This window comes from Vanessa atalanta, chromosome 17, assembly GCF_905147765.1.
Source record: "Vanessa atalanta chromosome 17, ilVanAtal1.2, whole genome shotgun sequence".
In the NCBI taxonomy this organism is placed as follows: Eukaryota; Metazoa; Arthropoda; class Insecta; order Lepidoptera; family Nymphalidae; genus Vanessa; species Vanessa atalanta.
In genome coordinates, this window is record NC_061887.1 from 3,413,743 (window position 1) to 3,702,100 (window position 288,358).

General features: G+C 31.8%; 7 protein-coding genes and 11 non-coding genes across 22 annotated transcripts in view; 8 read left to right on the forward strand and 10 right to left on the reverse strand.

Annotated features, from left to right (window-relative positions):
- Window positions 1-294: 294 nt before the first annotated feature.
- LOC125070228 (receptor-type tyrosine-protein phosphatase kappa) lies at window positions 295-160,728 on the reverse strand. 2 transcript variants are annotated; one of them, XM_047679995.1, is made up of 17 exons: window positions 160,557-160,728; window positions 77,538-77,973; window positions 44,660-44,683; window positions 30,187-30,305; window positions 19,953-20,040; window positions 18,692-18,768; window positions 11,842-11,976; window positions 8,133-8,270; window positions 5,679-5,845; window positions 5,018-5,153; window positions 4,697-4,946; window positions 3,003-3,079; window positions 2,454-2,585; window positions 1,849-1,977; window positions 749-936; window positions 512-647; window positions 295-436 (listed from the first exon to the last, which is right to left on the reverse strand). In XM_047679995.1, the coding sequence occupies exons 2-17, from the start codon at window positions 77,731-77,733 to the stop codon at window positions 356-358; spliced, it is 2,073 nt and encodes a 690-aa protein (XP_047535951.1). In that variant the 5' UTR covers window positions 77,734-77,973; window positions 160,557-160,728; the 3' UTR covers window positions 295-355. The 2 variants fall into 2 exon arrangements, with proteins under 2 accessions (XP_047535951.1, XP_047535953.1); XM_047679997.1 differs by lacking the exon at window positions 44,660-44,683.
- Window positions 160,729-190,748: 30,020 nt separating this feature from the next.
- On the forward strand, window positions 190,749-196,000 carry LOC125070559. Of its 2 annotated transcripts, none has more exons than XM_047680472.1 (4): window positions 190,749-190,863; window positions 194,292-194,507; window positions 194,987-195,213; window positions 195,312-196,000. In XM_047680472.1, the coding sequence occupies exons 2-4, from the start codon at window positions 194,292-194,294 to the stop codon at window positions 195,700-195,702; spliced, it is 834 nt and encodes a 277-aa protein (XP_047536428.1). In that variant the 5' UTR covers window positions 190,749-190,863; the 3' UTR covers window positions 195,703-196,000. The 2 variants fall into 2 exon arrangements, with proteins under 2 accessions (XP_047536428.1, XP_047536427.1); XM_047680471.1 differs by lacking the exon at window positions 190,749-190,863 and adding an exon at window positions 192,827-193,016.
- A 1,061-nt stretch (window positions 196,001-197,061) lies between these two features.
- Window positions 197,062-201,670, forward strand: LOC125070558. The gene is made up of 3 exons (XM_047680469.1): window positions 197,062-197,378; window positions 199,409-199,644; window positions 201,238-201,670. Exons 1-3 carry the CDS (start codon window positions 197,172-197,174, stop codon window positions 201,629-201,631), a joined length of 837 nt encoding a protein of 278 aa, XP_047536425.1. The 5' UTR covers window positions 197,062-197,171; the 3' UTR covers window positions 201,632-201,670.
- Window positions 201,671-208,598: 6,928 nt separating this feature from the next.
- Window positions 208,599-218,800, forward strand: LOC125070639. The gene is made up of 5 exons (XM_047680587.1): window positions 208,599-208,659; window positions 215,015-215,185; window positions 215,520-216,105; window positions 216,472-217,258; window positions 217,541-218,800. The coding sequence occupies exons 1-5, from the start codon at window positions 208,599-208,601 to the stop codon at window positions 218,798-218,800; spliced, it is 2,865 nt and encodes a 954-aa protein (XP_047536543.1).
- Window positions 218,801-220,769: 1,969 nt separating this feature from the next.
- Window positions 220,770-280,228, forward strand: LOC125070640 (dynein axonemal heavy chain 10). Its single transcript, XM_047680588.1, has 90 exons — window positions 220,770-221,082; window positions 221,297-221,512; window positions 222,851-222,988; window positions 223,077-223,132; window positions 223,356-223,586; window positions 224,052-224,186; window positions 224,501-224,571; window positions 224,958-225,039; window positions 226,218-226,333; window positions 227,545-227,725; window positions 227,953-228,099; window positions 228,193-228,285; window positions 228,790-228,863; window positions 229,153-229,351; window positions 230,175-230,422; window positions 231,115-231,259; window positions 231,511-231,624; window positions 232,276-232,456; window positions 232,948-233,094; window positions 233,461-233,543; window positions 233,914-234,040; window positions 234,709-234,951; window positions 235,095-235,264; window positions 235,596-235,783; window positions 235,904-236,065; window positions 236,509-236,709; window positions 236,814-237,105; window positions 237,474-237,632; window positions 237,773-238,009; window positions 240,752-241,005; window positions 241,075-241,223; window positions 241,292-241,401; window positions 241,704-241,882; window positions 242,178-242,373; window positions 242,467-242,564; window positions 242,973-243,108; window positions 243,190-243,276; window positions 243,448-243,590; window positions 244,001-244,179; window positions 244,671-244,853; window positions 244,930-245,055; window positions 245,288-245,541; window positions 245,617-245,805; window positions 245,902-246,074; window positions 246,519-246,684; window positions 247,158-247,316; window positions 247,973-248,067; window positions 248,151-248,408; window positions 249,055-249,214; window positions 249,351-249,449; window positions 251,499-251,622; window positions 252,015-252,199; window positions 253,013-253,105; window positions 254,198-254,350; window positions 255,513-255,668; window positions 259,403-259,573; window positions 259,927-260,115; window positions 260,370-260,499; window positions 260,857-260,957; window positions 261,209-261,334; window positions 261,822-261,999; window positions 262,151-262,281; window positions 262,410-262,552; window positions 262,783-262,875; window positions 263,931-264,033; window positions 264,305-264,502; window positions 264,577-264,721; window positions 264,813-265,030; window positions 265,166-265,371; window positions 265,477-265,995; window positions 266,097-266,244; window positions 267,083-267,218; window positions 267,846-268,000; window positions 268,837-269,055; window positions 269,135-269,299; window positions 269,737-269,845; window positions 271,015-271,178; window positions 271,459-271,554; window positions 272,447-272,625; window positions 273,153-273,312; window positions 273,641-273,842; window positions 274,950-275,092; window positions 275,252-275,410; window positions 275,783-275,954; window positions 276,498-276,629; window positions 277,685-277,844; window positions 278,067-278,286; window positions 278,528-278,707; window positions 279,664-279,810; window positions 280,041-280,228. Exons 1-90 carry the CDS (start codon window positions 220,770-220,772, stop codon window positions 280,185-280,187), a joined length of 14,697 nt encoding a protein of 4,898 aa, XP_047536544.1. The 3' UTR covers window positions 280,188-280,228.
- On the reverse strand, window positions 238,255-238,327 carry Trnav-aac. Its single transcript has one exon. It is a non-coding gene; the product is annotated as a tRNA-Val (tRNA).
- Trnaa-agc lies at window positions 238,573-238,645 on the reverse strand. The gene has a single exon. It is a non-coding gene; the product is annotated as a tRNA-Ala (tRNA).
- Window positions 238,732-238,804, reverse strand: Trnaa-agc. The gene has a single exon. It is a non-coding gene; the product is annotated as a tRNA-Ala (tRNA).
- Window positions 239,530-239,602, reverse strand: Trnaa-agc. Its single transcript has one exon. It is a non-coding gene; the product is annotated as a tRNA-Ala (tRNA).
- Trnaa-agc lies at window positions 239,689-239,761 on the reverse strand. Its single transcript has one exon. It is a non-coding gene; the product is annotated as a tRNA-Ala (tRNA).
- Window positions 239,848-239,920, reverse strand: Trnaa-agc. Its single transcript has one exon. It is a non-coding gene; the product is annotated as a tRNA-Ala (tRNA).
- Window positions 240,328-240,400, reverse strand: Trnaa-agc. The gene has a single exon. It is a non-coding gene; the product is annotated as a tRNA-Ala (tRNA).
- On the reverse strand, window positions 249,991-250,063 carry Trnaa-agc. Its single transcript has one exon. It is a non-coding gene; the product is annotated as a tRNA-Ala (tRNA).
- Trnaa-agc lies at window positions 253,727-253,799 on the forward strand. Its single transcript has one exon. It is a non-coding gene; the product is annotated as a tRNA-Ala (tRNA).
- On the forward strand, window positions 253,886-253,958 carry Trnaa-agc. Its single transcript has one exon. It is a non-coding gene; the product is annotated as a tRNA-Ala (tRNA).
- Trnaa-agc lies at window positions 257,377-257,449 on the forward strand. Its single transcript has one exon. It is a non-coding gene; the product is annotated as a tRNA-Ala (tRNA).
- A 780-nt stretch (window positions 280,229-281,008) lies between the features above and the next one.
- LOC125070220 (probable Ufm1-specific protease 1) lies at window positions 281,009-282,135 on the reverse strand. Its single transcript, XM_047679983.1, has 4 exons — window positions 282,009-282,135; window positions 281,742-281,912; window positions 281,456-281,665; window positions 281,009-281,217 (listed from the first exon to the last, which is right to left on the reverse strand). Exons 1-4 carry the CDS (start codon window positions 282,129-282,131, stop codon window positions 281,092-281,094), a joined length of 630 nt encoding a protein of 209 aa, XP_047535939.1. The 5' UTR covers window positions 282,132-282,135; the 3' UTR covers window positions 281,009-281,091.
- A 3,841-nt stretch (window positions 282,136-285,976) lies between these two features.
- The window catches only part of LOC125070221, an 8,075-nt gene continuing 5,693 nt past the window's right edge, over window positions 285,977-288,358 (forward strand). The window contains exon 1 of one of the 3 annotated variants that reach the window (XM_047679985.1): window positions 285,977-286,081. In XM_047679985.1, the coding sequence (XP_047535941.1) occupies window positions 286,067-286,081 (15 nt within the window). In that variant the 5' untranslated portion in view covers window positions 285,977-286,066. The remainder of the gene's footprint in view (window positions 286,082-288,358) is intronic. The other 2 variants (XM_047679986.1, XM_047679987.1) reach the window with 2 other exon arrangements.

The following is a 288,358-nucleotide window of genomic DNA, read 5'->3' on the forward strand; positions in this document are numbered from 1 at the left end:
CATCACTGGCATCTCCCTCGTCGAAGGACAACACGCGCGGTCCGTGTCCGAAGACGCGTCGACGTTCCTCGGCCGCCCCTTCGTCGTCTTCGAGTCGAATCGAACGACGAAGCGGGGGACGATCTCGTCGAGGTCGGCGCGGAGCCTCAACAGTGACAGCGTGTGGCAGCGGTGGACGCGCGGTGCTGGGCATGAGGCGGTCCAGTGAAAGACCTCGCCGCGGTCGCGCGGGCCGAGCTTGCTGTCGCTTGGCGTCTCGTGGCACCGCAGTGGGGCTGGTCTCCTCTGGCGTGGTGGGTAAAGCAGCGCCGCGCCCGAATTCAATGAACCAGAGCTCGTCCTTGAGTTCGCACTCTCACTTCTTTTCATTCATATCCTTATTTAAATAATGCAGCACGTAATGAAGTACTAAATCGTAGCAGTATTTATATTCAGTCTGCAAAAAAATTGGTTCATTATTTTGTATTTATTGTCTTGAAATGTTAGTACGCGCTAAGGAAATAAAATTTACCATGTTCTCGACAAGCTGTGGCCGATGGCGTCGCACAGTTTTTACAGCCTGAAAAACGTCAACTTCGCCGTGCTGTATCACTTGTTCTATACAGGCGTTGGCTGCACAGTAGACCCCTGCACGACTGCGTCCATCACTGCGAAAGTTTTTTTTTGTTTTTACCATGTACTCGTAAACATTTACACTTATAGTAAAAAATAAACAGATGTTATTATTATTTATATTGTATGGACATACGGTGAAACAACGCAAACTGGTCCGTAGTCGGTTCGTTGCCGCCACCTTTCGACCATATTCATCAATTCCACGAGTGAGTTGGTGGATGAAGGAACTTTATGGCCCATTGGCCAGCAGGTCAGTTGGAAGAGTTGGACAGTCTTAGGAGGCGCTTTTACTCCAGCCATCAATTCCGTCAGCGATACAATCTATTAGAAAAGAAAGTAAATATGTATATAATATACGAATAACCCAAAAAACTAGCCTTATCTATTGAAATGATAAGTTATGATTCTACTGGCTATTGTCAAACAAATTTTTAGATAAGTTGAAAAATACTGTACGGGCTTATTTATTAATAAATTTAAAATATTTAATCTATTCTAATATTATCATAAAACGACGTAATATTACATTTTTAATCTATGTCTACATTCATTGGTTAAATAATCCGTATCATAGTTTTATTTACATGCTTGTGTTTCCTTCAGTTTAAGTATAATTTTATATATATATATATATATATTATTTTCAATTTATTATACAATTTGATGCAAGTGGTATAAATCAAAGTAATAATAATAATCATTTTATAACTTGTCTCTCCCTCAAGAATAAAACTCTTCTCTCAGTCAATTCCAAATCTAGAATTTTCTTCCCTAGGACAACGATTTCGATCTTAAATACACATTTGATATTTATATAATATTAAATTAACCCGAGGGGACTTTATAAGACTTTATAAAATACAAACTTACATCCCAAGTTTATCTCTTCGAGGGCTGAAATAAAAAAAAAAATTACCTATGTCCCCGGAACTCAAACTATTAAAATACTGAATTTCATCCAAATCGTTTCAGCGGTTTAAGCGTAAAGAGGTTACATAGTTACATATATACTTTACATACTTTAGCATTTATAATATTAGTAGGGATTAAAATAAAAATATATATAATGTAAGTGTATGAAATTAATATGTATATTTCATAGAAGTGTGTTCTTGTATTGTCCAATGAAAAAATCAAATCAGTATTAAATACAATTCTATCAAAAAGGTTGCTTAGAAGAAATCATACCGAATAGGTCGCCGACACTCACACTTTTAGCATATTATTACTTACTTTCTTGTTAATTCTAAATATCCAAGTCTTGATATTGGTGTAATGATTATGCGAAACGTGGTCTATTGTGAACACTGGACCGTATTTCTTAGAGTGCCGCCCCTCTGGCCAGAAAGGAGGGTATTGTTGCTGGAACGAAAACCATCTGTTTTAGTAAATGAATACACGAATGAGATAAATTGTAGGATGAAGACCTAATTTATCGTCTTTGGACGCCAGTGAAAATAATTTAGGAAGCTGTCGAAATGGTAATTGAGCCCGATTTTAACTTCGATTCGATTATATAAATAATAATTAAATTTGTACTTTATTTTGTATTAAGTTAAATAGATTTTAAGGTACTATTTTGTATGAAAACTTCTTTGGGTAGAATTTCAGAGCAACATTAGACAACTTAAAATATGTGATACTACACGCCCATCTCTTGTATTAACTAGCATGCCCTTTATTTAAAAAAATTACACACAAATTATTTATAAGATGTTAACTTTAACGAACATATTTCAAGTTGATGGGTTGACAAACTACACTTTCAATTTTACATAATACAAATATAATATTAAATCTATATTGCAATGAAAAAATATTTAAATTTAAATACTCACAGAATTCTTAGGTGGTACACATAAAACCACAACCGCGGCGCACTCGTAATCATAGACTAGAGACCAAAACTCTCCCTGTGTCCTTATTAACGGCCATTCGGTCACTATATACTCTCGAGGTTTGGTGTAACCCTACATGCAAAATAAAATGTTTTGTAACGACTGGAAACTAACTCGTATTTTATTTAGAAATATATTAATGTAGCTGTTTACTAAAAATTATGTGTCAAATATGTGTATAACTTATTTTGTGTTATATTGCCTGTCGGCTAAGGGTATTTTCGTTACGTTCATTCAATAATCGAGTAGGTAGATGCCTCATTTGTTGTATTGTTTTGTGAAACCAGCCCACAAACAAGAGTATTTCTCAAGAAAAGTTGACGTAAAGCAGGCGGCCAGCTATAAGCGTATAGTATATAATCGATTACATACAGTTTACATTCCGCCTTGATGAAATAAATGATGACAAGATGAAGACAAGCGCATGATGGCGATGCTGATATATGAATAATGGTTCTCTATATTATTGCGATAGTAATTAAAACTTACATCCACGAACACAGCATTAATGTAATCTGTGAAGCTGTTGCCTTGGAAGGACGTCAGATATGGACGAAAGTTATCCGCTGAAATATAAATAGTATTCAATTTGGACTTAGTTATGTATTGACTACAATTCATAAAAGTAAAACGCGTTAATATTCCACAGTCGGGTAAAGGGCTTCTTTTCACTTAAGGACGAGGCATGGAGTTCATTTCATCAAGCTGCTTCATTGTGGGTTGGCAGAATTACTTCTGTGACAATTTACGCCACGATGTTTTGATTCACCATCGAGTATGAGATCAATTATAATTAATTCTTGACATGAAAACACAACAATAATTGTTATATATTTGCATGACACTTTGATAAGCTTCCTTGGGTTATTTTACTAATTATTAGTATATTTACTATCAATACGTAACATTATTTTGCGTAACATTGAATAAAATCTGTCTCTTGCAATACAATCAAATGAAACTGGTTGGCAACAATGGTACATATTATCTGTAAAATCTACATTCCTAACTGGTTACATTAAATCTATAATGACGATTTAAAAGAACTAGCCTTGTAGCCTGCTATAATGGAGCATATTATGATTTATTTGTCACAGACCTAACTGCTTTAATTCAAATAGTAGCATTGACTACTATTAATACTATATATGACAATGATAGGATATATTAATATACTATAACAGTTATTTGCTAATCCCCAGTGGAAATAGGTTAAGTTCTATGGGTCAATAACGTAGAGTAATGTGGAATATGAAGTGCCAGGTCATACAGTGTATGACGAATCACTTATTTTGTTTGATGTGACCTATTTTTTTGGGTGTGTTGGATCTTTTTTGGAAATTATTAATTGCGTTTTTTTGCATCTGTCTTAGGATCTTCTTTTGAAATTATTAATTGCGTTTTATATTTTTTTGCCTCTGTGTTTTATCACAAAACAAATAAAAACAATAAGTGTATTTCATGGTATATGGTGTATTCAATTCATAAAATTGCTTATCAGATCCATTTATTAGATAGATGTGTTTGTTGTATCAATATTATTTACTAATGAACCAAATTTGATTTACGTGGGTTGTTAATACATAACTGTAGCACCATACTCAACTAGAAAAATAACTATCTAAAATCAGCTTTATAAGAATGTAATCTTATAATATAAGCTACTATTATAGACTGAGATATACCAATGAAGATTTTTTGTTTAAGCCAGGACAGGAAATTAAGGACAATAAAGTTATCACGTGTTAAATTAGTGTTTATAATTTACCAATAATATCGTGACATGTTAAAAAAGTTATTATGTTAAATGTATATCTACTAATACCCCGTTAAACAGTGAAGAGGAATAAGCTCCAAACATTATCTTGCCTCTGCTCAGTAGCGGGACATTTACGGATGTTACTGACAGCGCCGGATTAACCACGTCGTTGGGCCTAGGCAATGGAATTCTCGAGGCCATTTTACCCTTTTCTAACTTCCTAAAATATGTCTTTGTGCCACAAAATATTTTATTAATTATTACAATGTTTTTTTTTTACTATATCATGAAGATATAACAACCTCATCAAATAGCAGAAATTTGTGGCTTTAATAATTTCTTTAACAATTAATTTGGGCTTGGCACTACACTGATTATAGATAATCGGGCCCTGGTTTCTGAAGAAAAAAGAGATACAACTTACGTGGCACGACCAGAACGTCCCTATTTTTCTCTCTATTATCACCCCTGTGGCCTCCAGCACAGTCTCCTATAGTGAAACGGGGTGTCTGTTTGCAAATCTGCTGATATTCTTTCTGGTATTCATTAAGTTTCGTCACTGGATCCCTTTGGGATTTCTGTTTCAGTCTTTGTGATAGTTCAGATACAGGAAACCAGGATACTCCGCATACAACGTGTTCCTCTAACGTGTCATAGACGAACTTATACTGTTCCTAAAAAAAATTATAATTATTATTTAAAATTATAATTAATAAAATTAAATTCATTGGAAAATATGAGTTACCTCGTTTTCAATAAGGCCTTTTCTTGACTGTCTCAACTTCTTTAAATATCCGAAAACATCAAAGCAGTCTTCTTCTTCAGCTAACTCTAAATTGGCATCAATTGCTAAGTAGACACCTGATCGACCACCGCCGTCACTGAAAGTGAATAAGTAGTGTGAACCGTGTATCTTTGCCCTTATGTCAATTAAGATATTTTATTTGAAACCACAAATTTAACTCTACATTTAAATTAGTATCTTTTACCAGCTCAAAAAAAAGAGTTTATCATATATGAAGTAAACATTTAAATCGGTTATTTTTAGTTACAATTGTATATTATTTGTAATCATATGATTTTTTTGCTGTATAAAATAACAAGATGATGATTTTAATGGCATTGCTATTATTATATTATAAGGCAAGGCAGTGCGGTGCACTATGGTTCTCTAAGGTGAGGTGAGGCCACTAGGTAAAATATATCCAAAAATAAAGGGACTCGCGGAAAAATATCATCTAAAATTTCAATAAAAATTAAAGCTTCGCTATTCATCAATTGTTTTGTATAAATAGTATGTTAATAAATTTTGGGCTAAAGTCCAATTTTTCTCGATGCATCGTCTTACCGGGGCCTTTATCTGCCTCGAGACGCCACTGTTTGATGATGAACTTTCTTATACTTACTTGCAATGTACTACCATAGGCCCAGTAGCGGAATTGGGAGCCAGTCTTCTTCCCACTACTGCTCTAACCCGCCGTCTAAATTCCAGCAGTGCGTTACTGAACGGACAGGTATGTGAGTGCCACTGAGTGTAGTGGAACTGAAGAAGAAATCTCTCTTCTACAACCACCTGATTGAAAAATAGGTTGTTTAGCATTTAGTTGAAGTATATCATTTTATTTAGTGTTTATATTTCGCCGCTCGACCCACTTATATCCGTAGATGAACGAAGATAACGAACATAAATTGCAAAGTTAGCACGCTGAAGTGGCAATGGGAAGCTACTTCGTTTGAAGGTCACGACAGAGTTTTTGTGGTTTTATATATTTTAAGAATTTTATAATTATAAATGACACCATAGATCATATAATTGATTAAGGAAAACGGAACAAACATCAATACAAAGATCATATAATTGATTAAGGAAAAGGGAACAAACATCAAAATTTATTTATGTATTACAGAAGCGAATTTCAGTAATATTCTTCAATATAAGTCAATTCCTTCTGATCAGCTCGTTTATATGCATTACTTCAACGAGGGTCACTTGGTAATGTTTAAGTACATAGCATGGAACGGTTTATTGTTATGACGTAAGTTATAAATAGAGTGTTCAGCTAATTCTATTAAACACGATATTTTCTAAGTAATCTTATTTATTTCTCTTATATCAGCTTTTTTAATCGATTGCACATTTATGGGTTTATTGAATTATATTATCATTACTTTGTGCGTATGTTTTATTTTTGGTGTAGTGCTTTGTTTTCTGAAAAAAAAGTTATTGCTATGTGTGTCTTCTTATTTGAATTAATCTACAATATAATGCGTAGATCTTAACCAAGTTCCGGCCTAGCCATAATACGGCTGGCCGATTTTGGCCACATCGGCTTATCTCAAAAGAGACCAGCCAACTGCGCAGGATATAATATAGTGCGCAAACACACGTACACTCATAATCCGATGAAACGGCATACGCCTGGAAAAAGTTTAAGTGCAAGACCAAGCTTTATGTGCTTTCCGAGGACAAGGGTGTACACACTGCCAACTACAAGACCCCGAGCTACAACTGACAATTTTTCGATTAAAGAACCTAATATTTTTTATCGGTTTAATTTTTAGGATAACCTTAGGCTCTTAGGATTTCTAACAACTAGAACAACGGCTTCAGTATACAACAGCTGCATGTACAAAGACTTCCAAATACGATGGTTTAATTACTGGAAGCGCTAAGATTTTTAAACTTTTACAATATCGTCTCGGTCTTGTCTATATGTGTTAGCGTCTTTGAGTATTAAGCAAACTTATCATAATAATGATGACATATCTAATTTATCAAACTAGTAAAAAACTTGCTTTCGTTTCCATTAATTTAAATGATTTATTATTCTTATAATAAAATAATATGTACAGTCACAGTAAGAAAACCTTCGTCAGTTTTCAAATTCATTCCTTTATCAAGTCGTAAACTCTTAGAACATTTAGAAACTAAAGCATTAAACAGAAAACTGCACATAAAATTAAACTAACATAGTATGATAACTAGGTTCAAAATAGTGTACATTGCGACGCAATATGTCATACACAATCGGTAAAGCAGGTTATCGCGCATACTGAGCACACGAAAATAGACCTTAAGGTGACGAACCTTTTCTTACCTCGACTGTACAATGTACATATATATCAAAATAAAAAATACTCAGACATTTAAAAAATAAAACCTTGAGTTATTTCTAAGCTGGGTCGTGAAAGAAAAATCTTCGTCGACAATGCACTGGAATTTTGTTTTCTCTCAACATAATGAAATGTACGATTAAATGAGAAACTTTATTAAGCTTAGCAAAACACTTACAAATGGCTTTTTCTCACATTAACTTCGGTGTTGCCGCAACTTGCTGTCTCCATTGTCTTACGTCCTTTGTTACTTTACTACATTTATCTTTTTATTCTTCAAGTAAAGCATTTTAATACGTATAATAACGTTTAAATTACTGTAAACATTCTCGACAATGTTTCTATTATGTAATATAACAATGTTACCATTTACATATGCTTAAAGTTATATATTATTTAAATTTATTTTCGGTAGCCACTAGAATCCGAACCGGCAGTAACTTAACGTATAATATATTCAAGTAAAACGACGATTCCAAATTGTTCGTAAAATCGTGACCTTGATTGATCAATGCCCTAATCCCTAGAACTATATCGCGACCGCATGAACATCTCACCCACTTTTATGATGACTCTGTTGACGTAAACCATTTGAGTTCAGATAATACCAAGCTAATAATGATCGATTAAAACTGAAATAACACGCTGAACGATCATTTCGCAATATTATTGGTGTGTGTTATAGACGAGTTATGATCTATGGCTCCAATAACCAACAAATATAGGTAGATAAAGTAAAGACTCACATCTTTCTCTGTTTTGTAAAGCCGGAAGGTGCGAATGTGGAAATTGGCCAGTTCCTCTTCTTGGACTATACCGACGCTGATGTCTCCATATGTTTCATCTTTTTCCTTGTTTGGTGGCCAATATTGAACGCACATGACCTACGGAGGAGAAAAGAAATTATTGAAGTTGATCTACAGGATCAAGGGACTTGGAACACTTAAGTTCCAAAGGTTAGTGAAATATTGGTGATATGCGGAGTGTGCTATATTTATTACAGCATCTATATCTACGGGCTATAATGTCCATGGGCGGTGGTGACTACTTAACATGTGCGTGACTTATTCGCTAGGCCGCCTAACCATTTAACACAAAAAAAAGTTGTAGCTTCTCATATAATATTAAATAAAAATATTGTAATACAAAATGCACTGTCAATTTTTATATTATTTTATACCAGCTGAACTTGCGGCTGTGCCCGCGTGAACCGCGTGCGTCTCCCCCATTTTACCCCTCTAAACCCTAACAGTATCTCTCTTTCCCTGCGACTCAGACTATTTCTTTACCGAATTTCATCTGATATAGATGTGTTAAGCGGTTTAGGCGTTAAGAGGTAACATAGAGAGTTACTTTTGGATTTATAATATTAATATAGAGTACAGTTATATATATATTTAAAATCATTAATGTTTTATCTATCAAAATGCTTAAAGATTCATTGTTCGTATAGTTATCCAACACGTAAAAATTTCACCTCGCCGTTTCTGTATACTGTATTGCGTGAGTACCGGAAGTCCGATTCCAGCCAAACATTAAATACAATGGCATATTTGGGTAGCGTTCGAAAATCTGTGCCTTTATTGGGTCAATATGCAAATAAATGATAGTGACGTCACTAAAATCAATATCGTTGCATAGATAAAAATGATTTTAACTTTCATGTCATATACTTGTGCCAAAATTGTACACATAATTTACATCGATTTCAATAATTTTAAGCGCTTCTGGCGTTTTGGTCTTTTTATGTGATAATTAAATTATCATGATAATTTCGCGTGTCGTGTCGTAAATTTTACTAATCTACTATGATTTGTATTTCCGACATTATAATTAAAAGGTTCGGCAGATATTAAATAACGAAATTGTAGGGTAGTGAAATTATTTACAAATAATGAAGACCAATAAATAGATCTGGAATAAAATATAGTAAAACATAGAAAATCTTAACTATATAATAAATATATTGTCTGTATTATTATAATAAAACATATGTGTCACGCAGACACAAAATAGAGAGTCATGCCGTTTGCCGTCACGGCATATACTTAGTCTTACCCCCAACTCCCAAGACGCTCCAACATTTTAACATTGCGACATTACTTGGTGGTATGGCTATTGGCTATTGTTGAATTCCGGTTTGAAGAATGAGTGGGTCAGTGTAACTACTGGCACATGGGATATAGCATTTTAGTTCCCGAGGTTGGTGGCGTATTGGTGTGATGTAAGGAATAGTTAATATGTCTTAAATTGCAAATGTCTACGCGCGGTGGTGATCGACATCAGGTGGTGGTTTACTCGTCTACCTACCCATAAATTTAATATGCTTCTAAATTTTTATTTTTATAAACAAACTGTTTTCAACTAAAATTACTGATTCTCTTATATTCTTGATCAGATAATTCGAAATACCATTCAGGGATAGTTATTTATAGAGATACGAAAGGAATGAAAAACGACGGTTCAGTTATGATGTTATCCATAAAAGTTGCGGAAAATATTCCCGTGTCGGGGGACTTAACCTCAAATATTCCGCCTCGGTATGACGGCTTGGTCAAATGAAGCGAAAGTATTCCCTGAAACATCCCCTAGCTTTATTGAGGCGAGGGTAGAGGGTAGCGTCTATTACTTATATAATAAATAAATTGTTTTACATTTTGTCAGGGTCAAAAGGTTACAAGGTTTATTTAAGTAGTTTGCTTTTAAAAACAGATTCATATTATGTTATGAAATGTATATTTTTTATATGTTATATATGTACCGATATGGTGCGTTGGATATATACGTGGAAGTTAATCGAATGTAGAGGATTAAATTTGTTTGGAGGAATAAGTTCCAGTGCTTTTGCCCAGGAGTAGGAAGTATACCTTACGGAGTGTGAATTAATCTGTATAAAAAATCTTGTTAGTACTTTCCGGTAGAATCTACATTCCGAACCGGTAACAACGTTTGATTTAATCTTGTGAAATGACGATTCAAAAGTGCTTGTAAAAGCCTACTTGAAAAAAGATTTATTTTAAAAGGTATATTTAAAATGCACTTGAAACTCTTTAAGATTAAGAGGTCTTTGTGATTTAAAATCACTTCGTTGTAAAACTCAGAAGGCTTGAAAATAAATTTCGCAGCCGCAGAATTTATTCCCAATTATCGCTCATTTTAAAAGAAAGTCGAGAGGAAAGACAGCCAAGTACAATGATTTTCGTTGAAATCTTCAGAAATGTTATCACGATGTTATTTATTTAAACTTTGTATTCGTAGAAGTATTTGTATATGACTACGTATTTAATTAATAATTTTTCTTCAATATCTCATTAATTTTTTAAAAGATACATTGTCGAGCATTCTCGTCTATTGAATTAATAAAACATAGCCACATTTTAGTATTTACGTCTTCGTTTATCGATCCATCAAATCATTTTTAATCTGTGGAAAATATGCATAGCTCATAATAATGTAATAATAATAAGATCAAGTGCCCTCGCTATAAGTGCCGAAAGGGTTGCGTAAGTGTTCTTATAATTCGTTTCCACAAAATAGGGGGTGTGAAAGTGACAAATTCACATCGTAATCACGATGAAAGAGAATGAGGGCGAATGAAATACCTTAATTTCAATTTTGTTTCTGAATTTGCACTCCATTTTATCACTGTCAATGTATGTAAATTGTTGTTCTAATTTTGAAATTAAATCGAGCTGGGGCAATTTGATGAACTAATGTTGAGATGGAATTATTTTCAGTTTTGTCTATGTAAGATTTATTTAACACTAACTGCTCAGAAACTGATGAAATATTTCCTTAATGTTATTTAGTTTTTGTTCGGAAACAAAAAATTGCAACTTACGTATTCTTATAGAAACAATTATACAAAAAGTATAAAATAATAATTAAATATAAATATTTTTTTGTTTCTTGTGTTATTGTCTTGGTATTTTAAGGATAAGTGATTTTTTTAATCTTTTGTAGGAAGTACAATATTATAAGTTTCTTTTTAATAAAAACTAAACTAAATAAATATATGATTTAATATTTCTTTTAAATACATAATTATACAAAATATTCATACATTCAAATCATTTGTTAAAAAAAAACATTAATAAATAAAGCATATGCTTTAACACGATTATATAGATGATAAAAAAGCGTGGAGCTAATACTTGTTGACTTTCAGTCAGGAATTATTATATTTAATTGTATTTAAGTAACATATTGCATTTAAAATATTGGAAACGCGTAACTACTGAGTTTATTGCTGGTTCATTTCAGTAGAATCTACGTTCCGAACCGGGAGTAGCTTTACTTTTAATATAGTTTTGTAAAATGTCAATTCAAAAGACCTTGTAAAATCCTTCTTAAATAAAGTATATTTTGATTTTGATTATTTTCTGTGTCAAAAAGGTACAATTACACAACGTAAAGCTAGGTTCTCGTTGTTATATTATGAGAGTTTTATATTACCTTGATAAAATCGAAGGTCTTGGTGAGCATGACGATAGCGGCTGCCCGTTCCTGCCAGATCATACGCCAGAATGAGACCACCGTTTCTTCTGTTGGCCCCTGAGTCACTATGTACGCGTTCGGCTTTAATATACTCTGTTAAAAAAAATAAAGACATTATATACAATGTTAACTTTAAATTTACAATTGCCTGATTTTACCAATAGATGGCGTTAATTGATTCACTACTGTTTGAATAGGAAGACAAGATCATTCATGCCGAATATATATTATGTTTGAGAACAATATTCATTGTGAACTGTTTAAATTAAAGGGATTTCATTGAATAATTGAGAGCACTAAGATAATCTATTTTATATAGTTATAAAGCAGTAAGTAATTTTTTGTTTGCAAAAGACTTAACGGAGAATAATTGTAAACTTTAACAACCGTGCCTTTACAATTTACAATTCAAACAAGCCCCTCTGTTTTTATTTTATTTTTACATTTTTTTATTCGATAACATTTTTTTTTTCTTTTTGCTATACCTTATATATAGTAACGAAGTCTTTGATATTTTTGTCACGCAAAACGAGTTAAGAGCATGATGGCTTAAGAGAGCGTTATTTTGTTACCCGTAAATATACGAGACCGTCTCATCATCGAAACGCACCAAAAGACGCTTTATATAAAAACTAAATAAATGACAAAGAAACAATTATATACAATTATATAATATAGTATTCAAATTATTTCGATTAAGGGTTCAAAGAAATTGAAAACATTTTATGTTACTAAACTAATGAATTATTTTCAGTTTTGTCTATGTAAGATATTTTGCATTTAGGCTGCTTAGAATATTTCAAACATGTTTTAGTTCATATTATTATTTTTTATTATTTATTCAAAAAGGTTGTAATAATTATATACAACACTATAGGTCGAAATTACTTTATTGATAACAAAATAAAAACGCAAAGATTACATTAATTTTTTTTTTAAATAAGAATGCATTTTTCATTTATTTATAAACCTAATAGATTATAGCACATAAGTTCAATATTTAAACTATTTCAGAAGAGCTCAACATATTTTAGGTTATGTTATGTAACTTTGTACACGTATAATTTGTGTGACACAAATTAAATTTTATCCTTAATAACCACTCGACCTTGTTTGAAATTTACCGTGTAAATTGTGGGGAGTGTAAAATTTCCGGCAAAATGATGCGAAACCAGTGAAAAGTCAGTTTTATATCTTAGAAATAATATATTTGTAAAGGAATCAGTTTAATTATACTTATATTATTTTACTTAGTGGTAAATCTTTGTGCAAGCCTGTTTGTATAGGTAGTGTTATATTCATTTATTAGGGATTATATCAGCAAACAGCAAAACTTGTATTGTTTGAAGGCGAACGCTTCGATTATTTTATAACAAATTGTTCAAAAAAACATAGCATCTTAGATCCCGGTGGCATTGCAGTAACAGTATTACGTTTTATATTTCTTAACGAGTGATCAGACCCCGACCAGTATCTATGAGCAAATTCCTATCAAGCGACCTAATTGATCGTTTGAATTCCTAAAATAAAAAATATAATAAATAAACAATACAAATATATCTATCGTATAAACTCGTTTTGATTTGTCGTTAATATTACATTCAAGTAGTTTTCTTTAAATAAGTCATAATATATCATTATGGTGATAAGATCACTGGTCCCCTACAAAAAGGTCTAATAAAAGCAACGATTTCTTCCACAAGACCGGCGTAATGTGTTGGAAATTGCCTAATTCTATTGTACTGTGATGAACACTTTGATGGAAAGGATGAATCGTATCTGTATGATGTAAAGTTTTATTTATGTATAGTATAAAAGGAACTGTTTCATAAAATAAATCTTAAATTGCGTAGTATATTGTACAAAAGGCGGGATTAATGCTAAAAGCAATATCTACCAGCCAACCTTAGGAAGTGCGAGAAAGTTTTTTTTTGTGTATTGTTTGTTTAAGTTAAATCTTGAAAGCTTAATTAAAACCACTGCCTTATCGTACGGAGTTAAATTTTTACACTTTTTTTTTTAATGTAATAGATAGGCGGAGAAGTCCCTACCGACCGTGGGCGCTGTTTTATTGTATAAACCATTCCTTACATCACGCCAATATGCCACCAACCTTGTGAGTTAAGAAGTTATGTCCAATGTGCTTACAGTTTCACTGGCTCATTTACCCTTAAAATCGGAACACAACAGTACTAAGTATTGCTGTCTGGCGATAGAATATCTAATGATTGGGATACCTACCCAGACGGACTTACATAAACGCACAAAGTAAATGTTCTGCTCCGGTGACGATTCTTTTTTTTTTTTAATAGATGTCCTTATTACAGTCAGGATTGGATACCGACGAAGGAACTAAACGCTTAAAATCATAGTATCACATATACACAAATGGGTTTTATCTTTTTATTTATTCTATCATAAAAATAGTTTAAGTCGCTCTTATTAAGGGAGTACTATGTTTAAACCTATTCAGTAAATATTTTAAAATGCTAAAAGAGTTTTTCCTTATCAGTCACAATTTGGCAACATTCACCACTTTGAAAATACGGGACTGACGATTTATCTCCGACTACGATGACGCAATAAACTATATTTAAAAAAATATATAACATATTAATGTATTATAAGAAGAGTATCACATCAATCAGATAATATCTGTCAAAGCAAAAATGATTATTAAAACTTTTACACAAAATATCTCTTTTGCTTAAAGATGGTAAATTAAATTATTACGTGATCTATGAAAAAAATTAAAGTCATTATTTAAACACGGCATTATCTGTTTTACTTCTATACTCAAAAATATCCAACGGTTTGCTCTCTTGAGTATAGATTTGATACATAAATCATAGAATTGCCTTAAGTAATCGTTAAATAACTATGAGAATGGCAGCAACAGTTGTGAAGAATATAAGACGAATTGCGTCGAATACTTGAAAACAAATTTATCGTTTCAGTAACATTCAAAAATTAAAATCACATTTTATGATAAACGGTAGAAATATATAAAAGCTCCTTAAATGGATTTCACATCTTCTTTAACAGAAAAGTTAAATTTTTAATGATTCCACATTTAAAATATTTAATTTGCAAGTTGTCGAGTTATTTCCATATGATATTTACCTTATATGCGAAACATCTCGTTAACAAACAGCACAATTAAATTTTACGAAATGTATGATTTCATCAGATACTTTCATTTGTTTGAGAAAGAATGAAAAATTATATGAATTGTGTTCTGTATTTATTTTTGGAAATGTATAAAGTTGCTTTACTTTGTACCTTGATCAGGGAAAATATTCGATTACTTGTTGTATAAAAACAATGTAATGCAGGTATTTAAATTTTGTTCAGGGTCATCTGGGTATGTACCACATTCTCATTGATGTATTCTAGTTAAAGAGTAGTACTAGGTGTTACTGCAAGCCAATCTTGGTGGGTACAACTATCTCATTACATATTTTACTGTTAACAGCAATCAATATTCAATATTCTCGTGTTCAGGTTGGAGTGAGCTAGTGTTATGAACAAGGGACTTAACGTTTCTGATGTTGTCAGAGCTTTGGCAATGTGAGAAATGGTTAATATTTCTTACATCGGGCGATGGTGAGCACTTAATACTAGGTGACCCAATTTTCCGTCCGCCTTCGTATTTTATAAAAAGAATCAGATTGTGTTATTAAAAACTGTGACATAAAATATCGAAACGTATGGTTGGCAATGCTTAAAAGTGTTATGCTTTACAATTTCTGCACAGTACCAATATTCATACGCGATAGGAAGACCATGCCTTCGTAAATAAATAAATAAAACAGTATTTATAACCATGATGCTTCGGGAACAGGAGTCTATGTGCTAAGAACTCAATATGAATACTTACTTAGTTGAAAGATTTTATTTATATTTCGTAATATTTGTTTTCAATTCAAATAACGTATGTTTTAGGTAATCAATTTCTCTAAAGAATCCCCAAGGAATACAAAAAGTTTGTGAATAATATTATAAAGTAAAATTATTATTAAACAAGCCTGAGGTGAAGAGAAATTTAATTGGCATCTCCTGTTAAAGACATTTAAAGGAAAGTTTTAAATGAACGGACAACTGTCACTTCATAAAGAAATTTAAATTGGTCGTGATAATGGCTAGTAACTCGACGGATAACCCTAATTTTCCGAGAAGGGCCTTTTGCAGGACGATTTGCGTTGATTAACCTGTCGAGTATCAGGAAAATTACTTTGTATAGTACCTTAAGTTAAAACATTTTGGAAGTTAAGACGCAAAAAAAGTCTTGAGAGATCTTTTGCGTAGTTAACTCCGTTTGTAGTAGAAGTAGCAGAGTTTGCACGGTTCAAGGGGAAAATACTGCTAGAATTTTGCCAACACTCGAACGTAATTCGGATGAAGTTTATAAGTCAATAGTTATATTGGAACGGATTTTTTCAAAAAATCCAAGAATTATTCATTGTCTACGTTGTTTATGTAAATCTTCTCGGGTCGATGTTATGTAATAAACCCTTTTCTTCCCCTAAGCGTTGACACTTAGAGGACCAAGTGATGGAGGTTTTTCTGCAGTCATAAATCACTACGCCATGTGTTTTCTACATCCATGGGTTTATAAAGTACCAAAGCTGAAGACCAAAGATATATGGTCGTTTGTAGTATTCATACACGATTTTTGTTTGTACAAAATAAAATAGAATTTATTTGTAACGATAATGATAAAATTTTATTTATAACAATTGTTTTTCTAAATTGTTTTTGTTCATTTTTGGCTTGCTTTTTTGCTTTTGATCATAATGACGGAGTATATAAGTCCAGCCCAATCGCTTTTTCTGTATGCTGGTAGGAATAGTCTGTCTAGGTAGTAATTACTTACTCATTAATATTCAGGTATGTATGTTAATATTCCAGCCTGAAGAGAGTCCTCGTAATAGCAGGCTCAAGGGACATAAAATGTTGAATCCCTAGTTAAGTATTTTGCCGACAGACAAGAATCTTTCGTTTCTCTTCTGGTCATTATCTTAACTTAAAACGTGAAGCAATATATGTAATGTAGTTTACTTTTACTACAAATAAAATAAAACTTTGAAGTTCTAAGAAGATTTAAAAAGGTCGTTAAAATGATTTGAATGTCTTATCGCACTTAACTTAAGAAAAATTACACTGAATTTTAATAAAAACCGGAGCAGAAATGCGAGAACAGATAAAATGAATTTTAAAAATTTTGCAATCTTGTGCTGATCTTTTGTGAATTTCAGCTTCCATTGCTATTCCAAGTACATTTTGCAACGTGGCATTGCTTTCAGTTATTGATACTAGCGTGATTTAGGTAACATTGCTCACAAATGAATCTTAATTTAATTATTTTACTACACCAACTGATTAAATATTTGTTGTGGTTTGAAGACGTGACACATTAATAGATGATTTCCCATTCAAACTTAATTTTTGTTTATAATCGATCCCGTACTCAGCGGCGAGAAAACCTGAATGTGGCGGATAAAAATCTTCCATGTATATCTGCAGACTCGCTTTGGAGCAGAGTGGTGGAGTAAGCTTAAAACCTTCTCGTCAAAAAGGAGAGCTTTTACCCCAGCTGTGAGGATGCTTATAGACAGACTGCTGAAGTAAAATACGTTACATATAAGGCATTTACACGCTGTTACTTTACTTATACTTAGAAATATTCTCAACTAATATGAATTCCTTCAATGTTATTTTTACTTTTCATTGACATCACGGGATTCTTACCCAGCTCACGTTTGTTAAAGAATCGAATTGGAATATCACTTATTATCGATAAATTAACCAAATTAAAATCAAATAAAAGTTACATAAAATTACTGGCTGGTCTGGTAAAGAATTCAGGATCTGGTGGTCAGGGTGGTCTGGTAAAGAATTCAGGATCATAAATGAATGTGTATGTATTCGCGTATTTTTGCATGTGTGTGTTTATGCCTGTGTGTATGTCTCTGCGGGGGCGTGCATGTGTGTAAGTAGCTAAACGCAACAGATTGATACTTTGGTTCACATACTAAATGTTTATTTGTTTTAATTAAAAAAATACCATACCACTAATGGTTTTCAAATAAAATATTAAAGAAGGAACTTGTTACGAATAGAGAATGAAAGACGATATAAATATCTTCTAAGCTCCAATGATCAGATTCTGGAATGTTCTCATTTATTTAAAAGTAACTTCTAGGTATCCGACGACAGCTAACGAGGGCGCAAAGTTTGCGACCACGAAGTTTATTAAAAGACGACGGCGACTGAAACGAGAATGAGGGGAAACTCTTCAAATTACATTATTTCTGTAAATGTTCCGCGGTATACTGCATTAATTTTCTTGACTTACAGTTTTAGTGTTTTTAACCCATTAAGTCATCGCAGTTTAACGGATCATTAGCAAACCATGTTTAGGATGCAATTCTGCCACATGGCGTAACTAGTCTTTATGATTCCTAATAGTCCTGTCTATTTAAACATAGCATCGATTATGTACCTTGTTGTCTCCGTTAAATTTGGAACATTTTTATTTTTCTCGCAGTTTTTTTAAGTCAAAAAGCGATTTCGTTGAAAAAAAATTTTGAAATACAAGAATCGTTTGGAGTCCCTTGAATCAGGGATCCTTGCTACGCCACTGATGTCTAATCACCAACACTCATCGGAGCTGATTGACAAAGCTTCACACCTGCTTAAACAATGATGAAGCTGTTGCACCGTTGTGAGTAATTTATTACTTCAATTTTACTTTACGTACAAAGTTTGGTAGATCTTTATACATTAATAGGTGTTTTGTACTTACATCTATATAGGAAGCATTTATGTAATCCGAGTCGGGTTCTCTGTCGACCGTTTGCAGCACCACTCTGTTGTAGTCATCTGCAAATGAACACTTTATTAATACGACATCGCTTTAAATACAATTATTGCTTTGATTAAGTTTTAAAATAAGAGACTGGAACATGTGAAATATTGTAAAGCCAGATTCAATTTCGTTCAAGCGGAGATTTCCTTTGTGTATATTGTAATATAGGTTTAATGTTTTTTTTACATAAAAGTTTTGAAACAGTTATTTTCTAGTTAAATAAAGCTTTCTTGTAATTTGAATTGTTTATAAAAGATTGTATAATAAACATGTACCTAATATTAATCTCATTCTCTTAATTCCTTTTTTTTACCAAAGATAATTTAAACGCTCAACAAAGCGAGCGAACCTAGTTTCAATATGTGATATTTTTATTCGATAGAAGTGTTTGTATGTTTGAACGTGCAAATCTCACAAACTTCTAGTTCGATTTGAAAGAATCTTTTTGAGTTATAGGCCATTTATTCAGGAGGGTTAATATAACCTTTTTGAGTAAATTGCAGTACAACGTTAAAACCACACAGATAGGGGCGGAACAGTATGTGCAACACTGATGTAACCGCAACGATATTGTGTAGGATCTCGTAAATCTCACCATTTAATCACACTAACAATGAAATGAAATGAAACCTATTTGATGGTCACATAGTATCTAGGCAGAATTAGCATACAGAATTTAATCCCGGAAATGCGTATTTAATTCTATTTTCAAACGTGACAATACCGCGATTGTCAGAATTATGTAGTTTAATTACGATTCCTATAGCTCAATAAACTTGCTATTGCAATTTCAAATTGACTTTTAAGCTGGTGCATAACCTTAAATATTATTGTAAGCTAACATTTGTTATTCGAATATAACGTTGAATATAAACTATAAACTGAGTTTCTTTCGCCGGTTCTTCTCAGGTCGGGGTGTTTCCTTTTCCGAACCGGTGGTAGTGTTTAATTTGACCATCAATAAGAAAGTGTAATGCTTCTATATTGAATAAAGGAATTTGAGTTTGAGTTGAGTTTGAGTTTATTCACGTTGTAACACGTAACATTTTTAAATTATACATATCACTTCTGACTGAAGCAGACTGAAGTGACCTTAGTACACCTTAAAGTTTTTTTCGTAAATGTAAAGACACTAGCAACTACTACTGATAGTAAGCAGTCGGCTAAATGATATATATGTTGAATTTTTATAACTTACATGGAGTTACTTTTTGATTCTGATTCTTGTGTAGATTGGTCTTCTTCTGTGCGTGACGACATGCGTGCGGTTCTACCTTGATTGCTGTCTGTAAAAACAAAAGACTGATTAGTTGTTTTATTTTTATTAGGTCTATAAAATTTAATACGTTTATTTTATTTGTGGTCAGTATATCCTTCTTAAAACACTGCAATGGAAAAGTTTTTCCGATTGCACCTGGGAATTATGGTCTTTCGACAAAATGCAATTAACTATTTTTTCCCTCAGTTAATTTTTAAGACAACCTCAAGAAGTGGCTCTATTTTATTTTCGAAAATAAAGATAGATATTTTTTTCTACCCGACATTGTTTATGCCAAAAACATTTCGCCCAGTGGAACATCGTCATTTTATTTTTAAATCGGTAAATATGTTTTGTCAAATGGAACTCAATTATTCACATCGCATTGACGAATCGAGGACGGATTACAAATAAAATTCGTCAGGTTTTCATTCTCTAAGCACTTTTGTTCTAATTATTTATGATAACATTTGCAGAAGCCTATAACAACAGGCATAAGGGATACAATAATATACGCTTCACAGACGCTTTGGTGAGGGCAAGGTTTGGTTAATGCGATTTACAAATTACAAATGTAAATATTATTATACCTCGAACAACCTTCCCTCCTCGAAAATAAAGTAAAGGGGTAAGGGGGTTGCTTGGACGTACTTTCGTCTGACGATGAAATAACGAGAGCCATGAGCTGAGATAATAATATATCACACAGTGATATTTCTGTTAGATTTTAGACTTGAAATAAAAGAGAATCAATGTTCTCACCGGTTTCGGCTACGGCAGTCAAAAGGTTAAAATGTCAAAATACTCAGACTATGCTTTTGAGAATTTTTAAATAACAAAACCCAATAATTCGTTAATGGTTTCAGTCAGGGTTTGTTTCCAAAGCGTCGTGTTTGAGTCTATTTGTTCGGGAATAATCAAAATAGGTAAAAATTACAACGGTGTTTGACAAGAACGTTAAGAAATTTAAAAAACCAAAACCGATGAGGATAGAAAAGCGTAATTTTCCTTCCATTAATATTATTAGGTTTTAGGATTTTAATATACTAAAAATTGAACATGGTTGAAACCTCGGGTGAGTGCTGGTATTTTAATGAAATAACCTTAATAACTTTAAATATGAAACTCCACAAATCGTTGAAACTTGTTCATAATTAACTAGTTCATTAGTTTCCAACGGAGCGGTTCAGTGTCAGTGGAGCGAGAGATGTTACCAAACACTTCGCTTCGGAATACTTAAAAATATCGCCTGACCTTTTACTTTCAGTTAATGAATATTCAAAAATAGAATTCAAAATGGGGTCGTGATATTGTATACGTATTTTATATTCTCTTATCTTGGTGAAAATTACGGTAAATTAATCTTTTGAAGTGATCACAGGTTAAGAAATGGATTTATGACAAAGGGTTAGCTTGTGCAATTAAGCCATATATATAAATAAATTTAAACCTTTTTCAAAATAATCTATACTAATAATATTAAATGTTGTTTTTTGTAACGCAGAAGATGTTTCGTGTAAGAAACGAGATTCGGGGTATGTTTTATTAAGCAATATTATTGTTTAAGTAGCTGGGTTTCGTAATTTTTTAGACTATTGACAGTGATAAGAATGAATTATATTCTTAGAAGTATACTATACAAGTCTTTGAGGTTGCTTTTTGATTTTATATGAAAAATGTCTTTAACAAAATTTGAGGCTAGGTGTTCTATTCAATGAAATAAGATCAATCTCACGGGATCAAAGTTGAGGGAAGATCAAAGGATACTTCACTAATAAAGCCGTCTTAAGCACTCGCCAATCGATAATTTTGTGTTCAGTGAATTGACAGGCAAAAATTGACGTTTTAAAAATGCCTTTAATAAAAAATAAGGTCATTTTATTTTAGGTAGTCGATCGGGCTAATGAGCTACCACCACCACCACCATTATTCTTATTATTATTTGTATTCACCACCGCCCATATACAATGGCGCTATAAGAAATATTAACCATTCCTTAGATATCCAATGCGCCACCAACCGTGAGAGCTAAGATGTTCCATGCCTTGTGCCTGTAGTTCCACTGGCTCACTTAACCTTCAGACCAGAATACAACAAAGGTATGTATTGCTGTTTGGCGATAAAATATCAGAGTGGGTGGTAACTACTCCGACGGTATTCACAAATCTCTACTAAGTAGTAATTTATTTTGTTTATAAATAAAAATAAAAAAACATCGTTAATTTTGAATACATTATTGATTTTACGTTAATATGATCTTAGGATATTTTGCGTCCATTATTATTTTACACTTGAAACGTTTCCCAATTTTAGTTAATTTTCCTAACAAATGTTTCAAACGTCTGCAGCAGGTGGTTCTTTCTCATTAATCAAAATTATACGCTACCAACTGGTTCAACCCAATAAGTAGACAACGATACGTAAACGATGATATATGAATAATGATTATAATCATTTAAGACATGTGACAGATTGTGAGAAACTATTTACAAGTTTTAAATAAATATAAAGTTATCTAAAAAGCTATAATTATACTCTATTACTACTGTAAAACAGTTCTTACTACTAAGTTGAAAACGTATCCTTGATTTAGTATCTATGGCAGGTATTTAGCAATGAATTTAAACTAAAATATTATTCGACCATCGAGTTGACACAGATACAACTTGGCCCGAACAATTTCACACGACTGCAATAAAAGTTATAAACTTTAACAATCACTGTGTAGAAAAACATGATTTCCTATTTAGTAGGTTTATCCAATATTTATTAAAGACTTAATTGTGGAATTGAAGATTTTTTTTACATTGTATATATAATTTGAAAATATACTTATTTATATAATTATTTATAAATATTTAATAAACTTGTTAATAAACTAACAAACAAATAAAATTAAGTACTTACGCCTTTTTTATATATTAATCACTCTAAAGCTGTTACGAATAGTTGCAATGGAACAATACACATTGGGTTTGGCAGTTAAATAAATGCCCTACCATATATAGAGATGGCCCACTGGCTAGCGGATTCCTATAAATGATATTTAGCTCATTAAAATTAAATTAAATTCAAAGCTAGTATTGATTTGAAATAAACTTCTACTGAGAATAGTTTTAGTTGTTATTCTTAAAAATAATATACAGATTTAACATTACTCAGAATGCTCGTACTTTATTTCGGCATCAATCTGAATGATTTGAGTTCGATGTGGTAGGCAGGCGGCATTATTTGGCTGAGTAAAATAATGGTATTGCCAACATTTAATAAGTGTTTCTTCTATAAAAATAATGGATAACTTTATAAGGCCGACACAAAATTTATCGTATGTGAACCACATGCGGTCAAAATTATTGTTTAAACTTCATATAGACTGTAGTATTGTGAAGTCGCTTTATATGTATTTCCGACATTTTATTTTTGATTTATTACGAATGTCAGCAGTATACTGCCTTTTAGCGTATTATCCAATGCACGCGATTTTTTGCATAACGTTAAAAAGATACCATTTACATCAAGTTTATCCTCTTTATAATGTAATGATTCGTTCGCCATAAGGCACGACCAAGCGGCAACTTATAAGTGGATTTTAATTTAATTAAACTTGGCTTAGTGCTGTAAATACTGTCTTGTTGTTATTACATATACGTATATTTGTGAACATAGTGTATAGTAGAATCAAAGGGAGAATCGTATAGTTTATTAACAACTTTATTAAATATTTATGAAGAATTACATATATAAATATGTAGATATTGAAATTATGCAATAGAAACAGTGTGAAATCACTTCAAAATCATTCATGAAACAAAAATATTGCTCCGATATATTAATGATTGATATGACATAGAGATTTTTATTTGTAATAGTTAGGTGGGCATGCAAGGTCATTTACTGCATCGCCAACGCGCTACTATCTTTCGGAACTAAAGAGTCTCTTGTGCTCATCCTTCAAACTGGAACGGGAACATAACTTACTAAGTAGTTGCTTTCCGCCAGTTTTTATGTTTTATAATAAATGTTTACGTAACATTGAAAACTTCAACAAAACAATATTTTAATTTCCGCCTTTATTCACCATAGTGGTCTTTTTCTAACAAATACTTAACAAATAAAATAAAATATATTTTAGTGCATGAGCACATTTTAAAACCTGCTTAATAAAAATGGCGTAGTGATCTCACACAATCAAGAAATATTTGTCGTATGAACTACTTTTTGAGGCACGTTTTACATCTCCAATTCTTAGAAGGATTAAAGATCAACTTCATAAAATGAATCATAATATAACTCGCCGAAGTATCCGCTCCGAACTGTCCACTCACGCAAACAACAAAGCATTAGTTTTAAAATTAATATATATATAAAACATCAGTTATTCAACGAAATTCGAAAAACATTAAATAAAGAGAAAATTTATGTTTTACCGACGGAATGATAAAACGCTCATAGAAAGTGCAATCTTGCTCGTAAGGGACATCTTTTAACTGGATTTAAAGGGCTTACCGCGGCTACTATCTGTCGCTTTGCACTCCAAGTGACATTATTAAAATCGTTTATAACTTCTTTTGGGCGGATTATACTTCATATTTAATAAAAGCGAAGTTCAAAAGTACGTTTGCTGCTTACCAATGAGATATGAGATTGACTTAAGTTCTTAAGTGATTTGTAAATTACAGTTCATTTATATAAGAATTAGTTGAAACTGTGGCTTTATTTGCACGAAATTTATAAAACTTTACCAATAGCACACAAGCCGTAACTTTATAAGGCCGACACAAAATTTACCACCACGCTTTATAGCTCCAGAGAGGTGAATTAAAAAAGTAGCCTATATCCTTATCCGGTAATCAAACTATCTTCTTATCAAATTTCATCTAAATTGGTAATCTGTTACCTTCGCGTTTATAATATTAGTATAGATAATTTGAAAATTTTAAATATAGAAAAGTTATGAAAATGTGTTTTAAGAAATATTAAGTAAAAATTATACACACAAGCTTAGAATGGACATGAAATCTATATATGAGAGCCGTAAAGCAACACATAATATATTCACTGCTCATTCATTCAACGAGAAGTGAACTTTTTTAATTTCTTTTAAATCTATTCAATATACTTTTATTTAAATATAAATCTTTAAAGTATAACTTAAAAGTACGCTTGAATGCATGAGATTTTTAATAAGGGGCTACAAAGTCTACGCGAGTGCTACGCTTGCTACGCTCATCAGATACGTTACGTAAACCTCTACGGAAAATTCGTGAAGGTTTTTTAAATAAGTAATTAATATTTCACTGCTTATTATTTTCAACTATAAAGTCGTACAGATAAAACTACTGTTATATTTGTTCAAAAGAAAAAAGGCACAAGTGGTTGTATAAACAACTAATTTTGATTTAACCAATTGACTACCAATCAAAAAGTCAATCTTTTTGTAGTTATACAATAAATATTTAATAATAAGAAAATATGAGTTTAAATTTTCTTGTTGTTGTAAGTAGTTACGCCATTTTGGAAAAATAAAAAAAAATAGTTGAACAACATAAAAATGTTTTTCTTTACAATGAATGGTATAATATAATTTTATAAATAAAGAAAAAACTTACCCACAGAACATTATTTATAGAATTGTATTCTTTACATAAAATGCTTTGAGTAAGAAACGCAAATAGAAATGATGTGGTCAGAATATGTTTCAGCTAATTAAAACACTGACGTCCACAAAATTTAATTATTCGTTGGAATTTTATGTGGCTTGCGAAATATGATTTGCTTACGTTCGTAAGAATAAAATTTCACAAACAAAGTAAATGTTTAATTACATTTGATTTCTATATAAAAAACTCTCAAAATACAATAAACAGCGATATCTTAAAATTTATCAATATACCTTGTATACGATTAATGTATAATGTAAAAAATATTATTGTATATAAACTTTAGGAAGAAGAATGTAAAATAAATAAGGGATGAGTATAATATAATCATATTAATTAGAATAGATAGATAGTTAGATATCATTAGAATTTACAATATCGGTAATGAGTATGAGTTCTTTAAGGAATTGGAAATCCCCCTTAATTAAGTAAATAGGAATATTAGCTTGAAGTTTTTGCTAGTAGTGGGGTCGACAATAGCCCAATAGAAGACAATAGGGGTCAGGTTCGAACCTGCATTTTTTTACATAGCTAGGCTCCGTTTTATTGTATTGTTAAATACGACATGTGTACTAATATATATTTGACAAATTGAATTAACCTAATAGAGAACACGATCGGGAAATTACAGAAAGTGATAAGCGACATTGGTTATAATAACAATTATGACATTTAAATGAGTCTCGTATAAAACCATACAAGTTTAAACATTTCACGAGTGAGATACGAAGTGAATTCTGACAGAAGACGGTACAAACAAGTTATAATAAGATGCGAGAAATAGTATACCAGTAATTTAGGAAATTATATTTTCTATCTCTGAGCTTCAGTTTGCCTTGATAAGGTAAAGTTTATTGGCTGAGAACCAACTCAGAACGTGAATGAGCAAGATAATAAAGGAAAATTGTTAGTGGCGCCAGTTTAAAGAAAATATGTTTTTGTTAAAAAACTTGAAGACTTACTTTTTTCACGAGATTTCCGATAAGAAAGTTAGAACATAGAACCGCATATGGATGGGTCAAATATACAAAATGTTGCGTTTAAGGAAACATCGTAATGAAATATACATACGTCTATGTTTGTCGGATGAAATTATGCCATATGTTTATCCACCAACCCGTATTGACGTCGCATCGTAGAATAAGATTCAAACCTTCTAAAAAGTAGAGGAGACCTTCGATCAGCAATAGGTCATATACAAGCACACACTATACTGTTTACATTTTTTAAAATAAAATTACTTCTAAAACCATACTATGCTCTCCAGAATGTTGTATTTATTCGTACAAGTGACAGCTAAGCTATGTTAACCGGATGGACAACGTCAATTTATTTCCACAAACGAAGCTGATATTTGATTTCAGCTCAGGTCAAATAATATTAAGGGCTGGTTCCTTAAACAAATATCTTCTATTGATTTAACCGTTTGACAGTTAGCTAACAAGAGTCGTAAGTATGAATAAATCATATAGAAAAGCGTTCTGGTGATTGCGCTTCGTGCATGATTATTAAGTTAGATACCTAACCAGTTATTTTACTAAAACTATTAGTCAAATTCAAACTAAAAATTACTACTGGTTCGGTAAAGAAATAAATAAAAACCCGAGACGAACGGAGGAATAAATTAATCGGAACTGTTTTTAATTTATTTATTACTGTGTATGATAGGTTATTTAATCAGTACTACTACGAAGGAAAACAAAATACGTGACAATGTCGATCGACCCACTGTGTATTGAGATCGTTTATTTTCAAGTGCGCACGGTCAAGGCATGGTCAAACGGAACTGAATTAAAGCAGGCATGTAAACATATGTATAGCATTAAACTGCAATTTCGAAGACTGAGATGTTAATGAAAAATGACGTCATAATTGTTTGTTTTTTTATGGCATAGTTTGACGGACCAGCATATGGGGCACCTGGTGATAAGTGGTTACCATCGCCCGTAGACAATGGCTCTGTAAGAAATATTAACCATTCGCTACATCGCCAATGCGTCACCAATCTTGGGAACTAAGATGTTATGTCTCTTGTGCCTGTAGTTACACTGGCTCACTCAACCTTCAAACCAGAACATAACGATTATGTTGTTTGCCGGTAGAATATCTGATGAGTGGTAATGGTACCTACCCAGACGGGTTTGCACAAAGTCCTACGGCCAACGAACGTAATATATAAGTTTATTTTTACAAATATCTATACACATCCATAAAGTCTATTAGTAATCCATAACAGAAGCTTCCCGAAATAAAAAAAAACTTTGACATTTATTTGACGTGACATAATTGGGGAGATCTTCAATAATCTTTGGTATTCATTATGAATTCGCAAAAATTGGCGTTTTAAATGTCAGCGAAATTTTTGTCGAGACTTATTTTAAATTTAAATCTAAGTGGATATATGTAGTTGAGTGAATAAATGTTGCATTATAAATAATTGACTAATGAATGAACATACAAATCGCACGGAATACGTACGTATAGTTTGTTTATCTTTCCTTCTTCTTCGATCGGAATAGGTTGTTTTTCTTTGAGAAGCATTAGGGGGTAACAACATCCATCCGGGATAAAATTGATCTTTGATATTATGGATAACAACTAATTGGCAATTATAATAATAGGTCCTGATATGTCTTTGTTTGTTTACTTTTACTGTAATAAATAAAGAGATGAAACTGTAATTATATTTTTTACAATATATAAGTAAATAAATTCAATTTTATATAATTAATGAACTTGTTATATAATTTAAGTGGTAAAAGGGAGTTCTTAAAGTCTGTTTTTGTCAGATTTTCTTGGTATAATCTACATTCCGAGCCCGTGGTAACTTTGAATTTAATTTTATAAAAGGCAACTCAAACGTGCTTGTGAAGCCTCCTTGTACATTATATTTTGATTTTAATTTTGTATCGGTTTAAGTTGAGATATATATGAGAGACATTGACCAGTTTATATTCTTAACAAGATACACGCAGATGAACCCACGAAAAGCCGGTACGTTAACTTTTTTTAATATAAAATTATAATTAAAAATATGCGCTCCGAGTTTGAAAAATGTCAGGCATAATTTTTAATTATCATTAATTAAGGCCTCTTTTTCATTAGTGCAGTATTACTTCATTAGCGAGATTTTCAGCGTCAAAGCCTTTGGCGACTTGGCAGGGTAATATTGGCATCGGCTCTCCGTATTTTGGTTATATAGAGCGTGTTCAAATATTAGATTTTATTATATTCATGTATTTAGGAAATAATATTCTCTTGCAATAAACCTATATCACATATTTATTTATTTATATATTATACCACTCACTTATTAATCACAAAATCTCAGAAACTATAACACCTACCTGGGTAGGTTCACCTACTGACTTGAAATTTGGAAGGCAGATTCCTTAAAGGGTGCAAGCATCCGCCAAGAACGAAATTTTACACCTAAGGAAGTAAAACGGCGCTAAAAAAGCGCGGTAAAGCCGCAAATTCAAAAAATAATATAACATTTACAAAATTATAATAATAATATAACATTTTATATAATTATTTGTTGAATTTGCCCGTATTTATAATTTATATTAATAGTTATCGTTTTAGCTGTGTCAAACATATCTTATTTTACTTTATTGCATCTAAACACAAGATTACGGTAGGTTGAGATTATGCCAAGCTGGGCTTATCGCTATAAAGATCTTTTCAGGGCAACTATTGTAATAGTAAGATAACTATAAGCATGAAAAATATAGGTTTTTGACAATTTATACACAAATAAAACTAATTTCAAAACCTATAAATACATTTCAGCTATACTTCCGCCTTTAAATGAGTTCTCTTTGCCGTATGAGAGTTCTGTTTGCCATTTAAGTAAGTTGTAGTAGCCTTGACAGTATATACATATGTGAACCGGTATTTTAATTACACTGGCTGGATAATACGACAACATGAGTATTCAGGTTAGCTCCAGTCACTTTGTACACTATTCAATATCGGGTATATTATTTTTAATGATATGGCAAACGGACGAGCAAATTGGTTACCTGATGGAAACCACCACCTATAGACATTGGTGCTGTAAGAATTTTTAACAAATCTTTACATCACCAATGCGCCACCAACCTTGGGATCTGAAATATTATGTCCCATGCCTGTAATTACTTTGGCTTACTCACTGTTCAAACCGGAATACAACAATTCTAAGTATTACTGTTTGGTGGTAGAATATTTCATAGGTGGAGGCTGCCTACCCAGATTTGCTTGCACAAAGCCCTACTACCAAGTAATAAAGTAAGAAAGTCTAAGACAGCAAAGGTAATCAATATTATATCACAGCACAAACTACTTAACCTATATATTTTTAAACTTCAAAACTTTTTAAATAACTCGATGAAGAAATATAATTACGTTGAAGTGCGAAATATATATAAATATTATATACTGTCGCTATGCACACTGGCTTTATAAATTGAAGTTTAACCGAGTACGTTAAACACACGTCCGAACGTTTTCTTAGAATTGCTTCTTACCTGAAACTCGAGCTTGTATAGGACAGGAAATTTTCTCCGCTGCTCGCAGAGTTTTGGAAAGTTCTTTAACTCGACTGGCCGATCCGGTATCGTCTCGGATATAGACCCGTTCTCGTCAGCTGTGAAATGAAATTTAATTTAAAATATAAATATTATTATAATCTTAATTTAATACATTGTTATTAATATTTATTAATAAGTACTACTACGTATATACATAAGTTAAATATATATCTGGAGTACTTTTACAATTTGGTAGGCAGACATGAACATCGTGAATTTGTAATATTTTTTAACATATAACAATTAAAAATTTTTTGAGTAACTTTTCTTGAAATTAAATAAAAATGCTTAATGTGTCATAGGATATATGTAGCTTTCAATATAATAGTTTTATAAAATATTTGTACTCTAAACGCGAAATAAATAAAAGTATATATAATTAAATTAAAGTTATCATAACTTTATCAAATATTTTTTTATTAAAATAGGTTAGCATAATAAATATTGATGATATCACGCTACGTGTTGTAGAACATTTTTACGATCGAATTTTTATATGTATATTATATATATTATAATTAATATAGTTTTAATTTTGTAATATACATTTATAGATACTTGGTCTAGTGAACTACGCCGACAGTTCTGAAGATTTATTTTTCTGTCATTAAATAATAATTTCAACCAAAAAAAAATTGTAATGATATAAATATATAGTACAAAAAAGTAATAATTAGCTACGCCATGGTAAGCCGAGTTCGGATTGTTAAATGCTATTTTGCTTCCTAATTATTTATTTAAACAAGTTTATTATACTTGTAACTCTAACATCATACTGAGAGTACAATGAAACCTCACATCAAACGTACTATTATTATCTTAGTCTAATCTTTCCACGCCGAAGCAGTTGTCTTAACTCAATTCTTACAGTAAGTTCAAATGAATCCTAATATAAAAGAGTAAAGTCCATTATACAAAAAACGCTTATCTTTGATGTCATGTTAGTGCCTGTCATCAGTGTACTTTATTGTACGGATATGAGCGATTTTTTCTCGTGATAAATGTTTATGTTTCCAAAACAGTATTTCTTGTTTAAATGATATATAACAAATGCTTTCCAACTGTGATTTTTATTTATACAGCTTTTTAGTACTATGTATTTTTTTTATAAATCAATAGTATTTTTATTTGTTATAAAATGTTAAAGTTTCGTTACTATTAAAGGATGTGTGTGTGTGTGTGTGTTGTGTATATGAGAATTTAAATTGACAGTTTCGTTTATCAATTTTGCACGATATTTTTTACGTTTAGTTGGTGATAGGATCTCGTGAACGCCCACCTTTGTAAATACCACCCACTCATCGCAGATTCTACCGCCAAACAACAATACTCAATATTGTTATAATCTGGTTTGAAATATGTGCAGCTGTAACTACAGACACAAGGGACGTGTCATCTTAGTTCCCAAGGTTGGTGGTGGCGATGTAAAGAAATTTGAATATAAGAAACTCTCACGAAGCTATATAAAAACATTCAATATTTCATAGTAAATATTTCCGAATGTCAATATTATTTTTAGTAAGGATATTGAAAGTCATCAATTCTACGTTAGGACGAGGCTTATATTAACTGCTCTGCGTTCATAAATACACTCGTAGCGTATTTATGTCAAAGAGTAGATAATAACGGAAAAAATATTTAGGGAGAGAAATCAGCCATAACCTTTTGTGATGATTACTGTCGACCTACGGATGGTCAATGGTAAATGGTCAATATTGCTTGCGACACCCATGTTCAATATTGAGCAGTATAACACTTCGCCTTATTGCCTCCACTGGTGACAGGAGGACTGGTTCGTTTTTTGCCCAGAGGATAGGAATTTCGTTTCAACCGGAAAATGCTGCTAGCATTCTTGCCACCATTGCGCGCGGTCAAGATTTATACAGTAATTGTTTTTAATTCGTATTTATTTAAGGACTTAATGTTAATAATTGTATATGCCAAATAAATTTATATCCACTCGTTTATTGTGAAGATTCTGTGTCTTATGACAAAGTATTGTGTAATCCTTTACTTTGATGATGAAACGCGGATTATTATTAGTATTACTAAATATAAAAATAAATCATGTGAATTTTATACTGCTGTATAAGTTTAGGAGCTTATTCCATCAAACTGCTCTGATATCAAATTGTGTACACACTTGTGGTAGATTTTCATCCAACATAGTAAAATTTGCACAGGTTTTTTTGAGCATGGTTTAAATCTAAAGCAAGTACTACAGTTTATAAAAACTGTAGTACTTGCTCTAATTTGAACCCACTATATTCGATTAAGATTTAGGTATAATAAACATATAGAAAATCGATTGTAGTTGTGGGAAATCCTTTGTTGGACAGACGAAGCGTACGGTATCTTGTCGTATCAACGAACATATCAAGGCGGTAAAAAACAATGATATCAAGAAATCAGCCATCGCGGAACATCTTCTGGAAGCCGGGCCGAACCATAGGATCGAGTTTCATAATGCTCAGATACTCTCGACAGAATGCCATTACATACCCCGATTGGTAGGAGAAGCCATTGAAATTACTAAATATAGTAATTTCAATAGGGAAGATGGGTTTCAACTGTTGAAAGTATGAAATCCAGTGATAAAGTTATGCAAACCCTTGAATAATAATATAAAAAATTCACGAATCGATACGGTGAGCTTCGTTTGTAAAACATGGGATCGAGTTTCGAGTGCAAATAAAACAAATAGTAAAGGTGAAAGTGACAGTGGTAGTGGTAACCAGTGTTTACGCAGCAAACGTACGAGAAAGGAGGTAGTCCGATATGGACACTTCTAATGCCGTCAATATCTACCCGCAAACGTCAGTCTCGTGAACAAGACATTCGTAGATAATGTCGAAATATCGAGCTCCACCAAATAAAAATAAAAAACATGGTAAATATCCCGTTTCAAATACTGTTAGTAATAAAAATAACCATGTTAATTTAAAATCTTATAATAAGCATAATATTAAAATAAACAAAATAATAATAATAGAACTTGGCACAACATGATTCTCGGAGTTGTGGTTCATCTTACGTGTCCAAAAAATATATATACCCTCGAGTACGTAAAACAAAAACACACAAGGTAAATTATGTAAATGTAATATCATACGATATATACGGGAGCCTTGTTATAGCGTTGAAAATTATTTTGTTACTTTTATTACAATAAAAACGTACTCCAAAGCGAGATTCTATTTTGCACAACACGAACTTTTCTATTTACAGTTCATTTTAACAACATTTTACGTACGTTTATAGAGTGGAATTAAGTGAATTTTTTGTTTTTAAATTTATATTTTTTTTTATAAATTATAAATGTTAAAAGTAAAATGTAGCGGTATCTATGTTTTATTTTAGGAAGAACGGCTGCCTTAAAGATGGCCAATTACTACGTGTTTACAAATGGTGATCAACACGCAGTAAGTCGTAATCTTTACCCGTGGAAATTGGCTCGGACAAGAGTTATTTAACTTTCACTGTTGAAAGTGAAATAATTTTGACAGAGCCAATTTCAGATGCTGTCATCAATAAACTGCCAAGGAGATTTAAGATATCCTTTCTTACTGCAATTGGACTGGCTCACTCACCATTCAAATCAGAACGCACCAGTACAAAGTGTTGCTGTTTGATTGTTTCATACTGAAAATCAATAATGAGATACACATACTGATCTAGACAATAATAACATTAGATTCTGAGAACTATAATTTAATTTAATTTGTATTTATATATGTTGTAAATAATTTTATGTAAATAGGATTTTCAGTAATGATTTAAGTAAGCCTACAGAACATTAATATAAAAATGGTAATCCCCTTTCAATTATGTCTGTCAGTAAAATGTCAGTATGGAAAATTGGGAAGACCACTGAGCAGAGAAGTGAAAGCTTAGACGCAAAACAAACACTTAATAAAAACACGAGCTAACTGTAATTGGAAACGAAGAGGTTGGAGCACCAGCAATGAATGTATTTGCTGGAAAACGGAGATAATTTGAAAAGCGCTGTCAATCTTATTGCATTTTAAAATGAATAAAGATTTATCCGATTAGTGAATACAAAAATTAATTACTGATTGAAAGTTGATGTTCTCGTACAAGAAATGTACAAAATAGCCAATTATTTACTGACCAAAGGCAAGTATAGTTAAAGAGCTAATGCATTTAAGTTGGAAGCCGGCATTTTGAATAATCTATTTATTTTGTTTCGAATATACTCAAGCGATACCTTGTTGGGGTTGACCTACTCAAAGTAACTGCCTTTAAACGTCCCACTGGAAAAAATCCTAGTCTCCCGTTTTGAGGTGAATGTTTGGAGCTTCCTCCACCACGCTGCTTTAATGCGGGTTGGTGGATACCGGTGGCCGATTCGCATCCACTACGTGGAAATTTCCTCATAATATTTTCCACCGCCAAGCACAAAATAAATTATAAATTTAAATTAAGCAGATAAATTCAGTAGTGCTTGCCGTAGATTTGAACTCAGAATCATCGGTTAATATTTACGCCTAGGAACCACTGTTCATTAGGTATTCTGGCAGTACATACCCTACACCTACAGTAGAAGGTGTACATAAAAAAGGTTTGTGTCTTTCTGGACTATGTCCTCTTCTGATTTTTAAGTGAGAGTTTTATTTAACACATAGGATTTTTCATGATGACTTTCTGCACCACCAAGCATAAAATTAATAATAAACATAATTTATCATTAAAAAGTAATGCTTTACCGGATAAGAATTGCTATTTTTAAGATCTGTGTGATTTTATTTTTAGCCGACTTTAAAAAAAACGGAGGTTCTCAATTCAATACTATATCTTCTCAGAACTCTACTCAGAACAGAATATATGAACCGATATGAAAAAATCTTTTATATCTAATGTAATGGGTAATCTTCGTTTTTATCATTTATATTTAAAAAAAACAATACCTAAGATTGAAAAAAAAATATATAATTTATTTTCTCGGAATATATATTTAAGACGTTTTTTTCGTAATACTTTTATTATTGAAGTAAGTGGCACTTCGAGAAGTATAAATCATTCCTAACACCGCCAATGGGCTGTCAACCAAGGAATCTAAGATGATAAATGTTCAATGTGTCGCGTGTAATTACACTGGCTCTCCCACCGTTCAAACCGGAACATGGCAATATATTTATGAGTGGACCACCCACCCAGATGGTCTAGTGGCGTGTTCTACGGGTTGTCAAGCTTAATTGTAAGCTGGTTTAAATTATCAATCTGTTGTTCTTGACAATATACAGAAAAAAATATCATAAAATAATGTTTAAACCACTAACAGTAATAATAAGAAAAAATAATTCTATACATACCTATGTATTTATAATATATAGTTGCTTTTATTTTTAATGAAAACGCGAAATATAAATCTGCATTGAATTTGTTTAAATACTATAAAATTATATGAACTTTTTTTTTAATAAATAAAATAATAAAACCACTCTACATCTATTACAGCCTGTAAATTTCCCACTGCTGGGCTAAGGCCTCCTCTCCCTTTGAAGAGAAGATTTGGAGCATATTCCACCACGCTACTCCAATGCGGGTTGGTGGATACACATGTGGCTGAATTTCGTTGAAATTAGACACATGCAGATTTCCTTACGATGTTTTCCTTCGCCGCCGAGTATGAGATGAGTTATAAACACAAATTAAGCTCATGGAAATTCAGTGGTGCTTGTCTGGATTTGAACCTGCAATCATCGGCTAATATGCACGAGTTCTAACCACTACGCTATCTCGGCTCTGTATCTCATCTATTACTTGATATTTGTTCTTAAAATTATTACAAATTCACCATTGTTTTAAACGACGACGACAGAATTGTTTCAAAATATATTAACTCTTGTCATTGTTGAATTAATTGGCTCAGTCTGCACGTGGTATTCCGACCGAGTTCTTTGTCAGCGAAGCGTTCGGTTCATTATGAGCCACACAATAGGGGTGTATTAATTGGGCATTGTGCAGGTCTTAGATGAGCACCTTGATAACGAGTGTTTGTTGAAACATGGACCGGAGTTCATTGCTAAACACAATGCTTGAATTTTATCTTCTTAATATACAATATTATATTTAAATACATTTTAATTATTATTAAGTGCAAATTAAAAAAATAAAGTTTTATATACATATATTATTAAAGAAACGCACTTTCATAAGAACTGTCTTGTGGGAAATTAGTCTGAGTAACTGCTGTGTATAATTTCAGTTATTTTTGGTATCGTAATTCAGACTTTTTTCGAAAGTCGAATGAATTTTTTTTATGATTCTTAATAAAAATAACTTTTATTTAAATTTAGAACATAACATTTACTTAAGTTTACTTTTGTTGGTACTTAATTTTTTACCTTTCTTGTATTTAGTTTTGTAACTGGTTGGGCTTTGTGCAAGCCCGCTTGGGTAGGTACCACCCACTTATCAGATATTCTACCGCCAAACAGCAGTACTCAGTATTGTTGTGTTCCGGCTTGAAGGGTGAGTGAGCCGGTGTAACTACAGGCACAATCATAACATCTTAGTTCCCAAGGTTGGTGGCGCATTGGCGATGAAAGGAATGGTTAATATTTCTTACAGCGAAATTTTCTATGGACGATGGTGACCACTTACATCATCTAGTGGCACATTTGGTCTTCCGCCAACCTATATCATAAAAAAAATAGTTGTTTACCTATAATTAGCATATCATTTTGTTTCAGTAGTTTATAAATTTGAAACTGTCATATATTTATACAAATGATATATGTTGTTAGCAAAACAAAAAAAGAAAGTCGCTTTACTTTTATTTTGAACTACGAAGGTTTGTTCTACATTTATTATAATCTGTAATTAATTTCGAGTAAAGAAGCAGAAAATATAATAAGTACATAACAACTAACAGGTAATCACTTATAACCGTTCGTATTTTGTTACTTAAGATAGAAATAGTAGGAGGAAACTCGAGGAAAGTCCTGTATACGGCACCATAATAATAACTATAACAAACTAAACTACTTTATTACTGGGTGGTAGGGTTCCGTCTGTTTATATATTTTACCACAAAACAGCAACATTTGGTATTGTTGTATTCTGCTTTGAAGGATGTGTCTTGTGTTGTGTGTCAGTATTACTATAGGCACAACGTCTTGGGCAAATAATATATTAAGTAACATTATACATAATATATATAAAGATCAATAAAAAAAGTATTTATTTTCAATTTTCTCTAAGAAAGTTTATGCAGCTCATGGCTTATAAAATAACTTGTATAGGAATGAGCAGAAAATTTTAGTCTTGAACGAAAATGTTTGACTTATTTAAATAACTACTGTATGTGCGCTAGAAACTCGTAGAAAGCCTTCGCTCTCACGTAGCTTGCCATTAACTTTGATGTTCCTTATTATAAGTAGTAATGATTCATATTTAAGTTTGTCGTAGAAGTTAATTGAGTCTGAGATCTTACTTTAAATATAATCTGTCTTGTTATACTAACTTATATAAAGGGACATTTGTTTATTATTCTATAATGAGATTCCGCCGTTATTTTCGAAGTGGATTTTTAATGAATCTAAATCTTATGTCTAATATACATTAATAAATAAGACCTTTTACTCAATAAAATACTATAAGTGCAAAAAAAACATGGGGTAAGTATTCCTTGATATTCATTATATAATTGGGGATAAATAATCAATTTGATTGTATTTAATTAATATAAATAACATAAATATAAATAAAAATATCACGAAATAAAACTTACGTCACATTTGTTCGTAGTCGAGGGGAAAATTATTATAAATTTAAAATAAATTCCACGTATTTAATACAACTAGTGGGTCGCACGCTAAACTTGTTTATTCAACAGATTTTTAAAAATTTCGAAACCTCTGACAGTTTTTTTTATTTAATTTCATTGTAAACTGACGACGTCTGTTCGCGCGATTTACATTTGTTTTTTTTTTTACAGCTATAGCGCCGCTCTCTACGTGGCCAGTAACTTTTCTCAACTATCTGAAATTAATTATTTGTTATATCGTAACAATTTAGTAAATTGCATTCAAGAATCCTGTTTAATTTTCTGCACATCTAAGGCTGGAACTCTTCAAAATGAGACTACTGCCGATTTTTTATGTAAACCTATCGTCAGATAATCACCGGGACAAAAATCTTCTTACGCTATTAATATATAAGATTAATCAGTACATTGGCAAACATTGATTTCATAATGTAATAAAACATTTCCAGGCGATTAATCTCCTCGATGTTATCTTCGGTAGTTTCAGTTCCAATCATATGTTGGAACAGAGCCAGAGGTTCTCGCTAAGGTTTAAAGTTTTATAGTAAGCAAGATCGACATAAACACCTTCTCGAAAGTTTCAAGTTAATATACAAAAATATACCCTATTCAGAGATATTTAGGGCTTAAAATACTTTGTAAATTAAAATATTATATATCAAGTTTTAATGTAAATTAGTCCTTGTTTCAAAGTTTATTTAATGAAACATGACTTAACTCCTGTTTAACTGATGTCGGTGTAATCAAGGAATAATTTGCATTGGCGTATGTATAGTACATAACTATAGTCAACCATGTAACAAAAAAATAGCAAAAGAATAAAGATGTATGAAAACAAAGCCCATATTTTCAATATATATAAAGGCATATATATACATTTTTTTTTTAAGATTTGGCAAGTAACACTGAATTTTCATGTGCTTAATTTGTTTTTTTTTTATGCGCTAGATGGTAAAGAAAAAATCGTGATAAAATTTGTAAAATATGTTGGATGAAAATCTTCCATATTTATAGCAAATACCTCGCATTGGAGCAGTGTTGTGAAATACGCCTCAAACGATCTTCTTAAAAAGAGAAGGCCTTAGGCCATCAGTTGGAAATTTAGACGCTGTTATTTTACTTATTTTTTGATAATTTGCCCCTGAGTTGTTAGAGCATTGTTTTTCTAAAAGAGAATAGGTTTTCAGGGATATACCAACGCAAATAAAGCCATTGGTCAATAGTCTGAAAGCTCGTCTGTAATATACGAGTGTATACGTCCTGTGCTACTGAAAAAAAGCTTTTGAAGTAGAAAATATTTGAGTATTTTTGTAAAGGCACTCTTCTGTCAAAAAATATTTGTTAATATTATTGCCTTTACGTATTGTAGTATTATTTAACAATTTATGCACTACTAAATGTACTCAGTTTATTTACTACATTTTTTAAACATTGTAGAAATAAAAAGACTCGTTCAATTGTATAAGAATTTGTTAAATCGCTAATTAGTTGTTTTGCCGTCTTTAATTTTTAAATAAACTCAATAAGATCTTGCTGTTAAAGAAATACTCTCCTATTAATAAGATGTTGCTATTTACGTACTAAAAAAAAATAAAGCAAAATGTAGTAGCATTTTAATGACCAAAGTAATCTATATTATTTTCCTTTCTTTACTGAAATATATTTCATTTTATCAGAAATGTATTTACGTTATTTTATATTCTGCAAATAGAGATTATGCGAGTCTCAAAAATTAGTACATTCGAAATCGTATTCGTCGGATTCGACCAAACATTTATGTGTCTAGGCTTTTTGACACAAAAATATAAATTCATAACTAAACTTAGTCTAGTTAAGTTATGTCAGGTAAACATAGAAACAAAAATGTGGCCTGATTCGGCTCCATTGCATCCATTAACATACAAGTTAAGTTATACGAAACTTCGTACATAAAGGCTTTAGAACTTATTATAGTTTATGATGTGAGCGCATCATACTAGAGTAACGCGACTTTAATATCTTAGGAAATATTCATTTTGTTTTAGAAACTACTAAGCACATTTTGATTAAGTAAAATTTGTAGTAAGCAAGCAATACAGTACCTTATAAAAAAGATAATTAAAATTATAATTTTACAGTTTTAAGACACTGAGTATTTTGACTATAGTTATTTTTACCTGGTACTTAAACAATTATTCTACCGCTAAACATTAAATGCAGTGTGTTGCTGTGATCCTCGTTAGAAGAGTGCTTGCCAGTGAAGCCCAAGCCAGTAACATTGGCACTGTATTGACTGCGTGACTACGTCTATAGAAAATAAACTTAATATAAATAATATTTTAATAATAATGGGAATATAAATGAATAAGAATGATATTACAACAATTTCCTTAAAATGACGATAGAAAAATAACGAAAAAAGAATATATTCACACCTAAAAAAAAACGACTAAATATAGATTACATAATCTAAATAAAAAATAACGATAATGAGGAGAAAAATATTCAAGGAAAAATAACTGAAATTGTGTCCTAAATAGGCGTACCATTCCTCTTCAAAGTTGGGTTCCAAAAACCAACGCAGATTTTCAATGATACCCTTAGCTGTGACAGACCGTGGCATTGTGTCTGTATTACTTGAGAAAAATAAACATGAAATAATAATAATAATATTTAAACAATATTGCTATATTTAGACTTTGGATTTGGAAAATATGCAAAAATAATAGGAAATAACTGTTGAATAGACACAGCTCTGCTTGATTGAACCGAACGTTCTAAATACATCGTTGGTTTGTTTGGTTAGCTAGTGATCGCTTAACGTTTGAGAGAAATACAACTATATTATGACGATGGGAACATCTATAAAGACATTTATTAACAGTGTAATACCTATTACTATGGTCGACCTATTTTATCTCTGTATCGAATTACTACTTAGAAAAAAAAAATGACTTGTTAGTTGGTCTGACTTGGAGTTTTGTCCCAGGATCTCGGGATTTGTGGCTCGGCTTCGCTCGGGTGAAATAAATTAAACTAAACAAATACGTTTTATAATTCACTGTTCAAATATAAATTTTGTACGTTATAATTATCAAATATCTATATTCTATATTTTCTGTTTAGTCGGTGAAAACTAACTATAACCATTCTTTACACAGCTTTCTGAACGCACCCATAAACTTCAAACATGGCTGCCCGTTGAACTGTTATGTCATTGAATTTGACGGATTAATTACTGTAATATCTCGATTATACGCATTTTGCTGGATATACCTATGTTGTCAACTAAAAATCAATATTTTTAACGATCTATAATTGTGGATAGGTTTCGATTCGATAGTTTTAATGTAAACGAAGTCATTTTCTATAATGTTAGATTATCGGTCGTTCAAAGCACTAACTTTGGCAAGACTGACAACAAGACTGTCGTCTAATGGACGCCTTATTGGCGAAGCGTTGTCAACGACATTATTATTAGTAAATATAGACATCACTTAATACAGAGCCGAGCAAATTAATCTAGTTCCCAAGCCAAAGCATACTGACGCATGTATAAAAGAAACAAGAGAATATTACACGAAGAATACAAGATGATATTATTATAGTCTCCTTTGAAGATCTTATAGTTTTTATTTCATTACCGTTTGTGGTAAATGTTTGTACAGAAATATATTTGGCGGAATTCACTGTGCGACTATGAGTGTGTTTTACGTATACAGAAAATTATATAGTCGTTGAAATTAATTATTTTACACTAATATTTTATTTATATTAAATATGCTTTTGAATATAATATTTAAAGTAGATTAAAATATTAAATATAATGTAACTTATTAAGCATTATTTGAATAAATAAAAACAGTCACATAGGACTTTTTAAAGTATAAAATTATACAATATACGTTTGGTAGCTTTACTTTAAATAGTTTGTTAAATGACGATTCTAAAGTGCTTGTAAAAGCCTACTTGAATAAAGTATATTTTCATTTGATACGATCTTTTACATCGTTAGGTACAAAAACTTGCTTAACAGTAGCAATATAACTATGAAATTTCATGATTTTATTTTTTAATTTATTAAATACAATAGTCAATGTCAAAAAAAGACATCTAAATTTATAAGTTAAATTCGATAAGGAAAAAAAAACAAATACGGCAACAAAAGAGCAAATTGACTCAGTCTCTATCATAATCGTACATACGGGTATCACGAGTGTAAGTACTTGTTTAATCCTGGCTATATAACAAAGGCTTCAAATTGAAGTCATTTAAAGGGAAGCCATATAAAATGTTGCTATCAATGAAAATTCTGTTACAGAAAGATTAAATGTGAATATTATTTCACATAAATATTAATTAATAATAAACCGCACGGTTGAGTTTTTTTATATCTTTACCTATTATGTCTATTATTTTATTATTAAAAAAAAAAGAGCGCGCGATCTTTTGTCACAGAGGCTTCGGTTTGGGCAACAAACTATCCGTCTTTATAATATCAAATAACAATCAAAAACATAAATTACTTTAAATGAATAATAATTTTTAACAAAAACCATCTAAAACGACAATTTTTCTATGACTCTGATGATAAACGTAGACATTTATTTGTTGTTTTAATCAGACACATTCTGGTTTTAACTAAAATTCTGTCGCTGTACTTGTTTTTCTACATTTATGACAGTTTATAAGTTATAGCCACTTTTGCCATTTCCGTAAAACATAATAAATTTAACTCAATACTCGAAGAAAGTGAATAAGTTTAATGAGGTCACAATAACTTTTCTTGGCAACCAAAGAGTCCAAGACAAAATTTATATGAAGAACATAACAACAAGAAATTCGAGGGTTAGGGTTGTTTTATAATGTTTTAGCTTACAATGTATTTTTTTGGAACATACCTTTATGTATGTATGTGTGGATTTATTATAATCTAATAAATAATTACTGATATGTTACTTATTAAAAGAATAACATTCCTAATCTTTCTTATAATGTCAATGTGCCACAAACTTTAAGAACTAAAATGTTATATCTCTTTTGCTTGTAGTTACTCTGGTTCACTCACCTTTCAAATCGGAATACATCAATACTAAGAATTGCTGCTAGGCGGTAGAAAATACGATGAGTGGGTAGTACCTACTCAGATTTGGGCTTGTACAAAGCTGAGAAAGTTACCTATATAAGTTCTTATCAATAACAATTCAGTTTTAATACTTATAAAGTCCTAATTATACTCATTAATTTTTCGTGAGTTTTGGGTAACTTAACATTTAATTTATATTGTGAAAAGATTTGATGTGCTTGAGGAATTTCTTTTAAATTTGACCGTTAGAAAAAGTATGGCGTCAAACTACATTAAAACAATATATTTATCGAAAGATGCCATGTACTCAAGTCTTAGGAGATATAATTGACAATAATGAAACTTATAGGAAAGTCCATTAACTTAGTCAAAGAAAAATGTTACTGGCTAAAATTAACTTATTATAAATAATTATCACTTCATAAATACACAATACTTCTACTACAGGTGTACTTTAAAGACTATGAGTTAATATCAGTTTTTTTTTTATATTTGAATAAAACAGATTTCATTACAATTAAAAATGGCCAATTTTTATTTTATCACCTACCTTCATATTTCATTGTGTCATTGGATTCACCAATAATACGACCTCTTTTCATTTACAACTCCGATTAGAATATATATATTTTTTAAATAATATGAAGCGTTAACATGTTACTGCTTTTTAAAATATTTATAACATTAATCTATATTTATTCAGTCTACACATCCAGCTGTTATTTTGCTCATTTCAATAAATCGTAGGCTCTATTCGTTACGAAACTTCTATATCTTCCATCCTTATTTTAATAAACCTTTCATAATCTTACATAAACAATATATAAAGGTAGTCTGCAGGACTATTCTGGTAAGAACACACGCGTAACTCACCGAGCGAGGCACAAAGCAGGTTCATACAGAATAACACTGCTATTTTTTTAAAAAGAACGAAGAATAACTAATGAATTGTTATCTTTACTCTTCTGACACGCGTATTTCAATAAAATAAGAGAAGGACAAAAGATTCGAAATTTCGTTTTTATATAGCAAGCCTCTCGTTACATCGAAGCGTTAATGTTAATCTATTTCAAATCTAAAACAGACGTTCACAAAAGCATTTCTTTTTCTACGTCTATGATTATTACAACTGTTTAAATATTCAATTACCTTATTAATAAATTAGAACTACGTTATAGTAAGCGCATTGAATATTTATAAAATTTACGAAACCAAATCCAATTACATTGTTTTATTTTATTTAACCAAATCAATATTTTTAGCGGGCCAAATCAGGACGTAAAAATATTTTTTATGATACCCGATATTATTTTGAGACTTTATTGTTTTTGGTAAAAATTTCAATAAGTATATCCTTCGAATATTGTTTTTTAATCAAATAGAACCCCCTAGATATAAGTTACCATTGTTGATAAGTTGCTGTTAATATTTCTACGTTTTATATTATTTCTGCGTTTATTGTGCAATTTTCCAAATGGTCTACAGTGGCGAAGCATTAGTTCTAATCTAGCGTTTATGTTAAGCTGGTCCTAGACACAAATTCCTTAACTTACTCTCAGGTCTAAACGTCACTCGGTCTGAAATAATAAAATTGGTCATTAATTTTATGTCTGCGATTTATTGCCCTTGCCGTCTGCGTTTATTGGTTTCATCTTGTTTTATTATTGCTGTATAGGTAGGATGTATGAAACGAATAAAGAATATATGTAGAATGAAATGAAACAAAATATTAAAAATCTCTTCACTAAAGAATGAGTTTTTGATATAGCATATATTTATAAAAAAAGTATAAAATCTAAATTGTAAGTGTACTACACTATAAATTACATTACAACTAGTATTTGTAACTAAAGCCACTGAACGCTAATATTTCATGTAAACATTTGATAAAATTGCCTTTAAGAAAGTTTTTTAAAAACCTCTTTTGATTAAAACACTATTTTGAATGCAAATTAACTCTTTACTTAAAAACAACGCACTCAGTTCTAATTTATTTTTAAAACACTCTTATACTATAAGCGCTGTAATGCATAAGAGATTTGTACAAATGTTTAATTTGAATATGAAATTCATTCGCATTTATGGTATTCAAAACGCACACAACTACGATCAAACTCATCGCAATTCAAAACTCGTCTGTGTTTTATTTTTTTAAACAAAGGAGTCAGTCTCATTAAAATTTTGAAGTGCGTTAGGTTTTGATCCGTTTGGCACGATAGACGACTTCGCCACAACACAGAAAATATCAGATACGCGTAAAGGAATACGACGATAGGAATATAACGAGTTTTCTGCGCTTTGCTTTACAAAATAGTTCACTTACCTTTTTTTTTTGTCATTTGCAGGAACATGAAACAAAAAAAAACATAAATTAGAATTAATTACATAACTAAAATGGAAATAATCGTCAAGTTTTTAACATCGTGTCAAAAAGTCACACTTTTAGGAACATTACTGTACTCAGTCTTGTTGGGTACCACATACCTAGTCGTTATACTACACACATACATAGTGATATATGAACCAAAATATATAAAGGTTTATACGTCTAGTATGAGGTCTATGGGCTTATCTCAACTTAAATTAAAAATTGACCGACAAAAGGCGTGGTCAACGATCGTAAATCTAAATTTTAAATATTTTATGTCAAGCAGAATACATAAGCAACCCAAACTTTATTTTTAACGGCTCTAAGTGCAAAGTGATGAGAAATACACGCTTAATTCCAAATAACAACAGATCACCAAGCTCCTCATTCTCCCAACGTTTCTAAGCGCATAGTCGTGTTGCCTTGAGGACATCACATTTGGATCGTTGAAACTTGACCCGACTGTTTTCGCAGTCCCTGTCGCGTCGTAGCGGCGCCTCCATCTGACCCGTTTTGTTCGTGACGTTTGCTCCAAGTTAGAGCAAGTAGCGTTTTTATAATACTTGTAGTATTGTATATATATATACTCAAAAGGAAATTAAAATACACTATTAAGAGTAAATAAATTTATCTTTCAAGGAATTCTTAGAAGCAGCCAGGAGTTCGAAAACTTAATAGAGTTACCATTGGAATATGAATGCACAATATGCTTGGAAACACACTAGTGTCTTATTATATTTCCCACTTTAGCTTATCTTGATTGGAAATAGATGACGTAGTCAAAATTAGTCAGTCGATTGGTCAGACATATCTATGGAAATGATAAAATTACAGTAGTCGTTGTTATAGATGACGCATAACTACAGGATTTTAATAATCCGTGACGCATTATGTAAAACTTTTGGATATATTTTAATGCGACTAGACTATTTTAAATCTTCTATTTGGAGGAAAAAATAATAAATTAATAAAAGGAATCTTGTCGCGGTTGAGTTTTCTCAGTTCGCTTGTAGATTACATTGAATCCATGTCACTAAAAGATTTGATTAAACAAGCAAATTAGTAAAAAGTATAAATTTATCCAATTTATACTTTTTACTATATTTTTATATAAATTGGAATCATTAAATGAAACAAGTCACGGTCGTTACTCGGTATGTTATTTATAACGTTAACGCGGTATTTTATTTTATTTTAGACGCTTATTACTTGTACCAAACAATAACCTTTTAACAAGAAGGATAAAAATGGCTTTACAACAATAAGCACTCAGTTTATTTAAATTATGAATCTTTGTTTAGAAAAGGTAGAAAACAGATCAAACATAACGGTACGTAAGAATTTGAGAATATTTATTTATATTAAAAATATCGATAAAATAAAAAATAAAAATATCGATACTGAAATAGTTTATCCGAATTCACAGCCTAGTTTTGAAACTAGAATAATCGATTAACAACGTATTTTTCGCCAATTACCGTTATTATAAAAAATAAAAGAAATACCAACAAGTAATAAATACTCGCGAAACTTTGCGTTTATTCAACAGATTTTTAGTAATTTTGTAACCAATGACAGGCTTTGTTTTGATTTAATTTCATTTAAACTGACGTCTGTTTGCACGTTTTACATTTGTTTTTTTTTTTATACAGCCATAACGCCGCTCTCTACCCAGCCAGTAACTTTTTCCGCTGTCTAAAATTAATTATTTGTTAAATCGTAGCAATATATAATATAGTAAATTGCAATCAAGAATCCTCTTTAATTTTCTGAACATCTAAGGCTCTTCAAAATACGACCATAACCGATCTTCTACGTGCAGCGTATCCCGTCAAGTATATCCTTCCTGGGTCAATGTATTTGATTTTATAATATATTCTTCTAAAAACATAATCATTGTTTTGTTTGAAAACAATGTTTGGCTGAAATGTAACTTTTATAATATTATCCGTCGTTAACATTAGTTGCTTAAGGTTATTTGTTATTCTTTTATTTATTTTTTTAAGTGTAAGATATAGATTTAAGTGTAAGTAATTGTAAGATAAAACAAATCATCTCTTTGTTTTAATTTAATTATATTAACTGTTATAAACTGCCAGTAGTTTAAGATTACTTTAATATTATTGCCGCTGTTTACATCGAGTAAAGTACAATAATTGTTGTATTGTGCGATTGTTTGGAGGTGTATCCAGTTTAAATAATAAAACTGGAAAAAACTGGAAAAAACCTACTAAATAAATATATGCAGATACGTAAAATTTATACAAGAAGTTGCAGCTCGTTTCGAATAATTTAGTATCAAAATATTATTATATAAGTATCTACGCTTCGAAGTTACACCCGTTTTCAATTAAGACTATTGACGTCACAAGCGTGAATTTAAAGTAATGTTTTTCTATAAAAATATTTTATATGTAGATTTATGATTATTATGTGATATTTATGATCGTACTGGGCAGAAAAAATGATATTCTTTTTTGTAATTTCTTTTTTATTTACATTTATTTTTAAAATCATGAAGCTACATTAGGTTACGATGTTGTTTTATTTTCTTTTTGTGGATGCTGTGTTCTTCTTTAAGTAACTGTGACACTTATAATAGAACTTTACGTTTGTTATATTTTATTATTATAATCAGTGAACACATTATTTTAAAAATTAAATAAAATAAATAAATAGATATCACAAGAATATCCTCCAAACTAAACTCAAGATTGGAATCGTTTAGAAAAATAAACACAAATATTATCAAAAGATCACAATAAAGGGTTTCTCTTATCGCTTTTACCAAACTCTATCCACTTCACTTGAGAAGGGTCAGAGAGGTTCCTCCGCAATAAACACCCAGTATCCTTGAGTTATGATTTCATTCTACACCAGTTCAGGGTTCAGGGTTTTACTCTTTGAACAGTCATGTTGGTTAAGCTTTGTCATAACCAATGTAGAAAGCAATTTACTAGATATTTAATAGCAGATTTCGATATAATTTGTTATTATTATTTGGACCGGGAATAAAATTGAGACAATAAAATGAAAAAAATAGAACTAATAAGTTGTAAAACGTATGCTTGGAAAGACTCCCAGATATATAAGAATTAAGAAGCAGACTCGTTCAATCTTATAAGAAAAGACACAAAACAATGTCTAAGAGCGACTAAATATAAAATGCGTGCTTATTCCTTGAAGATATTTCTTTCAGCACACAGAGGATAGAGTTAACCTCAGTTTAATTAATCATTTTCCATACGTATATACAATTATGGCATTAATTGTTCTTATTTGTGAAATCCATACTTATATTATCAATGCGTAAGCAATTCTGTCTGTATGTGATTAAATTTGGAACCTAATACCTGGTACCTAGTACCATGGTAATCATCCCTAAAATCCGTCTGAAACTGCGGGCGACAACCATTATATAATATATAAATAGAATATAAAGAGAAAACGAGGATATGAGAATATGATTGGTTAGTAGGTAATAAAGTATATTGTCGTAATTTGAGGAATAAATCGCTGATCAGCAGTGCGATTCTGTAAGAATTGACTTCGTATCTCATTCGTGAAATAACGACAATCGACTTTCAGTGATACGCCATTTTGATTCGTGTATTCTATAAATTTAACAATTATTATAGTCAATGTCACATATAATATTTTGATTCGTTCGTTTTTTGCGGTGAGATACGATTTTCTTGTTACAGAATAGTCCTACTGTTATTATTAAATTAAATTGTTAAACAGTTTCTAAGCATAGAAGAATGAGATAGTAGATAGTATTAACAAATGATATTTTACTTAATTTTTTTTATGTTTGTTAGAAAATATCTTTTAGAATATTTATATATAGATATATAGATATAAATATTCTAAAAGATATTTTATGGAAAGTAAATTATATCTTATGGAAAGTAAGAAATAAATTTAACTTAAAAAATTTGGCCTGAATGTACGGTTCAAATAAAAACTTAATAAAGCCCGATATCAATCAGGAGACCAATACAGTAAGAACCATCAAAAACGGTACAAAGACAAAAAAAATACCTACTCTATATATGCATAAGTTGAGTAAGGAGAACTTATTTCTTAATTCCCTTAAAATGTTTATTTTATTCTACATTTTTTTTATACGAAATTCTTATCAAATAATTCATGATAATGAACTAGTCGTATATGGCAAACGTTGTGAAGAGTTTTAGTGAATTCGTCTCGCATGAAAAGTGTTTGTCGAGTGGGAAATTCTTGACATCGCAAAGCCGAGTGAAGTCTCATCGATCACCAACGCCTCTTGACTTACACGAGCACAATCAATGAGAATTGAAATAAAACCTATTTTGCTTCTAATAAGGTTGCGGCTTGATGCGTTATTAATATTTGTTTAGATCATATTATGCTTCATTGGCATAGTCTTGATACTTGAGTTTCTTTTGTTATGTCTGGATTAACAATATTATAAACGTGAAAGTTCGTTTTTTGCTATATCTTTTAACTTAAAACCTTTCGCGAGGAAATTCTGCACACGTCTTATCATGGTTTTAAAAAAATAAATTAGATACTTAACGCCTGACCAGACCGGTTGAAACTAATATTTGTATGAATAATTTCAATAATTTAACGTGTAAGTCGATTAATAACTCCTTACTTCTTATTAATAGAGTTTTTGTAAGTTTCAAGATCAATATTAAGCAACTTTTTCATTAATATCTTTTTCCTTCTTAACGGAAAGTTATTAATGAGTTAGAAGAAAATCAATTGGAAATAATATTTTAGCTATACTATACTAAGAAACACCGTCTATAAAAAGTTATTGTTTCTTCCGACAAAAATCTTTTTAATCACAAGCAAAAAGAAAAGGGTCAGTCATTCTTTAGTCACGCTTTAGTATTATTAATTTTGTGTCATTGTGTGTCTTTATCTGTCAAAAAAAGACATGTTCTATTCATAGTAATTTTGATCCTTAAAGTCGACAATTAGAAAAAAATCGCTGAACTCATTCACTATGAACATTATTATATAAAAAATACACGCAATAATATAATGTATCTTTATAGACGTACTACATTTGACAACTATGATGGAAGGGAAGTTCGTGCAGAACAATACGGCATAATCTCGTAATGTTATTATTTATTAGGTATACTAATGAAACAATTTTATAGTTCCATTAAAATCAGTATATCAATTTAGTAGTAATGCATAACAAACAGATACGTAGTTTTACGATGGTCTAGCTTTACTAATGGATAGTGTTTACGTCATATGTTGACGTCATAACCCTTTTATAGTAAAATATATTCAAGTGGGTGATGTTTGTTTTCGTGGGATAAGATAAAATAAAGTATTACTAATACTTGAGCGCCATAAATTATATCTAACATCAATAAATATATAAAAGAGGTTACGATTATGTTTCCAGAGTCTAATATTAATTTTGTTTTTTTTCCATGGTATCGAAACAAAAACACTTTTTGAATGTATGTTACATTAATAATAATGACTCATGAATATCAAAATAGATATTATTATTTGGGTAAGTGAGAATAAAAAGGTTGTATGTGTAGCTATATACTTTTTATTAAAAAAGCCATTAAGCTAAGAATTGAATTGAACTTTCTATTAAAAGATAATTTTCAAAATTGTTTTATTTTTGTTCCGGAAATCAATAAGGTCTTAAAAATAATACAGCCTGTCCGTCACTCTTTGGTCTAGGCTAGTCATTAAGCCGCAGATCTGAAGGTTCTAGGTATAACACTCTGATCGGACTATTAAAAAGTTATTGGTTTTTATAGTCGATGTATTCTCATTAGCAGTTCGGAGTCTGGAAATTCACATTGCTGTCGTACCTCTTGGGTCTGAACTCTTTTCATCGTTCCATAGAGAGTGAACCTGTGTTTTCACACAAATTCGTGCACTATATCATGTAACAAGCAGTCTAGATAGTAGTAGTCTCACTTGACACCGTGGCCGAAAACGGCCAGAATATCATAATTTCAAAGCAAGTATCAAAACTATTCATTTTTGGTGTAAATACTTTATTAATGTGAAGCTTCATTGAAGTCACGTTGGTATGCCATTTCATTTTTACACATCTGATTCCGAGATGTGTTCAATAAATCTCTAAATGCATTTCCCTCGTAAATTTATTGCTTCTTGTATAAACAGCTCGCGTTGGCTTTATAGTTTAAGAATGGTTTATTTATACCAAACTGGTAAAGAATCTGCGTAGGTGTTGTTCAAATTAATTCAATTGACGTATGTAACATGGATTCGTATCTATGTTTTCTCACTAGCAAGTTCACGATAACCATCTGTTAGAATGCCAAATATATATATATTTTTATATAAATATGTTTACAGAATTATTTAACTTAATTTTGCCTTATAATATTGATGGACTACCTGATGTATGTGGTCATTACTACTAACAGATATTCACACGAATAGATTATTGAGGTATGTATTAAAATGATTAAGAATGTCAATACGTAATTACTGTCTGACTCACCCTTCATACTGAAACGCAGTATTACGAAGTAATATGAATCGGTAGAGTAAGTTTATAAGGGAGAGGTACATGCCTTGGCAGGCTACACAAAGCTCTGCCACCAAGTAGAGTATTGTGTAGAACTTACTTACTTTCCTTTTACTAATTATTAATTTATTCCATTTATAATATTTATAATTCAATACCAAAAATTTTTTTTTTTTTATTTATAAATCCTTAACTAAGCCACGAAACCGTCAACCCCAATTGTAACACACTCCAGGATTGAATTAAAAAAAAGTGTCCTTCGCCGGGACCTTAATTATCTACATCAAAAAATTTCATCTAAAACTGTTCAGCGATTATAAACAGAGGTACTGCCGTTTTTATAATATAAGGTAATTTTATTTTTCTTTGAGAGGTAATAACGATATATATACTCGTTAAAAGGTATGGATAATTGAACGAATCCCTTTGAGCATGCGTCTGAACCCTGAAGACTACGTTGCGTAGCAACAGGTGGGTGAGTTCAGGTACTATGATAAAGACACAAGTATCCCTAACATTGTAAAGCAAAACAATCTGTAGTGCAACGTAAAAAAGGCTATAATTGATCAAGTACTTTAGAAAAATAAACTTTTCAATCATACTGATATATGGAGTTGCAGCGTGTATATTTTTAGTGTTTTAAATATTAATTATAGATTGAATAAACAACATAATATTCAGGAAATTCAAATGAGCTCAAATTCGAAGGTTCTTCTCATTACAATATTTTTATCTTTTGTTTTAAATTGTTATTATTTGTGTGTTGTCTGTGGTTTTGTGTGTCTTAACTTTGTATGTTTGTAATGTTTTGTTATTATTATACAATATAAATGTAGTATAAGCTAATATCCCACTGCTGCGCTTTCTTCTTTTTAAGAAGGTTGGGCGCCTACTCAAACACGCTGCTCTAATGCGAGTTAGTGGATACACATGTGGCAGAATCTCATTGAAATTATACAGATCAAGTTTCGTCAAGAAGTTTTCCTAAATTATGAATACGAATTAAGCACATGAATCAATTCAGCGATGCTTGTTTGAATTTAAACTCGCAATCATCGGTTTTTTTTCACGCGTTCTTACCACTGGCTTATCTCGGCTGACATTAATGCAAATCAGCATTAAATGGCTCTATAATTTACATTCTATTTCCATCATCACATCTAGACAATACTTAATTATTATCTGAATTAAATATATGTAAAAGTTCCAAATCGATACGAAATTTAAGAGAGAAAGAGTGGCGTAAGAAATTTTAGCAATCGCTAACTCCTCGTGCTTGTGAAACTGGCTCACTCATCTTTCAAAGCGGAACACAACAATAAGCATTGCTTGGGTGTAAAACATATCATGAGTGGATGGTATCTACTCAGAGGGACTTGCACAAGGCCCTGACACCAAAATACGTAACAAAGCATAAGTATTTGCCAAGTTTTTATAAAACTGTTAAATGATCTATATGAATACGTTAAGAAAATTTGCCTAGTTTTTTTGTCTCAACTGTGAATCCGAGTATCTGTAAGGATGATCAAACAAGAAGTTCTGAATAAACTGAAACTAATCAAACAGCCGCACGAGGAATTGTCGAATCCAAACAAACGAACTTATACTGGGCCTGTCTAAAGTAGATTTCCTAGAGCATCTAAAGAAAATTAAACGAGACAACTTAAGTCAAACTTCAAAACATTTAATATATTTACAAAAAACAAAAAAAAATGAGGTTATAAAGCCCCTGTTTAACTTTATAGTGTGTATGGGACAAATCTTGGAAATTTGTGTAACACTACTGTAACTGAACTGTTTGAGCTCAATATTACAAAATATGTTTTTCTTTTTAAAGATTAGTAGCAATGCCCCAAAGTAATTGAGGAATTACTAATATACTTATTTATCCCTCCTTTTAAGCTTATCACTTAATGTTAGAAGTGGTGACGACAATAGTACAAGTGGTCTGGATTAATCCAGCGACTCTTTACATCGCTAGGCGGTCTGTAAACCATTGTTCTATTGATGCTTTAAAATAATTGTTGAAGCTTATGATCATATAAACTAATATAGTATACTAATTAATATTTGTTTTAATTCAGGTATTAAATATAAGCTTGTCTCTGAACTGATTTATAATTAGATGTATTCCAAAGTGCTCTAATTAAAAGTGAGATTAACCAATGTAAAGTAAGTTCTTAGTTAAGCAACTTGTTTTTAAAATGCAACAAATCTACCCTAGTACCCTTATCCATTCCCCAGACCGTCCTACATACACAGTTTCTAACAAGGAGTTTGACAATAATTACAGAAACGCTACGAGAGCCCCGACAAATGACGATCCCAGTTAGCAATTAGTCCTACAAAGAAACGTCACAAATGACCTTTAATTAAACGTCCGTGGGCTATTTGACAAGCTGTTTTAAGGATTTTTTTATCCTCAGAGAAAGTAGGAGAATATTTTATGTTTTATTGTATCTTAAACAGTCACAGGAAAAGGTCATATGTCTCATTGCAGACAAGGTATTCTTAGTATGTTGAGAAAAAAAATTGGACCTTATTCCGCTTCCCCGCGTCAGTGCGGTTTGGTGGATACTTGAAGCAGAATTTCACCGGACAATTGCGAGTTATTTTTGTGTTTCTTAAATGCGAAGCATGCGATGCTGTGATTAATCATCTTACTTAGGGTGAGCTCATTGCGTTTCCAGTACTGCGTACAATATATTGACTTTTATATTCTTCTACTTAAGAAGGATTTCATTCAGCATGAACTGGTCGTTATTACTTTACAGATTGCAAACGTTTCATGTTGAAGCTAGATTGAAATACGACAAGTCTCGACTTGGATCCAATTAAGATATTAGATGTAAATTGAGAAAATCTTAAGTGATTTAAATATTTCATAACATTCACCGTTTATAAAATTGTTGAATACGTACAAACAATACAAAGCTTTGTAATATTACGTATATTATTTAGACATTAAGTTTTAATAACGAAATAGCTAATTATTATTCTTATAATAATACTATTCCGATATGATTCTAGTTAAAATATAATATCATAATTATGATGTTTTATATAGTGATGTGTACATCTGATTGATTTTATCGTGTAAATAATACAGTGAAATTGAATATATTAACAGGGTGAATATAATTAATGATGTGGGTTTTTTTAGACAATAAAATAGTAACGGGGACTCTGTTTGGATCAAAGTGGTTTTGCGGCATTCATTAATTTGAAGCGACAAACGACATTTGTGAGCTTTAAATTAATGAAAGTGAAATTAGCTTACTTTTTTTTAGGTATTTTAGAAAATTAGAGATTTGAATTATATTGGTTTGTAAAATCTAAACTTAAAAAAAAAAAAAAAATTTAAAGAAATTGTACATACACGTCGTCAAAAAATGTAAATAAATCTATATCAAAATAATTATATTTGTTTATATAATGTATTTCTTATCCCATAGAAAACCAGTTTCTATGCAAGATATAGTCAGTTTGTCAATGAAGGTTATGTGCTATAAAACTTCATGATATGTTTTCAACGAGCGAAGCAGTATCCATAAACGTTTACGAATTTATAATATTTATAATCTAAATTCAAAGCGGATATTACAATTATAGGTACATTACTAGTAAACTAACAGCCCGTAATGTATATCACTGTTCTTCTAAAGCCTTCTCGTTCTGAGAAGTTTTGAGGACACACAAAACAAATATGTTTGTAACATTTATATTTTATTTATGTAATTAAAATTATTAAATGAACATTAAATTCGTAATTCCTATATAAATTTCCTCAGCCGTTTATGGTATGTATGTATGTATGTATGTATGTATAGGATGGTATGCTTTCAAGGTCAATTTTGAAGCTACAAACAGAACTACGTAAGCAAAACTACATGCTCTTCGGATAAAAACTAAATCTGTTTAAAATATTTTTGAAACCAACTGGTTTATATTTTCAGTTTTGTAAAATATTGAAATTAAATATGATTGTTAACCATACAAGTATATATAGAAATTTTTAACCACAATATCATATAATACAATTATTAAAAAAGTTTTTATCAGTAAAAGTCATTTTGTCTAACAAAATCGTATCTAACACAATTTAAAATCCACCGAGACTCGGCTTCATACCTCTCCTTGCGCAACAAACAACTTCATTTACAACCCCTTTTCTCCGAACCTCACAATATCTTCGATACAATAAATAATCGTATAACTTCGCTACTTAGTAAAATAATATAACAGGATACCTGTAAAGTTAGCACACATCTGGGACACCGAGAAGTATAGTAAATACCACCAAGTAGCGTAGTAATAAGTTTGTTGTAACGTAGTATGTACTAGTATATTCACATTACGTTACGTCTTGTTGCAACTGAGCTACTTGTTGATTTGTCTCGTTAGAATGAAAATTGTGTGGTTAAGCACCACAAAAGTTTCATTAATTTAAAAATACTCGTAAAAGTACCGAGATGGCTAGTACAAAATAGAACATAATAATTTAAATTTATAAATGTTTTCAAGATTTCGTGATTTTTCTATTCAAATGTGATATTTGTATTTGCATATTTAAACTTATTCATTATTCTATCATCAACAATACCTCTATTTGTGTCACAATATTTTTCCATAGATTTTTAATTTTTTTTTATTTCTTGTATGGTCAGTGTCATTGGGAAAAGGTTCATCATCAGGTGATTAGTAAAAAACTCTATCAGTAATATCCTCATACATGAATATGATTTTTTTTTTATTTCTCATTTTCCTATATGTCACTAGGTAAGACACACACGCACTAAATTGTTGACACTAGTTACGCCTTCGCTATATTCTCTTAAGCACTGATTTAAAAAGTAAGCTCCATTCAAATGTTCTTGCAACGTTTTTTTACAATCATTTTACTGGAGTACTACAAGTTAGCCTGTCGATAGTTGTGCCATGTATTATAAGCTAAAATCTTCTCCAAAACGCGCTGTATCTTCTGGTACTTATAAATTGTGTATGTTTTAGTAGTGTTTATCAAAGGAGAAATACGAAAAAGTGCCATCATTCTTTATTATGAATGATTTTTAATTTGTGTGTGTTCGACCAGTGGCCGAAATACGTATTTGTCAAAAATTTGATTAGATAAAAATGGGTGTGTGTGGTATGTGTGTATAGTTTAGTAGTTTTATCAGTTAAGGATCTCAAAAGGCTTCTTATTTTATAATATATATTAAGGATATTAAAGGAATAGATGTTAGGTTTAAAAAGTTAAAAATAACCATGTATATTATACATACATATAGATTTATACTCTAAAATATATTTTATTTGTACATTGACGTGTGAAATATTACCCCGGCGTCGGGTTAGCGAGAATTAAAACTAAGATGTTTACGAAAACGTTTACATTTATAAATGACTTTTGCATATATTTACATTTCATATGCCCGGAATGAAGGAAGTTTCAAATATATCTGTGCCGTATTCTCGTATTTATAATCAATAAGAGTAGCACTGGATCCAATGAAATGTTTATAGGAGCGAGAATACATAATAAGATGTTAAAATAATAATAAAATGCTCTTGATAAACGAGAAGTGTCGGACACCCGGTTGGAACGAATTTGCCTTCACTATATATGTATTAAATAACTGACGCAATAAAGTTAATTAGCAACGTTGGAAAATAAATAATGTTAAAATATTTATTAAAAATGCTGTGTTAGTTAAAACAATAATTAATAATTTTAAATATTAATTCTTATTTGTATGTAGTTAAGAACTTAATGGTAATCATTTTATGTAAATATTTGAAAAAAAAACAATAATAAAAAGAAAACGAATACAAAAAAGAGAGATAGAAAGAGAGGAAAAAGAGAGAACGGTCCCTTGGAGAAGGCATAACGCTATTTCCTAACGTGACGATGTCTGCCTGTTCACTCTACTGTAAGCCTGTACACTAACTGCGTTCCAAATTGAAATTAAAATTTGAAACTTATATTTGTTTTTTTTTTTTTTTTATATTAATCAATAGAAAGTATGTTATTTCGAAAAATGATCGCTCATTGAAAACATCTCTTTGTAAATTATTATACATGGTTTTTTTATGAAATCGGTAGGTGGTTGTGAAAATCGTATGGTGGTAACAACCATTGCCTGTAGATATTGGCGACTTAAAAAATATTAACTATTCCTTAAAACACCAATGCACCACGAACCTGACTTGAGAACTAAATGTCCAATGTTATATCCTTTGTTACACTGGCTACTTCTCCATTCCAGCCGGAGTACAACAACACTAAGTACTGCTGTTTGGTGGTAGAATATCTGATGATGATAATCATATTCAAATCAGGTCATTTTGTGTTTTCAAGGCATGGAGAATGTCATTTCGGAGTACTACTAAGCATTTATTTAGAAAGACAACAACAACATTTTCACTAACAATATTTAATTAAACTATTTATCAGTATCAAAAACTTAATCGAAATTTCAGAATTCTGAGACTATGAGATAGTCATGTAGAAAAACGTCTGAATATTTTTACCAATGTTGTAAATGCGAAGGCGAATGTTTGTCAGTTGCTTTAACACTAAACCAATGAACTGTAAATTTATGTAGAGTTAGCCGAGGACCTACATTGGAGTCACTACAAATAAAAACGCTTTTAAATATATATTCATACAGAAGATCGAATGAATTTTACAAAATACAGTAACCATTGCCCTATTGTTACCAAATGCACGTGTTTTAATATTGGTAGAGTGGTGATTCTAGAATTTCAACCTGAAATCGGAGATAAATAGTAAAGATGAGCCAATAATAAACAGACTGACCAAATACACCTAAACAGGCAAAGTAATTCAGAATCCCAAGAAGACAAATTACACTTTTCAAGGACATATTCCGAAATGATGCAGATGACGACTGGAATCTACGACTACGGGAAGTCCCAGAAATTCGATCACAAAAAATTCTTTAATATAAATTGTGTTATTGCCTGGTAATAAAAATATTCAGGCACACACAAAAAATAAATACAAATTAAAGATAAGATACACAGAAGGCACAGACATGGCTTTGGGTACAAATTTAATAAAAATAAAAAAAAACAGTAGTTGAAACATAAACTTAAGTTTACGTTACGAAAAATTTATATAGAAATTCGCAACGATTTTAGTGGACAGTTTATGTCGTGTATATTTCCTTAAATATTTTGTGAAAAGACGTGATAGCTTGCGTTTTTAAGGTCATGCGAGGAATACTAATATAGCACATTTTCAGCTGAAAAATGTTGCTAACTTAAAGCGTTGCTTTAAAACAAAAGATAAGGCACTATGTATATTTATATAAATACTAGCGACCCGCCCGGCTTCGCACGGGTGCAATGCTGATACTGAATATAGACATCATACACAAATTAAATCTGTAATGTAATGTCTTCGAAAATATTCATTTAAATTAAATGCTGTAAAGGGCCATATTGATCTATATTAAATGCACAATGTATTTAAGGTACTTAAACGGATAAGGCTTAAAGCTGTATTGCTTAAAATCGCTTCGAAAATTAAGCTATAATTTCTCGTAAAAAGTTAAGGACAAAAAAATGGTTCTTGTGGGCTATCCTAAGGGAAAGACATATACCATCACGGACTTTTTTGAAGAGCCTTTTAAGGTGTACAATAGTAGTTTATTATTTTGATCTATCTCGTAGGGTTCAGCCAGCGTTTGCAATGTAAGCGAAAAAAATGTGTTTATTTACGACATAACTTCAGAAACCTTTAAAATGATCAGTGTTTCTCTACTTTGTTGTGCATTTATTATACAAATAAAAATTTCCTCTTGAATCATCTATCTATAAAAAAAAAACCGTATCAAAATCCGTTGTGTAATTTTAAAGATTTAAGCATACATGGGGACAGACAGCGGTAAGCGACTTTGTTTTATCCTATGTAATGATGCAATTTAAAAGTGATTACTTGGTGATACATTCCGCCAAATAGCAATCATTAGTCTTGAAGGTAGGTGGCGCATTAGCGATGTAAGGAATAGCTGTGTCTTACAGCGCCAATTTAAATGAGCGTTTGTGACCACTTGCCATTAGGTGGCCCATTTACCCGCCTACCCATTTTATGTATAAAGAAAACCGAAAGAGTAATTAAGAGACAATAAGATAGTAATAGAAAATAATCTCAACTAAATGTTTTCTACGACACCGCAACGGTGAACACCGTTTCGAAATGGATTCTTTACACTGAAATGCACTAGATTCAAATTTAGTTCACTTCACGCCTATCAGTGTTGAATATTTAGTTAGCGTAATTACATTCAAAATGGGCGCCGATTAAATTACAAATGTTCCAAATTTAATATATTAAACATTTCAAATATCGTGCGTTTATATTTTCTGTTGATTATTATGTATTACACGACTGCCCAAAAAGGAGCGATTATTTTTCAGTGTTCATATAATATGTATATGATTTTCTTTATACCGCGACATATGTTTTGAGTGCCTGAATATATTTGGATATATGGTATCGTAATAATCCTTCTATCGGCCCTGTAGCACTGACTTTTATACATTTTTGTTCGTTGTCGTTTTTGGCCGGGCAGTCTTGTTTTTAATTTTTAACATCGATATAATTAGTTTTTAACTTTCAATTTTACAATCGAATTTTAGTAGTCATGACTTCGAGAAATAGAGTCATTAGCTCTGAAAATAATTGATTTTTTTGTATAGCATCAGTTTCTGGTTTAATGAAGTTCGATTCAGCACTTTAGAATGAAAAATGCGTAATGCATAATAAAGTAGTTTATCTCTTAAATGTCTAAAAAAAACAAGAAGGTATCGTATCGCGTCTTGTTTCGTATATGCACAGACTAAATAAGCTAATGAAAATCATACATATAATTCATAACATGATAGAGAGGATTGTGTCTAAAAATATTTTAATATAAAATTATACTCGTAATAATCTACTTTATCTATTACACAAACAATTCATATTCAAATTACGATGCCTTTTGATGTCAGATTGTTTTCGTAACATATGCTTAGCACAAAGCTTCCATTGCGACAAAGCGGAATTCGCGGGCCGGTAACATCCGGTAGAAGAGCTCCACTCCGGCAATTATCATAAGGAATTCCCCTCACGTAACTGTTGTTAGCATTTTTATTTCTTTCTACGACTAAAATACAATTAAAGCCAGGGTAATATTTGACATTAAATCATTTATTAAAGTCAGGAAAACATATATTTTAATTTGTTAAGAATTTCAAGAATTTTAATTGGAAGAAATCCATTATCTTTGCGCAGAGAACGATTTTTTTTTTAAACGATTAATTGTAAATCACTCGTTTGATTAATATTGTCTATTAATAACTCAGTCTGACGGACACGTCTGTCTGTCTGTTGCTCATTGTGGGCCAGACCACTGCAGCGATTTTGATTAAACTTTTTTTTTGGTATGAAGCAATTTTGATTTCCATGGAAGGATTTTTTTATGCGACTAGTTACTTATATAATAAACATGATCTGTAAAGGACACAATTTTCAACCAATTTTTGAATCCATTTGACTCCATTTCGGACTTATCGTTAGTTTAGAGTTTTGTAAGTAACTCAAACTAGAACGTTAATATTATTTTATATTTCATACTTAAGAGTACACGACTTGAAAGTCAATCAATAATATATCACATAATAATTAAAAATAAAGTAAAATTAGAAAACAAGATAAGAAGTTAAAGAAGGATTTTTTTTAAGTCGGTAAAAAAAGTGCTGTGTGTAGAGGCCCTTAAGTTTACGACGGAAACCGGCTAGAGTAATCATAGCGAAGGATTATTTCAGTTAAAACTGAAACAGCGACATTACGCGTAATATAACACTCGCGTAATATAACACATTTTTTTAAACATCGCCAAAAACACATCGCAAACAAAATTAACTGCACTAGAATCGATTAAAAAGTTTTGCGTTTATAGAAAACGAGTAATTTTAGGTTTAATTTTTAGTTCACATTTGGAAGTTAGTCCATTGTTGGAATTTAAATTTTTTCTCGTTTTAAAGTCCTATGGTCATACTGGATGTTACATCTGAACTATAACACTAAACTCCACACTAACTGACTTGTTCAGAATTCAAATTACGTCCTATAAAATTTCATTAAATTTATTATTTCACTATTGTGTATTAATTTATGCTTAATATAAATGCAAATATCTGTACAAAGTATTAAAAAAAATCGACTCTACAATCTATTTCTATCGTCTCACAAATCAACATAGACTTCAAACTATATTTACACGCTGGATAACAGATACACCTTCAGCCAATGCTTACAATATCATAGCCCTGCTAATTACTTTACCCAAGATGTAATTAAATGCATCACGAACATGACCACAAGTTTGTAATTATAGTAACTTAATTATCATTCAAATAATACAGCTATATAATGTATCAATGTTCGCTATTAAAATACCTGAATTAGGACGAGTAGTACTCCAGTAGGCCGACTAATCAGGTTAAAAACGATTAAACAAAATTGTTGAAACTGAAGTTCTTGGAAGCAAATTTGAACAAGTTATGCCAGAATGAAATACGTCTCTTAATATCAGTTTTATATACGTATCAAAATCATGCCAAAAATTAAGAAGCTTGTTACATCAGAATTCAATCATTATACAATATCTTTTCAAAATCATCGCCTTGTCGGTTGGCATATTATGCTTAACTGAGTACATTTGTAAATTGTTGTGAACTAGCCCTGGCACCGAATCTCGCTTTTCTTATAAACTTTGTCAAGTATTCATTTCATTTTTAACCTGGTTATATTTATAATGTGTATAGTTATCATGTTGTCGGACTCTTAAGGTAATCGTTTTGTTTTTTCATGTATATAAAATCGTTTATACACTAATTCCTTTATTGAATATAAAAGCATTACACTACTTATTGATTGTCAAATTTAATTAATTCGATTGTTAAATTTTAATTTCTTATTTCTGCGATTTACATTTATACTCAAAAATTTTAAAATCATTATTACATAGTGTAAAACAAAGTCGCTTACCGCTGTCTGCCTCTGTGTATGCTTAGATCTTAAATATTACTTAACGGTTTTTGATGCGGTTTTTTTAAATAGATAGATTGATTTAAGAGAAAGTTTTATAGGTATATTGTACGCACAATATTGTAGAGAAACACTGATAATTTTAGAGGTTTCTAAAGTTATGTCGTAAATAAACACATGTTTTTGCGCTTACATTGCAAACGCTGTCTGAACCCTACGAGATAGATTAAAATAATGTATTACAGTAATATAAGTACATTAGTACACCTTATAAAAGTCTTCGATGATATGTATCTCATGAAGATATTACAGACTTAAAACGCAGGGACATAGCATGTACTGTCTGACAACTGTAAAAGTAAGAATGTTAATGTAAGTATCAGCATTGGACCCGTGCGAAGCCGGGGGGGTCGCTAGTATTTAAGAAATCTGCGACTATTAGCAAAATCATATTGTGCAATTAATTTTGAGTCAAATTTCTAGAGTTAATTCGTTTTTCATTATTTTATTTAATCAAGAGGAACTTTTATTATTTATACAATTGTGATAAATCCTTTATAAATCTTCGCATCAAAGAGCACCTGAGCCTAAACCAACACAGTCGTCGAAGCGAGAAAATAGGACAGGATTAATCAAATAAACTTTACCATTTTTTTTAAAACAATCTCAGGAAGGCAGACTAGTAAATGAGTCACCTGCGGGTAAGTGGTCTTCTTTTTCGGTCATACACAATGGTAAAAATAGGTCATTAACCACCTATCTCCACTAGCTAATCTATCTAGTAAAATAATTTAGCAGTGAAGATTTTACTAAATCGGAACACAGTAAGACGTTCATAACTTTTGTTGTGTACCAATGCAAATTTAAATAAATCTTAATACCAGTAAACTGAAAAATGTTGCTACCATACCCTTGGTATCTGTAAACTTAATACCTTTAGGTTCTTGAAAAGTTTAACGTTCTGACTTACCAACCATTTTAACTCGAACTATAAAACTAACTGAGCTACATTAATGCAGGTTATGGTGCCAACTTTAGTTAAGTTTCATAAGACTTTGGGAAGTCTCAGATCTTTTCAGATTTACACATTTTAACATTGTGTAATATGATAGGAATTATCGTTAGGAAATTGTTCCTTGCAAAAAAATCGGCATCATTCGGACCATTCGGATGTAAGTTTACTACAGAAAGTATTTCAATAAATTCATAGTATTTCAATGGTGCGTGTTTGTTAAGTACTAAGGTGTATATGATCAACGGAAGGTACTACACTATGTTTTTAAATTTTTAGAGTATTGCAACCGGCTTTCAAATGGTGCGTATCCATTATAATTGTGCTCCACGAAACGGCACTAATGGAGACAGTACCCACGAACACATTGCGCTTTGATTTGTATTCGCTGAAAAACCGCTACAAGGTGTGTAGCCTAACAGCGATACATGCAACGTTATACGTTTTTGAAAACATGACCGTATCTAATATCAAAGGCGAATCAAAGTGAAAAAACGAGATTGGTTTGGGAACAATCGGATACGCATCCATACTTGATATTATGAAAAGATAACCGTATATTGTGAAAAAGTGATACGCGAAATTGACTTTGATAATTATAACTTTTAAAGGTAATACGATTCAAAATAGCGAATCACCATTTTTCCGTATTTTACAAGTAAGATCTGAAGTGAGTTCATACAGAAGAGCAGCTGCATACATTTTAAAAGGTAGAATTTCCCGCAAATCAAAATAGGAAGGAATATATCTTAGTCAGGAAACATGAGTTAGAACTTGTTCTGCACGAGTGATTTTTAAAATCAAGACTCTTCGTATACAATCACAGTAGATTGTATCTTATATTATTCCAAACGCGGCTTTAGTATTTTCTTTTTGCTTATTACATATAGCTTCATATACTACTTTATATATGGGTATCAGTAGGTATATATTTAGTGTATGTACACACACACATTCAAACAAAACTTGTTAGTTGATATTTAGTGTAGGTATTGGTAGCGCCGCTTTGTAGCCAACATATTTTACTTGGTGGTAGGGCTTTGTCTAAACCCGTCTAGGTAGGTAACATCTACTCATTTTTTAATCTACCGCCAAACAGCAATACTTATTATTGTTGTGTTCTGCTTTAAAGAATGAGTGAGCCAGTGTAACACATGACATCTTAGATCCCGCGGATGGTAACATTGATGATATGAGGAATGTTTTTTTTTTCTTTTATATGTTATAGGTGGCAAACTAGCAGAAGGCTTACCTGGCGGAAAGTGATTACTAAAGCCCATGGACATCTGCAACACTGGGGGGCCTGCAGGCCTTTCGTCGTATCTGATTCGATCGAATCGAAATTTGATTAATTGATATTCTCAGATCCGAGATTTTATTTTTCGAAACGGTGGTAGATTTTTGGCTATCAATGAGCAAGTGTAACGCTTCTATATTAAATAAAGGTTTTGATACTGCCTACCTACATATATGACAAAAATAGTTTATATATATTTCCATGATTATTGTCACTCAGTTATCTATAAATATATATATATATATATATATTAAAATTGTTGATGTTATTTATCTGTTTGAGTTTAATAGTCTTCGTAACCATTTGACCGATTATGATGAAAGTTGGTTTAAATTACATATTAAAATAATAAATTATTTACAACAAGAAAATTTATATACAAGCAGCTCAACGTCGGTCGAGTTTTACTAGTATGTTATAAAATAAATAACATATTTTCTTTACTGAAATTAATTTCAACATATGGATAGCTGATTATAATTGAAAATCGGCGATTTAAACAGAATTGGTGCCTGTTTCAACAGTTCACTCAGTCAAAACACATGACCACGCGTTTGTAGCTCTGAAAACTTAAAGCCAGTTTGAAACCCGATTGAAATATATCAATTTTTAAATACTTAGTTTATAAAATTTACTATCACTCAATGTCCTGAAAATTTGATTCCAATTCTTATCGGTGGATATCAAATAAAAATCAGTATACCCAACACCTAGCTAAATCTCCACAGCACGATAGACATAAGACTAGTTCGAACAACCAGGAATATCGATCAGAGCGTCGAATATTTTCTCAGTCCCGAGAGATCAGGAGCTTTTGTGAAATATGCATTCCGCGTCTATCCCCACTCTACTAGATGTCTTAACGCGAAGACCGCGGCCTGTCATACAATACTCGTACAATATATCTTCGATACTACAACGTTATGAAGTTTTATTTAACCGAGTTTGTAAGGGGATTTTGTAGCAAAACTAGATACGCGTTCTGCCATCAATAAATAATAAATGAATAAATATTGGACAACATCACATACATTACTGTGATTCCAATGTAAGTAGCTAAAGCACTTGTGTTATGGAAAATCAGAAGTAACGACGGTACCACAAACACCCAGACCCAAGACAACATAGAAAACTAATGAACTTTTTCTAGATCGACTCGGTCGGGAATCGAGCCCGGGACATCGGAGTGGTGTATCCATGAAAACCGGTGTACACACTACTCGTTAAAAGGTTTACATACATATGTATAACGTTTATCCAGTTCATACAGATATACAGATAGTTAGACGCGGCGGCCGAATTTATTTCATAAAATGTGATATTTGGTGGTGCGTTAAAAATGCTAATAATTAAAAACTTACAATATCTGTGCAGTTTTACCCTATTGATGTAAAACATCAATTGACGCTCTCGTATCCCGTGACAAGCGACACACGAGTAGGTCGCACTTTCTTGTCTGTGTGTGTGGAGCATACATACATCTCGCTCCTATATTACTATAAAAAACATTGACATTTATTTATTGTTTTCTTTAATATTATAGACTAGTGATTTTTTAGGAATTTCGAAACCTATGATTATTTTGATTTAATTTCATTGTAGACTCCAAGTGAAGTCACTCTTCAACAATTGCGTCAAAATTATGAATTTTTAATGTCAAATAGTATACATTAGTTCAGTTAGAATTGGAGTCTTTGTTAAACCATAATCATTTAGTAAAGCGTAATCGAGAATCTTCTTTACCACATCTACGACTGGAGCTCTTCAGACCATAACTGATTTTTTATGTGCAAATACCGTGTCATAATTACTGGGCCAAAAATCGGCTTACGCTATTAATAAGATTCTCTCAATAACAATCAATTTCAATGTTTCAAACCTGCCGAACATACCGTGTGTTACTTTTTTTTATCAAATGACTATTGGGATTGGTTTTGCTTTGCGGTTGACTCGATTGAATTCATTTCACGATTCGGCACGTTCGACTGGCGATAATCATAAACATCGAGGCAAGTTACTGAGATTGGTCGACCGTTAAAATTATATCAAGAGTCGCGTAAATGTGTACGAATTTTTAAAATACCACATTACTCACGCGTACTAATTGCTCTATAAAAATCTGGTAAGCTATAAAAGTCAAGAGTCATATCCTTAGATCACGAGAATTTTAAACGTAGATTTCAGGTTCAAACCCGAATAGGCACCACTGATTTTATTAGTGTGTAATTTGTGTTGAAAATTATTATCGTTTTCGGTGGTGGAGGAAAATATCGTGGGAAACCTGCCATGTCGTATGAAATTCATGCATTGGAGGAGCGTGGCTAAACAGCAAGCTGCAAACCTTCCTTACTATAAAAGTATTCATATAGTTGAATAAATTTAAAAATAAAATCATTCGTAAGATTCTTAGGAACGGTGTCGCAATAAAAACAGTTGCCAGATCGATCCGTGATTCATCATGAATGGAATTGTATTTTTCATTTGAATGAACGAATTGGATGTACGCGGACACTTTTGTTTTCGCAGTTTTGCAATACGTGACATTAAATTCTTGCAATACTACGAATATGGTTTAATTATAGAGCACTCTTTGTACCGTTACAATAAAACAATTACATGATCGCTATTTTTTTTAATTTTAATATTATTTTTAATGACCTGTGAGTATATTGTTATTGACGATATCTTTATTTTTTTTAAAGCACAAAGTAATATATGTAAGACATGCCTTATTATATTATAAACCATATTACACGTGTCGCGGTAAAAGTATTGAAAAATGTTGAAATTTGTATGAAAAATCTTTATTAAGGCGGTTTATTGTTAAATGGCAATTTAACAAATGCCCGATTTTCCTATTATTTTATTTAGGGGGTAATTAGTTGAACAATGTTGTCTTCTTCTTTCGATTGTCCAACCATTGATGAGAGAAAGTGTGAAATCTATTTCTAACTATACACGCTTTTTCAACTTTCATGAGCGAATCCATTTGTTATTATATTTTTAGATAAATGACAACTTTGACTCGTTACTGTTTCGGTTCTTTAATTCGTTACCTGTCAATGGTGAATGATATTTACATATCGTTAGCAAATAAAGCGATTTAAAACGTTGGGAGAGTTATTGGAAGTATTTTGGCCAAGCTCCAAATGCGATGATCATACTATAAACCAAAGATTGGCGTCTTTTGGCGGCTGATAAGGAAAAGGGGAGAAAGGTTGCGTATACATGACCGTTGGTAACGATGCTTGTATTTGTAACAACGCATAGCATTTGCTATCATTAACATTATTGCATTTGTATTTACAAATAAAGATAAATGCTTATATCATATCTAGGGATTCTTCAGTAACCTTTTTTCCTGGTGTAGGTAGTAGGACCGGTAAGCGAGTCATATGATTATATGTGGTCACCACAATCGCCAATTGCTTACATTACCAATGTGTCACCAACCTTGGGAACTACGATGTTATGCCCCTTGTTACATTCCTCATCCATTAAACCGGATCTACTAAGTATTACTGTTTCGTAGTAGAATATGTAGATGACTAGGTATTTACCTAGATAGGCTGGCATAAAGCTCTACTACCTAAGTAAGTATATTAACATATTAACATATCTACATATTATAATTTATTAGCATTAGCATTAGCAGCCTGTAAATTTTCCCACTGCTGGGCTAAAGGCCTCCTCTCCCTTTGAGGGGAAGGTTTGGAACATATTCCACCACGCTGCTCCAATGCGGGTTGGCGGAATACACATGTGACAGAATTTACTTGAAATTAGACACATGCAGGTTTCCTCACGATGTTTTCCTTCACCGCCGAGCACGAGATGAATTATAAACACATATTAAGCACACGAAAATTCAGTGGTTCCTGCCTGTGTTTGAACCCAAAATTATCGGTTAAGATGCACGCGTTCTAACCACTGGGCATCTCGGCTATTATTATTATAATTTATGTATGTATTTTATAAATTAAAAAAATATATAAGAAAAACGATTCCTGTTGCAAGATAATAAAAAAATAGAACAGGTCAAAAGTGGTACAAACCGAGACGTCGTTTTCAGGTAGAAATTAAATCAATCTGGTGTACTCTCTTACTAGTTTATCTTAGTAAGTTAATATAGTAATGGCAAAATTGTTTGTTTCCTCATCCTACTACTCCACAGTGACCTAGATATGGACGTTATTCCATCAATCTCTCGGGCATATATTGTTACAGCTATAAAGAATACGACTTGAGTTTACAGGTTTGTTCGAAATTTAAAATGATTTTTTTAAATTAATTTTAATGTCTAAGGCACAAAATATATTGGTACGTTAATCCAGAATATTAACTGTTTGTGATTTGTACAGTTTCATTATAATTAAATATCTGTAAAAAAACAAACACAAAATAAATCAACACTTTTTATTTCTCGAGAAATTTACATTACATTTACTTGATAAATTGAAGAGCTTTTTTATCAATAAAAAATAGTATTAAGATTATGAGAATAAATTGTTCGACACGTGTGTTAACATATTAAATACGTTTTCACCAAAATATTAATAATGATAAATTATGGTCCAGTATCGACCACACACAACACTAAGAGGTATACATAATTATGAAAGCGTCTTACTGCTGGACAAAGGTTTCCCTTTGTTAAGCAGAAGCTGGAGAAATTATTAAACCAAACTGAGTTGGTGAACTGTTGCTAAATTTAAGTAGGCTTCCTGTTAATGATTATAAACACAAATTACGCACGTGATAACTCAATGGCACGTGATCGTCGGTTAAGATTTAAATTAAAGAGGTCAAACACTTTTCTTAACAATATATAATTATATACTGACTTGACAAAAAAAAATCGTATCAGAATAGTGCCGACACATTTTTATTACTAGTGCAGAACACAGATATATCATACATATTGTTGCCTAGGATGGCTGTGTTGCTCTACATTTACTTGATAAATTGTTTTATATGTAACGGTTATTATCAATATATATATTCTTTGTTTCTTGCTGTCGAACATCACAATGAAACCGTTACTCTTAGAATAACGGGTGATGAATCAAAGTGTATAAGCTATAGAAGTGAATTTTAGTATCAATAATATACTATTATTTTAGGATTAAGTAGTATGATGACGCTATACTAAATTGAGTAGTAGATTACTCAATTTAGTATAGCGTCATCCTAGCGCAAATTTCAGACGCGGCACAAAATAGCGGTATGTACAAGCTCGATTCCGCGCGTGACGCTTGAGCAAGCGCACAAATCTGTAACTGCGCAAACAGCTGCGCAAACGCGTTCCTATGCACTACTTTTAACAACTCCATCCAAATTGATGCTGATAAAGGCCAATTTAATTTTAATATTATTTCGAAGTATGCATTGTATTTGATTGGCGGTACAAAATGTTCTGCGCTAGAATACGCAGGCGAGCGACCGGCTGATAAGTGACTTTAATAATTTTATTAAACGCAATAATAATTATATCGATAAAATCTCACAAATCATGGATACGTTGTTTTAACTGAGTAAAACATAATACATACATACTTTGTTAAGATATAATTACAATTACAATTGAATAAATTATGTTCGGCAAATTATTTGTAAAGATTCGGTTTTATTCCATGATCTGTTTTAAAATACATGAATATCTATTCTCTGACACTGTGTGAAGCTCTGTCAATTACTTGCCGTTCTGAATTTTTGTTTCATTCTTTATATTCGCAATAAATTGTTTGCGGTAAAAACTGTTTTGACAGAGATCTCGTTCATACCTTGATATACAACGGGAGACCAAACAATTGTTGAAACATCTCACTTACTACATTCGGCAGACAAACAATGTCCGTATATATATTACAAAGCTTTCAGCAAGCCAAGGTTATGCTGACCGTCCTTTGAAGTGTAACATTCTGTTGCAATGCACGAATACGTATCACATACTCGTAGCTACGTCACATCCTGTATATTATGGTTAATAAAAAACAGGCAGTCATGTGGACGAGTGACAGAAGTGATGTCTTAAAACAAATATTTGCATTTTCAAATTAATTGTAGATATATTTAAAATAATATTTTTTTATTAGTCGTTTTTCTATGATCGCTTTGAGTTTTGAAGTTGTTTATTTTTGTCCTGGGCTGTTGTCTATGGGCGAAGCTCAACAATACGCTTTAAAGATCAATTTGGTCCATGAAGAATGAGTTCTTAAAATAAATAATTAATTTATTTATTTATTGTCGGGAAACAAACAGTACAATAGAATAGTAATATGAAAAAACAATAAAATAATACATAAACATATCAAGTTTCCACTGATATCTATTACAAATTAGAAGCAGGAAGTAAATAGAAATATAAAAAGATAAATTGATTTAGCTTATTATTTTTACAACATATTATTCTAAATCTATTATATTACCTTCCCAGTTAAATTCCAATTTCCGCATTAAAAAAATGTTGTAAATAATTCATGTAATATTCCGCATAAACGAGCAACTATTGAGTTTCTTGTAGGTTCTTCGAGGTAGAATCTACATTTCGCATCCGAAAGTAAAATGAAGATTGAAAAGTGCTTTTTATATTATTTGAATAAAGTTTATTTTGGTTTTAGTGTTTTAAGTCTCTTGCTTATAGAGTGTTTATATATAAGAGTATACATATATATATAAGAAATGCTGTATACAAATGAGGAAATAATTTCGTGTAATCCCTGGGAGACATTTTTATTAAAATGTGAGGAAGGAAAGAAAATATGAACACCGTCTAATATGTTTAAATGTACAAATACACGGAAAATGTCAAATATATCGTAAAATATAACTCTACTAGCTGAACTTGCGGCTTTGCGCGGGTAAATATATAACTTGCGGCTTTGCGCGGGTAAATAAATATAAAACTTTGCCTATAGCACAAAGATCCCCATTTTATCACCTTGAGGGGTGAATTAAAAAAAAAAGGTGAAGATCTCTAATTTATAATTCACAATATGCTATAAACATAATTAATTCATTATTTAATTAGTTTCATTACACAGCCTAGATAGCCAAGTGATTAGAAAAGGTGATTCTTAACTGAATATAGCGGGTTCAATCTCGGGTAAGTACTGATGTATTTTTACATTCTTAATTTGTGCTTATATTTCATCTCATGCTCGACGATAAAGGAAAACATCCCGTGAAAACTGACATCTGTCCAACACAGCCATCCACATAGAAGCAGCGTGGTGAAATTAAAATTCTTAAATTTACAGGCTGTAACGTGATTAACATGGAATATATACTTTTTACATTTCCGGTAAATTACGGTAAAACAAGACGAATAAAACGCAATAAGGCTTAATCAGAATCCACTTTGAAATATGATCTTCCTAATTATCTTTTAGTATACCTTTTCCTTGTTACTTGAAGAAAAACCTAATTAACAGCTTGGACGCGTTTTACTTTAAAATATTTATTTATAACAAAAACTCTAGAAATAGACACTTTAAAAACCTATTTTAATTTTAGTTAAACATGTTGTTTTATTTTAAGTTGTTTGACATGACTGACTACTAAGTCCGGACGGACATTGAAGAATAAAAATAATGGAGGCTAAAAAATATTTTTAGAGGCAATTTTTAATTTATTTCAATATTTTTTTGTAATATTATTTTTATGCATTAAACTTCGAGTTTTGTATTAATATGGAACTTCAGCTGGTGTTATCTATGTTAATATTATAAATTCGAAAGAAACTGTTCGTCTGTTGTTCTTGCACAGCCAAACCAATGAATCGAATTTGATGAAACTTTGGTACGAAGTAGTCTATGTCCTTCTTTAGATGTCTTTCTTTCACTTGAAAGAAGGACATAGACTACTTTTTTATACCTAATATCTGACAACGAACCACAATGTTTTATTTATATGCAGTGTTCTATAGTTTCTGTGTTCCCCATTAAAGAAAATAAATAAAAAATATCAAAGAAAGTATACTTATATTTAATTATAGCAATACTAACAGTGTTCAGTTTAATTAGATTTTATATAGTTATCCAAAACTTATGCCGTTTAAAGTTACTGTTTTGCTATTTGACCTTAATCTTTCTCAAAATTTTTTGGCTGTCTGAGGCAGAAATATTTTTTTAGTACCGATTAAAATAATCACGTGTAATGGAAAATAATCTATCTGTCATGTTTGCAACATGATGCAAATAGATATTCATGCGCGTACATTTGTGCATATTTATGAATCGAAGCTGACGTCTATGAAGCGCGCAGATGTCAATAAAGACGATCTAAAATATATATACATATAAAAACGCGTGACACACAACTATGAGTTTTAAATTCTCTTGTAAATGCTTGCGCGCAATTTCATCGTTGACGCAACGCAAAATAAGATAAAAAAACACGCGCCCGTATCTCGTTTTACGCAAACGCTGCGAATTATAAAAAGGCTTTTGTATAGTTGTAAGGAATATTCGTTGAATACAGTGACAAACAATTTATTTTATTATTAATAATAACTAGTTTCTTCCCGCAGTTTCATCCGCGTATGAGGAGGGGTACGGGAGAGGGGAGAGATAGGTATTCCATGTCCTATTCTGTACCCAAGACGTGTTTGCTAAATTTAATGATAAAATCAGTTGAGAAGTAAAGATGATTTCGCATTTCAAAATTTTAAACAGTTAGGATTTTGATACTTATTGACAGGTTCATATACCGACAAGAAAATCGACCGTACACAAACATTCCTTTTCCAAAATACATAACGTATACCTACAAGCATTTAGTGGCATTGCTTCTGAGTGGAAAACTCGCACTAGATCCGGCATGCGTCTATTTTTAAACGAAGTCGAGTATCGATACCAAGCTGAATTACATCGTTCGCTCAGCGAGCAAAACATGATTTAATATACGTAGCAGTAAATATCCTATGGAGAATTTCAGGAAAAATACAAACAGTCGTGGGTGGAGTGTGATATATAGTACAGATGTACATTGCCTTGTGCATTGAATCGTTTTCTTGTAATGCTTATTCTCAATTTTATTGGAGTGAAATTTCTTTGCAAGTATGATTGTATGGTGGAATTTAATAAAAAAAACTGTTTTGTTAGTAAAATGTTTTTTTCTTATTATTATAATAGTAGCAACGAAATGTATAGTTTACGAGATATATAAGAAAGCGGTCCCGGAAAAGGGGCATGACGGCATAGATCGTCATATGGATTGCTGTCAAGACATAGGAGTTAGCCTACACCCCCCGGCGTGTCTATACATATTCCACATGTCAAAAGTGAAAGGGTCATAATGTTTTTAGCATTTTTTAGCATTAGCATTAGTAGCCTGTAATTTTCTCACTGCTGGGCTAAAGGCCTCCTCTCCTTTGAGGAGAAGATTTGGAGCATTTTCCACCACGCTGCTCCAAAGCGGGTTGGCGGAATACACATGTGGCAGAATTTCGTTGAAATTAGACATATGCAGGTTTCCTCACGATGTTTTCCTTCACCGCCGAGCACGAGATGAATTATAAATACAAATTAAGCACATGAAAAATCAGTGGTGCCTGGCTGGGTTTGAACCCGAAATCATCTGTTAAAGTGCACGCGGTCTAACCACTGGGCCATCTCGGCTTTATGGCCATAATGTTTATTTATTTTTATTTTCGGCATAGTATAATACACAAACATTTGATACCAAAATTCTTACATAAGCCAACAATGTTTCCACTGTTACATTAAAACATAGAGCAAATCAATTAGGATAATAATAATTAATAGATAATAATAAAAGTATATAAAATTAGGTTTATAATATGGAACCCTTATAGAATCCAACTCCTACTTTGCCGGTTTTTAATACAATCTTTACTTATTACAAAGTGCTGACACATTAAAGTAAAAAATTTAAATTGTAAACCCGAAATGTCCAATGTTCGTTATCAACAGCTTAACGGCTTTGGACGAAATGTGATGGATTAGTACATAGGGCGCTTTTAACGTTGAAAAAATCGGGACATCCCTAGGGATTAACCTTTATATTACTAGATAGAAAGCGAACATGCGATCGGACTGTGAGTACACATAAGAAGACGTAAATATCTCAATGCTGGACAAAGGGCACTTATATTAAGAAAAAGGATAAGGAGCTCAATCAACCACTCTGTTCCTTTGGAGATTATCGAATATTTATGTCACAGAAAATCCGCCCACACATGCAGACGCCTCTCCTTTTCGAGTGAATGAGTTTAAACATAAATATACTTCAGAAAATCATTAATCCGTGATCAAAATCGGAAGCTTCGTTTAAGATCAACGCTCAAATAAAGTATGCATTTCATGTAAGACGAGTGGGCGTTTGAACGTACCAATACCCTTTACCTTTTAATTTTTCTAACTTTTTATTGATCGTCATTTATTATTTGTACTTTGTGAAAATAAATTATTCTATCTTTCTTTCAATACAATATTAACTTTGAGCAGAGATGACCAAGTGAATAGAACAACAGAATACTTGGTGGTAGGGCTTTGTGCAAGCCCGTCTGGGTAGGTACCACCCACTCATCAGATATTCTACCGCCAAATAACAGTACACTGTATTGTTGTGTTCCGGTTAGAAGGGTGAGTGAGCCAGTGTAATCACAGGCACAAGGGACATAACATCTTAGTTCCCAAGGTTGGTGGCGCATAGGTTATGTAAGGAATGGTTAATATTTCTTACAGCGCCTTTGTCTATGGGCGGTGGTGACCATTTACCATCAGGTGGCCCATAAGCTCGTCCGCCAACCAATGCCATAAAAAAAAAAAACATGCTGATCCTAATAAGAGATAGCGGATCAAAACATCGTAAGGTAAGTTGTATTTATCGCATGAAATTCTGCTTGGTAGTAGGGCTTTGTGTAGAGCCGTCAGTACCATCGACTCATCATATATTGTACCACCAACCAACAAAACGGAGTATTGCTGTTTTTCAGTTAGAAGTGTGAGTAAGTCAGTGTAAATACGGGCAAATGGGCCACAATATCCGTGTGTGTGTGAGAGTGGTTAATATTTCTTATGGCGCCCATATGGTAACCAACCCATATATGGTCATATGCCCGCCTACCTATTATATAAATAAATGTATATCTTTACCAAGTCGTACTACATAAATTCGTATTATCATAATTGATCGTCTAGGAAACATTTTTTTTTCTCACAGAAATCCTTGGAAAATTTGCCTTTCGTGATTTCAAAGTAACTATTGACGTTTATCAAAGCGATTGGACTTCAGGTAGTGTGCTCTAGTAGGAATTTGAATTTGATTCCTATTCGTGATCATCAATCATAAACACCAAACATCTATCTATCAATGTAAATTTTGCGGTCTCGTTATCTTTATGTTCGTTGGTCTGCGTGAATTAGAAAATCCAGTTTCTTGCTAAAAACTTATAACAACTTTCGAAGTAAAAATACTCTAGGTAAGAAGATTAAATCTAAAGTAACGAGTTTGCTTTAAGGGAGGGGGGAGGGGGTGCTTTTTATGAAAATTAAAAACCTATATCTTATAAATGATAATATAATAGAAACGAGCTCATAAATCAATTGCTTATTATGATGATTCATAGTTTTCGTATCGATAATAAAAAAAATCCTTAAAATACCTATTAATTATTCTGCTTACAAAGATTGACTGACAACGGACAGATCAAAACGATGACTCTAACAGGATGAAAAATTGTAATTGTATACGTAGATAAGGATGAATGAAATGGGGGATAAAAGTTTAATGAAAAATTGTCATTTCTGACGTTAGAGATATGAAAATCGGTATTTCGGCTTATGGTTAATGAGTAAAAACAAACGTTACAGTTTTTGCCACTGGGATATCCTATCGGGTCGTGTCCCCGATAGGATAATAATATATTTTATATGTCCTTTATCTACTTTAAAATCTTCTTTTTTATGCTATAGGTGGCAAAACTTGAAGATTCACCAGATATAAATTGACTACCAACGCCCACGTACATCTGCAACACTAGAGGGGCTTGCATGGAGGAAATAAATGGGCTCTTTCTTGAAGGTCACATTAATTCGGCTTTCCGAAAGTTGAGTTATGCTTATATCCAAATTCATATTACTGACACTCTAGGGCGGTTGGAATAACTATTTGGTAAATAAATAATAAAACTCACCAAAAGATATGAGGCCGCTGTTCAGCATAGTCAATTTTATGCTGTTGGGGATCGACACGAGGCTGGTCGCACCGGCTGTCTTCAGATCTTTCTTCTTCGGTTTCTTCTCCAAATCATACCTAGGGGTAGACCTCGACCGGTGCTTCCTTTGACTGGTCGCCACCGACGTCCCACGCTGACCAGTCCTCGACGACATATCGACGTAATAACAAAACTCGCGACAATAAACACGACAGGATGCGTCTGTTATTACCAGCGCATTTTTCTATTTACGACACTATCGCCCGCGCACTTTTTGTTTGCTTGTGGTTAATATCCACGCATAAAAATTTTATAAACAGACTATAATTATATCAAAACTTATCTTTAGACACTGAACTTAGCACTAATGTGAATTTCTATATCATAAAGCGGACATATTTTGCATTTGATTCACCTGAAACAAAAGAGATTGTGTTTTATTAAACTGTTTGCGTGAACGATTTTAAACCAATGTAGTAGTTAGTATTATAGGATACCGCCATGTTATTGTCAATATTATATTACATTCAATAATTTTAAATATTAAATATTATAGAAGGCCAAATGTTCTACTGGAAATTTTGCGCAATTTGGGGGGATGTCCATCAGTGGACTACGATTGGTTTAATGATAATTATGATATCAGGAAGAGATATTAGTATTGTTATTTTATAACATCATTGCTTATATTATCAATGGGTTCTAAGTAATGCCCCTTTCAACCTAAACACAATAATACAAAATATTGATGTATATCGGTGGAATCAGTGACGAGTGGTGATGCTTATCCAGACAGTCCCTACCAGCTCACAGTCTAATATCTACAAAATTCAAAAACATTTTTGAATTGTCAATATTTCAACCCACAATAGCTTACAGCGAGAAAAAAAAGGCGAGAAATTCGCATCGTTTTAAACAAATTAGTCCTCGATCAGTTCTCCCTTGGAAACCGAGCTTAAATCCATCTCAATTATTTTAATGAGAACTAGTAGTACTTATAAATAGATCTTAGATATTTTAATTTTTCTTTAAATTTTTCTTAATACAAATCGATTTATCAATATATCGTTTAAGTTACAATTTACGTTTCAAGTAAAGCATTATCGGTCTCACATTAATGTATTTTAATTAATATTTTAAAGGCACAATGGTTCGCATACTTTGTGTGGTAGCGGTTTGGTTTGCACAAGTTAAGTTTGTGTAGGTAATTAAATAGATCGGCTTCTATTGTTTGAGTGCGGTGCGCGGAATAAAGGTGCTCCTGAGGAATATATTAAGAGGTTAATTGATCTTTCAAGAACATAACTCACTTTGTACGCTTTAATATTTATTAAAATAGCTTATTTAAAAAAAGAACATAGACAAGCCATGCAATAAGAAACTATGTAGGTGTAAAAAGTGTGGAATTATTATGCGTTGTTATACCGCTTATATTTATGTAAATTTATTATACTTTAAAAATGTAATACTTTTGTATATGCAAAAAAAGCGATGTGCCCATAAGTCAATAAACTATTTACTCAATATAGTCTTTTGATTTTCGTATAAAGTTATAATCTTTAAAAGAAGTTATCTTAATGTCATATATTATATTCAAATATAAATATTCGGTTCGGTCTTGGTAGAATCTACACTCTGGAATGATAGTATCTTTATGTTTAATTGTTCTTGCAAAAGTTATTAAGGATTTTGTTTTTAGATATGTATGAAGTACGATAGTCACTTATAGGTGTTTTGTTTTTTGGTATATCTATCAGCTAAGAGCGCTTTCACCCGCTTTAAGCGCTACTACTCCAACTTGCGGTACTTAACGTGATGTTATAACTGAATGGGCTATCTTGAGCAAAACAAACGAATAAGCCAATTCAGCTTTGTAATATAAATACTTCCTGTATGTTTCTTTCTATAAAGAGTAGCATTAAATCATTTATATTTATAGAAAATTGAATTTCATATTATAAATCATTTTTAGTATTAATCACTATTTATTGTATTATTACGATGAGCAATGAAAAATAGGAAAACAATAAACCTACAAACAAAACCAATATGAATAGTAATAGTTGTATTAATCGATTATAACAAACGGCGATACACGATACACGAATAAGTCATTGGATGACTGACTTGACTGATTGACTGACAACGCTTGACATGAATACTTTTTAACGCAAATAAGGATATATGTTTTAAAACAATCCCTGAAGGGGAATAAAATTGAATAGAAGCTTGTAACCACGGATTAATAGTAGGCTAGATACGGCAAGCCGTCGGACCAAGCGTGTCCGAAGTATTTGGTTAATCGCAAACATGACACGCTATATAAACCTTACTTATAAAAATAACTAATTGTTATAAACTGTAAAAACTCATATGGTAATCGAGTCAATGGAGGTATTACCGACTGTCGGTAAGTAAGTTTGTTGCTCTAATAGCTTTAAATAAATTTAATTTATTATTATAATATGGCTAGCGTGACGACATTTTACGACGTACTACGCTCGGTTTTCATACTATCTAATAAATATGAGGTATCTAGTCTACTTTAAATCTGTGCTTGTAAACCACTATCGACAGAAGATCCGGCCAAAGTACGGAACGAACGCTTTAGAGTTTATATTTTCCTGATTTTTGTAATTGTATAAATTAACACATTGTGACAGATTTTATATAAAAAAAGAATATGTTCTCAATTCAAATTTCATCAACGAAATTAACTTGAAAGATTTCAATCCATTTTAACAATTAAATTTTTTTTAAATGAAACAAATATTAACGAATATAACGATATATGAATAAACTTACGTAACATTTGTATGTTATCTAAGTTTATTTATATTGCAGTATATATTTTATTTTATCTATCTACCCCTATTTTCCTTTGATACCGCTGTGAATATGCTTTGTACATATTGTTGCGCTCAAATTATGTTTAATATTAAAAAAAAAAGTTTCAGAAGAAAATAACTTACAGCCCGTAAATTAATATCTTAATAAGTTTACTCTGAAACATCAGCTGAAGCTGAATTCGAGTTATTGATTCTTTTAAAAGGTTATGTGCAGTCTTGGAGTTTGCAATGTTAAAGAAAGTCTCTCTCTTTGAGGAAAAAGTTTTGGAGCATATTCCACCAGGCTGCTCCAATGCGGGTTGGTTGAATACATATGTGGCAGAATTTAAATCACCGCAGTGCACGAGATGAATTATAAATACAAATTAAGCACATGAGAATTCAATGGTGCTTGCCTGGGTTTGAGCCCGAAATCATTGGTTAAGATGCACGCGTTACCACTGGGCCATCTCGGCTCAAGCTTAGATCTTATGCTGAAAATATTGGAAGATCAAGAAAAATGTCTGGCCATCAAACTAAGAAATTTACTTGCAAAGGAAAACGTATGGTATTTAATCGAGTACCAAAAAATTATTTAATTAAATTAATAAAATACTAAACTTAAGTAAACAAACCTTATTAACAAAATATTTGCGCGAAGTGTAGTGGTATGACCGTGCATTCAATACGATAAAACGTGTTTGCACGTAGACCATTGCGCGGTATCCAGATGTATTAATTACGTCTTACTGTTTCTCCCTAGTCATGCAACGCTTGCAAGAACTTCATGACGTTGTCTTTTACTAAATGTATTGTAAAGTGTTTCTTTAGGATTGATAAATCCTGTTGCGCTTATCCCGCTTTGAAACCGTAATATTTAGTCATTGAGATATATATATACCTATACTATATTCACATCAAATTATTATATTTTATTAAAGTACGCTGTTTCGTTATTTTCCAAATATGTACATACATTTTTTGTGTCTCTAGTTGGTAGGTGGCCTACCGTTCCCTAGGTGCTAGGTAATATGTTATTAAGTTTTTCTGTCATTAAATCTTCAGTAACAGCCCGGAGTTTGGAGGTTGGCAGTGTTAACACTGTATTTGCACACACTTGGTTACTTTAATATGTGCCCTGCATTTGAATAGTCTCACTTGTAGACATTTATTTATTCATCGTCAATTTATTTCTCATTTATAATTTAAGTAAAATTTATAAATTCTGCTAAACCCAAAGTGATTTACGCTATAATGAATGTTATTTTTATTATTATTATTAACCAATTCATACGTCGCCAACTTTGTGAACTAAAATTTTCTGTCCCTTGTGTAGTTACACTGGCTTACTGACTCTTTAAACGGGAACACAACAATACTCTTAATTTTCAAGGTTCGTGACCCATTGGTAATACTATTTTTATATGGTTATGCTCGGTTTGGTAACCCCAAGTAATGAATTAAGTTATTATTTTTATAAAATGAAATATAAAAATACTAAACTCAGATTGTAAAAACAAAAGGCACATGGAGTGCATACACATGTACAATATATCCAGAGAACTTGTTCTAGAATGTTCTGTTATTTATAATAATACTTCCCGTGTGACCTGCGTCAACAGAAATCGTATGTAGGTCAATGCATTTTAGGGAAACGTTCACCTTAACTGGATTTATACGATTCATTGAACCATAATGGCAATATCTTGCGTTTATCTTGGCATTGCCAAGAACGCGAAAATTTAAACATACCAATATAAAACTAAAATTAATTTTAATTGCTTTCTGGCTTTTGATAAACCAGATACAGATATATTTAATGAGTTTTTATACATGTAAAAAACTACTATGTAGTTATTGTATCATTTGTATTGGAAAAAATATTATTTGTTTATAAATTATGATCTATATTGACTAAGAATATCTTTAATAAAAATCATTTTCACGTAGCGCTCTAAACAGTGTAGTTTGTGATTTGAGCTAAATGGTATAAAACCATTTAGAGATAATTTCTATTTAATTCATAATTAATTAATTTTGTCAACCACAATTGCAATCAAAAAATAAAATCATTATCCTGACGAATAGTTTGAATTATTTGATTTGTACTTGAATTATTGTTTTGCAAATTCACAACACAGTCTATTTTAATAACATTTCATGGAAAATTATATTGACGATGAAGTGTAATATGTGCATTGTATGCATTACATTACATTAGCAGCCCGTAAATGTCCCACTGCTGGGATAAAGGCCTCCTCTCCCTTTGAGAAGAAGGTTTGGAGCATATTCCACCACGCTTCTCCAATGCGGCGGTTGGCGGAATACACATGTGGCTGAATTTCGTTGAAATTAGACACATGCAGGTTTCCTCACGATGTTTTCCTTCACCGCCGAGCACGATATGAATTATAAACACAAACTAAGCACATGAAATTTCAGTGGTGCCTGCCTGGGTTTGAACCCGAAATCATCGGTTAAGATGCACGCGTTCTAATCACTGGGCCATCTCGGCTCTCATATTTATATATCTAATTAGAATATCAGGCTAACTTTATTATCTTGGTGTGTTACTGCTAAGTTTGATACTCGCGAAACGTCATACTGCTTTATTAGCGTGCGTACTTAGTGGACAACTATTGGCGGCTACTTTTTTCGGCCACATTCAAAGCAATTTCATTATTGTATTGAGGCACCAAAGGGTAGAGATTGATAAGTATATTTAATTTATTTTATGTAATTACGTTGGAACAAAAACGACTTCCGCCAACCCGCATTGGAGCAGCGTGGTGGAATATGCTCCAAAACCTTCTCCTCAAAGGAGAGGAGGCCTTTATCCCAGCAGTGGGACATTTACGGACTGCTAGAGAGAGAGAAAAACGACTTTTTCTACTGTTTCGTAGGATTACAAAAAAATATATGTAGTTTTTTCGTTTCTTGAAATTCTGGTTCAATTAAGGTATACCTCATTTTTACATTTTGAAAACAATACCAGTGAATAGAGACAAATAAATTAAGTATTATTATATATTTATTATTTTATTGTAATTTACGTCACGTGTGATAAATAGGTAATAATCTTTAACATCATAAAGGTTTGGGGTGATATACTTTTTTATTAATATAATTTATATTATGGTAAATAAATCAAGATGGCGGATTCGATGTCAACAGGTCGTAAAATAAATGAAGAGCCAACAGATAATGTCAGCATACTTCCGCTCGAATCCCACGCACGTACGCGCATGAATGAAATAAACAGCAACCGGAGTTTAGCCAAGGTTAGTTTGGTAGCTTTACAAAATTCTACACAAATTTCATTTGTCTGTTATCTGCTATGGCTTAACTGAATTTCAAAATAGCTATAGCAAATGTCACTATGGTTCGAAAGCATATTATTGTTATAATTGTAAATAAGAAACTCAGAATTAATTTGTAACAATTTTCACGAGAATTTGTTTCAAATTAGAGAACTTTCTTTAAAGCTTTGTCAGCTACAATTATAACAATTACTAATTTGAAGGAGACCATTGTTTGGTAATGTAACGACGCATTAAGAAAGGTTTTAGCAAGAGGGCTTCACCTCATCGTTCTTTAGTATTACCAACAATTAATATCGTTTATCTGAAGAATTAGTTGGTCCATTTGGCAGCTTTGTAAAGATAGAAATAAAACTAGTTTTTAACGGATTTAATCGCGTATATTAATTATTTTAACATCCCGACGTTTCGAGCACTTTGCAGTGTTCGTGGTCACGGGCAGTCTGCCCGTGACCACGAACAACGTTAAAAACTAGTTTTATTTCAATGTGTAATAATCGCGAAAATCTAAGACAACATTTTGTAAAGATATATTGTTGTAAGGTCAATTTTATTCGTCCGCATTTCGTAACTGCCCGTAAGTTATAATAATCTTAAACCTTACAAATGTGTAATGGAAGTATTATTAAAACACTCGTCCAAAAAATAAATAAAATAGTTATAGACAATACTATTAACGTTCTTCCGCAAGAGTAGATGAAACTTTAGTTCAGTGGGACATTTACGGCTGCTTTTTATACTTTTAGAATAACAAGTGCACTATTATGATGCCAATCCTTTAGTAGATTATTTCCTGTTATTTTCTCTATAACTGTACTTAAACTGCCTCACTCACTCTTTACATTGGACAAACATAGTTACTGTTTCTCTATTTGTTTAGTTTGTGAGTCGTACGCATACTTTTTAGTTTTCGTACGACCCACTCACAAAATTATAAATGTTCACTTTTCAACTTTTCTAATTACACGAAACTGTTGAACTGGAGGAACTGGCGGAACGATGTGGTGTAGTAATTACTGCGTATAAAGAATTGTAAATTAATATGATTGCTAATTCTATTAAAACCCATTCTTTTTTACCGATTTGATTAGGTATATATATAGCGTTATAGTCAGTAGAAATTAGGAAACGTTAAACCGTTAAAATAAAGTGTGTATTTATTTTTAAAATTCATCTCCGAAGAAAATATCGGGGAAAGCTGTATGTGTCAGGTGTATTGAATAAACTCCAAACCTTCTCCTCAAGAGAGGAGGGATTTGTCAAGCAATAGGACGTATACAGGCTGTTAAAATAACAGTATATTTTTATATTTTAGATATTTATAAAAACTAGTTATGTGATTATTGTTCGATTTATAACGTTTTTGACATTGGCAATGGAACAAAAGACAGATGGATCAAACGATGGCAATCAATCATAACATCAAAGAGCTATGAACGTGTACAGGCATGAAATTGTTACGAATTGTTAAAGCAAACATAATAATAAATAATAATACCTATCGATCGTGGCATAATTTCCTGACCCAAGCTTTTCAGGAATAGCGTGTTGGTATACTATATGGTATATAATTGCTTTGCCAAATAACACATTAAAATCTCATGTAAAAAAAAAAACAAAGGTATTTTACTCAATGATACAGATACAGCTATGATATATGCTCATACAGATGATAAAAAGCGTGATTTAGCATTCGTAGAAAACAGTCTCTACTTAAAATCTTGCTCGTACTTTTGGGTAACATTTTCGTTCCAAATCAGTGGTAAAACTTTAAATTTCAAGAGTTACATATATATTATCTGGCACTAGCACTTCTACTATACATACTATAACTTTATCAGTTAAGCAATACATGAACTCTTAGAAAGTATATTATTCTTAAATAAGTCCAAATTATTGTCATAGCATTGGTTAATTTTCACGACATATTCTTAGTTTTTATAGCAAAAGTGTGCGAAGTTTTTATAAGATGTACAACGAATATTGGAAGTCAAAAAAACGTCTTTAATTAATTCGAGTCAAAAGACGATCCGTATTGACTGTCGTCCAATTCCAATTTTCAAACAAAGTACGGATCCTCGTATCTGACAGTCTTACGAATGATGTCCAATCTTCCTTTTCTACTGGACTGAACAGATAAAAGAATCGGCTTAAGTGAATTCAGCTCTTTAATAGAAACGCTTGGACGCAGTTAATGGGATAAACTGAATCTTACTATTCCACGAAAACTTTGAGAGATTTCAATTAAATCTGTTTCGATGTTTTACCGTATTTAGGTATATTAAAAAGGCATGTGAGTTTTTTCGGACTCACAGAAAACTTACCAATCCCATGGACATGAATAAGGTAATCTTTACTAATATTATAAATCCAAAAGTAACTCTGTCTGTCTGTTCGCTTTTTCAAGGCCGAATAAACCGAATTTGATGATACTTGGTATGTAGTAAGTTTGAACTCCAAAGAAGGATAGCCTTATTTTGTTGCTTAAACACTAAAACGCAAGCGAAGCCGATGGGAACTACTATTTTTTAATTGAGAGATTAAAACGTCACCTATTATAATCCATATTGACGGCGCTGGGAGCTTAAGAATTAAGTACCAACATCTATAAGAAATATATATAAAAAAAAAGAAAACTATAAAAATCGTTCATGCACTTTGAGGCAAATCGACATCTGCACCTCGCAATTATCATTTTCAATTAAGGGAACTCGATCCGGTGGTTGTAACATCATAACTTAAAAATAACTCAACTTTCAAATCTGCATATAACAATACAAAATTTGTATATATTAATATATAATACTGTTTGAAAGTAGAAAATAATAATTATGCATTAGATGCATTAAGTGTATTTTCAAGTTTCATGGAATAAAACATAAAATGTTGAACATCGTTAAACAATTGTCAATCACTATACAAATAAAAAATAAAAAAAAACACAAAATGCTGAGAACACAGCGGTTTCGTTTATTGCTTTAAAATTGGAATTGCGATTCATCTGGGAAATGACGTTACTATTTTTGTCACTAGTCGAAGCGGTAAATTATTCTTTGATTGTATTATGTATTGTCATGTTTAAAAGAATTGGAGATATATTTGAATCGTGTTGAATAGGTAATAGATTCCTTTAACATACCGCAAAACAACAATTTTTTTTGTTTTTCTGGCTTTTATTTGTGCCAAAAAGGCACAGATTATTTCGCCAATGTCACGTGCGACAAAACAACAATATTTAATGTTGTTTAGTTTAGATGTCTGTAAGCCATTGTAACTACAGTCATGTGGGATACAATATCTTTGTTCTAAAGACGATGTGAGTGATAGTTAATATTTTTAATAATACCAAATTTTATGGGCTATGGTAACCACTTACCAACAGTTGGACTATTTTCTAGTCTGCCTATCAACTTAAAATGATAACAATCCTATACCAATGGGGTTTTTGAGTCACTAAAACAAAAACTGTGAATTCCAAATTACTATTGAATATCCAGTTTAAGCCGGGTTTCCTTTTAGCTGTTTATGGTAGAATATACTTTCTTAACTTATGATAACTTTAAATTTAATTAAATCCTGGATCACAACAATTCCAAAGCGCATATTTGAATATAGAATATGTATTTTTTTTATTTATTATTTCCGTTGTCATTTTGTATGCCCTGTTAGTCGATTAAATACAGCATAAATGGCCATTTCAAAAGGTTAGCAATACAGTAGCTTAGCTTTACAATGAAATGGCTTCGGAACCCTTCCGAGGCTCCTTCGTTCAGCCACTTGAGTGTATTTCAATAGGATTTCGCTTTCCCGACTAAAACGCTTTTTGTTTCAGAAGTGGCTTTCAATCTAATAACCATACAATATACGGATTTAAAAATATCTTTGAATTATACATAACGGTAAAATGTTTCCAAATAACATTTAAAATGTGAAATAATAATAATTTTGATTGATTTTTGTTATTGGTCTGTTTGTGGTATACATGCTGGTGGTAGTATCTGTTTATAATCAATAATCCAGTCAGTAGGAAAAAAAAGTCGTCTGCCTTAAATACGACGTCATATTTCAAAATTGTTCCTACACCACCTGATGTAGGGCAAAAATCCAATTTGACTGAACTAAAATATATAAATGAATAATTATATTTGGAATATTTTTTACTTAATTTTTATTGTTATATAAAGCTAGTCAAGAGGTAACAAAAAAAATTTCGTTTGACAAACAGACAGAAATAAGTATACTCAACTAATTTGTCTTTGGTTATTATAAATAGAGAATGATAATCATGATTAGTTATATCTTTATTTATTGTAAACGTAAATGTATTTTTTTTATTTTTTATTTATAATTGAAATAAATAAAAATATACACTTGTCTGAAAAATACATATAAAAATATAATTATTATACTTTTATAATGTATCTAATGTTGCCATAATAAGAATAAATAGACACTAGCGATGTAAGAAATATTAATTAATCCGTACATAGCCAATGCACCACCAACCTTGGGGGTCCCTTATTCCTGTAGTAGTACTGGTGTACTTACCCGTTAAACCAGAATGCAACAATATTAAGTATTAGATAGAATATCTGATGAGTGGTTGGTACAAACCCAGACGGGCTTTCACAAAGCCCTACCAACAAATTCATCACGGTGCTAAAATATATAATAAACTAATATTATAAACATGAAAGTAACTTTGTCTGTCTGTCTGTCCGTCTGTCTGTCTGTCTGTCTATCTGTCTGTCTGTCTATCTGTTGTTATTTCACTGTCAAGCCAATGAACCGAATTTGACGAAATTTGGTATGAAGCAAACTTGAACTCCAAAGACATACTACTTTTTTTGCCTAACACAAGAAAACAACTTCTTAAACGGGAGCTAAGTCGCTGGCGACAGCTAGTATTTAATAAAAAAAAATCTTAAAATAAAACCTATCAAGAGATATATAAAATATCTAATGCAAAACTCATAATATTTTGTATAAAACGTTTTGAATTTGTTTGTCTTCAAATATATTCTTACGATTTGCTGTAGCGTATGTAGTTTACAATTTGACGAAGACTTGAATATATGTACTATGTGAATGAAAAAAATATAATAATAAGTTATGTGGTGAATAGTGGGTATAAGGCAAGAGGAAATATTGATAGACTGAAGCATGTTATCCGACAAAAGAAAAAAGTTAGGTTAAATAAAACGAAAAAAAAATTGGCAATGAGATAAGGCCAAGTAAATTTTTCATACTATGCCTTGTGATAGATACCACCCATTCATCATATATTTAATTAATAAAATATAATTATCTCTAATAAAGCGATATATTTTATTCGTTAACTTGTAACAAATCTCTGTCACATTGCGGCGAAAGATGATTTTCATTCCATTTATTCTTATATCGTCCAGAAACATTTCTCTAAAGCCTTTTCTGGATTCGCTTTAGGTTCTGGCAGTGACAAATGTTCACAGATCGTCGAAGACGTTTTTATCCCATCATATAAGGAACTTAGATGAGTAGATGTTCGTGTTAAAATCAAAGAAATATTTTTTAAAGTTACAATATTTAGTTAATAATAAACTTCGATCGTTGTGAAGTGGTGAAAACCGATTGTCGATGATGTTTTGATCAGTATATTTTTTTTATATGAAACTGAAAGGCGGACTGGTACATAGGTCACCTTATGGTAAGTGGTCACCACTGCTCGTAGACATTGGTACTATAAGAAATATAAAGCGTTCATTACATTGTCAATTCACTACCTTCCAAGATGTTATGTCCTTTGTGTCATAGTTAACGGCTCACTGAGTATTCCTGCTTGGAGGTAGAACATGTATAGTGTGGGTGGTATCTAACTCTTTTTTGTTTTTTTTTGGCTTTTATGGTATCTAACTCGATGGCCCAACTATGTTTTAAACTATTACTGTCAATGTCGCATAACGTCACTAATTGACATGTCATGATCGTGTTTTGTTTGGAATTAAAGATTTTTCATACAGAATAGCTTTTTGTATATTATCATGATAGCTTTAGTAACAATTTATTCTTTAGAAATGTTGATTCAAAACAATTGAACGGGAATATACTATACTTTGTTAAATTAACTACGATTTCAATTGGAACGGTTCATTGACCTTTTACTTATATTGCATATAAAAATATTAATCATAGTAGAGATTAATATTCATAGGTTTTAATAAATTTTTCTTCAAAGGTCGGTACAATTTACTAGACAAACGGCAATGTATTTAGTATATTTATTTTAAACAAAGAAGTTTCCGCGCTTAATATTCTACAGCGCCCTGTGTATAGCATTGTTTACATTAAACTAATTACTTCAGTAATGATGCATCGTGTTATTGCGTTAGTATACAGAAATGCAAGCGTACGTTCTCTGCTATTAGATTTTAACTTCTTTTGCGCTGTAATAAGGTTGATTTTATATTGTACGGGCTGCCGAATTCGTTTGCTTGGACAATGGATATGGAGATTTTTGACTATCCACACAGAACCCTTTGATTTCCCAGGAAGGAAAGAACGTAATATGTTGATTCAGGAAAAAACCTATTGCAATGTCGTGTTCTGTGAAAATGCTATAAATAGTTACGTGAGATACGTTCAGATATGAAACGAAACAGAAACATAATAGTTTACTACTACTGTTTATTTTACACTCAGTTTTGATACTATGAACCAGACATAAATTCCTGTTATTATTATTTTTTTTAAAGTCTCAACAGCAGTCTGGGGTCTGATTATTGTTAGTGTTTACATTACCGTGCTTAAAAAACCAAAATTAGCTGATCGTATTGGATTTCTCGTCCAATTAGATTATAAGAGAGTGCACCTGTGTTTGCGCACAAACTTGTCCACTCTAATGTGGCCCACGTAGTTTGGTAGTTTCTCTTAAGAATGGATACCGATATCGATCAAGGGGACATCACCTTAATAGTACAAGTTAACAAAGCGACATCCAAGACAAGAATATCGTTTTAAATTATCAAATTAATAGGCGGACGGACAATTCGGCCACCTGATGGTAAGAGGTCACTATTGGCGGTAGACTTCGGCAACGTATGAAATGTTAACCATTGCGCGACCAACCTTGGGGGCTAAGATATTATGTGCCTGTAGTTAAATTGGCTCACTCTACCTTCACACCGGAACACAACAGTACTTGGTATTGCTACTTGGCAGTAGAATATAAGTAGGTGGTACATATCTTTGTATAAAGCCGTACCACCAAGTCGTTTATTAGAATATTATACAAATACAACATGCTTGTGATCTAATTAGTCAAATTAATTATCAATCAGTACATTATAATACTGACTGGTAAATCTGTTTCAGACTGATATTATAATAGCATTTGAGATATTGTATGCACTAATTAGACATAAGACAATTTATTGTGTTATGTTTGTATAATATAAACCTCGGTACACAGTCTGTAATTCACTGGGAGTATTCGTTCTCATTGTAATTGTGAGATAGAGGAAAGCGTTCCAGTGTAAAAACGACTGTCAATATTGAATTTTATCGTTACATTACAGGCGAGTGTTGCCAGTAAGGAACCTTAAGGTACATACAGTTTAACTGTTTTAATATAACTAATTCCTTACTATAGACGAAAAAACGGTAACTGTTTTTTTTTTTAATTGAGTTATAGTTATGAGCCGAAATTCCCTAGTGGTTGAAACGCTTAAATATTAACCAATGATTACGGACTCAAACAATCAGTATGAGACAAATGTCTGTCGCAGATGATAATTTCATGTATTTCTTATTGTTTAGTAAGCGTACATATAGTTAAAGAACTATAGTAAATTTTAACGTTGATTAAATTAATAGAAATCGACCCTGAAGTTATATTAGAATATATAAACGCTATTATTTTTTTAGCAATCCTATTATATGCTAAGTCACCTATCTAGCGTTTGAATAAGGATTAATCAAAATTCAATCGTAATCAGCTTTCATAAAAGTTACACTGGCTAATAAATGTTTCTTATATAAATTTATTACTACAACTTTATATCAGAATAAGAGTGCAATGTTGTTGCGTCAATTACTTTTTATTTTATAATATTATATACATAAAGAAACTCTACGAAATTCGACCTTAAAAATTTTGTTCACGGCAGACCCAAAGAGTTTTAATACTCATTTGAATTTGGATTTTCGCCGTTTTTTTCTGCAGTGTCTTATATATTACATATTATTATAATAATAAGTTAAATATACTACTTCTAACAAAGATTTTTTTTTATTTATCTTCATATTGGCTTTCTTCACTACATACTAAAAAACAAAGTCGCATCAAACTCAATACAACATTAATCCTTATCCAATTAAATACCTTAAATACACCGTGCATTTAATAAAGATCAATATGACCCTTTACAGAATTTAATATAAATAAATATTTTCGAATATATTATAGATTTAAAATGCTGGGACGTGGCGGTTTGTATTGTCTAATGATAAAAAAGCTGTGAACGTTGTATATAAAGACATTGTGTAGTATATTTAGTATCCGCAATGACCCATGCGAAGCCGGGGCGGGTCGCTAGTTAATAATAAATTCCCAAAATCAATGTTTACTTCTGCCTGGCTGATCGTGACGGGAATATTTTTCATATAGTATAATAAAATTATCACGATAATTAGGTTTTTATAAATGTATAAGAAATTGTTTTAGATATTGGGCGACTTAAACCAGTCGATAGTAATTGGAAAGCTATTTAGATTACCTGGGGCGGCTTAATTACTATTCCCAGGGCTCTTTCGAGCGATTACCATTGAAATTGATTAAAAACGTTACTCTCCGTCCAGTTTCGGAGCCTCTTATATATTACTTTTAAATAAGCCATTATTTAATTATTGTTCCATTTAATAGTTTATGCTTATATTCATGAATTGTAAATTATAATTTCGCTTTAGTCCGGGTAGATTTCTTTATTCTAGTAATTAAGTAAATGAAATTTTTAAATATATTCAAATGAATAATCTACAAATATAAGCCGAATGCTCCTTTGCTATATATATTTAATATTATGTAAATATTGATTGATTGATAAGATGTAAAGATTTTTTTTCTATGAATAGCTTGAGTAAAATGAGCTATTAGTAACGATATTAATTTGCATGTTTATTATTATTTCAAAACGAATGAATTATTCTTTCGGTCATGTAGGTTAACATACTTTTTGTGGTAACAATTGCTAAGAAAAAAGAAATTAATGTAACTCAAATTTATTTTACGTAATTCCCCGCCCTTAAGGGAAACTTGTGCAAATCTTTGCCAGTATCCAATAAGACTAAGATTTAATATGTTAATATAATATTCACGTTTGAATGTATAACATTGTGTCGTGTACCATTCAATAGAGAAATTTGTTTAATTGCGGAATATATAATTCTGTGTCATATTTTATATACCAAAGAAGTACAATATCCGCGTCAGTCGTGAAGCGACTCCTAGTAAACCTTATTGTTCACTATCAGAATAAGCAATTTTACTAATATGTTCAAAAATTTAATTTCTAAATATTTTACCCAAGAACCTAAATAGCGAAATAGGCATTTTAGAGGTGTTAGGCATAAAAGGATCGTAGTACTACTGAGAGAGAGCTTTTAAAAAGTTATAAAACTTTTAATAAGACAGGAAATTAACTTAGTTTCATACACCTGTTTAATATAAAAGTAATATACAATTTATACATAAAATATATTTTTAAATATTTAAAAAAATATCTATTGTCATACATAACTATATATGGTCAATTTTCGATGCCGGGACATAGATTTTGACTTTTTAACCTAGATTAAACTAGGATTTTTTTATTAATATAATACAATATTATTTCTATTTCCATTCGAAATATAATTCTGAATTACATTTAATTTTCAAAATAAAATACATTATATGTTAATATATAAGTGATTCATCTTTATTATCTGTATGTAATCTTAATTATAAGCAGATAAAAATAAATCGTGAATATCGTACAACGAATTTAAAAAAAAAATTTAAAACATGAATTCATAAAAACGTATAGAGAGAGACAATTCAATGCTTTTAGTTTCGCGTTCACAAACATGCCTTTTGAACAAAATGATAAAACTAGATTGTATGAATACCAAGGTATTCCTTTATATCGCCAAGCCATTTTTGTATTTCAAAGAATGTGCTGTTTTAACAGCTCCATTTTCAATGGCAAAGAGGAAATGATCTTCGTTCTATGCACGTTTCCCTTTAGTTTTACGATTGAAATGAACGAATGTCAACTGAGAAGTGTCTCGAGGAGGCTACTGATTCTTTTATACAGCTTGAAACTTCTTAAGAATTTTAAAGATGACTGATTACTATTGGTAAATGAAATACTTTTTCTATATCAAAAAGTAATATATTGTGAAAAACTATTCAAAGTTTTAAATTCATTTTTAAAGTCTGCTCGTATAACAATCTGGGCTAAAGCTACATCTAGCAATTCGCCAACTCTAATAATAATAAAATAAAGAAATAAAGTAATGTTCAATGTGTCATCGATATTAATTATGATAATACTTTACAACAAATAAATAAGACTATAATAATCATTATTTCCTAATTTTTTAAATATTAAAACGTTTAACCTATTTATAGATAACTTCACTAGGTTTTTAGTAAACTATAAATCTTCCATAAAAAGTTTTTGTGTATTTGCCATAATTTTGGCAACGTTAGCTCGGAAAGAGGGTCGACATTTTTTTACTTAAAAGGCTAATACTGAAGAATTGGAACAATATTTATTTTTACCTCGCGGTATAAATTTTGGGTTATATCCGTAGTGACATTATATTTATCCTATTATGTGAGTTTTAAATAAATAAGATTATTCATTTTTAATGTAAAAAATGACCAAAGTAACATGTACTTAAAAAAAATACGTTTGCATCTCGGGACTCCCGATAAAAGTGACATCGGTCTGAAATTTAGCTAGCACTGTGGGTTAAAGTGAGAGAGGAGTACCCTGCCTGCCTAACACTGCCGTATGCGTAAGAGAAAAGGAAGCCAGACAGACTGGCGCCGTAACGCGTTACGGTTTATACTCCCATAAGAAGTTAGCACTTCAAAATCTACGTGAACATTATAAGTGCACGCACTTACAATTCTATAAACAGACTTGAAATAGATATCCACTATCAAAATCTCTTAAGCTTTAAGAAATCAGTATTACACGCTATATGTTACCCACATTACCATTGTTTTTATTGTAACTATATTTTTATATTTAGAGGTTTATAATTGTTTCGTTTTTATTAAGCCTTAAGCCGTATCCTTTGCCTAAGTTTATGCTTGTTTAGTTTATTTTATTATTATTATTATTTTAAGAGCGTATTGCTTTTTATTGTAATTCAATAGTGCTGTAAATACCTGTAGTGGTGTATCACACTGAATTGTCCGGGTACTTTTGATTGATTTGTTTTTGTGAATATGCCGTTTCAAATAAATAAATAATTAAATTTGATTGGATTCTGAACTTATTTTACAATTAATTATTTTACTTTAAAATCAATTGGAAAACTATATAACTAACTTCATTGTGCATACTACTCGTAAATATAATTCAAGTCAATAGACAGCTCACGAACTTCGATATTCCCAACATTAAAGACACAATAACCTGCTCGTATTACTGAGATATTTCTCGTTTATCTCTATTTATGATGTGTGTTATAATTCTCGCAACACCGAAGATCTCCAGTGGGAAATTGTGTCATTTCCATGGCTGTGGAATGACGTAACATCCCTGTTGTACTTTGCTTTTGGCTTGTGGCTTTTATAAACATAGTTATCCTCTTATGTACATTTATATTTAATCAATTAAAGTACTAGACATTTGTAAAGGACGTTTATTTTTGGTGGTAGGGCTTTGTTCAAGCCCGTCTTGCTAGGTTTTTCCATACTTCCCTTTTCACCATATATTACAAAGCAGTTATTTTTATTACATTATAGTTGTGTTCCGGTTTGAAGGATGAGTGAGCGAGTGTCACTACAAGCACAAGGGACATAACATCTAAGTTCCCAAGGTGGGTGACGGTGGTTATAATTACATGTGCCATATCAATGGGCAGTGATGATCACGTTCACATTTGCCTTAACGCCTACCGACGCTATAAAAAAAGGTTTGATATTATATATTTAATATGTGTACATTTTTTATTCATATAAAATGAAACATTTATTAAAAATCATATTTCATCCATTTATTTGAGTTTGGGGCAGCCCACCATTAAAAGGATTTGGCAAACTTTTATAGTAAACATCCTAGTTGGCGCTAACCCTATGATATATATGTACATAACATGAGAATTCTTTGGCTGGTTAGTTTACCTGTTAAGGTGCAAAGTGTTGAGATTAGTAGGTGTGCTTAACAAACCACAAATTAAGGTTAGGTAGCTATTCTACTTTAGTGGAAATCACTTTTCTATCATGTAAGTACTATGAAAATTTATATATGGATATCTAACGAATCCCTAAACCTTACGACTTTATTAATTTAGAATAACTGATGATATAAATAAAATAATATCTTAGATCTGCCAAATTATGACTCCAATAAGTCTAAACCTTTACAGTTTATTAATTCTACACTAATGAACCGAGTGTATTGACCTCGTAATCAAGTATTTTAATATAATAAGTAGTTACGACATGTTATTACGGATAAATTTCTGCCAATGACAGCTGACTGTCGCTGTACATTATGTCATCAGTGGAGTGGCGACCAAATGAGAACAAAATGGGTAAATATTTTACTCATAATCATTAAAGGGTGTGCGCGACATTCTCATTATGCATTAAACTGACCATAAGGCATAAAATAATTTTGTAACTTTTTTATATTACCTTTATTATTCCAGTACTGATTATTGGCTATAACCTTAAATTACTCAACAAAAAATTATATATTGTTATTAAATTGGAGATGATCTTATCCCGTGGAACGCATGGATTTTATCCAAAAATCACGGCTTAAAATCGGAGCCATCATCGCTGATCATCAGTGTACTTAATTTTTGTTTATTATATTTTGTTCATCTCATCCTCGGCGTTTAAAGGAAACATCGCGATGAAATCTGGCTCGTGTCTGGAGATGTTAAACCAGTAATCGTCACTGGAATATGTTGTATGGTACACGTACTGGAATAAACGCTAACCCTTCTTTTGGAAGAAAGAAAAGATTACTATTACTTTATTGTTTAATTGAAAGAGTTGCAAAAGTTGTACTGGCAACTATAACAGAGGAAAGCCACGTTAATGACGTTTCTCGTACCATTACTTTTTAATGTAGTGAAAATATAAATATTTACTATATTCCAACCTCTTCAGCAGCCTCTTCACCTCTTTGCTCTTCTTTAAGCAGATTAAAATCATTAGTTTTTTAAGATTGCTCGGAATGCACAAGCACTTACATACTACATGTATATATGTATTCAGCACTTACACAGGCAGATTAAAAAATGACATATGTTTCAAGCCATCAGAGTCGAGATGGCCCAGTGGTTAGAACGCGTGCATCTTAACCGATAATTTCGGGTTCAAACCCAGGCAGGCAGCACTGAAATTTCATGTGCTTAATTTGTGTTTATAATTCATCTCGTGCTCGGCGGTGAAGGAAAACATCGTGAGGAAACCTGCATGTGTCTAATTTCAAGGAAATTCTGCCACATGTGTATTCCGCCAACCCGCATTGGAGCAGCGTGGTGGAATATGCTCCAAACCTTCTCCTCAAAGGAGAGGAGGCCTTTATCCCAGCAGTGGGACATTTATAGGCTGCTAATGCTAAAAAATTCAAGCCACATTAAAACAGTGTTCTTTAAATGAATAAAACTAACACCTATTTTCGCTTAACTATTTCACATTTATCACATTATATTTCTGTCTTATTTTCACGCACACAAATATACGAACGTATTTGGTACTTGTATCTCTAACCAGCGTAGTATGTTAACTACATGAAAAAGATTTGGTATTATTTTACGCCGCCTACCAGACGAAGGAGGTTTGTCAGAATTTGCTAATCAGTTGCCTATGAACTTGAATTAGTTTGAACTTTAATTATTTGTCTACATTAATTCATTTATAAAAATATTTATAATTATGGTAACACTATAAAGTTTCGATCCCCTTACAAATATTTCATCGAAACATTACAAATATGTTGTAGATTGACTTATATAGGTCGTGGTTCTTCAACACATCTCTCGAGTGTGAATATGAAAACCAAATTAAACATAACTAGCTTTTAGTCCAATATACATAAAGCTCACATTTCATTGTCACATTCAGATGTTGTTTATTTCCATGCACACAAATTAGTGTCATATACTATGTTGTGTAGAGGTTATAATTGAATAAAGGTTAGTTGTATTGGTTCATTGTACGATGGTATGGTTGAGATAACACGTTCTTGTATTGCTTAGCCGCGCTATTGTTCGCAGTAGTCTTCGGAGTTGTTTTACTTGTGAGCACTTTCTGGCTTTGTTCTCTACCCTCTTAAAATATTATCAAAAGTTACTGATTTGCGCACGTGATGAATTTCAGAAGTATACCCAGTGATTATGATTGAAGTTCTTGAGTTGTCTTATCAGTTGAATTAAAATAAAATTTTGACGACGAACCACTTTTTATATCGATGTAAAATTACAGTTAAACAAATATGTGTAATTTTGTATACAAAAACAATGTAGTTTCAGAAATCTTTAAACGCAACAACACGATTTTCGGGTTAAAGGCAATCTGCATCGGGGAGTTTAGTCAGTACAAAAATACCTCAATTTTCCTGCTTTTCTAGTGACTCTTTTCACAATTCTAATACGAATATGGGAATGCAAAAAAATACATTTCTGCCAACTTTTTTCCTTCATTAAATGTTTTTTCCTTGTAAAGAAATATTTCAATCACTTCAGTAATTAACATAACATAACAAATACTGAATCCGATCCCTATATGTAGTAAGCCAAAAAGTATTAGTTTGTTAAATCACTATTCAAAAGAAAAGCCTACTTGATAAAGTATATTTTGATTTTAAATCCGCATTTTGACTCATTCGATATTTAAAATCCTTCTTTTTCCGAAGATAAAGGAATTAATTGTATTCCCATAGTTGTAAGTCCCAAAACAACAATCAATTCGTAGTAATTCACTAAAACGTAAGAATATAAGTGCATTAATATCATGGAGAGGAAAAAGAAATATAAACGACATTCATTGTGCTTACCTTCGGGCGAATTATACTAAGTTGTCACGTCGTTATTTGGTTTCTTACTGGCGAGACGAGACGAAATAGTTACTCGATACTCTATACAATATCGTTTTATTAGCGAAAGTTTTACCCTATGTTTAGCTCTATCAATACTGACGTCATATAGTTTGCTTCATTGATTACGTGTACCTACGAGAGTAATGTTTCCTAACACTCAGAGAGTTTATTTACACATTAGTGTTTCCACTTAGAATCTTTTCTTCTTCTTAGAGTCTTTTCTTAATTAACATCTTCTATCAATCATCAAAACTTTCGTACACAACCATAGCGTGTTTCGTTTCGTTTCCATTATTTAGAATATTAATTAAAAATTAAGGTAACGAAGATTAAAAAAGAAAAAAAAAACCGAAAATATTGAAAATGTACAAAGTGGATCTTTGTACATTACTATCTATCTACATTGTGTACATATCTATATTGTTTATCTATAAACAGTCTTGTTGCTTTATGATATACGTAGGCGTGTACGGCCCATAGACAACAGCGCTTTAAAAAATATTAAACATTCGTTACAACGTCAATGCGTCACCAAATTTCGGAAATAAGATATTTTGTCGATTGTAGTCACACTGGCTCTCTCACCCTTCCAACCGGAACACAACAATACTGAGCACTGATGTTTGGCGGTAGAATATCTGATGAGTGGGTGGTATCTATGCAGACTGGTTTATACAAAGCTCATGGACCAAGTTATTATGGCGTCAATGTCCCAAAGCCACAAGGGTTTGAAATACACCACCAAACAGCTGAAAAACAATATCACTGGCTTTGTTTAGAAAACGATTTAAATCCATATTCTATGGGTTCTTTAACGATAATTTAGTGTTATGGATTTTGATTAAATAGCCCGCTTAGATAAAATATATTTTTAAGCTGATAAACTGTATTCCATAGCGTAAATAGGTCACTTCTTACAATTGAATGTTAACTTCCGACCGAATACAGGTTGGTATGAGCGACGTTCCTTCTCTCCAGGTTCCTTGTGAGATAGATAGATATACCAAAAATATAATATTTTATCTCTTATTAAGTTATATAATATTGGTAGTCCTTTGAGAAAACGAAAACTAGATAATTTATAAAACAAAATATGAAAGCATCAAATTAAGTAATATAGGCCGCGGGGATCTTCGCGGCGTCGGTCACAAGCCTGAGTTGCCTAGGTTACCTTTATGGAATCACCGGGACCGTAATGAATAGGTACTTAAATGAAATAAGAATAGAAAATGATAACCAATTAGGCTAGGTCGAGAAATACAAATCAAATATTCAAGCCTTGCAGTACAGAATCCCATTGTTAGCAGAAGTTTAAGCGGAATTTTCAGCCTTTTACATTTTCATACAAAAATCCCAAAATTATACGCGACGTCGAAAAACGAGAATGATCCTAGACTTATAAATATTCATCGGATTATAAACTCTATGTTTTGCAAGTGCTAAATGAGTTGGCCGTACTTATATTTGTTTGTTCTTTAATTTGTTTTGTTTTATATCAAATGAATTATGTATCATAAATCGTGAGTTATTTTTTTATAAGTGATTTCAAAATTTAATCCATACAAATACTCGAGGGAGATCTCAGGTGACATATCTGTAAGGAATTTAATATCAACCATCTGAAGACGAAGTACATAGAAAATAAAATATATTCCAATCTTTATTTTAAGAGAAATTTGAAAAATATATTCAAACAATGTATGATCTGACTGTCTTCTTTAGATATAGGTAGGCGGACAGGGATAAAGCCACTTACCATCAGGTGGGGTGATAGGCAATGGCGCTGTAAGAAATATTAACCATTCTTTTCATCGCCAATGCGACATCAACTGGCTCACTAGCCCTTCAAATTGGAACACAATATTAGCATTACTAAGCATTCCTGATCGTCGTAGAATATTTGATGAGTATGTGGTACCTACCCATACAAAACTTAGAAGTTGAAATAGACTCATAAAATAAAGATTATTAATAGTTCTTATACAATGAATTCGATTATAAATGTATCCTCATCATAAACTACACATAGCCTTTGTTATTGAGTCGTTACATATTATCTCGATACCCGGATATTAAAAGTATGATAGGGATGAAAATACCTACGATCCTCGATTGTAATTTACTTCAAAGTATAATTTTAACATTGTTTTTATTATAGCTGTATTGATGTAGAAATAATTAGAAATAGATTGTGGTGATTAATCTTGTGCCCTTATAATTATGCTTAATTTTATTTATATAATACACGGTGTGTTTTAGGGATCTTAAAAGAGAAAATCATAAACACGTATTGTTAAAGAGAGATTTTTACGAAGTACATTTTTTGTAGTAAATGTAAAGGCAACTCACCCTAAAACACAAAATTCTCTATAGGCATTTTGGTAACATACAAATTCGAAGTTTTGGTACATTTTAGAAGATTTATAGTTTTAGTAGTGTACTACATAAAAACGTCCAGGATGACGTTTTTATTTGTGACGTAATCAGCAATATCTCATAAAATATACAACATATATTCCATTCCGGTAATATGAAAAAAAATTGCAATGTTCATTTTAAAACTACAATTTTAATTAAATGTCAGTAGGGTCGAAATACTTTAATGACAGAAAAACAAAACTAAATAAACTTACCTCGTTTAAATATTAGTGCGATAAGAAATCATGAATCACGTTAGACGATTTATCAAATCTGCAGATAGGTCACCGGTTGGTAGAACCTTCTCCATTCATGTCACGATAAAAAATGTGTTTTCGACGCCGATACGAGAATACGGTAATTTATAGTATCGCAAGATGTATTGCATTTGAAAGGCGTCAGCAATATTGGCAGGGAAATTGATGTTCGGAAAAATTTATTTCATTTCATATATTGTATTATGAGTATTTGTATATCAATTTAATTACGAGGTTATGTGAATTTGAAAACGAGTGAAGATTGTCTTATTAATGTTGATCGACTAGTGGTTAGGCAGTAGGTGTTAGACAGAAATTTGTGGATATGAAGAGTATCGGGCCGTACAGTTTGGAGAAACGTACATAGAGAAGAGGCTACGGGCTGATACGGTTTGGAGTGATGACGATGGTGATATATCTTCAGACCAATGAATCGATCAATGTGAATTATTTTGATACATTTAATTTTCTTAATAGAAAACCAAATTGTTGTCAACAAAGACTTCCTCAGACTAAAAGTAAATTAGAAATGTAAGTACGAAATTGCTTTGAAAATGTAGCAGTAAAACCTACTTCAGATGCCTTCAGATGATTCCTATTCAAGGAATTAAAGTCGCTACAACGTTACTCAGACATCTAACAAGTGACTCTAATTGAAACGCGTACAGATAATTAATTAGCTTTGAAATGTGAACAATTAGAGCAATCTGAACTTAGACTTGATGTATAGTTTTTCAAGGAGCAGAAACCTTATAAACCTTACTTAGTACAATGGAACTTTATTGAAACAAAAAAAGAAGTAAATGGTTTATTTTCAAGAAATTACTATATTTCTTATTTCATCCTACAACTAAACATGTTCAGAAGCAGAACGAACAATAGTCAGAAACGAATCTGCTACTTTTATATCGCTAAGCGATATCTAAGCCATTGTATTACTGATACCTACTGATGTCAATGTAAACAAACATTAAGATTATACAACTTTCAGTTCTGTCCCTTTCATTATTTTTTGGCAATCTAAGTCGTAAAGGGTATAGTAGTAAAAGCATTAAATATGCCGCAAAAACCTTTTCTCTGTATGCAACGTCTTGTGGTCAATTAAAATAGTTTCAAGTAAGTACTTACAAAACATTAAAGATTAAGTTTTTATTGGTTTATATATGTTTTTTTAAAGTAACGTTTTGTGTAAAATTGGTTTATATTCTAAACTGTAGTTCGAATACTTAAATGTTGCTGAAAGGTATACTTTTCTTGAAACCGATTATATATAATAAAATACGGAAGGAGAGTGTGTAATTTTTATACAGAACAGGATTATAAATCTTCCCAAGATACGTTACATTCCCGTAAGAAACGTTTTATACGAGCAGGGTAAAGTGTGTATCTTTTATGGAAAAGCATTATTTGAGAAGTATACGTGTAAAATAGTGTTTTTTTTGAAGAAAAATCTTAGTTAGATAACTTTTGTTAATTAAAGCAAAAATTTGATATGTTGTGTTCCGGATTAACTACGAGAGGGCGAAGAAGCCTGTGTAATGACAAACACAAAGCACATAAACATCTTAGTTACAATGGTTGACGGTACATTGACGAAAATCTCGCATTTTGCTTGATTTTTTGAAATATCAACTATTTTATGGGGGGAGGGAGAGAGGGGGTTCTTAAGCTTTCTTATATGCGAAACAAAGGTAAAAACAATAATTTCAATCCTCGTGAGAATTTATCTACGACTGGTAATAATAAAAATAGATTGTCTACTATTGTAAGAATGAGAAGTATTTTCGTGTCTAATGATACTAACAATTAAAAAAAATTGCATCGGAAATGTGAATTCAACTCTTAGAAGATCTGCACGTAACAAAAAGGATGGTAAGTGAAAAAAGTGCTTCCACTAATGCGACTTGAAGTTCGAAAATTTACTGCGGGGCTAAAGATATATGTAACAGAAACGAACATGTTATTTTTTTTTTGCGGAACATGATCGCAAGTCTAATTCTATCCAAAAAGGTCATATATTTTATACTTATATAAATGCTTAATAAATATCGGCCATTACTACAGAATTAAAAAAATTAGGTTTCCTTTTACTTCAAAATTGAGATTGCTAAATGTTTGTAATGTATGACGATAAAGCATTTATTATGTTTAATGGAATTTTCGATTAAATATGTTTAATGGAACCGCTACACTCTTGGGGTGGTTCAATCTGATTATGTTATCTCAGTTTGTGTTCTTTGCACGTAATGTTCCTTAGAGATAGCTAAAAAATTGTAAGTAATACGTGCTCTCACTGCTGCTAAAAATTTCGGCAATTCAGGTCAGGTTTCGTGATATATGAACGCGTAACATTTGTTTTTTGGTTCACTTTCTTTTGATTTACAAATAAAGTTATCAAGATTAGAAAATATGTAAGAGGATATGTTTTCTTTTCTTCCCACCTTTACATAAATCTATACTTGAACTGATTTTTACGATTCTTTATCTTCAAACGAATGAATTTTTAAGTGATTTTTATATTCAAAGTCAATATTGTTGTTGTTAATAAATATTTGCGATATAAATTCAAGAGGGACGTTTAAATACGTTCGGTACGATGAGAAAGCACATTATAGACATATACAATTTGATGACCATTACAAGCATTCCGCTTTTGGAAGTTGATATCGCTGATTGGCTGTCAGTGAACTACCTGAGTAAGGTTTTGAATAGTTTAAAGAGTGATCCTCCAATGTAGAAAAGTCTGAAGAGAGAATACAATATTGGTAGATTAACGAGCAATTTGCTTCAATAAAGCTTGAAGAACATTATTTAATAACAGTATATGAGACATTGCAATTTTATAAAAATTAGCTATTGTTGGACTAATATTGGAGATAAAATTAATTGCTTATATTTTTTAATACGTAGGTACTCTAAATCGACATTTTACTGGAAATATAAAATGACAAAGAAAGACAATGAGAAAAGATTTCCTCACGTGGTAGCTAAATTTCATCTCATGTAAAGTAAAATTTGACGGAAATTGTTGGGCGACATCTGGTGAAACATAATATATTTCAATTTCAGAATGGGTAGAATTCTTGTATTCTTGGTACAATTCAGAATTATTTCATTTCCAATTACATTTTGTTTTCTACATCTTCATATATAATGCGAATGTATCTCTTTTTACATAATATAAGAAATAAAAAACCATTAAGGCAAGGAAATTTTTAATATCTGAAGATATTCGACACCCAAGGAAAGTTTCTTGTTCGAGAGTTCAGCGGAACTTTGTCCTCGGCGTATTTGATCCCAAGAACAATTTTATTTTAATTCACTAAAAAAATTCTTGCAACAGTATTAAATTTCAAACTCGCAACTATAATGATACCTATTTCAGTCAAATAATATTAGAAAGAATAAAATAACATATTCTTACATATTCTTTTCCGTGTGGGCAGGTATCTCCTACTCATCAGCAGTTCAAAAAGCAGTTCTCACTACTCAGTATTGTTGTGTTTCGGTTTGAAGGGTAGTGTAACTATAGGCAAAAGGGACATAACATCTTAGTTCCCAAGGTTGGTGGCGTATGATGGCGTTAAGAAATGGTTTGTATTTCTTACAGCACCATTGTGAATACGGTGGTGACCACTTACCATCAGGCGGCCCATTTACTCGTCCGCCAACTTACATCATTAAAAAAAGCATAAAAATTACCCTTTTGTTGCAAGAATAACTGATTTTCAAAATAATAATAACTGCTATTAAAATATAATCCATTGATAAATATCTTTTTTTTTTTAATTTGCATTTTTGTATTTCACTCCACTTGATATACGAGTATGTGTAAGCCTGTACCTTGAGCTTGGCTAAAACTCATTTCAATGGTTAGTCAAGCGTTACTTTTTCTCCCATAATCGATCACGGAGGCCGGTCGACTACTATCAATAAGGCAGAATTGAACTAAAAGTATCATAAAAAATACGATTATAGTCTTTATCCTAGTTTATATACAAACCAAATTTCTGTAAATGGTTAGTGGTAAGCAAAGTTTTATGGAATGCGCGACGATTAGAACGTCAAGTGCCGACCCCAGTTGGATTAATCTGCCCGAACAGTTCCCGAATAAACGACGGATAGGACAGGAATTCGCAATGACTTTACGACCCACTTTAGCTGCGGTGACTTTGGCACCTTTTAAAGGTGCAGCGAAGCCAAAAGTCGATAATGTCTTTTATTACTCTGGAAATCTCTTAGGTTGAAATTTCATTTCACAATTCATATGTTATATTGCATACGTACATTTTTCGAAGAATTTTCCACATTGCTTTACAGAAATTTGGATTCCTAGCGATCTAAATATGCGTAATGATATGTGATTAATAAATATAATTAATTTATTTTAATAAAACAGCGACAAACACACTAGCGTTCAGGTCTAACCGTGTGTCGCTTTTTTTATTGAATCATTCAGTAATATTTTCGAAACTAACTAGTAGTCCAAATTATTAAGTGCAAAGGTTAATTTTTACTCATAGATTTTTTATTTATTTATGTGATATAAGTTTTGAGAAGAATGAAAGTGTTCAGGAGGTTGTTCAACACCAGTAAGTGATAGTGAGAGAGTTTTCAAAATAAATGCACGTCGAACATATAACCTCCGCCTTTTTTTTCATTCCAGTATTGCATGAACACTTTTAAACAACACTATCGAAGCATTTTATTTTTATTCGCAGTGTATCTAAGTAAATCTCAAGGAAAACGTGATATTATCACTGGTAAATGTTTGGGAGCTGATGTATAAGATCGCTATCACATTGTAGATTCCGAGTCAATACGTCCAAGTTCCGTTGTATCAGTAGATAATACGCTGCAGGGAATTTCTAGTGACATATATTTTGTTTCGCTGAAGTGTTTTTACGAATAAACTGCCTGTTACTTTTCCGCAGGAACAGCTCAGCTTCAATGTTCTTTTTTTTTTTGTTCTTCTCTTGTTATATTAAAATTGCTCTTAAAAGAATATACTTAGTCTATTTCTTAATTGCCTTTTGTTTAAAGGCAAATACTTAGTTTTTTTTCTCCTTTTTTCAATTCTAATACATTCTACAAAATTTACATTAAATTAACAAAAATGTTCAGTGTTTCATTATGTGAAATAATTATACCTTTTTCAAGTTAACGAGTACATCTGACGGTATTATTTGTTTACAAGTAAAATATTTAACATTTCGTAACTTCTAAGTTTTACTTCAAACGATCCCTCGTTGCTTCAAAGGACTCGGTTGTTTAATTTTTTTTTTCAAACGCTAAATATTCCATTTCTGAATTTATCTTTAATTCTTATTAGAAGTAACGAAATAATTTGAGAAATATTTGGCTGGTAAACTGGCGCTGGTTGGTAAGTCTAACATTATTTTCGTGACTGGTATATTTTACATAAAGAAATTTTGATTTGTTAGTTTTAAATTTAATTTTTTAAATTTAATTGCTTTAATATCACAATGTCATTTCTTACTAGCACAATGGGACAATCTACAAAAATTGTAATGACCGTAGAATTGAATTTGATTTAGCCATTAAATATCAGCCAAATCTGTTTATCATCTTTCCTAGAGATAAAAATAATATTTTTCAGGAAACAATTGGCTGTCTCTAATTTCAACACAATGGGTTATAAAGGGTTTTTTAGGCCTCAGCCACCATTGATTTATGAGTCTCAGTCCCTAGTGCCGACCACTGGTTTATCTCTATGTTCTTGGTAACGGTGACTGTCCCCAAATGTATTATGCAATGTTTTCAGGTACACCTTTCTTTCAAATCTGTCTTTTTTTAAATTTGGAACACATTGCTTAAAAATACATTTTTTTCCTGGAAGTTAATTCAATACGGGTTGTTACTTGGAATAATTTTCATAAATAACAAGAAAAAAATCGTATTCAAAGAAATGGCCATTTATAAATTTCATTTCTCGCACTAGTTGAATAGATATTTGAAATATAATATACAATTCATTATATTGATGTGAGAAGAGATTTCTTGGAACCCAAAAGACGAAAAGTAGCTTTTATATTGCATTTTTTGCACATTTTTATAATTTAGTTCTTTATGGGTGCCAATATTTGTTACCTTTATTAATATATTAAGTCATACGTTGAATGTCGGTTATGCTGTTATTATATCTATGTATATCTAATAATCAATTTAAAACTCTTAACAAATGTTGTTAGCCTTTGATAATTGTTAGTTGATTTTATTTTAAATGGAATTATAACTATTTATTAGATTTTGCCATTTTATTGAGACAGAAGCTCCTCTATTTCTCTTCATCTTTCAAATATGATACACACACATTATGATAATAATTGCTTGTAGCATTTGTAAACAAATACAACAACAAAATATGATAAGAGAATAACATAATTCGTGGGAAAAAAGCAATGATGAAATAAATTAAGGTTCATGAAATATAAAAACTTTATAAATGAAGTCCTCCTTGGTGTACTGGAAAATTAAAAAGGTATATCTCCTATAATGATAATGAACTAACAAATGACTTGACTTCGTATGAGTAGCTATTAATATATTTGTTGATAAGTGGCCAGCCAATGGGAACATACTATATGTAATTAAAACGAAACGAAACATTGGTCTATAATTAATATAATTGTAACGTAAAGAACTTTTGTAAAACATTTTCATAAATTATAAACTTTTACTTTCCTTGTGAATTAAAATCTCCAGTGATGAAACCACAATAAAAAATCCATAATTTTTTTGAGATTGCGTCGAACATACAGACAGTCGTGACTGGTGACTTCAATAGGTAGGTACATAATGATGAAAAGTTTTTTTCGTAAATGTATAAGCATGTAAATAAATAAAACATCACCTAATGGGATTAGGTACTTTGCTAGACTAGACAGATACCTTGCATGAATTTGACAAAATACTGCCGTGCGCTTGTATTCATATTTGATATGATGCAAGCTACGAGGAAGGCTGCAGTGACACTTTAGTCGGGATAAGCCACTATACCGTGACTTTGTTTATTTGTATTTGTAGCTGGACTGGCTAATGGGCCATCTGATGAGATGTGGTCATCACTGCTTACATATTTTGTCGCTGTTAAAAATATTAACAATCGCTCGGTCAACGGTGCTACTTTTATAAGAATTCACAACTTATTTTATAATTGAATATTAGTATTTGTTGTTTTGTACAAAATATTCATGATTCATTTACTAAAATATTTCATATTATCACCAAATCGTATAATTAAATTTATGCTAAACAAATTATCATTTAGAAGAGTTTTAGTTTTATTACAAAATAATTAAATTTCTTGAAACATCAGAAATCATCGGTCATCAAGAAATCGGTTCTTGGCAAAATTACTCGTAAAATCAATATATTGTTTATTTCTTTAACTTACACTTAGGTTACAATATATTCAGCTGGGAGGCACCCTTTAATTTATAAGGTTAGGTGTGGTAGCTCCATAGTGATATACAAAATATTTGTCTAATATATTTATAAATTTCAAAAAATATTTTAAACAGTCAACGGCCGTAAGTATCAACAAATAATTTATACGTAATGTTCCAAAATTGTGTCGATATATATTAAAACATTTCTTAAAAATTAAATTATTGGTGACCTAATTTGTAAATACGCATACATACATGAATAGTTAAAATTATTAAATAAATGATCTTATGTACTATAAAATGTGTATATAGAAAAATAGCCATTTACATTTTGTAAGTTTTACAGATAATTTAGAAAATATTTAAAGATGTCGATGAAGAATAAAAAGGTCGTAGGGCGCGCGGGAAGATTAATTAATAGTGGTTTAGGCTGACTGGATAGGGAGGAGTGATCACTTGGCCCTGAAACTAATGGTATATTGATTTGTTCACTACTTATATCCATTTACAATATACCATCGAGTAGTTATATATTCTCCAATTAATTTACTAGCTTTGTATCCAAAATCAAAATTAACTACAATTAAATAATACATTTACTTCATAATTGTTCCAACCTTTACCGATTTATTAATCTCTTGTCCTTTATCCAAAGGTTGTCTGAAAGATATCGCTCTCTTAGATATAAGACCGCCTTTGAGTCATCATCCTCATCCTCCTGCCCTTATCCCAATTTTACTTGGGGTCGGCGCTGCATGTCTTCTTCTTCCATATTTCTTTGTCGGACGTCGTCTCACAAGTAACATTCTTTCTAACCATATCGTCTTTCACACAATCCATCCACGTCCATTCTCAAAACCTTTCTTACAACATGGTCCTCATTCCTCCGCCCGCCTTTTGAGTTAATCATTAATTACTCTTTTAGTGTTCAATGTGTTACATATTCTATAATAATACACAAACTCGTATATCGTTCGATTATATTCGGTATAATACAGATTTCATGCAACGAGAAACTAGTTGAGTTCAATTCCCAACTTGGTTTCAACGGAATTAGTTTATTTATGTCCGAGAACATTGAACGAACGGTCGCTCGTAATACTGTAACAGCTGATTTGAACACAAACACTGCTGATTTAATACACGTCAAAGTTGTATTTCTTTTGAGCATAATATTATGTAATGCAAATATGAAAGGAGTCCATTTACATAGTTATGTCTATGTAAATAAAGTATTTGTACCATAATGTCCACATATTAATATTGTCTGCTTATACATTTCTAGGTTTAATAATATTATGTTTGTATATCTAGGAAGCATACATCTATTGGCAACACAATCAATATTAGTACTAAACAACATGTACATATATCGAATGGGTGTGTCGTGTTTGCCGTAACGATTTGACGTCCCATCGGATTATCAGATTGAAGGAATAGAGTTCACTATTGTTTGCATACTTATGCAATATTAAATATGCTGCAGTTAAAGAATGTCCCCCTTAGCCGAAATCAGCCACGCTAATATCATATAGAAGATACGTCTGCGTAAATTGGCGAGTATAGAATTCCTTATTTATATATAAAAATGTATATACATATCATCATCACTCAGATGCGTAAAAGGCTAGAATTTCGTCTAGTAAACATATTTAGAACGTAGAAATATCATGCATTGAATATATTTACGGCAATATTGTTTTATTTTTATCCGAGGACGTTGCGGTCTCACAGCGCTTTCCTCTTCAGACGTGTTGAAAATATTTACAATAACTGAGTATTCCTTATGGAATATCTTGTATTCCTTGAGAATAGAGATGGTCTCATGAGGATAATAACGACACCTCGTATTGACCCTTAACGAGTTAACTCTGAATCGTTATAAAGCTTTAAATAAATAATAATGGATGCTCATCACATAAATATATGATAAATATGAAGATGAATAAATATGTTCAGTAGAAATTAATAAGAGATATTTTAATGTTAAAACATTTTTGATCCATCTTGACAATATGTACGCTCTTATACGAATTACACGCCTTGAAAAATAGTCGTTTATTTAGGCAAAATGTTACGATAAAGTATTTCATTATATAATCGCGAACGAAGTATGCTGAAAGCATTCGAAGAAACAATAATAATAACGATAAACATTTTACCAGTAACTTACGAAATTAGATTAAAATAAATTCTTAATAATATGAAGGTAAACATGATATACTTGATACTAACCAACAAGCTACATAACTGGTCTCCGTGGTGCCATAGCGAAGCTATGAAGATTATATTAATAGCTCAGAAATCCGACTTCAATAAGAATAATATTAAACGTTAAAAAGTTTAATTCATATTTATTATATTACTTAATAGAGTTAACATTATTAATATTTAATAGTTTTTATTCAATTATAATATATACGTGACGTTATCTTTGAATGGTACAAAATTCGAGGTAAATTAATTAATAGATAATGATTGTTTCTTAGTGTTCAGACTTGTTTGCCTCGCAGTAATGCCTCTTATTTAAACGATCGAGATCGTTTATTCGTTTATCTTTTTTATGTTTGTTCACTTCGTAATTTATAAGCCGATTTCGAAAAGTCTGTTTCTGTTTGGGAGGGTGTGTTCCCGTTTGCCAAATTAAAAAAAAAATCTACCAGAAGGATGATAAATGTATAATTTATTTTTTAAGAGTTTTATTTGAAGTATATCTTCCCGGAATATACATTCAATTATTTCCGAGAATAATCGGTATGGAAGTCAGTAGGTATTCTTTAGTACCATTTCAATTACACAATTGCGTCAGTTAAATTGGATTTGCAATTTAAGATATTAATGATATGATAAAAGCCTCGTAGTTCTTAACTTTCTGTATGTAAGTTAAGAACTACGAGGCTTTTTTGTCATATATATAATCTTGTGTATCATAATATGTATGTATTTTATTATTAAATTTAATTTAATACGAATGTTACCACAGCATATGCAATTATATGTTAAATCTGTTACAATGAATACCCGAATAACTATGAACCATTATTTGAACATAGTATTTATATTTATTCATAATTCTGAATCGTTTGCTGCGAAATAAAAAAATGACATTTGTATAAGAAATAAGTGATTTTTTTTTTTTCAAAAATCCCTTAAAATTTTGACATTCATGCCTATTTAAACCTGAATCGCGCTTTCAATATTTTCTGTACTTTATATATAATTAATTACTTTTATACTAGTAATAGTAGTCGTATACTAGCTTGTTTTGCTTTTCAGATGTGATAAATCATTACGCTGATTATATAGGGCATAAGATTTAAGCAATATATTACTGTCAATTAAAATTAAAGAGACCAATTCGATCATCTATTAATATAATTTAGCGTGCCTTCCGATAAATTATTTTAATTAATTATTATTAATTATATTTTATTATGTTATTTTTCATATACTTAATATATAGATCATTTTCTATAAATATATATTTATAGGTGTAAATATTTGAATTATTTTTTCTTTGTGTGACAATCACGTGAAAACTACTAAGCGTATGAGACTATGACCAATCTACGCAGAATTATCCGTAGATTGTTATTGGGTATTAATTTTTTGAATTCCGTCGATCATTTTTTTTGCAGCTAGGCGATTTATAGCTAGTAATATTATAAATGCGTCACCAACTCTGATTGTCTGTCTGTCTGTTTCCCCTTCAAGACTAAACTGAACCAAATTTCATTAAATTGGGTACAAAGGAAGTTTGAACCTCAAGGACTTGACTAGTTTTATATGCCTAACACTTGACGACTACACACGTCCTAATACACAGGCGAAAACTAATATTCTATAAAATACATTAAATATGTCCATACAACACTTACGACCAAACCCGCTCGAGTGCACTTAAGGAACGTTTTCGAAAAACTTTTTCTTATCGAAGAATTTACCATCTTAAGAAATTGTCTCAAATAGCACTTTTCACGACAGCTGATTGCGTTATTACTTCTTGAACCTCTTCGAAACCGCTCATAGAAAACAAGTGATCAACTCTGAAAAGGGTTTTAATAATGGTAAAACCCCGTACAAAATTGGTATTTGTATAATATATCCCATTCCTTTTTCACGTTTATTTTCCGCACTGTTTTATAATGTAGGGTAGAATTATATGGCGCAGATTGTCAACTGTGTAAAAGTCGGTTGACAATCTGCGACATGTGCTCCCTTGTTCACATGATTTTCCTCTACCGGTGAGCACGAGATGAATTACAAACACAAATTAAGCAAATGCATTTAGCAGCGGCCCGGGTTTGAATCCACATCCCTTGATTAAGATTGACGTTTTCTAACTACTGAAACATCTTTGTAAATCTTTAATGCTCTGAAATAGTTTTAAACTTGTCTAAAACGATGCAAACCTTAGCTTTGCTTACAAATAAATAGTGCATTGTAATATCTGTCGTGAATGTCTTGTAACTCATCTCGTTTATAACTTTGAACATCATAGTGCCTCAAAAGTTATCGTCTATCGAACATTGTAGGATTAATCCTGAATTTCTCCTGTTGTAGGAAATTTTGATAATAGTATTATTGAAATATTTTAGGAAGGCATCGAAATATTCACTTACAATTTAATTCAAGCTTCATTAATCGAATGCAATGAGTACTACCAAACTATAAACTACTCGTACTAGTAGACTTCGACCGCGTGTGAGGATAGGGAGTTGTTAGGAGCCTTATGTATGTACTTCTCTGTATTTCTGATAAAATATGTAAAAAACATGATTATCAAACAAACAAATGAACACGCACATTTTCGAATTTATACAAATATTTTAATTTTAAGCCATTTCCTTTACTCAATTATATAATATCAAAACTAATGTCTTGTCTAGATATAAGGCCAGAGATCCCGAGATCCTGTTAAAACCCAGGTAGGGCCGATAAAAAGTTATTAACATATTATGATTAAGTCTGGAAGTTGGAAGTATGTACACTTCCGTACCTCGGAAAGTACGTAAATCTGTTGGTCCGGCTGTGTCGGATTTGCCGCCCCGTCGGATTATATGAGAGAGGTAAATATATAGTGTACCTGTGTTTACGCACACACAAGTGCACTATGCAATGTCCTACATAGTTGAATATTATCCCTAGTGATTTTCCGCCGTGATCAAAATCGGTCAGAACGACATAATATCAAAAAAATATCGAATTTTTTTCTTATAAAAATATTCAAAGTTAAATCTTCGCCGCTTAATTTTAAAATGATCCTAAATTTACGACGGAAGCAAGCTACTATGTGTTCTTAGCGTTACGTAGTAAGTTGCTGAGACATCTCTCTCATATCTTTAGTCAGCTTAACTCAAACAGAGGAGAGTATGAATATATTACAGTGACGTGACCTAATGACTTCGAATTTGTTACTAAGTACGTACTTTGAAACCAGTTTAACTGGTTATAGCCAGTGTTTTCCGATTTTCACTATTATATTCGTTGAAAATTGTTCAACGACAATAAAAATCATGGAAAATTTTGTGCTTCTCACACATTTCTTACAGAAGCAGAAGTTTCTCATTGATCTACCTATATGCTACTGAAACTTTAACGATTATAGTATCATAATAGTAATAACTAAACAGCACTTAAATTGACTGAACTAAGGACTCCTCTCCTTGCTGCTCCATGCTGCACATATGAAAGGACTTCCGATTTCAGATATATATATGTTTCCTCACGATATTTTCCAACAGTATGAATTCAGTTCGAAAACTCGGAACCCTTCAATAAATGCCAACAATTCAACCACGATATGCCATTGAAGTCGTTTTTTTTTTGGTTCAAAGTTTTGTTATTATTTTATAGAAATGTAAAATATCTGTTGAAAAGAAAGGGCTTTTTTACACAGTTTACTTCAAATAAACATTAGTAGGCAAAGGTAAAGTCTTAATCATTATTGAAAACTGCGTCATAACGTATTATAATGTATCCTAAAAATTCAAATAAAACAAATATTTTTTAAACTAAAAACGTCACAGTTTTTTCTATTAGTATCAAAGGCAAAGGCATCATTATTCTCAGTCACATAAATCATTAATTCTCGCCTCAATTCGCGTACAAACCCAGTGACATGCGGGAGGGTCTGATTTGACATTTATTCAACCACAAAAACCCTTTTGCGTTACGTAGATTGGTACGAGTATGTGCTTGATGAACTGTCTATGATTGTCCTTTTTTTAATAAATATCATTTTAATGAATTGACAATATATAAATATAACATATTCACTTAAATATACAAATCAAAATTACAATAGCTTCTGGACAAATCATGTAATGGTATCAAGAATACTAGCAACATTTCCAACCAAGACTTTTAATTCTAAAATCAAACCTTTTATATAACTTTTTTAATGTTAAAATGAAATCACGTAATATCGTGAATTTTGGGTAATGGTCGGTAAAATAAATGGTTGTAATAATGTACGCATTGATTGATTTTAGGTATTGACGTGCGGCGTTCATTCATATCGTTGTTTTTACCAATGAAAAAAATCTGATATAATATATTCCGGCAAATAACAGCTATGCTACTAAGTGTTACCCAAAAAATTGTTAGAAATTGTTTTCATATTTTATTTAAAGATTTTGTCATTAAAAATATATATATTGAAAAATAATATATTTTTATTATCACTTTAGTTAAATAAAAATTCATACACAAAAGGCTGTACGCGACTGTAACAGTTGCCTCTTTAGTCAGCAATTTAGATTTCCCTTTAAAGCATGTGGTGCCCGAATTTTACGATTAATTTACGAAGCTCTGAATATCTTGCCACACTAAATAGATTTAAATGTAAAAGTTTTTTTATATATATAAAAACGAGACGAGCAATTGGATCACCTGACGGTAGTTGGATAAAGCAACTGTAATTTTAATCTTTTTTTTCCGTTTTTAATTGCCTTTTTTATTTGCAATAGCACTTTTTCATTTGGTAGAATTATCATAAGAACTGGTTATAACTGGTATTTAAATAAAATCAAATGAGCAATGACTGTTTACAGAGAATTACCAATATTGCAATTTAGATTTAATTATGTAACCGATAAAAACCATTTTTGTGGTATTGTTGTAGTAAAGTTTGAAGCTTATTCCACCACGCGGTTCCAATGCGGATTCGTTGATACATGGGTGGCAGAATTCCTCACAATGTTTTCCTTCACCACTGAGCACGAGATGAATTATAATCATGAATTAAGCACATGAAATTTCAGTGTTTTTGCCTGGGGCTAAAACGTAAGGTTTTATGGTAACTAGCATACAGTTTCTAACCGTTCTATTCTTTATTTTCTTATCTGTTAAAATAACTTTCCAAATATCTATCGGTACATAAAGTTTTATTTATTGTCTTCTAACAACAGTTTGAATAAAACTTATACACGTCTTGTTTGTGTACGTTGATAGATGTGTTTGTTTGTGAATTTGAAACAGCGGAGGTTTATTCGCTGACGGTAGCGAGAACACTTTTTATAGATTGACGAATATCAGCACACTGGCAATATTGCAGAGAAACAAGTTTTGTTTTTCCAGGAGCACGCTGCGTGACAAACTTTTAACATGATCACTGGATATTTACATAACTGAGCCGAGGGTTCCCATTGGCTAGAATGCTTGGAGTTTAAACTAACATCGCGATTACAAATCTGCAAAAAACATCTGAGTTTTCATGTGTTTTATTGGTGTTTTAATTCATCGCGCTGCATTGGTATTAAAATCTATATGTTTAAAATACATGCTATATATTTGTAACTCATATATGCGCAAAAGAAAACAAATTAACTCCTAGGAAATGTAACAGTTACATATTTCCAGGCTGTTACGTTAAATGCTTTAATCTCTACGTCAATAGAATATTTACAATGTTCCAAAGCTTTAAATCGATGTGTTACTAAGTAAATACTCTTATTCCTATATGATTATATTATGATATGTACTTTAGGTGTACTTTACCGAAGGGAAGACGCTTAAAAGGCTAAACGAAGTATTACCGATTTTATTTAGGTATTACCGAAGGAAGACGCTTAAAAGGCTTAACGAAGTATATACAAACGAAATCTTGTAAATACTTTACTCTATAATGAGTTAGAACGGGTACAATAATGGTTTGAATTTGATTTTAGTATCGTGAAACAACTATTGGTGCTTTGGAGGTGAGACCGACACGTGTGCTGTTACAGCAGACGGCAAGATGCTTTCTTATCAAAATCAAAATATACTTTATTCAAGTAGGCTTTTACAAGCACTTTTGAATCGTCATTTAACAAACTATTTAACGTTCGGAATGTAGATTCTACCGAGAAGAACCGGCAAGAAACTCAGTAGTTACTCTTTTTCAACATCTAAAACTACAGTCATGTTAGTTAAATATAATTATATATGTATGTTATGTCTCCTGCCTGGAAGTCAACAAGCATCAACTCCACGCTTTTTTATCATCAATATAATCTTGTATCGAGTAATATTCCTTCTTTACCAATGTATTTTTTACAATTTACTTGAATCTATGAAACGGAAAAGTTATGCCATCATGCCCCTGTCCTGCCGCCTCTCTCTACTATCTTGTGTGTACATAGCGCGTATCATATACAATTCACTTCTTTATATTTAGGTACGTTTTGTTTAAATTTATTTATGTTTCCTCATATTTTAAACGATAACTATTTTTTTTTTAAATTAATTGATGTGAATAATAACACTGCAAAGATATAAGCGAGCCATGGGTATGTTTATTAAAAAAAAAATGAATATTATATTATTAAAAAATAAATAACCAATAAAACATTATTGAATAAAACATGACCGAGTATGATGTAAGATTCAACTGGAAAAACGCTGTCAGTTTTTGATTTGCATTTTGATCGCATTCGTTACCAGTGGACATTGGAATAAAACAAATTAATATGAAACAAATGAAGACGCATGTGGAATCCAATTTCAAAAATTTTAATCTTTGCACAGCCGTGGCACATCAACCAACTGCTACTTTACAACTAGTATTTCTTAAAGATCCCATACATGACATACATATAAATGTAATTGTACAACAACAATACTTGGTATTATTGTGTTCCGGTTTGAAGGGTGCGTGAACCAGTTTAACTACAGGCACAAGGGACATAACATCTTAGTTCCCAAGGTCGGTGACGCATTGGCGAAGTAAGGAATGGTCAATATTTCTAGCAGCGCCAATGTCTACGGGAGGTGGTGACTACAGCATCAGCCTGTCCGCATAAATATTACATAAAAAACAATTAAACCAATATCGTTTCTTTTTCTTACTTAAAAAACATAATTGACTCAATATTACCGCGCTCATGTAACATTATATCAGGCGACATTGTAAAAATTACTGACTTGACTTCAAGCTAATGAAAAATCGAATCTTAGATTGTTACATAAAGGGCTGGTCAGTCAGTGATGCAGTTTTGTAATGCAATGCTCAAAATCGAATCATTACATTAATTCTTTTTTTCTTTTTTTGCGATTCAAAAGTGCTTATACAAGCCCACTTGAATAAAGTAAATTTTTATTGATATTTTTTTATTGACATACAACCTTTTGGCGCCCGGACTAGCGTTTCCACGTCACTGGTTCCAGCTAATCTTGAAAGGTAATAGAATTATTTTATTCTAAATTGTTTTATAAGTCGTATCGTCCCTAATTGCGATTGTGAACATGACGAGAATTTATCTATATAAAATTTTTATCGGGATACTCATAATATTATATTCCTTTAATATGATATTAGGCCGAAGTTTTAAGGCGGATACTGTACGTGTGTATGTAATATTTTATATATTTCTTCATTTTAAAACATATATTTTATGTAAAGTACAGCTACACGTAACCTTAATATCAATGATTTGACTATCTCTTAGGTTTTTTAAATAATCAAAAACAATATTTACATAAATCTATAAAATATAGGTAAATATTGAGAGTAGTAAAATGTATAATAAAAATTCAGTTTAGTTATTGCCCACGGCACGCATACTTATTAACATTAATAACATTAACTCTCTTCAATTGTATCATGTAAAAACACACAATATATTTTATTAAAAGTATTAGTAATAATCGTAGGGCGTATACCAAGACATTGTTTTATAAGCGCATAACAAATGAATAGCTCGCTTGGCTAGATACCGATTAGATTATAATATCAATTTATATATCATGCTTTATAAAAAATACCACAAATTAACTAGGTCGGGCTAGTATTAAATAAATATACAAAAACAATAATTCTAGCTCGCTTATGTAAAGGATAAGTTCAATGGACTCTACTTAGGTAGAAAGAATATTATACTTGTATCTATGTCGTGTAACCCAATTACCCAATCGTTTGTTCCAATCGAACGACTCTGAACTCGGAACAGGGAAAACCCTTGAAGTGACATGAGTATATTCAACCTCAATGGGTATAACCTACATGGAACAGCATGATGAAATAAGCTCTAATGTATTTTTTCAATAAGTGACCCTTGTTCTGACAGTGAATGATTTAAAAAAATTAATTTAATAAATAATAAAAAAAAATTATGTAAATAAATTTTAATTATCAGTAAGAAAATAAAAATGATTTTATTATATTTATATATAAAATTTTATTCGACGTGCAGTGTACATGAAGATTAATTTGAAGTAGGCTTTATTTGATTGTATTACCAACTTCTTTTTGCTACTTTTTTAAATTTATAATATTTAAAATTTTCTTTTTGTTTATTCATTCTTAGACATTTTAAAATCTAATGTCATATATTGCTATCCGGTGTTATCCTGTCATATTTCCGTCAATCTTGAGGTAAACCAGCCTACGTAGGACATTATACTGCCCAAGTATATGTGCCAACACAGATGCACTCTCTATTCCGTTACAAGAGTAACGGAATAGAGATAATACGATGAGACGGAAAATTCTACCGGAAATGTTACCGCCATAGGTGACCGGAATACTTCAGGCGCAGGACCAACGGCTTTAGGTCCTTTCCAACACACGGGTGTGTAAAAACTTCCAACTTTAATAAAACACACAAAAAGTAATAACTATAAAAATAAAGAACTTTACGGGACGCATATTTTACCGAAAAATATTTATATACACAAATTACTTTTTAATCGGTTTTTGAGTATATCTGTTGTAACTGGCGTCTTCTATAAAAAGGGGCCATTTCCGTTATAATATCTGGTCTGAGATTTAGCGGTATAAGTACGACCGAACCAGTAGGACGGAAAACGAACAATGCTACGTAGGGTTAATGCGATCTTCCTTTACAACCCTATCACGTGCTCTCCAAGTACTCATTCATGGCTTTGATGTAGATACTTCATAATTAAGGTATGGTCCCGAGCGTTATTTTCCTACGAAATCTTTGTTTTTGTCTGGGTTTTTATTATAATAATAACCTTAGCATATAATGATTCATATGCAGATAAGGGAGATTTTAGTATATTGTATTTGTAAACATTGACCGGATTGTTCGATGTATCAATTTTAATATTACATTGGTCGTTCTCACGTAACCCCGTTTCAAATTATTAATAATATGCAGCTTTTTCTAAACGCCTGTTCTCTGTACTAATATTATAAATTCGAATGTAACTCTGTCTGTCCATATTGCTATCGCTCATTGTAGGCCAAACCGCTAAAGCCAATTTGATGGAATTTGGAATGAATCAATCTTGAAATCCAAGAAAAGACATATGCTTTTTATGCCTAATCCCTGACCGATCCCTAAAACGTGAGCGCATCCACGGTCTTCCGTACAAACTAAATGCTTTTTAATCATGCACGTGCTCAAACGCCCTTATGTCATATAGAATGCTGACCTTTAGTTTCCGAAACGCTGATCAAAGTCATATTAAATCATGAGACTTTATTCTGAATTGTTATTGGTTAATGGCAGCGAATGACGCAATAGGCGACCAATGAGCGATAAGAATTTACTTAGGAAATCTTTTCAGAATCTTGTGATACGTCAACTGCCAAGTTACGACAAACATGAACGGTAATACGGCGAGATATAAAATTACAAATGAAGAGTTGCTTTGTATTTTATATCCATTTATTGAGTCTGAAAGGAAATTATTTTGTTTAATGTAGGTATTATTAAGGATAATGAGACACGAATATTAAACATTTTCCTTGCTTATTATTTTTCAGAGAAAGCCAAGTTTGTGTTAAATAGTTCAAATATGCATCAACGTCACACGCCTTTTGATTTTGTGATGATGAGGGTGTGACAAGATAAAAATATGACCAAAACCAAAGTTATTTTTATCATGTTATGCCAGACTAAAAATAATTGAATGATTATATGGCCATAAAGAGAGGTTTACAGCAATAACAAAATTTATTGCAAATGTATAAGATTAGTATCAATAAAGCGAAAATGGTCTATTGACCATTGGACACAATAGTCATAATTTAAGTCTGCATAAATAAATCTCACGCTCGAATAGCTGGACCAAAAATTAGAAAGCTGCTGGATTTTATTTAGCTAGCAGTGTACTGCCTCCTAAAACGCTAACCGCTCACTACGGCATCAAATCGAAGTATCGATAAACCGGTGCTTAGGGATATTTACTCGATTAAATTGAAAATGAAGGCTTAATTATAAGATAATGAAGTATAAGCGGGCTTCAGATTTCAATCAAACTTTATGGAGGAATCAATGATGCACGGAGGGAGAAATTACAATGCTGACACCAAGAATACAAAACAGATGAATACCTGTCCAATATCTCTGTGTCTACTGAGGCGTGTTTAAATTATTCTTATTGTTAAGCGATTTTAATTAACTGATTCTGTTTTACATTGAATTAAATTAAAAAGTTAAATAAGATCCATATAAATATTCATTATGAACTAGCTCTTAAAAGCGGCTTTGTTTATGAATTAATATTTTTGTTGTACCAAACGTGAGGAGTAACTTTTACGTTACTTACTTACCGGTAGTTTATGGTAGGTATTGGTGTCTTGTTAAATGATGATTAAAAACTGCTTGTAAGAGAGCCTTATGAAATAACATATATTTTCCATTTTATTAATAATTTGGTATGTATTTTCATCCAAAATATAAAGTTACGATTAAAAGTGTTTTTAAGAAAGGCTAATTCAATAATGATATGTTTCATTTTGTTAATTTTGTAATTTGATTAACCAACGAATACATAATACCACCATTTTGTTAATCGACTTATGATCCGTAGTAAGATTTGATTTTATCTGTGGAGAAAGTATATGTAGTTTCCGCGGACTTATATAAAATATTGTAATAAGATTAGATTGGAGATTAAAGCTTCATTATATTTGACTTCTTATAATTTGCAAAATTTATTCTCATGGTGTGTTGTATTATCCGCCATTTTGTGACGAAACATGACATATTTTAATGAATCAGAAACACTGGTTCAAACTAGTGAATTAAAATTAAATATCATATAATATAACGAGTTACATAATTTATGTAATGAGACTTTACAATCGCTTTGTCACAATAGTGTGGCCTAAGCTTTACGAATGATTACGAATTGCGGTCGATTTCGCTTTGCTCCGATGCACAAATGTGTTTGATCCTTAGCACTCGGATAATTGATATTGATCTTGTGACCTCTATACGAATTGAAGTATAATGTGGATATTTAATGCAATGCATTACATACTTTATTAGAAACAATCATAAATATACATTTAATTGTATAAAATAAATTTAAAAAAATGGCGTATTTTAGTAATATTTATACATATTAAATCGTTTGTTTTGACTGACTATCAATGTACAGCCTAAGACTACTGAGTCAAGGAAGCGGAAATTTGAAAATAGATTAATTGTAGAACGTAAGAACTTACTAAGAAGGATTTTTGAAAATTTCAACTTTAAGGGAGCAATGGGATGTATTTTCATTTGAATGTTACCCGTACCAATTCGGGATGATTCGGCAGGTTAGACGATAAATTAGCATACCAATTTTGTAACAGCTCTAAGAACTCATTGCATCTCTCTCGTGAAGTGTTGAGAGCCGGCTGATTGTGATACGCTATTTTTTGCGTCGAATATTTTAAGTTTCACGATCGTATTCTTATTCGAGTTTAAAATATATTCTCACAGAATAACTCTACAGTTTAAATATTAGTGTTAAGAAATAACGGAACAATCCAGCAAATATTGGATTAAGCAAGTAGTTTAAAACTTCAAAGCCTTCTTTTAAATCTCTTTTGCAGTTTTTTCGAATCTGTTCTTTAAGTGTTTTTTTGTTCATTATTATGTAAGATATACATCCTAACCGTTACTAAATGTAAAACTAAATATACCTACTTCTGTGTACGTACGCAATTTAACTTTTTTATATCATTCAAGCTCATTCTATAACTTAAATATTAAATAAAAAAAAAAAAAAAAAATAGTAATTTAATTTGTATTCAATAAATGTGTTTTATATTAAAATAATATGTCTCGCAATAATGATGCAAATTGAAAAGTATGATTAAAAATTTTTCGCAAACATTGCTAATAAATTAGATAATAAGTTATATTATACCCATTATTATAGGATACCTTCTCGTAATCGTTGAAGCGTAAGGTAGGTTTAAAAAACCTAATATAATAATATATTTTATATTTAAATTATAATATTTTTCATTAAAGAAGTATTGTATATATTGATAGTAAAAATAAAAGAGACTTAAAGATCCGAATCCGAGAAGAGCTAGCCAAGAGAGCTAAAGGCTTTTTTTTTAATTATTTAGAATATCGAATATATTAAAGATAATATAGCCAAGAGTTCACGAGGTGTTCTATAATATATGAACTCACTAGATGTTTTTACATACAAATAGTAGAGGCAGTTATTCTTACGTACTATTGTAAAAGTTCTTTTGTGCTGTATTATATCTTATAGCCGTGGTTACAGAAACGGTTAAATTTTGGCTGGACAACCCATGGTTACGCAGTTACAACGAGGAATTTGCATTGGGCCATAAAAGCAGTTAATGAACAGACTACAGCTGGTAATGTACTGACTGAATACTGAATCGCTGTCGAGATTAAATTTTCCTTTGAGGTATAATTTTGACGGGCGATCTTGTTCCTATATCTGCAAGAAAAACAGGGACGTTTCGTTTTCATTAACGAAAACGTTCGTCCTATTCCGCTTTGTTTGGATTGAATGTCATTGAGCTCAATGTATAAAAAAGTAATTTGCCCTACAGATCGTTTATATTGTATGTAATAATAAAACAATTAAATTGAAAGTATATATGAAACTTTTCTAGGTACTTCATAAATTGATTAATTTTCATTTTGTATACAAAAGAAATCCTACCAAATTGGCGCTTTGAAACTCTTCAAACATTAATAAAAATTGCTAGAAGACACTCGAGATTCTCGAAGCCGTCAGACCTTCCACAATAAACCCAATAGAGCCACTCTATCGCTTTGTACCCACTGTACAAAGTGAGATGAATTTATGGCTGTATTTATACTCGTATTTTAACTCTCTTCGACTACATCAAACGATTAAAATTATATCTACATTATTATATTTACATTATTATATTAAATCTTAATGTTTGTATTGATCTAGGTTAAGGAATAACAAGGAAATAGCTACTAATATACTTGTTTTCAAAATTTATTTACCGATCAATCTCATTCGTGTCTTCTCCGTCCTACGTGATATTCACGAAATAATCTATGACTTGTCAGCACAATTGTATTGTCAGTCATTAAGATATATTATATTAGTTTAGTAGTATTAATAATAGTAGTATTCATATATATCTACATAAGAATAATGAGAAATGTAATATTTTAGTGCTCAATATTTTTGGTACCTGACTGAAATGGATTTAGATTTATTCTGAATATACTTTATTTAAGTATCCTCTTACAAGCACTTCATGTTAGAATAAATTATAAAGTTAATAATGAAATACCTACACGAACTTTTAAAATGTTTTTAAAAAGACGGTCGAAATAAATTTACAACATCAGACCATTAGACCAAAAACACTACTACAAATATTCAGAGTTATTTCTTCAACGTATATATAAAATATTCCTTAGATAATATTATATTATAGCTTATTGGTGGCTTTGTGATATGGTTTGGTTAGATTTTCTACCGCAAAATAGCAATTCTTAGTATAGTTTGCAGGGTGCGTGAGCGAGCGTTACCACAAGCTCAAGGGACAATAACTTAGTTCCCGTGTTTGTTGGCGCATTGGCAATATATGGAATAGTTATTGTTTTATGCTGTGACAATCTATTGCGTTCGTAACCATTTACGAATATGTGGCCAATTTTACAGTCCGCCTACTTATTCCAAAATTAAAAATAAATACCTATTGATTACATTAATTAAAAATAAATACCAATAATAAAAGCTACCACCGATTCGGAAAAATACATAACTATGAATGAGGGTTTATGTGTGTTAGCGTTATTTAAATTCGCAATCGTTGGTTATGACGATACTGTTTTTCGAGAATTCACTAGACCTATTCATTTTTCTTTAATATTCATGCAGCGATGTATGCGTGGTAAGCAAACATAATACCATCCTCGACGTCTATTTATTTTTTCAGAAAATGTTCCATAATTCATTTTTCAATTTCACTATATACTATAGAAACACGATTGAATTGTGGCAAAGTAATTACGCAGACCACGTCACTCGCCTGTCAAATAATATTATACCAGCAAACAATTCCAAAAACTTTCTATTTAATTGTACTAAGCTGCAGTTAACTCCCTCATTAAATAACGTTACGTTAAGTTGAATAAGTGAAATCGATTTATGCAAGCAGGATGTAGCAGTCAGAACTAGTTCCGCATTTAATTTGAAATATTAATGCTTCTTAATGTCTGGAAGCCACAAATGTAAATTATGCAACCGTATTATATAAAGTACAGATGTTGAGTTCACGTTTTATTAAACCCATTATGAACTTATTACATACATCAGCAAGAGAGAATAATCTTAACACAGAAATAAACGAATATCCAATGATGTGTTGAAAACGTTTGAAATACTAAAAGGGAAATGAATTTCAAATCTATCGCATGTTTCAAAACCTAATAATTCTGTTTGGATGAGCTTACAAATCGTTACGTAATACAGAGGAACAAGTTAGCATAGCAATAACATCTCGCCCATTACGTGTTTCAGCACGATGTAAAGAGAATTCCAAATAAACTAGCAAGAGTTATGATGGTAGAGGCAACGATAGAGAGAGACGTATTCATGAGTTGTAATATCTCTGTTATCCCACAATTCAATTTGCTAACAATGAGTTCGTGAGATGCCAAATGAAGTCGGCTCTTGATCGTCCAATATCACTAACACCGTTGAGACTTCGTGACCTAATACTGGTTTTGTTGTATGCTAATCCCGTCTCATCGGTATTCTCTTTGGAACAAAATGACGCTGCGTTTCTTAATGAACCCTTGCATGTTCCACTTAGCACAATATGGTTATTTTGAATATTATAAGTATAGTAAAGATACAGGCAAGTGTTTTATAGTAGATAATTTTATGTATATATACATGTATGTATTTATAATTTTCTTCACTTAAGCTACAGCTAGGTATCAAATACTTTTTATTACTATGCTTTTGCTACGACTCACGCGTAGCGAACACGATTTTAAGAAATAAGAATATAAATAATATTGCCATTTAAAAAAAGGATTACATTATTAATATAAACGAATAGATGATTTTCAAACTTTTTCACTTTCAAAATGGCTTGAGCTACGAAACACTCGTAACACTAGGCGTAAGCTTAAGTGACACAAAGTTCAAGAGAATGAAACAATATTTATATAATTAGAAGTTTATAATGGTTAATTTGTTTTTAACTTATCTATGCATAATTAGGCAAAGGTACAAAACAGTATCTATTTCTATCTTTCATGCGTTAGAGCAAGAAATATTTGAGACTTACAAATTCTTATAAATTTATTATGGTTGAATTCTGTCGAACGAACTGTTATAACATTCCCTTGCACCCTATAATGCTTAGTCATGATTATCATTGTCTCAAAGTCTCCAAATCCTAACCAGTAGTTAGTCAGTCCTATTCCAACTTCCATATCCGACGGTTGTCTTAAGAAAATCTATCTAATTCTTTTTTTAAAAAGTCTCAACCCCTATAACACAGACCTATAACAGAACGATCACGAACAGTATTACGATGAAATATCGAATAAACCTAGTTGTAAGATATCATCTTGTACTATTCATTGCCGTCATACAGTTTTAGTCCACCTCATAAATCAAATCAACATAGCCACGCCTTTACTGGCAAATGTAGACGAGCTAAACGAGACCAGTATGGTACTACACGATGTAAATCCAAGTTGTCTTGCAGTTAAATTCAGACATGTACGAATAGCTTCACTTGAATGTCGGTACTTAGGTAAAATATTCAACTTTGTTAAGTCAAAATATCAAAAGCAATTTGTGTCTGAGGGTGTTTTGGTTTGTACATACTAACGATTTCCCGGTTGACGGTCTTAAAGGTTGATTTAATTTTAGCATAGTTTATTTTAAGTGTAACTTTTCGAAACGTAATTTAATTCCATCAAATATTTAATTCTATTAAGTGAAAAGTTTATTCGATTTTGAACATATGTGTATCGTCCACGTTTCTTATTCGTGACATTTAAAAATAAATTATATTATAATTTAATGTCAGCTTAATTATTTTTAATAATTACTATAAGCGATCGTTAGTACGGACATACATTTACTTGGCTTTGTACACGCCCGTCTGGGTAGGTACCACCAATTAATCAGAGATTCTACCGCCAAATAACAGGTCTCTGTATTGTTGTGTTCCGGTTATAAGGGTGAGTGAGCCAGTGTAATCACCCAAGGTTGGTGGCGCATAGGTGATGTAAGGAATGGTTAATATTTTTTACAGCGCCTTTGTCTATGGGCGGTGGTGACCACTTCCCGCCAACCAACCATAAAAAAACATACAAACACACACAGAGACACATATTTAAGAAAACATAATTTATGTTTCCATATCTAAAGACTAAAATTCAAAATATAAATTATGAGATAATTTTCAAAGCAATTCTACGTATTGTTCCACTTTGTACTTCCTTCTGGGAAGGTATAAATAAACAAAAAAAATGCCATTTGAATTAATTTTCTTTTAAGGAAATATAGAAACTCCGTGCAATATGAGTACGAATATCGAAGCAGCTAGTAACGAGTTCTCTTTATTAAGAAACAAAAAATTATGACTAAACATAATCAGATTTTATAAGCAATTTAGATATTACACGTTCGTCTTATTAATATTAATAATAATAACTAACTTAATAATTATGTTATCGTAACAAACTAGATCTTGACTGGCTTACTCGTACTTAATTTTCTCACATTAATAATAATTATGGTTATACTAGTGGTGAAATGCACACAATTAATATTAAATTATTATAAAACTGGAAATTTTTGTTATTGTTAACATCATGCTGATGTGAACAAAACGGCTGAGGCTGATTTTGATAAAATATTTTGAAACTGGATTTTTGACAAAAAATTACATATGAAAAGTATCTAATACCAATATATGAAATCTTAATGAACTGTTGCCTAACAAACTAGTGTAAGTGTTTTTAAAAATATACACTTCTAAGCTTTTCTTTTTTTCTTATTGTTTTAAAATCTTAAAACCATACAGAAACATTATTGCTTTTGATGTAAATATTTGACAAATCTCAATCGTATAATTGAGTATAAATCTCAAGAAATATCCAACTAGATACTTATAACTATCAGGATAGCTTCGTGTCCTCGGCTTAGAGCTGAAGTTGAGCGTCGGCAAACTAAAACACTCGTACGGCGAAAAGCGAAGCCAAGGCGCGTCTCAGAAATATAAGATTATAATCTTAGTAGATAAATAATCTCTTTATCTTTGCGGTAAAGTGAACCAGCGGAGAAACTTATTATTTTGTTGGTGTGTCATTGTTACCCGATATGATCCAGCTTCAAGAATTATACCAGAATCATTGACGTCATATATTAACCAAGCGCAAAAATTTTGTAAAGTTATGTAAAATGTTTGTGTATAAAGTAATGACGCCTAGCCGCCTTCAAACGTGCCACTACTGGGCTAAAAGCTCCTTGAGAAGAAGGGGTTTATTTTAATAACGTTGCTTAAATAACTGATACACCATTTAAATTTTCTCACGATGTTTTCCTTCACAATTGAACACGAGATGAAGTATTAACATAAAAGCACCCTAAAATTCGGTGATACTAAGCCTTTGGTTAACTTATACGTGTTCTATACACTCATATATGTTCTATACACATATCTTGAGTCATCTCGGCTCAGATAAAATTGTGGTTGCTTAATTATTAACATCTCATTAGGAAGTTATCGTGTCGAGTTCAAGGACTCCAAAGTTCAAGCGAGTTTCATCAAATTTGTCTCTGTTTATGTTTGTAAATTTATTTCTTCAACTTCTTGAGGCCTTAATGCTATAGATATTTTTTTCTGTAAATTAGTATCAGCTACTTAGATTATTTACAGAATAAATATAGAAAAAATGTAAGTGAACGGTGGCAAGGCTTCAGCTGCATCCAAAATAGTAATTGTAGGTAATATAACTTACTTGGTATATGTTATATTACTTACTTAGTGGTAGGGTTTTGTGCAAACCCGTCTGGGTAGTTACCACTCACTCATTATATATTCTACCGCCAAGCAGTAATAACTTAGTTCCCAAGGTTAGTGGCGCATTGGAGATGTAAGGAATGATTAAAATATCTTACGGCGGCATTGTCTATGATCCGTGGCGATTATTTACCATCCGGTGGCCTATTTGGCCATTCGCCTAACTATTTCATAAAAAATGAAAATCTAAATATCAAATAGGACAAAGTTATATTATTATTGAATGTTCCGATTTGATAAAAAAAAGTTCCACGTTTCGTCTAAGTACCTACTCATGATATTGGACCTCGCAAGCTCACTTTGAACGAAATCATTATAAAGGTCGAGTGTAGACATCTTCTGTAAAACATCGCGAATGAAAAAACGGCGTCAGTTGAAATATTTTGCGTTGACGTGGCGTTCATTTAAACGAATCTCTATGAACGTTATATGTAATTTGAAAAAAAACCTATATTTGTTACAAAAAAAAAATGTACATATCCTACGCGAATTTTAATAGGTATATTCAGATTAATAGGTAAGATCTATTTGATATTCATTAGAGCCTCAATTTAACGTAAAATATTTAACAAAAACGTCGACAGTAAAATCGATTCCAACAGGTCAATTGCACCTGCACGTAACTTCACGAAATAACGAGTAATACATTCGCGAAATCTATTTAAAAGAAGGAAAACTACTCTGGATTGTAAACATTATAACAAAAGTAAAACATATATTTCAAACTTACAATGTTTACTCTAGATATGCAAACATTCGAGTCAAACTGAATTTCGTATTGTGGGGGTGTGATGTACTTGAATTTTCGAGTTGTAAGGAATTCTAAGGTTTCTGCAAAAACCAGTTGATACTGGGAGTTGTTGTTTCAAGAATATAATTGAATCATGTGTGTGCCTGTTTGTTTGTGTGTGTCCACGTGAGTAAGCTTACGTATATATGTATGTACTTTATATATTTGTGTATGTATTCTACGAGCGTATGTATTTATATTGTGTGCCGTATGTGTGTGTACCATCAACAGATCACATCATATTTTTATTCCAAACATCAAAACAGATTTTTTTCTTGTATATGAGAATCTAATTATTATAATTTATCTAGCTTTATATAAATTTGTAAAATTCTATAGCACATAAACCTACACCTGCCTTTATGCCCCTCGAGGGGTGAGTTAAAAAAAGTAGCCTATGTCATTCCTGAAGACTCAAACTGTCCCCATACCAAATGCCATCTAAATCGGCTCAGCGGATTAAGCGTGTAGAGCTAACAGACAGAGTTACTTTCGCATTTATAATATTAGTATTGATAACATATAAAAGGCACACAAAATACAAGACATAAAGTACAAATATTACTTAACCATTAGACATTTAAAAATTGACATGTAAGGGGAAAAAAGGGAAATGACTGACTTATCAGTATGAATTAAATAGCAAACAACACAACGTGTGACGTATGAATAAGTGGTATATTAGCACACTTCCGATACTTAAATATTGACTGTAAACATATATCAAACAATGTAAGCGATAACTAATTTCAGTGCAGTATTACAATTTCATAATATTTAAGTTTTAATCGAAACAACTCATGCAGAGTCATTTATAAATAGCAATCTTTTTGAAAACAGGCGAACCAGTTCATTGTATAAAAGAATTAAAAGATCTGTTTATTTAAATTAGTTTTAATATGGAAACTTAAGTAGCTTCCACCCGTGACTTCGTCCACGAGGGTGCCCCCCATTAGTGGAGGTCAGGTATATGGAATGGGTTAAGTCACCCTGACTTAACCCAAAACAAAACATAAATTATTCCAAAATTCATCCAAAACAATAATCCAAATATTAGAATTTATAATATCAGTATACATCTTTTAAATTGTAGTTAACATGAGCATTTCGGTGACACGGTTTATTACTGCATAAGCTTTATTGAGGGTAAACTGTTGACGGTTTAATGCAATGTATTAAGCGTTGATCTGACAATCCGTGACAAGAGCAAGTTTGCATAAGGTAACTAGTAGTACCAACATAAGTTACATGCTTATTGCATAATTACACGGTATGCTCTACTAACGTATGGACTGACTCTACAGACAGTTTTTCATCAACACGTGGAATTTTTTTTCACTAATTGTAACAGTAGTGTAGAAGCTGAGAGAGTCATATTAAATTTCAAGGTTACAGTTGGTAGGACTGTGTGCTGGCTAGTGTCGGTACTCACGCACTCATCAATTATTTGCGGAACCTCAGTAATTACAGACACAACGGACATACCATCTAAGAGTTTGTGCTCTGTGGCGTAATGAACTTGTAAGAAATTGTTTAATCTTCTTACAGTATCAATGTCTTTGTCTAATATAATTTAAAAAAATCGTCGCTGTCGTGAAAATAAACAAGCAAAACCACTAGAAAAATTATACAAGCTAAGAAGAAAAATATTATTACTAAGCGAATTATTAATTTGATCAAATATAATGCTAAATTATGAATGGTGATAACAAATCTAGAAACTTCGCTTGTATTGAAATAAATGTCATTACATTTATCAGCATTTCCGCAGTTGAAAAGCGAGCTGTATAATTTGTACCTTACTTTGTTACAATAGAAAACTAAATTACCTTTTGAGATTATCTAGGTTGCTATCTTGAAGTTTTAAAGACGTTTTAAGTCCAGATTTAAATAAAAGCAATGATATAAAACGATCATAAGTTACAATACATTCTAATGATTTCTAGAACTTTTTCATATTTTATATTGCTTTTCTTTTAATAATTAATCTATCAGTTATGAATTATTACGTTTGTGATAGTCATGTTCCATTTAAAAGCCGAGATGGTCCAGTGGTTAGAACGCGTTCATCTAAACAGATGGTTTCGGGTTCAAAGCACCACTGAATTTTCATGTACTTAATTTGTGTTTATAATTCATCTCGTGCTCGGCGGTGACGGAAAACATCGTGAGGAAACTTGCATGTGTCTAATTTGAACGAATTTCTACCACATGTGTATTCCACCAACCCGCATTGGAGCAGCGAGGTGGAATATGCTCCAAACCATCTCCTCAAAGGGAGAAGAGGCCTTAGCCCAGCAGTAGGAAATTTACAGGCAAGTAAAGTGTATGTATGTGTAATGTGTTTTAAAGAGAGGCTTAATAAATATTTTTTCTGGAAAATTCAAGAAGTTCATGCTTTTTTTTTAATTTTTTGTGATATTTTCTGTCGGGCTAAATTGTAAAAGTACATCAAAACTCGATCTCGATTGTGAGAAAGTAACATTATGCGCCATTAACTACAATAATAATATCATAATAAGCAGTCTTACCATTTTTATTCCGTATGCGTAAGTTAGTTTTTACGTTCGTGCCGGGCATGATAAAGTTTTTCTGTACCGAAAATGTACACTAATATTGTAAGCAGAGCACAGGCTTTTACACATATATTATGTAAAACTTGGATGTGATTTTTTGTCAATTTGATATACAAAGTATTCTTTGACGTGCTACCGACAGTTACATCGTTGCTAGTTTTCGAGTCGCCCTTTCAATTTCGTTATTCGTCGAGAACTTTTGACAGTTATAATAGATTTCCTGTCGTCGGGGGAAAATGGATTACAAAATTATACAGACTATACTCTCGACAAGTTCGTATGACTAGATCACATAACGTGTCTATAAAATTATACGTATATTAGAAGGTAAAGTTAAATTAAAATTAAAAAGTAGTAAATATTTATCCGTAATCGAGAAAATATCAGTATGATAGCCATATGCAGAGCACGTGATATGTGAATGACCTATGCAGATACGAGTATTTGTCATGAATTTGGATCAAATCTGCTTCCAGGTATCTTAACCAATTGTGAAATTTAGCAAATTAATGTCCCACTCGGCTAAGATCTCGCTTCACTTCACGTCACCTAAGAATGTTTGGGTATAACTCGACTGACACATGCAAGTGTCCTTCAGGGCTGAGCACGAGATGAATTTAAAAATATTTGTTGACTTGGCGGTAGGGCTTTGTGTAAGCTCGTCTGGGTAGGTACCACTCCTTCATCAGCAGTACTCAGTATTGTTGTGTTCCGGTTTGAAGGGTGAGAGAGCCAGTGTAACTACAGGCACAAAGGACATTACATCTTAGTTCCCAAGGTTGGTGGCGTATTGGTGATGTATAGAATGGTTTATTTTTCATACAGCGCTATTGTCTATGGCCGGTGGTGACCACTTAATACCAGGTGGCCCATTTGCTCGTTCGCCTAACGAACATAAAAAAATAACTTTAAATTATTCGAATGTGTAAAATTGGCAAAGTTGACCAGTCAGTAAGAAAAGAAAAATATCATAAATTTTGTATACAATTTTCGAGATGTAGCTCGATTTTCATCATGTAGCGCTTTAATTTTAAGTAACCTTAAATAATATAGATAGGGGGTTATTAAACTGATAAACAAAGGATAAATCTCAACTCTTATAAGCAAAGTTTATACTGGTCTCTGAAAAAATGTGCGAGCTAGCATTAATTTGTTCTTTGTTTGGAAAATTATGTAATCACAGAAATTTATATTACGGTTTTCAATTAGTACGAGCTGGTCAACTGTATTAGATCTTTGTTTTATATTATGCTCTACATTTAGGTCGCTTTTAAATATAAAATAAATGTTAACGTTCTTTTTCCTTATTGATATCGTTTTATGATATTATTTAGAATATGCATTTTGATGTTCGTAAAATGGTAACTGAGGTTCAAACCCGTTCTTCTGGTAGAATCTAAATTCAGAACCGATACTAAAATTATTTTTTTATTTTTTTATTAATGATTCAAACTTTGCAAAGGCTTAGAGCTTATTCGAGCATGCGGCTCCAATAGGGGTGGTGGATGCACATGTGGCAGAATTTCATTGAAATTAGACACAAGTAAGGTTTCCTCACGACTGAAGGCCGAGCTGGAAAGGAATTATAAACACAAATTAAACACATTGTAAGTCGTGGTACTCGCCTAGGTTAGAAGTCGCTATCATCGGATAAGATGCAGGCGTTTTAACTATTAGGTTATCTCGGCTCCCTCATAGTATCGTAACAGTCTTTAAATATGCCACTGCAGCCTAACGGCCTATTGTCTTAATAAGCAGGTTCAGAGCTTATTCCACAACGTCGCTCCGCTACAGGTTAATATTCAAGCATTTCATTCGATGTATGTTTCTGTACGAAAAGAAATGAACATGAATTTGAATTGAAATCACGATCTTCACATCAGAGGAGCTGATTCGTTTTTTGTCCAGAGGATCGGATTTGCCATCAGGGGTAATGCTAGCATTCTTACCACCATTCCACGCGGTCAAGATTTATACAGTAACTATTTTAAATTCATATTTGCACATTAATAATTTATTTTCCACAAATATATTTTGTATTGAAACCGTATTAAAAAATGCAATAGATACGAATACTTCTTCTCCTTTAGGAGCGATAAGAGTAAAATTTACAATGAAACGAAAATAAGAACTAAAAATGACACTGTAGCCAGTTGGGAATAGAGCTTTTTTTTAGCGTAGCTTGACCGACGAGCATATGGGCCATAGACAATGGCGCTGTAAGAAATATTAACCATGCCTTTCATCTCCAATGCGCCACCAACCTTGGGAACTAAGATGTTATGTCCCTTGTGCCTGTAGTTACACTGGCTCACTCACCCTTCAAACCGGAACACAACGATAGTGAATACTGTTTTGTAGTAGTATATCTGATGAGTGGGTGGTACTTAGACGGGCTTTCACAAAGCCCTACCACCAAGTAAACATAAACTCTAAGTAAACATATATACTTAACGCATGTTTACTCGTCAAAGTCGGTATTCCATATGTATCGAAGGATACGAAAATAAATTACTTTATAATAATATTCCAAACTACTCAAAAGAAATATAACTTTTATCGTACTTACATTAGTCTACCCTTAACCTTTTTGTATTTTAAGTTTTCCATCAATGCTAAGACTGTATTCATACTGTCGAGAAAAACTACGAATACCTACGACAAAAAATATAATTTAGTTAGGAAGAGTCACGACGACTTATTTTTAAAGAATTATTATAAATGAATCGTCCGTGACGAATACATGTGCGAACAAGTCGTAACCGTAAAAAATATAAATATCGCTCATTTACAATATATATATCATACGTTAGTAAGGTTTGTTTGAAAACTATATATTTTTATGACAATTTTATTATACACCTGGTGTTTTATTAGCTTTACTATTATGACACGGCGATTGAAAATACCAAAATGGAGATCATAAAAATTATATAACTAGATCATAAATTAAGACACAGTTATGAATACATATATTACTAGCTGAACCTTATTTAGCCGAACTTTATTCGCGTGACATTTATAAAATTTACCTGTACACACAAACTGTCACCCACAATTTTACCCTCTCGAGGTGTGAATTCAAGAAATATCCTATAACCTTCGTCTTTCTTCGGGACTCAAACTGTTTCCATATAAAATTTAATCTAAATCGGTTTAGTGGATTGAGCGTGAAGAGGTCACAGACTTAAGTGAACGTTAAATGTAATAACTCACTCAGAAGCATAAATATCTAATTGTATGTAAATAAAATTAAAACATTAATAATAAAGTGTATCTTTCTCGTATATTAAACCGGTTTTGGTTCACAAATCAATGGGAGATCTTGATACGAAACTATCACAGACTTGGAAGACATTGTTCAATTGTTATTCAATCAATAGTTAAACCTAAAATGCTATCGATATTTCGTATCTATCTCATTTAAATACGTAATAAATTTAAAGTTAATATAGAAAAATATTAATAAATGAAGAATATTGTTAAATTAGCTAACTCTTAAAGCTTCCGAATCTAAGGGTCTGTGATTGAATTCTGGGTAGGGCAGTAATTGTTCCGTAGACTCGCAGAATTAGTTTAGCAGGTATATTGCAGGCAGTGTGTTCTTAGCTTTATCTGACTTGTGTCGTTTGTATATCTCACTTTGGTCTCTCCGAGAATATATATATGATTTGTAACATAAATATCTCATATTCATTTAAGAAATATTTACTTAATTCAATCGATATCAATACATGTACACTCAATTCCATAATCATACAATAGAGTCTGAATAATAAAAAAAAACCTTGTACTTAGTTGATATAAACGAATATTATTGCAGTTAAAAAAAAGCTATCAACGTACCGAGTCTGATATTAATCATATTTACTCTTTCGAGGATAATACACACAGACATCCTTAGGGCATATTAACAAAGTTTTTATATATTGCACAACACTCGCTAACACGACTATCAAAACTGTAAGACTATAGTGCTAATATATGTACTTGAATGTAATTCTATGTTTGTAAAATCAATCATCATTGAACCGTCATGAAAACAAAATGAAAGATATGTGTTTGATATATTATATAAATTGAGAGCCGAGATGGCCCAGTGGTTAGAACGCGTGCATCTTAACCGATGATTTCGTGTTCAAACCCAGGCAGGCACCACTGAAATTTCATGTGCTTAATTTGTGTTTATAATTCATCTCGTGCTCGGCGGTGAAGGAAAACATCGTGAGGAAACCTGCATGTGTCTAATTTCAACGAAATTCTGCCACATGTGTATTCCGCCAACCCGCATTGGAGCAGCGTGGTGGAATATGTTCCAAACCTTCTCCTCAAGGGAGAGGAGGCCTTTATCCGAGCAGTGGGATATTTACGGGCTAGCAGCCCGTAAATATCCCACTGCTGTATTAATGTAATAAATTGAATTCTTTGCAATTAAATTGGCGGAAAATAATAATAATTGCTGTATTTCTTGCAGACCTACATACGGAATGAGCTTCAATTTTTTTATATAATCCTGAAAGTTACGATTCAAAAGTGCTTATAAAAACCTACTCGAGTAAAGTATATTTTGATTTAATTCAATCATATTTACCAAACTTCGTCTTCATGAAAGTGGATTAATATATACAGTAATAAACTAGGAGTTCTCCATTAAGTTCCGTCACGCACTACACGTCGAAGGTCGACGGAATTAGACCTTTAATGGGGACGAAAAATCTCTTGAGGGTCATGGCTTATGATATTGTATGACTCACATGATGACATATGGAATTATTACTGCAATAAGAATTAAATGTGGCGCCGAGAGTTAATTACGGTTGTAGTGCTTGAATTGTAATAAATTTATGTAATATTCACGATTATATTGTGTCCATTGAGATATTGGAGCTTAAATATTTTGTATATTCGTACTTTGAAAGAGAGTAACAATAAAACACGAGGATACATTTATGACTTGATTTTCAATTGTTTGAGTAAAAAATATTTTTCCAGAGCACTTACATAAAACCTTTTTTACTTTAAAGTCATATCACGTGATCTTTATTCAGGGAGCAGCTGCGTATACCTTCGATTTAGAATTTGAAAGGAACTACATTTGTACCAGTTAGCGTATTCATGAGTCCACATAATATATTTGAAAGCGTCTCTTGATATAAATCTTTTAATATCAACTATATTGGAAGCAATTTAAGCCATGGTATTAAATCATTAGATCCATATAATATCAGGGGAAGAGGGGATCTTTGGAGAAATAGAAGATATTTGGTATCGATTATATTGTCGACTTTTGTTTAATATCAAGACTAACTTACTTTTTTATAGTGAAAAATCGTTTAATTATATTTTTTATTTGATGTTCTTTTTTGCACATTTCAATTATTAAGAAGACGCTTCTTCTTATCTTTAAAAATATTTTAAACATAGCGTGCTAACAGCAAATGCAGCTATAAACAGTCATTCTTGACTTTATGGTCTAAGAATAAGGCACCGTATGTCACGGCAGGCGAAAAACATTGGTTGAAAACTTATTCAAATGTTCAAACATTTCCAATGTCAAAAACTGTCCATCCTCACGCGGATTATTCAATGATAAATTACATCACTTATATGATAAAACTTTTTATTGCATATTCGACATTGTGGAAGATACCCTTACCTTTTAATATTTCATAAAAGATCATCCGATTCGATTTCGAATTGTAAGATCGGATTATCGTATTGCACTATATTTCTAATGGGATACTATCAAGCTATCTAAAAGCCCTATGTTTCATGGATTATGTCTGGAACCTATGAGTTTAAGGCTTAGCTCTCGACTCGGGGCAAACAGATTAGAGAAGATAGTTTGCCTCCACAAGCTACTAAATACTAGACCACAGCTACGCTCACGTCCTGCTAGTACAAGTGATAAACTATAAAAGACAATCATAATTACTGACATATTCAAAAATAGAAACTATTTTTGGCAATGCTTAATATACGAGTAAGGGTTTTTATTTTTTGTGGTGGAATTATTAGAACCTCGGGCAACGAGACCTGAAATATTATAAAGGACCTTTGAAAGGGTCTCTTTGAAATATTCACAGAGGAAACCCCACCAACCTTGGCATTACCTCAAGGTAAATTATTAAAATAAATCTTAACTCTGTGATCTCTTTAATTTTATTAAATTGTAAATTTCGTTATTTTTTATCATCATATAGTATAAAATAAAGTCGCTTACCGCTGTTTGTTGCTTTGATATTTAAAATTACACGATGGATTTTGATGCAATTTTTTTTTAAAGATATATTGATTCAAGAGGATGGTTTATGTATGTATATGTATAATACATGCATAATATAGTAGAGAAACACTGATAATTTTATAGGTTTCTAATGTGATGTCGGAAACATTTTTTTGCCCTTACATTGCAAACGCTGGCTGAACCCTACGAGATAGATCAAAATAATGTACTACAGTATTGTACACCTTAAAAAGATCTACAAGGCCGCGATGGTATATGTCTAAATTAATATTTTTGAAGATATGACACATTTAAAATGCAGGGAGATAGCGGTTCGTGTTTTCTAATAACAAAAACGCTGTAAACGTTGTATACAAAGACATTCTGTAGTATATTTCGTAACTGCGTTACCCGTGCGAAGCCGGGGCGGTTCGCTAGTTTATTTTAATCAAGAAACTTAGATAACTACTGAATATACTTTTTTTTGTTTTTTACTATTTCTTTAGTCATACTTTAAAATAGATACTTTACGTTTGTTTGCATGAACGATTTAACCAATAAATTCGACGAAAAACTGATAGGAACAACGTATTGAATATTTTTAATACATATTAAAAATACTTAATTACTTTTTTCGGTGTCTGTCACGGTGCAAAAAACAGTTACAGTAACAGCTTTTTCTCGTTAAAGTCGGTTAATAACATTCGTTTCGACGAAGTCTATTTGCACGGCGCCACCCGGTGATGTAATCAGGGATTTATAGTATTTGTAATTATTTGCTCAATCCAATCTATAAGATAAATAGCTTGCAAATATATAAATGCATTTGTATAAATATATTTGTGAGTACTACATTCACTGTGAGTGCTAATACGTTCCAACGTTTGCGGGAGCACGATTACTTCAAGAACTAATCACCCGCTTAAGGTTTAATTGTAGCTTAGGATTCAGTGTTTATTTTAATTATATTTAATTAATATTGGTTACATAAACACATTATACTATACGGAAGCTTATGGCCTTCAACAGAACTCATGTTTTATTTACTTGGAGAGGGAACTAGTAATTATATATTCCAATTAAATTAACTGATGTTTTAAGTTTCAATAAAACGTCTAATTAAATATAGAGCGAAAAAGTAGGAAAATATAAATGCTACGTATCACCAAGTTGGTGAAGCACGATTTGTCGCTTAAGCCAATTTTTAAATTCAATGCTTTCGTCACCAAGCGAACGTCGCGGTCTCCGTTCCTTGTGTGGCTTGTTTTACGATATTTCTTAAACGCTGATATATTATATAATAAATAAATAATATACAATACTCTGATCCCAATGTAAGTAGCTAAAGCACTTGTGTTATGGAAAATCAGAAAAAACGAAGGTACCACAAACACCCAGACCTAAGACAACATAGAAAATTAATGAACTTTTTCTAAATCGACTCGGCCGGGAATCGAACCCGGGATTTCAGAGTGGCGTACCCATGAAAACTGGTGTACGCACTACTCGACCACGGAGGTCGCCAATTTTTAGTTATATAGTTGTTTAATTGTGTTTATGTTTTGAGTACGGACCACGCCGATCTAAATAAGAACATTTATAGGAGGTTATATTAATTCGTAAAAAGAAAACCCTACTCCTTAAGGATATCATCCGCACGGAGCGTAAAATTTGCCATAGATTATATGGAAAAGCAATTCAGAAAGCTAAAATTTATATATAATACTTGTTAGAAAATCCCTTATGGGTAGACACTAACCACCCATCGGATATTTTTCCGTCAAACAGTAATACTTATTATTGGTGTGGTCCTGTTTGAGAGGTGAGTAAGCAATAATAAGGAAGCAATTGTATCTACAGGCACAAGAAATATAACATCGGAGCACCAAAGGTTGGTGGCGCATTGTCGTTGGATTTCATACAGTGCCAATGACATGTCATGAGTGGTGAAGACTACTTACCATCAGGTGACCCTTCATTCATTCATTCATATTAATGTTTGCCAGACCACCTAACTATGTTATAAAAGAAAAGTAACAAGAAAATCGTATAATATTGACAAGGTTTTCCGTCTATGTTTTCTGTTTGACAAAGGGCTGGAGATTCAATGATTTATAGTCGAATTTTTATAATTGACGACCAACGAATAAATACGTGGCACCGTCTGGGTGGTAATGTTATCCTGGCCAATTTCAAGGGAGTCTAGTCAACTGAGATGGATATAAAATGCATGTTTGTACGCAAATCCGACTCGACCGGTACGACTTTGTGTTAGACTAACGCCATTACATGCTTTCAGATATACTATTGTAACACATGCAACTTGCTACCTCTAGACTGTATCTGAGAATAAATTTCATTGACCTTACCACGCTTGATAATCTTACCTTACACAAACACAGGATCAACATCACACTCGCAAGATGAAGAGAATAAAAAAAAAAACTAATTATTAATGTGGGTGTGTGTGTGTCCTCCAAATTATGTTATTATTATATTAAGAACACGCACTAATTAAGATAAACTGATTAATGACAATTGAAATACAGAAATTGCATCACACGAGCGACTAATTCCAATATATAATACATCCCTACCCTTATTAAATTCGAATTACAGTTGATTGTATTTGTTTAATAATTACATTAACAAACTCATGGCGATGATTTTGTTTACCATATATCTTAACCATTAATGATGTCTAAAATTTTTATAAAGTTAATTAAGCTTAAAGCTTTAAGCTCACCGGTCTTTCTATTATAAGATCCTACAGTTATTTTTAACTCGGCCTATTAAAAAAATTAAAGCTCATGTCTAAATAACACAGAGATAAATAAGGTACTTTACTCAATACAATATTATATTAAAGATAAAAAGCAAGGATGTAGTGAGTTACTGGTCGGTTCTTCTAAATATAATCTACTTTCCGAACCGGTGGTAGCTTTATATTTAATTAAATACTGGAACAAGATGATTCAAAAGTTTCTTTATGGCCTACCTGAATAAAAAAAATGAATAAAAACCTAAAAGAGCGTATTTTAATAAATATTATTTTGATTTGATTTGGCTAGAAATTAGTCACGAGAGACATCAAATGTTTTTCGAAATAAAAGCGGGAAATTTATTAAACTAAATTATACGTATATATAATACAACACGCAGCAACAAATTATAATTCAACAATACATCTACCATTTAAGCATATTATAACCAATAATTTATTATTATGAAATATCGACGTTGAAATATAATTTTAAATGAGTCATAGGCGAATGTTTTTTTTTATAAATATCAAATGAACGGAGCGTAATACGCAACCAAAAAAAGTAATATTAAAAATGGAAAATCACGTAGAGATATAACTAATTAATTATTAATAAAAAATTATAAGCGATTGCTGGCATTCACCTGATACAAGTGATAAACTTGAAAGGAGGGGTAAAAAAGAATATTAGCAATTCCTTAAATAAATAAAGGCAATGCTCCTATTCTTAAAAAAAAAAAATCAAAAACCAAATGTTATTTACAGTAATCTATATATAATACGTATAAATAAAAATGAATGTCTGTCTTTTCTACGTTACCATTGATCCGATCGTGAGAAAACTTTGTGGCACAAAAATAGAAGTTAACTTTCTATGTTTGTCCTAGACCCTTTTCTACCCATGTTAGTTAGGACGGATAGCTAGTACACAACTGAACGATTCCTCGTGAAATTAACTGCAATCGCTATCAGTGTTAATAAATCGCTCCGGATCAATATGAACCTTCCCTACGATATCCCTCAATAGCATTTATCAGTTGGATTTAACATTGGTGTATGCCAACTATTAACAATAGTCGCATTAATTATAGCTGATTATCATTTGTTTTGTTAATTTCCTAACGAGTTGGAAAATTAAATTTCCTAATTTCCTGTACAAATTTTCAATAGAACAAACATTTGAACGACGAATATTTTTTTTGAAATTTTTGTATAGATTCTGTGTTTTTTTTTTTAATATTTTGATGGGTGTGTTCGTTTTTATTTGTATTTACATACGTACGAAAATTATATTCGTAAAGACTTTGGGCGAACTTTGTTTCCTAACAATTGATTTACAACAAGATTATGATTGTATTCACAACAACATTTATAATTTCAATATAATTGCGGCTGTCAGTTGGTGATAGGGTTTTTGTAAAAGTCTGACAGCGTACCACCCATTCTACCGCTAAACAGCTATAGCGGAACACAACAATACTGAGTACTGTTGTTTGGCAGTAGCTTATCTGATGAGTGGGTTGTACCTACCTAGAGGGGCTTGTACAAAGCCCTACCAAAGAGTATTTTTTTACCTTTTTAATTAATTTAAACTAATTAAACTATTTTTTGTTGAAAAATATATTAATAGATAAGGAATATATAATTCAATTTACGATAATGATTATTAAAAAACATGGAGTACTAATTTTATTGTTTTATTATATGTGTATACATATATATATTATTTTAATATGACTTCCTTGAGAAAAAAATCTTATCTTTGACACTAAAAACTGTTAAGAATAGCATATGTATCAGCAATATTATAGGAAATCAAAAGGATTTTCGATTGATAATATGGAATCCATATCCATAAATTAAATCCACGATTGACCACGCGCACTTAAAAAAATATATCTCTATATATTATACACACACATATGTGATGTTATTATTTGCCCATTTATTTATTTTCGATTTATCACAAATTATAAAATTATAATTACGTACAAAATAATACATCTCGATGTAATTTGTGCAAAATAAAATAAAAGCCATCGAGTAGATTCGAGTGGAGATCGGTCGGGCATCCCATCCAATTTCTATAAATAACGTCATCCCGCAAGCCCCTCATGACTGATGCATTTCGACTGTACACGCACATAGTGACGTTTTAAATACAAAATACGAATGCGCAACTCGCCTTTATTCCCTACTGAATAAAGTTCATAATTCAATGATAATTGCGTTGTAAAGCGTTAAATGTTCCGAATTTGCTTGACATTTTTCATATTTTTTTCCATTACTGACATCAATTTGAAAGGAAGATGATTGATTGGTATCCAGGTATGATATGTATTATAGAATGTCCCTAGCATTTTTATTGTCCATTTAATTTAATTTTTAACCAGTCATGCTCTTATAAAAATTATGGTTGAAACTGGATAGCTTCATAAGTACGTAAGTAAGTAACAGTCTTTTTTATGTCCCATTCCTAGAAGAAGCTTGCTTTCATCTCGAGAAGATTTTACTGTCACGCTTTTTCAATGTGACTTGGACACACGTCTGGCAAAATTTTATTTGATACACACACATGCATGTTTTCCCAAAATTAGGACTTAAGGAGAAAATAGGGAGAGAAAAGCTCTACTAAGTTTTCGTACACCGCCGAGCACGAAATTAATTATAAACTCAAATTTTAAGAGTGATGACTTCTTTTGGCTTTGAATCCACAATATTCGGTTAAGATTATCATGTTCTAACCACCAGACAACATCGGTACTCTTCATTTTTTTCTTAGTTTATTTAAAATATATATTATGTTTTTTATGAACTTATAATTATGATTAGCTTATATCTTATACAATTGTGCAGTAAGAGTACTGAAAATAGACAGACTATATGAGATAATTTAGCAGTCTGAGCTTTATGCTTTGAATTTATGTAAAACAAACTGTAGATACAACATCGATCACGTAACACGTACGTTCCGTATCACGTTGTACATTCATTAACAATTTAACATTCTTTAATAAATAAGTGTTATCGTTACTATCACTAGTTACCAATAAAATGTTCCTCATTTATTACTTTTAAATATTTAGAAAAAATTTTTGGCATTGTAACATTTATAACAAAGAATTTGTTTCAGAAACATTCCCATTAACCACAAATGAAACGCCTTCTATACTCTGTCTCGCAAATACACAAGCTTTATAGGACTAATAAAAACGTTATGGAACATCAAGACTTGCCTTTCTTTTTAACTGACATCAAAAAAGGCTTTATATTCGACCAGTATGTTTTATTATATATTATACTTTACTAATCCCACAGTAAGATATATTAGTATAGAAATAATCCCCGGTACCTCGGTCTAATCACCATTTTTATTATTTTCTAAGTGATTTACTCTGTTCTTAATTACAAATTACAATGTCGTTTAATGTTTTCGCTCTACTAAGAGCAGCACACGCTTGCCAAAAGAATAAACTTAACAAATAAATTAACTTAAATTGCTATAATAATACTGCAGTTTGATTACATAAAGGGTAAAACCAGTTTCTTAGCTAGGACTACTACTAGCTTCTATGATTATTAGAAAAGGAAAAAAATGTTACAAACCCCTTGAGACACATCGCGAGAGTTTAATTTTTACTCTCGAGTTAATCAGTCTAAAGCAAATGTAAAAAAAAAAAATTTTTCACGTTCCCGTGCTTGACTTCCGGCTATTAAGGCTTCCTCTCTTTTTGAGAAGAACAATAAAGACAAAGCTAGAGGGCCGCGCTTTTTCTAAACCAATACAACTTGGGAACCTTCAAGAAAAGTACCTCATTTCTTAAATGGTGACAACACACTAGTAAGTTTTTGCATTGCAGATGTCTTTTTGCGGTTGTAGTCACTTTACATCAGGTGAGCTTCCTGCTCGTTTCCCACCTAAGCTATAAAAAGGAGGAAAAGTGATCTTACTTTCATCTACACTACAAAATTTGAATACTTATTTCCCAAGGCTGTTCCACTACGATGCTGGAGATTATTTACATTTGTAAATTTCCGCCGTCATATGCATGTTCGCAATTATACATACTATTAAGTAAATTAATTATACATACAAATTAAGTATCCACGTATTCTATGAAATAAGCCACATACTTTCTAAAACGATGTTGATTCGAGTCCATTGAATATTAGTGAAATCTCCTTTTCAGTTAACGTATTCTGTCAACTTTACACAGAACAGAGTGAAAATGTAAAAATGTAGTTAGTCTCAGTTCAATTAACAATTCAATCTAGTGCAAAAACCGGCCACAGTATATTCTTGTTTCGAGGACGCGTGAGCAATTTACTGACTAGACGAGATATTGCTACGGGAAAGTATCCTTCAAATGGTTGTCCGTAGTTGTAGTGTTTTCGTTCTGTCTTTTATTTTCTCGCGAGAAGTGGTCAAGCGTAGAAACTATAAGTTGGTATTGAATTTTTAGTAACAAGATCGATTTTAGTATTTAAGAGCATGCTGAAAAAATCGTATTTACTAACATATTTTATATAAATATACATACATACTTTATTCACATTTTTACAATTTCTTAAAAAGCACATTTAAATTATGATGATTCACAATGCTGTTTATAAGAAACACATAAACAAAATACGAGATGTGTGAGGGAAAAATCCGTTACTTAGTACAATCGCAAATCGAAACAAAGTATACTTTTTGTTGTGGCTATATCTTCTATTTCGTAAAGTAACAATCCCTAAATATATTTTTCTTCCTATTTTCTCCTTAAGTCTTTTCCTCAGTAGTGAGTGAAAAAAAGTTTCACTTAAAAATTAGGTGCTTATTTCACGATGATGCTTCAGTGTGGGATAGTGGTTACATATGTGACGAGGTTTCATTGCGCTATTTTCCTTTATCACCGAACAGTAGACCAATTTTATAGTAACAACAAGCAAAACCTTGTCTGCTATATATCAGATATAAAAAACCCTTGAAACGTGTTGCATATTCTGGTATCTGTTTTATGTATGTACACATTAGCTCAAGATTTTTTTTCAGATAAACAACATAAAAAATGTCTCCTTATTTATTTATATAGATAAAGCACACAAAACTAAGTGATGCTTGCTCAGATTTGAGCACACAATTCCCTTATAATCCACCCGTTCTGCCCACTTGACTACCTTGGCTCTGTTTTGTGAAATCCATAGAATTCCAACAATCGCTGGATTATTATTCTTGCTATTTTGCAAAATTGCAAATCAGATTTCGTAGAGACGTTAAATCTAATTTGGCGTTTTTATAAGATAAACATTTGCAGATTTAAGCGCTTTTGTGGAATCGGAAAAGATTGACGAAGCGATTTTTATGCTTACGAAAGACTTACTATATTTATGTTATGTGAATAGATAAAGATAGTGTAGAGAAAATACTTGAGGCACTTTAAAGCTTTTAGTATCCCATAATCTTGCTCCTTTATTTTGCACTGAGTCCCGAATAAATGTAAACATCCGGTTTTTCCTTTACAAGACGTCGAACATGAGAGAATTTAAGGAAATATTGAATTCAGCAGGAATTTGTTACAACGTCTTTTTCAAAATAATAGTAAGTAGGTCAGTTTCACCCTTGTTCAATGTTTTAAAGACATAGCTATTTTCTCCGTTTCTGCGGTCCAAAAGTGATCCTCAGAACCAATCTAAGAATCTCAAATCACTATGAGGCTATTGTTGAACTTTTAAATAATATAAAAATCCTATTGTGACCTCAAAACTATTTTTTGAGGATTTTATGTACTGTGAGCACATTTGGATTATACTGTTTTTCGAGGGTCAAAGAGTCAACAGCTCAACGATACCGCCTAGCGATTTGTAAGTATCAGGTTTAGTCTTGACCTATTGTCGAATTGTGTGGTAATTATGGGTCCTATTGAATTTTTTAAGTTTACTCAGAGAAATCAATGACAAATGAAAAAAGTTCAGTAAATTATGTTCACAGCAAAAAATCTGCTTAAATTCAATAATTTGTTATTCTAATACAACACATCATTATTATTTCGAAACATAAAAATTGCCACCAAAAGTATTTTCGGCAAAGTACTCACTCTAACGACCTCATTAGTTACACGTGCAATTTGACCAAGTTTATAATGCAACCATTTTATACCGTACATTCAGCAAACACTTGCAAAAGCTCTAAAAGAAACGACACTCTACATTTTATAACACGGAAATAACTGTCGAAAATACAGAACCTACTTTGAGTTTTCCATTTCCAACAGTTAAAATGTTAGATAAAATATGTCTAAATAAATAAGACTTACAATTATTTTCAAATATTTGTTAAAATGTTCTCTTAGTTTCAAAAGGTAATCTTTTAATATTTTAACTTGATATTCTAAACTATAACATGGATTTTAATGCGGTTTTCATTAAATAACAGTGATTTAAAATGGAGGTTTAAATATATATACAATACTTACATCTTATAGTAGAGAAAAGCTGAGAATTTCAACTTTTCTAGTCGGAAAAACAACATGAATTTTTCTTTAATGTTTGTTCTACAAACTAAAAGTTTATTTATTGTACTCGTGTGAAACCGGAACGGTTTATAAATATAGAAAGTAATAAGTATAGTAATTACTTAAATTAGTTTTTTTTTTTTTTTTAATTTTTATCTTCGAAAATTCTCTCAATTTTTTTTAAATATAATGTTTAAAAATTTTAGTAAAATAAATTAATTTCAAATAATTTATAACCTCATATAAATGATAACCGACTTCATAAAAAGAGGCTTTATATTTTGATGCGTATATTCTTATTTAAAATGTGAGTTTGCCACTGTAATTAAAGGTCGAGACTCGATGGATTTATACTTTTGCCTTTAGCCTAGCTACTTACCTATTAAAAAAAATATGTTTGCTAAGTTATAAATCATCAAAATCTGAGTTAATATTAAACATAGCACTCTAGGTTATTGCAAAACGCGCTTAGCGTCGTGAGTGTATATCATAGTCATCCATCGTACACTATCCTCTTTATAATTTACAGTAGGAAAATCTATTAATATCGTCATATACATTTTTTCTCGTGTGGTTATATATAAACCCAAATACAGATAAATCTACTTCAGGAGTTAGAGTCACATAATATTATAATAATTGTATCTTAACTATTGTGTTGCAATAGAGATTATTATTATTACATAAATAACGTTTTTTAACAAAATCGTAAAATCAAATTTTAAACGATTTAACACCAACACTCAATTTGAATAAAACCTTTTTAAATATAATAACTCGATTCAGTTATTCATTACTATTGATAATTTTATTAAAAAAAGTTATTTTCAATATTTGACTTATTCTACAGTGTAGATTATAAAAGCTGTGCAAAGTATACTATTATTATAGCAATTGAACTAAATCATTGCAATTTCAAATTTAGAACCAATTTGATTACTTAAGAGACATAACTACTAACTTATTTATTATTATATGAAGTAAAAATAAGTATATTTTAAATATATCAGTGTCACACAAATAAACAACCCTATTTTACTGTACGTCACTAGTTTTTTATCGAAATATATGTATTATTTTGTACTATTTTGGATGTATTCCACATGTATGTATGTAAATGTAATACATCCAAAAAATAGTACAATTTTTAAAAAGTAATATATTATTAACATTGATAATACGCGACAAATTAATTAAACTAAAGATACCGTTTATTTTATTCCAACTTCTAAATTTTTTTCACTTCGGATTTATATATTTAATACTTCATACTACATTTTAATCAGCAGAACGTGTCGAAACTATAACGATACTATTACTGCGGTTTCTGATAATCCATCTCTAGACATTTTCACACTGAAATTGTACAGGGTTAAAAAATATATTAAAGCGAATTTTACTAAAAACTTAAAAATATGTATAGTTTTTTTGGTGTCAGAATGACTAACCCAAATATTTTTTTTAATTAATATTATTAATAAATCGACCTAGTACTATCTAGTTACGCTGTCTGTGTACGGATCGTGTAAATAATACTCCGCTTTGTTTACGTTTAATAATATAGCGTTATTTTCTGACTAATTAGTTATGTAAGCGATATAAATAAATGAGTCTTCTTTAAACTCATTTTTGTGACTTAACAAGACAGATATGCTACCTATTCGTCCTAGATCTACCCATTCGAAAGTGAATCGATTGGATGATATCTTAGTTCAATCAGCTTATACTAAGAAAGCCAGAACACCTTTTAACGACTCTGTTAAAAATAAATATTGAATTTATTTACTACTATACATTAATAATACAAAGACAGACATAATTTTATCTAACATCAAAGTATAGTTTTTGGTAATGTTATCAGTTCACTTAAATTATATTTATGTATTTAAATATAGCATATATAGCACAGGCTTAATTTTATGACTGTGCCACAACTGGGCTTCGACGCTGAAATATATATAATTAAAAGAAGTACGCTACATTTAGTAAGCGAAGTGAACAGATGTTTAACATTTAAAAAAAAAAATTAAGATAGTAGTTATTTTTTTTAAGGACAACACTTTCATTAAAAGTCAATACTCTTATCTAACCTTGAAAATTAGGATGTTACTTGTGTGTAGTTACTCTGTTGTTCACTAGCCCTATAAACCAGACTACAGCAATACTAAGTCCCTATTAAGTATGATGTTGCAATAATGGGCCCCAACAGTGAACATTGACAAGTTTTATGATTTGATTGCTGGTGTTAATTGTAACACTTATAAAGTTAAAATATAATTTCAATATAACAAACAAATTCGACCGTTATCACCTAAATCCTTCCAGGTGACAGTCGTCCGCAGAATATTAAACGCTCAATAAACGTCTCGTTGCCTCTCGTTTTGAAGTTACCTGCTAGAGTTTTAACATAAATTAGTGAAAGTATTTTATATCTTACAGAAATTTAAACTTCGAGTAGGTAATGTATCTGTCAATCAAGGGAATAATATTATTCGGGATAATATATTTCTCTGTAACCTAATTAATCTATGGTTAATGTTTATATTACGTATATTAAAAAAACAGATGTCAGTATATCTCTTTGAAATTTATAGACTTAGGCATCGATTGACCGATTATTTATTTATTGCTCTATCTCGAGTTGCTCGACTGTGCTCGACTGTGCTCAATTATTGTATATTATATTTAAAATTAGATGCTGATCGAAATGTGTGTAAAATTAATACACTTCGACAACATTTGGCCGATTACTGTTGTCTTTCATCAACAACTACATCAACTTCTGATATATATCTATACTAATATCATAAATGCAAAAGTAATTCTGTCGGTCTGTCTATTGCTCTTTCACGTCCCAAGATACTAATCCGAATTTAACCAAATTTGGTATGTAGCGAGCTTGAACTTAAAAGAAGTTACTTTTGTATACCTAACACCTGTCAACAACCTTTTAACCCGAGCGAAATAGCGGGTAGTTATTTGTATACATGTATGTCACCGTAGAATTGTATATTATTGTATTGATACCGTTAGATTACGATCTATTTCGCGAGATTGCGAACTGTCGAAAGATTGTGAACCGAAACATACTGCTTACAATTTAATGCATAACTTTTCGGTGGATTATAATCTACCGAAACTAATTTAAGTTAAATTATAAAAACTCTAACCTAATATAACTGAAATATCATAAACTAACGATATTTTTGACGTTTTATTTTGAGTGAATTCACCGTTCACAATATTTTTATAATCTCGAGAGATAGATTACAATCTAACGATATTTACAATGCTACAGTGATATATACAAATGTTGTCTTAGTATTTACTTTTTATTATTAATAATGTTATTGATTATTAATACATTAAACACTAAGTTTATTAAATTAATTTAATTTGTTATATTAATAACATTAAGGCCTTAACTACATACATAAATATCAATTAAAAATACTTACTGTACAAATCATGACCGCGAATTTTATTAACCTTTTTACTAATAAATAATATTTCATAACTATATTATAAGTAACGTAAAGTTTTCTTAACATTTGTTAACGTAATTATATGATATATATATATCCCATTGATATGATCAGTGATAACGTCGAGGTTTACTTGGGATGGAATTACTGATTGGGTCGAAGGATTAATTAAGGTTTGCAGTCGTCTTATGAATCACAATGATTTATTACGAATGATGGAAAGTTTCTTCGAAGATGTGTAAGTATTATAGTATAGTTAGTATATAAAACATTTATAAGCGCGCTTCGGGGGTAATACTAATGCCGTGACGGCAAACGACACGATACTTATGACGTCATAACTCCTCTCCACCGGTCTTTTCCCTTTGTATGCACAGACGACTAAAACACATTCATTTATTTACGTAACTATATATTTATTGAATTCACTAAAACTTAGAATAAATTATTTGAATAACAATCTTATTTAGATTTTTGTCTACATGTCTTGTGACGGGCAATTTTTTTTTTTAATTTTTCCATCCTTACGAAATGGCACACATTATGTCATTTGCTTGATGTATATACAGTTCAAGTTACATTCATTTAAGAAACATATATCAAGCGTCACATGCAAAGTTTCAAACAAACGGTAGAAAAACAAGTCGCAGGCAGTCAAGCTAAGCTGGATATGGTATAACCACCCGTCCTTCGTCAAACTGCAACGCTTTGTAATATTGTATTAAGGTTTGATAGTTGATAGAGGTTATTCTATTAACTAGTAAGCTAGTTCAGCTACAGTAGTAAGAGATTGAGAGTTAAATAAATTTAAGTATTGGCCCGTTGTTACGGATAGATTAACTTTACCTAGGAATAGAAATAATTTTAGTTATATAGTTGTAGTTGTTGTTATTGTGTTATTATGTAACAAATTTTAGTAAAAAAATATATTTTTGTATACTCGTTTTGCTAGTCGGTTTTATAAGTGTTAAGTTAGAAATAGGTATATCTTATCCCGTAGTTTGCCCGCGTTTGATGAGAGCAAGTTCAGGTCTTAGGTGGGTACCCAAACTCACTACCGGGCACTGTATTGGGTCCAGATATTGTGATTTTCTTTTTGGCACTGGGCCCAGGGAATTGCGGATACGGGTCATTCCCATAAATAATGAATGTAAAACTCAATGTCTCAATATAGCGTGAACTTATCTGCAATAGATTGATTCGTTTAAAGTTATAAGACCACTAATAGCACTCAACAATAAAAAAATAAAATTTGTTTTTTAAAAAGGTTTTTAGCCTTCTCTACCACGTAGCGGTGTGACATATTTTCATTCATCAAAACCATGCATTTTCCTTTACTACTAAACACGAAATAGTTTTTTCAAACTATCAGGAGGCGCACCTGATGGAAAGTGCCAAACCACTAAACCGACGACATTTGCAACACCAGAGGACTAGCAGGTTGGTGGCATTTAAGAAATTAAATCATCCAACCAGTATGATCTTGGTTTATATAAAATACAATAACCTATCATACGATGTTTATGTAATTTTTAAGAACGGACCGTGGAAAACTAGCTTATATATGGCTTTAACCCAATTCTATCGAAATCGGCAGCAATACATGCCAAACCCATTACTGTAGCATTTTACGAGATGGGTCAGTACTTTGTGTTGACCAAAAGCGACATTAGTTTTTAGTGATGCACCGATGCAACATGCAATAACAAATTTAACATTGTTACTGCGACACGGCAGCACTATGAGTAAATGGTGGAGCTTGTTACATAAAACGAAATACAATTTTTAAAAGCGTAACGGATATGTTCGCGTCGAAATTCCCTTTGAACCATGGAATATGTCGAGTTTTAGATTTTTATAAAACAACAAATTGTTTTTTTTTTTTATTATTATTGAAAATGATTATCGCGTTCGTTTATTGTTTTTACTTCAATATTCTAAATCTAAATATAATATTATGTTTCGGAAAGGTTTTTAAAGGAGATTTAAATAATTTCACTTTAGTCTAAACTCACATTGGGTACCTTTTACGTCATCGGCTGCCAGCGAGCAATGACCATTCAGGTTGAGGCTCAATTAGTGTATTCGACTTTGATCAGCGGTTCAGAAACTAGAAACGGTTAATTTTTTCATGTAAATATTAATTTATTCTTTCAGTTACGATTTTATATACACCGACCTAAGGCTATTGACCAAGTCTTGCCTACCTTTGATCACAATTGGCAATACACTAATCGATATACTATATATCTGACTGTAAACATAATTTAACACATATTATGTTATTATATACAACTTCATCTGTTTGTATATGTGATCAAATCGTGTAACTGAGTTTTTTACCAGTTCAAGCCCAACAAATAGAGCTGATTTTTTTTAGAGCTGGCGAAAATAATTCTAAACTTTTAATGTTTTGATTTTGAGTGATGAACTTATTTTAATTTAGAGTACTCATAAACAAACTTCTTATAAATATAATTTTGAGTCGATCAACGGGTAAATTAAAAAAAAAGATTATAAAAAAATATTGAAGGTTGAACGCGATCTGTCAGAGTAACAAAATATATTATTATCTCAGGAAACAAAAGAAAGTTACGAAATAAAAAAATCTTTTAAACGAAAATGTATCTCCTAGATGTTTATTACGAAATGATTTGAAAAAGTTGAGTAGAAACTCATCACTGAAATAAAACTATTAAAAAGTAAAGTTTTGTTGTAATTTAATAATTTTAAATGAAAGGAAATTGTTAATGACATTTGCTCGTAGAAACTACAGCAACGAAGACAATTACTTTGAAATATCCTACCCGAGAATGTAATTTGCACTTGATTTACTTAGCAAGCGCAAAGTAACGTACTCGCGACGTAAACACAAGACATGCGAGGGCGTGTTTCGAAGTGCAGGGAGCGGTTTTTTAAAGCCTTATTTAGCCTTATTAGGAACATACATACAGTATTATCAAAGTACTATATTTTTAAATATTATTAAAAAAATACTTCTGATTCTAATGTTATGGACGCGATTAATAATTATTAATTTTTTTTTTTTTGCAGTGCTAGCCAACACTGATTTAGCCGCATATATTATACCTTATAATTTTGTCAGTAATCCCTTGGAGTTATTGTCAGCAGTTCTTCTCAATATCGATATTTCTTTCTAAATAGATTAGAGTGATAGATTTTGATACATAAGCAAAATATGCTTCCGGAACGACACATACATATATATATTTTTATCGACAATTGTTATATACGTATTATGTATTACTACAAAGTTATTCCCGGAACCCATCTTTAAAAGTATATAATTTTAGTATAGTATATAATATTATACAAATATCAACCTCGAAACTTATTTATTTCATATTAAAGAGTGTCCGAAAAACCCGATAATATATTCGTTATATATACAAATATGTTACAACGTTGAAAACCGAATAAAAATAATATTTACTATTAAAACTGTGCCTTCTGTACATATATGTACTTTTGAATTGAAAATTCATAACATACATAAATATTTATATTTCGAAAAAAAATAATAGTAAGCTTAATAGAGAAGAAACTCGCATCCGCTCTCTAAATTATTATTCGTAAGCAGACAAAAGACCGATAATAAATAAATATATATATAATTCTTATAACTACTACTGCAAATTTTTGGCACAAATATCTCCAGCAATTCGTCATATTAAGATCATTGACCTATCTAATAATAGTGTTCCATTAAGTAAAATATCAATGAAACATATTTGAAAATACTAACAGATTAAAAAAAATCACGATCTATTATTATATTTAATTTAGCCTTAGGATAATTGTTGTAGCGTTAGTTTAGAACTGGCAGTTTGACAAAAGTAAAAGGTAGAAGCCCTGACCCAGACAGCGAAAATGCTGAAAATCTATTTTTAGTTAAGTCTTTAATAATTAGTTGCAAAAAAACAAAACGAATGTTAAATACTTCTGACGTATATGATGTCCAGAGTAGATAATATACAGTGATGATGATGAAGTTGAATATGTCCTTCAAGCCGTTTTCGGCAACAGTTGCCATTCGCAAGAAAGAATATCCAACTGCTGAGGACGTATCATAGTAAACACATGTGCATTAATTCACTTTAAAAACGTCGGAACGATAAATACGACAAGACTGGAGAGGACTCAGGCATAGCGCTTGGGTTTACGTGCTTTACGAGGTGTTAAATGCCATTTTCTAAACTGGGAATGCAGTTTGAGATTTTCATCATAGAAAACTCAATAAATATTTTGGTCCAAAGTGGAAATTGAGTTCCGAACTTCGGGATCTACAACAATATAAGCTAGCCATTAGCTGATTAGATCAACGAGGCAAGCAATTGTTACCTAATTGCCCGCTTCGTGGTAACTTTTTATTTTGTCTATCTAATAAAAAGCATTGAGTAAATATTTGACTCCATCGCATATTTAATATTATTCACTAAATTTTAATATTATTATTCGCAAAAAATTAGGAATTACTGTATAACGAATGTATGTAAGAGTATGTATGTATATAAATCTTACATCTATCTTACAGGAATTGTTGATTTAAAAACATCTTATTAATGGTGCGTAAAGCTGAGATAAGTCAGTGTATAAAAAGCGATCCCTATCCGATCCCTCAAGGTCTCGAATTCAAATTTTGCTAAGTAAGTCTGAGTTTTTGTACATTTATCATTTAAAGTGTCTGTAGACAAAAGATTTGTACATTCATAAAAAAAATTATATGACCTAATGAAATTATATAACTATTAAACGTACAAACTGCTTTTGTTGTTAATTCAAAAACAAAAACTGTGAAGAAAACATGTGTGTGCAAAATGTTATTATGCAATTATAAAATTCTTGGATGAGATAATTCACCTTATAGCACTCCTTAGTGATGAGACGATCGCCTCGTAGCTGTTTCTTTGTTATATTGAAAATTGTAAACAATTATAAAATTTGACGAAAAATACCAGTTCGTCTCATGTCAGGTAATGTTCTTTTATCAGATAGTATTGAATTTGATTGTCAATAAGTATAATACTAATCGTAACCACGGATTGCGTATTCAAATTCGGACAAGCATCACTCATTGACATGTGCTTAATTTGTGTTTAAAATTCATCCCGTGGTCGGTGGGGAAGGAACATCGTATGGATAATGAAATTCATTGATATCTATCTCCAAAAAAGAGTATGACCAGCAAGTGGAAATTTATCGGCTGTTTCTAAACTATGACACAAGTACTAAAACTAAGTAAAATATATAGTAATATATTAAAGTTATTGGACAACATCACATACATTACTCTGGTCTCTGATCCCAATGTAAGTAGCTAAAGCACTTGTGTTATGGAAAAACAGGAGTAACGACGTTACAACAAATACCCAGACCCAAGACAACATAGAAAACTAATGAACTTTTTCTACATCGACTCGGTCGGGAATCGAACCCGGGACCTCGAGTGGCCATAAAAACCCGTGTACACACTGCTCGACCACGGAGATCGTCAAAATATAATATTAGATATAAGTAATTGAACAAGAAAATTCGAGTAGTTGTTCAAACTTTGTTCACTATGGCAAGATCTTTATGTATTTCGTATCATACAATTTTATCACAAGGAAAACGATCGCAATAATGGTCAGGGAATTGGCAAACGTTTCAATACTAATCGAAATATGTTCTTGGCATAAAGTGTATCGATATTATATTGATCTGACGTTAATTTAGAGTTATGGGTCGAAACGCCATTTCTAAATTAATTTCCTTTTATATATCTACAAGAGATTATACGTTCAACAGTATAAACATCTAATAAATTATGTATGTATAACTGTTTGATATTAAAAGAGATAAAAGTTGCCACATATAAGTATATATATTAATTGGACTAATCGCTATTGCAATTGGTATATTCATTCAAGCAAGACAACAATTTGCGGATTTTGCTCGCAATATTTACTTGGTGGTAGGACTCTGAGCAAGCCCATCTGAGTAGGCACCAACCACTAATCAGATATTCTACCACCAAACAGAACTACTTAATATATCTGTGTTCCGGTACGGCACGCCTACCAGTGTCGTGAAATATATCTAATTTAATAAGACATATATTTTTAAATTATCATTTGTCTGAAAAATCTTGAGATTTTTAAAGACAAATATATGTATTATTTAGTGCTAATTTTGATTCATTTCCTGTTTATAATTTATCACGTGATAAGGAAAATTTCTTTGAAATTATACATCAAATGGAATCTCATGTAAATCAACTAAACTACATCACTACAAAATCTACTGCTTACTGTAATTCGTTGTCGAATAAGCTTTAAATTTGTTTTCTTAACAGAACTTGTCGACAATTTATGTTTTCTCTTTCTTTAAGATTTTTTAGTTAGCCATATTGACCTCAACAGCGGACAGGAAGCCAAGTACCTACTAATACTCAAGCCAGATGTCGGGAGTCCTCTTAAGAACTCAGAATACTCATATCTTAAGAGTACCTCCTATAAGGTCAGAATCCAGTTTAGAATGTCGTCGACGTCGGGAGGGAAACGTGTGCTACATATTATTACGTGATAACCTTTAGCGTTGACGGTTCTAAATGAATAACATACAATTTAGACATTACATGTTAAAAGATTCAACGATTCAGAGACAAAAGTCGTCCCGACGAAAATAATGTTTAGTTATAATTTAACTTGGTTATAACTTCAATCTTAAACATTACTGCTATAAACATACTGAACTAAGGAAGAGATTCAATTATGACTTACATAATTGAATCTCTTCTAATAACAATACGTCCGACTATATTATGAACTAAATTATAATATTTTCGAACAAATTAAGAATAATAATATTATCCCATATTAGTAATAATAATAGTATTATCTCAATACGTTCAGATTTAAAATCAAATAAAAACTACTAATTACTAGTAAGTAAATCTAATATTTGTTTGGTTTTTTTTTTTTCGTGTCCTTAGAAGAAAAGGAATTGTTGATTTATAAAAGATATTTAACAAAATGACCCTTTTCACATAAATTTTGGGGATTTTTTTATATACTACAAACTTTTACTATTTTATTTTATACTAGCCACCGCCCGACTTCTTATTGGTTGAATAAGGGTCTATATAGAATGTTTACTTTTAAAGAATGAATGGAAAATCTGTGGACAGTAAAATAGACCCGAATCGAATGAATAGTTTAGAAACGCATCGAGGGAATTACAGTCATTCATATTTATTTGTTAAGAAGAAGAAGACGATATATAATATTTAATCTTAACATCATATGTAAGACCGAATAAAAGGGGGGTATACAATGTGAACATGGAATGCAGCAAGCGTCGAGAAAACGGTGTGATGGCAGGAAACGTGGCCGGCACTGGGGGGAAGCAATTTCCGTACCGCATCAATAACTCGCCGGATTTATGTTACACTGTTTATCCAGACCTTTTGTGTTTGATTACAACTGATAAGATTCAAGTTCGGTCTTTTTATTAGTGGAAAATAACTTACGTACTTATTTTTATGAAGTTCCGTGAGTGTTTCATTAAACAAACATTTTATTAATATTTTGTACATTATGTAAATTAATTTATGCATATGTTCCTGATTATATTCATCTCAATATGAAGTGCATTTCAACTCCCAGGTTTCAAACTTTATGTCATAATGAATGTCAACTATTAAACTTCATTATTAAATATAAAATTAAATGTAATTTCATTTCAATTTGTTTTATTTGTAAATAGAAATTGTGTGAAAGCTTCATGTAATAATTTGCTTGTGACAACAATATGTAATAAAATATCATTTGGTATATTAAAATTTCAATATTTAATCACGATTGCAAATAAATTGAACATTAACGAACTCGTAAATGTTCAATCCGATTCTGAAATTTATATTCAATATTGTACGAGTCGAGTTTAGTTTTCGAGAATAGAAAGATATCTGGCATGCGATTGGCAAGAATGTGTGTAATCACCGCTTCTATTGTAAGATTTTTATATCTTTACAAACCACCGAAACTTTGTTAACTGCATAAAATATAAGGTGTTAAATCCTTGACATCGTTTTGAAGTATGTTTTTAAACTCCACCAGAATATTAAGACTCGGGCCCGAAATCAAACAACACCCAGATTCTCTTATATGTTAAAACATTGCGAGCTATTTTTAAATGAAGACCTTTACTCTGAAACTTTCGATACTGAGAAAGATCAGTCATAAGTGATACAATGACCAAAATACTGAACATTTCAAGGTTGAACGGCATTCTATAAAATGGCCGTAACGTCGGTTGATTAAGACGCGTCAAAGTTGTCTCAAATATGAGTACTTACGGTTTTCACAGCTGGGAGGTCGCTGACAGGAGAGTAACTCACACTCGCTGCAAGAACACAATTCACTGTCAGTGGGTCAATGGTTAGGAGAGCGGTGTGGAAATAAGTGGCGTGTAAAATTAGCGCAGCTTCGCGACGGGAGCGACACGTCGTCGCTTGGCGAACGGTCGGCGGCGACTAGGGCGTCCCGCCGGCGCCTTGCCGCCGCCCGCCCCTCGCCTTATCACGAATAAAATTTATTTAACGGATAATCGGCCCGCCGATGGGGGATCCATTGAAATTTTCACATTTTACGGTGCGATTATTAATAATTGAAACGTCTTCTGCGCTCAGATCGAGACATATGTTACATTTTAAATATGTAATTATTCGATTATGAAAATGATGTATGATAAGAATCACCAGTTACAATGTTAGAAAACATTTTTATTTTATTATAAAATTAATACCGCCCCTGCACACAGTATACCATTTTTTGAATTAAAAGCTCCTTTACTAAATATGTACTACTGCTATAATATTTCCTTTGAATACCGGATATTATGTTCAAAGAATGAGCGAAATACACACTGGCACTAGTAGACAACTAACCGACGCCAGCTAAATAAGATTTTAAAAAATATAAAAGAAACACATTATCGTTTGCGAAAATTGTAATAACAAGAGTTAAATGAATGAAACAAACGGAAGCTACAAAACGTATAATAAAATATAACAAATGGGATAACAATTTGGTATCGTCACAGCGATCTCGCTTCGGGAAAGCCGTCACGGCGTGACGCAATGAAAAACAATCGCCAGCGACTCGTACTGTTGTATTTTTAACGTGCAAATTGCCACTTGTTCTCAACTATAGCGACCACTTCTACCCGGATCATTAAAACTTCGCCCGATCTAACGAATTGTAACTCTTTGCACGATGTATTTGAAGTCCACGCTTTGCCATGCTTATGAGATGCCATTCTCTTATTATAAGCATGTCAAGGGGGTTAATTAACGACTTTACAACAACGAATTCTTTTGCTTGGATAGTGGTATTCATTGTTTTTCGCATTGTTCAGTTTCAGCTGTTGTTTTATTATGAAGTACATCTTATAGAGTATTCTTATTATTTTCTGTGCTAATTGCATTTCTTGTTATGATACTTTGTAAATCTCAACGATCATTGCCAACCGCTCGCTCTACGAATATATGAAAATTGCCACTTGTTCTCAACTATAGCGACTTTATTTGCGCCCGGATATTAAAACATTACTCAACGTGAGAAATACATAAAATGATCTTATTCGGATTTTGTTCTTTGCGAATAAAATCGATATAAAAAGGAAATAGAATCGAATAAAATGTGATTAACCTTTACATATTTACTACAATCATTGTCTTTATGTCTAATATTAAATTGATTTTGATTTTTTTCTCGTTTCTTCAGAAGTATATAATTAAATTCATATCGTTTACTAAATACCGTATATTGGTTTACGCGTAAATTAATTTCATCGCAGACGTCAATATAAGCGTGTGTGTGTGTGTCTCGTTAAATTAATTCGTTTTTATTATAATAAACAAATATAGTTTACTTTGTATTTTTGCTGTCCTTATTCGTAGTCGTCTTACGCACACTGAGATATCATGTAAGCACGTGCACCACTTACGTATATTAATGGAAGCCGATTATAATAAAGTCTGGAGGGGCGCGCCTTCGGGAGCGAATAGATCTTTACGGGCTGAAGAAGTTCAAACTCATTTCAATCTAAACATACTTCTACAAAATATACTTCAATGGAAGGCTAATTTGGTTTTTATTCAATTCGATTTAGGTTTTTTTTTCAGGCGTCATCCCTAATATGGGTAGTTGAATGTATAATTGGATTAAATATCACCCAGATTTATTGTAAAAATACATTAATATTTAAATTTTGGTAAAATAATCACTCTTGGAGCTAAATCCAGGGCCGGATTATGCTGTAAGCATTGGACACCGCTACGCAGTGATAGTCTTGAAGACCTTCTTCCCTAAGTGCTATAAGGTCTCTATTTCGGAAGGTAGCATTTAATTAAGGTATACCGCTAAATTTTAATAAACCCGTCTCTGATGAAGTCACGAATGTAATATTGCTTTTGTGAAATTCCTACTTAAAAAGACAGATAGATATAGTTACTTAAATCTTTGTGAAGTAAAGAGGCATCAATTTAAAGAACTTTACTCCACAAGCCGACCAAGGTGACCTCACCTTGGCCACAATCGGCGTTTGCCAACATTGCCTCTGCATAACCCGTCACTGACTTCTTCCTTTGGGCATCATGATGATGTCCGAGCTATTATCATTATATATATAATAATAATAATAATAGTAAATATAATAATTTTAATCAATCAATAGTGTTTACAATAATGATGATTATAACATATAATTATATTTTCTTTGTACGTCAATCACGTGAAAACTTCTGAAGTTAGCGGTACTAAACTATGACAATCGACGCGGAATATTTCGTACATAGTTGTTGACTATTAGTTTTTCGAATTCCGTTGATTATTCTCCATTTATTTATTTAATAGCCAGCGCCATGGCAGCCAGATATATAGTTCTAAATATAAGTATTTATATAAGTATTTATTAAATATAAGTATTTGTAGCTAGCTAGCACTTTATAATATATAAATGCGAATGAAATTTGTGAACCAGTCACCATGGAATGATGACAGGATCATGGAATTTTGCATACACGATGTCAGGTACAGGAAAAGAGGCGGGCGGAAAGCAATTTATAATTAAAAAGATGTCTCAGGAAAGAACTTAGCACTTACCATTAATTTTCACATTTATTTATTTACCTTTCTGCCGTAAATGTAAGAATAATTAAAGCGTTAAAATTGTAAGTGTAAAAATACGCAAAATAATAACCAACGGTTTGTTTCCTTTGAATATTGGAAGTTTAAATTTGAGATTGGAGGCAATTTCTATGGCACGTGTAGGGTAATAAGTTTCTCTATCATCCAATTGTTGTCTAGATACCAGTTAACGACGATTTTCTAAAGGACATAATAGGATTATTCTATTAAAGATATATATCTAATAATTAAAACTATAGTCGTAATTGTTATTTATATTCCATTCACTCATTCAATACATTCGAATTTTATCTAACAAGATATGATGCATTATCGGTCATTCGTTTTAAATATAATTCTTTTCCCTTTTAAATAGGTACTACTAGATTTATAAATACATACAGACATACATAAACAGCATGTAAATTTCCCACTGCTGGGCTAAGGCCTCCTCTCCCTTTGAGGAGAAGGTTTGGAGCATATTCCACCACGCTGCTCCATTGCGGCTTGGTGAAATACACATGTGGGCGAATTTCGTTGAAATTAGACACATGCAGGTTTCCTCACGATGTTTTCCTTCACCGCCGAGCACGAGATGAATTATAAACACAAATTAAGCACATGAAAATTCAGTGGTGCTTGCCTGGGTTTGAATCCGAAATCATCGGTTAAGATGCACGCGTTCTAACCACTGGGCCATCTCGGATCTTTATTTAATCTAGATTTATAAATATACAAAATAAACTCATATATCACTGATTTGTTCGACTGACTTCGCATTATTGCCTTTTTAACATTGCTAAATATTATTCATAAGGCTGAACGTGTAATATGTGAAATATACTGGCACGAAACACGCACGCACGCCATATAATTAAATGTTTACATTCGATCATAAAATGAGAAAAATCGAGGAAAACAATAAACAAGGAAAAAGATGTAATTGTAATTGACGGGTGGTGTGAACAATTTGTGGCAATTGAAGAATTAATTAAAGAAGATTTTAATATATAGGATTTTTATCGTGTTCTGTACATAGAATGCAATCTTGATGAGCTTAATAAAAACGTATTAAGAAATACACGAGAGTATATTATATTTCAGTTGCTACACGTAGCAAAAGTTTAATCTAAAAATTGAGACCTTTGCTGTCGTTAAGTTACTGGTATTACCAGACTTTACTACCAGATTTTGTGGCAGATGACCCCTCTTCCTCAACCCTTCATAAGATTTTATTACATTTTTTATTCAAACTATAAAAATATGATGAGGGTCATTTATGTTTCTTTGTATCTGTGCCACCCTTAAAATAAAATCTATTGATAATATATACTCGTTATATATTATAAGTATACACAAAAACTGACCAAATCCCCTATATTTCCGCTCTCAACGAATGGAATTTTGAAATTGAATTTTCAAGACTTGAAATGGGACCACCCTACAATATATTCGGTTCAAATCGGTTAAAATCAGCTTACAATAAATCAAATCAATCCAAAACATACCTTATTCAAGTAGGCTTTTACAAGCACTTTTGAATCGTCATTTAACAAACTAGTTAAAGTAAAGCTACCACCGGTTCGTAATGTAGATTCTGCCGAGAAGAACCGGCAAGAAATTCAGTAGTTACTCTAAGAAAACTTCATCGATACAAGCCTAGAAGAAATGAAAAACCTTCTAATTATCCATTGTTATTCCACTTTGAGAAGACTTTGAGAAGCGGTTTACAAAGCTATTGGCGGATACATTACTCAAAATTCTAATCTAATATTCTCTATCTCTAACCTTCTCCTATTTAAAAATGGCTTTAAAAGTGGCTACAGAGCGGAACTAGAGTTTGCACTTATTGATAATATGTATATCGTTGAAATCCATCAAATAACTTTTGAAAAATAAACAAAACTAAATAATATTTTTTTATACACCGTCCTTGTTAATGACTTATTAATAACATTACTTTTATTTGCTCTTGTTAATATAAAAAAAAACTGTACATATTTCTTTCTCTTCTAAATCCTATAATTGATTAACACTGGCTGGCTCATAAAGCAATTTCTGTTAACTATTTACAAAATGTATTCGAAATTATATCAAGAATTTCTGACGCGCTGTTTCAATTTCGTAAGTCGAAACATCATTAAATTCATAATTTGCTCGTTTAAATTTGTATTTGCATTGTAAGGCTATATTTCATGATCAAATAAATCGAATTCCATTCATTTTGGTTTCAATTGCTTGTTTACGCGATATTGCTTTTAGAATTATTAAAATATACAATATTTGAAAAAATAAACATCTAAATGGCAAAACGCATAAACGCGTTTTTCTCCTACCCTTTTTAACTTATGTGGGACTGGAGGGCGTTAACGGCCGAATACCCACTAAAATACCAGCGTTACCCACATTTATTTTAAATTAAAGAACACCCACGGGCTCGCAGTTGCCCGTGCCATTTTTCAGTTTGAGTTAGATGTGGTGGTTTTACAATTTTTCTTATTTACTAGACAGTAGCAGATCTTCACTGGAGTTGGAGCTCATTGTCCTTCTGGGAAGACGAGGCCCACTGGCCCAAACTGACTTATTTCTAAATATAGATATTAAATATAGGTTATATTATAGATATGTAAATTATATATATTCTATACTTTTTTCTCTTTGTTTCATATGCATTTACATTCGCGTTATCTACTTTTTCTATACGGGGCTTGCGGGGCTGTTTGTACTAAGCTGCTTTTGTATACTTCTTTGACGGCGGTTAGCCCACCTAAGAGGGTGCGGGCATGCGAGCAAGATAGGAGGATTAGTAGCCTTATAATCTAGTTACTAGATAAACAAAACCAATAAGGAATACTTAGTATCGCTGCTAGATTCCGGGTTGACGCGTGAGTGAGTCAGTATTACTGCAGGAACAAGGAACATAATATCTTAACTCCCAAGATCGTTGGCGCATTTTTGATGTTAGGAATACTTAATATTTCTTACAATGCCAGTGTCTTTGGGAGTGGTGACCACTTACAATCAGGTGGCCTATTTGCCCGTCCGCCTAACTATTACATAACAAACAAGACAGTTGAAATTATAAACATTATATATTACATAATCACTTGCCAAGTGTTATCTAGTCCGAGCTTAATAAGCCCACTAGAGCGTAAAGAGCACACACCAGAGCGTACACCCTTACTGCACGCCTTATACCCTTAATACTTTATTTGAAATTATCTGCATATAGTAACTATCTGCTTCTTGTCCAAATTACAAGTTTTCCACAATATATTAATTTGTATAGTTAGAGTCAGTGCATCTTTGGCCAAACGCAGTAGAACATACTTACACAGGTTTTGTTGCGCCTGCTTAAGCAAGCTTACATTTCAAAGAAGCATAATATTTAAATATTTATGGTAGTTATGTTGTAATCAACTTCCAATTTTTGGTCGTTGTTGAAAATCGTTTTAACAAATTTGACTTTAATCCTGAATGGTCATTAGACGGTGGTAGGATCTTTGGCGATTAATGAGCTTTCAGTAATTAGTCAGATTTGTAAACGTCACGCTTTTTGTTTAAGCCTTTTTTTTTTGCAATGTTAATGTTGTTAATTTATCAGGGAATACTGTGTTTACTGTGCTATGCTTTAAAGTATATATTGAGCAACTTTGACAATTAATGTAATTGCTTTAAAAAGTTTTATAGTTAATGACAATATTAAAATAAAATCTGACTCTCAAAGAGACCGAATAGCAAAAACTGTAAAAATATAAAGATGATAGATCAAAGATGAAGATACAACTAAATAGTAACTTAAGAGATTGTCTACGAGATTTACTCTTCGAAAAGCCGTATTACTTATACGAAAAATTTATTGATATTTGTACACTCACGAACCGTAAAACAACTTCCTTAATTCCGACTGACACTTGTTAACACTGCATGGTAATTGCAATAAAACACAACGCTCCAAAATTGCCAACATTAAATTTTCATAGCCAAGACCCTATATATCGGGGTGAACCAAACGTAAGCGTGATTCAGACACTTTTATTTTCAGTGTAAACATCTATTACCTTTTTATTCGGCTATACAATATTTTTAATTTCAAGGAAATGTAAATGGTATTATTTCAACAGATTTAATGATTTTCGTTTTGTACTGAATATTCAACCAGTTATTCAATCTATATAGATTTGTTAAACTAGCGCTGTAACTGACTTCCACTTCTGCATGTCATTGTCATGATAATCTGTTTAGCACTTCGTCTATCACGCCACAGTTTCTCAGAACTATGGAGGCATCCATATTAAAGTTTCTCCAAGACAGGCATTTCAGAATATAACTAAATTGGCAAAGCTCACTCAGAGATATAGGTTAAGTATGTATAACATATTTTAATAATAAGTTAATATACTAAGCAAATATTTATTCATAAAAATATGTTACACTTGTTTATGAAAGTATTTTTATTATTATTATTGTATTAAGTTTCGAAAAGTTAGCGATGAAACCAAATTCTTCCTATTCTGGTTTTACATTATTACGAGTACAATTAAGATCCTACCATTTTTCTAGCGAATTCTTATTTCAAAGAACTCAGCGACGAAATATGAATAATATTAGTTATTACTATTGATATGTATTTAAATAAAAATTGAGCTTAATTTCTCATGAACTATTCCATTACGTAATCGACTTCTTCTCAAATCTTTTGACTTAGCAGCATGCCATCATATCTGCCCCAAAATCGTAAAAGCATTTTGCTAATAGGATTAAAGTTTTTATAGAAACACGCTGCAAGACTTACGTTAGCACAGGATATAAAATATAATTGACAATGTATATTATTTCAGAATCATAGTAACTAGTACGTCTCTGCGATTTTTCTCGGTAGAATGTTCATTACCATTACTAGTAATTTTTTGCAATTTTAATTTTATAAGTATATATTACATATAAATACAACAAATGAGAGCCTAAAATGATCTTTAAGAACGGAAAATTTTCAATATTTTGTTTATGATAAAGCTATGACTTAGGTATTATATGGCTCAGCCTTTTCGAATGAGGACCGGAGTCAATAAAGAAAAAACCCCAACTTCAATGACCGATTTAGGCCACCACGATAAATTTCACCGAAATAATGGAGAAATTTGTACGGAAAAATGATGAGTACCAGTATGAAAAAAAGAGAGGAATGCTCCTGCCGCCTCATTTCATATGATAAAAATTGCAACGGTTACTCTACGCAACCATAATATGTTCCAGGCACTAATCCGGATATCTAGAATAGAAGGGAAAAAAAAACTTTTATTCCAGATATCCATCGACTTTTATTTGTTTTCAAATAAAAAAAAAAACATTTAATGCGATTAAAACGAAGACAAGGTGGCTGTTTTGACACATTTTGAGGGCAAAGACAAAAAAGATTACGGTCTAGAGGAGCGAATTTATCGAAGTAATAAATTTGTTGAGCCTAAGAGGGATTATATTTAAAAGAAAAAATAATTTGGTTGTTTTATTTATTTTGGAATCTCGAATTTTCTTCTTTTTCTATCGTTATATTTTTGTAATTTTGTTAAATGGTGCGTGTAGATTATTTTATTAGTTTTATATTGTTTCTTGTCATCTAATCCCTGTAATGTTGTATATAAACTGTTCTAGCCTAAAAAATAAATAAATGTCATGCTGATTCTGTTTCTAGTATAAATAAATAAATTGAAGTGAAGAGCGAGTTTAGTTCATTCAAGGCTTCTCTTTTAAGGCCTTTGTGCATAGTTTATTTGAGAGTGGACATCGAGTAGATCACTTCCAAACAGCTAAGTAATTATTTACAATAACACTGAATTGCGAGATAGGTCTAGAAGTTGTCAACGACATCTCTCTTTAAATGTTTATCCTTTGTATAGCTTTTTATTGCTGAAATATTGCAAAATAAATGTAAATAAATATTTTATTGAAATTATGGTCACTTTTTAAATATATATTTTCATACAGACAAATAAAATATTTTTTACTGTACATACTTTTATATTAAATTAAGCGATAATGAACACCAAATAACTAATAATCTGTTTTTAAAAAAAAAAGTGATGCATAGATAATAAACAAATAAAAAAGTGTGATTGTTTGCACGTAAAAACTAGTCATATTATATACATACTATGTACATACATAGAAATAATCAAATAAGCCATCAATATGTCCATAGGCTTCAACACGATTGTGTTTAAGCGAGAGCAAGCACTACTACCATAATTATGCTTAATTTTTGTTTATCTTATCTCGTGTTCGGCGGTAAAAGAAAACACCGCGAGGAAACCTGTGTTTTCAGCAGTAAGAGAAAACACCGCGAAACCTGTGTCGTTTCACTCGAGGGGAATTAACTATGTTTGCTTCTAATTATCTCACTGGCTTAAAACAGCATTAAGCTTGTCATCAAGCTGCGTTTTAGTTAATACAATTGCGTACATAAAAGATTATAACAATTCACTACTTTAAAACATGTAACATTCTGTAGATATCCCTCTGCTACGCCTCCTTTTCCTTCGAGGGAAAGGTTTGGAGCTTATTCTAAAGTGATACTCCAATACTGGATAGGGTCACTGTGACAGATTTTTTTATTGACACATATTGGATATCGCACTAATTACTTATTTAATTTTTATTGTGTGACCAATAAAACCTAAAAGAAGAACAGTTTTATTATAAATTATGCAAAGGCAGTCATATCGCTTAGAGCGATCTATTCCAGGCGACCTATTCAAGATTAAGGTAGGTCAAAAATCGGTCATAGTGTGCAATTACAACTAAGTAGGTACTTACTTACAACTAAGAACTTATGTGGTACAATATATTGCATGATTTTTATACCGGAAACTTGTAAAATACAACAACAAACATAATGAATCCGACGACGTCACTGCTCGTGAAAATTTCGATGTAATGAAAGTATTTTGAAATTTATCATTTAAGAAAATTTGTAAACGCTAATATAATCGCTAGTCTAGTGTGCCCTATCTAACAATACATAATTATGTAATTTAACGCGTCAATATAATAACTACTGAATTCTTCTCTTTAGAATTTACATCAGAAAACTAATGCTAGCTTATATTTCATTCAATTAAATCTTGTAAATTACGGTACAAAGGTGCTCTTAAGAACCTTCTCGCTTAAATTATTATTAATTCTGATTTGATTAAAGTGAATGATATTATAATTATATATTAATATCTACCGCATAAATATTGGTCCCGAAAATCACTTTATACTATTAAATGAAAATAAAATTAATATTTATAATGTACTCAATTTTCCACTTTTACACCAATTAATGTTTAACGTAATTGGTAATTAAAAGTATATTTACATCATGAACATAAAATAAATTGAAAACGATACGTTACGGTACTTTATTTTATAAATTTAATTACGAGTTCCTAAAACTAATTACCTTTGCACAATATTGAAAGTATATAACGCCACGATGCTCTGAAATATGTCCAAGTTGAATGGCCATTCTACGAAACTAGGAGCTTAAAATGTAATTTAATACGAGCTCAGCGGAGGACATTCGAAGCACGTGCAAAACTTGAGCATATTCTAAATATCAAAATATGATAGAAAATAAAACAATCATGTTCTACGAGAATACGATATCGATTTACTTGCTTCTAGGAAAATATATGGTCCAGTGCGTACGTCCCTATTCACGTCTCAAAGAACATATTAAGTGACGATAATATCTGTTACAGAACAATGTGTACAGTACAGTACTTTGTTAAATAAAAATGCAGATTTTTAACGATGGTTACAAGTTCAAATAACAAAGAATTATAATGGATAGTAAAATTGTAATTTGTAGGGACGAACAATTTCTTTTGCATAATTATTATTCTGTGAAATTAGACCTTTTAATATTTACTATCATAAATTCAAAGGATCGAAATCGCAATTCGACGGGTAATGATGCCCATTCTTGCCACCTTTCCACGTGGTCATGATTAATACAGTAACTATTTTGATTTTTTATTTGAATATTATAAAGGCTAAATTTATTAAAAAAAATGTATTCATATACGTTTATGAATACCCGATCCAGCATTAATATTTATAACAAAAAACATCAGCTTAAACATAATACTTTTTACTGCAGCACAGCGGAATTGAAATAGGTATTTGATATTAAATTTTACATCCTTTTCCGAGGAGGAAGTAGTAGTAGTAGTTCATTCGATAACACTGATTCCGAAAAGGTTTCATTAATCAATAAATGTTAAGATTCGAACATTTTCCTTTTAGAATACCGCGTACAATGCATTGCCCAGCAAATACAAAACGCAAATACAAAATAATCGTATACATGATTTGAGAAAAGCGACAAGTTCTTGATATTATTATGTCAATTCACTTGAGCATGATTTTGTTAGCGCCACTGACCTTGATACAAAAAGATTTTATGTTCCTTGTACCTGTCTGTCGACACTGGCTCACTCACCCTTCACGCCAGAACACAATAAAACGAAATATTGTTGGTTGGCGGTAATATGTGATAAGTTACCCAATCAATTAAATGAGGACTCACAAAAAGGGAAACTTGAGTTTTTGGAATTAATTCCTGACATATCCCCATCCTACATTGTTGCAGTGCAGTGAAATAAACTCCAAAACTTCTTAAGAGTAAAGACATTTACGAGCTACTAGTTCAGTTAATGAATACAATACTGTGTCACGGCTTCTCGTTCCACCCAAGAGGAATTAACTATGTTCGCTTCAAATTATCCAACTGGCTTATAACAACAGTACATCTGTCACCAAGCTTACGGAACTATACTGAAACCAATTCAACGCATTCCGAGCGAAACGTGCACAGACAGACATAATGAAAATTCGAGAACTGTTTAATGGCCTCTTTTTCGATAATAATGTCACATACTAATATTTTTAGCAGGAAATGTCCCGTGGGAACTAGGTTTGTTCTGGTCACAAGGTCCTTATTGACGTTCGTACAATGTCAGCTTCTTGAGCTGGTACCATAAATTTTTATTTATTGTACCATCGAACATACCTCTTATTTAATATCCTAACCCGTTTTAAAAAGTATTGATGATGTAGAGTAGTCTATAATTTAATTATTTCATAGTTACCTGTCCGTTTTCTTTAAAAAGGGCAAAAGTGTCCCACAGCTGGGCTATGGCATCTTCATCATGTTTGAGGAGGAGTTTTAGAGCTTATCCCACCACGCTGTTCCAAGATAAAATAATATCTTGTAGTAATTTAAAAGAAATAAATAATTGAAACACAAAGGTCTTGCTTACTGGTGTTACTTAGCAAATTATATCGATGAAAAAATTATAAATGTCAAAACGTAAGTTTTATATATCTTATTTAAGTTATCGACATTTATAAATTGCGGGAATGAAACCACAAGCTTCAATTAAGTACATTATAATAATATCCTTGTCCGAAACATTGTTTGATATTGTGGATTAAGATTGGCGCGGGTTTGCGGCGGCTTAATTTAAGGCTTGATACCAAAATTGGTTTGGGCAGCTATTTGAATTAATTATTATGCCAAAGAAGGTAAGGTGATATCTGATCGTGGATTTTACGATTTCAATTTGTATGGAATACTAGCTTTCCATCCAAACTTCGTCCGGTGAAATAAAGATCGCAGCACCATCGACCGGGTGCGATCTAAACTATCCAGAGATCCACTAAAACATACAAATAAATTAATTGTAATTGGTCTAAACGCTTAGAGTAAGTTCAGTTAGTAAAAATGTACATAACCTTTATGTATATAAAGATAAGATCTATGACAAACGTCGTCGTTTGTGTCATTTGTCTACGTACCCACACACCATTATTCTACCGCTACGCAGCAATTCTTAGCATTATTATGTTCCGATGTAAAAGGTGCGTGAGCCAGTTTAACTGGAAGTACAAGGGTCATATCATATTAGATCCTAAGGTTGGTGGCGCATTGGCGATGTAAGGAATTGCTAAAATTTCTTACAGCGCCAAGGTTGGTGTTCCCATTTGCCCGTATGTTCACCAATAAAACAAAAACCTAAAATAATCACAATAAAACACACATTACCTTCTAGCTCTATATTTTATTCCTATTTGCCCTCCATTTTTAGAGAACAAGTGTCTTTTTCACTCGCATCCAATTAAGGTGCTAAGATCACTTAGTATGTTATTTTCGAACTATTATGAAATACAAAAAACTATTGTGACTGTAAAACTCATTTTACGTACTTAATCTATTTATTTTTATTGTAGATATTATAATAGACATATAAGAACTTACGGAGGAAAATTTCAATTGTCGCCTTTCCGGTCTCGCTATCTTCTGTACATAGCATTTCAAGTCTTTTTTCAAATCAAATTCAGTCGAAATTCCAAATATTACAGAGGCGATAGAGAGCTGGAAGGTAAAGTACCCCACTGAGGATATCCCTAAGGAAGTTATCAAACAAAAACTTTGGGATTCACCATTACACCATAGTAGACCATGTTACACTACATAGCTTAAAAAAAAAATTTAACAAGTGCCCGTGTGGAAAGGAGATGGTCTTTCTTTTCCAAAGGGTTCAGGTAGGCTTTTTCGCCACAATTTTTTTAATGATGCAACAGTAAAATAGTAGTTAAAAATAAATCTGTAAAATCGAATTACGCACAGTACCTACAACAATAAAAAGTAAATATATATATATTTACTATTTAGTAGTTATATAAGCTCGGGGCTTATTTCCCTCAATTTTATTTTGATTCTTATACATTCTAAATTACTGTTCGAAAATAATTTGTTACAATGAATATCGTATGTATATAATGAATATTGTGTCTTTCTTTTTTGCTCTATCAATATATGAATATATCCATACTGTGCACGCATCCTATTCGTATCGGAAAAAGTTTTACTATTTCTCGGCATTTCTTCTGTTATCTTGGAACAATCGATTTATTTGATCAGCATACTTTTAAAATATTTTCTATACGCTTGCCGAGTTGCAAAAGTACGGGATCCTAATAGAACACACAGTGCCTATTTGACCAACTTGGGAATTATATTTCTAGAAGTTTCATAAATAGTTCTTTTTCCAGTAAAGCTTGACTGGTGTAAATGGTCTTATGCGATAACATTTCTTCATTAAAGTTTAGATACAGATATAATGTCTACATTCTATTCACAGGTAGGCCTTTTAAGGTTTCGTCAGCCTTCTAGTTTCATTAATAGTTCTTTGTCATCCAGTAAAATAAATAGTTCTTGTAAGGTAGAATCTTATGAATCCATACTCGACCGGTATACTAATATTTATTCCAATTTTCCGTCAGACACTCTTTTCTTCTGATGAAAAAAATAGTTCTTGATGAGATAACAAATTTAATGAATCTAAGTTGATTGGGATTAGTAGTAAGCAATCCAGGGTTCCGATATCCACCTTTCAGTTAAATCATTAAATCAGCTCAGTGCTACTATATTATTATTTTAACATCGGCCCTTGATAAGTGAGCATAATTTCAATTTAATCCGACGTTTCGGGGTGGGTTGTGATTTAATTAATTGTTAAAAAGGCATCGTTGTTCCTCCTCATATCGAACCTCGTAGAATTAGACGTGATGATGGCAAGAGACTTGATGGACTGACACTAGTTCCCTGGAAACGTGGACAGGTGTTAGTGTAAAACAATACTGTGCTTTAAAATACTAGCCTCGTCTCGTGTCAGGGAAACAGTGTTAGGAGTCGAAGCCACAGCGTTCATTTCTTTTTCCAAATGATGTATTGGTTGCATTTACAGTTGAAACACGTAAACCGTGGAGTAATAGTGCAAATATCTTTATTAAAATTACAACACCTCTGGCTGGTTCACTTCTTGCTCAGAGGATAGGATTGAATTTGAGATTCAATGGGGACATGGACTGCTAGCATTTTTGCCACAATTGCACACGGTCATCATTTGAACAGTAACTATTTTTAATTTTTATTTGTTTATAATTAAGACCTTAATATAAAATAATATGTAAATAAACGTAAATATTTTTTTTATATACAATATGATGAATATTTTTTATAATAATTTAATTATTAATGTAACTAAATATGTTTTAAGTATTCCTATTTCTTATATATTTTATTAGCTGAACATTAAACGAATATTTTTTAATGTATTAGTTGTTGATTGAGATTGTTACGTTAATGTTGTTGGTTACCCTAAGGAAAAATAAAATATTCGAAACAGAAAATATTCGAAAAACAAATGTAGTATTGACTAAAATAAATTTTGCAAGTTTAAGCAGGTACGATAAGATAAAACAAACACATTGGTCCTTTAGTCTCCTGAGCACTCACATGTTAAACTGCTTTTTCCGAGCATTTAAGATAAACGTTTTGAGATTAAAAGAAGCTTATTTTCTGCGAGAGCCAAGTTGGCTCAGAGAGCATATGAATCTTACCAAAACATAGCGAGTTCAAATCCTCACCATATATGGTTCATATGTCTTTTTTATATTTAATCGAAATAAAAAAAAAAAAGAAAATATCGCGTAGAATAAGGAAAGGAGGTCTTAGCTCAGCAGTAACTTGAAAGTGTAGTTACTTGATATTTTTTAAATCCTTTAAAGTAAAAAAAAATATATTTTTTTAACAAAGGAAATAATTCTACAAATGTCAATGGTCGTGTTATATATTTCAGTCAAAAGCGTAACGTATTAAGCTAGAAAGTAATATATTTGTTATAATATCATATTTAAAAAGACATTTCAAACATTGGCAATGTTTTGTATTAATATCTAAGTAGTCATAGCCTGAGCCTGCTGGGGTGGCGCAGCTGTATGGCACACTCTGCAAACAAAAATAAAACAAGTTTTTATCAAACACTAAATGTGTAACAGAATTTTAAAGAAAACATTGTAAAGACAAACTTTACTTATAAGCAAAAGAAAATACACCGATTTCCATGCTTCTAACCTAAAAAATTACGAACTCCCAAACAAACTTTCGTCCCTAAATTCACCCTCTTGGGTTATGATTATTGATAATACTGACACAGTTGTATCCTACTCATAATCTGAAGCTAAATACCGCTTTCTATATTTCAAACATTTCGCATATATGAGAATAAGGCGAAATTCTATACAAACTTTCATCACCATTTTCACCCGCTTAGTAAGGGTAAACGATTTCATAACAGTTTTTTACACATGAACAGACGACTAAACACTGATTACCATTTTTGTAACTTCCATATAAATATGATGAACTTCCATATAAATTTTCATCCTGTTAATTCAGTATCAAAATCTTCTTTACTCAAGTAGGCTCGTAAAAGCACTTCAAAAATTCACCGTTTTTTTTTTTTTGAAAAAAAATCTTATCACAACCTAAGTTTCATAAAGAATTTCAGTACAAAATCTCCTTCCGTTACATCTACCAGTTCAGGATGTGCGTTTAAAGTCAATCAGTCATTTTAAAATTTCATAAAGTAGAAAAACAAAGAAATTGTAGCAAAAAAGAGAAATTAAATTATACAGTGATGTAAAATATACTAAAAATGGTTACATAATATAGCATTTTGTGTTAAAGCCAGGTGAATGTAAAAATATAATACAATAATGATGTAATTTTGGTCCAGTTTTTCAATCCAGTAAGTTATTAGAAGTCTTGTCTGAGACAAGACGTCTAATAACTTATTAACAAATAATGTTATTTAGCCGTTTATCTACCTGATATTTAATAACATAGAAGTGATTTAAGTCACTTTTAATAAAAACTCTCCCCGTTTTAACGCTACGTTATATTATTTAATAAAAACTATTTGTTTTTTTTTTGCCCACATTAAAGACATTAGTCACCATATATTACTTTTTCGCTATAAAATTCTTAATTATGATTATAATAATGATTTTCTTCTTCAATTACTATCTGACTAATTTTATCAACCTGTTAAACCTAGCAATACAGCCCTTCCCATTGCTGCGACAGGTAACGTAGTTATACGAAATATTTGGCGTTGATGTTTCGAACCACATTCAGTTCACAAAGCTTGGTGTGCTAAGCAAGAAAAGACGGAAAATAGAATAATAAAACTATAAAAGGCGAAAAATAGGTCTCACATGGAATACTGCTCTCACTTTTGGACAGATGCTCCCCAATACCAGCTTTTTCCATTCGACCGTATTCAACGCAGAGTGGCTCGCGCTATCGACGTAGAGGTGTTGGATAACACAAGGTGTGTTATCCAACACCTCTATTGTGTGCTTTTACCACAATTTTTGATGTGGTTTGAAATGAGGAATTCACTGGCACCGATTGCACCATAATACCCAGCGATGCCAACCCTGTTGCTTGTGAGGCGTCACGGCATCGCTTGGGCATACCGTGACGCATCGACAGTATATTGAATTTGACTTCTACTCCACTTGACAAAAAGACACAAAGAAGTTGTGATAATAAATCATTTTATACTTATACATATATATTTAAAACCGGTGTAAATTTTTTGTCCAATCATAGAGGTGTAAACGCATGCCTCTTAATAGTATTGGGTGGACATCCCAATCCAATCTAGCTAATACCTTAAAACTTTGGGACATTGTAAAGCTTTTAAATGTGACATATTTATATGTTTACCCCAGTGAAATGAACGTTCCAACCTCAACCCATTTTTTATACCGATCCACTATGAACTAGAGCTATTTACTTTAAATATTATTTCATTTTGTTTTTGATTATATTACCACAAAAGTATAAGTTTAGTTATAGAATTATTATGATAAAAATAAGTCAGTAAAATAAATAAAATATACTATTTGTTTTTAATAGAGCGTTATCATGTTAATACTTCGATTATTATCTTCTGTCATCTCAGAGTATTAATATTAATTCTTGGGTAGAATCAGCCCGCATTCCGACTAGGATTAAAGATTCCATCATGACGCAAAGGTCAAAGGGGTGGGGAGTATGAATTCGCATCTTCTTAAATATTCCGCAAGATTTACTCATTCAGTATAGAATATTTTCGTAACTGAACTATGTGAACAAGAAGTTTTCATAATATGTTATATTGTTTATTAATATTTTAGTAACTCATTTTGAGTTTTTTTTTTTTCATGTTTACAAGTAACCCAATTTATCTATTATTATAATATTATAAATTCGAAAGTAATACTGTCTGTCTGTTTATTACGGCTAAATCAATGAATCGAGTTTGATGAAATTTGGTATCAAGCAAGCCTGACAAGGAACCCAAAGAACGTCATAGGCTATTTTTATACCTAACACTTGGCGCCCAAACACTAAAACAAGAAAAAAGCCGCGGCCGACATCTAGTTTTCAATAAAACACCAAACACCAATTTCTCTAAATAAAGATTTTGATTCATGAATTCAATTTGACATCGAACAATAGCGAATACGATATTGTATTGATTATTGTTGAGTTTCTCTCATACTTACCTTGTTCGCAAGTTTGAAGTTTGCGGCGTTACATTCCCGTTCCTCGATAAGTTTTTAGAGTCAGTCGCGTCGGACTGCCATGGACAAATTAAACGATAACTTAAGTTCAGTTCATTCGCCACATAAACGAAACCAACGCGAAGTTATTAATTACCTAACAGGTAAAAATATATATATTACCGCGTTTAGTGTTATAGATATATAGATGTTCTAATAAACGAAGGAACATTAGAAATAGGATGCGTGGTTAATGTTCGGCGGATAGATTTTATATATTAGGGTTAGTACTATGCTATTATTTAATAACATATCAGAGTAGGTTTTATTAAGATTCAAATAATCGAACAAGCATTTTTGATCTTGTAATAAATATACATTACACTAATAAAGTTATTTTTTCTATGTAAGTGTTTTGTTTTATTGAAAACTAGATGTCGGCCGCGGCTTCTTTCGTGTTTTAGATTTTGGGTGCCAGGTGTTAGGTATAAAAATAGCCTATGACGTTCCTTGGGGAATGTCAAGCTTGCTTGATACTAAATTTCATCAAACTCGATTCATTCATTTAGCCGTAACAAACAGAAAGGCATACAGACAGTATTACTTTCGAATTTATAATATTATAATAATAGATAAATAGCTTAAACCTCACATAATTATGTCACGACAACAATTTTATTGGAATTCTATATGCATATAACAATATTAAGCCTTTAAGTCAGGCATGAAGAGTTCCGTTGTTGAATCCGACAAGCCTTTAAAAGATTATGGTTCCGTACCGTTCGTTATTACAATAACTCTGCTAATTACAACATTTCACAAAATGTAATATTATCACACTCTAGCTTCTAAACATCTTAGATGGAGTGCTATATTACATTTAAAAAGTTACGATAACTCTTTCTAAATATTTATACAAAAAAAAAGCTATTGATGAGCAATTTATTTAACAATAATTGGAATATTAGGTATATATTAAAACTACGCCTTACTAAGAAAATTAGTCGAATAAACCGCTAAAAAGTAAATATGATAGTAGTGAGTAGTACGTCACTCAATATTTATAAATATTATTTTATAGTGGGATTTATAAAAAAGCATCCTTTGTCCTTCTTCACATAGCAACAGAGCAACGAACTTACGTGATATTTTGCAGAGAAGTAGTTTATGGACGGGAGCGTGACTTTTTGTTCCGAACAAATGAACGTTTCCTGTGGAATAGATCGTTACCGTTGGTTTTTAATAATCGCTTATTGCTAAAACTGCATGACAGATTTCGGTTGAATTATATTCCTTTGTTCTACACTTCGATTTTGACATAACACAGTTCGTTCAAATAACTATATAGTATATTATTATATTTATTCATTTGCACCAAGGTGACTGGAAGTATCGTGATTAAATTGAACTTTTTTAATCAAACTCAAGTTTTCATGCCTGTTTGTGTACCCTAATATTGTGGAATATTGTTTACAACGCATGCATCTTAATGCGAGTTCAAAGCAAAACATCAATTCATTTTCATGCTTTTTTAATGATATAGATTGGCGTACGGGCAAATGAGCCACCTGATGGTAAGCGGTCCCTACTGCCCATAAACACCAATGATATATTAACCATACCTCACATCACCAATGCGCCACCAACCTTTGGAGCTAAGATGTTAAGTCCCTTTTGATTATAGTTATACTGGCTCACTCACCCTTCAAACCGGAACACAATACTAAGTAATTCTGCTTGTCGGTAGAATATATGATGAGGGGGGGTACCTACCCAGATGGGCTTGTACAAAACCCTTCTACCAAGTAAACATGTACTACATTTGTGTATATAATTCATTTCTTGCTTAAGGTGGTGAAGGGAAACATCGTGATGAGATAGGCATTGAAATTCTGCCACATTGAAAGAAAAGGAGATCTCCTGAAAAGAAGAGGAGCCCTTAGCCCACCTGTGGAACAACCTGTTATTATAACAACGATATTAGTATATATACAAATAATCATGTACAAAGTAAAAGGACCATATGTGTATCATCCATTCTAACATTAATAGCTACTAAGCTCCGTTTAGTTTATCGGTCTTTAAAGTAATTCAGTGTATAAATGGGTTTTATTATCATCGCGCATAAACTGTTTTTTAATAAACATGTATTCAGAATTTATTTTCTACCTATTACACTTACTTATACCGTTTTTAAGTAGTTTTTTTGTTATATTTTTGCTACCAATTCACAATTAATGAAATTAAATTATCGGGTGTCTTATTATTAAATAACACTTTCCTTTTATGTCAAACTCCGATGGCTTCGAATTATATGGTACTCCTTTTTTTTTAGCATTAGCAGCCTGTTAATTTTTCACTGCTGGGCTAAAGGCGAAGGAGAAGGTTTGGAGCATATTCCACCACGCTGCTCCAATGCGGGTTGGTGGAATACACATATGGCAGAATTTCGTTAAAATTAGACACATGCAGGTTTCCTTACGATGTTTTCCTTCACCACGAGCACGAGATGAACTATAAACACAAATTAATCACGTGAAAATTCAGTGGTGCTTGCCTGGGTTTGAACCCGAAATCATCGGTTAAAATGCACGCGTTCAAACCACTGGGATATCTCGGCTCAATATGGTACGGAATACTAATACTGATAAGGTTATAAATTCAGACTACTAACAAATTTTATAGCATAAATAAAAAAGCTAATACCATATATAGAGCTATATTATAAATGATTGTGAGCCAAATTTGACTAGAAACCAAACTTATAGACTAACCAAAATATAAACATAAATCCTTATATTATAAGTATCAAGACTAACTCGATTTACTATTGACTAGATTTACTCGAATCGTTGTTGACTAAAAACATACGCCATAATTTCACTCTATTGAATAGTGTGTAAAATCACGATAAGAAGTGTGACTACAAAATATGCCCTTCACAAGTACATTGTAAGGGTCAGGGCAATGACTCTGCCGTCTATGACCTGACCTATAAACCCGTGTCCTAAGGGACGTTCGGTTTGATGGATGGCTTCACAAGGACAGAGTGAAGGGAACAAAGATATTATGAACATTTAACTACAAACAAAATATGTTGCGAAAAAATAGAAAATAATATTCAAAAAAAAGAAGGAAGGAAATAATTCGAATGTATTTTTTCGTTTTTATTACTTCAGAATGCTTGTCATCTATGAATCGTTGTAGTTTTTTTTTTGTTTGGGAGTATATAACTAACCATGCTTCCTATTTAGTTATATTTCATATTAAAGAAAAAAATACATAGGATAAAATAATGCACCCAAATTTTGATTTTTAATTTATTTTCTCAGCGACGTCCAGACAGGATATATATGATTGTATTTAACTAACACGACTTTGTATTTTTAAATCTTGATAAATAATAACTACTGAATCTTGCCGGTTCTTCTCGGTAAAATCGACATTCCGAAGCGGTGGTAGCTTCGCTTAATATAGTTTGTTAAATGACGATTCAAGAGTGCTTCTAAAAGCCTACTTGAATAAAGTAAGTTGAGTAACGTTGATGTTGATTTTTTGATGTTTGGCATTTGGCAATGTTTGGTTGTTTTTCAATGTTTATCGGCGGTGGTGACTCTTTACCGTCAGGTGGTCCGCATCGGACAAATGTCAATCCGCTTATCTTTATCATAAAAATGTTGGTTTACGTTTTATCTCCTTATTTATATAATAAAGAACATAGTGTAGGCCAATAACATTGCTTTTGAAAGAAGACTACATAGATGTTGAAATCTATGCACTTAAGTGAAAGTATTTAAATACATTAAATCTTTGAGGTCTTCAATTGTTTTAGTTTTAAAACACTTAAAAGCATTTTAAGAGTCTCTAAGTGTAAAAGTGTTCACAGTCCATTTCGTGTCTGTAGTTAAGGAAAATATCATTAGGTACCCTCAGGCTCGAGAGACTTAACATCTTAGTTCCCAAGATTGTTGGTACATTGGTATCTACTATTAGGAATGGTTAATATTTCTTACGCTACCAATACAGCCTGTCCTACCTGTGTAACTAAAGAAACCTGCATCTACAAAAACTAGCTCTGAGTTTTGTTTAATCCTTTTTGTTTAAGACGCATGTAGGTATTACGTACCTCAAATATGAAATATAATATGATCGTTAATCTAAAAGTCGTAATTAAAAAGACTCTTTCCTACAGTAAATGTCAATGCGGTCAGACGCCTGGCATTGCAATTCGTACTGAAAGTTTTCCGACGACACAGTCGCGGTTTTATAGCGACCGTAATTACGTTTGAAATCAAATATAGAAATACTAGTTGTCGCCCGCGGCTTCGCTCGCGTCCTAGGTGTTGGTTGTAAAGTTTAATACTTAAAAAATCAAATATGACCTTAATTGGAGTTCAAACTTGCTTCATAATAATTTTCATCGAATTCGTTTCAGTGATTTGGCCGTGAAAGAGCAATCAACAGACACACATACAGATTTTCTTTTGCATATATAATATAAATATAATTCTATATGTCTATTAATGAGGTCAATTTTAAAGATATTTTACAGTACGATTACATACATACGATTATTATTTCTACGTATTGGTTTTTTCCGGTCTGTGGTTGTGAAAACGAGAGCAAATACCGGCTCAAGGGACTTAACAACTTAAATACTATGGGTGACGGCGCATTGACGGTGTACAAAATTGGTTACCCTTCTCATATTGCCGTTATTTAATGATGATGGTTATAAAATGGTCCATTTATCCGTTTGCCAGTGTTAATTAATAAGTATTGACTACGATACAGTCAGAAGTAACTTTATTATTATTTATGTGTTTATATGTATCATCAGTGGAACAACATCAGACTACGTGCATCTTAGCGGAAGAGTATCAGTTCGAACCCGGGCAATTACAACAGAGCTATCTGCATAATTAACATGTTTAGTAATGAAGGAATACATAGTGAAACAGCCTGCACGTGGTGGACGGACGGATCTCTAACCCGCTTTGAAGCGCGGTGTAATAAACTCCAAACCTTCTTCTTGGGAAGAGAGCTACATATAGAGGCAGTCATTGCATTGTACTAATGTATATTTGTTATGTCTCGACGCTTCGACTTTGACGAATGGCGTGACGTTATACGTGTAAAATTTCAGTAGTAGTAAGTTGTGTACTAAAGTTATTAGTTCTGATGATTGATAAAGTTGGTAAAGCCATCATTTTTGTAACTCTATATACCGTCAAACATCACAGCATCTTTCTTTATTTACTTGCTAAAACAAAAATATATTTTAGTTATATGAATTAAATATTCCAACATCATTCGTTACATATGATTTCGGACGAAACGTAAGTGCTTGAAATTTTAGGAAAGTAAGACTATATGGTTGAACAATAAATTTAAGGTTACAGGAGCGTTCACGTTTGGCCTCAGACGTACATAATCCCTGACACTTGCATAATGCACTTTAAAGTCAAACTGTAATATCAAATGTTACATAGATATATCTTACACGAAACTCTTCGATATTTAACTTTAAAAAAATAAATGTTTTAATGCTCCATATTACCAAATCTTATTTTCATTATAAATAGGTTTTATATAATACTTTATTTTAACTACTTTTAATTTTTAATTAAACTTCTCTCATCAAAGCTAATCTGTGGTCGATGATTATTAACAAAATTTTCCATTGCAGGCTCATTTGGGTTGATACCATCACCAATTATTCTATTCACCAAAATAAATAGCAAATATTACGCTATGAATGGTAAGTTAGCCAGCATAATAAGCCACTTGGTAAGCAGCATATTAAGGGTGTAAGAAGTAGCATATTATTTCGCCAAAAAATATTTGTAAAATAAAATTTAGCATTTGTTTTTTTTATCTAATAACAGGACACCGTTTGTTCACGTGCTCTGAACATACTCGTAGTGTAGTATGACGTAAAGTGCGGCGTATCATATGGCGTCGTTAAAACAGCAGACTAATTGTCAAACACATTCGCTATTGAAATATGATTCATTGTGACAGTTAAAACCGATGATAGGCTTAAAAATAGTTCATAAAGGGAAATCGAAAACTAACAAAGTGATATATGGAACAAAACAAATTGGAAGAATGCTTTGCCTTTAAAATCGAATGTTAGTTACAACCATTAATAGCTTTGAAACGTCGATGGCTTTCTTTTTCATGTTATTTAGTCTCTGTAAATACGATTATATGTATGATTATATAATTCCAGCGTTTACCTATTGTAAGATGGTTATTTTTTAATATAAAAATAATGATTTTGGCATATAATCTGCTCTTGCATTGGGTACGATTTAATGTTCTTACGACTTACTGTTCAGTAAAGAAGTAATTTTCATGTCAGAAATATTTTTTGTGCCATTTCTTACATCGAAAATGAATTACCAATTTTATGTATCTTACCCTTCTAAAACTCATTTATAATATTTAAATAGGTAGAATCAATTAGGAGTGATTACTGGGTAGTATCTCCCAAACACGAAGCCCTACCACCAAGTAATAAAATCATATTACATTTTATACAAATAGGAACGCGAGGTGTGTGTGTGTGTGAATGTGTGAAATCAAACCAATCTTTAATTGTAATTTTATATATCAAGTGGCAGCATGTAAATGACCGTCTGCTAGTTTGTGGCTTCCTTTCATTTTAAAGAGAAGGCGGGACTATAAACGCTTATTCAATGAGTGTCACTCGATGCACGTGGCCGAATCTCATCCTCCACATGGAGGTTACCTCACGATGTTTTCCTTCACACCGAGCACGAGATAAAGCATCTGAATAGTGGTGGTTGCCCAGATTTGAGTCACCTATAACATAATAAAACAAGTCCCATTTCATAAAATCAGAAATAAACACATTTAACAGAATTTATCCAATCGAAGAAATAATAAAGATAAAGAAACCTTAGATTTAGGTATTCCATGCGATTTGCTAATAGCTCTGCTATATCTTGCGCTACAAATAGTTTGTGATTAATATATGTTTAATATGTTATTACAACACTATTCCACTGGACTACTTATATTCACTTTAATTTTACTTTTGCCATTTTTACGGATATCCAAGATGACTATCATACATAGATTATTTTTTTTTTTATGGCATTGTTTGGCGGACGAGCATATGGGCCACCTGATGGTAAGTGGGCACCACCGCCCATAGACAAAGGCGCTGTAAGAAATATTAACCATTCCTTACATCACCTATGCGCCACCAACCTTGGGAACTAAGATGTTATGTCCTTGTGCCTGTGATTACACTGGCTCACTCACCCTTCTAACCGGAACACGACAATACAGTGTACTGTTATTTGGCGGTAGAATATCTGATGAGTGGGTGGTACCTACCCAGACGGGCTTGCACAAAGCCCTACCACCAAGTAACTCTCAAGCTCTCCAATGATGCGACGTCGATTCGATTACAAATATTGTTTATGTCGCTTTTGTTCTCATGTGGTTGGAATAGGCTAACCGAGAGTTTGGCCGTATTTCATGGGTTTTGTTTTATTTATCATTATTAACGTGATTAAAGATTATTTCAACTGCATTGTATTTAAAGCCATTCGAAGATAGCTTTTCTTAGATATTAGGTTACTAGTTTATATAGGTATTCCAGATTACAGTTCTGGACGCTTCCTACTGGTTTTCCTATGTAGTTATGAATACTTATACAACTAAATAACATTAATTTAAAGTGTTGTTATTGGCCCGGCCCAAGATTTAAACTTAAAATCTCAGAATCTAGAGATTTACTAGCTACTAATATACTAAGAAAATATATTTTCCTATCTTCAGTGGACTCCAGCTAAGATCCACATAATATACTTGTTAAATAGAAAACATGTCATACAAAATTTCGATAAAACCGATCGACAGCAAAGCTTTGTAACCAGTATATTATGATCGATTGGCTGAATATTGAAATATCGTGTTCTTACTCTTTATCTATTGCAAAAGGAACCTAAATGTGTACAAAATAAAGTACATTTTTAGATATCGGAATTTCGCGCCAATCTAAATTTATATTGCTATTAATTTTCATTTATTCTCTTTTATTAATTTCCAATCTTTAAATTTCTCAGTTCGAATACATCTCACACGAACATACAAGGCATACAATATTTATATTTCTATAAAAATATCAAATTATTTTTCATCGAATGATTTTGTTAATATTATGCATGTAATATCGACGTGCAATCTAGTTCACTTTAAAGAAAGCTCTCTGGAATGTTAAAAAAATATATATTAGCAGCCCGTAAATGTCACACTGCTGGGATAAAGGCCTCCTCTCCCTTTGAGGAGAAGGTCTTTGAGCATATTCCACCACGCTGCTCCAATGCGGGTTGGCGGAATACACATGTGGCAGAATTTCGTTGAAATTAGACACATGCAGGTTTCCTCACGATGTTTTCCTTCACCGCCAAGCACGAGATGAATTATAAACACAAATTAAGCACATGAAATTTCAGTGGTGCCTGCCTGGGTTTGAACCCGAAGTCATCGGTTTAGATGCACGCGTTCCAACCACTGGGCCATCTCGGCTTTTTTAAATATATATATATATACATCATATATTATTATACATATATACACACTTAATTTGCGGTATTTTTTATTGTAACAATTTTCCATTTTAGATACTTATACATAGGTTCAGAATGGTTTGAAGGGATGAGCAATGAGCATGTTGGATTCTTATTTTCTAAACCCCTGCGATGGTCGTTTTCAGCAGAGCTAAGCTACTTAATATGGGTTGTGTGTCGCTATAAAGGAGGAATGAATGAACCAGTATATTTACAGCCACAAGGGACTTAACTTCTTACTTCCCAGTGTATGTAGTAAATATTCATACAACGCAGTAACATCCTATAACGTTCCACTGCTGGGCTAAAGTCGCCCTTTGAGAAGAAGGTTTGGAGCATATTCCATCATACTGCTCTAATGCGGGTTGGTGGATATACATGTGGCAGTATTTCGTTGAAATTAGACATATGTAGGTTTCCTCACGATGTTTTCCTTCACCGCCGAGCACGAGATGAATTTTAAACACAAATTAAACACATGAAAATTCAGTGGTGCTTGCTTGTTTTTGAATCCGCAATCATCGTTGAAAATGCACTAGTTCTAACCACTAGGCCATCTTGGCTTTTATATACAGTTTCATACAGCGCCAATTTCAAATTGTGGTGGTGATCACATTAAGTGGAGCTTTTATATATACTAATATTATAAATGCCAAAGGAAACTCTGTTTGTCTGTTTGTTGCTCTTTCACGGCCAATCCACTCAACCGAATTCTATGAAATTTGTTATGAAGCAAGCTTGGACTCTAAGGAAAGATATATGCTATACTTTTTATGCATAACATCTAACGACAATCCCCTAATTTCGAGCGAAGCCGCATGCGACAACTAGTTTAAAATAAAAATCAAATGACGATGTCGACTGATCAATACATATTCTTCATTATTACGCACACAAGTTTCCATGTGAAATTGTACATTAATACATCCCTAAGCAATTATAATAAGCAAATATACATACGAATCTAACTATAGTTTTACTGCAATTTGCCAAGACAATAAAAATCTAATCACGTAGAAATAATTGTTATTTTAGTTGTTAAGTAAAACAAAAGCTCTTTGAGGTCACACAATTTATTTCAGACTGTGTAATTATGTATAATGTTACATTTAAATGCAAAGATCAGTCTGAGTACGGCTCGTTACTTGCTAATAGGACCACGTCTCACTCTAATGTATCAACCTCAAAATAAGACCTAAGGGTACCTCGCACATCTTAAATGACTCAGAATTATCGCCACTAAACGTTCGGGTCATACGTTACGTTTTCATTACAATTGCTTATATCGTGTTAATTCACTCGTAGACGGTGTTGTGTCGTTAAGATTCTGATTTTGATTTAAGCTGTATTTAATGAAATAAATACATATAGTCTTTTCCAATCGAAGAAGAAATAAAGATAAACAAACCTTAGATTTACGTATTCCACGTGATTTTCTAATAACTCTGATATATTATGCAAATTTGATATATCTTTATTTATAATATAATACTATTTATTAAAGATATATTCACTTTAATTAATGAATTTATTAATTATGATTAACTTATATTCACTTTAATTTTACTTAAAAAGTTCCCATAACAGTTTCAAAATGCCGTTTTTTCGTAAATCCATAATGAATATCATATATTATCCAAGGTCTCGACTAATGATATCGCGTCAATTCGATGTCAAATGTTATTTATTTCGCTTTCGTCCGCTTGTAGTCGGAATAGTCTTTAACTGTGACGTGTAAATTCATACAATTTTCTAAAATAAAAAGTTTTATAAAGCAGGAAGGGCTTCCTTATGCATTTTATATACCATAGAGGATTCTATAATCGTTAGACCATTATATTGTTTTGATTGTACTCAATTTTATTTTTATTAGCCATTTCAATTACTCAAGTCAGTGGTTAACACTAAAGGTTTTTGCAAATTAATAAAAAAGTGTAATTTAAAGTGTGCTTAAATAATTGAGTTTGAATAAATAAAAATGTAGGTACTCGTATTAAATTTAAATTGTTGCTTTCAAAATTGGTAAATGCTTGGAATAGTTTGGCAAAGCCCTTAATACATTTGCATAGATCACAAATTATCTATACTTCGTTACAGGCACGTAGCCAGAAAGTAATGGAATTAGGCTAAAATTTCAATGGCAGCTTACTCGGCGAGGTTTTCCACAAACTTGAATAAAGAATCGCAATTACCAATCTGCTATGTATATGCTGGTAATTGTTAATTAAATAAATTAATAAATGTTTATTTGTATTTTATAAATATAACTTTTATTATAACTATGTTCTATAAGTAAAGAATATTCTTTTTATTCATTGAGATGGATTTGCTACTCGTTATATGGCTCAGACGTAGTTGATGACTCTTTCGCTGATGTGGTGCGACAGGCCCATTCCATATAGCGTATGAGCGGCAAATTTCAGCGTTAGTATGGTCACTTCTTCGAAACGTCGTTACTCTATAACCGGAAATGCTCCCAAGTATATACCACTTTACTTGGTGGTAGGGCTTTGTGCAAGCCCGTCTGGGTAGGTACCACCCACTCATCAGATATTATACCGCCAAATAACAGTACACTGTATTGTTGTGTTCCGGTTAGAAGGGTGGGTGAGCCAGTGTAATCACAGGCACAAGGGATATAACATCTTAGTTCCCGAGGTTGGTGGTGCATAGGTGATGTAAGGAATGGTTAATATTTCTTACAGCGCCTTTGTCTATGGGCGGTGGTGACCACTTACCATCAGGTGGCCCATATGCTCGTCCGCCAACCAATGACATAAAAAAAAAAACTAAATACTAGTCTATTCAAAAGGGAATACAATTCTACTCCTGGGTACTTCAAAAACGTTATTCGGTGGCAAAGACATTGACAGAATGTGAGATCAATTAGAGCGTCTTCTGTAGGATACTTACTCTTTCTACTACTGTCTTAGAGCCCTTTTTATCTATACACAGGGGCTAAGATCGTTGGTTCGAATTTGTTGTTTTTTTGTTTATTAAAAGAAAGTTATCGATTCTTTGTTTACAATAATTGGTGATTGACATTTCGATTTAGATTTTGCTGACGAGATTGTTGTTTAATTTTAAACGTTACGTTACAAAAAAAGTTTTAAATAAGAGAGACATCATTTAATAAAATAATAATAAACAATATAAAACAAAATCTCGCATCGTCAAGTTTAAGGAGGCGCTTTATAGTTCCTTGACTACTACGTAGTTAACGGTCTTTTAAACAGATGGCGCTACTAGAGGAACATTAACATCAACAGACACTAGACAGCAAAATTAATTAGTTCAGTCAGAGATTAAAGATAAATTTGATTTGCCGTGAAGTATTTTTACAATATGACGATTAGGTTAATCATTTTTATGTATATTATCCTTTCAAAGTGAACTTTATAGTGCAATAAATTAAGTGAGTACCTATTTATTGCTATCACATTCCAAATATTTACTCGTTTTATTTATACTTTTATAGACTTGATTTCACCTCTGACAAAATAAGACGTTGACCACACTTAATGACTTTCCACGTTCTGATGTTTTTGTTTTTGTAATTTTTTTCGATAACCTAGTTGAATACTGCTTTTACCTGTCAAACAGTCTTATTAGAAACAAACTATTTAGTTGAGTTTAATCTATATATTAAAACGATAAGTAAATATTCTGTACCCGATTTTACGAAAATTACGCGGACGTATTAAGATTCTATGGAGGTCAAGTGCATAATGCTAATATTTTTTATATAATATGCATTATATTATATTAATTAAAAAAAATGACGCACAATACCTACCATGCCTTTGACACAAACAAGTGCACTTTTAATAAGAAACATTCATAGTTTAAAATGTTTAATTTTGACGTAGGTCGGGTCAAATTAAAAAAATAATAAAGCTATTTTTGACATGTGGGTTTTTTTATTGTAATAATGACAGGTATCGTCCGGCTAAGTTTAATTTTTCCTATCTTTCAAAACAATGTAATAATATTTTTAAATTTATTATGGTCGAATTTCGACCAATGAGCTATCACGAATCTAACTATAAATATCAAATATTTTAAAGATATCATTTGTTTAATATGAACTTCCACCAGATTCCTTCCACAAAAAAAACAATAATAGACTGCATAAGTGAATAATACGAGAACATACAACATATATACTCATCACTATTACTATTTTTATTATTATTATTATTGTGGCTACACAAACAAGTCGTGCCTTTGGTCTATCTATATATTTTTTGTGTTTTTGTGTGATTTAAATTTGAATGTGTATTGTTTGTCGTCTTGGAGCTCTGGATTCTTTGATTGGTTTGCGGCCAATCTGTTTATTATCGGATCGTATGTACGTCATTTTCAGGTAGTAGTCCAGAATTTCATTGGTAGACGCCATTTGTGCCCTTTTTACCAGTGTTTCCAGTTACCAGTTCTGCATAGGATACACTATATATATATACTAAAATTTAACATATATATTTCCAGGATATAGCATACAGTTACATATATAGAACCAAATGGAGTTCCTAATTATTTTTTATAACTAATTCTATAGTTAATTTAACCTCTCGATTACATTCATCTTACGAGTTTTACGTTTTATATTTGAAAATATTTAATTATTTTTTTTACTACTTGTTAAATCTATATCTATAAATAATATTGACGTCTGAATGTACGGGGTAATCTTCGGAACTGTTGATCCAATTCTAAAATTGGTTTCATTGGTGTAAAGCTACATTATTCGAGAATGCTACAGAATACACCCATACCGTATTAATTACACCCGTGCGAAGCCGGGGCGAGTCGATAGTTTTTAATATAGCTATTTGCAAATTTACTCAAAACCAAAACAACCAATGTTTTTATATTCGTTTGTTTGTCTTTTTGTTCAGACTAATGTTTAAAACTTCTATCGTTATGTCGTGAAAACGTTATTTTATAACTATAACAATTGTTAATGTTTTCATAATCAAAGTGTATTTCAAAGTCACAGTCAAACATTTAGTTTTTTCATCGAATCCAATGTATAAAAAGTTACAGCAACTTTAAATTTAAGTAGGTAATAATAACCGTTTAAAAATATTTAAGGATATTCGAAATTAAGAATAAATTAAAAGACAACTGTGTGAACTGGTTACGATAAAGAGAGTTGTTTTGCTTGAGATAATATTTTGAACGGCTGGACCGATTTTGACGGGACTTTCACTGGCACATAGCTAATATAATAAGGAGTGACTTAGGCTACTTTTAATTTAGAATTATATGTAAAATAATAATAAAGTCACGCTTTTTTTATTAATTTCACGCGTACGAAGGCGCGGGCACAGCTAGTTTAATCATAAAAATATCGTGTCGGAGATCCGAGTTACCAAGACAAAGTAAAATTTAACTTTTTTGCAAGATGGCGGCGTAAGCTTATAAGAAATGGTCGACAATTCGAAGTTAAGCTTTTCACAGCCCCCTCCACGACATATCTTATAGTATCTTTACTTCAGGAAACTGTCTTATTCCCTAGGGACAAAATAAAAAACTGGTCTGACGAAACTGTAATCATTTTAAGTTGTAAGCTAACAAAGTTGTTTTACTTCCTTTACTGTTGCTAGATTAAGTTAGGATTTTTTTATCTTTCCTTGTAACTGTAATACAATTTGGATGCACAGCTAGCAAATAAATATCTGTATTCGTATGATATCTCTTATCTCTCGACATTAAAGCGTCCTTAGATAATATTATCAAAGCTGTTATCAGGTTATTGACACATATTCAAGTGGCAATTAGATTATTTGTTTATTTTTTGTTCTTAAGGAATTTTTTCCTCGAGGAAAACCTTTGAGAGTAGAAAACTGAGAAATGGGTAAATATAACTCATATTTCTCTTATAGCTTATTACATTTTTTACAACTAAAATGTGGTATAATATTATTTTGTGTCTAGTATACTTTAGTGCCGAACTTTGCGAAGAGACATCGATACCTTCTTATACTCTATTCCAAGCATAAGAGGAAAAAACCAAATAAACAACATTTGACAACAAATTGACGCGATATCATTGGTTGAGAGCTTGATTAATCTATGATATTCACTATGGATTTGGAAAAAAATGGCGTTTTGAACGTCGACGAAATTAATCGGAATTATGGAAGTAAAATCAAAGTTGAAATAAGTAGTTAAGTATAATAGTATTGTATTATAAATAAATAAATATTATTCATAAGCCCTTAGTAGCGCACAATATAGCTGAGATATTAGCAAACCGCATGAAATACGTAAATGTAAGGTTTGTTTATCTTTTTTCCTTCTTCCATTGGATAAGCCTATATAGATCTTTATGTCCAGGTGTGTCGTTTACGTGTGCCAAAAACTAATTTTCATCCACGAAAACATATATTTTATTTCTTGTTATTTCATTCATATTGTCGCACTACTGAACCTATTCCGGGTTTATTAGCGTCATTCAACGCTTGGACAATAACCTTGGACTCTTGGTGTGATTTAACTAACACAACTCTGCTCGTTGAATTACTGAGGTAGTCTGAGAATATAGCAGTTGTTCAATATTCTCAATGTGATTATTTTATTATGAATATATACTGATTCAGACCTAATGCTATACCATAGTCCACATAATCATTTATTTATATACATATTATGTACCTATATTTCATATAATATATTTGTTAAGCTTAATGTTTATTTAGATTGTTTTATGTTTATTATCTTTTTTCATTTGTTTATTGTGTTGTTAGTGGTGTCACCTTTCTAATCTAATGTAAATATATAAACGAAATAAATAAATACTCTTCGTAGTAAAATATTCTATAGTAGTAAAATTTACAGATGCAGTCAGCAGACATGGAAATTTTGATAGAAATCGATAAAAACAAATGGCCAGAACTTCGAGATTTGTACAGAAATAATTGGCCGAAGAATGCAGTGGCGTATTGTATTCTGGATACGCATATATCGTATCCAAATTTAAGTAAAATTTTCAATTTTAAAGTATATTGTCCTCACGGAGACTTACTCAATGGAATGGTTGCGATCATTGAACAGGTACTATAATATCAATATTTTCTTTTTCTTCTTTCAACATAATTGATAAGTTTCGAAAAGATTACCACAGTTCTGTACTATTTATTTTTTATTTACAAAATGTTGCGGTTCTGGGCAACTTACCGTCACCCAAAGTCGTTTGCGCTGTTATAAATATCAACAAGTCCTGATATAGCCAATGCTCCACCAACCTTGAGAACTAAGATTATATATCCCTTGTGCCTGTAATTACACTTATTTCACGATGAGCGGTAAAATAAGTGATAAAGTTCAATATCAACACGATCATATCATCGATTCATTTCAATAGTTGTATAAATAAAATAATTTAAATTAAAAAATATTTTCCCGCCTATGTTTTATTTATACTGATTAAAGTATATTATATTATTAGTATTTCGTAATATACGACAAAACTATTAGCATTGTAATGCAAATTAAAAAATATGTTTATACCTAATAGATCATTTATTTTTAAGGATGATTATATAATTATGATTCACCCAGTAGATGACATAAAAAAATTAGAAGAAGCCCTCGCTACTACCAGGTTAATCAAATGGAACAAACAATTTATCGTACCTTCGGCTACTTCAGAAGTTGAAGACTGTATGAAACGAATCGAGCACATTGGTAAAAGAGTTAAAGGTGAAAAAGCTTTGAAGCATATATTGAGCAGAGATAATCCTAAATTTGAAAATCTAACGTGAGTCCTTTAATTTATTAAAAAAATAATATTTATGAAAATAATCATCTTTTTATTGTTTTATTTTAATCAATAATAATATTATTATTTATTTTCAGATTGCCACCAAATACATATATAGGTCCGCTTAAACCAGAACATATAAAATTTATTGATAAGAAATGGACATATACCCATGAAACCACTTACAAGTTTTTTGAAGCATTAATGAACAACGATCTTACTTATGCTCTATATTCTACAGACGACTGCCTTTTAGCTTGGGTAGTAATTGATACTAGCGGCTCGCTAACGCACTTGTACTGTGTAGACGGTCACAGAAGAAAAGGTTACGCTGAATTTTTACTAAAATATGTTATCAATGAACAATTAAGCAAGGGAAAGGATACACTGGCTTATACATTGGAAAATAATCCTAAAGCAAACAGACTGTTCGATAAATTGAAATTTGAGCAAAATGAATGCGTGAAATGGCTAATTCTATACTAATTCATCGTCCTCCAGCCCTTATCTCCTATTACTTGAGTTCGGCGCAGCATGTCTTCTTCTTCCATACTTCTCTATCTGACGTCATCTCACAAGTAACATTATTTCCAGCCATATCACATTTCACTTGTGTTTTCACGTTCTAGTATTATCTCCCAGGAATAGCATCAAGTACCTAATAATTCTAACCTTTAAACTAAATAGTTCGTTGTTGTCATTCAAACTAAATAGATTTAAAGAAGAACAAAGTACGTAACGTATGACAGGTTCTTTAGCGATTTTAGGCTTTACTGATACAGACACAAATAAATTTTATTTTAATTTGTTTTTTTTTACATCCGATTTTTCTTTTCACTGAATTATAATCGATAGATATTAATGAAATATAAAAATTTCTTTCTTAGCTGTCGTGATAAACACTCAGACAAAACCAATACCCACTCAAAAAATACTAGCGCAATTGAGACTAATGATTTTTACTACTTCACATTTGATATGTAATTTTATCTTAATTAAATTATTAAATTGCTTTTGTGTTAATTTAATTTTATATGAATCTGATTTTGTGAATGTAATTATACATTTAATCACAATTTAATAATTACAAAGATAATTTACATGTCAAATGAGACGTTTATACCTATTTGGATAATTTGATACTTCTGTACAAATTATCAGACGTATCTGGAAATAAATGAAATTAATTATTAACTCTTTTTATTGACCAATACATTGGCTCTAATAGAGAACATTTAATTTAAATCATCAAAATTGTTTATTAATTTAACACAATTAAGTGCACTGCAAAAGATGGTGCGCTCGAAACATAATATTGAATCAAGTGAAGTATTTTTATTACGTCAGTAATTTATAAAGTTGATGTCAATTTTAATTCAAAAGTGCTGTTACTTTTTTTCTTTATAATAATCTTAGTAGAAATTATTATATTTTTATTATTATTTTTTTCTTTTAATAATTTATAAGTGCTCTATCTCCTTATGTTTTATAATCTAAGGCAAAAACACGTTAGTACAGTTTATTAAATCTATTAAATCACAAAAAAAAAGACAAATTGTAACAAAACATAAACAACGGCAGATTAACATAATTTCCAAAAAGCTTATAAATAATATTACAATATTACCTACATTATTATTTTTGTAATAACTTAATTAAATTATAAAAACAACAAAATTATCAAAGTGCTAAAATTGATTTCACAAATAAATGAATTACATACATTTTATAAAATAATATAAGTAATATCACTTTACAATACCATAATACAAAAAACGCTGCATTAAATATTTACTTTAAACAAATACCCGAGCTTAAATGATGTTAAACAATGAGTCAACGAATAAGGAGGTTGAATAAAAACCGAATAATATATTCAGTTATCTGTACACAGTAGGTCAGGACGCACTTAAACCGAGTGACGTTTCGAGTACGTAATTTAATTGAATTGAACAATGTGTACTGAGCCGTTGCATTTGATGCCGCAAAAAAAATGGCGAGACTTGAAATCGGCAGCTCTCTCCGACTGGCCTAGGAGTATTTCTATGCATACACTCTTAGAAACTGAGGAACATATTCTGGAACTTGGAATCGATTACGGTTTCAAGGTTTACAGCCCATATGGCGATGTGAATAATGGAATCGTTGCTCTTAATTTAAAGGTACGTAATGATTCTTCTTACGTTCTATAATGTATTGTTTGGTACATATTTTTATATAGTTTATTGTAAATGTAAATAGCATTTAATATTGGTGTTTTAATATAATGTTCTGACTGATGAATGAAAGATTAATTGAATGATTTCACTATCTTTCTAGCCTTACTTTTACTTCCATGTACGTAATAAAATAATCATAAACATGTGGGTGTATAAAGTATTGTTATGTTAGTATTGTATTTGATATGATAGCACAACAATGCAATCATAATAATAAAAAAGGGAATCAATTGTTAATTATTAATACATACTTTACATTACATACTCAATAATTAATATTGTTGTTTTTGCTTTGAATTAATCGTTCATAATTTTGTTTATTAGGCGTATTTTTGTTATCTTAAATATAAAGTAACAATTGTTATAACATTTTTTTTCTATTTTCCGTGGTAATTAAATAATCTAAATACTTTTTTATGCTACATAATATTATAGAAAAAAGAGAACATTTAAACAGGCAATAATATATTTGTATAAATAACATGTCTTCGTAAATTTTCTTCCTGAATTAATAAAATGATTCGTACTTAAAATGGGTATTAGATTTATCATTGTTCGATGCTTTTGTATTGTATGTTGTTAAAATATACGTACCTATAATACATTTCTGCTATAGGGATTCCCAGAAATTTAGAAAAGGAAAACTTTACAATTAACTCATTCGTCACTAATACAAATATTGTTGTCATAATTTACAACCAAAGAATATCTTTATTTACAATAAATTAATAAAAGAAAATGATATAATAGCGTATTGATAACGTATTTTATTTCATAGATAATTAAAGTTACATTATTTTAAGTGATAAGTTTTTTTAGTTCGTTTTTTTCTGATTTCACTCCAAAAGTTCTAATCCGATCTATATGGAGATTTCATATTACATTAGTATATTGTTTCGAGTCATTTTCTATACTATAGCGGTAATATTTGCGTATTTTATTATGTTGAATTTGGTTCTTTTTTTGTCCAGGCGTTTTTGAAGCAAACACTGGCAAAACTGTAACATCTATACAAAAACTTTATATCAGATATTTCTAGGTCTCCAAAGTATCTGCAGAAAAATCGACGATATAAAATACGTATCTGTTATAAAAAAACTAACAATAATTAATTATTTCTATATTTTAAAAAGAAGAAAAGGATGAGAGCTTATAAACGGGCTTTCACAAAGCCCTGCCACCATGCCGACTACCGCTTTGCCAAGAAGAAACCCAGTGGTTACTGTTTCTCATATACAACTTAATTAGGTACCCCCTATTTTATATCGCGTCTACGTAAATGGTGATTTGTAAAGTAGTAAAGGACGCAAAAGCACAATAAAATTACCAAACTTACGTTCACACGAGTGAGGAAATTGTATGAAAATGAACTCTTTCATCACTTTTATGATCTTGTACATTGTAATATGATAATATACCTTATTTATAAAATGACCTTTTATTTTATTTATTCTGAATCTTTACTATGACATTGTAGCAAGTCATTTTTGTTGTTTTACATAATTATGGGAAAGTAAATGCAACACATTTCATTTCTTGACTACCTACACCAATGTATTTGTTGTAAATAAATTATTTTTTAGTAATAGATAGATGATCAATTCTTTTTTAGTGATGATAGATCCTTACCACTATATAATATGATAATATGACTGATATGACTAATACCTTTAATATTGATTGGAGGTCATGTATGTACACTAGAAAAAGAAAGGGATCCAAAATTTAACCCTGAGGAACGCCCCTATCTTATAAATGTTTGTATATTATTTATACAATTTTGTATCTATTATTATGTGTATTAATCATTATTATTTTACATTTGCATACGTTTTTTTTCTGTATCACCTAAGGTTGTTTAATAAATAATGATTTAGCATTTTTATTTATCTTATTAGTTACGATTCATTTACAATTTATTTGTTTTCTTTATATATATATTTAGCATGAGATAATTTTATTAATTTTTTCAGAACAAATTTTATGAAGTCATTATACAATGCCCCAAAGATGATACCACTGAACTTGAAAAAGCCTTACGAACAACTACGCTCATTGACTGGACTCAACCATTAGAAGTTCCTTTTGCTCCTATACATATTTCAGAATGTTTAAAAAGGATAATATATGAAAAGAATTGCAAGATAGATCATATTACAATGACACAAACGTTCTTATTGAATAAAGATTCGCCTTTATTTGATTTAAGGTAATGAAACAAAGTAGACACGTAAGTTAACACAAAAGTATTCATAAAGTATGACTAAAAAGATGAAAAAGGTGCCAGAGTATGATTTCAAGTGTGTTTCAACTCTAAATGTAAACTAGCTAGAAATGATAAAGGAAATAAAACCACTTATTTAGTGTACAACAAGAGATCTTAAATCTATGCTGATTGTTTTATAATATTTGTTCAGATCGCTACGCTTATTTCAACTACCTCATTTGTTACCTTAGATTGTGTTGGATACACGTCAGTATTATCTGTGGAAGTTACCTACCTATATACCAGTTTCATGCAATCGATAACCGTCTACGAAGTATTTGGTCAGGGTTCGGGTACAATATCTATAAGATACGCGTGAAAATGACTCGATAAAGCCTGTCAGCTTCAGAAATCTGGATGAGACAGAACTGACTAGTCAAGTCATACCTAACAAGTAATGTCTGATCAGGTAGCCACGTTTGCTTAGACGAATCCCCACCTTCGTGAAATTGGACAAATGAAAACCCTAAATCCATACCGATGTAAATTACAACGGAATTCTTGCTTATCATATTTTTACCCCCAAACATAGTATTAATCTAAAAATAATTTTCACTGAATATTAAGTTAAAGTATATTAAGCAATCGTGAATGTTGAAACTTTGAAAAGTGTGTTTATTTTGACGTTCCTTTGTTACATTTTGTATAGCTTTTAATAAAGTGAACCTCCATTCAGCTTAGTGTCGTTTTTGTTCAGCGAGTCTTTGAATTTGCAACATAGTAGGCGCTAGTAAAATAAAATGCATTTTATTGTTAAATGCATTTATTTTCTGTTGAATACAATAATCTTTTTTAGGATATAATACACTGATTATAAATAAAAATAAACTTTTTTTACATAACCGCGTAGTTTTTTCTCAACATCACAGTGATAATATCCTGACCGATTTCGACACTCACAATTATAGTTTTAATGTATCTTAATAGTTTTTAATTTTATAGTTAGCACGCAAACATCTCACTGCGAGTTGCTACTTGCGATGGTAATTCACTGTCAAACAATGTGATTTAAAATGTTACGTGTTGTAAATGTTAATGGTGTATGTGTTATACTGGTTCACTCGCTCTTCCATTTGTAACGCATCGTTGTTTGTTTGTAAAATAGTAATGCGAGATAATACATAAAAAGACAGCACAAACTCAGTTATATAAAATACAAGCTGTGCCCGCGACTTTTGAATTTACCAAAAAGTTATTGTTGTAGCCTAAGTTACTCCTTATTACATCAGCTATCTGTCAGTGAAAGTCCCGTCAATCGGTCCCCAAATCGGTCCAGCCGTTCCAGAGATACAGCCGGATATAGCCGGAACAGAGAGACAGGCAGACAAAAATTAAAAAAGATGTTATTTTGGTATATGTACTCTGTATACATACATATGCATTTAGTAAAAAGCGGTTATTTTAATATTAGAAGCAGACACTTCAATTTTATTATATGTATAGATTATTAATTTAAACGATATAATATTAAGATTGCAAAAAATTGCATTGGAACGTACGTAATGACAAAAAAATATAAGTGTTTTTGCTTTACAGCTTGGCTCCAGAATTCTCATTCAAGCTCCTGACTCTAGACTACGTGAACTTGGTTAATACAACGTGGCCTCACAAAACCCCCGGCTCAGAGTGGTACTTCGAGTTGCTTATTAAGGCTAACTTGGGCTATGGTCTGTTTAAGGGCGGTGAACTCATAGCGTGGTCGTTTATAAAAGAAATGGGTGCCCTTGGACACTTGTATACTCTGGAAAATCATAGAAGGAAAGGCTATGGGGAATTAGTTCTTAAACTTATATCTAATGTATTGTTAAAAGATAATAAATGCGTCTATGCATTCTGTATTGCGGGTAATAACAAAGCTGGTAATTTGTACAAGAAACTTGGTTTCGCCAGTGTTCTGGACGTTCATTGGTGTAATTTTGTACCAAATTAGATATAGATAAATATACTTGTATATTAAAAATAAATGACATCAAAAATCTTAAAAGAAATTTTCTTTCGATGTACCTACTATTAATTAAAAAATATAAAACTAGAAAATTAAGGGAACATAGCAGTGATAGCCCAGTGATTAGAACAAGTTATCTTAAATGAGAGAGCCGAGATGGCCCAGTGGTTAGAACGCGTGCATCTTAACCGATGATTTCGGGTTCAAACCCAGACAGGCATCACTGAATTTTCAAGTGCTTAATTTGTGTTTATAATTCATCTCGTGCTCGGCGGTGAAGAAAAACATCGTGAGGAAACCTGCATGTGTTTAATTTCAACGAAATTCTGCCACATGTGTATTCCCAACCCGCATTGGAGCAGCGTGGTGGAATATGCTCCAAACCTTCTCCTCAAAAGAAGAGGAGGCCTTAGCCCAGCAGTGGGAAATTTCCTGGCTGCTAATGTAATAAATAAATGAAGATTGCGATCCAAGGGCTGGCGGTAATTTCATAAATTTAGTTGTATTTTACGTCTCATACTTGGCGGTGAAGTAAAACATTGCGAAGAAAGCTGCATGTGTAGAGTGAAAATCATCAATCTTAGCCCTGCAGTGGTGTATTTAGAGGCACGTTTTTTCACCCTTGGACCTTCTTGGTCTTAAATGACTTTTTGAAAGCATCTACTAAATTCGTCTAAGCCTAACAACCTCCTAAGTCCTCCGCACGGATTGGAGAGGCTGCGAGATCATATCGATATAACGCTCGTGGCTCGACGGAGTTCTTCTCAGGGGGTGACGGTGATCTTGACCGCTCCGGCACTCCTCGTTAGTGCGTACGGCAGCACGAGGCCATCCCGACTGCCATCCTCCTCAGGGTCTTCTGAAATAGACAACATGAAACCTCCACCTCACGCGTCCACGCCCCAGGGTCATGTCCTAGCTTTTAAGCCCCGGACGTCTATGGGGCTGATGACAATAAGACCATATTTTAACCCAACCAAGTACAACCAATATAAAATGACCTACCGTTATTATTATTGGAAGGTTGAGCTGTATGTGATCCGTGGTACAAATGCAGGCACACCTATAAGATAATATTATTAACGTCCTAGTATTTTTTTTTCGTGAATTTCGCAATGTGTTATAAATGTGTTACTATCCTTATGGTCCTGACCATAAGGATAGTAACACATTTATACCACGGATCACATATAGCTCAACCTTCCAATAATCCTTAATAAAATCCCAAGCTATATCATATATCATGTTAAATATCATTACGACCAATGGTTTAGTCGTGAAGAGATAATAAACAGACCGACAGAAGTACTTTTGCATTTATAGTATATACTATAGACTAGTGTTAGTTGGTTTGTTATTTATACGGGCGGAGAGTGAGAGAGGACTGTTTACGTTTAAATATACCAACGATGTTTCTTTAGTTAAGTTCCAGTTTCAAAGGTGAGTGAGCCAGTGTTACTTGAACAACTTAGTTTCTAAGGTTGGTAGCGCATAAGCGATGTAAGGAATGCTTAATACTTTTATAATAGTTAGTGACTACATAATACAGCCGTCTACCTAAACAATTAAAAAAACATCAAAAAAGAAATTGTTTATTTGCGCACAAAGGAGGTTTGCTATTCTTGAAGTCCTATGGGATGACAATATATTGTAACAGAATAGACAGAATAGAGAAGTGTAAACACTACCAACTTCCTTAAATGGGAAATTAAGGATGTCATAATAGGAACGCCTATTAACAACGCCATTTAACCAAAGACATCGGGGTTCAGCAGCTTAACAAACCAGCTACTATACCAAACAGGCTATTAATTTTATTAATCAGCTTAGGTATTCTAATAATATAATGATTTAATTTGACTCAGAATCGTATATGTCATAATATTAAGCTATTTTATCAATGAAATATTATGTAATAACAGTTCTTATAATATTATTTAAAATTTAGAATAATCAAACGCAGATTACTCTTATACAAATATTTAGGTTAATTTTTTTTAATAATGATAATGACTAGAAATTTATTGCAAAACGTTTGAAACCAAACCTATAATCCCGATATATTTATAATATATTATGTAATGTTTATTTCCGATTCATAAAGGTGTGAATTTATGAGAAAAATATTATAATAGCTACAGATTCCAATACCTTTGAGAAGCCGCAACAGATACAGCGTGACGTGCTCGTGACGTAACACAAATAGAAATATCTACATTTCATAACAAATTTTTTGCAATATTACTTTCAAATAAATAAAAACATTGTTTCGGTGTCGGTATTTTAATAATACTATTTTTAAAGACGCTACATGCTACGGTTTAAAATTTAAATGTAACTATTACGTACTCGCATTTTTACTACTTACGTACTTTGCTAACTTACCTACTCTGTAATTATAATGGTAGAAAAAATGTAACTGCTGAGATTCTTCTTGAATCTACTTTCTGAACCGGTGATTTAATTGTGCAGTATAACATGACGGTTCACTTGAATTTATGTTAAAAGTGATTTTATTAACCTATTTGAATAAAGAATATTTTGATTTCGATTTTAAATTTTCAGTTAATTTTATATTTATTGTGTTTTCTCGTGTAAGTGATTTGCTATTTTTAATGAGAAGTGAAAACTTTTCACCAGAAAACGGGAATTCGATGCCTTACATTTAAATCGAGCTTATATCGAAATCGAAATCTTAAGTATTTAAAACGGGATGTTCACGAGAAGCCTCGTGATCAAGACATTCGTAGATAATGTCGAAATATCGAGTTCCACCAAATAAAAATAAAAAACATGGTAAATATCCCATTTTAAATACTTGTAGTAATAAAAATAACCAATTAAATTTAAAAACTTATACGAAATCTTAGGATCTGAAAACCAATACGAAGCTAATCAAGTCATACGAACAAGTTTACTCAACGTTCATTACGCAAAGTCGATCTTATTAAGTGTAATACCCTTGTCATATAATTGCGGATAAAGTGCAACATGCTATTGCTAAATAATGTTTTTCATTGAATTGTTCTCATGACGATCAAGACGGAATGTTTTTTATCACGTCACGATCACATATGTATTATATCTGTCAATGAGAACATGAACGTTAATTATTATTGAACCAAATTAAAGAAACCTTCTGTATAATCGCTTTATGGAAATACTATCACTCTTTACTGTACGATGCGGTATTCGCAGATGCGAATGCACTAATATCGGTTAGGATTGTTTTTTTTTTTTACATAAATAAATAAAACCTATCATAACCTAAGCTATGTTGGCACATTCGCAGATTTTTTTACTGCGGTGGCGTTAATAAGTAAATACCGTTTTTACATTTGACTTTTTAAACTTTAAAGAAGTAATATATAATTATACAAAATTATCTATGTAAATGATATTATGTAAGCTTAAATGAATATTCATTGATTTTATAAGCAAAACAAAGGAGGTTTAATTGTATATAAAATTATTATTGATTCTGAGTGATGTATTATATGATGGGTAAAACAGTAGGTAATCGATTTTCTTGCAGGTTATTTCGAGTAGAACCTACATTCGGAACCGATACTATTTATTTATCTGGCTACCCTTTCCGGTTTCACAAGGGTACGATAAGGTTCTATATTCAACTTATAGATTGAAGAACAAACAAAAAAGAAATATACTCGTACTTTATTTTTTCCGACTGGAAAAGTTGATATTCATTGTATGCATACACATGTATTATACACATAAACCTTCCTCTTGAATCATTTTGTATGATTATAAAAACCGCATTAAAATCCGTTTCGTAGTTTTAAAGAACTAAGCCTACAGACGGTGAGAAGCGACTTAGTTTTATATTATGCAGAGACTCAATTTTGTTAATTGAGAGAATAGCTGGTATAAAACCTCCTTGAGCACAGAACATTCTGAATTTTATTATGTCATCGGTTACATTGCAAATAAAATATTTAAAAAAAGAAATCAAATATTATACAAAAAAGAAACCGAAAACGTAGCATAAATATTTGTATCTTTCCCTCTTTATGTGTCTTAGACTCATAAAAGGGTGAATAATAAATGAACAGATATAGGGTTTCAGTTATAATGTACAAGGTAAATTATAATTTCTATAATTACATTAGTAGTTAATGGATTGTGGGTCATGAGATCGATTCGTCGAATAATTCTTTAATAAAAAATATTTTGTAGGTCTAATTAGATCTTTTTGATGTTTTGTGGATGACTGTACTAGAGCTCTGTATTTATCAGGCGTAATTTCAAACACTATATTACTATATTAAAAAAGCGGCTACTATATATATATATAGTAGCCGCTTTTTTTGCATGTTTTATCTTTCAATTTTAAGAAACAGTGAAACGAATAATAGTTTTAAAGTAAAACAAAATATTAACAGCAAGTAAACGTTCCTCTACTGTACTATTTTGTACTAAATGTCAACATTTAGTACAAAATAGTAGGTACATATATTGATTATTCGCAAATTATAAATGAAAAAATATATATTATACAGCCATGTCAACAAACTGTACCTAATAGTGACTAGTTAGATAAATACGTGGGAGGGAAGTCGACCTTATACTAGCTCACGTTTGTGGAATTCCTCATTTACGCACATGCCGCGAACTCGAAATGTATCAAGTCACTCATCAATCATTGGCATAAAGAAAAATAGAGAAAGTAAAAGGTTTTCTTTGTGGTCAGTAAGTGGCTGTGACGTCTGGTGACAAAATGTGGTGTTTATTGATTTTCGGTGAGTACGGACATATTTAAGAACTTTGTTTTGCATTTAAATAAAAATCTTTTTTTTTTAATTTTAAACCAAAACCATATTTTAAATAAATTATTTTTTCGGTGATTTTTTCAATTTTCAAATGCAAGAAAAATACTTAATACGTATTAGAAATACAATTAACATGCTTTTCCAATCAACATATTGTGACACTTAAGTTGCTAACAAAGTAATTGTTTCTCACTGAATATATTTTAAAAACTTTAACTGTGACGTTAACGTTACCAATACATAAAACTGTTCCATAAATTTACTCATTAAGGTAGCTTTAATTAGATATTCCTATAACTTATAAGCCTTGAAAGTAACTTGAAAGCCTTATTTAATGCACTTTACGACATGCATACTACGTTAAGGGTAGGTTTGTATGTAATAATATTATAAATTATAATAGAAAATAATTTTATTACAATATCAATGTTAGAATTATTTACAAAAAAAATAATCCATGTTTTATCAGTGATAAATCTACTGAATATTTCATGATATAAAAATTGTAACCCCTCCAGCCGGATGTGTCATTGTAGCATCTTAACTTAGACAGGCATTGTATTAGACGACGAATGAAACGTATTATTAATCCAGGAAACTCGACTTTTGTTTTGAATAAACTTGAAGCAACAAGTCTAAGACAACTATAGCGTGATTTAAAAACCTACTAATTCCATGTAATAATGACAACTCAAAGTAATTATTTTTATGAACATAACCATGAATACATTGATATTTTTATACTTTCATTCAATGTATATTACATTGATGATTTCAATTTGAAGAAGAACGTTATTTCAATTAATTAATAGTCAGTATTATCTAATCGTAATATATTAGTAATTATTAACATTGAAGAGGAATATTTTTCTTTCATTCACTTGAATTAATGTCCAAATGCTTACTGTTACTTGTTTTTTTTTTTTAAATATTAAATCAATCAAAACAATTTACCAATAAAATACAACTAATTTTTAAAAATGGAATTCTTGTTGTATTTGTTACTAGGTATAGTAGGTATATATGTATATAATAGGTAAAAATACATAACAGTTTTAAATGATATTTCATTCAGAATAATGAAAAAATAACAAGTTCATAAATAATCTATTCTTGAGAAGAAAGGTTGAAAGTCATTACACCACTCCAGCACGGGTTGATTGATATATCTTATAATACGATTGCAAAAATGTGTCACAATTTCATTTGACATAGGTTCGAATCAGTAAAGGAAAATATCGAGAATTTTCCTTCACTGGTGTGATACGAGACAAACTATAAACACATGTTCTTATACATTAAAAGTAAATATGAACTTTTGTATAAACTCACGACTTCATCTAAAATCGGAATCCTATGTAATGAGTATGAAATCAAAATCGTTTCTATATTTCACATACATGCGACTTCAAAACTAGCGATTTTTTTTATAAGGACGCATTTTAATTACACCCAGTAGACAATTAAACCGTAAGTTAGAAGGAATTGTTTTTTGAAAATATTACCCTAACATATGTCAACATAATTAAAATATACTTTATTCATGTAAGCTTTCAAACACTTTAAAATCGTCATTTTGCGAGATTACATTAACGATGATCACCAATTATTCAAAACATTCATCAACAACCGGCAAGAAAATCAAAAGTTACTCTTCAAACGAGCACATGCAATACTAATACTTAAAATTAAATTGAAGTATCTTGTATGAAAAGCAGAGAATAATTACTCCGACCTCTCATCATTATGTTATTTTAAACAGTACAACACGCCCTAATAATTAAGAAAATTATATATGGAAGATATGGGACTAAATAAGGGTTTCTAACGTCCACTTGAATAAAGCCGAGTTCACAAACCTACGTAATTATAAGATCGAGTAGAGTATCGGCGCCCTTATAATAGGGTGTGGAATGAATATTAAGCTTTGTAGGCGTCGATGAGCCGGGACATGGGGCTCTGAGAGAACGGTTATTGCAATGTTATTACCACCAGCACGTACAGTGAAATACGTTAATTTATATTATTATGCCATAGACAATTATTTATATCCATCTTAAGAATTACTAGGATTATGACCGTGGAAAGGTTCCCAATTAAGCAATAAGTTGTATAACTAATTTATTGTCTTCGTCTAAATAAGTTATAATAAGTAACTGTAAATGTTGGGTTACGATCTCATTATTGAGAAGGTTTCGAAAGATTCAGTTATAATGCTTCAATGTGAGTTAATAGATATATTGGGCAAAATTTCATACAACACTTTCATGTTTCCTGACGATTTTACATCGACGAGCACGAGACAAATTTAGTATTTAGAAATTTACGCGTGTAAATTCGCCATCTTTTGAGATTTAGGTGTAAGTAATTGAAAAGCATATTTCAATGTAAAATTGATAAATGGATTACCATATGAGTACTCTACAGCAAAGACAAGTACCTGGTTAGTCCATATTTTCAAATAAAATTAAGTTCGAAAAAGATTTTTTAAATTACAAAGTATCAAGATTGCTTACTTATCATATATAGTACTGAGTATCTAAAAGAGAAAATAATAATGATAGTCGTGAATAGCAGTATTTTTCTTGAAGTATACAATAAATCTCGTTAGACGTGGTCAACAAGACGACCAGGCAGATCGTACAGCTGCATAACAGAAAAAAACGTTGTCTCCACACTTCATATAGTAAAAGTTTTAAAGTAAAATCTAAATCTAAATATACTTGATTGAAGTTAGCTTTTGAAAGCACTTTGAGTCGTCATTTTACAAGAATTTACCGGTTCGGGATGTATCTACTACCGAGAAAAATTGGAAAAAGCTTAGTAGTGAGTACGATTTTTTCATCAAATACATATATGAAATTAAATTATTTAATAAGTTTTGAAATATTCTTACTCAAAGATTGTCTAGAAGTTATTGCTAGTAATTGATAAGATTTATAGTCATTTTATTGTGCATTTCATGTTTTTATATATCTGTGTACACAAACAAAAAAAAAAACAACAAAATATATTAATAAATAGGATTTTAAAAGCAATTTAATATCATAATTTTACCCAACAGTATTAAACGTATAGCTACCACCAGTTCGGAATGTAGATTCTGGCGAGAAGAAACGGCATGAAACTCAGTAGTTACTCGTTTTCCAACATTTTACTACAATGTTAAAAACAATTATATAGTCTGGCTGAACGTCAACAAATATTAGTGAATAATATTAACGATGATGATGATGAAGTTGAAAATGTCTGCAAATACAATAAGGGTTATAAAATACTAATAAATATAATCAGTTTGAAACAATACTAAACTAAACACCTAAAGTCAGGTCCTCTTGTCAACATTTACATACCTAAATTAGCTCACCCATGATGTAACTTCATTGTAAACTTTCGATATCACGCTTTCGCCGGACATAGCTAATTTGGTATTATAATCTACGCCCATGCATTCATTAATGAACTGTCATTTTGTCACGATCGTATAAAGTTTGACAAAGATTTTTAAAATCCAATTAACTATGCAAATGTATGGTTATTTTTAGGCTGTTAAATGCTATCCAAAGCTCAAGTATGCAATTGTTTGTATTAGTGAGTGATATTATAATTTAAAAAAAGACTTATCGTTCTGTTCTATTTTTGAAACAATTTAACAAACAAACATACATACGTCCTTATGATTTTAAATCTAAAATAGTTAACTAAACGTTTAAAATTATTTTAAAATCGATATTACAATCAGCACTTATAGATAAATACAAAATCATAATAATAATTTAAAAAAAAAAAACTTTATGTTACATATACAGTTAGAATTGTAATTACAAAGCATTTTTCTGACCTTCAGACAACTAGACTAAGATCAAGATGACCTAGGAACAAAACAAAACTAATAATATCGATTTTTATAAAGTTCAGTGAGTAATTTCCTCGGAATCTTAAGCATCTAAAGGCCGATTCTTTTAAAGCCAAAATTGTATCCGTTAAATATTCACCCACTTTCAACTCTACTAATCTAGTTCTTTCCTAAGCACTCTTAGGAAAGAACTACTCTCTTCTCTAGTGACATAACGATTCCTCTATAATACGCACATTGACATTCTTTTCATGTTACCGTCATACATATTAAACAGATGTTCCAAATGGTCATATATCTGCTATTATATTGATTATATGAGATTTATTGCATATAAATGCAAATCGGAAATATCTGTATACACGCTGTTTTCGTTTGTTGTTTATTTCATGTGTAGATTTTTTTTATTAATTAAGTATTGAGTAGTTATATAATTTTATTTTGAAGAATTAATTATGCACAAATAAAAATTTAAAAATAGTTAATGTACAAATCGAGACCGTGTGGAATGGTGGCAAGAATGCTTGCAGCATTTCCCCGTTGAATTGCAATTCCGATCCTCTGGACGAAAAATGTGTCAGCCACCCTGTGGAGGCAATGTTTCTATATTATATTAATTAAATTATTTTGATTGACTCGTTGCTGAAATGGCTTGATATAGAACCCGAAGACCGAGTTACGAAGTTGGAGGTGTGTACACTCCAGTGCCTAAAAATGCACGTAAAGCTGTTAGTACTGCGCCTGAACTCTTTCCTTTTGTATCGAATTTTCCATCCCATCGGATTATCGCACGTAGGGAATAGAGAGTACACCTGCTTACACACTGCTGTGCTATAATAGGTTATGTATACTTGGTTAGTCTTCCTTGAGAAAGGCCGTAGTGTCCAAAAGCGGTCAGACCGACGATATTTGTTTCGGCACGACATATTAATTTGTATTTTTCAATCTATTCTGAACTAATTATAAGAATTCTATTTGGAGCCCAATCATAAATCCTACTATATAAAGAAAAACTGGGCAAGTCCGATTTGGACTCATTCGCTGAGGGTTCCAAGATATCTGAGCTTCTTGCCAAATTTCATGATTCTAGGTCAACGGGAAGTACCTTATAGGTTTTGATTCCCTTTGCAATTTGAATTGCAAAGCAATTTGAATATATGGGAAATGCGACATAAATGGCCATGTCTTTTGATTGCGTTAACATAGAGGTTTGATTTTATTAAAGCCCTAAGCGACTGCATATCTCAATATTTAGTATTAATTTTAATTTTATACTGCTACCTGAGAAAAAGGATACTGACGGACAGTCAGACAGACGGATAACGCAGTGATCTTATAAGAGTTTTTTTCCTTTATAGGTACGGAACCCTAAAAACGAATAAATGTTTGCGTGTTTGTTTTATATGCGTTTATAAGACATTCATCCGATTGTTCTTCAGCACATAAAATGCACATGTTTCAACATGTCCATAGAAATCAAGAATTGTTCATTGTTTGATTGTCTTTCAATATAAATGTTTTATGTACACCCTTACTCTACAAAGCTGAGTTGATTAGCTGATTATATGATTTCTTTGAGAGTTGTGATACTAAAGCGAAAATATTTTGTAATTTTATCTCATCAGTCGTTTTGATCATAACCCAACTTGTATAAAAGTTGAGATATTACGCAACAAATATGTGCATCTAAGATGATATACCTATAAAATCTTAAAGATGTTTAATTTTTTTATACAATAACCCAAAGTCGGTTTTTGTTTCATTGTTTTTATTTATAAACTCATTACGTAACAACTCGTAACTTCTAAGAGCTCGGAGCTGTATAAGTCGATGAAATTATTGTGTTAAACTATTTATTATTTCACTTTGGCTCAAAGTTTCTTAATAAAACAAAAGTTGCCTTTACTCTGGGGTCATCTCTTGGGGCATCCCTAATATTACTTATAAAATGTTTGCAACCACGAACCAACCAACGATATGTAAACATTTAAAGATCACATTTTACTTTATTTCATATAAAGGCTACTTTTAAATAAGGGATTAATTTGGTAGGATTTTGTGCGAGACCGTTGAGGTAGGTACTACACACTCATCGTATATTCTATCGCCAAACAGCAATAATAATTGGTGTAATTTTATTCCGGTTTAAAAAATGAGTCAGTCAGTATAAGCTACAGATGGATAACATCTTAGTTACCAAGGTTGATAAGGCATTGGTCATTTAAGTAGGTAATGCAACTGACATGACTGACAAAACATGAATTGGTCATTTAAGTAGGTAATGCAACTGACATGACTGACAAAACATGAAGCCAATGCTACTACCACACAGGTTTCATGTACTTTTTTGTTTATAATTCATAGTAATATATATGTTAGGCGGAAAAAAAAATAATTGCAAGGAAACTTGTATGTTTCGGATAATATGTTGATGGATCTTTTATTTGCGTATCTACTAACCTGAATTGGTTTAGCATGGTGGAAAAAGCTTTAAACCTTTTTTTAAAAGGAGTGGTGACCTTTGCCAAACAGTTGACAACATTTTTAAAAAAAGAAAAAATGAATACAGACATCGACGTATAAAAATATGTCCGATTACATTGGGATTGTTAAACACGATCGTTCAATATATACCCCAATCATTTTGTTTGATCAAATTACCCGCATAGAGTAAGCCAATCACTGTACCGCCGTATATATAAGCCTTCGGATTATTCAATATTCGTATTGGGAAAACCAAACATTGAAGTTATCCATCAAAGTCAACAAAGAGTTTGCGTTTACTTCAATACACAGTGAAGTTTGTTGAAACATAGAGTTGATTTTACTCTTCATATAATACTGATACTAAAGAAACGTATACCTAAAATTACCAATATTATACCTAATACCAAATTCTGGTATATCTGAATGTTAAATCGATGGCATAATAATTCAATAATTTAATTTTAGATTTTTATGTTATCTACGTGGAAAACTTAATTGAAATATTTAAAAAATATTTACAACTAGTTTTCGCCTGCGGCTTTGCTCGCTTTATAGGGATTGTGAGATGTTAGGTATGAAAAAGTTACTCATGTCCTTAGAGTTTAAGCTTGCTTCATACCACCATACCTTTCACATTTATAATATTAGTATAGATAATAAATATAATTATTCGAAATATTTTTAAATAAATCTTCTTTGATTTATGTTTACGATAATCACCTTTGAATTCACAAACCTTATGCAGTTTGAAAAGTGTTACAGTAAAAACTCTTTGGATATAACAAAATGTATTCACGTAACCCTCGAGCGAATTGTTTGTTTAACTAGTTTGATTTTCGAAAGATTGAATTTAGAAAATCTTTCGCGCGTCGCACATGTTATGCCAAGTGTTTGTCGGAAAGTGTTGTACAGTTAAATCTGATTGAAACGTACTTTTGAACAATTCTATTACATTTTTTTAGATATATGATAGGTTATTTTAATATACAACAGAAATGTAATAGCCACCATTCAGGTTTCTAACTGGTACAATGAGGGTTTATAAACAACTTCAAGCGTGAAGAACATACCTACATGAAAAAAAATCTTGGTTTTTTTCCGGCTTGTAGATTTGAAATTCTCGGCTTTTCTCTGCTATAATATGTTTGCATGAGATACATATTATATAAACCTTAATGTCGACTTTCAATTTGTTCATAGACGGAAACCGTATTAAAATCCGATGCTTAGTTTAAAACATCTAAGCGTACAGACGACGAGTTCGAATTATTTTATAAATTTCATACTATGTAGTGATGAATAATGTCATGGCAGTTTATGAAAAATATCTTATTGAAATTGTTCGAAGTTACACAAAAAAAAATTGGTGCGGTAGTACGAAACTATTATTTATTATTAACATATTAAAAATTGTTAACTGTTAATTTGCTTAATAATTTATAATAAGTACTACAGGGAATTTGCATTAGCTTTTTATTTTATATTCGCTTCTGTTGTTTCTCTATAATTTTCCGCGCACTCTATATCTGCCTTTTGTTTTATAATTTGTGCTTCATGTATATAAAAAAATATACATTAAATAAATGTTGAATAAATTACGAGGATGTACGTGTTTCCGTAACATTACTTCCTTTATCGTGGTAATCTTTATCATTGAAGAAGCGCCGGTTTTTACTTTGCACCACTTACAAAATAGACAATAAACCGATATACAATAGCGTTATAATTCATCAAAACAGGTAGCTGACTTGTCAATTGTATCCTAACCTCATTGACACGTTTTTTGTTCCGTCATATCTATCAGTTGTAAAAACTATGAGAAATATCTACACAAACAGGTCTCGGTTTGCGACATTATATTGTGGAAGCAGTTTTTAAGTACAAATTATATTTAAGAGTTGTAGAAAGCGAATCGAATACGTGTCGAAGAGACGAAATTATTTAAATTAAGATTAAGATTTGTAGAACGAAAATATAATTTTCATTCTTACGTGATACATAACAAGGTACAATTTCTTTTAACATATTTTAGTTGTGTTTGTACTTTATGTACTTTTTTTTTCTTTAGTATATTATTTAGCGATTCAAGGATCCAAGTTTGTTTTATGGTTTGTTTACGTTTAATTATTGTATTTATAAAAACACAGATAACTATTAATTAATCTTCGTAAATAATTTAAGTTTTTTTTTAACGTACATTTTTATTTATGAAATACGCTTTTCTGTGAATTACAGCGTTTTCCACAATACCCTGGACTAATGCTCAAGGTGAAAGGAGCAAACGGCCATTTGATAACGGACATGGCTGGGACATTAGACTGGCGGTTCCAGGTGAACCGGGGAACGACTATCCAACTTTAAATTCCATACCACGAACAACATTTACCTGTTCTGGAAAGGATCCAGGTGAGATAAAACATTTTTTTTTTTTTTTAAATGTATTTGCGTCTTGACCACGATTATACATTTTATTATTTGATCTGAGATTACGACAATGTTGAATTAATTGTGATCAAGAGACAACTGGTTAGCTCAATCACAAATCTAAGCCCTAATTAATGTTTAACATACGAATTTATCACGAAGCTTCTACTGTGCGATGATTATTATAACTGTATTAAATCATTTATGTATCTTCAAATTACTAAAAAAAAATATTTTTGGAATTTACATGGTAAAGTTCTAAAAGGTTTTAATTTAACATGAAAATCCTGTTCTGATACATTCTATTATTTTTCAGGATATTACGCAGATATAGAAACGAATTGCCAGGTTTTCAGAGTATGCACTTTAGGTTCTACATATGGATTTCAGTCATTCTTGTGTCCAAATGGAACATTATTTAACCAAGAAGTATTTGTATGCGATTGGTGGATGAATGTTAACTGTCAAAAAACAAGAGAAATCATCAATAATAGAAATGAAAAATTTAGAAATTTAAAACTAGGTCCACAATTTATGACTGATATTAAAAAAATGATAACACATCCGATTAGAAATCCTTATGATAGATCAAATGTTAAAAATAACCTTATATTTATGCAAGTATATAAGCCACCGCTTGGTCAGTTGTATAACGAAGCACTTCTTAGAAATTTAGAAAGAAACACTAATGACATTTATGCAAAAAAGAAACAAGTACAAAAATCATACCAAGAACCCTTCACAACTGATATTTCTGTCGCAGCTTCAACTCCTACTACACAATACATTCCAAACTATATATTCCAAAACCAATTACAAAGTAGTCCATATTCGCAGTTGCAAAGCTTAACGTCCAACGCTCATAGTGGACAAACTTCGCAAACAAGAGGTCAAGATATGGTGTATTATAATAATAACATACAGCCGATTCGATCACAAATTCCCAGTTATACTAAAGCACAAATAAAAACATATAATAACAGTCATATTAACAAAAACAAACAAGCACAATTTGGATTAGAATATTCAAAACAACGCTTAAATCAAAACATCAATAAAGGAAAACAATTATATACCCACGAGCCCACACAAGTACGATATTCAAAAGATACTGTTGGCCAAATAGAACCAGAAACAAAACAAAATTTGGTAAGTAAAGATTCACCTCCTACTTTAATAACTAAAACTCTAGCATTCCGTAAAATAATTAAAGATTCAAAAGATGGTACTCCTAAGTCTCGAATTACTTTTAAAACGTGGATTGTAAGACCCTCCAAGGCAGCTAAATTAACAGATGATAGTTCTAAGACAGCAAAATTAACGGATACTTCGTACACTTATAATAGACCACAAAATAACTTCGAAGATGTACCAAATGCTAAATTGGAAATTAAAGATAATGATGGTTCTTACAAATACAATCCTCCAAATATTGAAAGTAATGAAATTGATTCAACAACAAAAGAAACTCCAGATTTAATAACATCAACTACACCACCTTCGGTACCAACAACACCTTTACCAACAAAAGAACCACTTATTTACGTGGCTCCTACAACTTTCAATCCCTTGCAATTTACTTACCTTCCACCAGACGTAAATTCTAAGTTTTTATCACGGCAATATTTATTACCAAATATTGCTAATAATCAATTAGTAGCAGCAGGAAGTTCTCCGTCACCATTTTTCAAATTACCTATGAATAAAAATGGACCGAAATTTTCCTTAACTAAACAGTCCCTTATCAATACTAACAACAATAATTTGTCGTTTTCGGATATTTTAACAAAGGAAAAATTAGATATATCCGTAAATGATATTGTTAAAGAAACAAATAATGTACTTCAAACCGTTTCTCCAGAACAACTTACTAATGTAGACCAAAAGACCCAAACAGTTGATTATTCCGTTGAAAATTATTTACCTTACGAATCTAACCGGCAAAGTGATGAACAAATAATTTTGCAGCCTCCATCACCGTTGCCTCAAAGTTCAAAACTTATCTCTACTCCTTCGCCAAATTTAGAACCTCCTGTAGAAGATTTTTCTAGTGAAGTTAAGGTTTTAAATCAATTTTCTAAGTTGCCATATATCAAGGAATTACAATTACAACCAAACACAATTGAGAGAACGGTTTCTCTAAAAATTACTTTACCTGAAAATGTCGCAAACTATTTATTCAGAAAAAGTAACGGCAACGATCGGAGTAATATTGAAATATTAAATACAGAAAATAGTAATTATTTAGTATTAACGAACAAACTTGATGAGAATGCCGGCGCTAATCTTATTCCTATTGGCAAATTAAATAAAATCACAAATATTTCTGATTCACAGGACTTGGTGTTTTCATTCTTGGCAGACTCAATTAATGCGGCTAAAGAATACAGCAATATAGCACAGCAAAACATTTTGTATCCAACACAAACACAGCAATTCCAAAACATACGAAATGATCAATTAGAGCAAGTATCACAAGACATTTCTCGATTAACATCTTCACAATATACAAGAACTAATCCTTCTAACCACTACAGATCTTCAAATTCTGTAAAAACATCTAATTCTAATTTACCAAGCAGTAACAGAGAATACATAAATCTTTCAAGCAATTTTAGCAATTCACAAAAACAACAAGCGCCTCAAGATAATGTATCACCGTCACAAAATCTTATTTATTCAGTTAATTCAGACAATATATACAGTGGACAATTATACCAACTTCCAGTACCAGAAGTTACTAAGCAAATATATAATTCACCAGTCCCTTCTATATCTAACTATATATTGTCTACAAATTTCCTCCCGACTAGTTCTCAGATTGATACAAAACAAACACATGATCAAAGAAATTCAAACGATGTTGAAATTATTCCATCCCAAACCATTCCAACGAGTGCTTACGCGCCTAAAACTCACGAAAACGAACAAGTAGCTGATCAAGGTAGTGCTGCTAACGCTTTTGTAGGTAACTTTAGAATCCCTACAAATGCTATAAGAACACAAGTACATGATAATATTGTTGGTACTATACCTCATCCCTTGGAAGAAGACAAATTAATAAAATATAAAAAAGACCAATCATACTATATTTATACGCATTTGAATAACTTTGATAATATTATTGGCAGTAATCGTAACACAAACGACGTAAATCAACAAAATAGAGAATACGCAGAACAGCAGAATAGCAAATTAATTAATCCATCCTTCCAACTGCTTCCGTCATTGAGCTATAAATTAGAAGATGAAAAAGAAAAACAGAATTTTCTAAATGTTTTTCAGATAGATAAGTTTGGAAGTCCTAAACAGAATACATTTCCTAATTCAGAAAAAAGCGCAAATATCGAACGACGCCAAGATATCATTAGTGATGTAGACTATACCATTAGTCACCCTCGATCATCAAGCTACTTGTCTGCTTTATACGACGGTCCATCATCATATTCTGCTCCTCAGGCGTCAGTGGGCAGCTTGGCAGGAAAAGAAAATTACCAAAGTGATTCAACATTCAATGCTAATATAGAAAAATTTGATACCATCGACAATAGTAATGGTTATCCCAAAATTAGTCCCCTTAAGAAATTTACGTTCTAAGATTTAATTCAACGAATTTTTTAGTCTTTATTTTGAACTTTCATGTAAATAATAATTGTAATAAATATTATATTATTAGTAACTTAAAATATTTAGAAATTATTTAATATTTAAGGCTTCAACATTACACCGATGTTTGTTTTAAGGTAATTTAATTTATAAATATGTACATTAGAAATAAAAGTTACCCGACATATTATATGATTTAATTAAATTCACAATTATTGTGACAACACTTTTTTTGAGTTTTATTTATAAATCTTTACACCAATTTGAATATAAATATATATTATTAGTATTATAAAAGGACAATAATGTCACAATGAAATTGTCATTCATATTGCTCATTTATGATATACTTATATAAAGTTATAATTAATAAATTGCATCCACAAAAAGCAAGCGTGGTTCATTATTTATAATTATTCTGTATAATGAACTCCCCCGAAACCGTGAGAACAGATTCGATGAATTTTCTTTAAGCTTTTAAGATTATAGGTTGATATGTACAGCAGAGCTTATATATGTGATAGACCTGCTGTTCAAAATTAAAATAATGTCACAGTGACAGAACAGGGAACAAAAGCAGGTGGTCAAGTTAGATCAGTGGCTAAGCCGAAAAGGTTGCGCAGATGTGGCACAATAGTTTATATCTCTTTCTGTTTGTCTCCGAAAGTATTACAGTGCAATTATTTGATTCAATGATGGTCATAATTCTAACGGTTGTAATTAATTAGATTATTACAATAATTATAACAACATATAATCAACATAACAGATTTAGGTGATAAAATAGAAGAAAACAGAAATCAATTTAATACTTTACATTAGAAAATTTATGCTCATAAACGTACTTTATCGTTCTCTGAGAGAATAATTTTTATAATATCGAATAATGAAATTCGGCATTTTTGTAACAATAAGAAATAGTAAAAAGTAAAAAATATCTTTACCGCTATTGGTATAATCATCTGTTTCAAATATGCTCGATAATCTATGTCGGCAAGTCGGTTAAGATTTTTTTAAAACAAAAAACCATAAACAAATGCAAACAATAAATTTCTTATTTCACTTGTAAGAAGTCGGGTCAGAGAGGTAGTATCTTACACATAATTATATTACCTATTATATTTCATTCTTCTTATTTACGAATGTATATGTTTTTTTAATATAAAAACTTTTTATATTTCGTATTTTCTTATTATTAATTAACCGCGTAATTTCGACAAAACTTCCTTATGGTTACTATGACAACCAAATGTATGTTGATATTCTGTTGTTTTATTTATAATGCTTGGATACTCAAAACTTACAAATGTAATACAATATGTATGGTTTTTGAGGAATTCTAGATAAATATAAAGGACTTATAATTTAAATTATCCCTTAAGAATAATTTAATAGCATATTATTGGTAAGTATATGAACTTTGTATTTCTTTTTTAAGTATCGGACTACATTATTCGTCTGTGAAGTATCATGTTAAATTTAATGACAATTATTTTTTTCTTTTATATGTATATGTAATTCTTCTGTTTGTATGTATGTCAAAGAACTCCTCCTAAACTTATAGACCGATTTCGGTGATGTATTTGTGTTTGAGTAGATAAAAATGTTTAGATTGAACACAATAGGTGGCGCTGTTATTGAATACCAAAAAATAAACTTACGTCACCCGTACAAAGTCGGGACGGGCAGCTAGTATGATAAAAGTATCTATATCTATTAATCTAAAAAAAATTGTTTTAAAAATATTTAAGTTAAATTTGGGTTATTATTATTTTTTTCTTATATATCTATAATCTTTTAAATGAATATACATACGTCTTTTTAGAGTAAAATATTTGATTTAGTTAAACATCACATATATTTTTGGATCTTACATCTGTTCATTAGTTCAAACGACTTAAAGTCACAATAGTAATAATTATGAAACATATTCACAGAATTTCTTTAGCTCCTGTATAAAATGGCGGAAGATGAAACGAAATCCAATGATTCCGACAGACAATCTCTCGCAGAAGGACTAGATTTGGAACTCGACTTTAAGAATGATCCTAGAGTTCAATGGTTTAAGGAACGCATTCTTTCGTACATAGGTATAGACGATGAGGAACTCTTCTACAATCTACTAGACGAAGGAGACGCAAAGCAAAAGCTTGCGACTTTTATAACGGCTCCGCTCAAGCCAAACGAATTGTCGCTTGATAAACGCACATTCTACATATCTAAGATAATTGTTGATAAGTTAATTCATGAGGACAAGGAGTTTACGGAATGGCGTAAGTGATGCTTTTGTTAAATAATTGAATTTATTTCAAGAAAATAATTTGTTTCCTCCTGTTTTTGTATAATCTTAATGTTCGGATATATTTTCACAGTTTATTTAAACTGTGAAAATCTATTATATTTTTCTTAAGCATGTTTTGGTCATTACATAAATATTTTATACCTACAAAATATATAAAATACAATGATGTCATGATGTGGTCACAGGGATAATTCCTCCTCCGCCACCTCCGCCAGCAACAAAGAAAGGCAAAAAAGGTAAAAAAGGTAAAGCTGAGCCTGTAGTAGAAGCTGAACCTGAAGAGGCGATGGAAGAAGACAAGAGAGCTAAAAGTATGAAGAGTATGAAAAGTATGAAGAGCATGAAAAGTATGAAAAGTATGAAGAGTATGAAAAGCTTGAAAAGTACGAAAAGTATCAGAGGTAAGGAAAAGTTTTCATGGCAAACGTTAAAGCTAAATAGTGCAGTGTGAATTACGGAATGGCACTCTCTTGATAAATTTATATTACCTATTTTTATAACAATTTTTCAAACCTGGAAGCCAATTCTATTACATAACAGAATTTCATTTTATCGTAATCAAATCGAAACGTAATCCTTCTCTACTAACACAATAATCCAGTTGCAGTTTGGTCGGTCGGAATAGAATCGAAAATGTATCGTGACCGTTATAAAATTGTAGAATTTTAAGTGTAAGAATAGTCGAACTTGGGTCGAATAGTATCGTGAATAGTATTAATCGTCATAACTTAGTAGAATATCCCCCCTGGCTGTGAGCGCCATTGTATTCATTTGTGTTTTTAATTAATCTCGGCTCAATGGAGAAGGTAAACGTCGTGAGAAAACTTGATTCTGTTTAGTGAAATTTTGCTCTTTTATGTATAATATTAAGGTAAAGATATTTTTAATATTCGTTAAATAGTATTTAACGTAGTACGTAGTATTTTACGTCCTAAGGATTCTTACCTTCTTTCTGTACCTAATCACACTTCCGGTTTCGTCTCTAATTCCTACTCCGTTCAAGTTGTGCGATTGTGGAACAAAGTACCCGAAAATATTAGAAAAGCTACCTCAAAATTTACTTTTAAAACTCGTCTACGTGAGCAAATATTGTCAGAAATCCCCTAGCTCTTATGATTTCTGTTATGCACTATTATTATTAAATTAACTATTGTTATATTATATATATGTTTTTACGATAGACAGTACCTATATATCAATATTTATTTTGTAGATACTATATGGATATGTATGTATATGTTTTTTTATTTAGTTTTATATAAGTATGTGCATATATTGTTATATATTGTTAATTAATTTTTAATTACCGCCTTCATGGTTTTTCTGTTTGACCTCAAGGTTGACTGGCAGAGAATGCCTTCAGGCATTAAGTCCGCCTTTTGTCCCATTAACTTTATGGTGGTCAATAAAGCATTTAAATAAATAAATATTTAGTTTTCCCCGCCTGTCTTAAAATAGAATGTTTAATAATTGCTGTAAATAATATAATCTCTACGTTATAAACTTTATAGAACTTTAGACATAGATATTATACATGATTAATAAGAAAATAAGCATATTCGTTAGAAAAAACAATAAACTATCTTAATGTTGTTCCACAAGACAAAGTGATTTTAATTATTGATTTCATACTTTTCTTGCAGAAGGAGACATAGATGATGGTGAGGTGCATTTTAATACTATATGTCTTACTTTAAAACTATATTATGGAAATATGTAACGATATAATAAACTTTTAGATGAAGAAGTAGAGACAGTAGCAGCAGCTGTTACTGAAGTATTCGATATAGAGGAAGGTGTACGGACGTCCATAGACTTGCGTTTGGAAGAAGAGGAATCTCCACTGGTCGTTGAAGATTTATACTCGTTTCCAGCACGTAATTATTTTACTCTATATTCATCTCTTTATCCTCCTACTTTTGCTTTTAATTTTAAAAATAATTTATATATAAAAATGTATTTTAGCTCCTGAAGATCTGGACCCAGATATTGATGGGACCTTGGAGTTTTATACAGTCATTGTAAGTAAAAATTAAGATATACCTACATTTTATTTTCTCTTTGTATCAAAACTTTTATAGAAGTCTGAATTTTTTATTAATTTTAAATTAAAATAATATCATTCCATATACAGATAATTTATAATATAAATTTGCAAGATTTAATGTAATACCATAATCATACACAGTTCGTTTGTTCGGCTATAAAACATGTAAATATTTTTTTGTCTTAATCTTTATCCAGCGATCAGTTCCACGTATAATCCAATACCCTAAATTGGTACCAGTGTTTGGCGCGTTCACACCTCAAGTCACTAATAGGAATCGGCGATACATCTATTTCATTAGACAGACTCAGGATGAAATACCTTTGTCGGAAACACCTAAAATGACTAAACAAAAGATGCCAGAGTATATTTTAGTGGGATCAACTAGCGGCAAAGTTCTGATGAGTTTAGGATTGCAACTTAAAGAGGTAAATTTATTGTTTTACGGTCTTATTATTTGATGTATATTTTGCATATAAATATTAACTAGTTAAAAAACCAACGATTAAAATAAAATTATACTCGTAACTGTATCTATGCGAGTAAAAGTGTGTTAAGTCTCATAAATTTACGTAAAAGTCCCACTTACGGCCTTTCGGCAGAGGTAAGGAGGTATCCAGTGGTCTCTCCTCGAAGTAAAGGTTTGGTGTTTATTCCACCCCATCACTTTTTTGCGGTTCGGTGGACAAATATGTGGCAGAATTTCATTAACATGGACAGATTTCCTCACTGCCTTAATTATACGCCGAACAAGAGTTAAAAATAAGCATTTGAAAACTTAATTTTGTTTATTCAGATTTGTTTGCGGGGTCGTTGGTTAATAATACATTAGATCTAATGCCGCTCGCTCAATTTCGTTTATTTGAAATTAATTGTGTTAACAATGATTACAGACATTTATAGCACTGTTCGAGAAACAGTTCCGTGAAATAGTCTCTATGGGTTCGGAGGCACAGTCCACAACGGTACTTTCTCGTCAGCTCTCGTACGCAGGACAACATTATCAAATGGAGGATACAACTTCAGAAGTATGTTATATTCTACTTCTCGAGCTTTAGCATACTTTCATAATTTATTAACAAACTAATTTTTCCATCATTATTAGCCAATACGAATTTGAAAGTAAAATAAAATTGCTTTTACAGCGTTTAATGAATAGTAAAATGACTACCATTAATTATCGCTTATCTAAACAATAAGGCAATATTATGTAAGCAATCGTTTAGTGACAGAACGTTTTTTTAAACGATACTTTTAAAGATCCGATTAAGAATTTCGTTTCTTTGATGTTTGTAGTATAATAATAAGTACCTTCAAAAACAGTAACGTTATCTATTTAAAGGTGAATTACCTTCGGCCGTCTGACTACCGAAGAATGTCTAATGTTGCCAGAGGAGAAAACGCCGAGAGACGGTAAGTTAATTTGAATTAACCATTCAGATTTTTTTTCTCTATATAACGCAATTGGTGCAATTATAAGTTCTGGAATATTATTTATGTATAATGTAGTAGTATTCCTTACAACTATAAATGCACAATATACATGTGTAATTTTTTAAACATATTATATATCATTAATTAGATTTGTATCGTCTGGATATTCTATAAATAATTAAATAAAAAAGGCGACTTTAAAAATATTTATATAAGAGGATTGACGTGTTAAAAAAAGTTAAAATAAGTATTTTTTGAGATTTGTTCACAGTCGAGTATATCAAAATATTTTCGTGTTTTTTTTTTAAGTTGCATAGTATTGCTGATAAGTCTTTATGTAAGTTAAAAGTGTATATCTTATGCAGGATTAAAAATATGCATTCCGAGTCATCTACGGTTCCTAGAAAGTTAACATCTGCACTACCCACATCTTCAATAATTACACAGGTAAATATAAATATATTTTCTATATATTATATATAGCGTTATAGTTATAGAAATGTTCATGTTTTATAAGATTCATAAAAAAGATTGGAGTGTTTACCTCGCTGGTCTAAAGCGAGTTGGATGCGAGTAAATGGCACAAAATCATCAGATTCATGAACATTTTCTCACGGAACTTTTTACCGTTGCACAAGATAGATTATGAATATAAATTAAGCAAATCAGTGGTGCTTGCCCAGGTTTGAATCCACAATCTTTGGTTAAGATTCCTCTTAGTTTGACTTTTATAAGACTTATCGTAGAAAATATTTGATGGTATGAATATAATTTTTAAGTTACGAAAAATTATATCCGATAACTCCTTGTGTTCTTGTTTTTCTAAAATGTATGATTTCATAAAAATTACATACTTTGCTACTAAAACTAAATTCCATTATTAAAACTTGATTGAAGCATATGCTTTACGTTTGTGTTAAATCGTAATAAAATAAACATAATACAATATTATAATTGGTGGTAGCGTACTGTACAACCTGTCTGGGTAGGTACGACCCAATCATCAAATATTCTACCGCCAAGCAGCAATATTAAGTATAGAGTATTTTCGGTAGTGAAAAATAAATTATGAAATTTGATAAAAATTAAAATATATATATATATATATATATATATAATTAAATATACTTACAGTATAATATACTGAAACATTCATTTTGAGTCATAAAAAAAATTATTATTTTATTATATTAAAATTAAAAGTCATAATTTTAGTCTGTATATCACGTGACACGAGCCGCTACGGTGTAGCGTCAGATAGGCAACTATTCACTATTATTTGGCACTTTGAGAAACAACTTTTCTGGACTTTTAATGCTAGGATTTGTACATTACACACCAACGATAGCGATTTTAATTCATTATTTTCCCAAAAAAACACCAAATATATATAGCTGTTAACATTGAATGAGTGCCAGTCGTACACACGCAGCTGTTGTTTTTATCAATATGACGTCACCAAAATGACAGACAGCGTTTTTGCGGGACTAAAATTTAGAAATTAATTAAAATTTTAAATTTTATTTTATTTTATGGCAAGAAAACGTGTTTATTTTGCCGAAATATATTTTTTTGTGGCTTTTAATAAATTATGTTTTAATAAAATTGCTATTGTCACTTTTCAGGACATCTCCGATTTGGATGCTCCAATTTCAGATACCAAAAAGAATGATTCTGAAAAGAAACCTACCGCATCAGAAGTTATAACAGATATTAAAAATCTCGTGGGAATAGTGGAATGGTGAGGTGGAGTATTTTATTTCAAAACATTGAACTATACTTTATTTTAGTTCTCTTTTGTTATCAAATGATTTGTTTTCAATATATATTTATATGCCTTATATAATGTTAATTATATTGCGTTTATGTATGTAATTTATATGTACATAATCTTAATAGTTGTACTACACTTCGCCTTCGTGTTCCGTTTCCGTTTGGCATTTAGCAGTTAAGTCTGATTTTTGCTCCAAATACATTATTATTGAAACCTAGGAAGTCACAAATTGTTTTGGGGATATTTTGTGACTTATTCAAGTTCTTCGATTGTATGCTAAATTAAATATTAAATATAAAGCTACGTCACCGGCACCGATCTCAATAAATTATTATATTTGTATTTAAGCAATCTGTAAACGTTGTCTGCCAAACGCGCTGCATCTTCAGTTATAAGTTTAGGTATCAGGTTCAGTAGTTATTACATTTTAAATTAGGTTACACAAAAATAACCTCTCTCCGTTTAGTAATATCGACAAATGTAAACAATAATGTTGGTAAGTAAAATATATATGTATATATTGCTATTGTGTTTCGCCGGTTATTCTCGCGTTCTTACTTTCAGAACCAGTTGTAAATTTTGGAAGTTCTTACAAACAGAATGAAAAAAAATGATTCGATATATGAATAATCATATAGATAGATTTATAAATTTTGCTTCAGTGGTTAGTAAAAACATCTTCTGTTTTTTGAATGAATAATTATACTGTTATTTTATAAATATTTCACACTTTTTATGTAAAAATTAATTAATATTTAAATAACTCCATTTACAAAATAGAATTACCCTTATATACGAGTATGTTAGTAAATATTAAAGGATATTAAGTATTAGTAATTCAATTACGCCAGTAACAACATCGCCGTGTAGATGCGATGTCATTATAATGTCGCGTGTCGGAACTTGTTACATCGACAACTTCAATATCCGACGTATCTGGTGCAGGAAGAAATCGTGTAACTTTTCTGACATCACAGCTGCAAGAACGTGCAATAAAATATATGAATAGGTTATGTGATAATATTATATTGTATTTTGTTTTTGTTGCGTGGCACACTAAGTAAGTTTTAAAGTAAACAACTATTTACAACGCTTCAGATATATTGAGCATTACTATTTACAGCCTTTACTACTTTTTTATTAATTCTTATTTAAATATATTATTTTTCAAATCCAAGGACAATAGAGCACATTGAAGGCGAAATCCAGCTGCCGATGCCAAACATACCAGCTCTGATGGAAGAACGTTCACCTGGACACGTGGAGTTCAATGATCCCGAGCTGACTACTCAGCTAGAAGAGGCTGTCATGATGTGGCAATCTCATATCGATTCTACGATATCAGCGTGCTTGGGGAAGGTGGATTTTTGCTTTAATGTATTTTTAATGATAGAACTTGTAGAGAAAAAGACTCTTAAATATATTTCGACATTAAAATAATTTAGTTTTATGAGTTTAATTTTCTGTATAAAATCATTGGTATATTACCAATTTCACTGCACAGCTTATAAAATTTTTAACCCAAGTTTTTAGTTTATTTATAAAACTTTATAATACGATATGGCATAATTTCCGTTATTAACCAGACACGAGAAGGCGAGGGGCCAGTGGCAGAATACAAATACTGGCGCGAGAGAGATGCTGAGATATCTCTTCTCGTTGAACAATTAAAACAACCGATGGTAGTCAAAATATTGTCACTTCTGAAGAAAGCATCTTCTACTTATCTGGAGGTAAATTCAATTGACATAGTTCTAATAATACAATAATTATTTATTATGACTAAAAAATAAACCATATAACAAATTGTCTGTTACTTGTTACAGGGTTTCCAGAACTATAAAGACAAACTAATGGAGCAATATAATCTGGCTGGAGATAACCTCAAGTTTTTATCAACTTTAATGCGTTTTTTTACTGTGAGTTTTTTTTTAAATAAAGATATCTATTATGAAACAAAGTGCCACTTACCTTATCTTACCCAGCAGCCACAGCCTGGCCTCGTCCGTCTGCCCATCTGAAAGTGATAAACTCAAAAACAATTAAAGGCTTATAAATATGATATTGATTTTGTATAAATTGGTTTAAAATGACGTTGACCAGTGAATTAATACAGTTATATGAACGATAAAACGTTGTATGTAAGCCTTTCTTCGATCTATGCGAAGCCGGGAGGGGTAGGTAGTTACATATCTATATAACTACTAAGCCCCAATTTGGCACAGTAGTAATTTATTAAAAAAAAGATATAATATAAATACAATGTATACCTTATAGCACTGTGGAAAAATGTTGCTTTCCACCCGTGGAAAAAAAGTCTGATCTGGATCATTACTTCCGAAAATTACCCCCTGCGTACAAAAAAAACAAAGTTTACCACTTTGTAATATTAATTAATATAGATAAGTAAATATGTACTTCAGGTAATAGAAGACGATTCTTCACTCCAACAAGTAATAGAAATGCTGCCGGAATTAGTTGAAAGCATCTACATGATGTGGGTACTTTCAAAGGGTTATCGTACGGATGAAACGATGATTCCCTTACTTGGGAGAATTTCATGGGCTTTGTGTAATAAACTAGAGCGATTCCTGAATGTTCACAAGTTATTCGAGTAAGGTTTACCTACAATATTTTTTATTATGTCAAAATAGTATCCCGAGTTTACTGTATATCTACTTCTTAAAAAAAAAACGATATATTTTTTTTAATAATAATTACACTAACAGATACGTTTTATAATTAAATATCGATAAAATAATAATAACAAAGGTAATTGATTATAGTAAACAAAATGATGAGATTCTATCGCTCGCCCGAGCTGGTCAAAAGATAATGGAAATGTGGCACACCCTGTATAAGGAAACGAGACGTAACATCGAACTGAGCGGTAAAGGAGCGCGCTGGGAGTTCGATCAACCGCTGCTATTCACCCGCACCGACTACATCGGTACCGTTGCTAGAGACCTGGGAGACGTTGTGCAGGTAAATAATCATCAAGAATCAAATTTAAAATATTGTTTATTTAAGTAGGTTCTCACAAGAGCAACGATTCCGTGATGGCTCCTAAAGAGCTGTTACTGCTGTTTTTTTTTGGGAGTTCCGGCGTATTCCTTGCTGGCGAGTAAGCGACATAACACTTAATGAGGAGTAAATGAGTAATTGCGTATTATGCAAATAAAAAAGATTCAAGCGCTTTTAAAGCATAATTTATTAAATATAAAGATAAATGTTCAACTAAAACCGGTTTGGATTGTTTTGATAGATTCAACTGAACCAGCAGGAAAATCATTAGGTGGTGCTTTTATCAATCATATATAATATATAATTAAATATAAACGTAACTCTTATATTTAATCTTATGTAGAATAATATACTGTTTTACTGATATTTATTGTCATGACTTTTAATTATATTAGTTGGTAGATGAAATCTTATCTGCGGATTATCTTATAGAATCGAATATCTTGCCAAAGGCAAGGTATTGAGTTTACGGAGACAGAAACTTGATGTTACAAAATTATCTGAGATTGTTTTTATACAATGGCTATCATATTTTCTAAGAAATTTATATTAAATATTTAATATATTTAAGAAATATTTATAAAATAATCTTTAAATACAATTTTTTAATTAATAAAGGCACTACCAACTTTCAAACATTCACATTATCATAACTGATTAAAACATTTAATTTTGCTATTGGCGTTACCGAGCATTGATCGAATAATATCCACAAACTTCAATATTGTATCGTTGATTCTATGATTACAAATAAAGATTTTTGTTTTTTATTCACCAATTATAGGTACTAATCGATTTTGAGCGTATTTTTGGCAATGAACTAAAATCTATAATAAGCGATCCAACTCAAATTGACGATGTACGGAAAAGGGTCAAGAAGCTCGTATACCCAATACGTACGATCGACTTCAGCGTATTCGTGTTTGACAATAAAGAGAACTGGGATGTAATCATGGGTGACTTCTGGAACGAAGTTAAATATTTGGAAGAAGAAGCTAAAAATTATATAAATCAAAGCTTCGGTAATTTACGGTAAGTTTTGTTGCAATGGATTACATTCAGTATCATTTAATTATTATATCTACTACTTTAAAGATGTAATATTTATCATTTCAATAACTATGTATATAATTGACTCCCCGAGAAACATGAATGTCGATGAAAAATATAATACTATTGGTCATCCGCAGCTTGCTCGCGTTTTAGGGATTAGTTGTCTGGTGTTAGCGATAAAAAACGTATTATTAATTATTTTTTTTCATTTCTTGGAGGTGAAACTTTTTTTATACCAAACAACGGCAACATCAACAGTAAGACATTAATGAATATAAAATTGAAACTACTTTATAAGTAGGTAATTGATTGTTAAATCATTGGATAACAATAATTATGATATGTTTACAATATATCATATTGTATGTTTTAATGAAGTTTCTATTGATTAAATAAAAATGGTCATAATACTCGTATTGACTAATGAGGTTGCATTTGTTTTCCAACGAGGAATACTCGACGTGTTTGTGTTTATGATTCTCATCATCATTATCGAGCGGACGCATCGCAATCATGCCGCCGAATTTTTTTCACTTTTCGCCTCGACATGTATTATTTATGGGTCATTATTTTTATAAATAACAAAATTTGAAAGTAGATTACGAAAAAATAATTATTTCAATTTAATATTTCCAAGTATCGCGTATTTTAAATGGTGTATTTTTATTTAGATCCTCCGAAGAAGCTCTGGATGTCCTACTTAAATTCCTAGAGTTCGACACAAGGGAGGCTATAAGACGTCAACTCGCTACGAAATTCGACCTCGTCATGCGACAGTTCATTAAGGAGATAACAGCTATAGAAGATAAATTCACCGTATCTCATGTTGAATACCTAATACACATCAATATATAAGGCGTGGTTTGAAAATTATATCAATTTAACGGGACGAAAAGAGAAATGGCGATCAAATTTCTATTTTACACTGAAAAGACGATTGAAATAAAATTAAATTTCTGTACTGCAAGCCTATTCTTAATTGAAATTCTGAAGTGTTTTTCTATATAAGGTTGTTAACAATTTTAAGTAAGTAAATATAAGGAAATTTTGTTTCTTTTTTTCTCCAGCGTTTTCGTAAAAATCCACCTTTACTACGAAATCATCCACCAGTCGCCGGCGCCATCTACTGGGCAAGAGCTCTATTTAATAAGATGAAACAACCCATTATGAAGTTCAAGAAAGTAAGTCTAAAATTGTATATACATTCACAATTTTTTATGTTTAACTGTGATAAAATGGAGAAATATCAAGCTGGTAATGGTGATGGCCCAGTGGCTAGAACGCGTGCATCTTAACCTATGATTTCGGGTTCAAACCCAGGCAGGCACCACTGAAATTTCATGTGCTTAATTTGTGTTTATAATTCATCTCGTGCTCGGCGGTGAAGGAAAACATCGTAAGGAAACCTGCATGTGTCTAATTTCAACGAAATTCTGCCACATGTGTATTCCGCCAACCCGCATTGGAGCAGCGTGGTGGAATATGCTCCAAACCTTCTCCTCAAAGGGAAGGGAGGCCTTTATCCCAGCAGTGGGACATTTACAGGCTGCTAATGCTAATGCTAATGCTAAATATTAAAATCATTTGAAATGTAATAATTGAAAGTAGCGATAAACGATCATCAATGAAAATTGGAAAAATATATGTATTATTTACATACATTAAAACTATCGGAATACCTATTTCAAATAATAATGTAACATAAACATTCCATAATACACCGTCTAATAATAACATAATTATAAATATAGTATTTCAAATATTAAATTTAACTAGGTAATAACAATTCAGTTTTCTGATCTAAGCATCAAACTTATATTTCATAAATAAAGGTACCTGAACTTAACGATTGTGAGCAAAAGAAAACCGCTTTCTTACAATACAAAGCGTTCTCCAAGCTTATAAGGGAATATGAAGAAGCTAAGTATAGGGAATGGGTTAAGGATGCTTCAGACTTCGTCGATAATACGATGAAGAAAAATATACTACACGTCGTGTTCAAGAAGGAAGAAGGTTTGTTATTTTTTTGTCTTAATAAAAAATAATAATTACGGCCTGTAATTTTCATTGTGTTAAGCAAAGACCTCCTGTCCTAATGAATGAATTCAATGCGGTTATAGTGAAGGCATGAGATAGATTTTATAAGATTACGTAAAGTAAAAAAAATACAGACTAATATTTCACTGTTGTCTATGTTGTGGTGTGCTCTGAACCCGCAATCTTCGGCAAAAATACACGTGTAATAGCGACTGGGCAACAGCTCTGTTTAGTAAAATTATGATAAAGTGCTGAGTAAAAAACACAGACTATATTAATTACAATATCATATAGTATAGATAGTGGAAGTTGTTAATCTTATTACAGTTTTATTAATTTTGTTTGGTAAAATTAGTTTCGTTTATGTAATAGTTGTATTCAAAATCGTGTATATGAGAAACGAGTAAGTGAGAAACGATTATGTACTTTTCAATTATTTTTTTTCCATATTGTTATAATGAAAATAGATTCAATGCCGTCAAAGGGTCGAGGGATGCAACTGACTGCAGCGGGAAGAGCCCACGTGGCCAAAAAGAAAGCCTCTAATATGTCTATCAAGCCCATAGATATCGTAAACAAGGAGATCGCTGACAAACGCAGGAGAGACAAGGCTTGTACGTAAGACCATATTTTCATGAATTCTGTGTTAATCGCACTTTCAAACCGATACTATATATCTCTGGAAGAGTTCGCTTTTTTAGAAATAAGAGAGCCCCTGAATCTTCTCTTGCTTACCTGTTTAGAAATGTTTTTAAACTTAGTGAATAATAAAGACTGTTTGATTACTTAATTGATTTCAGTATGTTAAAAAAACTTATACTTAAAATAAAAACTATTTTTAGTTTGTTAGGAATTTTTGCATGCTTATAAGATTGTTCGAAAATGGAACCAAAATAGTTTTTTACGCCCATATGTAATGTTAAAACGATCCGTCCTTTGAAGTATATTTTTAACTGCTATACTATATATAATTATTTTAGTGATGTTGATGAGGATTCCTGGACAACACTATGAAAATGTAAGATCACCGAGTTCCGTGTCACTTCTAGCAAAAGAGGGATTGGTGAGAATTTTCTAGATTTCTACATCTGTGTATTAACCGTGAAAATTATATTTAAAAGTAATAAAAAATGTATAGCATAGCGCTTAAAAGAAATAATATTTGGTGAACCAAACGGCGCCTTTCTATATTAGAGATAAAACATTCTTAGGTCAAGCCAATAATAAATACTAGTTGACTCATCGCAGGTGTCTTCCAGTCATATAGGACTGCCTCTATAGCACTACAGGGGTGTGAATGAATGAAGGTGCAATCTACATTTCCATACATACATATTTATTTACTGTAATATCAATTACGAAATTTTATTTAAAAAAAACACTATCTATCTATTTGTACATTAATTTCAAACATAATAATCATTTTCTTACAGACTGACGTTACTTGGAGAGACATGACAGTTCACAAGCTTATGCAAGAGTATGATTTAGAATTTCAGCCTAATTTCGACAGGCACATCTTTCTCATAATACATGAGGCGGAGCTCATGGAGAAATTAGGTTAGGTTTATTAAGAGCTTCTATATTTAGATGCGTATCTAATTAAGAATGTCTTATATTAAGAAAGCATTTAATTTTTATAATTTGAAATACTTCTAATTTTAATCAATAATCAATCTAATCAATTAATGCTTTTAATCTCGTTGAAATCGATACACCTTTTTGCCGATACTCTTTTCTTATGTCCTGAATGGCAAATTTAGTTTTATTCATTTGCAGGCTTAAACAAATAAAGTCGATCACTCAAAAATGTCTTGAATCTTGAATATTATATTATTTAAGGTTTTTCCTATGATTTTGTCACTGTAAGTCATTTGAGCTCAATAGAAGCTCATTTTAGCGGCTTTATAATTTAAAATACAATACTTAAAAAATTCTTACTATTCCAATAAATATATGTGTATATAAATATATTAACTATGGATATTTTATACAATATAACTTTTCCAATGATCATCTAAATTGTGGGTCGAGGATTTTACGATATAAACAACATTTTTTCTTTTTTAATTTGAAGTAAAGTTATCGAGTCTTAAGTATACAGCAGTATATCTTTTTATATATTCAAATAACAAAAAATAGAATCACACATTGTAATGGCTGCAATATTATATTAAAGTTTACTTTTACTATACTCGAATTAAAAAGCATAAAACTGTACTTAACAGGATTCGACGTACCGCCCAATATTCGCGATGTATCCATGCAGAAGGCTCGACTTTACTACGAACTGGAAGCATTAGAGAATGTGATAATAAAATACAATGCTAGCACAGCATCTCTCAGTATCTCAGAGACGCACCTTATGAAAAAGCACCTTCTAGACATGGAAAGACACATTCTACCAGGATTGACCAGAATCACATGGACGGCTTTGGGGATAAATGATTACATCAAGGATATTACCAAAGGTGTGGTTTTTTCAGCACAGAAAATTTTAAATTAAATTAATAAATTTAGACAAAACGTTTGAAATCGAAAATGAATAAATAAATTCATAAGTTGTAGCTTAAAATCGATTACACGCTTTCCATTAAAGTTTTCCATTTTTAAGGTGAGAACTCATTGAAAGCTATATATCAACAATTAAAGATGGTGGAAAAAGAAATTCAGTTCTTGCTAGATCAGATAGAAATGTTCGACTTGTTCCCTTGTGTGCGGCCTAAGAACTACATCGACCCTAAAACAGGGGAACCAGATGATACATGGTTATACCCGTGCAAGGTAAATAAAGTTATGATATAAATCAATCGGTCATGAATGAATAACATCACGAGAGCATTTTATTTTGACGACCTCCGTGGTCGAATAGTGTGTACATCGGTTTTCATGGGTACGCCACTTCAAGGTCCCGGGTTCGATTCCCGGACGAATCGATGTAGAAAAAGTTAATTAGCTTCCTATATTGTCTTGGGTCTGAGTGTTTGTGGTACCGTCGTTACTTCTGATTTTCCATACCACAATTGCTTTACCTACTTACATTGGGATCAGAGTAATGTATGTGATGTTGTCCAATATTTATTTATTCAATAAATAAACAACTATTCGATTTTAGACATACTTTGTGGAGGTGGAAAATGAACGCCTGGAGCGCACTGCGAATTTGTCCCGACTCTATGATCGCATCGGCCCCAATTTAATGAAGCTCGAGTACTTAATACTTGGAACCAGCACTGGACGCTCCGAAGTCATGTCGTCATACTACACTTTTTGGGAAAAGAAAATTTTCAAAAGCCTTGTTACGTAAGAATTTTGTTATGTATATATTATGGCTATTATTAACACTTTTATTATATTAATCACTATGTGTTAATAATACACAGATACAACATATACCCAACAGAATTGCCGTTTCACTTTCAGGCTAACCCTGGAGAATCTCCAGCAGTTCCAGAGCACACTGAGCGGCAACACACCGCTGTTCCAGGTAGACGCGGTGCTCGCGGCGCCTGATATTGCCGCGCGCCCCGCACCCTCCGAGCTCTGCAATATACTCGGATATAACATCAAGCACTTCTTGAATAGGTCACTTCATATTAATAACGAAACTGAATAGATATCGATGTTTATCTATTGGTAAAACTCACACATACATAAATTCTGATTATATTATTAATATAAAATATGATTATGATTTTTCTTTAATGTTTTTATATACCTAACAGCTAGCTTACTTAACCTTAACTACTTACCGTTATTCTAATTTAATATTAGATATGATTCGGTTCTTTATGAAAACAACGCATACATACTCATACGTAGAAATATAAAAAATAGTAAGCAGAACTGAAGAATAAAACTAAGATTAACTAATAAGCGTTTTGTAATAAACTCCAAACCTCCTCCCGAGGAGAGGAATCCTTGCCCAGCAGGGAGACATTTACGGTCTGCTACATATCAGATTACTTTAATAACTGATGAAATATAAGATTATGATATCCAATACTTAAACAATTTTATTTTTAAAGATTGACTACATTTCCTCGTTGGATGAAAAAAACTTGCCTCCCATGCCCGCCTCAGAGGATAGTCGAAGCGACTGGCAATGAGTTCTACGTCTTCTCCTACTTCGAGGATATTTTGCGCGTGGTTGCTATCAATGATGTCACGCTTCTCATACAAGATACTGTGTATCGACTCACGCAGGATATTAACACTTACATTCAAAAGTTAGAATCATATTTTATTGTATTATTGTACCTACATATTTTTGAATTTAGAAGGTTTTAATGCCGTTATAAAATATTTTATAGTTCTTTTATTTTTACACTAGATGGCACAAGTACCAACATTTATGGGCGTTTGATAAGCATCTTTCGTGTGAAAAATATGTTCAAAAGTATGAACAGATCCATAAATATGATGAAAAGTTTTTCTTCTTCGAAGATATTATAGCAGACTTAAATGCTCATATAAAATATGTGGACATCGGAGCTATAAGAGTTAATTTACGACCGATAATACAACAAGTGCAGGGACACGCACAAGAATGGAAAGACATCCTTGGTCAATGTATTGCATCAAAAACGAGAATGAATATGTATGATTTGAAAAATCAAATCGAGGTAAATTAGTTTGTTTTAACTGGTTTTTTCATATAAAGTGCCTTTGGAAATATTTTATGGTCATTATAGGGAGATTAAATTATTGAACTTTGTATACTTATTGTGTTAGTTTTATAGTATATACTTACTAAATACTTTAATACTTAGCATTGTTGCTTTGCGATTTCAAGAGTGCCAGCCACAACAGAATAATAATATCTGATTTTCGGTGTCGGTGGCATATTAGCAAAGTCAGGGATGCTTAATATTTTTTACAGTGTGAATGTCTTTGAGCAGTAGTGATTACTTTCAAGCAGTTGCTCCTATGTCAATCTATCCGTTGAATAGATATAAAAGAAATACCACAATCATAAAAACTTATTTCTCAGTCTCTTCGAATGACGATGAACATGAACATTAAAGGACTCGAAGACTTCAAGCTGGTGATGGCTACCATTACACAAGTGCAACAGTTGACGATCACAGCTGAAGTGAAATTTAGAAACATGCAGGAAATCTTCCACATTTTACGACAACACGGCATTGACGTGAGTTTTACATTTGTGACATTAATTATTCGTTTTTTTTTGTGTTTATTTAATAAATCGTTTTAGATTAAACTTTAAAAAAAAAACAAAAACAATAATATTTTTATTTATTTATTTAAATCAACTACAAATTGTTTTAGGTATCAGATGGTGACATTGATTTCGCTAAAAATCTAGAATCATCTTGGGGTAGTCTTTACCAAACTTCATTGTTTCGGGGCAATACCCTCGAACAGACAAAAGACAAGTTCTCCAAACTAAATGTAGTTGAGATTGCCAATTTCCTAAGGGAGTTAGACGACTTTGTTGAAAAGTTCGATATTGAAGGACCAGGTACAGTCGGGGATGATATGGATAGAGGACTATTGCTTATGGAGGTAAAATGTTTGATATTGGACACTTGATCAAGATGATATTCTATTCTTAAATGATGTACTTACATTTATAACAATCCCTGAAATTATAGCTTTGACAAGTGTTGAACCCGGTACCTCTCGCATGCTAAGCGAGCGCTGTACCATCTGAGCTACGCCCCCTTTGAAAACTTGTCAGAATTATATAGGCAATATGTTCAAGAAGGGTGTAAGTACTAAATAGGATTATTGTACGATAAAAAAGTAATAGGAGGCGCCGGGTATCAATCCCGGTACCTCTCGCATGTTAAGCGAGCGCTTTACCATCTGAGCTACGCCCCCTTTGAAAACTTGTCAGAATTATATAGGCAATATGTTCAGCAAGGGTATTAGTACTAAATAGGATTATTGTACGATAAAAAAGTAATTGGAGGCGCCGGGTATCGATCCCGGTACCTCTCGCATGCTAAGCAAGTGCTCTACCATCTGAGCTACTCCCCCGATGAAAATTTGTCAGAATTATAAAGGCAATATGTTCAGGAAGGGTGTAAGTACTAAATAGGATTATTGTACGATAAAAAAGTAATTGGAGGCGCCGGGTATCGATCCCGGTACCTCTCGCATGCTAAGCGAGCGCTCTACCATCTGAGCTACGCCCCCTTTGAAAACTTGTCAGAATTATATAGGCAATATGTTCGGGAAGGGTGTAAGTACTAAATAGTGTTATTGTACGATAAAAAAGTAATTGGAGGCGCCGGGTATCGATCCCGGTACCTCTCGCATGCTAAGCGAGTGCTCTACCATCTGAGCTACGCCCCCTTTGAAAACTTGTCAGAATTATATAGGCAATATGTTCAGGAAGGGTGTAAGTACTAAATAGTGTTATTGTACGATAAAAAAGTAATTGGAGGCGCCGGGTATCGATCCCGGTACCTCTCGCATGCTAAGCGAGCGCTCTACCATCTGAGCTAAGCCCCCGATGAACACTTGTGGCAATTATATAGTGAATAGTTGAATAAAAGTTTTAGTCCTAAATAATCACATGTTCGTGAAAAAACAACAAATTGGAGACGCTAGGCGTCGATCCTGGTACCTCTCGCATGCTAAGCAAGCGCTCTACCATCTGAGGTACGCCTCCCTTGAAAGCTTGTAGTAATTATACATTGAATATATTAAGTAAAAGTATGAGTACTAAAAAGTTATAATTCTGTAAATACAATAAAAATTGGAGGCGCCAGGTGTCGATCCTGTTACCTCTCGCATGCTAAGCGAGCGCTCTACCATCTGAGCTACGCCCCCTTTGAAAACTTGTCAGAATTATATAGGCAATATGTTCAGGAAGGGTGTAAGTACTAAATAGTGTTATTGTACGATAAAAAAGTAATTGGAGGCGCCGGGTATCGATCCTGGTACCTCTCGCATGCTAAGCGAGCGCTCTACCATCTGAGCTACGCCCCCGATGAAAATTTGTCAGAATTATAAAGGCAATATGTTCAGGAAGGGTGTAAGTACTAAATAGGATTATTGTACGATAAAAAAGTAATTGGAGGCGCCGGGTATCGATCCCGGTACCTCTCGCATGCTAAGCGAGCGCTCTACCATCTGAGCTACGCCCCCGATGAAAATTTGTCAGAATTATAAAGGCAATATGTTCAGGAAGGGTGTAAGTACTAAATAGGATTATTGTACGATAAAAAAGTAATTGGAGGCGCCGGGTATCGATCCCGGTACCTCTCGCATGCTAAGCGAGCGCTCTACCATCTGAGCTACGCCCCCGATGAAAATTTGTCAGAATTATAAAGGCAATATGTTCAGGAAGGGTGTAAGTACTAAATAGGATTATTGTACGATAAAAAAGTAATTGGAGGCGCCGGGTATCGATCCCGGTACCTCTCGCATGCTAAGCGAGCGCTCTACCATCTGAGCTACGCCCCCGATGAACACTTGTGGCAATTATATAGTGAATAGTTGAATAAAAGTTTTAGTCCGAAATAATCACATGTTCGTGAAAAAACAACAAATTGGAGACGCTAGGCGTCGATCCTGGTACCTCTCGCATGCTAAGCAAGCGCTCTACCATCTGAGGTACGCCTCCCTTGAAAGGTTGTAGTAATTATACATTGAATATATTAAGTAAAAGTATGAGTACTAAAAAGTTATATTTCTGTAAACACAATAAAAATTGGAGGCGCCAGGTGTCGATCCTGGTACCTCTCGCATGCTAAGCGAGCGCTCTACCATCTGAGCTACGCCCCCTTTGAAAACTTGTCAGACTTATATAGGCAATATGTTCAGGAAGGGTGTAAGTACTAAATAGGGTTATTGTACGATAAAAAAGTAATTGGAGGCGCCGGGTATCGATCCCGGTACCTCTCGCATGCTAAGCGAGCGCTCTACCATCTGAGCTACACCCCCGATGAAAACTTGTGTCAATTATATAGTAAAAACGTTGAAGTAATAGTTTGAGTACTAATAAGTTACATTTTCTTTACCAAAAAAACAAATTCTCATCACTCGAATGCTAAGCGAGCGCTCTACCGCCTTATTTCATAATTAGATTCTGCAATCGCCTACAATAAAAAAACAAGTGACCTTTTGATACACTTACTTGATCATAGTAAAAGTATTGAGTAGTCACTAAAGTATAAATTCTGCGCACATTAAAATTTAATATTTAATAAAATTCCTTTTATTTCTTTTAGTTTATATACATGACGTATGAAAAGCACACCTAATAAATATCTCAATAATATTTTTTCTTCACAGGAATATACAAAACTTTTCGATGAACTAGAGTCACGGAAGAGAATTCTTCAAGCGGCAGAACAACTTTTTGACAATCCTCTTGCAGACTTCTCAAGTTTTAATCGAGCAAAAACGGACTTCCAAGCGATGGAACAGATATATAAAATATACAAAGCGCAAAAGAATGCTCGCGAGCTATGGGCCAAGACTTTGTGGGTTAATTTGAATCCTCAAGCTTTGGTCGATGGCATTGAACAATTTTTTAAAGAGTACAGGTAGGACAATATATTTTTTACATAATATTATGCTTAAAAGCAAAAATTTACTAATTTACTATTGTCTAGGAAATTACCAAAAGCTGTTCGCCTCACAAATACTGGTCTAATGTTAGATTTAAAGATGAAGCAATTTAAAAATGTCGTACCTCTTATGGTTTCTCTGAAAAATGAAGCTATGCGAGAACGACATTGGAAAGAATTGATGGCTAAAACTGGTAATTAAAGACAAAATTATAGGTTTATAATTTTTGGATGAGTGCTTTTCATATAATGTATTTCATAGGCCAAGAATTTGACATGTCACCCGAACGTTTTACCTTAGAAAATATGTTTGCTATGGAATTACACAAGTATCAGGACGTGGCTGAAGAAATCGTGAACCATGCTATAAAGGTAACATAAAAAAATATCTTAAATAATAAAAATAATTCGAAAGTGTTGGTGTACGTGGTGCCTTGTAAATATTAATGTCAGTCTTCTGACCAAATAAATATCTTACTCTTAAGGATACAAAACTTAAAATTATCGTTTTTTACCGCAAATTTATCTTCACCATCAAGCTCGTAAGGCGATTAAATTATATTAAGAACGTTTTGTGCATTCACACAATTACCCCACTATTTATTAAAAAAATGTTTTTGGAATGATCGTTACTCTTTATTGTTAATGTTGTACTTGTGATTTAATGACAAAAGGAATTATCAATCGAACGCGGAGTTCGAGACGTACAGGAGACGTGGGCCAACATTGTGTTCACGGTGACAAGACACTTCAACCGCGGCGAGGACCGCGGTTACACACTGAATCCCTGCGACGAGATCGTCGTCAAGCTGGATGACGACGCCATGTCATTACAGAGCATGGCCGCCTCGCAGTGAGCACTTCTCTATGGCTAAAAATATTTAAATATACCTAAATAATACTTACTTTTGATTTTTAAAGAAATAAATATTTTGCAAGCACGCGTCGGTTTTACCAGACAGCAAGGTTGTACCGTTACACCATCATGGCACATGTTGCTTACTTAAGTAAATTATAATTGCTAATATTAATTCAAATACTATTTCGAGTGTTTGCCGTATGAGTACATGAATTATTATATATTTTATTATTGTTAGCAAATATGAATACAAAAAATAAAAAATCAAGTTAAATTTATTGATTTCTAGATTCATTGGTCCTTTCCTCACGGTGGTCCAAACCTGGGAGCGTCGCTTGGCTCTGATATCTGAGGTAATTGAGGAGTGGTTCGCAACGCAACGCAAGTGGCTGTACCTCGAAGGCATATTTGTTGGTGGAGACATTCGGACGCAGCTGCCCGAGGAGGCGAAAAAGTTCGACGATATTGATAGGATCTTTAGAAAGGTGATAAATTAGTGTCAGTCTAGGGAACTTTTGTTCCTTAAAAGTATTATTTGTGATTTGAGAGTATTAATATCTGTATAATTTCCTTTGCAGATAATGCTGGACACCGCGAAGCGGTTAAATGTTGTCGATTGTTGCACCATTAGTGGTAGATTAGAAGAATTTATAGGCTTAGGCTTAGGCTTACAAAAGTAAGTCTATTATTGAGTTAATTTAAACGGCTAATAATAACAAAATACGAACTTTTTTTTTTTTTTATGGTATAGGGGGCAAACGAGCAGGAGGCTCCTGATGGAAAGCGACTACCACCGCCCATGGACATCTGCAACACCAGGGGGGTTACAGGTGCGTTGCCGGCCTTTAAGAAATAACTACTTGCTCAAATTTCAAGAATCTTAAGAAACTTTCTACACGATAATGTAATGATAAGATTGTCAAACAAAACCACGTAGCTTCTTCATCTTATTCATGTAATAGATACTATAATGTTCATATAGAACAAATATAAAATAAAAACTTAAAACCTAGAATAATAGCCAGTCAGACTATTATTCTAAATTATGATTCAATGATATTATGTGAATATACATTTATTACAGATGTCAGAAGTCTCTTAACGATTACTTGGATTCAAAGAGACGTATCTTCCCGAGATTTTTCTTTATATCGACTGACGAATTATTATCTATTTTGGGTAGTAGCGAATGCAATTGTGTACAGGAACACATGATCAAGGTCTGTATTGAAATACAGTAAATTAAGGTAAGCCCAAATGAAATTTATCAGAAAATGTCTTAAAACTTATTTAATTTCCAGATGTTCGACAATATAAGAGCATTAGACTTGTACGTGGATCATACTAATCGCCCTGTAGCTGCTAAAATGATATCCGCTGAGGGAGAGGTAAAGTGAATTTATATGATAAGTTCGTATGAACTCCTATTCTTATTACACGTGTAACTTGTTATCATATATATTATAAATTTGTTATATGGCAATACTTAAGACGTTTTTATTTATGTAGTGAGAACATGCGTGGTGCGTGCCATTAACACGCATGAAACGTTATTTCAGATTATGGATTTTCGTCGAGTTGTATATACAGAGGGGAGAGTAGAGGACTGGATGAATTTGGTATTGGTTGAAATGCGCAATACTAATAAGTTTATAAGCAAAAAGGCTATATTCTATTATGGGAAGAATTGGAGAGTACCGAGGTAAAATATTTCATACTTTTAAACGCATCCCTAACTAATATAATGCTGAAGAGTTTGTTTCTTTTCAAACTCGAATTTCTGGCAATATCAGTTGATTTGAATGATATTTTTTTGGTTTGTGTTCTCAAAATAATTCGTCTTTTATTAAGTACATTAATGCTAGAACTCCACGTTCGTTACAAGTCTATGGAGTATAGGTTTTTTCGTATTTCTGCGGATCAAAAACCAATCTTTTTGATTCATACTGACAGTATGAGTGTGAACAAAATCATTTTATATAGTTATATAAGTGACTACATAGATTCTGTGATTAATGGCGTTTTAACAATGTAAGGAATAATAAAAATATCTCCTTAAAATTATAATCTTAAATCTCCTTAAAATTTTAATTCTCTTTGATGCTATTTCAGGACAGATTGGATTATGGAGTATCAGGGTATGGTGTGTCTCGCTGCTAACGGTGTTTGGTGGACCGCTGAGACTGAAGAAACATTCTTACGAATCAGGAACGGAAACAAAAGAGCTATGAAAGAACATTTGCAACGTCAAAACGAACAATTAGATGGTCTGGTGGTTAAAGTTAGACAAGGTGTTAAAATCAATATTTTATCTTTTTTTTTTATATCATGGCTTTATTTTCTCGTTTTTGTGTTGTCAACTTTAAACAGTAATGAGGTATCACCATACCTCATTACTGTTTAAAGTTGACAGGAAACAATCTAATTATGACGATGTATATTATGCATTGTCATATAAGGTTGGTTTATAAAAGAAATATTTAGTTCTAAAAGACCAAATGCGTACTGTTTGCCTTACCTTATGTAAGAAAGGAAAAATTCAAGATAACTATAACAAAAGTGATCTAAATGAAACTGACACTACAGTAGTTTTTGGAACCACATTCGTCTATCACACTGTACTAACCTACTTCTGTCGTAGTTTTTTTGTACGTAGTTTGTGAATATGTCAATTTTTTTTATTATATCCATAAATAAAATAAAATTTACGGTAGGGAACGGCGGACCGCTATATGTGATGAATATGGCCATCCAAAAAGTGTCAAGTTTTGTTATTTTATAGATTTATCATCCAATGATCGTCTAAAGTTCCGCACGATAACAACAATTGACGTGCACGCTCGCGATATAATCGAGGGCTTTGTGAGGGACAACGTTACTGAAGCTGCGGAATTTGAATGGGAAAGCCAACTTAGGTTTTATTGGATGAAGAAAGATGATAATCTCTGGATAAAGCAATGCACAGGTACTTTTCAATAAGAAAAAGTTAAAGGCTGTATAGACTATAAAACATGGTGAAATACATTAAAATAAATTTACAGGATTATTTGAATATGGGTACGAGTATATGGGTCTCAATGGTCGACTTGTTATTACGCCTTTAACAGATCGAATTTATCTGACTATTACTCAAGCGCTTACAATGCAACTGGGAGGTGCACCTGCAGGTGACAATAAAATATCAAATTTAACTGATATCTCCAATTTCTGAAAGTCTGATCTAGCTGTACGTTAATGAATATGACTTAATCATTGGCTGCCGATAACGGAATAATCGTTCAGTGTTTAATCAGGTTACTCTAAATCAGACTTCTCATTTTTCTGAAACTGGCGGTTAAATGCTTTTATAGATTTAGTCTTTAAAATATATATTTTTTTATACTTTATGTATTCATATAGGTCCTGCTGGTACAGGGAAAACGGAAACGACAAAAGATTTAGCTAAAGCTCTAGGCCTGTTATGCGTTGTAACAAATTGTGGAGAAGGCATGGACTTTAGAGCCGTTGGTCAAATATTAGCAGGACTTTGTCAATGTGGTGCCTGGGGCTGTTTTGACGAGTTCAATCGTATTGATATTTCTGTATTATCCGTAATATCGACTCAGCTTCAATGCATTCGAAGTGCTTTATTAATGAAGCTTAAGCGATTTACTGTAAGACCAAATAAAAAGACAATTTTCGTTTTATTTAACCTGATATATTTATTATAAAATAGTAATTTTTATCAGTTTGAAGGCCAAGAAATCACCATGGACAATAAAGTAGGGATTTTTATAACGATGAATCCAGGTTATGCCGGACGTACTGAACTTCCTGAATCAGTGAAGGCACTCTTCCGACCTGTCGTGTGTATTTTACCTGATTTGGAAATGATTTGCCAAATATCCCTTTTTTCTGATGGATTCCTTACTGCTAAGGTATGTATGATTTTGTTTATTTGAAAAAGTTATATATTTGATTTAAATATATAAAAATAGATCCAATTTTCCTTTAAAAACTAACTTTCTTCTCAGGTGTTAGCCAAAAAAATGACAGTTCTGTACAAAGTAGCTCGAGAACAACTGTCTAAGCAATCTCATTATGATTGGGGATTGAGAGCTTTAACAGCTGTTTTACGAATGGCAGGAAAACTTAGAAGGGACTCACCTGGACTGAGCGAAATAATGGTGTTAATGAGAGCTCTCAGGTCTATACTCTTAAACTATAATACTAAGTACTATTTTCTGAACTTATTATTTTGTTCCTATAAGGTGAAGCCTCACTGTACATAGTACGGCAGCTGATTGCGATGTACGGTGTTTTAAGTTACAAAAAACATTAAGTTTTTCATTTAGAAATTCTTGGTAGCGAACCGAAGAAAAAACATCGCATGACCTGCCTCCTAAAGCACATCAAAAATAAATTGAATGTAGATCAGTCAAGTAAACATTATTTCCTAATTTTAAAATTCAAAAACAAGTGAAATTGAATTGATTTAACTAAGAAAATACAAAATTTATATTCTGTATTCTAAATGTAATTGTAAGGTGATAAGGTTTTCTGCATATTTAAAGTTTGGGCATAATTATGATATTTAAAATATAATTTTGTCCGATTTAACTTAAAACTAACAACTGTATATATTATATAGAGATATGAATCATCCGAAGTTCGTGTTTGAAGATGTGCCACTGTTCCTTGGTCTTATAAAAGATCTTTTTCCTGGATTGGAGTGCCCTCGAGTTGGTTATCCAGACTTCAATGCCGCAGTCGTGGAAGTACTTGAAAGCGATGGATATATAGTTCTTCCACATCAGGTATCGTAGTATCTTCTTAAATTATGCAAATGACCTCCAGTTTCTGAAACGATGAATTTTTGAAACTTAAAATTATGTAAATAACCTCCAGTTTCTGAAAAGAGAAATTCAGATTAGTAAAATCTCATCAATCAGTCAACGCTCATTGCATATCGCATCATGAGATGCTATCAGACTATTACTGTAGATTCAAGCCTAGTTAAACTGACTTCGATCAACGTTTCAGAAATTAGTAGTTTCAGAAGTTAACTCTTATTAGATTAGTACGTAATGTGAAAAAGTTTTCATTGTAATCACAATTTTAAATCATTTACATTATTGGGTTAAGAGTTTTATCGTATTATTTTGTTAAATTTACTTATTCTGATACAATGAACGATATATGTCAGGTATAAAGTGTATTAAGCGCTTAGGAAATACAATTTATACATAAAAAAACATGATTATGATGCTATTATTAAATTTTGGAACAGGTTGATAAAGTGGTGCAAATGTATGAGACTATGATGACAAGGCACTGCACGATGTTGGTCGGACCGACTGGAGGCGGCAAAACTGTCATCCTCCAAACCCTGGTGAAGGCACAGAACAATCTCGGACTGCCCACCAAGCTAACTATAGTTAACCCTAAAGTACGTTTTGAAAATATATCAATTAATATTTTAAGCGCAAACGTTCGTACTACTATGCTTGTCAATTGATACGCAGTCGACAGTAAATAATTTAGTACACTCCTAAGTCGATTACGTTGTGGAATAAATTGATTTTAAATGTATTCTTTATAATAAATAGTATAAACTTTGTGTAATTTACAAAAGGGTCAGTACAAAATTTTATAGTATACAAAATATTAGTTGATCACATCTTTATTTTTAAAATTGGATATTATTTTCTTGCATACACTTAAAATGTTTTTATATTTAACATATTGTAAGTTAAATATTTACGGCTTTTTGGGACATTTTCAAAATGACATCAAAAGCCACTTAGCCTGAATGCTGCGGATAAGCCCAGTGGAACTATAATTTGAATTCGGTCGATTTAAATAAAACCTTTTTGTTTTTCGGCATCAACATTGTTTTGTATGATTACTTGATAATAGAAGTACATATAATTATTATGATGCCAAGTGGCATTCAAGATGTCTGTAACAATTTCATTTAGTTAGTTAGTAGTTAGTTACGTTATAATGACAACTAAGTAAAAATTTATATTATATAACACTGTTTGTAATATTTTCATTTATTATATTATTAATATAACACAAAAATATAATCTTATCAAACAGGCTTGTTCGGTAGTGGAATTGTATGGAATTCTCGATCCCGTTACCAGAGATTGGACTGATGGCCTTTACTCTAAAATATTTCGTGAAATGAACAGGTATATGCTATGAAATAATATACAATATAAATCAAGCATTTACTTGCTGTAATAGTTAAATTATATTATAAAATTAATTCAAGACCTGCTGACAAAGACGAGCGTCGGTATTCTCTATTCGACGGTGACGTTGACGCTTTATGGATTGAAAACATGAATTCAGTAATGGACGATAATAAGCTTTTAACACTCGCTAATGGAGAACGAATCAGACTCGCTCCATACTGTGCGCTGTTGTTTGAAGTTGGAGACCTCAATTATGCATCACCCGCGACAGTTTCCAGAGCTGGTATGGTGTTTGTGGATCCTAAAAATCTTGGATACCAACCTTACTGGGAGAGGTTATTATATTAAAATTGTCTTTTATTCTATTTATTTTTTATTTTTACATTTTCATAAATGATGAAGCACGGTGTATTTTATTGTTACTTCCACTGCCTGTGTAATTTAAAAATTTCACACTTATATTGTGAAATTTTTAAATTCAGAATAAGAATTCACATTTATTGATTATCGTAAAGAAACTGTTTTCAAATTGCCATGATAATCGTAATATTGAAAATTGTATAAAATGGTAATTAAAATATTTTTTTATACACATTCCGAAATTAAATAAAAATTCCATTAAAATATTCCATACCAATAATTTTGAATTCAACGATTTCAAATTTGTAAATCGGATAATATACAGTAAAACCTTTTACTGTATATTATCTGCACTAATTGGAGCTATAGAGAACCCAGGCAATCAAAAATCCGAATAATCCGGGAAGTATGGGGTTATATAAGTAAAATAAAATCCGTAAATAAGGACTTAACGTTTATTGCGATAAACACTAAGTCTTTTTTACAATGATTCACTTTTTAACAAATCTATACTTTAGTTATTTGCTTTCAATCTTAATTAAAAATTATTGTTATTGTCACAATAGATTATTTAAATCAAAATATTTCTTTCAAATTCATGTCGGATTATCCATCTACCAGATGGCTACGGAGCCGGAGTGACGAAGAAGAACGCGAGCAGCTCGCAGGTCTCTTCGACCATTACGTGGCGGGTGCCATCAACTACATAGTGTTCGGACTGTTCGGGCTGCAGCAGCAGACACCGCTCAAGACAATCGTTCCGCAAACACCACTAAATCTGGTATACTGACAAACAAATAAATATACGGAAAAGATACAAAAGCGATATATCGATCAATTTAACTTTAACACATATAAAACGATAAAGACGTTAAATAGTAACAATCATACACAAATAAAAGTGATGTTTATTACAGGTAATGCAACTCTGCTACATGATAAGTGGTCTTCTGCCTAACAGAGAAGATACCACCGAAGAACTCGATAGAACGGTCGTTGAGTGTGTATTTATGGTGGTATGTTGATTTGGAAAATCATTTGAGTTTATTGATATGTGACGATGTATAGTATGAGAGTGCCTTGTGTACTTATCTTTTCTACTTTTCTTCGGACCCAATATCCTCATACTAAAGAGAAAAAACTGTACATACATTTGATTATTAAAACAAGTCCTATTGAAATTGAAATTCAGTAAGGGTATAAGTACTAAATAGTATTGTTGTACAATAAAAAAGAAATTGGAGGCGCCGGGTATCGATCCCGGTGCCTCTCGCATGCTAAGCGAGCTCTCTACCATCTGAGCTACGCCCCCTTTGAAAACTTGTCAGAATTATATAGGCCATATGTTCAGTAAGGGTATAAGAATTAAGTAGTATTGTTGTACAATAAAAAATAAATTGGAGGCGCCGGGTATCGGTCCCGGTACCTCTCGCATGCTAAGCGAGCGCTCTACCATCTGAGCTACGCCCCCTTTGAAAACTTGTCAGAATTATATAGGCAATATGTTCAGTAAGGGTATACGTATTAAATACTATTGTTGTACAATAAAAAAGAAATTGGAGGCGCCGGGTATCGATCCCGGTGCCTCTCGCATGCTAAGCGAGCGCTCTACCATCTGAGCTACGCCCCCTTTGAAAACTTGTCAGAATTATATAGGCCATATGTTCAGTAAGGGTATAAGAATTAAGTAGTATTGTTGTACAATAAAAAATAAATTGGAGGCGCCGGGTATCGATCCCGGTACCTCTCGCATGCTAAGCGAGCGCTCTACCATTTGAGCTACGCCCCCGTTGTAAACTCGTGGCAATTATTTTGGCAATACGTTTAGTAAGGGTATTAGTATGAAAAACCATTGTTATAACATTAAAAAAGAACTAATCGGAGGCGCCGGGTATCGGTCCCGGTACCTCTCGCATGCTAAGCGAGCGCTCTACCATTTGAGCTACGCCCCCGTTGTAAACTCGTGGCAATTATTTTGGCAATACGTTAAGTAAGGGTATTAGTATGAAAAACCATTGTTATAACATTAAAAAAGAACTAATTGGAGGCGCCGGGTATCGGTCCCGGTACCTCTCGCATGCTAAGCGAGCGCTCTACCATTTGAGCTACACCCCCAATAAAAGCTATTGGCAATTTTAAAGATAATACCTTGAGTAAAGATTTCAGTAATGTTTAGATTAACCGTAAAAATAACTTGAAGTATAAAGTTGCTACGTTGTAAAGCAACAAAATGAATCAAGCAAGATACTTGCAGCTATTATAATAGTAATCAAACCATTAACTAGTTATCTATACACAAAATAGTTCAGAACCTTGTCCTTCTCTATTTGACGAAAGATATTTTTCGACGCATACAAGTTCGTATAATATGTTATTCGTAACTTTTCAATAATGATTTTGGCCGAATTTCAAACACACGGACACTAATATAAAGAAATTATAATAATTACATTTGATTTGATAGTGAGCCAGTGTAACTACAGGCACAAGGGACGTAACATCTTAGTTCCCAAGGTTGGTGGCGCATTGGTGATGTATGGAATGGTTTATATTTCTTACAACGCCATTGTCTATGGGCGCTGGTGACCACTTACCATCAGGTGGCCCATTTGCTCGGCCGCCTACCGATATCATAAAAAAAAAAAAAAATTATTCGAACATAAATGTATATTAAAATAAAATTGTTTATTATTCGCCGAGCGCTACTTTGCTTATGAATTCGTTACATTAAAATAAAAATTCAACAAAGACGACGAAATGTAAAATATTTTAAAACAAGACTTACAACTTGATATCTTTTATTCAAAAACTCTGGTACAATGAAAGCTATGAAAATTTAAATAACGATTATTCAAATTAAAAAAGATGGAATACAAAATGAATTTTAACTTGATTATTTAAATAAAAACTAACGAGCCTCGTTTATAGTTCTCATTATTTATTTAAATATTATTTAATTACGTTTCATTTAATCGCTGTAAGTCTAATTGTAATAGCTTTTGTATGTATGCAAGTCATGAAATAATTCGCACGATATTCATGCGTTTTATCATTTTAATTTTCAGTCGATGTATAATAGTCTCGGTGCAGCGATCGTTGACGATGGGAGATTCGACTTTGACAATTACGTGAAGAAAGCTTGTCCGATGATGCTTGTTGAAGACACGCTTGAAAAGAAAGCTACAACCAGTAAGTTAATGTTTTATAAATTGGTAATACAATTAAACAAATTACCAATTTATAAATTTCTCAAAATGAGTAACGTACTTTACGCTATAAAACTGAAGAAAACGTGTAAAGTTAGTAAAATAGAAGCAATAAAAATTCCAATACGTAAAGCGCTCGGTAATTATAAGGTCTTAGATTCAATTCCTGGGTCGATCTAATAGCTCATTGGATTTTTGTCTTAAGTCTTAAATTCGGCTTCGGTGAGTAAGTAAAGATATTAGTCCTGCGTAATATCTTTCTCCAGTACTAGCAAATTAGAATATAGTATCTCTATCTCTTTTCATATATTAAAGTGAGATAGGAGCAAGCTAATATTGATGATATTGATGTCTGTTACCTCTGTCTCTATTCAGAACACTTTCCAATGGCTTTCCCATCGCTCTACGACTACTGTCTCGAGCTATCGACCAAGACGTGGGAGGCATGGGAGTGGCTCGTGCCGGAGTACATCCACGACAGGGAACTGAAGTTCTCGTCGATCCTCGTGCCCACCGTCGATACACTGAGGATGACTTGGCTGATTAAAATTATGGAGAGTGTAAGTATTGGGATTATTTCGAAGATTCTTCTGAAGGTACTTCTTTAATATTAGTAGACCTGTTAGTTAGGTATTGATATAGCAATATCAGGAGATACAGTTTATAGAATTAAATTTAAAATATATTCTAGTTGCGTGACGGAATACTATGTTAATATATATAGTGATGGATAATATGAATTATCGATGAGTCAACAAAATAGATCAATCTCAGATGGCACATGAAACGCACTGAACATATAGCAAAGTAACTAAGTACATACAAAGCCAAAAGCGAATGCAAATTCGCGATAGTTCGAAATTACGCGTCTTTTTGTAAATTCATTGCTGTTACTTTATTGATTATTATTTATTTATTTAGAATTATTGATTTTGATTTTGGACTATTCGGAATGCTTCTTACTGCCTATATGCCATTTGTTTTAAAATCTGAGGTTTATTGAGATTTATTAAGAACTTCAGAAGGTTAGGGTAATATAAAAGAGAGGCCCGATTCTTAGAGATTTAAATTTATTTTGCCGAATAAATATTTTAAGAGACTATCACACAAAATACTAAATTGACAATACTTTTAAGTGAGTATTACTGGCCAGTTAAGTAGTAGGCATCTCTTTTGTACTTAAAGATATAAAACGTACTATTTACAAGAGATTAAGTTGAACCTATAAAATTTTATTGTTAATTCAACATAAACGATCCAAATATCATAATATAAAAAATAAATAAAAAAACTTATAATTGAAGTGGAAAAAAATAATCATACACGTTATTTAAAAAAATCGTGTCAGGCAGTTCACCGTATTTGTTTTCTAGGTGGAAAGACCAGTCTTGCTCGTCGGTGACACCGGGACTTCAAAAACAGCAATTATATTCAACTACTTACGAGGGTTGCCACCTGATAAATATGTAGGTTTCATTCAGTATTATACATTTATAATACACGACGATTAATTTATTAGGATTAATATAAAAATTATAACGTTTGTTGTTTTTTTCGTTACAAAATTTAAAATCATTCACAGAACAATATATATATATATATATATTATATTAATCTATTTATTCGGCAACCTGATCGAGACTATGCAAGGTCAGCTGTTGACATTATGTTGATCAAATTGTGAAGCTCAGTACAACGAATAAGCAGGCCGTATAAAAACACGGTCAACCGTGTTTTTTAATGCTACCCTCCTTCCAACTGATACTTAAGTAATACTTATATTAATAAATAAAAAAGTGTATTATTTAAGTTTTATTATTTATAGACATTCGAATCGAGTTTAAAATGTAAATTTTTAACAATATTTTAGCTGTTTATTACATTAAATAACATTTTATCTAAAATTGGTAAATTATAGTACAAAATACAAAAGAAAACAAAGTATAGTAAAATATGATTTCTTAAGCGTATTCCAATCATTTAACGAGGTAGCAATGTGACGAAATGAGAACAGCAGAAATTCCAATGTCGTGTGTATACTTTTACTGCGTACGAAGTGAACGTTTAATTTAGCCAGATTGCATATCGGGGGCGTAGCTCAGATGGTAGAGCGCTCGCTTAGCATGCGAGAGGTACCGGGATCGATACCCGGCGCCTCCAATTTCTTTTTTATTGTACAACAATAGTATTTAATACGTATACCCTTACTGAACATATTGCCTATATAATTCTGACAAGTTTTCAAAGGGGGCGTAGCTCAGATGGTAGAGCGCTCGCTTAGCATGCGAGAGGTACCGGGATCGATACCCGGCGCCTCCAATGTGTTTTTTTTTACGTATAAAATATCTATTTAGTACTAAAGCTTATGTACGTAGATAAAATCAGTGGCCACTACATAGAAATTTGTGTTTGAAAAATGGTTGCCATCACTTCAATATATACACGTTCATATTCGTAGCTATAGCTTATAAACCCTAATTAGAAAATTCGTTACTACTTCTTTTATTGAAATTGAAAAATATGAATGGGAAGATTAAATGAACAACCGTTCCTGTTAGTTAATTCAACAGATGAACTTCTCGTCTCGCACGTCGTCAATGGACGTGCAGCGGAATTTGGAGTCGGTGGTTGAGAAGCGGACAAAGGATACCTTTGGACCCCCTGTCGGCAAGAAGATGCTGGTGTTCATCGACGATATGAACATGCCCATTGTAATTTATCGAATTTTATTTATTTATTTTAAGGAGTAGTTTTTAGTAATTTTATTTGTTACGATGATGATAATTTTTCTTGACCGATTTCAAGTCTTCCTATCGCAATGCAGAGAGACCAACTGTACAGGAGGTGTTATGGTACACATGTGCTTGCGCAAACATTGGGCTCTTTTATATTCAGTGTGAATTACCGTGATTATAAATCGATAGATTACATGTTTACTAACGCGCGTAATTGTAAAAGCCGTCAACAGACCAACTTGAGGCTTTGGATTTTGGCTTTGGGCCTTATGAATTTTTATATGACCTGAGATAGGGCTTTACTACGAATCTAACGTCTTAAAAGCTATTAGACCAACGAGGTAGTCGACTATATAAACTTGTTATAATAAATTTAATGACGTCAATACTGAAAAAAGGATCAATAATAAACAAGTACAAATTTTAAATAATGCTACATCGCTCGCTACATTGACAGTTATAGTTATAGGTAAAAGGTCTATAAAGTGAATAGTCGTCTTAAAATTTTTAAGAAATTTTAATTGTTTTTAATTGAAAGTTTAAGTTACTGCTATGAACTATTTATTTTATATATTACTAGGCTTTTGATATTTTGGATGAAGGAAATTCCTTATGCTTATTTCATTTATCTTTAGTATTATGCAACAAAATAATTAAAAGATCAAATTCAAGTCTTACATCGAATGAAATTAAGTTCGATAGTTAAGAAATAAGAAAGGAACCATGATAATATATGTTAATAGTAGATAATGTAATCCAGACTATATTTAATAAGACGTATAAATACCGTAGAGGAGTAAGATATGTCGCCATGTTCAGTAAAACTCTACCATAATTACAATTTATCATTCATTTATTCTTATCCAAACTATTTGCTGTCGTCGTCATTGTGTTGCAAGGCAATGTAAATCAAAATATACTTTATTCAAGTAGGCTCTTGTAAGCAGTATTGAAGCGTCATTTTACTATATTATAAATAATGAAAAACAACCATCAGATAAAATGTATGTTCTGTCTGTACTGAGAAACTCGGGCAAGAAGAATTTTAATTTAAAATATAAGAAATATCATTTCCTTTTCACAATAAAATTCATAAAAAGGTCATTAACGTTTATAACCCATGCCACTTATCGTTCAGGTGGACACATACGGAACCCAACAGCCCATAGCTCTTTTGAAGTTGCTCTTCGAAAGGAAAGGTTTCTACGACCGAGGCAAAGACCTCAACTGGAAAAACCTTAAGGATATAGGTTTCCTCGCGGCAATGGGAAAAGCGGGCGGTGGCAGAAACGATGTAAGTTTTTAATTTAATTCTTATTTGGCTCTCGTCTTACCATTTTCTCATTTGACAATTAAAACGAAATGCTCCTTAATGAAATATTTTTTAATGCATTTGAGTGAAAGTAATTTTTAATTGTGTCAATATACCTAATGAAAAAAGCATTGAAGTTTGCTAGCGTAATATGATTTTCATGGTTTTTTTACTAGTGTAGAACTATTCTTTCTAAAAGAAATACAAAGCAGGTTATATTTGTTACCGCATGCTGATAATTTAGAGTGAATTGGCGTGCTTTCGTTAGTCAGATCTATGACGTTATTTTGAATTTCTATCGTAAATTTATATTAAAATTATTTTAAATGTAAATTAAGTAATTGTAACGTTTGAGTTAAGTTAAATAGAATTTACAAAAGTAAGTTTAAATTTTCTCTTGACCATTGGATGCTAGTTACAAATGTGGTAGAACTATCAGCGACACCTAAAGATTTTCTCATGATAATCATCCTTCAACTTCGAGCAGGATATGAATAAAAATATTAAGCATATGCTTTGCATATGTGGTGCTTGCTGTGTAATTTGAATGATACCGACCCTCAATGTCCCAATAAAATTCACGCTCTAAACAATTTGGGTAGTACGTTAAACGATTTGCAAGACTGTATTCTATATAACTAGACAGTTGAAGATTAAAATATATAACTATGATTTTGGTAAAGTTTTTGGTTATTGGTGAACTGTAATAAAAACCAGATTGAACCACGCCTTGATTCTGCGAATTTTAACGCTAATAAGTTTCTCGAATCGGTCGATAGGCGATGCAATTAGTGAGTCAGGAAGCAGATTAAATGAAAAAAAAAGTTATATGCAACTGGAAAATATGTTTTAGTTTGTTTTTAACGTTCCGTGCCGTGTGAATGTTATTGAAAGCTATTGGTATTACTTTTTTGATATTTACAGCTGAATGAATGGATAGTGATTTGAATAAAAACGTAACTTTATTAATCTTTTCTATGATCAGTTAAAGTTAAAAAATATAAAATTAAAAATACGAAATAAAGATTTATCCTAGTAGGTATAGTACAGTCAGCGTCATATTATTTAAAAAAAGTATATGACGCTGACTGTACGATTTTAATATATTATATCAGACAGGTATAATCTTGTACTAAATAAATTATAGTACACTTGCCAGAATTACGGCCACGTCGGTGTCTTTCTTTTTTTATAATATTGTAGTAGTAGACTGAGGGGCCAATGAGCCAGCTTATGGATTTATCATACCACCACCGCCATCAAGATATACACATTGAAATTAAGAAATATTTAAATACCATTACTTCGTCGCCAACGTGCCACCAACTTGAAAGTAAGATGTCATATCCCTTGTGCCTATAATAAACACCGGCTCGCTCGCCCTTCCCTCTGGAATATAATACTAATTATTGTTGTTGTATGGTAGCCTGTTGGGTAACCTACCCAACAGGCTACCATAAAGCCCTACCAACTAACTTGATGATGGCTATGAACCCAAGTGTGGGAGTAATTCAAATAACTTTTACTTTTATTGGAGATTATTCATAAAATTACAGATGGATGAATTGATGATAGAGTGCATGTGAGAGGTACCGTGCCCGATACCCGGCGCCTCTAATTTTTATTTTTTACAAACAATAGTACTTTTTAGTAATAAAATCGTTACTCAACATTCCCATGAGTTTTCATCGGGGGCGTAGCTCAGATGGTAGAGCGCTCGCTTAGCATGCGAGAGGTACCGGGATCGATACCCGGCGCCTCCAATTTTATTATGTTTTTTAATGGTTAAGCAATACTATTCAGTACTAATACCCTTATTGAACGTATCGTATAATAATAGTGTGTTAGATATATTAATAGTGACATTACGTCAGGATCTTTTAAGAAAATTTTCTATTTATTTATTATATTATAATATTTTAAGGTTATCAGACAATAGAAGACTATATATGAAACATAAATATTTATTAAACCTTTATAATAGCTGTAGTAATCGTAATATTGTATTAATTAATATTTACATTAACTCACTACCTCAATATTAATTTTGTATCTTGATAATTGCAAAAAAACTATTCATATATTATCAATAATTTAACAAGCAAAGGACAAGGTTAGGAGCATATTCCACTACGTTGTTCCAATGTGGGTTGGTGGATTCACATGTTGCAGAATTTCGTTGAAATTAGACACATTCTGGTTTCCTCAGGGTGTTTTCGTTCACCAACGAGCGCGAGGTGAATTAAAAACACAAATTAAGCACATGAAAATTCAGTGGTGCTTGTCTGGGCTTGAACCCGCAATCATCGGTGAAGTTGTACGCGTTCTAACTACTAGGTCATCTCGTCATATTATTTTGTGCTTAAAAGGTGAGCAAGTTAGTATCACTCACATTAAACACAACCACAGAAAGTTTTGTCAAAGTCAAATGTTTTGTTCAATAAAGAAGCACTGGCTTTTTAACCGTCAAAAATAACCTCGAGCTAAAATGAACACCTCAAATCTAAAAAGATCCGGCGAAAAAACTAAGTGATATTTTTCTTACAATTGATATACATAGTTTTGTTTAAACCGCTTCAGTCATTTCATTGCGTGGGAAAGTAATATTAGAATCCATAATGGAGTTATCTTTAGCTTTTTTGCTGCAACTAAAAATAAACAGACTCGATCACTATAATAGTATTTATTCTTCACTAGCTGTAGACTCGTTTCGCGTGATTGCTAATATCGTTAAAAACGTTATCTCTCTTGACCGTTATTTCTCTACGCTCTGACTGGAACTACTCTACGTTAAAGTCGAGCATACTTTACGATCTACATTTTTGCAACAGAAAAACACTGCAAATTATAATTTTTAACAGGAATTATAAAACACAATAATTCACAGAAACAACATCGTAGATTTTGAACACTGACCATAATGCGGTGTTCGTGGTGCATTACGTCGACGAAATATGCATCCGCTTCTCCTTACTTTTTTTTCCTCAACGTCCCCGCCACGTTTTTCGCGCTGTTACAAACAAAGACAATGATAATTTTATTTTTGCAAACAAAAAATACACGGACACATTCATAAATATTCTCATTTTATTTTCTTTATAAGTTATAGTTGTTATTTCTTGCAATACTGTAAAAAATATAGCTACATTTTCTTGGAGATTAATAAAAATTTAATTCAGAGTAACGTGCAAAACATATTTAGATTAATCACAATAATAATTATTAAAATCATTCCATCAAATACATTAAAATACCTCGTCGTGGTCGTAAACTTTCCAGAACATATTCGATAGAAATATAGTTTTGTTTAAATTACATAAAAACAAGAATACTTAACTACCCTTATATTTATTTTATAAATGAGAAATTATATAATATAAAATATACAATGCTACTTCGACGACACTGGAATACTTCTGGTGTACATACAATAATTATCGTTTTTTTTTTGCGGAAAAATTAGGCGAAATTAGGTCACCGCAATCCCTACATTGGCGCCGTAAGAAAACAATTATATAATTATATTTTGTGACTCTATTTCCTAAACTAGATTTAACTGTATTTCAAAAGTCAGTAATTTAAGCTATGCATCCGAAAAATTGTAGCGTTGAAGCTTACGATTCAAAACATTTACTAACCTTAAATAAATGTAGCGCAAATTGAAACTGAGAAACAATATAAAATAAGGAAATATGCTAATATGTATTTGTTTGTAGGTGGATCCGCGTTTTATTTCTATGTTCTCGGTCTACAATCTGCAGTTTCCGTCAGAGGCGACGTTAAGCCACATTTATATCTCAATCTTAAAAGGACACTTTTCTATTTTCCCGGAAGAAATACAGGATATTGTGGACAAAATAGTTCAAATGACACTCGACTTGTACAAGGTACGGGATATTATAAGAAATAAATTTAAAATAATTTTCTGTTTATGTAAAACAATCAAAATAATTTTAATAAAATAATTTCTGTTGTTTGTATAACATTTATTAATACAAGTCTTTCAATAAGGCAAAAAGAAGTGAAGCAATTTCTATAGTGTTTTTAACAAAATGTTATATGTATAAATCAGTCAGTATGAGGGGTAGGTTTATCAATATAGATAATATTAACTTAGTTTATATTTTAAATGGGTAAAAGAAATTCGGAAGTAGAAAGGCAAGTGTCTATTTCTAAAATAATTAATTCAGGACAATACGTTCATAACAGACGTATTTATCGATTAAATAAATATCATCAGATAATAATAGTGGATCTCCCCCCTACTCCGGCGAAATTCCACTACATCTTCAACTTGCGTGATCTGTCTCGAATTGCTGCTGGTATGTGCCTCACGCATCCCAACTTCTTCAGCGAGAAGCGTAGCGTCGTTAGGTGCTGGAGAAATGAGTTCACTCGCGTTATTTGCGACAGGCTTATTAATACCCAGGTGATGCTGTTTTATTTATTCTTAAATATTTCATAAAATGAGTATAAGAGTAAAAAAAGACTTCAAATTTCCAATAATGATTATTTATAGTCGACTACTGGGCGAACATAAATAATTGTTATTTTCATAATTATTTTAAGCTTTGACAATTGCTTCTTTTTATCATACCATCTACGAATCATATCAAATATTTAATTTAAAATAATTATAATATAATTATACAATTTACTGAAAAAACGTTGATTGAATAATAGGATAATGATTTAATGCGTGGACACATTCAAGAACATGTTGCAAAATATTTCCCGGAAGAGGAACCAGTTGTACTAGAAGAAATTGTCGTACCCGAGGACGATGAGAAACCACCCGAAGAAGAGGAGGATGGTAACCTAATAAAGACTCATTAACTAACAGTAAAATAAATTGACCTTTAACTTTGTTCTGTCTTGTTTCTGGTTTTCTAATGGTAACAACATCAGAAATCTAACACTATTACTACCTGTTGGTATATTATCTAAAACAATTATTAATTGATTTTTTATTGATTAAAAATAAACTATGCCCCAGAAAAAGAAAAACGAGCTTCTATTATTCCTTCTTCACTGGCGATGAGTAGCCGTTACTTTCTTCAACATCTCCACGTCCATCAGCCGACATATTTTTTAGATATAGTGCAATTACAACAATAATTATGAATATTGGCAGAATACTATACAATACCAAACTGTGTTTTATTCGCAGAGTATGGGATGACTGATGCAAAACCACGGTCACAGATCGTTGAAGAGCAGGACGAACAAATAGAAGAGGAACAAGAAGTGGAGACTGAAAGGGAACTGACTGTAAGTCTTCTGAATAAAACACAATCTATTCTTGAACAAATAAAACCTTACATCTATGAATATATATTGTGAGGATAATATTCTTAATACATAATAATTCTCCAATGTTATAGGTTCGGGAAAATTGAAATGAATTTGTGGGAAAATGCGATACTCATAAAATTGATACAATGACAAAACGCAAATTTATAACTTATACTAAACTGTTATTACATTATGTATGACTGTTAATTGAATTTGTATATTTTCAGTTAGAAGAATATGTACTTCGGGATCCTCTACTCTTTGGTGACTATCGCAATGCACTCGATGAAGAAGAAATTAGATATTATGAAGATCTATTAGATTATGAAGCGGTTTATTTCCTATTTCAAGAGGTACTTAATATGTATTTGAGAATTAAAATATTAACTCAATTAAATTAAGATCTAACATTTTAATATGTGTTCCATGTATGGTACAGTCGTTTTCCTGACTTTACTGTAGGGTTGATAATGAAGAATTTGGTATCTTTTATTATATTTTATATTTACACCCTTTTTCTCCTCAATTAAACTACGATTTTTTTAACTGCCGTTGGGTTTTACTTGCCCCGGGATAGCGGTCCTTAACTCCTTACACATTTTACTTATTATATAATTCAAGAAAATGCTAACTATTAATACATATCTACAGTGTATCAGTACATCTTATAATTAGTTTAAGAAATAAAGATCTTGACAGTTTAAAAATAATAATTTGACGATCTAGTTATATTTTTCTTATCATTTTTTAATTAAATGGGAACAAGAAAAAAGTGGACTACCTATTTTTAGCACCATGTAAATTAGCACTGTAAATCGTGTTTGATTTTGCATGTTTAAGATTCTCGACGAGTACAATGAGCGAGTGGGCAAGATGTCAGTGGTGCTATTTGAGGACTGCCTGGAGCACCTGACGCGTGCACACCGCGTGCTGCGCACAGATCGCGGGAACGCGATGATCATCGGCGTCGGTGGCTCCGGGAAGAAGTCCATCTGCCGTCTCGCCGCATTCGCCGCCGGTGACATAGATAAATTAATAAATTATTTCTTCAAATAACAACTCATCTTTCTGAACAATTTATAGTTCATTTGACAAAGAAAATAGCTATAACTACTCGTAATAGCGATATTTTTTCGTGATTAAATATTTTATATTTTCATTTAAAATAGGATGTGAAATGTTCGAAATCACCGTCACACGCAACTACAACGAGAACACGTTTAAGGATGACATGAAAAGGCTTTACAATCAGCTTGGTGTCGACGGCAAGCCTACCGTCTTTTTGTTCACCGCGGCGCAGGTTTGTAAAATGACATATTGTTATGTTTCAATTTAGTATTTTGTGTATTTCGAAACATCAATAAACGCTTAAATAATATGTTTTAAATACGACACAATTCGATTGAACGTTTAATTTTATTTTTATAGATTCTTGAAGAGGGTTTCCTGGAATTTATCAACAACATTTTGATGATTGGTATGATCCCCGCTCTGTTTGGTGATGATGAAAAAGATGCCATCATAAATGCGGTTCGAAACGAAAGTTCGGAGGCCGGTTACGGCGTGGCGAAGTAATCAAATTCAATTTATGAATTCCCATAGCATTACTCGTTAAACTTTACCTGGATCTGAGTTGGATCATTCTTTAAATTTCTTTTTTTTTATTTTCGCTCGAAAAAATAAAGTTCCATGTTATAATTAATAGTTATGCTGGCTTATCGTTATCGTAAGCTTCAGCTTAATAATTTTATACATTTACACCTTTCCAAGCAATGTTATATAAAACAAATACTACTTACAGAGACGCTGTCTGGAACTATTTCTGTAACAAATGTGCTGACAATTTGCATGTCGTCCTGTCCATGTCGCCGAGCGGCGACATACTGAGGAACAGGTTAAGTTCAATAAATGTACTCGCAATATATGGCGACAGTTGTCTCATTCAACCGAATGCCCTGCATCTATTTTATCAATGGCTTTGGTTTTTCGCCTTATATTCGTATTATTGAGTGCACCGAATGTACGTATATTTTCCTATCTAGTAGGTAATTATTACATTTATTAGTGCTTTAATCTATATAATCATTTAAATTAATAACTAAACGCCTTATTTATATTTTGTTTCAATTTCCATTTGAACTATTTACATAATTAGAAGATAAACATCTTTCTATGATAAAATTTACTTCTTAACAACAATCCAAGCAGTTAGTTTCCTGTCTATTGAAATCAATTTAGTCGTTTTGTAATAGTTTTTTTCTATAATTACAAATTAAAAAGCATATTATGTAAACACAGCTCAAACTTTGAAGCGATGTTGTTTGTACATGTGTCTCAAAAAAAGTACAAAACTAAAGTAGTATATTTCTAAATACCAATAAAACAGATAGAATCGGGTAACATACGGTAATCGGGTCTTTTAATCACTCAATATATTTAGCTATACTCGTCCACTACTGCAAATGGGTTCTTCAATGTTCTTTAATGACACAGCACCTCGATCTTCGATTCAATCTGCTGCCTGTCACTTAGCGTCTATCGTCACACATACGCTACGCTGGTAAAGGCGTAAGGTCGTCGATTCTGCAACATATGTTTCCACCTTACTAATTTTTTGGCTATGTCGATAACTTTGGTTCTCTGTTGTGTTATTTTACATTTAAGATTTGATCTATCAGAGGACCTCTGAGCATATCCACCTAATTGAGCGAACTTAAATTGGTAGACTAAATACTGTCAGTGCCCATGGGTCCCGGGTTGACCTGCCAAATGTTCAACGATCACAACCGCTCAAAATTACTATTCTGATTAATATATATATTTCTCGATTAAATGTTTCATTTAGTAATTGTTATCTTGTAAACAGTAGTACTATTATCTGTCACGTTTCACCACTAACCTATTTACATTTATTATTTATTCTAATTGAACAATATTTTCATGGAATAGATGTCGAAGTTTCCCTGGCCTTGTGAACAACACAACGATTGACTGGCAGTTTCCGTGGCCGAAGCAAGCTCTACTCGCTGTAGCAAATGTCTTCCTTGCTGACGTGTGTATTTTAATCCTATACGTTATATTGTTTTTTTATATTATCAAGATCATTGTATCAGGGATTTTTAGAAAATCGTTATTACAATCTTAAAAATGTTACTATTAATATATATAAAATTATTCTTTATTTAAGAACATAAAAATTACAAATCAAGTTTATTCAAACGACTTAATAAAAAAGTATTTGATTCATTTACGAACATAGACGTAAGAATAATATTTATCAAATAAATAAAAAAGAGTACAAATGGTATTTTCCGATCACACAGGTGCAAAAAATTCCTGAAGAATTCCGTTCAATAATCGTGGAGCACGTCGTGCACGTGCACTTGTCGGTTGCGCACTACTCAGCCGAATTCCTGTTGCGATTGCGAAGAAACAACTACGTCACGCCCAAACACTACATGGACTTCCTCAGTAACTACATAGCGCTACTCAATGAAAAAGACGCATTTATCGTGGCACAGGTAAAAATATTATAATTCGCCTTTCAAATTTAATATTGTATGATTTCTTAGTTCCAATTAATACATGTTTTCAGTGTGAGCGACTAATTGGCGGTTTGGCAAAAATCGAGGAAGCAAATGTTCAATTAGAAGACCTAAATGCTAAGCTGGCAGTTCAGAAAGTGATCGTTGCTGAACAAACAAAAGAGTGTGAAATATTACTTAAAGAGATATCAACAGGTAAGAAAAAAAATTACAAATTTTAAATTTCAAAAACATTTACATTTCCAACATATGAAATAATTTTAAACAAAAACCTATTTATTTTTAGCTACCGAGGCTGCCGTCGCTAAGCAAACCGTAGCAGCAATAAAAAGTCAGGAAATCACAGAACAGAGCAAAGTGATAGCAGAAGAGAAATCAGAAGCAGAAGAAGCACTTTCAGCGGCGCTTCCTGCGCTAGAAGCTGCTAGATTAGCGCTTGCTGACTTAGATAAAAACGATATCACTGAAATTCGATCTTTTGCTACACCTCCAGAGGCAGTACAGGTCATTAAATTTTAATTAAAAATTTACTCTTAGTCCTTAAAATTTAAGGCACAGTTGTAAGAAATGCTTTATGCTAAAATCAGATAATAAAATACTTTAGTAATGTTCCAATTAATATTACATTAACAATTTTAGGTAGTCTGTGAATGCGTTGTAATAATCCGTGGAATAAAAGATGTTAGTTGGAAAGGCGCTAAAGGAATGATGGCTGACCCTAACTTCTTACGTAATCTCCAAGAAATGAATTGCGATCTCATTACGCAAGCTCAAGTGAAGGCAGTGAAGGCTCATATGAAGAAGAGTAAAAAACTTGACACCATGCAGCAGATAAGTAAAGCTGGGTAAATACAATCATATTATACTACTATTATAATAACTTTTTTACTACTCGACCAATTTCATTTTTTTAAATATCTTTTAATGAATGTATGTATCCACACTCTTAGGTATGGCCTCTTAAAATTTGTAATAGCAGTACTTGGTTACTGTGCAGTATACAAGGAAGTAAAACCTAAAAAGGATAAAGTAGAGTCATTAGAAAGGGAATATACTGAAGCTTGCAACTATTTAGCATCCCTGAACCGAGAAATTGATCGGCTGCAGCGAACTTTAGACGGGCTGAATAACAGATACGAAACGGCTATGTTAAGACGGCAGGAGCTGCAAGAAGAAACCGACATTATGATGCGTAGATTGGTCGCTGCGGACAAGCTTATGTCTGGTTTGTCGAGTGAACAAAAGCGATGGACAGAGGATTTAGCTGCTTTGTACGTGGAACAATCTAGACTTATTGGCAATTGCCTGTTGGCGTCCTCTTTTCTTTCCTACGCCGGGCCGTTCTCCTTCTCTTTCAGACAGACAATGTTGTATGAGGACTGGATGGGAGATGTTCTCGAAAAGGGAATTCCGCTTACTACCCCTTTTACAGTTGAAAGAAATTTGACGAATGAAGTTGAAATTAGTGGGTAAGATACACTTAGTTGATGTTTGAGTAATTTAAATTAATTAGAAGTAGTAATAATTTTACTTTTAAATTTTGTAATAACATATTTGTAAATATTTTCAGTTGGAATTCCGAAGGCTTGCCACCAGATGAATTATCAGTACAAAATGGAATCCTAACCACGAGAGCATCTCGATTTCCTCTATGTATCGATCCTCAGACTCAGGCTCTAACCTGGATCAAGAGGAAGGAGACTAAGAATAATCTTAAAGTAAAAGTTTATCCTAGAATAATCTATTTAAAATATATTTGGGTATAACTTGGAAGGTTAAATTTAGGCTGTCTGTGAAAAGAAAATAGTCATACTATTATAACTAGAATCTTTAATCTATGCCATTTTAGTTCGGTTTAAAGTTTGTACCCTTTTTCATATTCACTATATTTAAATGTAATATTACGTCTGAACACGCCCATTCTCAAAATACATTTATCCAATGAAAACGATAACAGTGGACTCCCGGTAATCCGGCCCCTGGCTAAACCGGCACCCCCTTTAATTCGACGTATCTATTATTATTGAATATATTTTTGACAATCTTTGCTAATTTAGATAATGCATGATTGAGTAGGTTACGACTTGTACGGACCACCACTATTGTACTCGATGCGTTTTTTGTTTTGATTCTGATTACTTAGTTTGAACTTGACCACATGTGATAGCTATCGCTTCTTTATACTTCAGAGTATAACATATAGAATCTTATTATTGGATATGTAATTTGTTGGATTACAAGGTCCTCTTTAGTAAAAAAATCCGGACTAGAGGGGATCTTAGATAGTTCTATATAATCCGACAAATTCAATAGTCCGACATTGCTCTGGAAAACTTTGTCGGATTAAGGGGGCCCACTATATTTGACTTCTTGAATTATTTGCTATCGAAAAATAAAAAAAAATACTTCCTTATAATAATTTTTGTTATATTATTTCCTTAAAATTTTAAAGAAGTCGATGAAGTCAAAGAGATTACCGATCACTTTTTCTGTTTTAGAAGTTTATTATTTAAACTATTCAAGATAATTTTCATTACAAAATGTTCCCAATGATAGGTGCTGTCGTTCAACGATCCACAATTTCTCCGTCACTTGGAGATGGCTATTAAGTACGGAATGCCGGTGTTATTCCAAGACGTTAACGAGTATATCGATCCGGTCGTGGATAACGTCTTGGAAAAGAATATCAAAGGTAAGTATTTTATTTAACCTTACGATTACAACCTCTTTTACTACTATTTTTACAATTTGTTTTACATATACAACAAATACACTTACAACAATACATCAAATAATATTTGAATTGTCCGTGCCGAGCTATCTTCACGGACAATTCAAATTAAAGCCAAATTTATCTTTATTTAATTTATTTATTATTATTATTTTTAATTTTAGTGTATGCAATGTCCAAATAAATGTTATTTATTTAAAAAGATAGATTTATAAATTACTAATAACTAACTAATTAAAATGTAGATATAGTAATATTCACTGGTATATATATCAATTGAAAATGTTCACAACATTTACAAAAAATTACTCAATAATAATATTTTTTTTCGATATTTCATTATATTTACCGTATACTTATACAGTTAATAGTAGATTGACTTTCCGAGACAAATTCGAAACGCGAAAATGATGTAAAATATTTTCTATATATATCCGGAGACATCTAATTGGAACTGATCAATTTCAGTATCAGATGCGATCTTCTCGATCACATATGATCGAAATAAAAGATCGCACTATACTATACTGTTCACTATTTTATGTTTATTAAAATAAATATTTATAATATTGATAAAATATCGTTTAGTCGAAAGCGGTCGCACGTTTGTGATGCTGGGCAGCACGGAAGTTGACTATGACCCAAACTTCCGCATGTACCTCACGACCAAACTCGCCAACCCACAGTTTAACCCGGCCGCCTACGCAAAGGCAGTTGTCATCAATTACACTGTCACTGTGCAAGTAAGGATATATATTTTGTACACCGAGATTAAAATAAAAGATAATTATGAATCAGGAAGATATTTAATATAAAAAAATGGTTAATTACATTTCATTTTTTGCATTAGCAGCCTGTAAATTTCCCACTGCTGGGCTAAAGGCCACCTCTCCCTTTGAAGAGAAGGCTTGGAGTATATTCCAACACGCTGCTCCAATGCGGGTTGGAGGAATACACATGTGGCAGAATTTCGTTGAAATTAGACACATGCAGGTTTCCTCACGATGTTTTCCTTCACCGCCAAGCACGAGATTAATTATAAACACAAATTAAGCACATGAAAATTCAGTGGTGCCTGCCTGGGTTTGAACCCGAAATCATCGGTTAAGATGCACGCGTTTTAACCACAGGGGGGCATCTCGGCTTTTTTTTTACATTTCATAGATAGTAACATTTATCACAATTTTAAAAAAGTATATGTGGTACACTAGTAATAGATAAGACTAATAGAATACTAATAGAGAAGCGAACACCAATACTAAATAATAATAATACCAATAATAATGTATACGCCTAAAATAAGATTGTAAGATTAAAATGAAAGTAAAAAACTTTTAAGCTATATAAAATTGCAATAATATAATAATAGTATGTATCTTTTTTTAATAATATAGTATCTATCTTTTTTTTTCAATACATATATCTAAATTTATTAAACAACTTAATATCGAAAAGGTGACGGAACTATACTATTGTAATAGTTTTTTACAAGACAAAAATTTAAAAACCTTACAAAACAGAACATGCTCTCATCATGCTCATTTTAACATTTTTGAAAATAAATTAAATTTATCACCAGGGCTTAGAAGACCAACTACTCAGTGTAGTGGTTCGCGCTGAACGAGCAGATCTCGAAGAGCAACGAGAGAGCCTCATCATTGAGACGAGCGCCAACAGGAGTTTGCTCTCAGGGCTTGAGGATTCACTGCTCAGGGAATTGGCAACTTCCACGGGTAACATGCTGGATAACGTGGAACTCGTTAATACGTTAGAGAACACGAAGTCTAAGGCCGCTGAAGTAAATAATAGCAATAAAAAATGGTAATTATTTCCTGTGACGTTTTTGATTGTATTTAATTTCCTTTTTTTGTACTTAGGTGATGGAAAAACTCCAATTAGCTGAAGCTACTACAAAAGATATTGAAAAATTGCGAGACGGCTACAGACCGGTCGCTAAGCGTGGTTCTATACTCTTTTTCGTGTTGTCGGACATGGCGAGCGTCAACAGCATGTATCAGTACTCCTTGTCTTCGTACCTTGACGTAAGTGAGGGACAAGTATATATAGCAACTACCATGAGTACTCCTAACAAGTACTCCTAAGAATAGTCTAAATTGAAATATTACAAGTTATAAGTGATTGTTTTTTTTTTTAGTTTTTCTGTATCGATAATTTATAAAACTATATTATATCCCTTCTCTACCCACAAATTCAGCTACTGAGTTCTTAAATTGTTTGTTCGTATTAGTTCGTGTGAATTGCCTAGATTTAAATAAAGGACTAACGTCTCCCACTTACATTCTCCATTGATTATGGCACTTTGTCTCCGGATTGTATATTTTAAATTGCATTTTAGTGTTTATATATTATACATTATATATACATATACAATTTGATTGCAAAATTAAATAAAAACTAACTAAAGTTTGAATATTTTACGGTTACAAGTATTATTGCAAGTGACACTTATACTTTCTAGGTGTTCTCCTTTTCGTTGCGTAAAGCGATGCCGAATGTGATATTGGCGAAACGATTGAAGAACATTATCGATATGTTGACAAAAAATGTGTACGATTATGGATGCACAGGTTTGTACGTAATATTCATAAAGTACATTTATTAACAAGCGGCGTAGCGTTCAAATACAAAGGCAAAGATAAGCTTTAGTAAAACGTAATCATGTTACATAAACATCCACTTAGGTTTTTATGGTAATTAACTTAAGATCGTTTTGAACGGGGTTGGAATAGGAAGTTGAACATATACTTGTCATTCATTTTTGTGAAATAATATCCCCCAAAATATTAAAGTTTATTAATATTTAACTACAGTAGAACCTCGATTATCCGAACTATCTGGGACTGAGACTAGTTCGGATAATCGAAATTTGGGTACTTTGTGACAAGATCAAACAAAAACAACACCTTTTCACATAAATACAGTACAATTTATTAAAATTTTACATACATATTAAAATATAAAACGTTGTAATATAAAATATCTAACAAAATTCAAATGCTATATTTATATTACTTTTTTTATAAAATCGTCAATTCTTAATTGACGAACGGCTGCAACGCGCCAACGTTCGGATAAACCAAGCCAGCGTTCGGATAATTGAGCGTTCGAATAATCAAAGTTCTACTGTATAACGTTAAAAGGGTAGTAAAATGAATATTTTTATTGTTACATTTTATTCATACTAGTGGGTCTAAGCGTCGCGCTTATTCAACAGATTTTTAGGAATTTCGAAACCTTTATGGATAGGTTTTGTTTTGATTAAATTTCATTGTAAACTGACGACGTCTGTTCGCACGTTTTACATTTTTTTTTTTATTTAATACAGCTATAGCGCCGCTCTCTACCCGGCCAGTAACTTTTTTCCACTATCTAAAATTAATTATTAGTTATATCGTAACTATTCGATAAATCGCAATGAAGAATCCTCTTTAACTTTTTGTACATCTACGACTGAAGTTGTTCAAAATAATGCCATAACCGATCAGCTATCGTCCCATAATCACTGGGAGAAAAATCGGCTTTAGCTATTAATAGATAAGATTAAATAGAGAATTTGTTGAAATAATTGTAGCGGTCGTCTCATAATATACTCAAAAGGTCATTTTTTAAAGATATGTTTGTATGCTGTTTCTAAAAATGGAACATAATTGAAACCTTTATAATGTACATTTTTGGTTGAAACAGTTTTTTTTTTAATATTTTTATTAAATCTAGTAGTTGTTGGTGTTTTTTACAGGAATTTTCGAAAGACACAAGTTACTATTCTCCTTCCAAATGGATATAAAGCTAGAACAAAGCGAGGGTAACGTTAGTCAAATTGAATTGGATTTCTTCATTAAGGGTAACATTTCCTTGGAAAAGGCCTCCAGAGCTTGTCCTGCTACTTGGATACCATCACAGGTATTCACTTACAATTTTCCACTGAAAACCATGCAGTTTCTTATGTCAAAAATAACATATATAAACAAAATAAATATCTAAAACTAATACTTTCTGTGTGGTACCAACTTCAAAGGGCTTGCAAACCCCGTTTATTAATTATTCTACCACCAAACGTCTCTAATAATAGCGTTTTGCTTATGTTGCACTGTTACACGAAATCTTTAAACGCTTAATATTCTTCTCAACACAAACAACACGCTATGAAACGTAATTTATTTTATTTCAAACATTGTTACAGGGTTGGCAAGACATTATGAAACTAAGTGCAGACTTCTCCGAGACATTCGGTGAATTACCAGACCATATAACTAGAGGCCTTGAGAAGTGGCAAGCGGTAAGTTCGTCGCAAGACTTACTCAAAATGAAAATTGCTACATCTTGTTAATGTTATGAACAAAGTGCATTATTCTAAAAACACTGCTGAGGCATCATAAAGGTACCTCTACAGTTTCTAGCTAGTACTTTTAGAGTGATACTCTTAAGTGTCTGGGTGAGGTACGCGCCTTATTACTTTTATAAATAATAATTCGACCACCTAACAGACACAGACCCAGTACATTACAGACATAAGAGACATTCACTCACTCTCACTCATTCTTCTACCTGAAAAAATGAATGAATCGACAAAATGTATGGAAAAGTATCGTTTCCGGATAGACATTCTAATTGACGCTGTAAGAAGTGCTTTATCATAAAGTACAGTGCTTTGTATGTAACCACGTACGTGACAGCTTTGTGAACCTTTTTTAAAAAAATATACCTATATCATGCTATTTATGGAAATCGCTACTTTCATTATGAGTTATGACGATGCTAAAATAAAAATTAAACTTTTAATAAAAGGTTTACTTCAGTAAATATGATATAGAAATGTCTACATAATTGCTTTTAAGTGGTTAAGTACTAATTAATTCTACAGGCTCTATGTTATTACTACTGGGTGTATGAGCTTGTATTAACGCTATTGTTCTCTCGAAAGTTGGATATGAAAACAATTTTAGTTTAACCCAAGGGAATGTTTTCGCTCGCTGCAATAAAAAAAAAATCCTTACTTCGAGCTCATCCTTTTAGCAAATTGCTAAATTGTTATTTAATATTTTTAATTCCCAATTCTCACTTACTAAATAAGTAATAAGCATAATGTGATTTATAATTATACCCAAAAATGTATATCATTCTCAAAGAATGACGATCTCATTAGTTAAATCAAATAAAATTATTTGCAGTGGTTCGACAGCGACACGCCGGAGTCGTCGGAGATTCCGGACGGATACCGTGAGAAGCTGAATCCTTTTGAGTTACTGATGATACTGCGTTGCTTCCGTGTAGACCGCATCTACCGCGCACTTACTGACTACATCACTACCACAATGGGCGAAGACTACATCACACCACCAGTTATCAGGTCATAACAAATAACTAAAGATACAATGAACCTGTGCTTGCGCAAACAAAAAACAGAACTCGTAATACGTCCTACGTAGTTGGCTAATCTCATCATGTCCTGCGTAATCGGTTTGTTCTTCATTCGCGCAAAAACTGAGAAATCGATTGACGTGATGTATAAAGATATAAATGTTATTATTGCAAACCTCCCCAAAAACTCCTTCAAATAGCATATATGGACAATTCAACTAACCACTGTAATTTTAATGTAATTTTATCACAATCGAATCGAAACGAAATCGTTGCCCTTTACTCTGTTTCATATTCTACTAGCACAACGATCCAGTTGCCGTTCGGTCGAAGTTGCATCGGAATTCTTTTAACATAGTAGATTTTTCTGTATTTGGTTACCGTTTAGGAAAAACTTTTATCACAGGCGTATAATAATATTTACCTCTAGTCTTGTCACATTTACGGAACTATAAGATTTCAGATTTATACCTTTTATTCAAACTGTATCATTACTTGTATAACAACAACAAACAGTCTTGACATGATCTACGAGCAAACGACGCCGTACACGCCGGTGGTGTTCATCCTCAGCCCCGGTTCTGACCCAACAGCTGACCTTATGAAGCTGGCAGATCGCTGTGGTTTCGGTGGTGGCAAGTTCAAGTACCTCTCGCTCGGACAAGGACAGGAAGGGGTGAGGACGATGCCATTTTTTTTATTAAAGTTAGGTTTAGGCATTCATGCAAATAAGTGGTAACATAGACAGCCTAACATTGTTCCAAATCTTCAATGCGGAGCCAAACTTGGGAACTAAGCCTTTTTGTACCATGTAATTCACTGGTCACTCACCTTTTAAGCCGGAACAGAACAATTACCAGATATTGATGTATGCCGATAGAATATGTGCAGTATCAAATATTTTTTTATGGACATTGTAATATAATTTTTCGCTTCACTATAATGTTTCGTACGCTTCATCTGCCTTTTGTTTTATAATCTGAGTGGGTAGAAATTATTTCCAGGCCGCACTGTCTCTATTAGAAGGGGCAATTTCTCATGGGCAATGGTTGATTTTGCAAAATTGCCATCTATTGGTATCGTTTTTGAGAGAACTGGAGAAACAGCTAGAAATGATGACGAAGCCTCATCCCGAATACCGACTCTGGCTGACTACCGACCCCACGCCCACCTTCCCTATTGGTATACTGCAGCGATCACTTAAAGGTAAATTAGGTATATGATAAATATAATAATAATGAATGCTCAGAGGAACTATTCTCCCTTATTCCTGCTTCCCCTTTCCTTCACAAGTCCACGCGTGCTGGTTCTCGATGTCACCGCCTAACTGTGACATCAATTCCATCGCGTACAAAGAAATTTGGCAACTCTTTTCTTTGTCGCACTTCCAAAACATGGAATTCTTTACCAGCGCACGTATTCCCCTCCTCTTATGACCTGGGTTCCTTCAAGCGAGGCGTGAAGAGGCATCTTGCGGGCCGGCAAGGCGGGGGCGGCTAGAGCAGATCACCTTTCCCAACTGCACTAGCCGTCGTCGCGTTTGGACTCTACTACCACTTACCATCAGGTGGAGCAGAGTCATTTGCCCTCCCGGGCAATAAAAAAAAAAAAAAAAAATATGCTTATTGTAATGCGTATAAATTATATGAAAACAGTATACTACAATATTTACAATATCATTAGAAAAATATATTATCAAAAACGTTATTTATAAACTTTAAATTGCTGTGGTATCGGTAACTATGCAAATAGGAAGTCTATCGATTAGTTATTAATAGATAAATAGAAATAAATATGTACTACAATAAAACAGGCTCACATAAGAACTTTAAATAGTCGGGTCACACGATTAAATTGAATGTAAAGCTATCGTTATTTGGATATGTAAATTCTACAAAAAATAAACGACATGAGATTTATTTTATTTAGTTCCTCTTTTTTAAACTAAATAATGTTAACAAGTTTATATTGCTTGTTAAATTTAAATCAAGTATGTATACGTACTTCACACATTTTAATCACCTTTGATCTGTTGTTAATTTTTGTAGTCAGCGTTTTCATGTTTCATTAAGATAAATAAGATTTAAATTTATTCCAAACTGTTCCAATACAAAATGTGTTGGCAAGGAAAAGCTTAGAAACTTTTTCCTTAGTATTATTTTATAAATAATAATTTGTTCAAGCACGTGCAGGTTTTCTCACGGTACCCCATAGAACTTGCATATTTTAGCTTAGATCCACGTAGCACACGTGGATTTAAAGCATCGCTTTGAATATTCCGCATATTAATAACAGTTACTGATTGATTTCCAGTTGTAACAGAACCACCAAACGGTCTGAAACTAAATTTGCGCAACACATACTTCAAGATGCGCGCTCACGCACTAGAGGAGTGCGACCACCCGCAGTTCAGGAAACTAGTTTACGTTCTTGCGTTTTTCCACGCCGTCGTTCAAGTACGGAAAACCTTATGATATATAAGCTTTTTTGAGTTTGCTTAGAAAAAATCACTGCAAAAATACCATCCTTGTGAATATAATTAATTTAGTATAAATGCTTAATTTGTAAAACTAGAATTGAAATAGAAGATTGAGGTTGAAAATTGAATGTTCCAGGAGCGCCGCAAATACGACAAGATTGGTTGGAACATCGCCTATGACTTCAGCGAGTCTGATTTTGTAGTCTGTATGCAGATTCTGCAGTGCTACCTCGAACGCTGTCATGCAGCCCACGGACCTGTGCCGTGGGCCACGCTCAAGTACCTTTTCGGGGAAGTAAGTCGCGACCAATGCTAGAGTCAAAATGCTCACAAAAGTAATAAATATTATAATAATTAATAAATACGCTTAAATCAATTTCATATAGTATAAAATAGACTTAAGTATATTCATTTATTTTGCGAATGTAGAAGTGGGAATAGAAAAAAATTGCAATGTTATACTTAGATACATTGCGTTGTAAGTTAGCACAAAAACAAAAAGTATCATTTTTATTTAATTAATAAAGTAAAACATTTTTGTTGCTACCTTTTATATTTTATATAAAGCTTTTACAGAGACATTATTTTAAGCATTACAACTTTTGCAAAGAATAATTTAATTCAACTGGGTACACTTGCTTACACTTTAATTAATAATAAATTTCAGGTGATGTACGGTGGTCGTGTGATAGACGACTTTGACAGAAGAGTCGTAAAAACCTATATGGACGAGTACCTCGGTGACTTCCTGTTCGATAAGTTCCAGCCTTTCCACTTCTACCACGATGCTACATTCGACTACGTCATACCGCCGGACGGTGAACGAGAGGAATACATTGGTTAATTTAAATAAACATTACGATTTTTACACAAGTTTGTATTAACTACTCTGGCTAAACAGTGGGTCAATTTTAAACCAATTTCACCAATCTGAATGAGCCGAATTTTTTGTTACTGGTGATACTACAGACATTTACATCCGAAGCGTAGGTAGTACCTTTTTTAACACCATTAAGGTTTTTGTTCTATAACAAGGAACTGCATTAAGAAATATTTAAATGTTAAATGGAATTTAGATAATAAATAAATAAATGTTGGACAAAATCACATACATTACTCTGATCCCAATGTAAGTAGCTAAAGCACTTGTGTTATGGAAAACCGGTGTACACACTACTCGACCACCGAGGTCGTCTAAAGATTGTGTAGCCTGATTAAATTATGCCCAGACACTTTTTAATTTAGTTGCAAGAACAACACCGACTAATTTATCTTAACAAGATAAAAAGATAACAAACAACTTTTATATTAAATATATTTTTTATCCAACATTAAATTATATAACAATTTCTTAATTTTAAGTCTGATATATTTTTTACTAGATTTTATCGATGTACTGCCGCTCGCAAACACGCCGGAAGTGTTCGGTTTGCATCCGAATGCAGAGATCGGTTACTTCAGCCAAGCTGTTCGTGAAATGTGGGCACATCTCATCGAGCTGCAGCCGCAGACCAGTGAGTCCTAAGCTATTAAAAAAATATAAATTTCAACGTAGTAAAACAAAGTCGTTTCCCGCTGTCTGTACGTTTAGATCTTTTTAACTACGCAACGGATATTAATGCGATTTCATCAATAAATAGAATGATTAAAGATAAAAGTTTATATGTACAATACATTCATATTATCATAATTACATAGTATAATACAAAGTCGCTTACCGCTGTCGTCCCTATGTACGCTTTTTTATATTACATTAGCAGCCTTTTAATTTCCCACTGCTGGGCTAAGCTAAGGCCTCCTCTCACTTTGAGGAGAAGGTTTGGACCATATTCCACCACGCTGCTCCAATGCGCGTTGTTGGAATACACGTGTGGCAGAATTTCGCTGAAATTAGACACGTGCAGGTTTTCTCGCGATGTTTTTCTTCAACGCCGAGCACGAGATGAATTATAAACACAAATTAAGCACATGAAAATTCAGTGGTGCCTGCCTGGGTTTGGGCCAACCACTGGGCTATCTCGGCTCTTGTCATGTATGCTTATATCTTTAAAATTACATAATGGATATTGATGCGGTTATATTGTTTGGTTAATGGGTATTTCTTTTACTTTTTACGTTGTTTTTCATGCCGCTAGCGAGTGTATTCGGTAAGTACAAGAACACATTCGTTTCGATACTTTTATTGACAAGACTGCACCAATAACAATCTTTATCTTACATTGATCACTTACAATGAATAATAATAAAATAAACATAATTTTCGGCATAGTGATATAAGGTTACAAATGTGCCTCTTTCATATAATGTTATATAAAATAACTTTATATATCTTCACTCCATGTCTATTTGTTTTTTTTTTATATTATTATTATTTATTTATAATTTGAAATATATTGTATTTTATGTAATTTAATAAATATAACGTTTTTTTTGTCCGACGCTACAAGTGGAGTCTAGTGGTGAGTGGGTTTTAGTACTCTTTTTTTCTGCCTACCAGTATGGATTGTAAATTTTTAGATCATGTCGTATTAGAGCATCGATAACATTTCTTTTATTTTTTATAAATCAGGTGAAGGTGGTGGCTTGATGAGTCGAGACGAGTTCATCGACTCTATCGCGGTGGACATCCTCTCCAAACTTCCACCGCTCTACGAGATCTGGCGCGTGCGCAAACAGTTTGAGATGAACATCACGCCCACTGTTGTAGTACTTCTACAGGAACTCGAAAGGTTGATAACCAAACTCTCAAAGTAGATTTTTTATCTAATAACGTTTTTGAACTCTATTAAGCACTTACAACACCTCTTTTTCCTTTCCGTCCTTTTGTATGTAGAAAAAACGCTGGCCCATACAAATCCACGAACCCAATACAAACGTACAAACGTCTCAACTTTTTACGATTATTCTTATATAAAATTAGTAAACTAAATAAAACTTATGTGCTTTATCAGATTTAATCGGCTTATAAGTAAGCTGCTAAGCACGCTAAGTCAACTACGCAAAGCGCTTGCGGGCGAGATCGGCATGGACGCAGTACTCGATAACGTCTCGAACAGCTTGTTCAACGGACAGCTACCGTTCGTGTGGCGCGGCCTTGCACCCGACACGAGAAAGGGACTCGGCGGTTGGATAGATCACTTCATGGCGCGCACCAAACAGTACTCCGACTGGGTTCGTTGATCAATCGTATTATTGAATTAAATCAAGGCACGCAAGCCTTATCGGATATACTTACCCAATTAAATACCCTACTCTTTAGAAAAAGTATTCAAACGAGTTTTCCACAGTTTAGTGTTCAGTTATCAAATGTACGTAATATTTCTACTACAAGATAGATTGCAATATATTTTTCGACAATACCCTTTACCAAAAATATCCCATTTTTTCGTGTGTAAATAAAATCCATGACCAGGCGACCATGGAGGAGCCGGTGGTTATCTGGCTGTCCGGGCTGCACATCCCCGAGTCGTACCTGATCGCGCACATCCAGGCGGCGTGTCGCGCCAGCGCGCGCGCCCTCGACCGCGCCTCGCAGTACACGCGCGTCACCGTGCACACCACGCCCGACGACATCGAGGAACGCCCGCAAACTGTAAGCGCCCTCCACTTTTGTTCAGCTTTAAGAACATTAAGCGGTTGTTTGAAATTCATAATTTTTGATCAACTTTCGCTATGTTGCATGCTTTATCTTCCGTTGTTGGTTTTGCAGTATGCTTTAGTACAATGTTTTTAGTATAAAATTGATAAATACCTATAGACCGGGAGATGATGACAGAAAATACTAGGTCATTTGTACCAATATGGCGGTTCTTCAGGGGTCTAATTACGTAAAGGCAAAAAGGAAATGATGGTCATAGCGCTCGCACCGGCGGCCCAATCGCGTGGGCGGTAATAGAACGCATCGGATAAATAACGAGTGTCAAACGATTTGTTCCACAAAAATGCTTGTATTTTCAGATAGTCGAAAAAAAGAAGTAGGCGGTAGCGTAATGCCATACTTCTCGTATGTGACTTACAGCCCGCCATACCGACGCGAATACATTAATTTAAATAAAACAATTCAACCATTTGTACCAGGCTAATTTTTGCATTGCTAATCATCGTCGAGTAGCCATTCACGAAAATCACCTTGCCATACTTTTCCGACAGTTCCCAATGGCCGCCATACCACTGCAAAGGAGTATTTTTTTTCGCTAAACGATTTGTACCAGTATTGCATTTGAATTTTTGGAAAGTATTTGGCAAAATGTGACCGTTATTATTTTTCCCATACATCTAGTAGGGGGAAAAAGTGCTGCCATACGTGAAATACTTATTTATTTGACACGTTTTAAAAATACGACTGTAAAATACGTATTTTTTTTACATCATGGCATCATTGTATTCTCGACATTTGGATGAAATTGTACGTAAAAAAAAATATTACAGATTGTAAACATGGGGCTGGCTATCGTGTTAGACACATTTATAACTATGATACCGATAATTAAAAAAAACCTTCTAATAAACTTATTAATTTATTCAAAATACATATGTATAACATTCCAGGGCTGCTATGTTCGTGGGTTATACTTGGAGGGCGCCCGTTGGGACTTGGAAGACGGTTGCCTTAGAAGATCACATCCTAAGGTGCTGATCACCGAGTTGCCCATCATGTACATCATACCCATTGAAGCGCACAAGCTCAAGTTGCAGGTTATTTACATTTTTTCCCCTTAAATTTTTTGCTTTTTTTATTACTAATAATATTTTTATTTTAAAAGACTTCATATATAATATGAAGAATAATATTTTTGAAATATTTTATAATATTTTAAATCTTTCTAGTTATCAGTGTTCAGTCCTGATATTATATAAAATGTATAAATTTTTTTTTATTTTATTAACCCAAATAATTTTACAATGAAAGTATTTCAATTTGTCAGAACACATTACGCACTCCAGTTTACACGACGTCTTCTCGCCGTGACGCCATGGGAGTGGGTCTTGTTTTCGAATCTGATCTCTGGACCACGGAACACTGCAGCCATTGGATCTTGCAAGGAGTCTGCCTTGTTATGAACACTGATTGATACGAAATTCTAATAAATACTGACGTTTTAAGGTTAAAAAAGTCTACAGCAACTATATAATTTGATTCCCAACCACTCCATCATGAATTGGGTGAGAAACAACGTGCATTGAAATGAAAACAAATTATTATTATTATTATTATAATTTTTGTCATTTTAATTCTTATCTTTAACATGTAAAAATACATGTTGTGGTTAAAATGAGTAAATTATCTTCATTCTTAATTAACATATAAAAGTACATATTATTCTAACATTCTAATTTTAATAAGCAGTCTTAGTTGTATAATTTAATGTTATTATTAAAAATAATTAAGTTTCCGAATAATAATTTACGCTAGAGTGAGATATTATTTTTAATTTTTAGTTAATGAAAGAATAAAGACTGACTTTTACACAATAATATTGTCTTATTTTGCCGTTTTTGTATTGGTTTAGTATGTATGTAATATTTACATTGAATTAAAAGTAATGTTAATAAGCCTGTAAATTACCCATTACTGGGCTGAAATTTCCCCTAGCTTTAAGGTTTGAATGTTAATCTACTATGCTGCTTCAATATAGGTTAGTGGATACACATGTGACATCATTTCATTGAAATTAGATGCACAGTTTTCCTTCATTGCCGAGTCTGGGATGAGTTATGAACAAAAAAAAACATATGAAAATTTAGTAGTGCTTGCCCTAGTTTGTACCCACGATTATTTAATGAGATCTACACATTGTTACCACTTGGCCATCTCTGCTGTGTCTGTAGAAATTAAATGTTGTCTAATAAGAATAACAGTAGATATAATAAACTCACAAATAATAAGCTGACAAAATGTATACATTTTATTTATTAAAATCACAAGTTTGCAATAAATTGCTCCGTCTTTAAGATTTATGTCAATTTACATTTAGCTTATGCTTGTGGCAAACATAAGTTATAAAATGACATGCTCAGAAAATCTTTTATAGGTTGCCATTTTACCCAGCCCTTGTTTTGCAAGAAATCTTTTGATGGCTCCTTACCAACATAATGTGGATCCTAGAAAGTAATAACACAATGAAATTGTTAAAATGTAAATACTTCATGATTCTATTATATTTTCTACAAATAATATAATATTTTAATTAGCATACAGACTAACTCAACCACAAATGCATTAAACTTTTTTAATTCATAACTATTATTAAAGAAATAGCTATTTAAACAAATAATATATGAGTACTACAGTGATTGGTTGCAATCAATTATAATTATTAATATCTATTAATAATCTTACCACAATTAATAAGCTAGAATTTACACCATCTATGTGCACACCCATTATGCCCTTTGATGAACAGTCAACATCACCTCCCATCATAATGGGGCTACCAAATTTTTCAAAATGGTTCTTCAAATTGTCTACTATATTTTCTAAGTTATCACCCTTATTGACATGAAGTATTTTACATGGCACATCATAAACTTTATCTATGACAAGACAAACCTTTAACAAATAAAATATTAATTAATTATTTATGTATTAAAGCTATTTAAATAGCCAATACGATTTTTTTAATTACCTCAAAACTGCCAATCCACTGCCTGGAATTTAAAAAAGAATGTGGTTTGTCTTGCATTTCAACTAAAATTTCCTGAATGTCTCTAATACTCGGCACATCGATAGAATTATTGTAATTCAGTTTCATCCAGGAACATATTGTTTGTAACGTTCTATACCCGCATCCCCAACCCTGAAAAATATTTTACAATAGTCTTAGTGCTTTATAACAACACTGGTTTAACATGGTTTATAAATACTTCATATATAATTGGTTATATTTACTTACCCTGTCATCAAAACCATCACATAAATAATGATAATATTCATAATTTCCGCTAACAAAATAACAATTTGTAGCAAAATTTAGATGGATACCTTCGTGAACATTTGTTGCAAGTTGAGGTGACATTTTATCTTTTTCTCTCGTACTTCTGTGTAGAGTTGTCAAACACCTGATATTATACAGCCATCCAATTCAATGTTTTTTACAAACTACAAATTAACGTTTTTAATCTAATTATTTTTGTAACAGAAGTTTTTTTTTATTTACTTTCTTGTTTTCCTACAACACATAACAAATAACCTAGTAATAATTTCATAAAAAAAAAATATAAGTTGTATTTTGTATGTATGTTTTTATTTTTCGTACAAAAGACTATTCTTGGTACTTCACATACCAATTATTGTTACCTCCATATAAAAATATTTTGGTAATTAAATACAGTTAAGATTTATTATAAATAATTTTGCTTTTCGTTTCGATACCATTAATCCAAAATAACAGAATGGATATATATTGTTTATAACTCTGTTTGATTTATTTTATTTTTTTCTAATCCAAGAGACTTTGCGATAAAAGGTTGGAAATCCCTGACTGTTCTAAGAAATTCAAAAGCAATTGAATAATATTTATTTTAAGAATGCATCAGTCATAAAAAATGACCAATCCTAACGATAAGTATTTACTAAGTAGATGTTAAGTTTTTGCTAGCTAATTCTCAAAAAAAATAAAATTGTAAATGCATTCGGGTGATGTCATTAAAAGCAATGAAATAGATGAGGAAAATGTTATTAAAATTTCGTTTTAATTAGGATTTTCCTATATTGAGTTTATCGGAAATGTATTTACTATTATTACGAACAATGCTAATACAAGCATCACGCGATGCGTAAGAATTATATATACAATCAAGTATGAGTGGCTAGAAAATAAGTAGAATTGCTCCTTTTAACCGATTTCAAAAAAGGAGGAGGTTCTCGCTTAATGATCCTATTTTAATTTCGTAAAGGCCTGACGATGAGTTTCGGAGACAAAAGACACTTCAATAAATAGCGGCAATTCAACCACAATTGTTGTTATTATTATTGCTACTCGTAGAGCGTTGTAGTCGGTTTTTTATGTTTTTCTTTAAATTATTTACTTCTAATATAATATAGATGTATTGGGAAATCAATCTTTGGATAATTATTATTATGCTTTGGTATGAAAGTTACCAAAGTACCAATTCGAGAAATAATTTTAGGTCGTCTCGTTTTAATTATATGTCGTTCCATATAAAGGCTTGATAGGGATGTTAGTTGTGACACGTCTGTCTACTGGAAACGGATGCGTTTGCCGTTTCACATCCCGTGTACCTTAGGTGCAAATTTCATATTTTGAAACTATTTTAGATAGAATAATATTTTGCTCATAATATTGTGTATACTTATTTCTAACAGCAACCCTTTAAGGATTGCTATTGACAACTAATTTTTCACTATTGTTAATTCTAGCTTATTAGTTGTAAAAAAATGTAATTTAGTCAAGCTGAAAATTAAGTTAAAAACTAAAATTATTATACCATACAAAATTCAGTTGTATAATTTAAGCCAGATTGATTTTGTCTCGTGAGAAATTCATAAAATCTGTAATGAGAGCGTTTAATATTATTTCTGTGAATATATGTATTTTCAAGTACGTCTTTTTAAACCTAAATTTAACGTATTTTTATTCTAATGTATTATATTGTAAAATATTTTTAAGTTAACAACCAATTTATTTTTGGAATTACATTCAATAGTGGAAACCAACTTATATAGCCTATTCCAATGGAAGTAGGAATAAAGATAAACAAACCTTAGATTTACGTATTTCATGCGATTCGCTAATAACTCCTATATTGTGCATTACTAAGAGTTTATGATTAATACTTATATCTTATTTTCAATTTAATTTTACCACCAAAATTCAGATAAAAGTCGTCGACGTTCAAAACGCCATATTTTCGCAAATCCATAGTGAATATGGAAGATTAATCAATCGCGTAAATTTTCTGCCAAATTTTGTTTATTTTACTTTTCTCCTCTTATGGGTGGAAGTACATATACACTATGTATATGTACTTTATTGGTCATGTAAAAATGATTAGTATTTATTACAGCATCAATGTCTATGCGTGTTGGTGACCTACTACTATCAGGCGCCCCATTTACCCGCCCGCTAACCTATATCATAAAAAAATAATCAGCCCTAAACCACATCTATATCTACGTCTTAATCTCGTTATTTTTAATTCGTTTTACGATAACAGCTAGCTATATTATATAGGAATAGGAAAGGTTTACGCTGAATAATTCTTTTTTAATAATTACCTGCGTACATAAATAATTAATAAATGGTTAATGCGCCAAATAACTTAACAACAATGACACATCGACGTACTTATGTTTTTTTAAAACTCGAAGAAAAATAACGTTTAGTTTGTAATAGCTATGATGTATCTACATAATGACGTTCGATGAGATGCTAACAGGTTTATAGAGAGATTGATAAAAAAGGATATAAAATAATGTCATTTATAATAAATAGTGTCTGCCCAAAGCCGGTCCAATTAGTCTCTTATATTATTTTAAAATGCCTCCAATGCTATATAACATTGAAACTCATATACAAATATTTAAAGCATTAGTTTTAAAATAAATCCCACTCGTGTGATTACCTGACCTTCACCCCAACGCCTTGACCATTGGTAGATTATATTGCCTCACAATATCTCGTCTGTTATCGACATTACGATATTTTTACGGCTGTGAATTAACGATACTATTACCTAACCGTTTCATATAATAGTTTGCTTATACAGAGTTAGAAAGCTTAACTTCTATTCAAATATATATTTAAAGACATTTGTCATCAGTCATGCTAAAATTATGAAGATATAGGTACGTAATGACATAAGTTTTGGTAGATTCTTTTTTCAAGATTTCCAAAACTACTAATTCGATTATTATGAATATCATTAATATATATCATTTTAGAAATAATAGGCCATATCGTATATATTACTTATTTTATAGGTCATCGTTCTCGAAGAAAATTGATCGGAGCGAACGCTACTAACACTAAGTGCGGTACATAAAAATATTCTATGTAAAATTAGATTTTGTCTTAGATTTCTATAGAAAAACCCGTGGCATAATATTATCTTGTATCAAAAAGTCACAGTACGTAATGTTTATGATTTAGAAAAAATTTGATAAATAAATGATTTTGGTTCAATTAGTTCAGGATGAATAGGGTTAAAAAATCAAGATTGTCACAACAATAATCAGAAGTGTTCCGTAAAAAAAGTGGTGCTTTGTGGTGCAAAAAAAATTGAAATAAAAGAAAACGACGTTGGTCAAAAGCAAGGCTTATAAATTGTATCTAAAATTCTAAATGTTGTGTCTGTTGTTGATTTTCAAATTATATTTTATATTAATAATTTATATTATAATATAATACGATTTCATTTTATATTCTTTAGTAATTTAAAATACGTAATCTGCATGAAAACAAATAACAATATAATTCTAAATTATAAAGGCTTCTTGTAACGTATTTAATGCAAGACTAATCAAATATTATTACAGAGATAGTGAAACTTTAAAATTACAATTAAGATATTGTCACGATGTAAATGAATGACTTTGTTTGCACACATTTTTATATTGACAATCTAGGTACCTATTTAAATTTATATGTTTATAACATAATTCGACATAAAGAAAAGAAATAATTTATTTTATATTAAATTAGTTCAATAAAAACAACGTCCAATAAATATATTTTAAGCACTGACAGGGTCACGTTACAGTTTAATTATAAGTAAAGATTGACCAAACAACTTTAGTTTTACGAATTCGTAGAGGAAAAATCTGTATTTGTCTGCCAATACGTTGTAGGTAATTGCCGGCCAAATATTGACTCAGGGCGCAGGTTATCTCCTGCTTTATAAGCCAGCCGCCAAAAAATATCAATGTTATTTCACGTCCACTTCTTGACGTAATTCGTTGTTCTTGTTTGTGATTCCTAAAAACATAAAGATGAAATCCGTTATGGTACGTATTATAATTCAATTTTGTATTAAATTTTTTTACATATGAAACAAAAACGGTAAAATACTTTAATAACTATATGATTTTATGTAATTAATAAAAAACATTTTTTTTAATAAATTATTTATTTGTAGCTTCGTATAACTTAGTTTTATTTGTTTCTTATTTATTTTTTTATATTTATGATATTTTTTTATAAATTAAAATTTTTCAAACAACGCTTTACAAATGACACTCAAATTCATAATTTGTATGTAATTAATAACAAATTTAGACCTGTTTCTAACTAAACAATATAAAGAGTAACACAAAGGTTGAAATTTAAATACTGGTTATTATAATAAGGTAAGATATTCATTAATATTTTCATTATTTTCTAATGACATTAATAGTCTTCTAAATACAAATAACTCTAGAATTATAATACAAACTCAAGAATTAACAAAATATAAAATATCAGAAGATTTACTGTCTTTCTATGAATCGTCTAATCAAATGAACTTATTGCAATGATATTTTAAATATATGTAGAGACATATGAGACCTAGGTAAATAGGCATAGGCATAGGCAAATAAATTTCCGTCTTACGGGAAAAGACAGGCGGTCGGAGAAGCGACGAACAACTGACATATTTATACATTTTATACTCTATTTTTTATTTGATAATTAATACGTCTTTCATGAACAAATAGTGTTTAGAAGTAATTTTTATTACATTATATTTAATAATATGTTTGACCTATAAGTTAACATTATATAAATATATATATTTTTTTTATTTTTATTATATTATTATGCTAACAGATTTAAAGAGTGAGAGATAAAAAGGAAGTAAAATAATTGTTGGATGTAAATTTTTTTTTTAACTAATTTTGTTTATTTTCCTCTTTTCCATATGAGATTTAAGCCGATGTATATAAAATGTACAGAATCCTTAATACTATTTTAAGATCATTATAAAAAATTTACAGATAAAATAGAATTCTCACCTATTGTAGGTACATGCTTAATATTAATTACATCAGTGTACAGATGCTTCAAGCGGAAACGTTTTTGACAAGGTTGGGAGTTATAATCTTGAATTCTTTCTAACAAAAGACTTCAATATTTATTCTTATTGCACTGACCATTGTAATGCTTAAATTACAAATTATTTTAGAAAAGATGACACACAACAGGATATAATAGATTTTGAATGACGTAACACTAATCACTGATCATGAAAAAAAAAAACACATTATTTCTGCACACCAAATGCAGCACATTTTAAAACAAGTTAATAAATTAAGCAACAATGATATAGAATATTTTTAGACACTGATTTTATTTATTTATTTAATTAGAAAATATTTAAATATCATACAATATAATAAATTAAGCTACAATGAAATAGAATCTTTTTAGATATTGATTTTGTTTATTTATTTAATTAAAAAATATTTAAATATATAAAGGACCCTCACCTACAAGTGCAATTTTATAATATAATTCAACGCAAACTAATTCCACCTTTTTATTAAGTACCTACATCAGCATATATTTATATATTTTAACTAATAGACCTTGTATATTTTTAATGGGTGCAAAATGAATTCAGTAGCAAATATATAATAATAACATATAATATATATTGAAAACAATTATTAGAAGGACAATAATAATGCGTCACGTCAATGATATCTTAATTCTTGCATGGCCGAATTTTACACGTGGCCCAACTAGGGCCGTTAATTATTTCTAGACTTAACGAGAAATACTTGGACTAATTTTTATCACATAATTACAATACATAGCTTAGATCCTGATACGATAAAATATGATTCATACAGCGTAGCATAATAATATAATTTGTTAATCATAATATTAAATATATAACTAGTTTCAGAATTTGAAAATAATAAATCAATTTAAGCACTTAATGTTATCTATTCTTATAATAAATATATTATATTTGAAAGTAGCACTTCGTTTATTTTTGCTAAATATATAAATGTTTATGAATTAATGTGTGCTATTGTATGTAACAATGAATAATGATATACTTATATAAAGATCAATATATAATGGTAATATACTTTGTTATAAATAAATCATAAAATTATTTATTATTATTCACTAAAGATTCATAAAAAAAATGGTTTCCGAATGTTTATATCCACAATTCAGTATAATTAAACACAAAATCATAATCAATAATGTTTATAAAGATAACGCCCAGAATTCGGACGAAACTAACAATACAATCTTATCAACGTGAAACCCGATAAAAACTTTGTTGG

Coding starts and splice junctions, on each gene's coding strand:
- LOC125070640 (XM_047680588.1), top strand. CDS start 220,770: ATGGCGGAAGATGAAACGAAATCCAATGATTCCGACAGACAATCTCTC. Junction 241,006..241,074: donor CAATTTTTTAAAGAGTACAG/GTAGGACAATAT, acceptor ACTATTGTCTAG/GAAATTACCAAAAGCTGTTC. Junction 254,351..255,512: donor ACGATATGAACATGCCCATT/GTAATTTATCGA, acceptor CTTATCGTTCAG/GTGGACACATACGGAACCCA.
- LOC125070220 (XM_047679983.1), bottom strand. CDS start 282,131: ATGTCACCTCAACTTGCAACAAATGTTCACGAAGGTATCCATCTAAAT. Junction 281,913..282,008: donor GTGATGGTTTTGATGACAGG/GTAAGTAAATAT, acceptor AATATTTTTCAG/GGTTGGGGATGCGGGTATAG. Junction 281,666..281,741: donor AGTGGATTGGCAGTTTTGAG/GTAATTAAAAAA, acceptor TATTTGTTAAAG/GTTTGTCTTGTCATAGATAA.
- LOC125070228 (XM_047679995.1), bottom strand. CDS start 77,733: ATGTCGTCGAGGACTGGTCAGCGTGGGACGTCGGTGGCGACCAGTCAA. Junction 2,586..3,002: donor TTAATGCTGTGTTCGTGGAT/GTAAGTTTTAAT, acceptor TTTTGCATGTAG/GGTTACACCAAACCTCGAGA. Junction 937..1,848: donor TATTTAGAATTAACAAGAAA/GTAAGTAATAAT, acceptor CTTTTCTAATAG/ATTGTATCGCTGACGGAATT.
- LOC125070558 (XM_047680469.1), top strand. CDS start 197,172: ATGTGTACTGAGCCGTTGCATTTGATGCCGCAAAAAAAATGGCGAGAC. Junction 197,379..199,408: donor TCGTTGCTCTTAATTTAAAG/GTACGTAATGAT, acceptor TAATTTTTTCAG/AACAAATTTTATGAAGTCAT. Junction 199,645..201,237: donor TCGCCTTTATTTGATTTAAG/GTAATGAAACAA, acceptor TTTGCTTTACAG/CTTGGCTCCAGAATTCTCAT.
- LOC125070559 (XM_047680472.1), top strand. CDS start 194,292: ATGCAGTCAGCAGACATGGAAATTTTGATAGAAATCGATAAAAACAAA. Junction 194,508..194,986: donor TGGTTGCGATCATTGAACAG/GTACTATAATAT, acceptor TTTATTTTTAAG/GATGATTATATAATTATGAT. Junction 195,214..195,311: donor CCTAAATTTGAAAATCTAAC/GTGAGTCCTTTA, acceptor ATTTATTTTCAG/ATTGCCACCAAATACATATA.
- LOC125070639 (XM_047680587.1), top strand. CDS start 208,599: ATGTTGGGTTACGATCTCATTATTGAGAAGGTTTCGAAAGATTCAGTT. Junction 208,660..215,014: donor TTCAGTTATAATGCTTCAAT/GTGAGTTAATAG, acceptor TGTGAATTACAG/CGTTTTCCACAATACCCTGG. Junction 215,186..215,519: donor CTGTTCTGGAAAGGATCCAG/GTGAGATAAAAC, acceptor ATTATTTTTCAG/GATATTACGCAGATATAGAA.